This window comes from Thunnus maccoyii, chromosome 16 (assembly GCF_910596095.1).
Source record: "Thunnus maccoyii chromosome 16, fThuMac1.1, whole genome shotgun sequence".
Lineage (NCBI taxonomy): Eukaryota > Metazoa > Chordata > Actinopteri > Scombriformes > Scombridae > Thunnus > Thunnus maccoyii.
This window is the reverse complement of record NC_056548.1, coordinates 9,790,081-10,055,337: the sequence shown is the minus strand read 5'-3', so window position 1 is coordinate 10,055,337 and position 265,257 is coordinate 9,790,081. Positions and strand designations below refer to the sequence as shown.

Below are 265,257 nucleotides of genomic sequence, written 5' to 3'. Positions count from 1 at the left end.
TTTCTTAATACCAAGCATCCTTGTAGGTAATGCTACTATCGTCACATATTCTTGTTTTCTTTTGCTCATCTGGGTGACATAGATCAGTCCGTGGCCCATCATGGCAGATGATGATTTCACCACCGCGGACTCTGGGGCCTCTTCAACATTCCCCATGCAGTGCTCTGCACTGAGGAAGAACGGCTTTGTCATGCTGAAAGGACGTCCCTGTAAGATCGTTGAAATGACTACCTCTAAGACTGGCAAGCATGGGCATGCTAAGGTAAAAAACGTCCTCATGCATCCTTTGGAATGCAGAGCTTAAGGCATTTTTGTGATTTAGCCTGACATTTTCCAGTTTTACAAGTAACCAGCAATGCTTACTTGCCTGTGGTCAGATTTAATCAGTAACAGTGTTTTCCCAGGTTCACCTTACTGGACTTGACATCTTTACCCAGAAGAAGTATGAAGATATCTGCCCATCTACACATAACATGGATGTCCCACATGTCACAAGGAAAGACTACCAGGTGAGATGTCCCTGATGGATCTCTTGGTAAAACCTAGGGCAGCATTTGCATTGAATAGTGGGTGGTGTGTCAGTTGACAAGTTGGTCCTGGAAGCCAGTAATTGTTTTCCTGGGCAGTATTGGGTGTCTCTGCTTTTTTTTTTTTTTTTTTTAGAAACTTGAGGCCAAGTGCATCCATTCTTCCCCATAATGTGTGGGATTTTAAATATCTGAACCTAATGAAAAAGTGTGATGTGAGAAAAAGAAATGCTTTCTCCGTTGCTAAATGGGTGTGTCACACACGTTAAAACTGAGCTGTGTCTTTAGTAGTTAAGAAAAAATATACAGGTTTTGAACTGGTTGAACAGGTTTTGACTTGGCCAACAAGCAGTCTCTTCTTTCCTGATTACAGGCCTCCTTTGGGACAGTGATTCTCTAAAAACACAAGAAAATGAAGGTCGGCCTTCTGAAACTGACCTTTTGGGGTCAGTTTTGTTCAACTGAATGCCTGCTGTTTTGTTTTTTTTTTTTTCTTATCAACATTTGTCAGTTTTTTTGTGGGACCATTCCTCTTTATTAGGCCTTACATACATGACATATACTAATCCTATGCAAGACCTATGCATATAACATAAGTGCAGCTCAGACATTTTAATATGCTATAGGTAGCATTGATGCACATGTCAAATTGTATTGGGCTGGTGAATTCACCAGCATAGGTTAAATGGACAACTAAATGGCTAAGCCATATCCAGTAAAATCTTTGATCTATGGGCTATTTATCAATTCTGTTCTAGTATTGCAGCTAATCTCTTAGATAGTCCCGGCTTTCATTATGTGTATTGTTAATGAGTCATAAGGCATTTACCAACAGATACCTTAGTTTCTCCTTGAGATGCAGTTTTTGGTAGAATTGTTTTAGAAACATCAATTTAAACATGCGTGCAATCATGTTGGTCCTCATAGAAATTAGTTTGACTGGCAAAATCAGCATTTTTTTAAAACAATTATTGCGTTTCACCCCTCTCTATGACAGCTGGCTTTTCACCTCACCTTAGAATGTGGCAATTCAGAACAACTATTAACATTTTTGCCTTCTGAAGTGGTCTGACGTCACCTTGTAAAACTAGTTCTTTTCGAGCATTACCTGACTTTTAGACCCCTAGGCTACCAGGACACCTCAGTAACATAATTTTATCAGTTTTGTAGACCAAGCTGCAAAAATATGGAAGCTGTGATGTATCAGATGCACTGTATGGCAGCATAAATCTATCTGAAAGTTAGTGTCTTTTGCTTTAACCAGGACATGTTGTCTGACAGTATCAGAAGGCAAAAATGTTTATACCTGTTCTAACCAGTTGCACATCATAGCGTGGTGAAGCCCCAGTTCCAATGTCAGATAGGTGGGGGCGTTTCCAAAGCTGTCCAACAAGCACTTGTGATAAAGAACACTGACAGCTTCAGTTGACACTTTTCTTTTGTCTTTTCTCTTTCCATTCTTTTCTTCTGTCTCTTATGCCCAGTGTATTTTCTTCATCTGGAAAGCAGTTATTGCACCTTGTGATTATTAAACAAACATTCAGTCTTAACTTAAATTTTGACTCAAGTTAACCACTTAGTTTACTGCTTTTAATGGCATACTAAATGTGTGAAAAGGGTTATACAGACTTGATATAGTGTGATGGGTGCTCAGTGAGGGTTTACAAATTAAACTTTTGTACTGGTAGTAGCTGTCGAGTAGCTACACTCAATCATTAAACATTTCTCTGCATTCTTTGCCCAATTGCATATTTAGGTAATTGGTGTCTCAGAGGGTTTCTTGACCCTGATGGATGACGGTGGAGAAACCAGAGAAGACCTTAGAGTGCCACCGGGTGACTTGGGCAAAGAAATCGAGAAGAAGTTCGATGATGAAGAACAGTTTGTGGTGAGTTTCTGTAGGCTGAGGGTGAAGATCCCCTAACTGGTAGTGGCTGAACTGGAACAACTGTTTGTTCATTATTGTTTCATGTGTTGTTTTTATCTACTCATACAGTAAATACTCAGAAATTTGCAATGTTCAAATATTTATAAGCCCTATAACCGCTGTTGTCCGTGAGTGACTGAGTTGGAGTTTCCCCATTGGCCATTGCTCTTTCAAAATGAATTGGCGTGAGACGATGGAAGTGGAGGACAACAGTGTGACGCAGAGTGACTGTGTTTCCTGCTCCAAGCTCTGACGTTATCAGCTCCAGTGTTAAATGCAGTGAAATTGCCTAAACTCCCGTTTAAACATACACGTACCAATGTCTCTGCCGTCTCCTCCTAAACTGTCCAGTGTGATCGACTCCCTGGCTGGAAGCGTTGTCAGCAGCTGGCAGGAGAGATGCTCTGCAGTGCGTTTCGATTTTATAACTGAACTAATAAAAGGACACAAGCTTTTTATTTCTCTGATGTTTTCATATCACAAACAATGAAGAACAGCATTAAAACACGAGTCTTTCAGGTAAAACATGTGACTCATGTAACTGTTATATCAGTTTAGTGCACAGTTAAAGCACCCCAAATAACAATCTGACAAAACACTCAATGCAGAATGAAAAAGGAAACATCCACAGAGTGAAACAGATGAAAGAGCAAGGGGAGTTAACTGATAGTTAGAATTAAAACTAAAATAAGTTCTCTTTCAAATCAATCCCAAGAAATCAAGAAATGAGTGGAAAGTAGGAAAGTATTGTTCTTGCAACTGCGTTTATACCTTTTTTTTTTTTTTACTCAAACGTTGCTCAACCATGTCATGTGATATGCTACTTTATCAGCAAATATTACTGGGACGACTACATTTAATATCCAGGAATTCACATTATAGACACTACCACAAATTGGACACAATTTCACGCGTTGACCATACACGGTCCAGCCATACACTGGGTTTTGACCCAGTCTTGTTTAAGTATTATAAATTGTCAGTATTGAAAACATTATATTCTGTAAATCTGTTAATGTACATTTTCACTCCAGATAGCTTCTCTAGACAGTATCCCCTGCTTTCACTAGGCACTTGGAGTCTTTTTTTTGCTTTAAATGTTAGTATACATTCAAATGAAGACGTTGATGACGATGATTATGATGATGATGATATACAGCAGGAATAATCTTAGCAACTTAATTTAAAGTCTTAATTGGCTAGTTTAAATCAACAGGTTAGCTATTGGAATATTGGAGACAACTTTAGTACAGCTGGTCCCTGATCTTATTTTTCTCTTCCCTTCTCAGGCTACTGTGTTGAGAGCTTTGGATGAAGAGCAGGTAGTCGGCACCAAGGTCCTGACTTAAAAAGTCCAGGACAACGCTGGAGACCTCACACTCCTATCTTCCGTAATGGTTTTGAAGCTTCACCAAAGCTACTGGCCTTCACCCCACGTCTCCACCAGTTTCCCTGCTGGTCAACTGAAATCTGGAAACTGGACTGGGTCAGCTTCTGCAACTGTAGCTTGAGCTCAGGGCTGACTGGCATTCTCTTCAATCAATGAAGTTCTCTACACTTAGCTATCACTGCTTAACTTTGCAATGGGTACAGATATTCCAGCGATCCATAACATTCCTCTTACAGAATGGGTAATATGCTTTTTTTAAATTCCTTTTTAAATCATTCATATTTACCATTTTGTCTGAATGGAATGTGTAGCTTTTCAGTTGCCTTCAACTTCTCCCTTATTATGACTGAAGCTTCACTAGCTAACATTACACCTCAAGCCAGCTCTACTCTACTCTAATTCTCTAATTCAGAGAACCTCAAGACAGTAACTTCATTGATAGCCGAAATATGCCTTTCTGCCTTTGACAATTAACTCATTTTGCATTTGCATTAACATGCACACTTAAAATTGACATATACACATGCCTCAGCATCCATGAATTTGTGAGAATGATAAAACCCTCTGCGCGTCAACTGCAGATCTTGCTTTTCTAGCAGGGAACTCTCTTGTCTCTGCCGTTCTGAAGCAGAACAGGCCTAGACAGGGGTGGTTAGGTGGGTCCATTTTCTCTTCTATGCTATAAAACTTTTTCCCTTTTCACTTGAGGCCTTTTTATGAGCTGACAAATGTATAGAAAAGGATTTTGAGAGAACAAAATACTAAATAGCTTTATTATTATTATCTTAAAACAATGTTGCTCAAAAGCTCAATTTCAACAATTAAACAAACTTTATTCAAAACAAATTTTACATTATCACAATGCTAAAAATAACGGCGACTTTTTGGCACGCAATAGTAGAAACCATATTAAGTCCTGTATGATGCAGCCAAATGTAGGTGGTAGTAATGCTCTGGGTTGACAGTGGTGTCCAAGAAAAGGATAGATGAGTGTTACTGTTGGTCTATATTTTGGGTTGTTGGTGGGGGCGTGGAGGGCGAGTAATTGTTGAAGGTAAATTTAGGGGTGGCAGGTTTGATTGCAATTTAATAGGATTTTTTAGGGTTTTGTGCAGAGTTTGCACTGTACAAAGATTGTGGCTCATGCTGAATTTTTGATGTTAGTTTTGTTTACATTCACACAGAAATCTTACTGGGAGACATCACATAATGGCAGGAAATCAGAATGTGTTAAAATGCACTGCATTAAAGGACCAGTGTGTAAGATTAAGGAGGATTTGTTAGCAGAAATTGATTATGATACTCATAAGTATGTTTTAATTAGTGTATAATCACCTAAAAATAAGAATTGTGTTTTCTTTACCTTAGAATGAGCCCTTTATATCTTAAGAGCAAGCAGATCCTATTCCCAGAGCCAGCCATGCTGCACTGGCATGTTTCTGCAGTAGCCCAGAACGGACAAACCAAACACTGACATTAGAGAGGGCCAATGACGTTTTTCGTGAGTTTCGCGGCCACCATAGCTTCTTTGACCAGCTTGGAAGGGAGGGGTTGGGGCTACAGCCTCACCCCTAGATGCCACTAAATCCTACACACTGGTCCTTTAACATGGTTACTGTTCAACCTGCATTTACATGCAGCTGGTCAGTTTTCCCTCTACCTCCTACCGTAAATTTAAACTGAGTGGAATAGTTTAAGTGTATTAGCAATGTATATTAGCGCTGCAGCCTGAGTGTTTTTTTTTTTTTTTTTTTTTTTTTCTAATCTGAGCATTTGGACTGATGGTGCAGTGAGAGCCCAGCCGCTAGAGAAGAAGCCAGTCTTTCAAGAGTGCATGTGTTAAAAATGTACATGTATCCTGCTGTTCAGCTGTGGAAAATACTTATTTAGACTTTTATTTTAATGTAAGTTTCAGTCTGACTTTGGATTTTGGCCGCAAGGATGCACTACGAGTTATACGATCTTTCCGCCTTCTGCACAGCAATAACTTTCCTATTTGAAGTCTTGTTCGTGTGCCTGTGCTCTTGTTAGAAACCCAGTTAAGTGTATACATTGTCCAGAAATCAGATTTCTCCAGCTGAAATCCTTACCCGCAGTAAGGAAAGTGTTTACATGATGTTATGACATCAGGTTACTGCAAAAAGCTGACAATAATCCAGTTACTAAAGTGCATGTAAATGCACTGATTGTAATGTTGACATTGGAAGGTATTATGCTCAGCTGTCAAGTTGTCCTTTTGTACAACGGCAGCCAGTCTGTTACATAATAACTGTCTTCAGTCCACCTAAAGTATTCTTTACCTTTATCAAGACACTATAGTAGTACACTGTTGTAGTGTGGATCTTTTTTTTTTTAATCATTTCCCCCTTGTGTTTTCCCTGAATAATTACGTTAGGTTATGTTGGATACACCTCAACCTGAGTTTGTTATTCACAAAGAGAAATGGGCCGAAAGAGAATGTGGAAAACAACCTGTCCCGTGCAAATTTCCGCCAATGGCATTTGCGGTAGTAACAAGGCTCTAGAGATGTTCAACTTGTTTGCTCAGTGAGCCAACACACAGTGTAGCGTTGTGCTCTGTCATTATTTTGGTTGCAAACATGCCATTGTGCCTGCGAAAAGAAGAATTTGTTTCTAGTATACAGTCTCCTTAAATATTTGTCTAGATTTCCAAAAGTATCCTAATCCTTAGTTTTCATTTCTGAATATCAGAAAGAGTGCAATTCAGTACTGATGGTATGAAGTTTCTCTGCTAAATTGGGTTTCCCTCCATCTCCACAGCCCCAACAGAAGACAGCAGTCTTCCTTAAGCCATATTTGTACCCTGTTACATGTGTCTATAACTAAGGTCAGAAGCATGAGAATGGAGTCCTTTCTTACCCTCAGTTTCCTCCAATCATTAACTACTCTAGCCTCTCATATGTAGCATGAGCCACTACCACATGTCTCATCAATGATCCTCTTGTTTTTTTAGCTATCTAAAAGTTGTCCCTCATGTGGAGACCATTTGGAGGGGGGTGGGGGAATTCCTCTGATTCCCTCTTGAGAAAATGTTTACACTGTTGGGGAGATGGCCCTGTTAATGTTAGCTTCACACGCTGATCTAGGATCAGTCTGCTAGCAATACAGCTACAAAATGTCTGAGGTCTGTGTCATGAGGGCAGATTTTCTCAGGGCACTAAATGGAGTATTAGATGTGTTACTTTAACACTGTCAGCTGTTACAACAATAAATAAGACTATTAGCATTGTTTTTATTTTGATTCTTTTGTCTCAAAAACCTATTCTGATATTGGAAAATAATGTTTTTTTTTGTTTGTTTTTCCTCTCTTGCACCTCTCATCAGATATTTTGAATTTGAAATTGAATAATTTTCTATCTCTCTCTCTCCTTAACTGCAAGGAACAGTGTTTAATTTGAATGTTTAGACCACGGGTACAGTATATTATGTTAAAACAGGGAATGTATGAATTACACAGTCTTGTAATACTGTATGTTCCTGATGTTTGCTGGGGAAGGGACTCAAGTGCACTTCTCCAGCTTGGCACAGGTGTCTTTTTCACCCATTAATGTCTGATCATAACAGTTTCCAGGGGAAATCTGACATTGAGCTTCTTCTGGAGCATAAAGATGCATTTTAAAAGGACTTGGGCTCCTATTTACTCTGTTCTATCTAATGTATGGCTGCTACCTTCAAAAATCACGACTGTCTTTCTGTTTTTATTGTGTAGGCAAAATAAAGTTCTTTCAAATGTTACTGGCTACAAGAACAACCTCTTCTGTCTTCTTTTCTCCTTATGCCAGAAGAAAATACTGTCACTTGCACTGAGAAACTCCCACTGAAATAGAAAAATCACAAGCAGAAGTTTCATGATGTGTTGCAAATGGATGTGAATTAAGTGAAACAGAAGTGCATCTCATACAGATAACCTGCAAACGATATCAGTGACCTCTTGTGGCTATGTCATGGCACCGGTGCAGCATTAAGTCTCCCGTTTATTAATTTGCAGGATTCAGGAAATTAATACTGAGTGGGCAAAATGACACGAATATGAATGAATAACTCATTTGTGTTCAGAGGGATATATTGAGTAAACTCTACCTTGATAACCTGAACTATCATTTGGAAGATACCCACTTACCAACTTACTCAGCCAGCAAAAGTCTTATATTATCTTCAGACAAACCTTTGAATATATTTTTGCTCTAAAAGCGGACTGTATGTTTTGTCACCCATCAATTACACTGAAAGCGCATCTTTTAATACCAGTATGAGTAGGAGGAATGATAACAGCAAGCAAAATCTGTTTCAGTGTTCATATGGGAACCTGACTATTGTTTTAAGAGAGACTTGAAAAGTTGAGAACCTGTTTGTTTACCACCTGCACAGAAAAACAAGACCATTAAAGCACAAGAGCCTGATGGCAGTTACAGTAACTTCCTCATGTGTAGTCACCAAAATATTGGACTGTGAGCATGTTTGCTAAACAAATCAATGAGAGTCGCTTGGTGTTCAGCTTAAACTTTGCCACATGGTCAGAATACTGGAACCTTGTTGCTGACAGTCAAGTGACCATACCAGCAGATGGACACAAAAGAATGGACCTAGTATAAACCAATAACAGACAGACAGACAAAAATGATGCTTGAATAGTATTCACATAAATTGAATTTATCAGGTGAAATCTCTTATAAAGGCTCTGATAACTTTTTCACAGTGAATATTGTACTTAAGATAAAGTATACATGCACTTCCATTAGTGTAAAAAAAATCAGCTCGTCAGCTATTGTACTTGATGCTCTTCCATCCTATCCCCTCCTGTGTTTATCATCAGCCACGTCGCAGTGTGACACAGCTCCACAGTCCAGTCTAACAAGCTTCTCAGGAAATTCTAGATGTGTTCAAATCCATATGAGCCAGTGAGATCCAGTCAGATCACTATCATCAGTGTTGAGAGACTCTAGTTGAAAGTTTTGTAATTTTAAAGCATTTCAGGTATGCAATTGTGTACTTTTTTATTGTCATTTTAAGTCACGGTATTAAAGATTTCTGCACTTGCTGTACAGCATTCTTAAGTGTCAGAAATGCTGCACAGAACAATATGAAATCAGCCCACATAAAACATAAAATCATCCTGCCATTTATATGATCGATCAATCATGTTATATGCTTGCTCAGGGCTACAGTGTCTCTAGGCAGTGATCTTTTTGTGATTATAGAAACAAACCGATCATGTTAAAACAAGAAAACTTTTTTCAGATAAGTGCTAATTTTATTATATATAAATATTATAATAATTTTGTAAAATAATAAGAAAGTTTTTTGATATAACAAGAGACAACAAGAGAAAGTGATATGTTATTATGACAAGAAGTGTTTCTAGTAAAAACAGAATGATTTGCTATCTAGTAACAGCAAGAAAATATTAAAACAAGAAACATTTCACATTATAACGAGAAGCTGAGCCTTTTTTAAATTGGTGGCAGCAATACACTTTCTATTGATATCACTGAACAGTAGTATAGTGCCTGGCTCTGTCTGCTGTATTTCCACTGTAGTTAGTTTTTGCTCTGCCAGCTTTCTGATTATGCAGAGAGTTTGTGTTGACCATTATGCAAAAAATCAGGTGTATTTGCCATACTAGTAAACTAGTAAATAGTTGTGTCTCTTTATCGTACTGTATGGTGTCTTTTATGGTGTCTGTGTAGGTATCCTCACAACGAAACATTGACCATCGACAATTGACAACAATTCATGCACATTTGTCTATTTGATTGTGTTTTGTTCACTTGCTTTTTTTTTCTTGAGTTGCAGTGCGTTGAACTCTGTCAGCCATAAAATATGTAGCCATCATACCACCACTATCACTACTTTGGCAAATTCACAGACCTCACCGTGAACAGTTTTCATTGGAACTACTCTCCCTCAAAGAAATCTCACCATTCCTAACACAACTGCACAGTAGGTGGCAGTGAAGCATCACATTTGATAGCTGAGATTTCCTGAAGTCTGTTCTTAAACATCCGCTATTGCAAAGTTTCACACCACATTGCTCCTTCGTTTGTATTTGTGGTAGCTCATGTGCAAGTCAGAAAAATAGTGGCGATGGCAGTGAAAGTAGTTTAGAAAATTGTGCTCATGCTATGGCATCAATGAGCCTAATGAATCATGATTGACACAGTTCCTCTGTTTGGAAAAGATTGTCTCAATAATCAAAGTGCCCCTTTTTAAACAAGGCTACAACCACCTTGTCTCATCCCTCAGGATGGAAAAGTAAAACCACAAGAAGCACATAAAGTGCACATAAAATCTTTCTTATAAAAGATTGATTTAAAAGAAATATGTAGCATGTCTGATTTCAACCTGACAAATGATGCTCATATGCAAATATGTTTTGGAGTAAACCTGGCATCCACAGCACTCGCCAAGTTATACACACACTCTCTTGCTCTCCCATCCACCCCTGTGAATAAGGCCCACGGATTAACTTTGCAGTCCCTGCAGACTCCAAAACCCATTAAGACCTCTCCATGGCCATTGCAGAGAAACCCCCAGTGCTTCTTTCCTCTTGAGAGTGTTTTACCGGGATTGGCTGAACTCTTTCAAGGCTTGGTGCAGGAGACTGAAGCAGGGATTGTGGAGAGGATTGGTGGAGGTTTTATGAGCCATTCCATAGTGCTCCAAACTTGTTTATCCAGACGGGGAAGCAGCTGGATTCCTGGCTAATGTTTGGAGGAGAAGAAACGGTTTGGAATGATTAGAGATTTGATAGAGTTACAGACTAGAGGGCTTCTCTTGTAAGCCAGGGAAAACACTATTTCAAACACACACATAGGCCACATATGTCAACAATGGGGTAGGGCCAAGTGTATAGGGCCATTATGTAACTGCAGGACCTATGTCTCAAAACAGCATGAGATGGAGAGAGAGAAGAGATCAAAGCATTTGTGTGAACTGTGTGCTTTTATTGAAACTGTATGTGTTTAAGTGTGTGTGTGTGTGTGCGTGTGTCTGTGTTTGTGTGTGTGTGTGTTAAGAGGAACTACACTACCCTGCTGTTTCCTATCAATCCCACATGTAACTGCATTTATCACATTATTAATACTGGTACTTTATTAATATTAGGTCCATTGTGTTCACTATATTCTATTAGATATTTAGAAGTCCCTATGGGAATATTATAGAGGTAAGGTATGTATGAAAAAAAATGTTGATATAACATAAACAGCTGACATTTATTATAATGCCAAATCTCAATGTCAAAGCACAGACATGAATCCCTGTGAACAGTCACAGAAGACACAGCAGAGCTTTTGAAAATCACATGCCACACACCGCCACGCCTACATGTCTGAAAGAGACATGAAAAACAAACTCTTATCATTATCCTACAGAAATATAGGTTATTTAAATAGCCTACAATTGTGAGTTTCTAATTTAGGTGAGACAATAACCAGTCCAGAATGAAATTAGGTAAAAGAGAGTAAAAGGAAGGGGAAAAATGTTCCAAATAGTGAAATTTGGGGTTCTATATGTGTACAAATACTGTAACATGCTTCAAATACAGGTCTGTGTTCCTTATTTATTTCTTAGTGTGTGCATTTGCGTGTTATCATGTCTGCATGCTTCTGTTTGTATGCTGGGCCGTGCAACTGTATGTTTTTTTAAGGGTGTGTGTCTGTTTGAATATCCATGCGTGTACCCAACATGTATGAGTTTTATGTGCATGTGTGTGTCTGTTCAGGGGGTGCTTAGGTGTTTTTGAAGATCTGTGGAGTTATTGGATCCAGACTTTGAAGTTAAATATGGAGTGAAAGAGCACTTCATCTCAGCCTCTGACAGGATTTGGATGACTGTTGGAGGACAGAAGGAGGTGTTTTGTCCTCCTTTCATGTGCTTGATCCCACCGAGTGAGGAGCAGTAGGTAAAGATTCTGTATCTGTGTGGTGTTTGTGTGTGGAGACACATGTGAATGTGTATCCCTCAGGTTTTTTTGTGTTTTTTTGGCCGTATCAGTGGTGTGGCTCTATAGTGATGGCAATGTTAGTTGGTTGGTCCACCACTTTGGTCCAGACTGAAATATGTTTTGTATGGATTGCCATGAAATTTATGAAATAACACTCATGGTGCCCAGAGGATAAAGCCTACTGAGCCTACTGTGATCCCTTGATTTTTCCTCTAGCACCACCATGAGGTTGAAATTTGTGGTTTTTAGAGAAATATCTGCCCAGTTATTGGACAGATTCTTGTCAAATTTGGTACAGACATTCATGTCCCTCTTAATCTCTTCATCCCCCAGCCTCACAGATTTGTTAACGTGGCTATAGATTTTTAGTCTTGTATGAAATGATGTCGTAGCAACTATGGGCTACTGGAGACATCATCTCAATTTTCATTTTGGGACTTTATGACTACAGTGTCAACATTCTGGCTCAAGAAGCGGAGATCTTGTGCATGTCTGTCTCTGTTTGAATCTTTGTATGTGTGCATTTGTATGAGACTGTGATTAAGACCAGAAGGACAGGGGAGTGTTCTGTCTTTAGAAATAGTTATGCCAACAGATGTGTTCATTTGAGAATGATGCTCACAGCATGTACTTTCTATTTTAGCTGACAACCTTCTGTTCACTCACACTGCTTAGAAGACCCTCCTATCTTTGATAAGTAAACTTTCCCTGGAAGAATGTGTGATTAAGCTAGCTGGAATACAATCTAGACTAGACTGGTTTTTGGTATTTTAGAGTTTGACAGAAAAAAAAATCTGCTTCTGCTTGTCCTCTTGAACAATAAAAGAAAAAATATTATGTATATTGAACTCTAAAAGAACTGAACCCAGCTGGACAGCTGGTAGATATTGTAAAACTACACCTTTAGGGACACTGGGCTATTTTAGCAACAAATGTACATTATTATATTCTCACTATACTATTATGATAACTGTACAGCCTTAAGAAATGTGACAAACACTATTACAATTGTAACGAAAATCAACATGCATCCAATAATTTCATGACATTAACAAGGCTGAATGAGTTATGAAAAACAATGTTACTTACATTCATTACCCTCAATTGCAGTAATGTTTTCTGGCCACTTGGGGGCAGAGGAAACAAGTTGTGAATACAACACTGATATAGTGTAACTTTTTAAATTTGTTTGTTAGCAAACAGTTATTTACACATCCAGCAGTTCAGGGCCGGCCTCGACTATATTGGTGCCCTAGGTGAGATTTTACATTGGAGCCACAATAAATTTAGATGGTAGTCCCCCCAAAAGTGCAACAATAGTACCTCCAGTCCTAGAACACGAAAATAAAGTACCACAATGGTACCTTAAGCCCAGACAAGGTTCTCCCAGTCGTCCTGACAAAAGGTAAATGGGTAAAGGTGCCATTCAATGATTGTTTGGTGGCATTGCCTGAGGTAGCTGACGTCAAGAAGGGAGAACAAGTGTATATTTCCAAAAGCTGTATACAAATATGTCATTAAAGAAAAAAACCCAGAAAAATGTCCCACTCGCCTGGCACCCCCTTCTTCATTTGGCGCCCTAAGCGACTGCCTATGTGGCTTATGCCACTGGCCGCCCCTGCAAGCAACATTATCATTCATTTTGAGATATTTTCTGGCCTAATGACTGTAAGTCCAATATTTATTCTCTTTTAGCTCTGTTTTAGTTCTTCAACTACTTCCGAGAGAAATATCTGGTTCTTTAGCTGCTGAATGCTCCACTTTATTCACCAGCTAGTCTCTAACTGTTTCTATTTGCAGTTTGGTGCTGAGCAGGTAGTGTACAGCAGTGGGTTTTTAGAACATATTTTTATGTTTTATTGATTGTTTTTTTTTACTGTTTTATGGTCTTATTTTTTTTTTAAACAATTTTACTCTTGTGAAGCACTTAATGGCCTTATGGCTCTGTGAAAAGTGCTATACTAAATAAATTTTACTTACTTAGAGCAACAAAGTTGAACTGAAACTCACTCTAGAACTGCTATAAACGAGCGACGCCTCTCATATTACACATTGTCTCATTTGATACATTGTTATTATGAAAAAATAGATTATTGCTGCTTTAACTGCTTAATAAAGTGGAATAATAAGAATGAAATGTAAATTAAAATAAATATGTATGGGCTTATTGAGCTAAATGCAACAATGTTAAATACACAAGCGACAGTTTACAGTAATAAAGATAAAATGCAAATATACCAGAGTACATTGATACTTTATGGTTATGGATCATCTGTCTATCTGGATGAATGGAGGTTGAGCACTTCAGGCTGTAGCCTCTAACAGACCTCTGGTCAAATACAGTGTGTTGTTTCTGGCCAACCGCTCCCCTCTGGCACAGCTTTGAACTTCCTTGGGTGTGTGTGTGTGTGTGCGTGGGTGCGTGCATGCATGTGTGTGTGACTCACAATGTATGTGTGTATATTTGTAAGAGCAGTTAGTAGACCAGTAGTTGGAATGTTGAAAGGTTGTGTCCAACATCTGGAGGTTGACTCCAGCTGGAGGTGGGGAGATGACCTAAAAGAAGAGCTGATGGGAGGTGGGTTTGGGCCGGTCATTATTCGAACCAGATGAGTGTAACTTCTCATAGTTGTGAAAAATAAACACTGCATTCAGTTTACATAACTTTATTTTTACTCCCTTTTTTGTGTTATCAGAAAGCCATTACTCAGTATTCTGGGATCAGAAATGACTTAATCTTTCAATCATCTTCTGACTCAGAATTCTACAGTAACTTGCAGAGAGCCTCATGACTTTATAATCATCCTGTGCTGATTGAAATGACTCCAAAAGAGAGAGTACAAATCAATCAAAACACAATTTTGGTATCAAGATGAAATTGAGACCAACCTGATCTCTTACTGAAATATTGTATACCTTGGAAGTGGGAAAGACTCGCAGATATGAATTCATGACACTGTCATAACTAAGTACTGTAGATATCATATTTTTTCTCGCAAATTGTGGGATGACCTTAGCTACACTTGGCTATGCCTGCTTGTGCCTGATGACTTTGGCAAGCTGTTGCTTGTTTTAGTCCAGGAATGAAGACACAACTTGAACACAACTATAATGCCACACTGTTCTACTTCACTGAACAACCTTTTTCATAGCAGCTGGATAACATAGTCCAGAAGGATATATATGTCTTACAAAGTGTTACTTTTTGTTCAACTTATCTTGAGAGGCACAACCTAGGGCTTGTTCCTGTTCCATCTTTCAAAAAAATGTGTTATGTTTAGAAATGAGCTTAGCTCATCTGCTTAACTTATGTGAGTCATAGAACAGTTGACATTGACTGAATGGGCCCACCCAGCTCCAGTTTGTCAAAAATTGAAAATGTTTCCTTTAAAGACCCTGTTCTTATATTACCAACATCAGCTGGTTATATGGAAGATCCAAGATGGTACAAAACATACCCACCCCACGATTCCATTCCCTTGAGTTCAATTTTGTTTGAGTGAAATTTTTGTATTTAAGTCTCCTCACTCTGTTTTAATGCACTTTATAGTTGCTATTTATGTTGGTGTATATAGTACCATTAATCTTTCTTTGTTGATGCTTCATTTTGTGTATAGTATGGTCATAATAAATATAGTATCCTTGTTTTTTGCTATGCACATCTATACTTTGTTTTTCTGCTGCTGTGACAAATTTGATCTCATCCTATGTTATCTTAAGATTATCACCGTCAGCAACCATTGTCTGGATTCTTTATCTAAGTTTGTCTTATTACTCATGCTGATGTATTGAGGCAGATGAGGCTGAAAGGAGGTTATGGGAGTGGTGAAGGAATGCTGAGGCAATGCTATCATACTAATAAACAGGTGTCTGTCGGCTCTCCTCCCACTCTTTCCAGGACATAGCTAGACCCACAAGACTGCTGACCGCGGGACAAGTTATGTAAGAGGAAACCACTGGAAACAAATAATAGTTTGATTTGATATATTGTCCTGAGACCTTAGAGTCTCAGATTTGTTCCCCTCCCAAACAGCCAGTGTATGAAAATGTGCACGTGTTGGCGCTTGTTTACTGTATGTGGAATATGTTTGTTTGTGTTCGAGTCTATGCGTCTGAGGAAGATGGAAATCAAGAAGAGTAATGAATACAGAAAAATAATTAATACTGAAATTATATTGGCAGCTATGAGAAGGCAATAGCTCCTGCCCTGCAGAACTGATGTGGAGAAAGCTGTGTCATATTTGTTTGATCCAAAAATATAATTGTTTCAATGCCCTGAAAATAGCCTCAGTTCCAGCCTGTGTATGCATGTGTGTGAGTGTGATTTCTTGTATAAATATCAACTGTTCACAGTGCCATGAAAAAAATCTCAAGGACAAAGTGGGAGAGCCACTTTGCCAGTGTGTTGCGTTGTTTTTATGAAGTTCCTGTTTTCTGTGAGCTGTTTGTGAAACAACTCACTCATGTTTTGTCTCATGTCTGAGGAGAATGTCATGAGAAAACGTACTACTGATGTAGGAAGCGAGACAGTGACTAACGCTGCGTAGTCATCCACTTAAAATAATTATCTGCCTCAGCTTGTACTGCTGTTGAACTGAATTAAACTATGAGGAGCGATGATGAAGAGATTCAAAAGTAACTTCATGATACTTCATACACACAGACACACACAGACACATACTGATCTATTGCATAACGCACTGTTAGGTATTTTTGAACATTTGTCTGCTCAGACAGCTTTACTGCCTAGACTGAATATTGGTATGTACGGGTATCAGGTGGTTGGTTTTAGTGTGTGTGTGTGTGTGTCTATTTGCCTACTTGTATTACTGCAATTACAAGGACCAGTTTCAATTCTGGACGTAACATGAGGAGCTTTAGAGGACTTGTATTAGATTCATTTTAAATTGAAGTTTTAAGTTACAATTTGGTGAGTTTGTGTGTTTGTGTGCCTTGTGCATGGGTGAGTGAATGAGTGTGTAATGTGGTACATATGTTCTGTGGTTCTGTGTGTTTGTGGACTGAGGACTGGGAGCGGTTATGAAAACAGCGTTACCCAGAGTACAATTCTCCTGGATCACAGGTTACAGCCCCTGGGGGTTGTGGGATAGGCTAGGCCACTGTAGGGAGCGGATAAACCTGACAGTGACTCCCAGTGAGACAGTGTGTATGTGTATGTGTGTGTGTGTGTGCGTGCTTGCGTGCATGCTATTGACCTCAAAGAGCGGGAAGAGGAGACTGACGTTAGTGACATCATGGTAAAGCAGAACAAGCTGTTTTCAACCTGATGCTTTGACGTTCCTATTGTATGCATGTGTGATTGTGTATGTGTGTACGTGCGTGTCCACAACCAAGACCATATGTGAAAGGAATCACAAATGCACCTCAGAGGCAACACTGTAGTTTAAAGTGTTTTAACTGAAATTAGTTGCATTTTTTTTTTTTTTTTTAAATTTTCAACTATTTTGTTACTGTAACCTTAACCTTAACCCACCACATTCAGGTATTTGAGACCACATTCAAATGAAGTGTGAAAAAAATTGTATCCTAACAAGAGATTGGAGAAGAGAGGCTCATCTTTTCTGAATTTCAGTATGTGAGTCCCAGCATAGAAGCTGACCTAACAGGTTATTTATAGAATAGTGTGCATGTATGCACTCTTTCTGTACAGCAGGTGGTGCCACAATGTCTAGGAAGTGGTCAAAGATCACTTCTTAGTCACCATGTGCAGCACACCAACAAACATGCGCCCATCTGTTATTATTTGAATAAACAGTAGGCAGAACTTCATGGTACTCTCTTTGTTGCAGACACAGTAGTAGCGGTAGTATAATATAGTGGTATAGTTTTCATTTTGGTTATATTTAAAACTTTAAATATAAGAATTTTCTTGATGAATCACAAATCATCTTAGTTTCCTGATCTCTACTGCAATTACAAGGTCATATAAGTCATGTAATGGTCATATATAAGAAATGCTGAAGTTTTAATCACTCATGCATATTACAAAACAAAACCAGCCAATGTACATTTTTATAGCAATCTTTGGAATTTACCTGCCCCTCTTCTAACCTATTTTGCCCCTATTCTGCCTCCGCTTTCAGTTTTCTCTTTCATCACTGTACACGATGCTAATAATCTTTTCCTTCTTTATGTCGTTATCTTGCTAAATCCCTCATACTCTGCCTCATTGTCTTTTCTAATGCTCTCAGTTTCTTTCATGTCCTCTTTTTCCTTTCAAATCTTCCAGTAACACTACTGTACAACTCTTCACATCTGGGAAGCACCTGTCACGGTGAAAAGTTAGTTTTCCCATGAGATGCCAATCCCTGTGAAGTTAAAAACCCCACTACCCCTTTAATAAGTCTAAATATTTACCTGCGTGAGTAATAATGTACAGGTTCTGCAGTTATCCCTTAAGCTATGATTTCAGGTCAGTCTTACCTAAATTGGAAAATTGGGGTTGATAAAGTGTGCACACGTGATATACTATATAGAAGAAAAAAACATAGGGGAGAAAAGGAGAATAAATAGTGAACACATTAAGACAAAAACAATTTGAAGATTTGAAGAAAATGATCAAGAGTGTGGGGGTATAAGGCAAAGACTCAGCAACATGGAAAGCCAACAAGTCCTCGTAAATTAAGTGATAAAATACATAGTTTGTGACTGCTCTCATATATAAGCATTTTCTGCTCTGATGCCACTGTTGGCAGAGCAACCCCCTTTGTCAGTGCCTGCCAAAAACATTAAAAATCACTGTTGGAAAAATAAATCAGTTTTATTATTTGACACTGGTATAAGACAACCTTGCCTGTGTATTAATTGGTGGGAAGCCAGTGAGGGAGCATGCTTGTTGCTGCATTAATGACTTTAAGTGGCAAACTGGGGTGAGGCTGGCACCTGCTTTTTTCCTGGAGGCTGGCAGTGACAGGAAATGTGGTACAAAGTGTGAAATGAGCCACAGTGGGCAAGTACTAAAAGGGAGACACTGAAAATGTGGAAATTCAGAGTTTTCACTTGACAGAACTGAGATGAGAACTTCAGTCTGTTCGGTCAGCTTTTGGTTGGCTGAACCTGTAACCTAAGAAATGTTTATCTTCACCCGTTTATCATGGACAATGGTTGCTGTAGATTTCAACATAAACATCTGCATTACAATTCCCTGCAGGTTTTTGCACTGTCACCGGCCTCCTATCTGATGTGGTACATCCACTTATTGTTTGTGCAAGTACAGTGATGTGTATGCGTTTCAGTGCGTGTGTATGGGAGTTGGCTGATGTCCGTGTGATAGGCTGGATCATTCTTAGAGCTGTACTGAATCATTGTTTCCAAAGCCCGTTGCCGTGGCAGCGAGAGGACTAAGGGCTCTGACCAAAATACAACCACATAAATCTACACTTAAAAGGGAACTGCCCCATCCCTCATATTTGTGTAAGTGTGTGTGTGTGTGTGTGTGTGTGTGTGTGTTTGCACTCCACAAACAAAGCTAAATATATGATGTCTATCCTTTATGACTTTGAATTTGATTACTGATGCATTATTGATGAAGTGGAGGCAGTGTGAGCATTTATGGTCAGCATAATGAGTGTTGTTTGAGGAAATGTTGTCGAAGGAAATGTTTTTTTATTGATCAGTATGGAAAATCAATGCAAACAATATCCATGTCCTCTCCTGTCCTGTCCTCTTATTTTAAAGATCTTACTCATGTTTTGCCAGAGAACCTTATGAAAACAGAGAGAGAGACAGGAGGGAGGAGGTTGGTACAACTTGTTTCTATTAAACTAGGGACAGGGCATTGTTCTCTGAAAGGAAATATCCAACACAAGAAGCCTTATTGATGACCCAGACCTGCTTCTTTTTTTGCTCTTTGTGTATGTCTTTGTGTGTGAGCTTGCACGCAATCACCAGCATGCTAATGTACAAAATGTCATAGCTCTGTGTTCGCAATGGGAAAGGTGGAAGTCACACATTGATTGGAAAGCTGCTCTCTGCCCTCTCTATTGTTGAGCTGCCAATCTGTCTGCATCCAACAATAAACATCGGTCGAGTGTGTGTCTCTTTCTGAACTGTAGGTCACCAAGCAGCTTCTCCTTCTCTGTGTTCAATAATAAACATTAAGGAGGGTGTTATCATAATTTAAGACAAACACAGGTCACAGGTCACTCTCCTGATGAGGTTTATGTCACTTTGCCTTTTTCCCGCAGAGCTGGAAAACTACAGATGTGGGAACAGGGTTGGAACAAGTGGCAACTACCACGGCTTGAAGCCAATGAAAGTACCTTAAAGTGCAATCTCACCGATGGCCACTAGATGCTGGCTCCAAAAAAATCCCTGGCTCCAATTCAAAAAGTGTCAACTTCACTCTAGAAATACTAAGTCAATGATTCAACCCGTCATTATAGTCTCTAAAGTCTTCACCTTCATCTTTATCTACAGTTAGGTGGAATCACTGCATAAATTTGATGTAACACACACAAACACACAAATATATGTTTGTTGTTGTTGAGTCTGGTAATTGAAATTAAGAATTAAAAATAGCTGCTGAGGAAAAAGTAAGAAAGAGAAAGAATGTGCAACAGATGGAAAGTTCTCTTTTCATGTGTTGAGATGAGCTCGGGTATGACTTAAGCTGCAATTCTCAAGTGAAATACAGAACAATACTGCATGAAGAACAAGGGTTCTTATTTAATCCCCCTATAGCTGCACTTAATTTAGTTATCTTCCACTCTGACAGTGTACTGAGCTTTCACATCGGGCAAACAAAGCACCCAGTGAATTAAATGGTGAGAGTGAGCGTGAGAAAAGATTGTGTAGCAGACAGTAGAAGGGATTTAGCAAGACCAAGACAGTATGAGTATGAGGATAAAAAAGAGAACTGAGATGTGAGAGCGGGATTGAGAAAGATAGGAGAATGTCATGCAGCTTGACTTCTGGTGTGTGAGAGACCTAATTGAGTTAACAGACATCAAACATGTCACAGTTGGGAAGTAAAAGGGAAGTTTGAAAATACATTTCTACAAGCTATTGCTGACTTTTCATCTCTCTGCCCTTTGGGAACATACTGTGTGAGTGTTTTCATTGGAAAGTGGTTTGTATGTCAGAGAACCTTTTACTACCATTTCATGCTGTATTAATGCAATACTTTATGGTACAAAATGACTGCAAAAGATGCATGTTTGGAGGATGATAACAAACTGTGCTTTATTTGAAAAGGGATGCTCATTGTTTAGCGACGCTCCCATCTGCAGCATTCCAAAGCAACAAGTCATCAAAATTAAAAAAACAAATAGGTTGTTTGAACGATCCATAGGAGTGTTTTCTAATCCAGCACCTCTATCGGCAGTAATCAGCAGGACAACATCATTTGTCTGTGCTTTCCAAAGCATTACAAATCACTGTTAAAAAATAAAATGCTGTGGTTAAGGTGTGGTTAGATTTAGGCACAAAAACCACTTGGTTAAGGTTACGGAGAGATCATTGTTTGGGTTAAAGTGAGCACCTAAAACTTCCTTAAAGGTAGGCGAGCTTTGTTGTCATGGCAACAGTAAACACCATGACAATTGTTGTTACAGTTTTTACTGTCCTGTCTCATGGTTGGAAACGTGACCCTCCACTGAGTCCACTTTTTTCAAGTTAGGATCTAACTTGCCACCCAACCCACCACCTCCTTATATAGACCTTATCTGAACTGCGCCACTCCTCCGGGTCATAATCACTACAGCCGCTACATGGCGTCTGTTACTCAGTGTAACCGTAGACCATTTTTGGCAACTGACATTATGACCTATAGTGTTGTTACTCAGAGTCTGAGTAGTACTATGAGCCATATAACCCCATCTGGATCCTCCAAAGGAAAACATGTAAGGGATGTTTTATTTGTATGCAACGATTCTACACTCTCATTCAGGCATCTGCCAAAGACTTAAAAGACCTAAAATCCCATGTTCCTTAGTAGCAGTTGTTTTCAAAGAAGAGGAAGGGGATAAGGTGTCTTTACCATATTCATCACTCTCTGTAAAACATGCTTTTGTAGCTAGTGTTTGTTTTTTTCCCCGCAAATAAGCATATACATTAGGTTAAATGGGTCTTGTACCTTTTTACATGTGTCATTCTGAAAAATGTCTAGTGGGACACAGTTCATTCATTCAACACATTTCTTCAGTACATTTCTTCATTCAATACATTTCTTCAGTAGCCAAGGAAACAGCCGCCAGGGTGGACCACGTGTCAGTTTGTGAGAATTGAATCGTACTGAGTTTGAGCTTGGATGTTTGAAGTATATGCTGCGTGTGGTAATGCAAATGCAAAGCCAGCAGTGGAGAGTTCAAAGCTTTTACCTGATACTGGATGGTTTCAGTGGGTTGATTCACAATTTTAACATCTTGCATCAAACTGGTCACTGAAAAAAATGTTTTAAAGTTGATGAAGTTTGGATAAAGTACTCTTCATGAACATGGCGATAAGTTTAGCTAGAGATAGGATACAGCAGGATATTTATTATATGGTTGTAAAGAAAATTGCCTTTGTGATACTTGTGTAATACATCTTTAAATTGCTCTGAAAGACAGATGGAAAATAAAAAATAGCAATAATAATGTGCTGTTATTTTTACTGTTTGTATTCTGCTTAAGATAGACAACAATCACTAATAAGGGTGAGTCTGAAGGGGAAGGAAAGATAAAAGTCAGCTAATGTGGCAGACATTATTTATAGGTGTCATTTTTTGGATTCAAACACCGAGTCGGAGAATGAAGAGTGCTTTATGTGAGGGAAATGTATCAACTATTTTTCTCTGTTCTTGCCCCAATCCCATTCTTTCCAATGGTGCCAGCGACTTACAAAATAAGTGATTTTTTTCCCAATTTTGTTTTCCCAAATACTGGCATTGACATTGTCAGCAGGACAGGGTGTTCTGATGATTAGAAAGACCATCCTGTTACTGAAAAATCAAAAATCACACAGTGTTTGCTTTAACAGAGGCGTTCTTTTAAGATGGTTTGAGCAAACATTGAACCTCTCCTTTCACTTTCTGTTATTGTAAGCCATCATGCCATCCACATCTCGCAGGTTATGTGTATGTATAATCCGACCAAAACTTGTACGTGGAGAAAACACAAAAGATACTCTTCAGAAAAGGATTGACACGAAAGTACACAACAGAAAGAAATCTGGTTGTAAACCATCACCGATATGAAAAACAGTCCTCGTTTGAAGAACACAATGTTGCACTGAGTCAGGATTTGGAGCCGAGAGATCATTCCAGAGCGACCGTTGAAGGGATTTTATTTGTGGAGCGGTGTGTGTGTGCTTATCTCAACACGCTCACTATGAACATAACACTCAAATCCAAAACATGTTTTTCACTACTGTGTACCCTGCACACACGAAAGAGAAAGAGAGAGAGAGTGGGACAGAGAGCCCCTGCCCCCCCACACACACACACCCAAACCCACACACACACACAGTGGTCGCCGGTTAGATCATAGAATCCACCAGTGGTCTTGCTTATTTTGGCCCCCGTCTCTCTTTCTTTGTTATCCCTCTCTCCATCCCTCTACTTTGTTATCCATCTCTCTGTCCATCCTCACTCCTTACCCAACGTCTGGCTGTCTTTTATACACGATCAAAGGCCTCCCTGTGAGCACTCATTTTCATATACAACAACAGAAGTGTGTGCAGTCTTTCACGCACACACATACATAAGTATGCACAAGCGATGTCCCTAGAAGTGTTCTTCAGGGTGATTTGTTGTGTTATTTGCTCATTCACACAACAAACTAATCAAATGGACATACAGGTAGATGCACACAAACACAAACACACCATTTGGATGCTGAGTGTGTTCTGAGGTGTGGTGAATGGGTTTGGTTCAGATCTATATCTTGTTTTTAATCAGTAGACAGAGTGATGACTCCCGAGAGACTTTGAAGATTGTCCACCATCATATTGTTTCTTTCTTTTCTTTCTTTCTTTCCTTTCCTTTCTTACTTTCTTTCCTTTCTTTCTTTCTTTCTTTCTTTCTTTCTTTCTTTCTTTCTTTCTTTCTTTCTTTCTTTCTTTCTTTCTTTCTTTCTTTCTTCCTTTCCTTTCCTTTCCTTTCCTTTCCTTTCTTACTTTCTTTCTTTCTTTCTTTCTTTCTTTCTTTCTCTTTTTATTTTCACTTTTCTTTCCTTCCTTTCATTCCATTTGTTTCTTTCTTTTCTTTGGTTCTTTGTTTTCTTTTGTTCGTTCTTTCCTTTCTTTTCGCTTTTGTTCCTTTCTTTTTGTGTTTCTTTCTTTCTTTGTCTTTTTTATTCTTTCCTTTTCCTTGTTTTCTTTCTTTTCTTTCGTTCTTTCTTTCCTTTCTTTGTTTTCCTTCCTTTTTTCCTTTCACTCCTTTGTTTTGTTTCATTCTTTTCTTTCTTTCCTTTTGTTTCTTTCTTTCATTTCTGTCTAGTAGCAGCCCTGTGCTTAAACCAAGTTCTGGTTTGCTTTATGAAAACAAAACCTTTTGGCTAATCAAATCCTCACCATCTGTTCCACAGTCCTCCAAAACTTCCAAACTCTCCACCTTTTACAACCCCTGCTGTCCTCTATCAGTCACACTTTAACTATAATAGTACATTGATTTTAAAATGTGTATAATCCCCAAGCCCTTAGCAGCGGGACTCACTGCGCTGTGTATTGCATAATATCTTGCAGTAGTGTTAATGCTGATGGATTACCTTGCTGCACTGCAGGCTAATATGAGCAAATATGATCTTGGTTTAATGGCTGACATTACCAGTGCAACAGCACAGATTATGTTGACAAAAATGCCAGATCATGACTTATAAGAAAATAACAGCTAGCTTGAAAGCATAGAATTTGAGCAATTTTGTTCTCACACTTACATGTATCATGAAAAAAACTTGTAAATGTGCAGTTTTCGCTGCATACAATATGTGTTCTTATTTCTATGAGGAACATTTTTTGTATACTTGTCTTCTTTGCACACATATCTTGTCCTTTGCCGGTAAGGGATTCCCTATAATTAATATTTTGCCAATAACCTGTAACTAATAATATCCATTATGACCAATTACAATATTTTTTATTCCACTGTAATACTACCATAAGTCTAGTTTTGTCCAGCAAAAATTTTAAAATTTACTTCGGCGTCACCCACTGGTATATCAAGATTGGCATTGTAGGCCACAGCAATGCTCACTAATCCAACCCAGGGATACTGTGATGACTGGACCCAAAGCAATACAAAGACTGCACTATTTTTCCTGGGACTGAATCATTTTTCTCCAAACAAAAACTTAATTTGTTTATTTTTAAGATGTCATAAAAACTTGACACATACTGAAGTGGCGTTAAATATGAAAATTAGATTTCTGTGTCTTAATCTGAATGATTACTGGTGCCCTACAGTGATAAAATATGCAGTTCTAGCAGTTATTGACCAATACAGATATATACAGTACAGGACAGCACTGTATATAGTATATGTAGTATTAAAGCACAATTTAATTTTGTGCACTTCTATTATATGTTTGTATATTTCCATGTGTGTATGGATAACCAGCACCTCTCTACGGTCCAGTATTCATAATGAGGGGTTTTGGGGGCTGTATAGTTGTATTTTCTTCTTGGTAAGATGAATACTACACTTCCTTCCCTAGTTTAAATAAACCAACCACTTTCTAATCAGACAGGACCCTCACAGCTTTGAGGCAGGCAGGTATGTGCACACTCAGCACTAAGTCCGAGAACACACACACATACATGCATATTCTCACAGAAAATGTGTGTGTGCACCATTATTGCATACATTCAAATGTATGTATGTAATGTATTCAAATGTACCACAGGTTGCGATGAACCCAAACACACTTAAAAAACACAAACGGAAGTACAAAATGGTGTGATTACGTCAACCTGCAAAACACAAACTGTACACAAGACTACAGCTCCCTACTTCCACTAGCACAAACGCCATTAGTGTGTTTCATTCATGACATTTTCCCTTGAAGTTACTTTGAATTGTAACAGCATCACATACGCTGTGCCTGATTCCCGTATGAGGTCTTACAACAGAAGGAATAATTGAGCCAACAAATTTAACTTAATACAGTGAATTATACCATGATCCTGATAAGCAGTCATGAGGCCTTTGCTGCCGTTTAATAATGCTCCTTTGTCTGAGGAGTGTGTGTGTGTGTGAGGAATCTAGCACTCAGCAGTGGTGATAGCATCTGCACTTGGCAGGTTTTGTTTTATGCCTGTGTGTGTTTCAGTGTGTCATCGCCATGCCGGTATGTTTTAATGATTTTTTGGGGGGCATTATATATAGTGTATGTGTGTATTTTGAAAGAGAGTGTGCAAATATATTCTTTTTGAAGGCTCGTATGTATGGATGTTAATATGCATTTTTTTTCAGCGGTGTGTGCTCTTACACGTGTATTTCTGTGTTGGTTTATGTGCACATGAAGTGTGTGTGGTTATGTTGGCAGGGTGTGTGTTGTGCTAGTCTGGCCCCAGTGCTTTTACGATGTATATCAGGCAGCTATTTGGTCCAGCATGCAAAAGATCAGAAATAGAGCTGTTATTGTAGCAAAATGGTAACTGTGAGATACAGTTTCATGCATGCACAGACACACACACACACCAGTGTACTGTACATACACAAGTGTGTACAGTCACGGAGGGGCACTTGCACACACACACACACACACACACACACACACCCAGTTGCTTCTGTTTCCAGCTCTCTCTCTCTCTCTCTGTCTCGATGCATTCCTCGGTCTGTGTTGACCTTTCAACTGAGAGGTCAGATAACATCTCAGGGGATGTACTCTACGGGCTTAGTTTTCCTTGAATTGTTGACTTAGCAACAGTAATTGGTTTGAATTGAACTTCATGGAGGCATTTCATGCAAAGGTATTCACCGCAGATTTTTCTGACTTGGAGGCTTGGGGGATTTCATTCCCCAATATTTTGGCTTTATTCCTGGCCTCAGGCTATCTAAAGGTGGAATGCACATGTATACTGTATATGAACACATGCACATGCATATTACTGCAGCCGATAACATGAAAAAAAAAACATGCAACTGCAATTACTTTCCTAAAACTTGAGTGCTGTGTGAGTTATGACCTAAATCCTTGTTTGTTTTCAAAGATGGATGTCAATCATAAAATAACTTCTTTCTTTCATTCCTGAAAATGAAAAACAAAAACAATGAATTCTGTACTTTTTATCCAAAAACAGCAATATTTGTGTGCGCAGAGCCCAGATAGATACACATATGCATGGAGACATTCACACACTGAACTGCAAATCATGTCTCAATCAATGTAAGATGATCCTTGTCATCTGGTTTTGGTTTAGACAGAGCTCATTTCAAGACTGATTTGATCTAAGTTCACCCTGTGGTGTTTCTCCTCTTCCAAGGCCTATATGACTCACTCAGACACTGCTTCTCTAGCTGTACATTACACACACACACACACACACACACACACACACACACACACACAATAACACACTCAAATGCTTGCACCGGTAGTGGGAGAAAAGGAGACATTTCCTGCACACTGCTGTCACTTGACCCCATGTCCCAATATGTTAATCATTTCCTGCTGTATAATCCAATGAAACGGTTGAATTCACTGGCTTATTAGATTAGTCAGACTGGTGTCCATGTTGAAGAAACCACGGCACAACTGGATCTGGACTCAATTCAGTGGAAGAGTGCCTCTGTTACAAAGGTTTACCCTTCTTTTTTTTTCACTTTTGCAAAACATATGTGAATCCTTTCCTTAAACTTAAAACCTACTGATGTATAGAAGTGCTTTCAAATTCACAGCTTTGAGAGGAACAGTTACAAAATTAAATGTTGCACTTGTTTCAAGCAAGCAGTAACTGATTTTTTAGCCACTTTGGGGCAGTGGAAACACACTGTAAACACAACACTGACATATTATCACCTTTTAAGTTGATATGAGAAACTTGTTGGCAAACAGGTGCTTATTTACACATCCACCACATATGAAACAACATTCCTCTGAACCCAAGTTCCCCGATAGTCACTCTTCTTTTCAACTCTGTTTTTGGTCTACCAACATGAAGGAAATATCTGTCTCTTTTTGCTGCTAAATGCTCCACCATGTTCACTAGCTAGTCGCTGTCTTTGCGGTTCTGGCAATTTTAATGCTTTTTGGTGGAAAACTGCCATCTTCTGCTGACAAAAACATTGATTGAGTGAAGAAAGTGAGCCAAAATGGTGAAGTCGAGTGCCAGAGAACCAATAAAATTAACTAAAAGACGCTGTAAAGCTAAGAAGAGCTGAGGGTAACTGCAGAGTCAGGTGATAATTCTCTGTGGATTCATCGGTGCTCAGTGACCCTTTTAGTCATGCCACTTCTAAGAGATACAATTGAATAACGTGCTTCTTTTACAATATGCTGTCCAATATACAAATCTTGATAAAATAGCCTACTGCAAACAAGTAAACATATAATTTAGAATAAGGTCATACAGTAAATCATGGTAACAAAACATATTAGAAAAGCGTGGTAGATGAATTTGCATTTATGGAAATGCAGCAATGGTAGTGTTTAGCAGAACATAAGACAGGAAAAACTCTGGATATCTGTGATGACACGACTAAAATTAGGATAAGATAAGTGAGAAACATTAAAATATCAGTGCATATGCAGTACATTACAACAGGAGATGATATAGCCTAATGTGAAGATATGAGATAAACGTGTGCAATATGTGTACTAATATGATTGCATTTAATAAAAGTTAATACTTAACAAAACTCAATAAAAGCTGACCACACTTTATAGTGATATATGGCCACTGTGACTGGACAGTTTATAAACTCCAAAGCTGATTTTTTGAACCATTAGGCATCCATAATCTCATATAAAACCAACCCTTTACAAATGTTTGATTAAACGTTGTCCAACTTTAACATTTTTCTTCTCAGGATGAGCAAAGAATTGTACGACCTTTTTTAAATTGCTTCACATTTATACTTTGACCTCCACATTGCATTCCCTTGAACTCAGGGATGGCCCAAATGTCTTCTTCCTGTGTAGCAGGACTAAACACTAATTGCTGCTCAGTTAGGATGACTCCCCCAAGGCTAAAGAAGATAAAACGGATGACACAGCTGTGGTGAGGAGCAGCTGCTGCACTACCCCACAGGAAGCCAAAACTTGGACACCTTGCTCAGTATGAATAGACAGAACATAATAGTAATGTTGACTGAGACAGAGAATGTACACAGCTCCTATTTTCTCTGCAGTAAATTCTCCAGTTTTACTCCCTTTCCCTTTTCTCTTTGAGTCATAGTGATTTGCTCCCCTTAAACGCCTCTTCATCTCCAAGTAAACGACTCCACAACATCATTTATTCATGAACAGTTTGCAGCACTGGAATCCGATTGGCCAGTTGTCCCTTTTTTGGGCCAGGTGGTTAAATAGAACTCAGCTTTGTCAGGTCTCCGAGGGCCTTAGTGCGCACGTGTTTTATGTACATGTCTGTGCATTTTAAAGCACACAGACATAAAATTTATGTGCATGTCTAAAACTGAATAATTCAGAGATGTATAAAGTGAACATAAAACAGAAGATGACATGAAACCAGAGGAAGGAAATACAGAAAATTGGCAAAGTGATACTCAAGGGTGGGTGAAACAGAAATAAAGAAAATGGGTGTTCATTGTGTGCCTCTGTTCTTTGTAATGAGATCCTGACAGCTCTGTGTTTTGTCCTCCTGCACCTGGCTGGGGGGGGGGGGGGGGGGTGGATGTTGGCCTGAGAGGCAGATGTTGAGCCCCTCTCTTTGTGTCATTGTCTCTCTGTGCACTTGAGCCTTGTTAAACCTATGTAGCATTTCAAAACCTGTGCAATAAAATTGTAATTTACAGGGTTAAAATAAAGCACGAGTGTGTGGCCATACAGATGTTTAAGTGTATTGGCTAACGTCGCAGACCTCTTATTAGCTCCCCATTGTGTGTCTGAATGACCTAATACCAGCAGCACAAACAGAGGAAAGATACATACAGCATGTTGAATCAATACTGCACCGTTGTTAGTCTAAGGAGAACAGATATCTTAAAATCAAACCTTTTTATTGCCTTTTATTATCTATTTTATCGTATTTTCAAGGTAATAAAACCAAATCTTTACTGAAATTGATATATTGGACAAGCACATAGAAGTTTCCACTGTAGCAATTGGAGGTTAAGTTGCCCTGCTCATAGGCAACTAATCACTGAGGGTATCCATTTTCACATTTTACCAAGTACAGAGCTTTTTGTCCCCTTAATAAAGGGACCACAGTGCTGCATCTCCAGAAGATAATTAAAGCCAAAACTAGTGAGTGTGCACAAAACTAAATTTTAATGAATCTGCAAGATTTAAGAGCTGACAAGCTCAAATTCTAGTGTAGAATTAGTGTTACGTGTGAAATCCTGGTTTTGTGTGTCCCATCTGTTTTGTCAGACTCTGGGTGCTTGAGATCAAGATAAAAGATGCATTCTAACATGCCTCAGAAGGGAGCATCTGAAAGTGATTGTTAGGATTACACTGATTTCATGCTTATGTCTATCCTTAAATAACCGCAACCCTAACCCAACATGACATCACTGAGAGTGCGGTCTCCAACGAGATGACACATCACTTCTAGAACAAATCTGTTTGATTTTGCTCTGCTGCTCTTAGTTTCAGTTTGCATATGAAGGATATAACTCACTAAAACTACAAGCTACTGATACAGCCAGTCTTTCAGGTGTTAGGAGTCTTTTAAGTGACGGATAAATGATTCCTTTCTAATGGCTTTAATTGTTATTTCTTTAAAAAAAAGAAACATTTACAAAGACCAGGAGCACTTTCACACACATAGTAACAGGGTATAATAAATAGAGTGCGTAGGCAAGAAAGAAAAAGAGAAAAAGTTTGTACAGATTGATCTTCGTCATGTCAGTTAATCATTGAGCTGCCGCATCAGTTATGTTGAGATGATGGAAGTAAAGGGCAAAGAGAGAGCCTTGAAAAGACAAAGTGATAGTAAAGTAAGAAAGACAAGGAAAAATAGGGAAAGAAAAACTAAAGAGAAGAGGTGAGGGGGAGAGCTATTTCTAAAGGCATATGCTACCATTTTATTCACATTTCACTAAATAGGATAGTAAATCTCAGATGTGTGATGGAGTCTGTGTAATATACTGCATACTGCATGTGTGTGTGCCCTGTGCATGTTGACTATCTCAATCTTAATTGTTGTGGAATTACTCTATCTATTTATACTCAATAACAAATAGAATAGACTGGCTATTGACAGACGTGTATTTACATAATCAAGTATACACAGACACATATTATAAATGCACATATTTTGTCAAACAGACCCTTCTCATGCAAGGCCAAGACGAAGATTAGTATATTTTTCCATACTGGAAGTATAGCTTTAGTGACCCACATGAAATGTAATAAAAGTTTTTTATCCAGAAAATTTGTGTTTCTACCCACATGAGAGTAAACCAAAAATTGGCAAACATGCCTAATATATCTGTCAATGAGCCAAAGTAAAGAAATGAGCAGTGAAAAAAGTTGAAATTGTTTTCTCAGGAGTTGGCGGGCCAAGGCAACAGAATTCCAGTGAATATAGGACCACAATAAGAGAACATTTAACAGATGGCCAAATGGGATATTCATGTTACTGTGTGTCTGCTAAATGTGCAAGCGTTGTAAGAACTTGACCGAGTTCTTGCTCTAACTTTGTTAAAAGATTATTCTTTCCCCTCGTGATCAAAAATCGCTGATTCAGATTTAAGGATGTATTGTTTTAACCCATACCCCTGAGTCAAAATCCATATTCGAACTGAGCACTTGCAGATGCTGTTACCTCAACACAGTCTTTTTAAAAAAAAAATCTTCTTTAACTTGACCTCACAAGAAAAGAATTACAAGGAAGTGTACACACATGTAATGTAGGCACATAAACAAATCCAGCAGCGGTAGTGTATCCTGTAGTGTATTTCAATCCTGGTCCTGGGGGCAACCCCGCCCTGCATGTTTTAGACGTTTCCCTCTTCCAACACACCTGATTCGAATGATCAGCTCGTCATCAAGCTTTGTAGAAGCCTGATAACGACCCATTCATTTGAATCAGGTGTGTTGGAGCAGGGAAACATCTAAAACATGCAGGGCAGGGGTTGCCCCCAGGACCAGGATTGAAATACACTGCCCTACAGGATATGAGACACAGACACATAACCTGTGTGCGTGGATGCACACTGAAGCACACACAATCTGCAGCACTATTCCATACAGGATATGAAACAGGCTGATATAAAGTGACTAAGCAAATAAGCTGGTGCTGCCCTGCTGGTTGAGGCAAAGGATGAAAGCAGTGTGTATAATAAATATATCATGATTATTGCTTGTTGCACAGTGGAATTTTAAGGGCCTTATAGGCAAAAAAACCCAACTCCACCAAAAGTTAAAAGATGGACTTTCCTCTCTGGCCAGTTGCCAACATTGACGTTTGGTTCTGGATAGGTGGCATATGGTGAAAATATCTTTGAAAAAAAATTTAATAAGATTTCTTGCTGGAAATTGGGTTGTTTAGAGCACAATTTGCTGGCTATACAACCAAAACAGTGATCTAAAGAGACTAAAACAGCTAATAGGAGCTGCAGACTCTCTGTGGGTTTGTCACTACAAGAGATGTCTTTCGTATTGCATGTAGTAATTTGATTTTGATTTTTGATTATTGTTAAAAAATGTTGAAATATTTATTAGTAATCCTCCTGAAATCAATTCTTGGCAGTAGAAAAAGTGTGCAGCATTCTCTCATATGTGTGCAATATAGCACATGAGCATCTCAGACAAACATAAACAGAATTTATTATTTATGTTTGGGTGTAATGATGGAAGGATGACTATATATCTAACAGTTTATATTCAAGGCAGAAGGAATGAAAAAGTTCATTCAAAGTCGTCTCGCCATTCTTCTCTTTTGAGGTGTAAAGATGCCCACTTGGTTGCTGAAAAGAAATACAAACAATGTTTGTAAAGTGCAGGGTTTTAACCTAAATTAGATATGTAAATTGACCCCTGACAAACTCATTACCTCCTCTAATTGCTATTGCAGAGAATTGTGCGTGTATATGGGTGCGTGCATCTGTTTGTGTGTGCACATGAGGGAAGTAGAGGACATTGTGTTATCACCCAGGGTAAACACTGAATGAGTCACGGCTGGCCTTGGGTGGATTTCATTAACGGGTGACCAGCTTCTATCTTTATCTTAACAATCTGAAAATGCAATGAAGAGACAGACACAGCGCAAGAGGGATGAGCGGAAAGAGACTTAACGATGATGTCAAATATGACAACGTGGCAACTGGAAGTTGTGCAGACAGTAATGAAGACACAGTATGAGAAAAAAAGTAGAAGAAAGGGCGCGGTGGAGAGAGAGAGATATGCAGACAAAAAGGTGGGGAGCCACCAGCAGTGCTTTTTTTTCTGAATTTTCATAAAGCAGAACACAGACCCTCCCTTTATCTTCCATCTCCATGGTGATCTGTATGTGTGTGTGAGGTGGAGGAGAGAGAGAGCAAAACTGAGGGAAAACATTAAGGGAAAGAAATAAAGAGTGCATGACAGCAGAATGGTCAATTTTCCTCGAGGTGGGGGGGGGGGGGGGGGGGGGGGGTAAATTACAGTTTCCCCTCCCTGACAGAGTACTTAAACTTTAGCTTTTAACAATGACTGCGGTGGACCCACATAATCACACAACATACACACACACACACACTCACAGGGATACATACTGAAGCACAGATCTATCATCCTCTGCGGTTTTATTTAATTACAGCAAGTTCTACAGAAACACTAAAACACTTCTCTCTCCCTTCTCTATTAAAAATTATTTTCCTCTCATTTCTCCTATCCCTCTTTCTCCTCCTCTTTCTTTCTCGCATGGCTGCGTGAGCAAAATGTCAGTCTCATATCGATAATAAGTTGGCTTTAAATTAATTACACTGTCATGTAGAAGCTACAGTTGGGTCACAGTGGGATTAAATGCTCTGTCGTACATGGATAAAACATGCACTGTGAACATGGCACATGCATATGTATACAGACAGTGATACCCATGGTCATGCTTTCGTTAACTCTTACAAGCTGGATAGGTATTAATTCAATTATTGAATCTTAAAAATGTATCTTGACCTTGCATGGTGAGCAGCTTATGTTGGCTTATGCAATGAGCAAACCTTAAGTGACGCAGTGAAGCAGTGCAGTTAGCCATGTATTGGCATATTTTGCATTTATTTGAAACATACCATGCATTGACAAAGACAGTGGAGAAATAGATTATTCTTCAAGAGAAAAAAGTCCTCGTACCTAAACCATAAAGTAGATGTATTCCATAAATGTTTGGTCAGCCACCTTTATGGTTAAGATATGGTCAGGTTTAGTCGACTAAAACCTAACAGTAGTTTATAGAAAGATCACCTTAATGCTTTAGAGAAAGCTGTAACTCCTGATAGGAGACTAGATGTGTAACCCATTTCAGATTTCTGCACTTTTCGGCAATGCTTTGTGATTCATTTCAGCTGTCAGCATTTGCACGCATTTTCTGCAGAAAATGCATTTTCTGGTTCGTTTTACAGTCCTAATTCCTAATTATTAACAACAGAGATACTGTATATAATTACCCTCATCTCTTTACCTGCATTTGTGTTTATGAGCGTGTTAATCTTTAAAAAAGATAAACTCTATTTAATACGGGTTAATAATTAACAATTATGTGGGAAATTGAAAAAGATGTTATGTGAATATTATGTAATTTGTGAAGGGAACCTTCCATGGACAAACAAGTAGTTGACTTACTGTACACATTTAGTATATACACCTGCACGACTGTCAATACACACACACACACACGCACAGTTACCATGGTTACCCCCTCAGAGTGCTCTGTAGATGTCTGTGGTATCACAGATCATCTACATTTCAGAATGTTGAAGGCAATTAGAATGAGCCTGACCTCACACAACCTCACGGGCGCAAGATAATACACACACATACACACACACACACACACACACACACACACACACACACAGATGAAGATATCTCAGATCTATTCTCATACACTGCGCAGTCAGAGGAAGTGTGTGTGTGTGTGTGTGTGTGTGCGTGTGTGGTGTGCGAGAGGTGGAGAATGATGAGGAGCAAAAGGGAAGTGAGAGGAATGTGAAACAGGGAAACTGCAATGAGGAAAATCTGTTAATCCAGAGCAGATACTGCAGTAGATAATGTAAAAAAGAGAAAGAGAAAAAAAGAGAAGTAGTAATGATTCTTATTCAACCATATACATCCATACAATAACAGGAAACAAAGATGATGATAAGAAATTTCAAGATGCTAACTCTGTTGCCTCTAAATACTACATACTAATAAATACTACACCTCAGTCATTCCTCTGCCTTTCTAACATTTAAAGGAATGAACAGGCTTGGCAGTTTCCTCTTGGCTGAGTTATGGCCATATGGGGAGACATTTGTCAGACTAAAATGCACTGTTGCAGCCAGCTCTCTTGCTCCTTAGGAGGACGTATAGTATGCTGTTAATCACCTCTGAAACAAATGCACCCCATATAAACACACTGATACCACACAAAACGCATAGACACCAACCTATACACATTCACAGTTGCACACACACACACACACACATGCAGTATTAGGCTGGTTTGGGTCCAGCTGTACAGAGTTGTTTGCCTGTTCCTGCTGTGCTACAGAAGCTATTTATTGGGTTTGTGTGTGTTGGTGTGCAGCTGATGAGCCGAAGCACCAGTGGAGGCCGTCGCTAATGACCCCATCCATGGAACAAACACCTGTGGGAATGGCCGACCTCAAAAGAGCTGCAGAGCATCATGGGACAGGACACGGCGTGCCTCAAAGAGACTCAAGAAATCATGGCATTAACTCACAGCGCTGCCAATTAGCGACATCAGCCTCTCCGGGTTTTGCCTTTCACAGACCAAGACTGTGTCAAATTTTATTCGCAGAGGCTGTACAAGGTTTGTTTTAGCTTGATTAAATGTCAGTTCAGTTGTCAGTTGAGAAGAGGTGGCCAGACAGCACAGCACACTGAGAAACACAATGTTTAGAGAACCAAGAAATGTGGTGTAGTTTTCATAAGCAGAAGTAACTCCATTTGATATTCATCCTAATCTAAAGCTAAATTTTTATGTTCCCATGAGATGACAGATGACAGTTGTTTGTTAAAGGCTCTTTCAATGGCATCATACAGTAAATGTAGTTCTAGAAATTACATTGCACAGTATCAGTATCTGTAAACAAGCACAGGGACAATCCAGCAATATCTGAGGGATCAATGCAGTTTACTTGGAAAGTGTTACAGGAAATGATACATGGGACTGCTGCTTATATGCTAATTTAACAAATGACATCTGAAACACTTAGATTACTTTAATCTCGAATAATGTCTATCTAGCATCAGATCATTAAGATGAACTTTCTTCTGTTTTCCCTGGATGTCTTAGGCTACTGAAACAGCATTTAAATCAAGTCACATTATCTTTCAAGTCAAACAAAACAAGAATACCGAAAAGACTGTTTTGAACTCCTCTTGGCAGTCTTTTATGGGAAAAGCTACTTTATTCCACTATTGGATGAAAGATTGAATATATCTTTAGGCATTATATTTTAAACTGAGTCACACACTCACTTACAAGAAGGGCACATGGACATTAAGACAGGCGGGACTGGAGTGTCCTTGAAGCCACTTCACAACCCAAAATCTTGCTCAATCTGTCCCTCTTTGACTCACTCTGTGACTGTCTCCTCATCTTTAAATCCCCTCCTCTATTCTCTCTGATTTTCTTGTCGCTGTTGTCCTCCCTCTGCCTTATCTTTCTTGAAAACCCTCCCCTTCTCAGCTCTCCTCCCTCCATCTTTGTCTGCTACTCCTACCATCAGTGTGTCAGGGGGAGTAGCAGAAAGGGAGGAAAGCTACTTTTGGAGATTGTGTTGAATAATACATGCCTGTTACAGCGGAGCCGAGGAGGCTGACATAGATGGAGGAGAGACTATTGAACTGGATATAGAGTTTTGATAGCGTGTGAATACGACACATTTATTATAATGAGATATGAGCTGGCAGGTTAGATGCAGAGTGGAAATATGAGATTCAATAAATTTATTAGATTCACACATGGAAAAGGGAAATGTGTAGCAGCACTTTTTTTTTTGATGCTCATGCATTCTTAAATGTGCACCCAGACACATCCATCCACGTTTACAGGCAGTGCATTGTGTTTGTGGTTAAACCACACCTCCATATACATATATGGTAGAGGTATTGATCCTATCCAATCCAAGTGTGTGTGTGTGTCCATTCCCACAGGTTAAGATCTGACAGATATGAAGGGTAACTCCTGCCCCATAGGCTAGTGACCTCATCAAACAGTGTTGAATTATGGGTAGTGACACTCAGGTCTCACAGCTGTCTCACTGCTGAGGGCGCAGTGATAGTGAGTCATCTCTCCCTCACACACACACACGCACTGAAACTCCAACACTCACATGGTAGCTGGACTGCAGGGTAGCTGACATTTAGCAGTGGAGGAAAAAGCAGTGAGTGTTAGCTAGATAAAAGCTAACACTACAGAGCTGCAGCCATGATGGTATGAAGCACCTCAGTGTACAGCAGAGTGGAAGCGTAGCAATCGCAGATGTACATATGCTTACAAATGAATACATTTCACTTGACTAGTTAGCGGTGTGCCTTCACTTACTGCACCACATAAAAGTATGTTTTATGTGAATTTTCATCTAATTCCTTAATGTTTTTCTACCATAGACTGTATATAAATATGGGCATATTGAGGTGTTTATAAGTCTTCAAATCTTATTAACAGAGCAATAATTTCACAGCTCACTCATAAGAGGGCCTGAATTTAGCGATTAAGACCATACTGGCTCGCTGGAAAGAAAAAAAAAAGACTTTTCTAGAGAGAAGTTGACACTTTTTGAATGGGAGTCAGTTGGAGCATCTAGCGGTGGCATTGCACTTTAAGGTAGGCTACTTCTGCATTGTCTTCAGTCTCAAGCCATGGTAGTCGCTGATTGGTTCCTACTTTTATGTTTTATTCATGTAGATTACTTCATTTTCATCCGCGACAAAGATGGCTGCCATAACACACAGCTAGGATAAACATATGAAAGCATTAGAGCGGGCTTTGATAAAATGGCTTTGGATGGTCTACCAGAGATTGCGCTTTTAGTTCAAACATTTCCGGAAAATGCTGGATGTAAAGGCACAGTCTGTCAGAGTGAATAAGTAAACACATGTAGCAATGTTGCTTCCAGAAATGTTTGTCGCTCTGATGGATAAGCCTCTGATGGAGCAGCGTTTGGGCATATGTTTCAATACAAAACCCCTCACTGAAACAACACAGATGAAGCTCCTCTGGGTGTGTTGGATCACAAAGTATTCTCTGGTAATACTGATCACACACACAGTGGCAAATGCATACATACACAGTCTTTGTCTGTCTTTGTCTCTTTCTCACCCACCCACACATGCACACACACAAAGCACATGACATAAATAGGCTATCTATGGCAAATAACATGGCCTTCTGCTGAATATTTGATCAGAGACCAGCACAGGCTTAATAATTTAGCAACAGGCCTTTACGTGACGCTCACTGCCACTGCCTTTGGAAATGAATGGTTTGGACAGTAGTGATGCATTCTCCCCTCGTGATATTAAACACCAATGCGGTGCTCCAAGAAGCCCTCAAGTCATTGCATCTGTGGAAAATGCCACATGCTTATCTAATAGCTGTCTGAAACTGACATCACTCTGTTTGACAGACATGCCTGAAGTGACCTATACCATCCACTTTGCATAGGTGAGGATGATTCATTGCTGCAGCTCTGTGTGTCAGTTTTACAACCTATTGATCTCTTACATGACTGTAAAGCAATTACCAGGCAAATGGCAGGGTTAGGTGGGAGAATAACCTTTCGAGTGAAACATATGAAAGAGAAAACTGTGGTCCATACATAACACCTTAACCACTATGGTGACTGAGGGCAGACCAAATGGAATTACATGTATGTGGCGTTTGTGTTGAAATGGCATTTTAAATGAATGAGATTTTGAGGTTTGTACCACACTGACTTGCAATCCCCCCCCCCCCCCCCCAATATCATTTCTTTTTGATATTTTCATGTTCTGGCAGCAAAAGATTAACGACAGTAGTAAATTATCATCAAATTTAGATATGTTCATATATATATATATATTTATTCAGACCAATAAATAAAATATTCTTGTATTTGCTCAAATCAATTCTTGATGAAAGCTGTGGCGTGTTCTTGGACTGCATTACATAAAAACAAAATATATATCCCCAAACGACTCATGATTCATGGACTACAAAAGTCCAAGCAGGAAAATATAGGGCCGAAAAAAAAACGTGTATAAAATAATTATAGCCTATCTAATAAGATTTAGAATAAATAAAAAAAATTAAGTAGCCTAAGCTATATAGACCTATATCCAAAAAGATGTATACACAGTTACACAGCAGACAGACATAACTGTGATATTGCAGGCATGTTGAGGTGATAATTCCTGTGTCAGGGTTGGAGCAGTGTAAATCACGGCGTAGGTTAGAGCAAGAACGTCCGGTCAGTTTGGTCTTTCCTGGTCTGTCGAGGGTGATCAGGAAACAAACCGGATGAAAAATACATCGTGTCGGCGGTCACATGTCGTGCAGCGGGTTCCTGAATGATTTAAAGCTTTTTACATCACCAGCCTCTGCCTCCCTCCCTCCCTGCCTCCCTCCCTCCCGCGCTGTCTCCCGCTGATGCACCGAGCAGCCCGGAGATGCTGCTGCTGATGCTGGTGATCGACTGCAGCATCAGACATGGGCATCCTTTAATCCGGCCGCGCACACAGTGAGTGCTTTTTCTCCACTTTTCTCTTTCTCTAATCCTCGTTATCTCTCAACTAGATCACCCCCTCTACCCATCTCCCTCAGTTACTCCTCACTCACTCCTCCTCCTCCCCCTTTTGTTGTCTTCCTTTGTGCAGTTCTTTTTTTTTTTCATGAGCGATGGCGCATAACGCGTCGGAAATCGTGCGTCCTCTTAAAGATGGTGTTTGGTGACTCCGCGGAGTGAATGGAAATGTCGGGAAATTGTCCCTTCCTGTATGTACACTTCACCTTAACGGTGTGAGTCTGTGCGTGAGAAAGAGGGAAAGAGAGAGAGAGTTTAGGGCGGGTGTCGATTCTCCCACCGGACTGGGGCTGCAGCAGGAGGGTCGAGAGGAGAGTACAGGAAGAGACAGAGGGGCGGCTGGGACCCGACTGAAGCAGGGTGGGACGTTTAATGAAGTGTTTTTTGCAGGTGAGAGCATACGTGGTTATTGCTTGGACTGTGTTTAGGTGTGTCTAAGGGAGAAACTAATATGCCATGATGAGAATTATTGTCTTTATGCTCAGGACAGGAGAGAGAAAAGAGAGCTTATTCCATGCTAGCGTGAAGGTATAGAGTTTATTTGCAATTGTCAAACCTTATGCTACTCCAAATGAGCATATAGGCTACAATAAGCTTTTTGTTGTACAGGCTGAATCTGATCTGATGTGGTGATTTTTATCACAGCCTGCCCGCCTCTTTGCTATGGCACACATTCTGCTCTGTGAAGAGAAAAAAGTGATTTATAATCTATCTATCTATCTATGTATCTATTTATCTATCTATCTATCTATCTATCTATCTCATGCATGCACAAAAACAGCAAGGCAACATGCTGTGCTGCTGGATGCATGTGTATGTGTCTATGTGAGGACAAGAGCACTCAGACACTGAAAGCCTCAAGCTGTGGAACTGGGCTAATCCCTAATGACATGGTCAGATCTCTCTCTCTCTCTCCCTCTATCTGCCATAAGGTCTTTTTCCCCTCCTTAATTCTTTTTTTTTTTTTTTTTTCTCATCCCTCATACTTGGTTGTGATGACGTGCTGTCCGTGGTGCTGAAAACAGTCATCAGCAGATCACTCGCTAATACATTGGAGCTTGATGGCCCTGTCAGCGCTCAACAGGTGCCTATTACTTACCACGAGAGACAGCTGCGCAGAAATAAAGAAAGTCGATTTCAGTTTTAATTCGCTCACTTGTAGATGGAGGTTGTGTTTACGTGATACAGCTGTGGGTGGCTGTCGGAAAAATGGCATATTCACCACACAGCATGTGATCAGTGTGATGAAATTGTCAATACAAGATTATTGATAGCATAAAATGAATACAAGTGACACTTTTTTTAAAGCATAGTAGGCAATTCAGCTCCTTTTCTTGGCTGATCATATTGAAACACAACCAACCAGGAAAAACGTAGGGAAGTTTTCTGCATGACCCTTTAGAAACACTGTTATAGTATGGAGAAGACTTTCTAAGTTTTGAAAATACACAAGGGAAGCATTCACACAAGATTACATTTTAGCCTCCTCCAAATAAAAATACCAAATAGCTTATAAGCGAGATATAATAAACAGAATATAGAGTTGAGTCAGAATCAGTTGTAGCTAAAACAACAGATGCCAATATGTGAAGAGAAAGAAGAGGAACGTGATAATGAAGAGGAGGGTGAAAATAACAACAGTGAGAAGTAGAATCAGAGGATTACATAACTGGCAAATTTAGTAACTGCAGTTTGTCTGTCTGCATATCCCTCACACACACACACACACACACACATACACACACAAACACACACATACACACACACAAACACACACGTACACGCAGCCCTTCCAGGTCTCACATCAGAGGACGGAGTCACATGTAGGGCCACACCACTGGAGCAGCTTGAGGTGCACAGACTTGCTTGAGGGCACTTCACTAGTGACAGTGTGTACGACTTTCATGGCTGCCTCTTCACCAGAGCGTCAAAGTTACTTTTTTTTTTTCTTACATCAGCTGAATATTTTCACTGCGAGGAGGTGATATTTTCAGTGATAGGCCTTTTTTTCACTGACATTTCGACTTGTCATTGCAGGAAACGCACAGGTGTGGCTAATAACATTAATGATGACTCCCCAATATCAAGTGTCCCTGAAACTGGAGCAGCTAAATCAAATTCAACCATTATTAATGTTAATATTTACATCTGTGCTTTTCCTACTGTGACATGTCAAAGTGTCTTCCAAGTGTTCTGATAAAACTCCCGAATTAAAAGAAAATATATATAATTTTAAATATTATGGGTTTTTAAACAGTTCCTAACACATGTACCATCTAAAAAGCTTCCTTTGAAGTTTAATAAACAGGTGAAAGTAACAGAGCTTGCAAAGAAATAACACCTCACAAATTATGATGTACTGTGGCAGCCATTATTAGGTTCTGTTTCATCATGTGATGTGAATAGTCGTGATAAACTCATACAGACCAATGTTGATTGTTCATATATGATGTAGTCTCAAATTTCAGTCAGTACATTACACCCCACCCCCTGCTGTGTAGCTGCAGGGCATATGAAACACTACTGGCTTCTCATTCATCTTTATTAGGAATAATGGATGCCGAGTGTGTATGCGTAATAGATACAAGACAGATGCCCGAGAGAATGGGTATTTCTCTGAGAGATGATGATCTTTATGTGCGTGTATGGAAGATTTCTTTACGGTCAATAAATGTTTTACATACAGTATAGTGATGTCATTAGTATAGTCTTACTGTAAAATATAGGTGTGACTCATGCAGCAGAAACACACACACACACACACACACACACACACACACACACACACACACACACACACACACACACACAAAAGAAACCCTCTATATTAATGGCTGACTGGCCCCCACCACCCTTTCTCCATCAGATGTTGCTCAGCACTGACGTCAGTGAACCTGCCTGCGCATAAAGGCTAATATAATCAGAACCTCACACACAGACACACGTTGCATCCTTTTCTTTGTCTCTGTTTGCCCCCCCCACACACTCACACACACACACACACACACACTTCAGGTTTAATACAGGCTGTAAAGAGAGAGAAAAGAGAGGAAGAGAAAGAGACTGGAGGGCCAGTGTGTGGGAGGTGGGTAGCCTTGATCATTATCATTACAATGTAATCTGATCTCTGTTATAAATTTGTGGCTTCGGTAGCTTCCCTTCAGGTATATTTGTAGTTTTGCGTACATGGTCTGTACTGCCTTTCACATTATTCTCTTTTAACTTAAGCACTCTCTAAAGGAGATGCAGCAATTTTCATGTCATCATATTGATAGTAAGAGACTGACAAAGCTGAAAGCTGTCACATTTTAAGCTGATATGCCACAGAGAAACGATGTCTCTAAAGAGCAGGAGATTTTTATGAATGGCAGGATAATACCAATTAGTTTGTTCTATTGCCTTCTATGAAAAGTCTGCACTCACTGATGTATTAACTACTGTTAGAACCAACCACTGTCTGCTCTACTGAAGGTTTGCTGTAGTTTTTGAAAGTCACAGGCTCGCATTGTTTTAAAAAAAAATCATTTAAATAGCAGACAGAGACAGACTTCTGTTGCATTGACGAGCACAGCCAAGCATTTTTCAAATGCACAAAAGTAGCTCCAATCTGTAAGACTGATTGTGAAGAAATCATTGCATGTCTCTAAGGCTTTGTCACATAATAGTCCTCCATCTCTTCATTTCAGTGATGCCCTCAGTTTAGAGTGGCCCTCAAAATGACAGCTACAAGAGGTAGTGGAAAACTAACCCAGTATTAGCCTCTTCATCTCCTCCAGAAAAATGTAGCAGTGCACAATCATGGAAACAATAAGGTCCCATTGAATAGAATAATTATAAAGTAATATTACCACAAACCTACCAGACATGTACTTTTTACCATAACGTATTGCCTCAGTCAAGGCAGCAGTAAACACTGCATCTGCCAGCTGAAATGTGTGGCAACAAACCTCTAGAAAAACAGATATTTGTAACACATAAATGGTCATTAATACAACAAAAAAGATCAAACTATATTGTCATCATCCTTTTTTATCCTTTTTGATATTGTGGAATTGATTTTGAAAGTCGATCTTTAGCTTAAAGCTCATAGAACCTGCTGTTACTTTCACTGAAACAAAATGCTTTTGTCTAGAATTGCTCTGTGCTCCACTCCGGTGTTTTAAAAACCACCTATTTAAGAATTTTATTGGTTTCTTCAAAATTGTGACCATAAGCTTTAGAGAGACAGCTAGCAAAATAATGGCTTTCAATCCTGCAACTTTCGGACTCCCAGGACAGTAGTTGGTATGAGATTCACAAAACACGGCTGCCAGGATGACATTTTTATATCACTAATATAATAATAGTAAGACCTGTTACCACACACAAGATGCACATTTTGATCCCTATCATTACAAATATGCTATATATATAATGTTTTCTAGACTTTCTCAAGTAAGTGAATGAAACATGATCTAAACTCAAATAAAACTGTCTTAATACTGTCTTTATAACAAGATATGGCTTCATTTGCATATGCCAGTCAAAATGTTATTGAATCTCACAGTGCTATAATATATCTGCTTCCATAAACTGCGTTTACCACACATGAATTCAAGAGGAGACTTTCGGAAATGATTCACCAAATCCTATCACACTCCAGGAGAAAAGGAAAAGACCACAGTAAGCTTTTGGTTTTGTGACTTGTTGGACCAATAAACTTGTTGTTGGACACCAGAGTTCAGGGAGATTACCCATTTGGTTGCCATGGTGAAGCACTCCAAGGCCGAAATCCGAGAGGAGATGGAGAAAAAGCAAAACGGAAGCAAAGTCTGTCAGAGAGTGAAGGGGAGAAAACACACTTGAGAATGAAGAAAGGTTAAAAGGGTGGAGAAGTAATCGATGAAATATAAAGGATCATCAATTTACAGCTTGCTGTCAGAACATGCATCCATTTGTTGGCAAGCAATATAAACTAACAGACAACTAGACTGGGAATAAAGAGAAAGCTGTGAGGTTAGAGGGTGTGGTGGCAAAGAGATAGATACTGTAGTCCATGTGGGTCTGATGGTCTCTGACAAATGCATTTTCTTTGATCTGTCTATCATAAAAGATCATTGAAATATATGTTTTAGTGCAATGACACTATACAGAAAGCTTTCTCAGACGCTACAGGAGGACAATGCTGCCCACAGAAGGATTAGCAAATCGATCAATAGAGACAATACTGTGGGGAGAAAATGTTTTTTGGCAACCATTGGCAATATTTCCCTTTGCCATTATCTCTGAGTGTTACCAATATTTCATGGTGTTTAGTGTTCTTTGTCGAAGAATTAGTCAGCAGCATATGCCTGAAGTCTTGTGCTACCAGAATGAGTCCCAGGGCCACATTTAAGCCTTAAATGTCTTCAATTGAGGTTTACTGTCAGATATCAAGTTGGTCTACAACTGGTGTAAGTCTCCAAGTGTGTGCAATGACCCTGTTGTCTTTTAGCGCTTGAGGCTACACAGACAGAGATTTCATCGATATGGCTGGTTAGCTGGGGAGCCAGAGGGAGTGACACTGTTGTTTTTATTTATCTTGCAGTCTGGAGCCAGATCCAGTGCTCTTTAAGCTTGAGGCTCCCACTGTGCTGCATTAGAGCTAAGATAGATGGGGATGCGGCAGGCCAAATTGTGAATGAACCTGGCTGGCTGACAGGTCAGTCATGCAGAGCAATTTGTTTGTACCCTGGAAGCAGTGCCAACAGTTTCCACCTTGGAAACTTCTGACAGATTGGGATGACACAACTCAAATAGGCAGCATTACTTATTCTGTTTACTCATTTCTTATCCCTTTAATACAAATACTAGAGTACTGATCGACATGTTTAACCTTTACAGTCAAAACCATCAGATCCATCAGCCAAAATATGAGTCAGTGAGTAAATGAGCAAACCAGTCAGTCAGCCAACTAAGTGAAGTAGAGGGAGAATGCTGTCATTGTGGGTCTTTAGAGTTGTCTAGTACTGGTTTCAACAGTGTCTGAACCTGAGACATGACACTAAATAGATAAGAATAACAATAAACTGGATAATATACATTCAGTAAACCCAGGTCATCAACCTGTAATTTATCTGTAATTTATAGTTATACAAAGTAAGAATTTCCTCATTTCTTAGTTTAATGATATCACAGCCATTGCTTTACAGCTTCCTTCGTTTACTCTTTCCGGATGGCTGCATCTTTGTCATCATCATTCAACAAGGTGGAGTGAAATTTCTTGTATGCCTCCACCTATTTGAAGTTAACAGTGGATTAGGGTTCAAAGATAAAGCAGAGAATTAAATTAGCACATACAGTATATGCTAGGTCATGCACATAGATAGTTTGACATTAGTAAATCAAACAAAGAATCTATCTTCAACTTATTGAACCAGTTGGGCAGCTTGTTCAGTGATACTGAAGGGAACATCACAGTTCTTGTTTAAACTGAACAGTTTAGATGGACAGGGGTAGTTGAAGTGTGACTGATGAGCCAGGCAGCAAAATCAACCTGGCAGGCGGCAATTTCTCTTTTGTGTCAAATGAGAAATCAGATTCATTAGGCTTGTCAGAGAGGGATACTGTGGCCAGTCAGCCAAGGCATCGAGTCAGCCAGACAGTCTACAAAGTCAGCCAAGCAGAGGAAAATGAAAGTAGGACTCCACGTCTCCACTTTACAACCCACCAATTACTGCTGATATCTGTAAGACTCCTCAACTGTATCAGGTCTTTTAATGGGTGCTGTCTGTATCTAATTTGACTTTGGAAAAAAGAGACATTTGAATATTTGTAGTCATAAATTTGATGAGCCATCTTGTTTATTAAAAGTTACACATAGTCATTGTGCTGTCAGGTGTGGACTTAAAAGAACACAATATTAAAAATCTGCTTTGTTTTACATAAGACTACATTTAAATAAGGCCTAAAAAATGGAAGTAGCTGTGATTAATTGAGCAGGGATATACTATTAAGTCATACTGATTGAAAGGAATGCATAATTGTGTTGAAGATATTAGAGAGTAGACTGCGCTCTAAGCACCGCTCTGTAACTATCCATAGAGGCTGGCCTCATAAATCTTAACACTGAGAGGCACTGGAGTAGAGCCGTGCATACATACATGAATTATGCATATTCCTTTTTCTTCTTTGACACAAGCACACTCTTGCTCTTGTATTTCTATCTATGTATCTATGTATCTATCTATCTATCTATGTATCTATCTATCTATCTATCTATCTATCTATCTATCTATCTATCTATCTATCTATATATATATATATATATATACTTGGAAAAAATAATGGACATTTCATGGAAATCCATACACTGTTGCTGAGATATTTCACTTCAAAACCACAAATGTGAACCTCGCAGTGGTCAGTAGGATTCACCCTCTGGGAACCATGAATGCCTGTACAAAATTTTGTGCCAATCCATCCAATAGTTGTTGAGATATTTCAGTCTGGACCAACAGACAGACTACTAGATGCACAGAAAGATTGGGGCAGAATGAGTGAGAGAGAGACAGTGAGATTGATTGAAAGAGGGGAAAACAAAATACACAAAGTGAGAGAGTTTTCCCTGACTCAGGTATTCTGCTTAACGATGAGTTAGCTTCTTCCTGTTCTGTCTGTGGGCCATCAGAATGGGGCCAGGGCCGCTTGCCAGGTTTGGTTTTTGTAGGGGTCAGGGCCATGCAAGGCCGGCTCGTTGCCAGGTTGGTTTTGAGTGAATCAGAAGGGCTCTTAGCTTTATTAAACCAATGCAGCTCTTACTGTAAAGGCAATGAAAACTCAATCAGGTTATTCATCCGGTAATTTAGACGCAGGCAGGGGCGGACACGGAGACAGGCTTAGTCATGGATGATTAGACACGAGGATGGATGTTCTGACAGCTCGCTTATTTGGAGAGGAAACACACTGATGCTAAGATGCTAAAAGGTGGTGGTGATGATTATGATGACAAGGATTCAACTATTGATCTTTAAAAAGCAGCACTCTGGCAGAGCAGATAATGGGTATTTGTTTAGTCCTATATCAAAGAAAGCTCTTGCTTGAAATTCTATTAAACTGCTTGTCTGTGTGAAACAACGCTGCTGTAAACAAATCTTTCTCTTTGCCGCATGGATTATTTTTATGTCCATGCTGTTTTGTTCACATAAACGCTTATATTTCCAATGGCTCTTTCCTTTGTAAAGAAATGGCAAAAGCAATATGAGTAATTCTGTGGCTAGATGTTTAAATAAATATAAAATTTATTGGATACACCCACACTCCATTAAATAATTCAGTAGCTAACGTCGCCACAGGCACTTTAGTGTGTGCTCAGTATAAAGGCGCAGGAAAGCAGCACTGTTTCTGTCTCTGTCTTGTTCTCAGAGTCATTGGAGTGCATCATGCAGATGCCGTTAGAGAAGTGCCACCTGTCACTACATACATAGTGTATAATAAATGAATTATTGCCTGTGAAAGAAGCTTGATTGTCTGGTTTTATTTGGAGCGATCTGTCAATCACCTGATTGTACTGATCATTGTGCATCAATTTCGTGCAGTGGAAGTACATTTTTGTCAGCTGCAGCAGGAGCAAATATTTAGTTAAAATAGTTAGACAGTTTGGGAAATATGCCAATTTTCTTTTTGCTGAGTGTTAGATAAGATCTGTGTGTGCGTGTGTGGAGCCAGGAGGTGATTATTGTAGCTTAGCATAAAGACTGGAAGAAGACAGAAACAGCTTGCCTGGCTCTCTCACCTGTAATGTCTAACACTTCTTATCAAATAAAAACACAGCCTTGAAATGTACAACAGAATTGTAAGATCAGCCAGTTATGATTTTAGGGGATTTTGCCACTAGAAAAAGGCCACTTTGCATCATTTTTCTAGATGACACACACTTTTGAGTGACAAGACTATAGAATAGCTTTTCTTTTGCCAACATTGTTTCAATGAGCTGTCATTTTTATTAATACCTATTGGATACCTAGCGCTTCCTGTTTTAGCCAGTGCTACATATTAGCCCAGAATGAGTAGCATAGTCTGCATATCCTGTCAAACAAACTGCAGTGACAAAACCCTAAAAAATTGTTTTGCTGTAACTATTTTTTTTGGCAAACAGCTAAATCACAGCCAGTAACTGAACATTCCTTTTTGCACCAATGCGCCCATGGCCTAACTTTCCCATTAACTTTCATAGAAAAGTCTGCTAACAGCCTTTGGAGAAATCTTGCTAACAACAACAACAACAACAAATAGGAGATTGAGACTTGGCCATCAATGGGCCTTGACTTTGGAATAACCTCACAGTGTTTTATCCTCTTTTAAGCCACACATGCAATTACACTAGCTTGAATGATAAAATGATTGAATACTTAGTTTTCTGTTGAGATAATGGTTAATTATAGATCTTGTAGATTGTTTTAAATGTTTCAAATGTTCTATATAAATATTGTTATTATTATAGGGAAGATGATACCTGTAATATCATTACTAGTATTTTTCTTTCTTTTAACTTTTACTTGTAAATGACGCTTTGTCAACTGTGTCACATAAGCCTCTGTTTCTACAAAGGTTAAATGCTCTGCTTAGACTAATCTTTATCCTAGGTAGGACTTTTATTAAACTGAAGTCAGTTTTCCAGCACAGAGCAGATGGAACACCTGCTGCCACAGTGCTTTGTGCAGCTCTGTTTTGTTGATCTACGTCTGTTCAAATAGCATGCACTCAACTCTAGGCAGGTGGTGGCCACTGTCAATGAAACTAGCCAGAGAATATTAAAATGTAACAGATGTTTTTGAAAAACTAGTTGCCTAGATGATATGATTTGTGATATAGAATGATGAAAGGCTGCGTGTGAGAGAGTGTGTGTATGTACGTACGTGTGTGTGTGTGTGTGGGTGTGTAATCACAGCTCACATCTCAAACAGAACCTCTTGGTCCCAAAATGCCACTTGGTAAAGTTTTGTTGAGTGTGACTGGATTCGTGCATAGGTATCAGTGTCTCTAATTAAAGTTGTTAAGCTGTCTGCTAATTACACACACACACACACACTCACACACACACACAAACACACACACACACACACAAACACATTGTGAGAAAGCTGCACATAACCTTCTCTGCCATGACAAGCAGGAAGATCAAAGCTTGGTGCTCTAATGAAAAACAGATTAGCTATTTTTCAGTCTGCTCATCCTCCTCATCCATTTCTCCTAATCTGTTCATCTTCTCCTGTCCTCACACACACACACACACACACACACACACACACACACACACACACACACACACACACACACACACACACAAAGTGTTGATCAGTAATGCTGACTGTGTGTTTGTGTATTTCTGTCCTTGTGTTTTCAATTGTGCATGCTTGTGTGTATCCTTGTTTGTCACTAATGTGTTTTAACAATAGTGTGAAAAATTATTTATAGATATTCTATTTCTGGTTTAAGGTTGATATTATGGTTACTTATAGGCATGGTCCGAAGAGATGCATCATATTGGCATGCAGGATTTTTTGAATATCTCCTCATTGTACTGTAATCTAACAATCAAAGTAATAGTCAAACATGAAAGAACCTGTTATCATGATCATGAATGTCAAAATAAGATTCAAATCAAAAATCTGTTATTGATTGGTTAGTTGGTGTTGTAGGTCTTGAGTCATGTACTGGAGTCACGCCATGGAAACCCATCATAATCCACAATGTTGTATGGGGGCAGGTCACTGAAACAGGCATTGGATCGGGGTATTTTCTTTGTGCGATCGGAGGTGGCTGGAAGCTTTGTGCAGGATGAGTGGTGCAGTGTGTGTCAATTGCTTGTGCTGGATTTCACTGGACATCGCTAACGTTTACTCTCTGGGTGATGTCTCTGCGTATGATGTGAGCACTCACGTATGTAGTATTCCCAACGTACTTCATCTTGTAAAGCTTGCATATTTTGCAGGTCATGTCAAGTTCATTCTCCCTTGATCGGGAGATGGTGAATGCCTGAATGTTGCCTTCATTGAAGTCAAACTTTAGATGACTCTTGTGTGTATGGATGGTATTGTTCTGTCTTTCCCTTTCTGTCAGCATAGGAAGAAGAAACCCTAAAATTATGTATATACAGTATATACAGTAAAAATGATGGTAAGAATTAATTCAAAATTGTCTAAATTAATTAAAATTGTATTCTTAAATGAATATTTTTTTTCTCCCAGCACTACCTTTGAGTTTAATGAAGCTTAATATTCATACTGTGTGTGACTTTAGCCAATTTTATCAGCTGTGTTACATCCCTGCAGGTGAGTACACAACACATACTTGCACTTGCCATTAACTTGTACCACTGTTCACATATCACATATCACATCTGTCACAGCTATTCTCCTACAACTATATTTGGTAATTTGATCTTATTACAGCATAATCAGGACACCTGTGAGTCAGCCTTGTGTCAGAGTAAGGGCCCGTCCCTCACCCGACAGTTAACATCACACACAAATAAAATCACCTTTTGAGCATTTTCTAACACTGCACACGCTCGTACACCCACTAAGTGCAGTAACAATAGCAGCCCCGGCCTTCTCTGGTTAAACAGCTGGGTAATTGCAGTTATCATTTGAGTGGCTCATATTATAGAGGAAATGTGGGTGCGCTGTGTATGAATGTGTGTTTTTTCAGTAGAATGGTTAGTGTTAATTCAATGCTGTTCAGGGAGAGAGAAGGACTGTGCTTCAATTGATGACTATAATAGCTCTATTTTCAATAGCAACTTACTGTTCCTCATATGACGTCAGCAACACCACTGAAAGGCTGTAGAAAAGTATAATAAATCATCTGCAATATGGCAGAATACATAATTGTTTTAATTATTCTGCACAAAAAGATTGTAATTATTTTGGCTGACTGCTTAGATTTTTAAGATTTAGACAGCAGTTTTTTCTGTTCACCAATATGCTCAGCACGCATTTTTTTTAAAACACAGAGCTTGTACAATATGTTGATTTACTATAATTTCATGTTGATTGCATATTTCCTAAAGATGAGGAAACATTTCAGTGGCTTTTTGCATTGCTGCTGCAGTATAATTCTACACAGTTGTGGAACAAGAATACAACAATGTAAAAACACTCCAGTAAAAGTACAATACAACAATTGCAACAAATGTTCTCAAAGTATCAAAAAGTATTAATTTATGCAGAAAAATGCCCCCACCTGTTCAATTTTACACCAATTAATTATAAATTTGTTTTAGTAGTGGACAAATTACCAGATAATTATTTTTTTTAATTTCTGACTTTTTTCATGCAGATTGGTTGCAATTTTATTTTTGCACTGGACAAATTACTGGGTAATTATTGTGTAATTATTCTGGCCTGTAATTTAATTTTTAACCAATCTTAATATTTCCTTCTAAAATATAATGGAGTAAAGGTATAAAGCAGCATAAAATAATATGTATTCAAGTAAACTACATCTCAAATATGTACTCACAGTACTGTAAGTAGAGTGCCACGGTACAACTGATTTTACATGTATGCATCTGTAATTTGAGCAGGATATGTATTGTGACAATTAATCACATTATCAAGCTAACAAACAGTTTTGTAGATTTGTCTCATGAACTTTGTCGCAGAGCCAGTCAAAGGTTATTTTTGGGTCATTTCTCCTCATCTTGGAAAATGTTAAATACATGCAGGAAGTGGCAGTGCACACATCAGCACAATGAAATCATGAGAGCCCTGTTCGAATCTCTGTGTGTTCAAAGAAATTTTGCACAAACAGTCTGGTAGAGGTTTAATTATATAAGCATGTACATATGATTACACGTATTGCTCTCTCTCCAACTACAAACAAAAGAAAATGATTGAGCGTCCATTGCCTTCACTAATGAGCTTGGCTACTATAGCAACAGGGCTCCTTGGAGAGGACTGCTAATTAGCTGCTTCCTCATTCAGGTATGCTTCATTTGTGGACGAACATGTAATACATTCACCACTGGGCTCCTGTGTCTTGGCGTTTGTACTGAAAAATAAGCATTATGTCAAAAGAATAACAGAAGGCAATGTGCAGAGGAATGCTGCAAAAATAAATCATCCTATTGTTTTTCAGGTAACTTTCTCTCTCACCATGTGGGGAAAAACTCAGATGGAATTCCACTGAACCAGGACAAGAAAGAGAGGTAGCGGAAAACGGAGGGACAGGCGACAAGACAAAATCAAATCTTCTTTTGAATCTTCCATCATTTGGATAAGGAATAACCTTCCTCCAGAGTGCTCTACACCATTGTTTGCACAAGAAAACAGTGAAAGTGTAGTAGGAACTTGCCACTCTTCCTTGTGAGTTTTCTTCCTTTTGACTCTAACCCTTGACCTTAAGCTGTCAGTATGAGTGGTCTAGTAGGGAAGCTGGACCCTCGCAGGATACAGTGGCGCTCAACATGGAACACCTTTGCGTCCCGTGTCCTGAGGACCAAACCTGTGGAGTCCATGTTGGATTCGGCCATGACGGGCACCGGCGCACATGGCACCAGACTGGCCCGTGTGCTGTCTACGGTAGACCTGGTGTCGCTGGGTGTGGGCAGCTGTGTCGGGACAGGGATGTACGTGGTCTCTGGGCTGGTTGCTAAGGAGATGGCTGGTCCGGGGGTCATTGTGTCCTTCATTATCGCCGCTGTGGCCTCCATACTGTCAGGTGAGAAAGGAGCAAAGGCACATACACGCACTCATGCAGATACTATTTTTCTCCTCTTAAACACCCTCTTACTATCTCTCATTCTTTCACACACACACACACACACAAGGCTAAGTATAGCATACAATAGGCCATGGTATAATGCTTACTGTCATTCTTATCACTATTAAACTGATATGATTTATTATATGAAGAGCCTTTTAATACCATGCAATTATTACAAGGGCAAAGACATTATTGGGGCAAAGCTATAATATAGAAAGCACTCAGGGGATATGTAAGTACTACCTTAATGCTCCTATCAATACCTTCAACTCAGCCTTTTACTTGGATATTAATGCAGTGAAATCACAGATATGTGTGTTGCATGTGTGTGTCCATATTGGTTGTCCCGCAGGAGTGTGTTATGCAGAGTTTGGCGTGCGTGTGCCTAAGACCACAGGTTCGGCCTACACATACAGCTACGTGACTGTGGGCGAGTGCGTGGCATTCTTCATCGGCTGGAATTTGATTCTGGAGTATCTGATTGGCACGGCGGCGGGGGCGTCGGCTCTCAGCAGCATGGCCGACTCGCTGGCTAATCACAGCATCAGCAACTTTATGATTACACATATCGGAACACTCAACGGTTTGGGTGAGTGAGAGAAGGATGTGGGTGTGCTTGTGAGAGCAACAGTAGCTTAATTTAGTAATCTGTAGTAATCTGAAGAAAATGAGGATATAACTGCTACTTAGTTTGAAAGACTGTTATTAGTATTGCATGCAGGATTTAGATTAAAATTAAAATTAGAGTTAAATAAAATTTGAGATTTGCATGTATTGCTGGATGTCCCTGATACAGTGGGGGTGGTTTGGGGAACCCATGTTGTCAAATAGAAACTTAAAGTTACTGGGTTTTTTTGCTTTTCCTTCTTTTCATCTATCAGTAACACAATCTGTGTCTCAGCCTATTGTCAAGGATTGCTTTAAAACTGAACAGAAAATCAACAACCTTTCACTTAAGTGATCTTATTTCCCTCCCCATCCTCAGCCCAGTTCAACATCAAATTCAGGAAGTCTTTGCTGTAGTGACTTGAACCTGAGTTCTCCTAGGTTGAATGAGAGCTATGCTAATCAACCGACCCAAATAAGCACATTTAATAAACTGTTTCCTTGGCATCATGCATTATTATTGTAGTATGGTTATCTTGCATTGTCATCAGTGACATTCTCAACATATAACAGGGGCATAATATCATCTGTATCACAGAACATGTTCTGTCTGACATTCGCAAAATGGGCTATTATATTTGAATGACAGCACATCTGTCCAAAAAAACAAAACAAAACAAATTGAAAAGTAACACCATCTGGGAAATGGTCCAACCTACACCAGATTTTTTCCAAAAAGCATCTAAATGATGTTTCACTGCTTATCTTGGAAATCATGTCATTATAGAAAGAACTGATTTATGCAACACAGCTTTCCAGGTCACAAACACCAGCATGAGGGAAATGCCTGCTAATCGCGTGTAATACTATAGCTGACGTGTGTGCCAGCTGTGTCTATCTGGGTGACAACGCCCTATCAGGCCCTTCCTGTTGGCCACTGACAAAGCAGTGGTAGTGGTCACATGACAGGCAGCATGGCCAGCTGTCCCACACCATAATAGAAAGTAAATGTTTCCTTTTCCTGCTGAAAAAAAAAAAAAACGTTTCTCCACACTCCCTGGATAGAGTGGAATTTAGCTCAAAATATATCTCATTATGTATTTATTTTCTGTTTATGAGTGTGTGCCAACCTGTGTGTGTTTATAAACACTGGGTGTGTGCATTTCTGAGTTCGGTTAAATTGTAATAATTAATCTGTAAGCTGTTTACTGTGCTGAGGGACCAACAATAATTTGTTTTGTTGGTGTACCAAATATAAATGTGTTTCCAACAATTTTATTGCCAAGAGAGTTAAATTCTTTGAAAGCCCTTTTGGATTTTTCAAGAAAATATTGCTAAAGCTATTGCCATAAAAGATTCAAGAGCCCTAATCATCCATGAATCCTTAACAGATTGTTCGCTTTATGGTCTCTTCTAGCTCTTTAGCATACACTCTGCTGAGTGATAGCACAAGCATTGGTGAAGTATTTTTTTCTTACTTCAAATGCCCATAGTAGTGCTGAATAACCTAATCAGTTAATGAATTACTTGATTACTACAATTGTCAGTGAACAACTTCCTTTTGCATTGCAACTACAAAGATTTGATGGCTTTAGCTTCTGAAATGTGAAGATTTGCTGCTTTTCTCTATTATAGCACCTAGATACTTTGGGCTTTGGAAGAATGTGAAGGGTGTTTTACATAATTTTATAGACTAATCAATTAATCAATTACCCAAAACCCAAAAGTTAGTTTAGTACAAATGTAAAGATAATGAAAATAATCATTAGATATAGCCTTGATCAAAAATTCAATCAAACTTTATTTGTACAGCACCTTTCGTACAGGTTAGTGCAATTCAAAGTGCTTTACAGATGACTGACAAGCTGATAAGACAGAACAAATGTAAACAATAAAAAGTATTTGAGACTAATGCACACAAAAAAGATAAAAATGTATAAAAACTGTCAAATAGATTAAAATCAAATAAGAACTAGATAAAAAAGACAAAGGAAAATGACAAACAAAATAGATATAGCCTGAGCCCATATTTCTGCTGATGTATGCAAAGTTTTTTCACCCACCACCACTAAGGTGTTTGGAAGACTTTCGTCAATGGTCATCTTACCTCCATGTGTGTGTTAACCCTTTAGGTAAAGGGGAGCAGTCGTACCCAGACCTGCTGGCGCTGCTGATAGCACTGCTGGTGACAGTGATTGTGGCTTTGGGAGTGAAGAACTCTGTGGGCTTCAACAACGTGTTGAACGTCATCAACCTCATAGTGTGGGTGTTCATGATGATCGCCGGGCTGTTCTTCGTCAACGGAGAGAACTGGGACGAGGGGAGGTTCCTGCCCTATGGCTGGTCTGGGGTATGCACACACATGCACATGCAAACATACACACAAAGTTACAAACCCTTGTGGTTGTTTCTTTTATTTTCATCGTTTCTCTTGTTTTTGTTCTGTTCCAGGTGATGCAGGGTGCAGCTACCTGTTTCTACGCCTTTATTGGATTTGACATCATTGCTACAACAGGAGAAGAGGCCAAAAGTCCCAATACGTCCATCCCCTACGCCATCACTGCCTCACTCATCACCTGTCTCACTGCTTACGTCTCTGTGAGTTACCCTGGAGACCATAACACACACAAGACACATACGCACGTACACATATGTACAAACCTAGCTTAATTTGCTTCCACCAAATTCAATTATATATTTTTTATTAGCATTTTGAGAGGTTGCAAGTGGTTTGAGGACATTTAAGAATGCAAAACACATAATCTTATATTTCAAAGTATCACTGCTGCAGTGACTGAACACATTTTTTAAAGCTAATTTGAAGTTTTTGGCATGCACAGTGCAGCACTGAGGTGAGATAACGGCTACACTCACCGACTCCAATGAATTAATATGATCACATTGGCTCTGCGAGTTTTTGAACATTTTGAACAGGTTAATTTGTAATGCAATTTAATCACTAAGTAGAGGACAGTGATTTCCAACTGGCCACCATTTTAGACTTATTCTTAATTTCAATTTTAAGATGACAAAAAACTGCATTTGTTTTACTATTTATCGCTCTTCATCTTCACGCCCTCATATTGAGGCTTATCTTTCAGTTATTATCAACTTACTTGTGAATACACACTGAAATGTTACCCCAAAGTGTGAAAAGTGTCTGACAGAGAGATGGAAAGATCAAACATCAAGATGTCTCCCCCTGCACTCCAACTGTGTGGGTGTATATCTCATCTCTGATCTTTACGTATTCTGCTTGCACAGCCTACCAGACTTCTTACTTTGACACGTTCGTGCTGGATGGCTGTTGCTATGGGTACTGTGTAACAGCGGCCTATCAGGAATGAGAATTTTTAGGCATCGCCTGGGGCAAAGATTGCATCAACTTCAAAATTCAACTATGTCTTTTCGAATATCTTTCTCTGTGTCTCTCTGTCTTTTTTTTCACCCTCTCTCCATCTGACTCCACCTTTGATCTATCTCGCTCTGTCGGGATCATCTAGTTGCTGAAGTTCAAGATCTAGAATTACTTTAATTATGGTGACATTGGTTTTATATTGCGCTCAGTGAGAGACTGTCACTGTAGCTTTGTTCAAAATTGCCCCCCAATAGTATAGTTTCTCTCTCTGACTGTTTGGATTTCTTCATACCAGTACTCTTGAGTGGGCATCATAGCAGATTCACTAAATGTGGCGGTGTGAGGGTGAATCATTTAATAAAGGTTTTTAGGAAATTCAATCACACTGGGGAGTCACATGAATGTGCAAACTGAGAACAAGCTAACAGTGAGACAAAGTGGGCGTTGTTGTGAGATGCCCTCTCAAACAAAGATGTTTAACCAGGATTAGTTGTAGGATTCCCTCTAGATTACAGTAGTCCCCTTTTGTCCGGTTCACACGCAGTCAACCAGCCAGTGCCTGGATTGAACGAAGGGTTAAAGGGCACCAGGCGACTGTGGGAAAACTGATTTCTCTGTCTTTCTGTCCATGAGTGTTAGTCTTTTTATCATTCCCCTCTATTTCTGTAATCTGTTCATGCAAATCCGTCTCTTTTGCAGCACAGTATCTGTGACAGATGGCCCTGCATGATTTCACACATCAGTCGCAGATGATCAAAAACACACACGCACACACACACACACACACAGTGAGAGAGAAACATGACTAATGAACATTTTGGATGTGATGCAATGTGCAGTGTGCTGTATTTTAATTGAATATGTATAGAATATTAATATGCTTGTATCTTTTAGATTATTATGAGTTTTTATTTGTAGAAAAATTAGACAATTCCTGTGAATATCGGTAGGTATTTGTTTGCATTGGTGCCAGTGTCTTTTTAGATTCTACCACCGGGGAGCGCCAAAATCAGGACTTAAATTCTAAACATTGTGGCTTTAAATAAAGCAACAAAAAAATGTAACAGTTCTACTTTGAAAATGTAACTATTTCAGAGAACATGTTTGTATGCTATTCGTATCATGTCTATTTTATGCCAGGTTAACATTTTTCTCTTAAAAAATTACTATCTTAACACAAAACTCTTTGTTTTCAACCAACTCAAACACTGTGTTTAACCCTCTTCCATTCAGGTTTCTGTGATCCTGACCCTGATGGTACCATACAATGAGATTGATGCAGACGCCCCACTGATGGAGATGTTTGCCGTGCATGGTTGTATGTTTGCAAAGTATATCGTGGCGGTTGGCTCCATAGCTGGACTCACTGTCTCTCTCCTGGGGTCCCTGTTCCCCATGCCCAGGGTCATCTATGCCATGGCTGGGGACGGCCTACTGTTTAAGTCAGTCCACATTATTATTAATTGTTGTTCATTTTTCGTATCAATCTGGATGACATGTGTTACTGTGTCTTAATCTACAAATCTTTGTGCATGTGTAGGTTCCTGGCCAATGTGTCCTCCTACACAGAGACCCCTGCTGTTGCCTGTGTGGTGTCAGGCTTTTTAGCTGCCCTGTTGTCGCTCCTGGTCAGCCTCAGAGATCTCATAGAGATGATGTCCATAGGAACTCTGCTCGCCTATACCCTGGTGAGTGGTGGATAATGATGGTCGACACAAACGTATAGACCGGAATTCACTGATTATTTTTTGCAAATGGTTACACATTCAGATTTGATGGGAAAGGCTCTGTTAGAAGGTACTTTTAAAATTCTATGCAGCGACAGGGATTCTGCCAGGAAAACAAATCCCTACAGTACATGAATTATACAGAAATATGAGATAGCTGTAAACATAGATAAACAGTATGTCTTACTGTACAAAAGTCAACAATACCAGAATCTATGAACAGGAAGTTGTGGGGATGGAGGAAGCTGCAGCAGTAAGTGATGTTGGCATGAGGGTATTAGCTAAGTAATAGTCTGTCAGGGTGCATTACTGTAATATAATTGGATAATACTTGGCAGCTGATAGCCCAGCAGCTTATATATATCAATGACCCACTGATACTGATGAATGAACAAAAGGTCATAACTAATGCAGTGCTTCATATGCATAGTGACCTTATTAGAAAAAAAATAAGAAACTGTGTAAAAATCTGCTCCTGAGCAAAAATTTCAGTGATTACTAAATGAAAAGCACGTTTAAGAGCTATATGTAATACAACTACACTTTTCTTATATTCTATGACATAAGCCTTTCTGCTCTGAAGTAAATAAACTAATTCTTAACTAATTCTTCCGCTTTCTGTTGCAGGTGAGTCTGTGTGTACTCCTGTTACGTTACCAACCTGAGGGCGACATCCACGGCTTTGTAAACTTCCTCTCTGAGGAGCAGAACAACAAGAGGAAAGAAGGTGTTCTGGCTGAATGTGAGAAAGACGCCTGCTCGCCAACTAGTGAAGCCGATGAGTATGGAGGTCCGCCCACAAACACCTGTGGAGCCAAAAACCTGCCGTCGCTGGGTGACAACGAGATGCTGATTGGCAAACCGGATAAAAATGCCTACACTGCCAGTCACCCAAACTATGGCACAGTTGACATGACCACTGGCATTGAAGCAGAAGAGTCAGAGAGTGGGATGTCACGCCGGTTGAAGAAGCTTATTGGGCCACGCTACTACACCTTGAGGATTCGATTGGGTCTCCCGGGAAAGATGGACAGGCCGACTCCAGCCACAGGGAAAACTGTCACTGTGTGTGTGCTGCTCCTTTTCATCTCCATCTTTGCTTTCTGCTCTTTTATCATTTTTGGTGAGAACACATTAACAAATTCAGAAACAAAGAGTTTAAAGCATAGTGTAACTATAAATTTATTAATTAATTCTTTCTTTCTTTTTTCTCAATGCCTCTCCTTCCAGGAGCCAGCAGTATTGGGGAGGGTCGCTGGTGGGCTTTGCTGCTATTAATCTTTTTCATCATCTTCATTGCCTTGCTCGTCGTCATCATCCTGCAGCAGCCAGAGAACCCTAAGAGGCTGCCCTACATGGCGCCCTGTGTGCCCTTTGTACCTGCTTCAGCCATGCTGGTCAACATCTACCTCATGCTTAAACTGTCTGCCATCACCTGGATACGATTTTCAGTCTGGTGCCTCGTAGGTAAGCGACCTTCTTACTGAATGAGGGTTTGGTTTTGCATTTAGGGTTTCTGTTTTTTATTGTTTTATTTTTAAGACAGGATTCATATCTATCATCCTATCATCCATCATATTTTAGTCTCAACCAATGTCTTAATTGAGTTGACCTTAAATAATGAGGGGATACATTTCGTGACTCTAGAAATGACTCACTTCCTGCTGGCTCAGTGAGACAGTAAAAGCTACTGTGTTACTCACTTTGTTTTGTTTTGGGGTTTTTTTTTTATGGAAGAACAAGGGAATCTCATTTCAATTTATTTCCTGCCTCAGTTATATCTATCTGTGCATCTGTATTTGTCTGTGTGCGTGCTTTTATGCAAAGTACTGTGCGTGTATTTCATCTTGCCATTAAAATCTTTGTTGTTTTTGCTGCTTATGTTAATACAGAATTAATGCCGACTAGTGTCCAGCATAGCTTTTTCTGTTGGTACATAGACACTGGTAGACATCTGTGTGTTTATTTTTACTGTATGAGTAGGATTGCTGTGTTCTTCTGACTCAGTCAGAGTGGGATGAATTGTTTTTAAGATAATAGAAAGTTTATACTCTTTCTCTGTGCTTTTGACTTTGTTTATGATATGTGTCTGTGTGTTCCCGCAGGTGTGCTGATTTACTTCGGCTATGGCATGTGGAATAGTACGCTGGAGATCACAGCCAGGGAGAACGAGGTGCACGCCTCCACCTACCAGCGCTATGATCAAGGCGTAGACGAAGGCTTCTGTGGCTTCGATGACGATTTCTACCCGCCTACCAGTGACCCCTGGGGTGCGCCGGAGGGGGGATCAGGACTCACCCCGCCCCCAGAAGCAAAACCAGAAAGTGACGGGACGCCATCGAAAGGGGGAGGCAGGACCGTTGCTGATCACGGCCTCGCAGAGGAGGATCCGATGGATTTCTGAAGGGACTGACTCTGTGTTACCCTGAATGTACTGCCTTGTCTGCTGCCTGGGGGAAGGGAGGGGAACAGTAGTATGAGTGCATGAATGATTGTGTGTGTGTGTGTGTGCATGCCTGCATGTGTGTGGGTAGCTGTTTGTGTGTCTAACCCTTGGGCTAGATTGTTTCTTGGCAGTGGAACGGCTTTTCTTTCACCTTTCTCTGCCCTGCCTGGCTCCCCCACTCACACAGTGGACGTCAAGGTCATGAGTGTCTTGTCATAGTCACTTGTTATTCACTTACTGGAGTCCACATCCCACACGGAGAGAGGTCAGATAGGAGAGTGCAGACGTAGCAAGAGATAAAATATAATGCAGTTCACGGACTTGTGAACCATGCAACACTGTGTAGCAATCGTTTAGCTGTTTATACCTTAGAATTTACGGGATACAGAAGAGGAGAAGGTTATGAGTGAGGGAGGGATGAATCAGCGCCTCTCTTCCTGTTTCAACACAGACAGACAGGAAAGTAAAATGACAGCATGCCAAACCCAAGTTATTTCCTATGTCCAGGTCTGACTTTCTCTGTTCATTTTATTCCTAACAGACAGGATCACAGCTACACATGCTCGTAAGAAACACAAAAAACTTTCTTAAAACTCAACAAACGCTTTCCGTCTTTTTTAACATACTTGCCCTAACCCCAAACATCTAGCCCAAGGGAAACAAGAGTGGAATGGGAAAAGGGTGTTGATGTTTTCTGTCACAAATAGTACTTGGACTTTGCTTGCAATAGTGCCTTCATCTACTGTATGTGTGTTTGGATTACGTCTGTTTTCTACTTTAATTTTGCCTGTGTACACGTGAGGATGTATGTGCAATCAAACTCCACCTTTTACATTGATTCTCATGTCTGTGTGTGTAGATATAAATTGTGTTCTTCTGGTTGTTTTATTGCATATGTGTAGGTATTTGTTTTGTTTTCTGTTCCTCCCACTCTTTGCCCCAGCATGAAGCTCAAAAACATCCACCCGCAACAAAGCAGCTCACGGTGCAATATAACACAAGCTCGTCAGCTCATCAGTGTACCTAAAAGGAGGAGAGGGTAGAGGTTGTAACGGAGAAAGAGAGAGAGAGAGAGAGGTTGAATCCAAATTGACAACCTGCATGGTTTATCGTGATGAATGTCATATTTTCTGTTCAGTCTTTTCTGTGTGCTTGTCTCTTTATTGATGCAGTTCTTGCTGTTAACCAAGGTTGGGAGGGAATTCATTTTTCAGTTCACTCAATTCAAAATATATAGATTTTCTTCCCAGTTACTTTATTCTTTAAGAAGAATACAGAGTTATTCAGAGGGAATGTTGTTTGAAAACAAAGTGAACTGAAATCTACTTCCCTCTCTTCCATTTCTCTCCTTTTCCCCCTCCCTTCACTTGCTTTTTTCTCTTCTTCCACTTTCTGCATTTTTTCATCCTCTACTTCCATCACTTGTTTGCTCTTCCAGCCCAACTCTTCCTTTATCTATTTGCCACCTCACTTTCCTCTTGGTATCCATGGGGCCATGTCATCAGGGAGTTACCACTTTAAGTCACAAGTGATAGAGCCAGGATGGGTTTTCAGTCTGGATTTGAAACAGCAATCTGTTCATGGCCTGCACATCCATTAGCTCCTGTTTCACCTTAGGGTGTCTGCTATCACTCTTTTGATTTGTCACCGGAGCATTTACTCCTCTCCCTGTGGTTCTGTTCCATCTCAGGCCCAAACTAGTCTGAGTGAACCTCCCTAGTGGCCCTTACCTCTTCAGTTTCTAATGCATGTAGCAAGTGTTGAAGTCCCACTCTTTACATGCTACTTACAGCGTTACTGCACGCCTGAATAAGGTATTGTGATAACCAATCAAATCAAATCATGGTCCTGTATAGCTCAATGTGTAGGACATGTAAGCTAATGCTGCCAAGGTTAAGGGTTTGATTGCATACTAAGAATGTATGAACTCATGGCACTATAAGGGATTCTGGCATACACCAAATAGCATACTATTGTGTTATTATGTTGAGGGTGGGGGCACTTCTGCAATAGCTGCTGCCGTATGCCCTGATTGTCCTCCTTGTACCTTTTCCTTGTGCCCCCTGTTGCTGCATCAGTCCCTTCCAGGGAAGCCTTATTTGTCTAATGCACTAAATCTAAGGATGCCACGCTAAAACCCCCACCCTACCTCTGCTCCCGTCACACCTGGTCACACTCACAAAAAGAGTTTCCCTCATGTAGGAATAGGCCCTTTGGTGTCATCCAGTAAAATTATTGTGATACAAACCCACCCCCCCCCCAAAAAAAATGCCCGGTATCTCTAGGAATGATGCTGATATTGGACAATTCTGCTGCATGCCAGTGAGGGAAGGAAATTAAGGGTGTTGAGGTTGGAGTGGCAGACTTTCATGCAGAGACTGGAGTGCTCATCACATACCAACCAGGGCTGTAGCTAAAGATTAGGACAGATTTCTGGGAATTTGGTAGTTTATTAGACGGGGGTAGTTTAAGCTTACCCATGATGGGTCTTTTACAAGCGGATTCCAGTATTTTTATACTCATTATATCTAAATTTGACTATCTTTAGACCAAAATGCATAACAAAGGATTCAGTATTTCCTGACCAAAATTGTATCTTTGGTTGTGTGGAGATATATGTAGAGAGAGAGAGAAAGAAAAATAAGAAAAAAAGTGTAAAGAAAAAATCTGGATTTTGTTTTGGTGTCTGGTGAAAGGAATTTAAGGGGGGGGGGGGTGTTGTAGAAATAGATATTTTAAAAAATAATGGTTGATGGTATTCTGAGGTTGTGCAGATTAGTCTAATATCAATCTTCTGTCTGAAAGAGTTAGAAAAAACAGAGCACATCCTAAACCATTTGCACACTGTATCTCATACACATCTAACATATAATTCACTGTTGTACAATTCAGCCAAAACACATCACGCACCTAAATCACCTCCTGACTCAGCCAAACGAATCCAACCGCTTTGCGTTCATAGATCAACCAAAACACGAAGGCAAATTCAGGCGTTGCCATGCCTCAGACACTGGACTGTACAGTCAACTTACTATATTATCTGCTCTGAGTGTATGCATAAGAGTGCGTGAGTGCATGTACAGTATGTGTGTGTGTGATGTGTGTTTGTGGTCTACGCCTGCGCCTCAATGTGAACGTCTGGTGCATGTGTAGCATGCTCTCATGCACGAGGCCCAGACTGTAAATGTTGTACTTGCATGTGGTGACTGATCGCAACGAGACATAATAGAACACTAAACCAAACCAAACGCAGGCTTAGTTCTTATACCTGGGAACCTCTGAGCTCTGAGTGGATTTAACAGGTGTATTACAAGAAAACTCAGTTTCAACAACACAATTGTTCAGGAACCTTACCAGTGAATTGAACTAAGCGGTATTGTAGTCATTGCACACCGCTAGCATTTCTATTCAGATTCAAAGCTAAACCTTTCTTATATATTTCATTCAGCAATCTCCTCACCCAGGTATGGGAACCAGGACTCCGTTTGAAAAGGGAGTTGAACATGTAGCAACACAGGGTTATAGGAGGGGAGGTGACTCCTCTCGGTTCCTCCCTCAACCACTTATAGTATACCTACTTTCTGTATATCCCTCTTCTCAATCACAACCTCTGCAAGCCAAAGTCCACAATGTTTGTTTACTTTTCACGTACAGGAGACAGTAGTTTCTTCAAAGTGAACACTTAAGATACAACAGAGCTAACGTTTTTTTCTTGGGGGGTCTGCTAATAAGCTACCTGGTTTATCACAAAGAGACTGATTTTGTTTTTGTTTTTCACAGTAACTTTAGTGAACAGTGCAATGATCATTTTTAAAATCCGAGTATTTGATTGAAAGAATCGAAAGTATTGTTAGCCTAGACTCCAACGACTACAGCAGAAGCGTTAATCCAGCATGGACACAACGCAGTCAAAAAGTACAACACTGAAGGGAGTAGTGAACGAAAACAAAAGTATTTTTCTACAGCTGTTTCCCATCCACAGGCCCTCCTCGGGAAGGTGTGCACAAAAGAGCCGGGTGGAGTTATCGGCCTTCACTTTCTGTGTTTTTGTTTAATCACAAGGAGGCCTGGGAGAAACTGCTAAAAATATATTTTTAACAACCGTAGACACTCTAGAATGATAAAGTTCATTTATAAACCTTAATCCTTTCCTTTGAAGGATTTTGAAATGGTTGCTCTAGACGTCAATAGGACAGTAGAAGGTTTAGGAGTAAGAGTACTACAGAAAACATGCAGAAACTATTTTAATACAGTTCTATAAAGGGTAAACTACAAGCATAATGAAATATTGCCACTATTGCTTTAAAAGTCAGCTACTATTTGTTTATTTTGTCTCGGAGAAGGTGCGCCATGTTCTTCCTGTGCTCTGTGTTCGCTGTGGCCAAGTGTCCAGTCAGTGTGTGTCGGACTTGTTGAGATTTGCTTCTCTCGCAACCACTAGATATTCCTTTTCTCTTCTGTATATTTTGGCACAAAGCTGTATAATGTTGTTGTTTTTATGTTAATTTTTTAATGGTTTCTTCCATATGTGTAGTTATTTTGCTCCTGGGTGCACTGTTTTTGCTGAGTTGTTGATATTGCTTCCATGCAACAATGAAAGTTATTTATTGCAAATACCAAAAAGAGGCTTGCTCATTTATTGAAAGTTCACTTTCCTGACTGTCTACACATTATGTTCAATGACATTCACAAGTTAATTAATGTTCAGTCACGGAGTGGCATGCACATTATGCTGTGCTATTATTCATGGTTGTAAGTTGTGATGCACTATTTTGGGCAAGAAGAAACATGACCCAGATGTTTTCAGTGTTAAACCAGATAATGACGGGCTTAGTTTCCTCAAAGAAAAACTGTTTCAGGTAGATTTTGGGCTGATAAGCTAAAGCTGGTAACCAAAAATCTTTTCTTAAACTCCTTAAAGCCAGGTCAGACCAAACAGCAACATTTTTGAGTGAAATAAATGCATCTCTCTGGAATCAATAGCTCCGCTTGAAGGGACAAAGTGATTCTTTCATGTGGAGTTTAACTCGGTTGAATTTTGATGTGCCAATTCACACAGTTGACCCACAGCCATCTGTTTTAATTGTGCTGACCTTGGAGGGAGTGGAGAACAGGATAACCAGAAGTAACCATAAAGAATTAGTTGTCTTGCATCAACCCTGCTTGGTTGGTGACCAGGCTAGCTAGCTTGCAGGGCCTGCTAGCATGGGGAGGTATTGTTATTGACTAGTGCAGCATGTGTCCCATGGATGGATTATAGGAACTGGATACTGGACTCAAAGGTGGCACCTATTAACATTGCTTGTTTGGTGCATAAGCCAAAAAAGTTTTCAAGCTTCTGGGTTTGCTTCTGTGTTGCTGGCCCCACCCATGAGTTCCCGCTCTGCCCATAGACTTAACACTGGGATGATGTCACAAATTTTAAAATCGCTTTTCGAGGCTCTAGGAAAGTTTCACAAATATAAGACCTTCATGGATTAAAAATTCATAATACGAAGATTAATAATTGACCTTATTTTCAGTTACAATACTGCAAGTGGCCACTATGGCAGCAAGACTGATTTGCATTGCTGTAACTAGCTCTCTTAATACATCCATGATGTGTCCGGCCAGCTAACATGTTAGCTGTTAGCGTGCAAGGTCCAGGAATTTCCCAAAAGTCCTGCAAGTACTGCTGCCAAGCTTCTAGCACGACCTATTTTGCAAAAACCCTTTAAACAAAAAAAATCTGCTGATCCATGCATTTCTTTTGTTCATTTTGTGATTAACAGGTCAAAAGGTTGTAGATGATGAAATATCCTGTAGATGACACTGCATGATATCACTTTGAGATATATGCAGCACAGACACAGTACAACTGGAAATTTCAAACCTATTTCAATGAATGAATCAATCAAAATTCAATTGTTAATAGCAGTTTTATTGTCTCTCACTCAGAATCAGAGAGCACTTTTCATTCTTTGGAAACATCAACAATCAGACTGTGGAAAATCCATCATATAAAAGGTAGAAATACCTATTCTTACACAAGCAATGTAACTTCAAAAAGCCAGAACACAATTCGGACACGGGACATTATGTTTTGGCTCTCTCTGAACTGGAAAAACTCACAGTATGTACTGTAACATTACTGCTCACCACCCACACAGAAATACACAGCGGAAGGGGAACAGTTTATGCTTGTTCTGCTGGGTGTGTCATTAAATGATATTCTGGGAAATTAATCGGAAATTTCAGCCGAAGTAGAAATAGACAAGCCAGGTTGATGGACAGTGGATACACAAGAAAAGAAAATTAAATATTGAAATAAAATTATTGGTGGAAAGGATTGAATATCTTGAGTAATCAGTCGTGTTATAAGAATATCCAAGAACAGAAATTCCACGTTTCATCTTCTGTTCACACTTCCACATTTTCAACAACATAGTTTAGATGGCAATATTTTAGCATAGTATAGTATAACACTGCCTCTTTGAGCATTTGAGGACAGCTTGGTTGCCCACTGGCCTCCTGTGACTTGGATGGCCCGATGCCTGGAAAAGCATCACATTTCAGGGAACACGCAAATACATGATCACACACAGACAAACACCTGCACACACAAGCGTGCCAGGAAATACTCATATTGTAAAGTGACAGAATAATGAGAAGGAAAACAGTAGCTGAGCGGAGATCATTATCCATATAGGACAGATGATTGTGAATGTCTGCATGTGCATTTGAAGATAAGTTGTGGACAATGAGATAGCTCATATTGTTTTCCAAAGTATCATGTAATATCTATGATATGACTCAGTCACCTTGATATGGACAGTGGAGCACACAGCCACCCACACATTGAACATAATTATCTTTCTCTGTGGATACTGTGTATCTGTTTATGTGCATGGAGGGACAGGTTCTTCTGTGCTGAATGCTGATCTAACTCAAGGTCACTGAGTGACATTACGGATATGATACATTAGTAACAATTTATGTTTGCCTATATTATATATGCGCCCCAGACAGCTTGTTCTGGGGTAGTGATTACCGTACTGTACGTCACACACAGACACTTACACTTCATATATAATGTCGACTTTCTGTCTGTTGTGCGTTCGTGTCAAATTTCAATTCAAACCAGTATAGAGTTAAGTGTTGTGTGGGATGAGAACATCCTATCAACTAAATGTGACAGTCAGAAGTCATAACTCAAGACAAAGGGCAGTTTCAATCATTTTGTCTTTATTATAGAAAATCAAACAAAAGCACATCAGTGAAACAATAAATAATCATAGTTAACACTGCTTCCACAAGGATCTGAGCTGAAAATATCAATTTCCCTCTGGTTGGATAATACTGTATCAGATTGTTTGTGTTCAGAGCACTTTTGAGATATAGAGCATTCAAGTCATCACATTCCTTTAAGACAAGCTAATCTACATAACATTGATTTTTTTGTACACACTAGTAAAAACACTTCAAGCTACAGATCTGTTTAAGAGCTATTCTATGTGAAGATGTTAATTGGAAATGTATAATTCCACAGTTACAGGATAAACTGCTTTTTTTATCACTCACTTGTATTTCAAACTTAAGACAGAAGCAAATTAGTCTCAGAAAAATGCTATTGTACTTTGTAATTCATCAGTTTTGCCAAGTCAGTGCACATACTAAGACTTTAAAGGAGCGCACAAATACCACAAGATATAACTTTCTGCCACGAATGATAGAGTGCACCATTTGGTGTTAATACAGTCTAGAACACTGCTGGCTAGAGCTTTCCTGTGAAATTTATGTTCCCATCCTGCAGTGGCTAGGAAAAACAGTGCTATGTTTTATAATCATATCTATCACTCAAGAGGCAAATGCACTAGAGAGTTATACAATACAGTCGAAGAAAAATCAATGCACACAAACAATGTTAGTGAACCAATTTTCATTTCCAAACATTACACTTTCATACCCTGCTCTTATTAAAATAACAAATCATTATTTCATATGATTTTATAAAAACACATTTTTTAACAAAGGCACTCGTAAGCTCTATGAGCATTTGCATAGAAAAATATAAGTAATATAAAAGATCAATATCTCAGTCCACAAGTCCATGGTGATTAGGACGTCGAGCTGCTGTGCAGGCAGCTCAGGAGCTGTACTGTATGTAACAAAAGGGTGAGTCCATACCACGCCCAACATGAGGAGGCTGGAAGATGAGCTCTGCGATACAAAAACAATCCATTGGCTAAAAAGGAGCTCCAACAAAAACAGTCTTTGTGTGTTTGGATGTGTGAACTATTTGTTTTCTCATTCAAGAATTTGTGTATTTTCCTGCACATAAACCAACATGAATGATTGTGTGCATGTGTTTCATTCTCTTCCAGTAAAGGTTTCATGTAACTGTAATTATATGTGATCATTTGAGTGTGTGTGCTTGTGTGTATCTGTCTCTATATACATACTACAGTCCGCTAAACATCCGCTTGGGATTAAGAATCTCTCCCATATCAGACATGGGCACTTTTTGCGTGATTGGCAGAGGTGGTGGCTGACGGGTTGTCACCTCCCTGTTTGGAGTAGTAGAAGCGGTTGTTGTCGTGGTAGGAGCGGGACGAGGACTCTGAGGAGCAACAGGTGAGGATAGACCCACCCAGTAGGGAGAAGATGGTGCCCACCCAGCCCGTGTAGAGGGAGAAGCCGAACGACATCAGGCCATGCTGCTGGTGGGCCCCGATGGGAAACCACACTGTAGACACCATACCACACATTGCTGTGAGAAGACAAACAGAAATACAGTTAAATTGGGAATATAAAATGGTGCCACTGAAAGCAAAATATATACATACATCTTCAAGTTACATTGAAAAAAACAGACAGATTCAAAGTATAACTAAATTAGGGGTGCAAAGTGGTGCTGCTGGTTATGATAGACAAACATGTGCATCTTGTATCACCTCACAACTCTAAGTTAGAATGGCAAAGTACATAATAAAACTTGGGAATAAAATGGTACAGATAAAAGCAAACTCTACACACATTCAAGTAATATAAAAACAGGCAGACTCAAAGTGTAATTACAATGGGAATGCAAAATAGTGCTGCTGAACTTAATACATCACATACATCACAAAGGGCTAGCTTTAAATGTCAAATTATGTATTAAAACTGTAGATGCAAAATGGTACAAATGAAAGTAACCTACACATGTTGCAACACAGGTGTGGCTTTGAAGGGCAAATTACATAATAAAAACGGGGTGGCAAAATGGTGCAAAACACCTACCTATGTAAATGTAAATTTAACTAAACCAGGGATGCAACATTGTGCAGCTGCACAAATTCTGAATGAACACACACAGTCAGTTTACAGTACAGACACACACTGTAGACACTTCCTGTAAAGACCCAAAAGGCCTGAAATTATGTGAGTAAATACATTTAGTGCAGTAAAAAAGATTTAGCATTTCAATGAACCAGTGCTTTAATACATCTATCCTAGGTTAATACTTTGAGAATGTATTTTAAAGGAAACATTTCAGATATAATGCTGTTGCAGTTCTGTTATCGTTTTATATTCCACTAACATGCAGGACACGAGGGAAGGACAGACTGGATGAAAGAATGAGTAGAATAATATTAGTGAGCAGTGAGACTTAATATAAGCTTTGCCTTGAACTGCAGAAGAGCAGCTTAGCTTAACCTCCTCTAAGACCTATACAAATATTGAATTCCCTGTACAGCTGACAGGGACACATCTAGTATATGTTGGGTTCCTGCCAATATGCACCAGAAGTTAACATAGAACAACAGTGTGAAATCATTTTACCACCAATGAACTTTGATAATACAGCATTTGAATGAGTAAAAACTGAAGCCACAAATAATGTGTGGATAGAAAGCTTCCCGGCTGGTGCTTCGGAGGACACAGTGAACAAAAATAATTAAAACTGGACTCAAACTAATTGTTGTTTGGATGTTTATTATGCCAGTATGGAAGCAATGATAGGCAATATGGCAAGTGGATTTTTATTCAGCTGTCCAACAAGCACGCAAACACTCAAACAAATCCTCCCTGATTGAAAATATTCCCAATGAAAAAAATGGAAAATCTTTTAACAAAGTCAGGGCTTTAACTATTTTGTACGGAAGCAACGGTTATTGGATGATGTTTTGTGATTCAGGGATACGAAATAGTTTCTCTATGAAAAACATGCACAATGAAAAAATCAAATTATGGTCACAGGTATTGCAATTTCAATTGAGGGACACAGGCGTTGGAAACACTGCAGCACCACACAAAAATTTATGAGCACAGTAAATTGGGCATTTCAGGGAGTAAGTTTCCATGTGGTTCAGGACAAAGGCAGGGTGTGGATGAGAGTAGGTGGAGGAGAGGAATGTGATGGGATCTGGGGGAAGGGTTCAATGGAACAGAAACATAGAAGTGTGTGTGTGTGTGTGTGTGTGTGTGTGTGTGTGTGTGTGTATGTGTGTGTGAGAGTGCATATGTGTCCACCCTAGGGAGGAAGACAGTCGTGTTCGACATCCTCTGCTCTGAGCAGCTTGTGAGCATTTGAGGTGGGGCTAAAAGAGGTCAGAATCAGTGAGGTTGGTGTGTGCATGTGAGCGCAAAACACTTTGACTTGACCATGACATTCTGTCTTTTTCCACTAAATTGTTGGGGATTACATAAAGTTGAATCTCTTACCAACTATGAGTATGAGGACTCCTCCCAGGATGGTGCGTTTGTTCTTGGAGCTCTGGGGTTCGCTGCCCAGGCTGATGCAGGGCATGGACAAGAGGAGCATTCCCACTGCTGGGAGACCCAGGATCGAACCTGTGATCATCAGGGCACGAGTTGTCTGGATGTAGGCTAGAAACACATATGAAACACAAATGATTATACTATCAGTAATATCAAATCTTGAGGGTAATATAATATTATACATGTGAATAAATAACAACATAGAGCTAATAACTATCTTGATAAGTCAAAAGATGAATCATGATTGAGGAATAATGTCTTTAAATTTACATTGTAAAGGAAGAGATATGAAAAGAGAAAATGTGTGATAAAATTGGTATAATAGAAAAGAATCCATTAAGACAACAAAATGAATTAAAATGTAAATCTAAACATATAAAACTAAAGTCCTACTGTACAGGGATATACACAGAACAATGTTTACCTGGCAGCTCCAGAATCTGAGTTAGCGAGACGCAGTGGTAGAGTCCTGTGGAAATGACACAGTCCGCCCAGGGTCCCTTGGCTTCCAGCTCATCCATCTTTTTGCAGGTGTTCAAACCGTATTTACACATATTCACCCAGTCATTAGTGGCTGTCGCGATCACGATGCACAGCCAACCGAGGCAGCTGATGAGACAGCCGCACAACTGGAGACACGAGTTCGCCATGGCGCAAACTTTGCGTAAAGACTAGACTTGTCCCGGGTTTAGAGACCGTTATAAAGCTCAAAAGCAAAGCTGTGTAGAATTTTAAAAATGAATTAAATGTGGAAGGATAAAACACCAAATCTGACTTAAGGATTTATATTCCAGCATACAAATTAATCCAGTGTTAAAAGTTGATTTTTCCCTTCCAATTCAGTAATTCCATCAATTGGGCTCTGTTGCGCACTTCAAAAGATTGAAACCTTCACTTCTTCATAGATTTTATAGGGGGAAGTTCAGTGAGAGAAAAAAAAAATACCTAAAACTTTCAGCCAATCAGAGAGATGGCCTTAAAGCACACAGCCCCTATTTATTGTCTATTCAAAAAGTCGGCGTGCACAGCCCCCCCTTTTTGCATCAAACGAGAATATACCCCGTCTGGTTAGGTAGCTGGTTGGGCGAGCAGCTGAGAAAAATTATTTTAAATAATCTGCTGCCATCTACTGGCCACATTGCATTTTCGTACATTAAGCGCCATACATGTGCATCAACGCACTGCCTCCTTTAATTCTCTGAAATCGCCTTGCAAGCAATTCTGAATACACTGATGGAAGACATAAGCCTATTACTTGAGTAAAAGCATAAATGCCACAATGTAAATATACTGTACAACAAGTAAAAGTAGTCCATTCAAAATTGCATTATCAGCAAAATGCACATCACAGTGAGTATCAAAAGAACAGCATTTTAACGTAGTTAGTCAAAGTAGAGCTGCTGCAGATAACTTTAACTACTTTGTGAAGTTAATCTATAAAATCTTAATCTACATAATAATGATAAACTGTAGCCATCTGATAAAAAGAGTGGAGAAAAAAGTACACAGTGCCCCTGAAATTCAGTAGAGTATTAGTATAATGTAGCATAAATGAAAATTAAGTACAAGTACCTCATTTGAGTACAGTGGTATATTTACTTTCCACTACCATCTGAATGTATCTGCGAAAAAAACTTTTCTTTTACCAATTGGTATAAAATACAAAACAAGTGAGAAGAAATATCACTTCTACAGTAAATAAACTTACTACTACTACTCTCTTGCATGCACACATACATGTTAATGAACCTGCTATTGCAAATTGGCACTGCCCAGGAAATTCATTTATCAACCTTTTTCCACTTTGCTCAGCATTTATAGATGACCTTGTATACCTGCACACTGCTTTTGTTTGGTCATGTGTCACCATATGGCAGTGGCTCCCAGGGGGTCGCAGGATAAATATGATGATTAACAGGAGAGAAAAGCATTAAAAAAACCAATTTCTGCTACACAAATTTATGCTATTTTAAATTATATATTTTCCTTTTTCTTGTGACTTACTGGATAATTTGACCTTTTTAGGCCTTGAAAATGTATTGAAATAAAACAAGGGGAAAAACCACTTTTTGGTGAACTGAGCACAAACAGTATATATATATATAGGAACAAGTGGTTGCAACAAGTAGATATGGCTTTTTTTTAAGGCGTCACACACCATAGAAGTAGTGACGCACTGCTGCAGGCTATATTTTCACACAGCTCAAAGTCTTGGTGCAGTCATTAGGAAAGTTATGAATAAGAATATGTGTATACTAGCTGAGCACAGAGAGAATCCCATCATAAAAACAATTATCATACAATTTCCTGTTGTGCTTATATTGCTGGAATCTTAGTTTTGGAGCTTTTGCTCTGTTCTCCAAATCACCAACTGGGGGCGATATAGCACAACAATAGCCCAACAGTTGACATTCAGGTATTGTAGGACATAGTGTATCCTTCATTCTGTCCTTCCTGGATGGAGTTAAGTAAGTCCTCCATCACTCTCATCAGTCCAGTGAGGCGGCAGCAGCATATCAATCAGTCTAAGAGGGAGACAGAGACAGACTGAGACACGTCACACAGTTACAAGGTCACTGACTGTAACAGCATGTTTGGCCCACTTCCTTCTGTCATCTTCTGCCCATTGCTGTTGTGTCCAATTGCTCGTCTGATTATAGCAAATCAATTGTTTACACTGTGACCGACACAAATCAGTTTTTTTTCCCCCCTGTGATATAGATCAGGTATACGTTACGAATATCTTAACAGGTAAAAGCATGTAATCTGATATTTCCACGTCTGTTTTCTTTCCTTGTTTGAACATAAAAAATCCAGATGGGAAAGGCAATATTCATCTGAACGCACCTATCCATATTTTCAGGTCATTATAATGTGCTTGGAGTGCCTGCAATTTTTCACTTCAGTGGTGTCAGTATTACCTTATCAAAATCAAACATGGACTGCATTTTTTTCCAATCAGCTGCACTAAGTAGTAAAAGAAAAAGGAGAGAAACAAGAATACTAATGCTTCAAATGAGACAAAAAGCTGCTGAAAAACAAAAAAAGTTGCAGCCAGCAGTTTTGAGGGAATGGTATCTTGTTAATACAAGCCCAGTATGCATTGCTTCAAAGTGAATGCCTTGCACTGAAGATAATCAATTATGGCTTTTACTGTGGATCCTATGCAGGGGGTATTGAGTTATGGTCATTCAGTGTAGCTTTTTTATATTTTAACAGAGACTACAAGTTGTTCTGAATCAATATTTATACTCTTTTTCACTGTTTTTATTTTGTTTCTTTCTTTTTTTGAAGTTTTACACATAGACGTCATACACGTCAGTTGCTAAGATGAAGTGCTGGAGGCAGTTACTGGAGTTTAGGCAATTACAAAGCTTCAACACACAATCTGCAAGGCCCGGACACTCCTCTGGTCAGCCCTCCAGCCCTTACACCAACTCAAGCTGACACTCCAGCACGGCTGATTATTTTTTTTTCTGGTCATTGCGGATGGCAATCTGACGGTGCTTTTATTAAAGGTAAGTGTCTTGTGTCTCAAGATTATTCATGCATTTATGCAAGGTGTGTTGAGTGTCAGTAAAAAAGAATAAAAATACATCAGCAAAAAATTGAACATTTTGTACGTGTGTGTATCACATCTAGGGTAAAAGTGGTAAGATATGACCACATTATAGATCATTGGGGTAAGTGGTTTGAGTCAGTCAGCCATGTAAACAGACGGTGTTACACTTCATCTCTCCCACCATTACTCTGTATCTCCTTCATATATTGTATCTCTCTAGACAGAGAGAGAGAGAGAGAGAGAGAGAGAATGAATGAGTGTATGCGTGAGAGTGGGACAGCAAAACAAATAGAGAGAGAGAGTCACAGTAGAAGTAGAGTCAGTGTGAGCAGGGCATATCCCACTAGGATTCCCAGAGCAGTTTGTCTGATACAGGAGGAGTGAGGCGGCAAGGGAATGGGAATATTATGCTAATGGGGTGAGGTTTGCAGCAGCGATGCTGACATGGAGGGATGATGGGATTTTAGCCCTCCTGGGGAGGGAAGTGTGTGTGCGGGTGGATGGGCATCTGAACACAGGGGGAAGTTTAAAGTATAGTGAAGCAGAAGGGAGAGGAAGCATGCCAGAGTAACTCCTCTGCTACCCTTCATGCTGTCGGAGCCGTCAGTCAGGAAATTGAAAGAGATGAGGAGCAGGACTAGTGGTCCAGTTCAGAAGTGGGGGTGTCGTCGCAGAGAATGAGTTATGAGCAGGGAGGTGAAGAGGTGCAATGATAGAGTGATTGGAGGAAGAAGGGAACCTTTTTAGGGCCAGCCCACTGTGATGGAGTGGCAGTCACACTGGATGAGTCATCCTGGCCGAGGGGAATGATGGGTACTTTTCAAATAGTTGTTAAATCACATTCTGTGATTAACAGGAGGCAGACGGAGAGGAAAGGAGGATCAGTTTATACTGCTGTGCAGCAGTGATGTTACTCTTACTGATGAGGTTTCTCTCAAAATGCTACATAGTTTATCTGTTAAGAAAAAACATTACCATTTCACTCTGAAATACACATAACATCATCCTGTCTGCAAATGCAAGCAGGTATAATATCAGATTTCTTTCTTTAAATAGCTGGCATCTCATTTTGGGAGCAAAACTCCTCACATATACCTACAACTGCTATTTCTCAACATGCCCTCTGGATTAGTGTTTCTCATATTTTGAAACAAGAAAATCAATTCAACTTGCAGGGTCTCATTCTTTTTTCCCCACAAGGCTGTCTCGGTTAGGCTTTTGAGGATTTGGTGGTCATTCAACAACACGTAGTTGTCAAAGTATTACTGAATTCTCAAATTATGTTGAGGTTCTGTCGAATAAAAGTGAAGATTGCATTTTTGGCATGGTTTTTGCTGACATTCCTATATTTGAGAATGTAAGGCATTGTCACATATTAAAGTCTAAGTGAATACATCTCAGAAAAATCCTTTCCAACAAATGTACTTTAGCTGATAGTTCCTGTTCCCTCCACTCAGTAGTTGCTTCATAGTGGTGAAAAATATTTTATAGCTATAGCTCTATGCTTGGTGTTATCATGGATCTCTTGTTTGGATTTTGCATAGACATGATTAAGATGGATTACACTTACATCTCTTTCTCTCTTGCAATATGCATATCCATCACTCACATCACTTCTTGTCATAATAGTGATGTCGGAGCTGCCTACCACCTGTTTGGTTTTCTGGACAGTTCTGGATGTGAGCGTTTGCACATCTTAATTTCTACCAAGAGACTGATTTCTTTTTCAAATCTTATAAGAGGAAACTTCTGAAATTTTCTGTTTGTTTTTTTCAAACTGCTGCTTACTTTAAGACAGACAACAAAGGTAATGCCCAACAGTTAACTTTTCTTGAATGTCAGTGATTCATTGTTAGCAACTAGGTTGTCAAACTGATTGTCACAGTTTAGAACAAACCCCTCCAGTGAAGCCCACATCTAACGAGTGGCCAAAGTGCTGCCTTATGGTCCCACGCAGATCTTATTTGCTCCAGACTGCACTGTAGATGACAGAACAGACAGAGCGTGTTGCTGCAGCGGGAGCCGAGTTGCAACTTGATTTGTGTCTAATCCTCCAGTTTGTCTGCAGTGTAGCAGCCATCACTCACCACTAACTGTGTTAGCCATTAGTATCAATTAATCTCAACAAACGCTGTTAGCCATTACACTTAATACATCACCACAGGCTCTGCTAACTATATGCTGCACAGAATGTAACAGTGCTGCACAGACCCTTCACTCTGTGGGAGAAGATGAGAGATACTTGTGTCATTCCCCGTTTGGCTAAGCAGGACACAAAGAGAGTTACAAGTAGAAACAGTGGCAGGAGGAGAAGAGTGAAAAAGAAGGTGATGTATAACCCACTCTGGCCCTCTGGGACTAAGGAGCACCGCCTCTGTCAACACAATAAATATACTCTTGATATTTGTCATAATAGTTCATTAATGTTGGGAAGAGATTTACATAGGTAGTAGGGGTGAGTAGAGTGGATTAGCAAAGGGGCATTTTGTTTCCCAAAATACATGTTCTGAAACTCTCATCTATAAACATATTTCAAAACTCCCCGACAGTTGGCACCTTACCACATACACTTATTTCCATTAAGCCTTAACTCCCTCCTTTCCACCTTCCTCTCTCTCTCTCCAGCATTTTCAAACTGCTTAAATTAGCTTCCTCATCATTCTACTCTTTATAATCCTCCTCCCCTCCCCCTTTCTCCTCTGTTGTCACCAGGAATAGAATAATCTATTGCTCTTTACATGGTGGGCTGTGCATTATCTAATATAGGAGATGGGAATGTGTTGGGCAATGAAACAGAGAGAGAGAGAGAGACAGAGAGAGAGAGAGAGAGAGAGAGAGAGAGATATGGAAGATATAGAGAGAGGGAGACGTCATGACTCGTATATCATTTTGATGAGAGGCTCTGCAGTCCTGGACTGAGTTGAAGTTGGGCCATATGTGGACCAACACTGTAACAAATTTCCCTGTAAAATTACAGTAAACTGCTGGCAGCTGTATTCACCAGTATTTTACCGTTTTTTTTACAGTGCCACTACCGTAATTTACTTTAACAGTTAATTACTCTAAAAATTATTACAGTATTCTGCTGTAGAATGTGAGGTTTACAGTTTGATACTGTAGCTAGACCTGCAGTAATATACTATATTTTTACAGTGTTGCTATTGTAATCTATATATAATGGAAAAGTAACACACACTAAGGGTTGTAGAGAGGTGCTGATCACTGGAGGTAGACCTGAGAGTATAAAAAAAGTGTTGCACACTCTGGCTCAATATGCATTTCTCTTTTATTCAGATGGCGTTTCAGCCCTTAGGCCTTCTTCAAGACCAACAATCATAGTAGGACACAGGCACTGGTATGTTATATAGGCCACACCCTAGTAACACATCTGATGGTGATTAGATAATCATGTTCCACCATCAGGGTGAGAAAAAAACAATCAAAAAGCCTTCAGCGAATCAAAACTCTTAACACATAATGACAGGAACTACAGTCAATCAATTCTCTTCAAATACCCGTTTTTGTCACTTTATTTGAAGAGAATTGATTGGCTGTAGTTCCTGGAGCCAGAGTTTGTGACACTTTTTTCCTACTCTCAATTGTAATCGATACATTAACAGTCTCTTATTGCAAATGTTACAGTAAACAACTGAAAAGTTTTCTTCTTATTCATATAATAAAACAACTATAAAAATATAAATATATAAAATATATAAATATATAAATAACAATGCGTCTTCAGTCTTAATGGTCCAGTAATGAGGTCATCTCAGTTTTACATTTAAAAACGCATAACCCTTAACATCAAACACAAAAGAGGATACAAGTGACAGCTTTATGGAACTTATAGACTTATGGTCTATGTAAACCTGTTAATTATAATATCTTGAGCTGACACCAAAACTCAGTCATGAGTCTAAACAACAACTGCTTTGCAAACTACTGTTAAAAATATAAAAATATAAAAGCACAAATAAACAGTTTGCATCCAACAGATTATCCAACAGATTGGATAACACAAGTTGTGATGCCTTCACATGTCCTCTGTTTTAATTGGCAGAAGGTTGGCATCCAGGCTTCCAGGCTCACAGCTCACTGAGTCAGAATGAAACAAGAATGAAAACTGAGCACAGAGTGAGCGAAAGAGAAGAGATAAACATTATACACAAGAAGGATACCTAACTTACCATTTTGGACTGACATCAAGTTCTTCAGAAGAGTGGTGACAAGGATTCAGTGTGAGCTTGCCTGTCTTCTTAGGCATTACTTTCCTCTGTTCCCCTTTCATGGTTCATCACAATGAAATCCCTGAAAACAACATGTAACACTTGTATGAGTAAACAATATTACCTGGAAATCACCTATTACAGCATCTCCTACATTTTAGAACAGCTTGGAAACAAACTGAGTATCTTTGCAGCAAGCAAAGGGTTGCTTGGGTTGAGCTAAGATAACCAATATAATCACTCTATCTTTTGGGGCTCTGCAGCAACCATATCTTAACCAACTTGGCTACATATATGAATCAAATTAAATGTGCTTTAGATAGTAGGCTATTATTAATTATAGAATGCAAGTGGGATGAACAAGGTGTAGATTTAGATCAGGCTGGTCTAATGTTAGCATTCACTGATATGTAGTTCAAGAGAAAACAGTCATCCAAATATTATCTTTGAACTAGACTTGCAAGCAGCAGTGGAAACATTTAAATACCAGTAAAAACACTACCTGAAAATGCTCTCTTGCCTGCCAGATGCTTGCTAGGATTAGCAAAAAATAAACATAGTCTCCAATTAGGTAACCAGATGCACAAATGTAATTCTATTTCTGAGTAAGATGTTACTGACCTTTTAGTTTGATTCCACAAACAAGGATGAATGCTGACTATATGATGTTGATGGTTGGCGAAAATGAAAATACTGTATTTTACAGCAGCCCATTATATCTACAGTACTATGTAGATATGATGGGCTCATTTTAAGGTAACAAAAACACAGCGATTCTTATTTTAATGGGATTAAACACTAATTAAAAACCTACCTTTGAATTTTATATTCCATCTCTGCCAAGTCCATTCAGCTGGATGCCACTAAATTCTACACACTGCACCTATAACTCCACGGGAGTTTCTTTCAGTTGATTGTTTTCATTTTATGGCCCACAACTTTACTGTCTGGTTGACTCTCACTGCTCTCATTTTCAGTCGCAGCAGGCAGCTGTTTCCAGCAAATAAGCTCTGATAAACACTGTACACTATGACAGACGCAGTACAGCAACTGACTGGTGAACATAGTGGAACATTTGGCATCTAAAAAGCCAGGTATTTCCCTCAGTGTTGTAATTGGTGAAGACCATAAAAGGAGGGTAAATATCGGACATTAGTCAGATTGCCAGATACTTGACTGCAAATGCTTGCTAACATTGCTGTGTGTTTGCTGGGTGTGTAAATAGGCAGCTGTTTGCCAACAAGTAAACCTCATAAACGTTGTAAAATGATAATGTCAGTGTTGTGTTTACAGTTTATTCTGCAGCCCCATAGTAGCCCAAAAAATCAATTACTTTAATACTGATTAAAAGACAGACAAGAAGACTGACATACACACAAGTTGGCAGGAAGGCTTGCAGGGAGACAGTTATTTAATATGATTCCTTGGTCAGTCAGGCACTTAAAACAGCTGTGCCGGGTCCTTGGGAATCAACTGGCTTTTGCCACGTTTTAAGGAGGCAATCGACACTTCTTAGTATGAGTGCTGACACGTTGGCATGAGTGCTGGTCCGCTCCAAGATTGCCTCATAGGTGAATTTCATTATTTATTTTTCAGATTAGATTAACTATAATGGACGGGGGTCAATGACCCAAGAAGATCATTACTTATCCACTGACTCAGGCACCTTGCTATTCCTCAATTACCAGCTGACAGACAGGCGTGTAGAAACAGGGTCATGCCAAAGCCCTAGCATCCCCACATACTGTATATTAGGCTAAATCTCCTTCCTCTCACCCTGTACCCCTCTCTGGGACTCTCCAGGGAACGTGGAAGAGATTGAGTGCTCCATTGTTTCTGCTAATGCGGTTTAGCTGCCTGTCAAATAGGCAGTTGGGAACAGCTCCAGTCTTAACCACCGGCTTGTCTCTCCCTGTCACTGTGTATGCATGTTTGTGTGCATGCATGTGTGTGTCTATTTGTGTGTTATGCGTTTGAGTGTGGTAGCATGCACTCATACTGTACATGTATACAGTATATGAAACATATGCATTTCTTTGTGTGTGCATGCAGCTATTTATGTTAGGTTACTTGCAACTATGTATTTCATTACCCACCTTCTTATCAATGTTTTCTCATGGTGCCTTGCTATAAGTTCCTCTGCCTCTGTTATCCTGCTTCTATTCTTCAAAACTAGCATTTATTGGTTTTTATCTAACTTGTTCTCCCCCCATTCCATATGTATGCTTAACCATAGAAATGCATTTAAATGTATTTACGCCCTATCTGCCTTTGCTCCCTGACTGCCAACCCTGCTTTCCCCCTCTTAAATAAACCAATTTAATCATGGAGGCTTCTTTGCCCTTGTGCATTTGTGTGTGTGTGTGTGTGTGTGTGTTTCTGTGTGTGTGTTTGCTTATTTGTGCCTAGAAATGACAGTGTGTGTCTATGAGTGTGCACAAGCGATAGTGAGAGTGAGATCCCCACAGGAATGTGTGTATGTGTTTTGCAAGTGTGCACGTGCATTCCCCTGTCTGTGCTGGGTTCAGTGATGCCCAGTATATTCATCCAAAATCTGTGTGACCTTGCCAGTCAGCTAGTCAGTCAGCCATGGCGGGGCATCTAGTACACCTGCCCTCTCATGCTGTTTGTGTGTGCGTGCCTTTCTGTGTGTGTGTGTGTGTGTGTGTGCATATAATACAGTATGTGTGGATGTGTGGACATTTTTTCCTCCTCCTTCCTGTTTTATTTGTGTAGCTTCGACTGTAACAGGCAAACAAGACTCCATTTTGTCTCCCCACGATCAGATGATTAGCATCTGATTGGGCCTTTAATCCTAATGACTTTTTCCACCACACGCTTTAAGATCAAACTGGCTTTGTCACTCAGTTCCAGCCAATAAAACGTTCCCTTCAGGCCTGTCCTGAAGTGACTGCAGTGATTGCATAATGTCACATTTTGAATTTATTTGAATTCAGGAAATCATCACTTGAGACAGCAAGACAAGCTGTACCCAGGCAGCAAAAATTAAAAGGTAAGTGCTCTCGTCCCAAAGCAACTAGTATTAAAATGTCCTGAGGCATTTATCAGGTACTTACTCCCAATTTGCTTCATTGAAACTGTGCATCAGATGACAGTTTACGACTCTAATTGTTCTTGAAAACATCTCTATATGAATGTTTTAAACTAGCTATATAAATGTGGAGCAGAGTGTTACTTCAAAAAGACCCTGAGTGCTGAGCAAACCTTCCCTGGATAAATAGAGATTAGAAACACACGCACACACACACACACACACACACACACACACACACACACACACACACACACACACACACACAGAGTTGCCAGTCAGGTTTTATGTGAAATAGACCAGGCCCCAGGCAAATACCAAACAATATAGCAAGGAGTTGCCATACTGTAATTTCAGACCAGGCCTGGGTAATTTTTCTAAAGGAAATCCTGATCTTGCATCTCATTAATCATTTCTGTATGAACAGTAGCACCTGTGTCTGTTTTGTTCTCATTATGTTTAGTTCTGTAAACTTCCTGTCTCCTGTAGAGGGGCACTGAGCTCAATTCATTTCTCTAAAGAAGCAATCTGGCTCTGGGCCCTTCAGTGGAAAACCAGAACAGTGTCTCCATCATCCTTATATTAAAATGGCCCGCATCCTTCCCTCTGCCCCTCATCCACTCTGCCACGCCCGAGGGCCGTTTGTCACACAAACAGCATCTCATATGAGAGTGGGTTTGACACCGGTCCACAAGGAAAGACAGATGACACATTTCACTACACCTTTATACAATTGCAGAGGCATGTCTGTCAAACCGCTGGAGAGGAAAGGAATGAGTGAAAACCCAGTGGGTCAAGGCAGTAATGAAATAAGTATTACTTCTGATTCATCATTTTCTCTTTTACTCTCTACTTTACTCAGCTGCCACCTTCCTTCCTCTTTTCTCATTTTGTTGATGTAATGGCTTATGCAGACCAAGCACAACCACTTCACTGTTGGCTCAAAAGTTATTACATGTAGACGCTGAATGTGTTCTTGGATGAGGCATCAGAGTTTGTATTTAATAATAATCTTGTGCTGGAAAATGTACCATTAAAATTACACTTAATAAATTAGCTCACTGAACACTAGTGGCAGGGAATTTAAACTCATCACCACTGCTGTCTAAAGATGCCTTGTCAAATATTATAGATCTGCAATTTTGGAGCCTCAATTGCTTGCTCTTAGGCGGGTAGTTCCCTGAAGCCAATGCGGAAGTGCCTTAATCCTGCATTCTCTCTAATGGCCATCAGGAGGCGACTCCACCGGCTCCAAAAAGAAGTCTGATTGTATGGAAGTCTATGAGAAAATGACCCTACTTCTCACTTGATTTATTACCTCAGTAAACACTTTCCTAATGAGTTTATGGTCTCAATTGCTAGTTTCAAGTCTTCTTCAATACAGCATGCTGTTCATTTTGTAAATTATGGTCCCATTTAATTTAAATTTGACGATAAAGCAGGGTATGCTTTAGGTCATGGCCACGTTGCGATTGACAAGTCGCTACCACGGCGATAATGTTGGTTAGGTAATGTAAACATGGCGTAACCCCAGACTCACAGAGTATAGGCGTAGCCGTAGCAGTAGCTAAAAAAGTCTTGTTTGGTGTTTGGTTGTACTAAAAGACCCTCTAAGGAGTTGGATGTTCAGTTTTTCCACTAGGTACATTTTGTTTTAATGGTCTTAAGCCTGTTTTTCGAAAATTAGCATTACTATTAGCATTATCACAGTTAACCATAGACTGTAAATGCACCGTGCTAACCAAGCCACCAGCGAGTGTTAGGGTCAGCTCTACCCACCCTCTCGTCCAAATATGGTCGCTTCTCATCACTTCTGGCTCCAACGCTTCTGGTTCAAATTTGTAAAGTTGTATTGGTTACTCAAATTTTATGTGAATGCAAATATAATCTTTCTGTTTATTCTTTTCAATCTATTTTATGTGACTGAAAAGTAAGGGTGGCTAGCTTAATGGTGCATTTGTCTCACACAACAGGTTACTGTCATATAAAAACTGAAATAGTGCAAAATCAATAGCAAAAATGTAAAAAACTTTTTTGAATTTTGAAATTTGCATAGCTGTCCCTGGTGTGCATCTGACATATTTTTTTTGTTTTTGTTGAAATTATTTTATCGCTTTTTCTACTCCTTCCCTCCTACAGGCTAAGATAACTGTTGGAAGTGATTTAACATCAGAGGAGCTGGTGGAGAAGAAGAAAAAGAGCGGAGGGGGAGTTGTCTTAAGGGGAGTAATAGATGGATGGGCAGAGATCACGAGCAGACACGGAAGGGCTGCAGAGCTGACATGGAATCGTCTGAATAAGGGTTTCTCAAGGACTTCTGTAATTCACAGTTTGCTCTTGGCCCGAGGGATAGTGGAGAGATGAATGGAGGAAAGGTAGAGGGGAGCAAAGTAGGAATGTGAAGGAAAGGAAGGAAGGGGGGGAGGGGGGGTTCTCACTGGAGCTGAATAAATTGAGAGAGCAATCTGGTATTTTAGGGAGAGGAGATGGATCGGTATCTGATACGGTGCAACTACGATGACAAATGGGCCCTGTTGTTTTTCAGAACCACGGAAAGCAACTTGGGTGATACTTGGTGCTCCTCTGTTATAAAAGTGTGTGGAGAGGTGGCCAGTGTTGACAATTAATGAGACCAGGGGGACTGTCCAACACGGAAGATTAATGTTGGATATTCAAGCAAGCAGTGGATAAATCAAGCCTCAAGCTGTCAGCTTGAACCACATAAATTAATGAATGGCAGTGAAATACACTATTCGGTTAAAAACAGCTCAATTGTTACTTGGCACACCTGTTACAAAACCACTTGTATAGACCACAGTGACAACAAGTAACCTATCATCATACTAATTCAATAGTGTTCTCTGTTTTAGCCATGCTGCAGCAACTTTATTGATTGTAAAACAACAGAGCACTAATTGTCTCTTCAATTTGCAGTGTATTTAAGTCTTGAGAGGATCGCGTCCTTATCAGCACAGAGCCAGGCACCAGGAAATGGCGCTGGAGTCTCACACAAAAGCACACTCCAATGGCTACACATATAAATACGCACATGCAAACGTAGGCCATGCACATATGTTCGCATGTACACGCACATGCACGCACATATGCTTGCATGGACACACACACACACAAACACACATATGAATATACACAGCCCTACCTGCGAGTGGAGTGGCTGTTTCATCTGTCCAGTCATGTATGTGTGCGTTTGAATACCTCAAAGACTCGTGCCGTAGCCCGCCACTCCGCTCACTCTGCAGCCCTAAGCTGTGAGAGGCAGAAGAAAGGGGATTTGTGAGTTCACCACTGGCTGCTGAAATGACTGCGATGCTTTGGCGAGTTCTGCTCATGCGGGATTTAAGTGGCTAAGAAATTCGAGGACAGTTTTTACTCCTCTGATTCAATCCACTGACTGATCTGTCTTTGGCAAATTTAATACACGCATGTAAGATTTAAAACCTCAGGGGCGAAAGAGGCTCTTCACTACTTCCCTTTCAGCATGTTGTAATAAAAAGTGTCATTGTGAGAGAAAACACTCTCCATAGCCCTATGGGTGCAATTCACAATATATCTGTATATCATGAACCATGCATACACAGCCAATCCACAGACCTGGAACCACAAATTTCTAACACTGTGTGTTTAAGAGGTAACTCTACAATACGTTGTGAAATAGCAGAGTTCATCATTTATGGCTTGTTGAAATTCTACATTACAATTTTTTCCTAAATCTATCCAAAGTGTCAGTTTCAGTGGTTTCCGTTTGCTTATCCTTAAGCCAGGACCGGCTTAGACTGATAAGAGGAGCTAGCCGAGGGTCATCAGCTGCTTACCCTGTATAGGCCTGTGTGTGTGTGTGTGTGTGTGTGTCCATATATGGTATGGACGTGTACATCCTTGCATTTCAATATGATATGTGCATGTTTGGTCGCATGCATGTGCATGTATATGTGTTGATATTCAGTATGTGCCTGCATATATGGACATATATCAGCAGTGCTGATGTGGACTGTATATATGCAGAGGTATTCAGAGAGGTTGGGGATCTGCTTTATCTCAGCTTTTCGTTGCTGTAAAAGAAATCCATTCCTGACCATTTTCAGGGGCCAATCCTATATTCAGTACCTGCACCTGCACTGGTCATACAGGTAAATAATATTACACCTGCTTTGCTATGCTAAAATGCACTGGTGTGTGCATTCCTCAATATTATATTAGTTGTATTTTGTGCTGTGCTCGATGACACTTCTTAACTTTAATTGTATATATGTATATGTTTTTCCTGTTTCTGTTTTTACTTCAGTCCGCTCTCCGTCTCTATTTTTCATCTCCCTCCAAACAAGATGATAAAAACAGTAAGAAAAATGATAACAAGTTGTACTGGCCAGCTTGTGCACATTGTGATGATCAGGGCCAAAGTCAGCACTTCTATTTGGGCTCAAACCTTTTTTTTTTTGTCTGACACCAAATTTAATTTTGTTTTGTTTGGAAAGTTCTGAAGAAAGTTAACCCTGAAAGTTAGTTAGAAAAGGGCAGAGAAACAATCGGCCAACCAATAAAATGATGTAAGGACAGACTTGTTTGTTCCCAGTCAGACAAACAACTAGCTATTAGTGCCATTTTCGGTGATGGAGAATTAAAACTCGTAGCCAATCAAATGGCTCTCTCAGAGGGTCCAAGTTCTCATTATCCCCTTTGTTTATGGAACATCTACTTTCTTATGAAATATGCAGTTGTGAATATAATCATTTAGTGAAAGCATATTTTTCGTCTTATGAATTGATATTTTGAAGCCTCAGTCCCTTTCTGGTATTTAATAAAAGGAACTTGAAATGGAGAGAAATGAAAAAGGGCTAAGATGTTTACCAATCTGCATAGCCAGCCTGCGATGGGGGCCATAAGTACTGTAGATGTTTCTTTAAAGAGGTAAAGACACAAAACTGTACTCTACTCTACCCTGCTTACAGTACAGTGTGATCTGCATTCCTGATTTTTGTAAAACAACAACAACAAAAAAAGGCAATTTAACAATTTAACTTTACAATGAGTTTCAACATTGTTTCAACAACTTTATACATATGAGTATTTTAAAACACATTAGTAGTGCAAATAATGTGGATCAGTGATACCAGTGCATATTTTTTAAAAGAATTTCAAGGCCCAATAAGAGGCTAAATGACTTGAAATGAAAGTGATTTTGCATAACATTTTGCTCTACTCAATTATTTCTACCATGAGCTGTATTACATGAACATATTTAGAGGAGAAGAGAGGGCAGAGAAGAGGTCTTCATAATCTAATGGAGAGCAGCAGAGAAGAGCAGCAATGGCTGTAAGGAAATTATATGGCTTTTAGATGATTTGGAGTTCCCCTTTTATGGTATTTCGGGACAATCAGATTCTTGTGTAAAAGTAGTTTACAGGACACTTGTAAATCTTGTTCCTTATTTACTGTGCAAATCCACCTAAGGCTCAAAGTGTCATTATTCTGGGAGGATTATTATCTGAGGTGTAACGAGGTCTGAACTATCTTTCCTGTTTGCTGAACCGAAGCTAAATCTTTCTTTCCCTGCATATGGTAACACTGGACATAAATTACATCTAGCCCCTCAGTGAACAAAACACAGCAGCATTAAGCAACACACAACTTTATGGAGCAATGAGGATCATCAGATATGAAAGTTTAATATTGGAAATTTATGCCTGTGGTTAATAAACTCATCTCTCAAACTGGCTGTAACTATTTCTGAGCTGCAGAAATTAATTGGATTGCTGCAAAATAGTTAAAAGTACATGTCAGCCAGATATCTACTTTATATTCTTTACAGTTAGAGAAATTTCTGTCTTTGATGTCAGATTTTTCATGGCAGGATTATTGATTCTCTTTAATTCCAGCTGTGAATCGGTCCGGCAAGGAGGAAGAGTCATGAATGAAATACGAAGGACTTTAGGATGCATATAACTCAATCTCCTACTCAGTTTTAGCATGCAACTCTACACATTAATCTAAAGCCTATTTAGGTAACAAACTTTTTTCTTTTTTTTAAATGTCAAGCAGGATTCCTAAATTAGATTTACCGGGATGGAATCATGTTTTTCATTAGATGCAACTTTTATCTATTGGGATCAGTATTTTTTCCTGTCTGTGTGACTGAGTGAGTTCACACCAGCAGATCAATAAACGTCTCTGTTTACTATGTGAAACAAACACACCCAGAGCAGGCCATTATTCTGTCTCTCAGTGTGATAGTTAAAAAATACATCATAAACATCTTCCAACTGGCCTGATGCCTGGAAATTGATTATGGCTTTATTGATGCACACTGTAGCATGTCATAGCGATGGTAATGATATGACGCATATTAGGCCACTGACAACACAATCTTCCACCTGTTTTCAGAATGTTGACCTTGACTTGTGTGTATAGATAGCACAATGCTTTAGATCACAATTAAAATGAGTCAGGGTATTGATCTCAGAAATAAGCCTGATGTATTTGTGTCGGTCATGAATGGAAAGTGTTGACTATTTTTCCTCCTGCGAGATCAATATTCATTACTTGTCAGTTTAGAGCTTAATTATAAATGGTTATAATTAATGCTCTGCTAGTATGATGAATGGTTATTATTTTGTGGGGTGGCGCTGCGCACCAGCGGCGATAGCAGTTTACAATATCATTTCTCCTCCAAGCCCTTGGCGAGTTCATACCCTGTGACCCTGTGCTTCCCATGCATTTTCTGCTCTGCAGAGTGACTGATAATCAATGATCTAAATTGTCTTATACATAAGAAATGATGTGGCAGCACCTGAAGATGATGCATCACGAGTGCACAAATATCTTTTTTCAAAAAATTTCAGATTTTGTTCACTGGCATGACTATAACAGAGTTGCAAAGTGGGAGGAGTGAATTCTGGCAAACATGGTTATTAGGTAACTGGCAGTATTGGGTCACTTTTAAGGCTTGGATGCACATGAAACTCTCCCTTATGAGTCATCAGTAAAAAGATAGAAACTGTGTTGGAAAATATGTGGTTTTTATTTATTTATTTTTTTGGACAAAACAGATCATCCACTCACTGGAAATTTTCAGGCGCTTTTAGCCACATCTTGCAGCCTCAGATGATGAGGTTTAGCACAGTTGTTATGGAGATGGTTCAAGTGTTGTCACATGACCTAAGTGTGACATTTCAGTCACTTGATAACATGTGGTTCTGATGACCCTCCCTGCCTCTCTACGCTGCTTGGTTTGGTTTGCTTGGTTTCTTCTCTCCTCCCCTTGGGACGTAGCCAATAGAGTGGAGGTCATCGGTGAGAGGAGGTTCATCTCACCTGCTTGTTTGGAAAGCCTTTAAAGTCCAAAATTGCCTTTTTTTTTATCTACTTCAGCGAATATATATGCTCTGTAAATCACTTGTCATGTGTTCTCCTTTTTTTAAATCTTTGATTTCATAATGGTGCCCCCAAGTTTTACATTATTTTGATGAAATATCACTCCGTCATCCGCTTACAGCTAGAGTCCTTAATATGATACAGCAATTAAATTCCTGCATAAAGTGATAATTCTGTCATAGGCAGAGCTGTTAGATCTTATCTCACTTAAAAACATGAACACAGGTCTGGTCCTGCACCTTAGCTTATTGAACGAGCCACCAGAAAAACATTCACCAGGGAAAAGTGCATTGCTAACATCAGTTAGCAGGCTAGGGAGCTAATTAGCTGCTCAGCTGCAGCACATTAAACAGCATGTAAACATACCTGAAAATGTCACCTCCAACACATTAGAGCATTATGATATTTCCCCATTCTTAAATCAAATGACACAAAACTACTAACACTACATTTCATAAAATATGTTGACGTTATTTTTGACTGCAAAGAGGGATGATTAAATGTGATTTCAGTTGGACTTTAAAGCTGGCCAGCTCAGTCTGCTTCTCTCTCTCTCAGCTCCCACATGGTCTCCTGTGTTTGTTTTTTGTTGTTTTGTCATTTCTTTCATCACGCAATATTTTCATACTATTCTCCACTCACCCGTGCATTCACCCACATGACTGATTTTTCACACCTCATTGACTTGTTTCATAAATAATTTCACTTAATAGATTATTTCATTTTTTGACCTCCAATGATTTATGTGCTCCCCCTCCTTCTTTATTTGAACTGTGAGCCAGTAGATTACTTTTGGGTAAGATCATAACCACTGTCTCTGTCAGATGGTCTATGATGGTGATTCGGTTCTTTGATTTAAAAAGTACACGTCTACACATAAATACATAAGGAGAGAGGTCAACTAAGACTCCTAGGAGCATTTCAAGAAACATCAGAGCTTAAAATTCTGTTGCATTCACAGCAAGCTGAAGCTAAAGACTGTGCTTTGAAGAAATCTGATAATACATTCAGCAGTTTAAATCAGTTTACTTTAAGATTCTCAGTCCATGTTGGCTCATGAAAATCATAGTATTTAGAGCATGATATTATCCATGATTTAAAGCCATTCAAAGACATGATTTCTTATAAACTAAGCTGAAATTCTTAAAACTAATGGCAATAACATAAACATACAATACTCGTACTTCATATGAGACTCCCATGTTTCTATGTTGAGGACCGTTGAAGTTATAATCAAGAAGAATATTTACAGATTGTAAAAATGCTTTCAGAATAATAAAGTTTTGCCAAAGCAAATAGGCAAAGAAAATAGGCAATAAATGATATAGACATCACTACAAATATTAAAAGATTAGATATATTTGAGCAATTAAATAATAAAAATATAAAAATGAAAAAACCATGAAAGAAAGGAGATCAAATTTAAAAAAGGATGACAAAGACGGGACACTATTTCTTTAATATTCATCTAATATTCATTTTCAAATTTCTGTTTCTAATAGTTCAACAAGTGGGGAGGGAAAAAAAACATTTCCTTCAAAATCAATCTCAAGATGTCTGTCTAAGCCAAGTGAAGTATTTGGAAGGCAGGCTTAGGTAAACAAGAAGGTAAACAAGTTAATGGGGTGACATGGGACCAGCACCGTATGTTGTGTTTCCTTCTCATTCTACTGCTTTAACGTTTGACTTGAAATATTTTCCCTCGCTCAAGCAAAGGGATCTGTTTTGTTTTTCTTGCTTCTACTCATACAATGCTCTTGATGTGCGTTTTCCAACAGGGAGCTTCATTTAGGAATGTCCAGGGAATGTCTCTGTGACTTCTTTGGGTTGAACAGAAGCAGTGGTTTTTCAAATGAACACTGGCAGTTTGGTTCATTCTTCCACCTCAGTGAGTTATCAGTCACCATCAGCTGCCCCTCAAGCACTCTGGATGGGGGGTGGGTGGTGGAGAAGTCTTGCTGGATCTGTGTATGTGTCTATATGTGTGTGTGTGTGTGTGTGTGTGCGTGTGTGTGTGTGTGGTTATTGACACCAGCAGAAGGACAGAAATACCCCCAGGTTAAAAGGGGATGTAAGCATTCTCTGATTTATTTTCATTTCTAGACCCTACCTCACAGGAATATGGTACCAGCACTCATATTCATTTACAAAGACAGCCACACACACACACATATTGCTTGGTAAACACATGCACAGCCTCACTGAAATCCGAGGATTAAGAGCTTCTTTTTGGTCACAAATTAAATGTGTGTGCCTTTCTGTGTGTGTGTGTTATTAGTGTATGATGGGGTAGGGGTAGTTTGGCAGTGTGCTGAGCAGCAAGAAGGTTCAAGGCTTTGGGCTTTTTTTTTTTTCGCCATCTCCCTGCTTCAGCATGTGCGCCACCAATGACCTCAATTAGCTCAGCGTCTGATAGACACACACGGAGCATCCTCAGATCACACACACATATGCGTACACTTGCAAATACAGGGATATAGTGTAAAGAAAGAGAGGTGGATAGAGAGGGGGGACAGTAGTGATGATAGGATTAGTATAAGAAGACCATTTGAATGTGCAGCTCAAACATGTTTGTGTACTTCTATGTTTCATCTGTTTCATCATTAGAGATAAGCCCTGGCTTTCCTGACATGCCTGCTGCCTGTCGGCCAAAAAGAAAAGGAGTGTGACAGAGAGTGAGAAAGTAACAGAAGAAGAGAAAGACAGAGAATCACAGACCCTGTCAACAATGAAGGAGACAAGACAGTGAGTAGAAGTTGGGTATGGATCAAAGACAACCCATAAAGAAAGAAGAGACAGAAGAGAAAATCACAGAGCCAGAAGAAAAAAGGAAAAAGGGAAGGTTTCAGTTGAAAGACACTAAAAAAGTAGGAGAAATAGCATAGATTAGGAACTGAGGCGGAAAACTTTAAGTGAAGGAAGATTAATGAATGAAAGGAAAAGGAAGGCAGCAAATGAAAATGAATGGAGAGCATGAAGATGAAGGAAGTAGAATTAGCAAGAAGAAGAAGAGAGAGAAGCAGGTTGTGCACAGATGTAGATGGAGGAAACAGGGATCTGTCAAACTGCAGGCATACTGAGAAACAGTGCTCTGACCTTCACGGGACAAGCTGCTACCACTGACAAGAATTTATGCATGCTCTCACTTTGTATTATTGGTTTAGTACAGTGAGAGTGTATATGAGCGCACAACCATGCATGCATGCGTGGATGCTTTTGTATGTGTGGGACAAAGACTATGTGTTTGTATTGCATTGCCTGCGTGAGGGATTTGTGCTCTCGCTTTGTGTGTGGACATGTGCCAGTGTGAATAAGGTAATGATTGAGGGTTTTCCCTTCATCACGCGCATTCTCCGTCCTTCTCTTTCATTTTTGCTCTCTCTCTCTCTTTCTCTCTCTCTCTGCCCGTGACCCCATCGCTCTCTGCACTCCATGGGAACTCCATTAGACCTTCCACTATGTTATCTTATCCTGGAAAAATAGCCAAACTGCCTGCGGTTCAGAGCAATTATTGTACACCATATCTCAGGAGGTGTTACAAATTAAACATGGCTTGGGTCATGCACGTTTAGCTTTAGGCAACAGCATACAAGCAAATATTCATACTGAAACATCCTACTGTATTACATGTAATAATACAACATTTGATACCTATGCCTGAACACGCTTATCATAAATTTTTCAATTTGTTATACAAGTAAAACACTGACAGCACCTGAGGCAGAGAATATAAGAAAAGGTCATCACGTAAAGCTCATGGGGTTACAAAAGCCCAATAATGATTCATTATGAATAAGGGATACTGTTAAATACAAACAAGAGGTTAATGTAAAAGACAGTAGTGGCCTCTGGTTCCCAGACCACCTGGGAAAATGGCACAGAGGGTGAGTAATAGTCTCTTACATCAAAACTCCTAAGGCATTCAGTAGAAAAAGAGTGAATGATTAATTTTTCGTCCAAAACTTTTGTTCTTCATAGGGGAAGTGGCTGAATTAATTGTGATGTAGTAGCTGTCTTGCATCAGTTGAGCTGCACAGTGATCCTCTCAGTGGTCAAGTCTGTGATTTTAATCCTCTAGGTCTGGAAACGAATGAAATACACACAGTAGCACTGAAGAAACAGCACGTGTACTCACTACAGCTACAATATTTCCTGGTATAATTATGGCTGGTGGATTAAACACAAAATGATTTTTTTCTCCATAAACATGTGGTTCACTTATGGTAAAAGCTGATAAATGAACAAGATCACAGTGAGTGAAAGCGCACAAGTCTTCCGAGAGATTTGGGTGCTGAACATATACGACTGGTCATGCTATGTGAATCCTTATTTCTTTCTGTGCGTTGAATGCTGCAGTATTTTTTTATTTTATGTTCTGAATTCATTCTAGCTTATTCAGCACATTTGCTGAATGTTTTCAATGAGTTTCGAGGTTTTTGGACAGTTACTTTACAGCTCAACATTACATAACTAAATTAAATGCAGCCCATGGGGATGAATACAGATGAACGAGGGAAGACATATTTTAGATGCTTTCCGCACCACTGCTGAACTTACGGGGAATACTGTAACCAAAACAAATTGCTTCCTTGTAGTGATCCTGCAGTACTAATGTGGGATAGCTGCACGCAAGGCGGAATTTCTACAATAGCTACCACTGCAGGTTCATTTTCAGCGAATTGAATGAATATTTGCTGTGCAGCTCAAAATGTCAGGGAACTTAAATAAATGTATACCTAGGGAGTAAAAAAGTCAGTCTGCAGACTCTGCTTTTTTATTGTTTATTCCCCCTCTAGTATCTTTTTCTGATCTGAGAGTGCATATGGGTACATGTGTGTTTGAGGGTCTGGATATTTATCATGCCTCAGGATTTGTGTGTGTCTGTATGTGTGTGTGTGTGTGTGTGTGGGTGGGTGTGTTATTCTGATTGCAGGAAGCTGGCACTCACAATCTGGCTACGTGAGAAGCATCTGCATCTATGACGGCAGTTGTCCACCTGTTGTGCAAGCCAATGGTACAGAAGGCTTTCCAAGAGCTTGGAGAGAAGGGGGGAATTATCACAAACACAGACTGATAGCTTCTGATGACTGGCCATGAAGCCAGTTGGAGATTCATGGCCACACCCCAACATAAGATTAGAAAAACTACAGGAGAAAACTTTTTGCTTCTTTAACTTCTTCTCAAATACATGAAAACACACAAAAGTACCTGCTGGTTTCACTTTAATACAGTGATACCTGCAGACACTCAGCTGGGACCTACACACAGACTCCCATAGAAATACACACAACACACGGAGGCCAAAGGCTTTCCTCTCACATGTGATTAGTGTTGAGTCCTTAAAGTTAAACTGGCCTTTGGTTGCACACACACGAACACACACACTGCGCACACAGACACTCGAGGTTAGTTAAAGAGGTTTTCTGCCCTATGGTTGTCCTTGGGCAATATCATCACAGTGGGAATCAATAGAGCCATCACTCAGAGTGAGCAAAAAAAAGGAGTGAGACAGAGAGACATTGAGAAATATATAGGGGGAGAGGAGGGGGGTGTACAGAGAGATGGGGGAGAGGGAGAATAATAGATGTCAGGCAGGGGAAGGGAAAGAGGTGGATTGAAAAGCTGCATGGAACAAGGAAGAGAGAAGGGGAAAGAGAAAAAACAGAGAAAAGTGAGCAAAAGAGTGTATCAGTGGAGGGAGCAAATGGGGAAGAGTCTCACAGAGAGACAAAAGGAGGAGTGGAGTCAGGAGCTGGCAAGAGTGTCTGAAGCAAAGGAGTTCAAACGGAAGCCAGCGACATAGTGACAAGGATGGATGAGGGAAGCAAGCGAAAGGAGAACAGATGGAGAAAATGGGGGAGGGAAACAGGGAGTGAGAAAAAGGAGAAGAGTGAGTGAGCAAAGCATGTAAGCAAGTAAGTGAGAAAAGGAAGGAAGGTAAGGAGGAAGGATAGACGTAAGTGCAGTAAATGAATGTGCTATTCAGGAAAAAAAGGGGGAGGTTGGAAAGACTGAGTATGTGAGTAAGTGTAAAGGGAAGGGGGTGAAGCGTGAAGACAGGAGGGAAAGAAAAGAGAGAAGATAGAAGAAAAGTGTTTGAGAAAGCTAGTGATTAAGAGACAGACAGAGGGTGATGCTGCAATTAAGTTTTGTCATATTTATGGTATACTGTGCATGAATGACACTATAACGTCTGAGGATCAAATTGCGGTGTAATTGCTCTTGTCAACATGGCGGATCTGTGTGAGGATTTCAGGCTGAGCAGTGCGAAATTTCATACAATAAAGTAGAGGATAAAACACAGCTACGAATCTAATACACAGATGTTCAGTGATAGCTAGAGTTATTCAAAATACAATAGTTTGCACTATTGTCATGGAACAGGTAGCAGTGGTAAAATGATTTGTTATTAGCTCTAGGGGATTTAATTAGCCATGGCTATACTACCAGGCCACCACATATATTGAACGCCCTCAGTTCCTAACAACAAGAAAGGATACCCAAACTCCAGTGAGCTCGACTCAATTTCTGCAGCTGCTCTACTCATCCCCTTAAAAAAATAGACGCACAGAAACTACACTAAAATACTTGTGGGACGAGGGTTATCATTCATTGTCCATCATGGTCTCAATGAAAAGTTGCTCGCTATCAGCAGCGAGCAATTTTCATAAGTTCCTATGTATCTCTACTCTCTCTCTCTGGTGTCTGCCCTCTGACAGGCTCATATTAGGTAAGACCCAAGCCTGTTGAAAGAGAGAGTTGGGACACTCTTTGATCTCGCCGTCATGCCATTGTGTGGTTCATGTAGCTGTCAATAGTTCTGAACAAATCCACACTTGTGAACCTGTTTGAATGGTTTTCAGCAGGACAGACAGCAGCTGTGACTATTTTTAGGGTTTAGAGTTCACCCACCACAGTTTCAGAAATTTCTATGTGAAACTTGGTATTTTAGTATAAATATTTTTGCTTGCTTATCAATGCATTCAATAGTGTGTTGATCTTCCAAAAAGCACAACTGAATACAAGGGAGTTTGGGAAATGTAGCAAGTAGGTATTTATGACCAAATACAGTACCACCATCTCTCTAGCTATACCACACAATATCATGAGTTTTATACATGATTGTACGCATAGAAGTCAACTGTTTGCAGTGTAAAGCAGAACAGTTAGGTTGGTTTGTTAAAAGCACAACAAAGGGTGCGCACTGCAACAGGAAGAAAAGGAGATCTGGATGCCTGGCCGTGAGCACACAATAAACTTGACTGAATGATCACTGCACACAACCTCTCAAGACATAGACAAAAGAATCACAGAGTCAAATGCTTATCCATAAAATGATAGCAAAAACATCCAAACTCCACACCACAAGTAATCCTACACTTACTTGATTTTTTTTTGGTGAGGGCCAGTGTACTGCCAGCAGCAGACCATGTCATAGGCCCCAGAGGAGACCAGGAGTCTTGAGTCGAGTCAAGCCTGTCGCTGCTGGAGAGAACTGTCAGTGATAAAGAAAGATGAAACTGTCTTACAGTTAATACATTGAAGGACATAGATTAAGTACATGTTGAGAGCCAGTGTTTCCCAAACATTTTCATGAGGTTGAGATTACAGAAGTGAGAGTACACACCTACAGTTAGGTCCATATGTATTTGGACATTGGCAGGATTTCCGTTATTTTGGCTCTGTACTACAGAAAACTGAATCTGAACTTATATAGTGACTATGGACATAAAGTGCAGACTCTGCACTCTGAATTTGTGGGCATTTTCAGATGTATCAAGTGAACCATGTAGTAATTATAGCCATTTGACAGACTGCCAATTTCAGAGAACCAAAAGTTATTGGACAAGTACCTATAAACCTAAAAAAAAGGTCACATTCAGTACTTGGTTGCGGATGCTTTGAATTTGATGACCACCTAAATTTTGCTACAAGTAAGACATCATTAGATGCTAGCTTTCAACCCTGGTCAATATTTGTTTCCATGGTTGTCTAATGGTTTTTGTCATGTTTTGTTTGATCTAAAAGGATTGAATGTTTATGTACACTTCAGAAGTCAAGGCAAGTGAGCCAATTCCAATGGCATCCATAAATGCCATAGCGTCATCTATAACGCCTATGTTTCTCCACATTTAAGGTTGAGAGACCCTGCTATAATATTAAAATTGCAAAATTGGAAAATTTAAAATAATCTCTAGACCTTCTAGTAACTCAGTTTGGAATAAAATATTGATAGTCTGACACATGCCACCTTAAACAGCTTCATAGCCACTTGTCCAAATACTTTTGCTCCCATAAAATTGTGCATAGTTAACTTGACATGGCTGTACATACCCTCATGCTACAGCTAAAAGTCTGCACTTTAAACTCCTAATCATTTCATTTCATTTCAAACCCAATGTGCTGAAGGAAGGAGCCAAAATAACCAAAAATTGTGTCACTGTCCAAATATGTATGGACCTAACTGTATAAATTCCAAACCAACGTAACCTCTCCATCACTCCACCAGTCTTTCCATCACTCCACAAGTCTCTCCATTGCTCCACCAGCCTGGTCACCGCTCCACCAGCCACACTAACCAGCCTGTCATTGCTCCACCGGCATGCTTTCACATGTCAGCTGTTCAACAGAAGAATAAGTAATTAGCAACCTGCAGCTATACTTTCTTTTTACTGTGATCATCCACATTTATGCTGCTGATCTTGTCACCTGTCACTGTCTGAAAAACAATGTGTGTAATGACTGAATTGACTGAGGAACAATCTTGCTAGATACAAGCTACCATTCATTGTAATCAGATGTACTAATATGGTTGAAACTATGTGTTGCTACAGTTAACAATAAATCTAATACAACCAAATATAAACTTTGTATGCCAACATACACCAATAACTGCAATTAATTTGAGGTAAATGTAGACCAACTGATACCTGGTTATGTTAGCTAGCGAAGTGTTGCTTACATTAGCTAACTGCATTTAAAATCTAATGAGCTATTATCTGACAATAAACATTAACTAAAGCTGGCTACATAAAATACCATTATTGACAAAATTCATGAGAGTTCAACTAATGCATTAAAATGTCAAAAAATGTAGTCATTTCATCAAGTTGCCAGTGAGCATGATTGAGAAACACTGAAAATAAATGGGGTTCAATGCTTGAACTATACATGTTTGGAACTGTTGGTCGCCCAATGACACATGTTTCTTCCACATTTTCTGATTACAACAGAAGTCTATAGGAATGTTGCAACTCTCTCTTTCAACAGGTCTGGGAAGACCCACACTTTTGATCATTGGCAACCAATCAGAATGACAAATGACAACCTGTCACCTGTTTTTTTTTCTTTTCTATTTTTTTTTTTACTTTTTTTCTTTGGTGAAATATCTTCACAAGCCCATGCAGTCTTTTGATCTTACCAGCACATCCCTGTTAATAATGTGTTATATATCTTTGTGTTTTGTGCCTGTGCAAATAAATGAACAAAACTAAACTAAAACCATGACAACCTTCTGAATTTTTAAACCTGCTTTTCTAACCTAATATTCATTGGCGATGCAATTGTTGTGCCTTCAAAGCATCAAATTTTTATCGGCATATAAATAATTATGAAATATATTTCCACATCCTCATACTGTCTCATACATCTTTTTTTATAACTAAACAAAGTTTACAACAATCAGAAACTGAAAAAAAAATGTTTTATAAAAAAGATATAAAAAAGATTCTGTTTTGCATTGGAAATAGAAACTATTTACAGCAAAGATATATAGAAAAATATCATTCAGTTAAAGGAAATAATGATGCTGCATTCGTGTTTCTCGATGTGTTAACGATATTGCAGTTCGCTAGGGAATAACAATAATATATGAACTTCTTGCCTGTTTTATTTTATTTTATTTTTTTTTTCCCTACTGAACTATGTTTGGATAGACTGCAAACCATCTGAACTCCACCACCACACCTACACTAGCTGACGGACACTGACCAGTAAGTTTGAACTAGGAAAATGAAGCTTTATAAATCAAAACAGTCTTTTAAACATTTTCTCACTGAGCTCTTTTTGTAAGGCTATACGTCCCTAGCATGGATCAATGAATAATCAATTTGGGCTGGGAAACAAAACGAAAAGAAAAACAGCTTTACAAATCAATACATTGTTTCGCATTGGAAATCAAAACAAGTTACAGTACATTCATTATTTTTGCCTATTCTATTTTTTTTCTTTTTTTTAAAAACCCTTAAGAGTTTTTTCTTGAACTATAACCTTCCTTTAATAAATGACTGAAAGAAAGTGAAACTGAAAGAGCACATATCTTAATGTATGGTTACAAGTAGTACACATCTTTGTGCAATTACTCAAACTTCCCCAAGTTGTATTTGATGAAATCCAGCTGCTGTACATGAGCTGGGAGCAGTCTGGAGCGATGGGGAGACACAACATCCCCCGCTGTGCTAAATAGTCTCTCTGATGAGGCACTTCTTGACAGGTCAAATACTTCACAGCCACGTACGCCAGTGCAGGATGTGTGATCACCTCACTTGACTAGAAGGTTGTGACTGGATCTGAGGAAAGTGACTCTGTGTTGCACTCTGTTAGGTGGTTATTTACTACACTACTGGAGGACAGGTGAGTTGACACAGATGTCTCAGATTTCTTTGACATACTTTGCATAGCCCCCCCCAAAAGAGGCTTTTGCTGTGAGTGCCCTCTCCTTGCTCCATACCTGGGGAAAGACCTGCTGCTGTAGCTGCAGTCAGCTTAGTCAACTTGTGATCCCAGAAACAACATCAGCCTTCAGCCTATTAAAGTCTGACTCACTGAGAAGTAACTTGGGCATCAACTTTAATCTTGGATCCGAAAGGGTGGCCTTAAAGTAGGGGTCTCAAGGATGTTCAAGCCTGCAAGCCTCTGGCAGAGATTAAACTGCTTCATTTGCCATCAAGTTACCCAAGGAAGCTTTGAGAGCCTGCACACATGGCAGAACTGAGGACAGAGCTGTATCCTCACAGACATTGCGGGTTGCTTCCTCTAAAGGCTGCAATATCTTTACTGTGGCCTACACTATGCACCATTAGTGGTGCGAGAATGAGCCCCCTAAGTCAATCTGTGTCCCCATGGCAATGATTGCCCTTTTCTGCTCTAGCAGCTGCTGGAGCGAGTGGAATGTAGAATTCAACCCGGTGGAAACGTCATGCACCAGGGCAGTTTCATGGAGTTTCACAGTGGCTTTGTTTGAGCAATGCCCAAACGCTGTGATTCTTTGATGGTGAGGGCAAGGCTCACTCCTTGGCACTGTTTCAGAGCATTTGAAACCACAAATTGCAGGGATTGAGCCATGCAGCTGATGTGCACAAAGCCACCATCACGTTTGAGTCATTGTCTGTAACAAAAAACTACACAAAAAACTGGCCATTGACCTCATTTTGCCATGCTGCAATGAGGTTTTGGAGCTGACCTAGTATATTCACTGCAGTGTGATCCACATTGATCACGACTCTGTTGAGTGGGGCAGTGACAGATCTAGTGATCTCGCGTTCCACCCACTGCCCTGTGAGTGACATTCAGGCATTAGTGGAAAACTTGCTTGTCAAAATGTCTGTGGTACAGTGACCCACATTGCCCTCCATGCTTAACAAGGATTTCTTCACCTTTGCTTTAACATCACTTTACAGGTTTGGCACAACTGTATGTGAGAAATGAATGTGTGAGGGTACCCTGTAGCATGATGCAGTGACAGTTAGGAGCTTGTTTTCCACAATTGAGTAGGGCAAGAGGTCCTACTATCATTTCCCCACAGTTTCTGTAATTTGCTTCGCAGTTGGGTGATTGTTTGAGTACAGCCATTATTGGTGACAAAGAAGAGGCTGGTTGCAGCTGTGTATTAGTCCTTGCTGGGGGGGCCTGAGAAGCCGCGGTGATAACGGGATGTTTGTAATGCATATGATTGAGCATTACAGAAGTTGGTGTTTCACATCCCTGCTTCTTCTTATTGTGGCCTTGCACAATTTGCAGATGACATTAATTGTAACAATTGGGCTGATTGTAAAGTGCTCCCAGATAGCACTGGGAGCATTTTTATTTTTTTTTGCTGGGGGTGCTGCAGAGTCCATTGCTCGCTTCACAAATCACTTGTTGTCACTTGTTGTCACTTGAATTTGTTGCTGTCTGTAAATAACCATGGAATACTTGATAGGGTGTTAGTGGACACTAAGTTGAAATTCCATTAAATCTGATGCATACAGCATGTTACATCTTAAACAGATGAATATTGACTGAAATACAAGGTAAAATGTCAGGTTTGTCAATATTTTGACTGAGTTTTTTTTAAATGGAGGAGAATAACACATACAGCTAAAAACTACAGGTTCTAAGCTTCATTTTGATGTAGGTCCTTATAGGTTGTGGGGGTTTGAAAGAAATCCAGAATGGGCGTTTTTTTCTTGCTTTTCTGAATAATAACGAGCAACTCCAGGTAGAAGAAATATCTGTTTCCATTGCGTTATTTGTGCTTTCTCGAATAATGTATTCGGATTTGGGGCATAATATGTGTATGCTTGTCCTGCTGTTGCCAAGTGGCCCAAAAAGTCTATTAATGCCATTTTAAATATCTGAAAGCTAACAAGTAGCCAATCTACAACAGTAAATGGCTGTACTATGACTGACCAAAGCTCCATCTTTTTACATTTTTATGACCATAAAACATGAATGTGAACAAGTCAGAAGTCTAGACTTCTACAACCCAAGAGGGGAGAAAGGAGGAGGGTACAAAGCGGGTGTGCTTCTGTGAAGATGTAATTACATTGGACCAGTCCCGGCCAGGAAGGCAGCCTGTCTGTCATCAACTTCATTAATGGGTCCCATGTTAATGCAATGATAAATGATCTACATGGGAAAGAGGCTGATTAGATTGGAATAGATCATAGAAGACACCGATTAGCTCATATTAGCCTCATACAGGACCTCTCATTATTACCCAGCTGGCCTGTGCTCCTGCTCTGAGGTGAGCTCGGCTCCCAGCCCTCCTCCTCTCTCCCACTCTGCACATTGCAAAGTGCTGTGAACGCTTGGAGAAAGCATAGTGGCCTATATTAATGTAATCCCTTGCACCTAGCACTGCTAGCTCAGCACAGTACAGCCTCCCCTATGACAATGGGAGTAATGGGCACGGCTCTTACCTATTATAACTGCTCACTGTTAGCCAGGGGGACATTAACCTGTGGAACTCAACATGTACATCTTCCTCACCATGACAGTCTGCTGCAACCTGATTTTCTTTTCCACGGCACAGCGTGAAGAAACTGATGCAGGAATGTTTAATGTAGGCCGCATCTTTACTGCTGTTATAAGGAATTTTCTATCTTGGAGAAGGAGTATTGGCCACATTTATTTCTCCACCGCTGAGAAAATTGAGGTAAAAAAAAAACAGTTGCAATGTACAGCTAATCTTTTTACCCTGTAAATTAACAAAAAAAAAAAAAAGTAATTAACTCACACATCCTTTAGGCACTTGTGTTCACACATATCAGGTCGATCAAGGGCAATTTGCTCTATGTTTGTTTAGATCTTAAAGATACAAATTCTCTACTGAAGCAGTCAAAGCTTAACTTTTAGCTCAATCAGTCTACAAAGATTGTATGGAAATGGGCAAATATTGTGGATCAAAGGCTTGAATATGGTGATGAAATGAAGAGCATGATGATGAAATGAAGAAATTAAGCTTCTTGAGAAATATAAGGCAAGAACTCACGTCGGACAAACTTTTGAAGGACTAAACTTGGGCAATTTTAGACCAAGTGGACTCACACAAATTAATAAAGGCACAAAATAATAACTCTGCATTGTAGAAGTTTCATTTTCAGACTTGATCCTATATATTTTACAGATTTTGCATGAATATTAAGCAGTATATATCATATATCAATTAAAACTGGAACCCTACTGTAATTACCCTACATCTCATCTCATAACATCCTGGTAGTCTTGTAGCTCTTGTGCTTCTCTAAATTAAGATCACATTTCCCATAAACCTCATTACTTACTGAAGTAAAGCGCAGTTGCTACTTGTCAGTCCTCCTCCTCCCCAGGGTTGCTCTGTGTAAATTTTTGATACTGTTTTACTTAAGAGGATAAATATGTTGAAAGTGATTCTTAAGCTTTTCATTCATTTATCACATTAAACCCCACATGAAACAACCCTTGTCATGTGCTATAAAGCAATCTAAAAGATTTTCTGTCAGTCTGACCCAGTGACATGCTGAGCAGCATACAATTTTCTTCAAAATGGTCATTGTGATTATAATAATGGGTATAATTGTTAACAATTCACATGCTAATTTCTTGCCATATATATGTGACTCCTTTAAAGGTACTGATTCTTTTTGAGGAACAAGCTCTAAATGCAACAGTGATATATTATCAGCTTATATAAAATTGGAATGGCTTAGCAATGTTAGCAAGCACTAGTCTATTTACACAATCATCACACATGGAGCAACAATAGCATTCATTTGGAGTAGTGTTTCTTGGCACCTGACGAATGTAAGGTCAATATTCAGTTTCTCTTTCGCTCTGTTTTGGTCTCCACCAACTCCTGAAGTAAAACATGCTCTATTGTGTTCAGTACCTAGTTGCTAACTTTGTCTGTTGTTTGGTGCTGGACAGGTAGTGTACAGTCATTTTATCAGTGCTTTTTCCTTGACTGCCTGCTGAAGTGTGATGAGAAGGTGAGACTGAACCAAAACAGTAAAATTGTGCCCTGAAGAGACCAAGACAATGAGCTAAAAAGGCAAAAGCGCTCCGTAGAGCTGAGGGGAAGTGCAGAGTCAGGTGATAATTCTCTATATATAATGTGTTTGCCACTAAAGACACTCATTAGATTTATTGTTAAAAGGGATGTATCATGCACATTTCCAGGTCTACATTTATATGCAGGGGTTCTACCTTGCATGATTTTCAGTTAAAAGAAACTCCTTACTTATCTTATACTGGCCCTTTATGCATCCCCTCTGTTCAGCCTCTGTCTGAAATAGGCTGAACATCTGTACATGTTCAAACCCAAATCCAATCCAAAATATGTGAGTGAACAACATGAACGACCCATGGAACAACTTTAACAGCAAAGGCTACAGAACAGATGACAGTATGACCCTGTTGAACACAGACATCTGGCATTATAACAGTATAAAAAAAACCCACAGAAAATCTGAAAATGTATATGTCCCCTTTAATAATGAAAAAAACATTATTAGTGCAGTTTTAAAATCTCCCTCAACTGAAATTTCCTTTAATCATATTAATAATGAAATCATTATTGTCACAGCTGTATTTGTCTTGTAATTTTACATTTGCGTGTGAGTGAATAATTCAGTGGCTGTCATATAATCCCCACCAGCAATGTCATGATTAAATAAAACATTTAATTTTAACTGAGCCAGTCTTTTCACAATGCGGTGATGTGTGTGATTGTCAAAGAGCGGAGTCACCATGGGAATTTTCAGTAGCCAATAAAATTGAGTTTGTGACAAAGAGGGGATGAAATAAATGTCACCAGCCTTGATGTCAGTCTGGTGCCTAGACAATCTCTGTGTCATGTTACTGATGGCACAAAACTTGTCTTTGATTTGACAAGAGGCTTAGCTTTCTCCTCAGATTACTACAATTTCATACAATTCTTTAATCCATGGCTCATATACATTCTGCATTTCCATCTGTTTTTCCATCTGTATCTAAATGTTACAAAACAAACCTCAATACACTACTGAAGTGTTGGCCTACCACAACACTGCATCTGTCTCTTCTCTGTCTTTTGTGTATACCAGCAACAACAGGTGTTTGCGTATGCAGCAACATAAAAGAGACAGCAAATCTGCAGATGTCAGTTGATACATATGCACCTTTTCATCGTTACCTACTGTTTTATTAGAACAAGCTTGTAATGTGTCTGAGGCTTTATTCTGAGCACGCTGTAATCAAAGAACAAGAAGGCACATTACAAGGAAGATAGAGCTACAGGCAAGCTCAGACTTCCACCTTGGGAAAGTTTTAATGATTAAAGCTCACAGTATAACTCACAACCATCCTGCTGTTCATTATGCATTGTGTCCCACAATTGGACCTCATCATTTTCTATAATTGCCCCTATTGGCCAGACTCCTCTCTGGCCTATTTTGTCCCATTCTGCTGAGAAATTAAGGCATTCCTCTAGTGACCCTGACCTGTCCCAGGCCTTGTCGTTTGACTGACAGCCCATTAGCGGGCCATTGATTGGTTGAATCTTGGAATATGTGAGCCAACCTAATTACGGCTGAGTCCCTCCTCTCTGAATGTCAATTGAGACCCTTGGAGGAAACAAAAGTGCAGGCAAATTGGGGTTTTCTAATCCTTTGGATGGAGACTGTTGATTTTACCCAACAAGATCAGTTTAATTTACAGTACAGGCTGTACAGTGTGTTAATGGACACAAATTCTCTCTCACACACACACACACACACACACACACACACACACACACACACACACACACACGGAGAGAGAGAGAGAGTCTTGGATAATGTTATGTACAGTATAATATGCTCTTATTAATCAAATACTAATATGCAAATACTTATTCACTTGGGTATTAACTGTATATTCTCTGTATAATCCTCTGAATGGAGACTGTTGTTTTTATACAACAAGATGAGTTTAATTGAAAGTACAGGCTGTACAGTGTTTTTAAGGACACAAATTCACACACACACACACACACACACACACACACAGTCTTGGATAATGTTATGTACAGTATAATATGCTCATATTAATCAAATACTAATACGCAAATACTTACTCACTTGGGTATTGACTGCATATTCCCTCTCTTTCACACACACATATTCATTGAAAAATTGCCAGAGGTCCTGATTAACACTTCACCTCAGTCACCTGTACAAACCCTGGATGTCTCATAGGGAAGTGATTGAGCGGACATACATACACAAACACACATTTGTATGCACATGCTCAAAAAAACTCTCTTCTTTACTGATGTCTCTCACAGCTTTGCTGCTGATTTTCTTAACATCAATGAGTCTTATCATTTTATTCAATACGTGTCTGGTTCCACACACATTAGGGGGAATACACTGGACCTTTTATTTTATACATAGTTTAAATACTGAAACTTTGCTCTGAGGTGCTGTCTGTTACTGACCATAATTGTGTTTTGTTTAACGTGTCTTTTAACTTAGATTCCCAGTAAAAGTTTAAAGTATTCTCTGATCTTAAATCATCTCACAGCTGAAAAGTTTTCTGCAGCTTTTGACCAAAGTGCAGTGTTGTCTTCTCACACAGACATAGATTTTCTGGTTCAATCATTTAACACACATTGTCTCTCCGTTTTGGATATAGTGGCTCCTTGTAAAATGTGATTTGTCCCCTCCGTAAATTCATCCCCCTGGTTAAATGGCACCATTCGTTGTTTCTAGCTTAAATGTCGGAGGGCAGAGTGACTGTGGAAATCCACTAAGCTCCATTTTCACCGTCTTTACTACAGAGACTTTCCAACTGAGTTAAACAACATGTTTAAAGATGCGAGGGCCTCTTATTTTTCAAATCTTATCTCCTCCAGTAAATGCAACCCCAAAGTCCTGTTTGACACTATAAACAACATTGTCAGTCCTGCACCTCCGGATGTGCCTGTTTTGTTAAATAAAGATTGCAGTAATTTTCTCTCCTTCTTTGTAGATAAGATTAGAGATGTCAGGGCTAGCATTATTTCGTCTTCTACTCCCTTCTCAACTCAAGCAATTCTAGACTGCATTTCTCCCATTTCCCTGCAAGACCTCACTGATCTGGTAGTTAGTATGAAATCCTCCTCCATTCATGTTGATATTTTACCCACATCTGTGCTTAAAAATGCACTTGAGTCTATTGGTCCATGCCTGGTCTTTATTATAAACAGCTCCCTGCAATCTGGTTGTGTCCCAGTTTACTTCAAACATGCAGCTGTTCAGCCTCTCCTGAAAAAAACAAACCTTGATCCATACATTCCTAATAACTATATATTCAAGCTGCCTAAAATTTTAGAGAAAGTTGTCGCCAAACAGCTCACTGCTGACTTGACTGCGCATTCTACTGAAACTGCTTTTCTCACACTCTCCAATGACATAATGATGTCTTTGATGTGGATGAGTGCTCCGTTTTGGTGCTGCTGGATCTTAGCGCAGCTTTTGACACTGTGGATCACAGAATAATGATTGAAAGGCTTAGAAAGTGGGTGGGTGTCTCAGGGAGCGCCCTGGACTTGTTTTCCTCCTACTTCTCAAATAGGAGTTTTTCTGTGTCACTTGGTCCTTACATGTCTGAAACTGCTGCTCTTTCCTGTGGTGTGCCTCAAGGCTCCGTTTTGGGTCCCATTTTATTTGCTTCATATATGCTTCCCTTAGTTGTATTTATTGTATTTATTGGGACCATGTACAGTGTTAAATATAAATGTTAATATTTGATGTACCGCACCAGAGTTAGCTTAAAGCTAATTTTCATCTGCTGTCCCTTACAAATAAAACATATAATAGCACAATAACAAACAGTACAAAGCAAAAAACACACAGGACACATTATACAAAATACAAAGTTACACACAATAGCACATCACATCCACCCACAATGTCAACCAGAAATTAATAATGTAAGCTTGTCAAATTAAAAGCAAGATTATTTGCATTCATGAGAAGACCATGAGATGAAATTAAGATTCAGTTCAAGTTGATATCATCAGGTAGGGCATCCCACTGAGTTGTAGCTTCCACAGAGAAGGCTGATTGCCCAAATGCAGTGCAACGAAATGGTATGGTACAATCTTGTATAGAGGATATTCCGGAGGATCTAACAGAGCTTACTGAGTGAGTGTACACACAGTCACGGCCAAACCATTTAAAATTTTATGAACTAGGCACAAATTTGAGAGTAATCTAAAATTCTCAAAGCTCAGTAAATTGCATTTCTCCAGTACCCTACAGTGATGGAAATGCATTGGCTTTTTGTCAAGAGTTTTTAGAGTTTGTTTGTATAAGGACTTAAGAGGTTTTATGGCTGTTTCTCCAGCCTGCCCCCAACATGTAATTCAATAAGACTGATGAGAAAGAATCATAGCATGCATAAATATCTTGGCTGCGTCCAGAGACATAGTTTCTAATAAGTCTAAAAGTTGTACTTTATGGTTTTAACCGTCTAACATGTTTCTTAAAGTTCAAATTTGGATCCAATGTCACACCAAGATATTTAATATATATATATATATATATTAAAAATATAAAAAATTAGTCATGTTATTAGCAAATTTAGAGATATATCCTATCACTGTCACACCAACATTATTCAGCTACATGTCTCTTTTAAGCCTGATAACCCTGACAAACTGTGTTGCACAACTGTCTGCCACTAAGGACTGGATGTCTAACTTTTTACAGCTTAATACAGACAAGACAGGGGTTCTTATCATAGCCCCAGACAGTACAGCTCCCAAGGTTGCTCAGAGTATTGGGTCTCTTTCCTCAGCTGTTCGGTCTAATTTAAGAAATCTTGGTGTTATATTTGATCAGGCTATGCAATTCGATCAGCATGTTAAATCATTGACCCGTACATGCCTTTTCCAACTAAGAAATATTGCAAAACTCAGGTCTGTCATATTACAACCGGAGCTTGAGATGATTGTTCACGCTTTCATATCATCCCGGCTGGACTATTGTAATTCCCTTTTAATTTGTCTCAGCAAGTCATCTCTGAACCGTCTACAAATAGTCCAGAATGCTGCTGCAAGCCTGTTAACCAGGTCCAGCAGGATGACTCACATCACACCCATTTTAAGTTCTTTACATTGACTTATCATCAGGTTTAGGTTTAGGTTTAGGTTCTTGTTTTCACATATAGAGCCTTGCATGGACAAACACTTGAGTACATCTGTGACCTTCTCCATTCCTGTATCGCCAGTAGGTCACTTAGGTCTTCTGATCAGAGCCTACTCGCTGTCCCTCGCTCTCGACTGAAAACAAAAAGTGATCGTGCCTTTGAAGTAGTGGCTCCAACACAGTGGAACTCTCTTCCTGTAGACATACAGTCTGCGGTCTCTGTAGAAGCTTTTAAAAAGCAACTGAAGACTCATCTTTTCAAATTGGCCTTTATCTCACCTTAATATGTCTAGTGATTGCTCTTTTGTGTCTGTCTTTTGTCTGTCTGTTGCTGTGTTTTATTTATATGTTAACTTTAACTTGTGGCTTATGTTTTTATTGTTTGTAAGTTTTATGGTCTTTCATTCTTGTGAAGCACTTTATGAATTTTATTTCTGTGAAAGGTGCTATACTAAATAAACTTCTTATCATTGCAAAGACAGAGGCTCAGTTTAGATGTGTCAAAGTGTGCTTTACTGTGTTGACACATACATACATAACACACACACATACATACAAGACACTCAGTGGCTCACCGAGATGGGATCTGTGCGTGCCTGTCATTGTTCTTCTGAGAGCTGGTTTTGCCTACAGCATGTTGGAAGACTATTTGAGCTAATCAGTGCAGCTCTCCACCACAGATGGTCCTTGACTGAATCTACTACTATAATACCATTAGTCATCTCGGCTTCTTCTCTCCGTTCATGCAACAACAACAATGTATTCCTCCCAAAACTTACCTTGACAGTTTGGGTTTTAATGGGTTTGTGAATTCAGTCATGAAAATGGTACCACTCATGTGGTCACAGGAGTGCTCAAGATGATTTTTTTTTTTTTTTTTTTACCCCAGGCGAGATGCTAATGAGACGTGTTGTTGATGATGCTTTTGTTATGAAAAATTGATGCCAGTGTAGATGACAGTTTAAATTTAGAGTAAGGGTGATATTATGTGGCGATGAGAGAGGACAATCTATTAAACAAATATCAAACTACTGTATCTTTCTAGTCATGTCAATCATATTTATAGTATTAGGTGTATATTTCTGCAATGGATTTCTTTGTGTAACAGATGTTATAGAGCCAGGCAGGGCTACATTTGAGTGTTATTTGGTTTTGTATCTTTTCAAGAACACCAGCTTAACTTGATTTGCTGATACATACGCTAACATTAAGATTCAACATTTCCCAGCTTTACTTTGCTACATCTGAATATTTCATTCTTATATTCAATTATTAAAAGCTTTTTGCATGAAATAATTTAACCCTAATGTAATAGAAACAAATTTGATTAAAACTTTAATTACTAAGGCTTGTTAATGGAATTTAGCCATATATTTTCTTTTTCTTTTATACAAAATACAGTACAGATATTTATTGGTAATTTGATGCTTTTTGCACTTTAACATAGTTACAGTTAATCTGCATCACATTTTTAGTGACCCAGCAATTTAGAGGAGCAAGCTGACACATCAGAAAACTTTTTATATTCAAGATCCTAGGTGATACATACAGTACAGTATATTTTACTTACAACTCTGTCAGCTGTTATTCTGGATCATCTCCTACTGAGGGTAAAATAAAATTGCATGGGCAATAACAAGTAATAAAAACATGCATTAATCACACCATGGGGGAAAAGATCTGTTCCCAAAGTCACATTAATGGTCCCCACAAGGTTCCCCATTATATTTTACAGATTAAGACTTTTGGTTGAGGTTAGGGTAAATCTCACAGTAATTGATGTTAATCTATGCAATGGCTTCCTATGTGACAAAAAACAAATGTGTGTTTGTGGATCTGGGGAGTGGTGTGTTGAAACACGTGAGTTGACTCTGTGAAGCTGTATCTTCAGCTAAATGCAGTGTCAGTATGCTAACATGTTCACAATGACTATACTAACATGCTGATATTTAGCTAGGGATGTTTATCATGTTCACCATGTTAGCTTAGTGTCAGCATGCTAACATTTGCTAATTAGCACTCAACACAAAGTACGACTATGGCTGAAGGGAATGTCATTCATTTTGGTCAAATTTGACCTGATGACAGCGCTAGATGAAAGGTTAAGGGATGAATGAAGTTATGGCAGTCTGTCCGATAATTTTTGAGAATTTTTGAACCACAAATGTTGACCTCATGGTGGCATGATAGGAAAAGTTAGGGGATCACCTCGGTCATTATAGGATCCATCCACTGGAAACTATGGCCAAAATTCACATATTTTTCAACTGCCTTCTCGATAAAGAATAAGAAAATTAATTAAAATAATTAAAAACTATTTTATAACACATCTTATACCACCATGAATGTGAGTGAATGTCTGAGTGAGTGTCTTTCACATGTAAACATCTTGATACCAGCCTTCAAAAATCCATAACAGTGTAACTTGTTACCTTCAACTGAGTGCTACCTGAGCAGCGGCTACAAAACAAAAGAAGGAAATCCTGGCACAAACTGAACCACAAACACACACACAAGCACTAAACAATGCCTGCAGCTTGCCACACAGACATGTATGTCACCGTAGACAATACACATACACTCCCAGACACACGCATAGAGTATACCACACAAACCCACTTGAAAAACAGAGACGCAGACACACATACTCAAACACAAAGACACACACACACACACATACACGCAGGGTGCTGCTGTTGCTTCCAGATAAGTCTCTCTCTCTCCTTAGACCAGTGTCTTTGTACATCAGGGGGACCAGAGGGTGAAAAGAACCGAGAAGAATGAACTCATGTCGTTAATTTGTTTCAACTCTAAAGACACAGTACAAGCCAACACCAAATCTTCCCTAAACATTCCCCACTTCTCCACACTTCTGTACCTTCTCCTGCTCCCTACAACCCTTTCCAGCTTTGCTACACTTGATTGTCTTTCTTTCTACTTTCCTTTCTTCCCCTCTATCCTTCTCCTCCCATCTCTCTTTCTTGTTCCTTGTTAGTGAGCATTGTGCTAAAAGGTGATATTAGTGCCTTTAGCGCTGTGCCAGGAATACTAACTCAGAGCTCCCTGGCATTTCAGCAGCCTCTGTGCTACCTGGGTCTGTACTGCCAGATTATTTAGGATTACACTGACACACACGCACAGACACGTACAGACAGAGACGTACACATGCATAGACACAGACTATTCCCCTTCATAGAAGAGCTTTCACCCTTACTAAAATTGGCAGTTATTGTTGGCTCACCCCTCAGCTGAGCCACTATGTTCTCCAGCAGTCTTTTACCAGTGTAATTGCAGTTTCGTTTCAGGAATGAATCACTGATGTGGTTTAATAGTGTGGGTTGTATGTTTGGGGGCAAATAGCAAATTTGCTGTCTACCTCAAAGAGACACAAAATATGAAAGGGAGAATGAGGGAGTAGGAAGAAAAAGATCAGAGGAAAAAAGGGATGAAGCTGAAGGCAGAGAAGAGTAGCGGGGGGAATGGGTGGAGCTGGGTAGATAAACAAAAAAGGAAACGGATGAAGAGTAGATGCGTGCACATTTAAAATGCAAAGACAGAGGGCAGGTAGAAGGAGGCACGGAACAAACAGGGCAGGAGGTGATGAGTGAACAGGAGAGGGGATCTCACACAGTGAAAAGAAAGACACAGCCCCCGCTAGCAGAGATGAAGGGCTACTTTAATTGGGTTTCTGATGCCTGCTTAATCCTATTCTCCATATTAATCCCTTACAATGTACACAATCAAAACAAATACACCCTTGGGGGTGGGGGGCTGTTAATAGGAAACAGTAATACAGATAAAATGTGCTTGTGGGACACCTGTATACAACCTTTGGGGACAAACTAAGGACATGTCCCAGTCATCGCGCTCCCTGTGCAGTGATTGAGCACCAAAGGGGGTTTGTGATCACACTTGAGACTCCTAATAAGCATCCTCCTGGAATGTATTGTGCTGCTAAAATGTAATTGTACCATAGAGCAAGGCTTGATATCCATGCAACAGGAGCAACAAGTGGAGATAAGTCACCTTGCCCAAAAATAAAATTACATCTTCTTGTACCTTTTTTCAGTTCAGTTTTTTTTGCCTGCTGCTGAAAAATATCAATTCTCAGTGCTCCTAATGTATCAATTCATCATGCGGCCACTTATCAGCCTCTGAAGTTGTGTCTATACTTAACAATGCATATAATTAATTTCATACTTAATTCTTTTTACTCTAATTGTGGATTTGATTTGCTTTCACTATACTTGTAAGCCCTATTGTATGTCATCTATTTTGATGACCAGGCAGTGATTTTATTGATATTTTTAGAGCAATATGTAATGCGATAATATGTCTATTGTCCCTGATACTGTCATGTGGGTTACAATGTTTTGTAAGATCCAATCCACCACTAAAATTACCAGCAAGTCCTCCAAATTAAACAACCACATAGGTCGTTTGACCATGCACTCCAGAATGACCCATAGGAGCGTTTTCAGAACGACCGATAGGCATTAGCAGGACAACATAATTTGTCAAATCACTGTCAAAAATAATTATGTTTTATGATGTGACAACACTGTGGTTAAGCTCTGGTTAGGTGTAGGCACAAAAAACACGTGGTTAGGCTTAAGGAAAGATCATGATTTGGGTTAAAATGGTCGCTTGATATGTGGTGTGGGTTAAATTTACTGCCTACTTAAAGTTAGGCAACCTTCATCATCATGGCCACAGTAAACACCACAGCAATCATAGTTACGGTTTTTAAAAAACTGTCCAGACTCACGGTTGGAAACAAGAAGTGAACAGCAGGCTCCTACAGCAAAGTCCACTAATTCAACTTTTTGCAAGTTAGGATCACCCAACCGGCCACCTCCTCCGCATATGGAAATTTGTCACCTCATCTGAACTGCGCCACTTCTCCAAGTCATAATTACTACGGCCTCTAGATGTCATCTGTCACTCAAACGTAACTAAAGGTCGTTTTTGGCAACTGACATTACAAGCCATTGTGTCGTTTCTCTTGGGAGGAAAGGCTCAAAATTACAGTTATCATATAATCTACTTCACTTAAAGTAGTAGATTAAAATATTTTGAATGAATATGGGGGCAGCTGTGGCTCAGGAGGTAGAGCGGGTCATCCACTAATCGGAAAATCAGCAGTTCGATCCCTTGCTCCTCCAGTCTGCATGTCGAAGTGTCCTTGGGTGAAGTGAAGTGAACTGATACTGAAGCTACGCCATCAGTGTGTGAGTGTGAGTGTGAATGATTAGACTCCTCCTGATGAGCAGATTGGCACTTTGCATGGCAGCCTCTTCCATCAGCATATGAATGTGTGTGTGAATGGGTGAATGTTACCATGTAGTGTGAAGCGCTTTGGGTGGTTGGAAGACTAGAAAGGTGTTATATAAATGCAGTCCAGTTACCAGTTACTTACTGCAATTTACAGTATTCAACTTATATTACATCCTTTTTACACTGTCATCAATATACAGTCAAAAAAATGAGAACTGTGAAGCTAAACACTTTGTAAAATGTGACTTCAAAATAATATGTAATAATATAATGTCACACCAAAGATGATTATAAGGTAAGAAGAAAAACTGTTAGCATTTAATAATAGGTATTTCCTGGTCTTTGCAGATAAAATGTTTTTGAGGTAAATGGTATTTTTGTTATGGCAAGCCTGGTACAATCACACTTTCGCATTTTGTAAGATGCATTATGATAAACTTCACTTGACCCAGTAATCATTATATTCGACAACTTACAGACACAGAAAATATATTTGGAAACACTTAGTTTGTTCTCAGTCTTGCCCAGCTTTAACAGGTACCTAAGGGAGAGTTGTGAAGATCCATGCAAGTTTAATGTTGCTGGTTTCTGCTGTAGAACACAGCCCACAGTGTTGGTTTTCCATCCTTTCATCATATCGTGCAAGTGGAGCATGAGGAGATGGAGGAAAGGTAAGAAAAAACTTTTTGCCCAACTGTCTTAGATTTGTCAGTAAACCACGCCGGTGTCACACTGGGTCATCCAGCAGGCTGTGAAATGACTTGTTGATCCCAGGGAGTGTGTGCGTGTGAGCGAGAGAGAGAAGCACACAGAAGCGGTGATACCTCTATCGCCTGTTAAACCTTTTCATGTCAAACCACACACTGAAATGGCCCTGCAGCTTCACCCCATGCCAAAGCCACAGAGAGTGAGGAAGAAAGGAACGCAGAGGCAGAAAAAACAGAAGGAGACAGACATTTTAAGCATCACTGGAGTCCGACAAACAAGGAATTATCAGAAAAAGAGTGTTTGGGGATCCCAAGAACCGCACACCACTGGGCAGATTTCACTCGCTGGACAAAGAGATTTACTGAATTTTCTGCTCTAACGATAGGAAATTAGATCAGTGGAAAGAAAAGTGAGTGCAAAATGAATGAAGGGAGGACTGAGTGCTGTCCCTCGCATGAAGCCAAATTAGCATGCACAGTAGATCTCTTTTATGGCACTGGCGCTGTCCATGGTGCTGAAAAGATGTGGTTACACAACGGATAATGTTCTACTTGGACGGCAGTAAGGAAGTGGGAATAAATCTCTGAGGAAAATTGAGATTTCAGCAAGCCATTAGCTTTGTGTTGGCCAACCTGGCAGGGACATCAGTGGTCTGAGCTGCAAAGGTGGTTAAAAGCAGTCTATTACCTCACAAAAGAAATGACCAACATTATTAACAGGACTCAATTTCAGAAAAGCCTCCAATATATATTTTATTCTTAAAATCAATCTGTGTTAAACGTACAGCAGTTTAATGCTGCTTATTCTCTAAATGTGTTTTTAAAAAGATTTCTGCCAACAGCAGGGCAAAGAAGTAAGGGAAGATATAGTGATATAAGTGAGTTTAAATGGTCCACTAAAATGTAGAAATACAAAAGTAACATCTGCTCTAGAAGGAAAAAAATAATTGGATTGTCTTATCTTTAATTAAGATTCATAAAATAATTACAAGGAAACATATTCGATTGCTTGTAGTGTCCACTGAATGAAAACAGTAAGTGCAAATTCTCTTTGCGCCCCGGAGAAGCGGAAGGAAATGTTACCCGACGAATTTTCATTAAAATTCAACAAGATGCAGGCTCCGTGAGAGGTTAGATTATTGGCGGGCAGGCGCATGGACACACACACACACACACACACACACACACACACACACACACACACACACACACACACTTCACAGCTGGTCTGCCTAACCCTTCCTCCAGAAGAGACTGACAGAAGCGGGGCGACCGCTCTAAGCTGTGAGCGCTCATCTCTCCTCTCTTCTCCTCCACCGCGCGTCTTTTACTGTTGACATAAAAACTTTGAAGAGGTGAGAGGCGAATCGCCAAACCGCCAACAAATCACCGTCGACAGCGCGCATCAGTAAAGAAAAAAAAAAGGGGGGAAAGAAGAACCATCAAGTCCGAGAAAAGCGGTGGAGCCGGGAGAAAGAGGGAGCTATGCCATCTCCCGCCGAGCAGAGCCCAGTCCTCCTCTGTTGCGTGTCAGAGCTGCAGCATGGTGTCTCTCTCTGGACTCTGGACCTACTGCCTCACCCCCGGGAGACCTCATCTCCTTTTCCTCTATGCCAGACTGCTCCTGCTGCTTCTCTTATTAACCGTCTTCACTTCCCCCGAGCCCTGCTTACCGCACCCCCAGCCGTGCCACATCCTCGCCCGGATAGGTCACACCGTACGCCTCGGTGCGCTCTTGCCGACCCGCCAGCCGGCACGGATACAAAACGCTCTCAACCGCGCCCTGGCTAGCCTCCGGCACCAGAGCGGAGGGGCAGACTCCTCCACGACACCCTCTCAGGCACTCCCTCTGCTGCCCTACAACCTGAGCCTGGAGATGGTGGCTCGATCGCCCGCGGGAGGGGACCCGGAGTCGCTGTCCCGTAGCGCCTGCCAAGACCTGGTAGTCAGGGGGGTGTCAGCTATGCTCGCCTTCCCCCGCTCCAGGGAGGAGCTGATCCAGGTGGAGTTCCTCTCCTCTTTCCTGGAGATCCCTTTCATCTCCATCCTGGAGGACACAGAACCTCTTGTGACCAAGGTATGCATGGGTAGTGTGTGTTTGTGTGCACGAGTGCGCCTGTGTGCCTGGTACCCGTGCACCTGTAGCAGTCATCTTTAAAGGAACAGATAAGCATAAAACACTGAAGGTGATTTGTTGATATTTTATCGTTTTTATGCTGTCTGCACTGCTGTCTGCACCTTGCACTTCAAAAGGCAATGACCCATGGCCAAACGTATTTTAATTTGAAACGTTATCACAGAGTTGGCTCTCACGGAGGAAACTTTGACCGACCCAGCAGCCTGTGGCAAAGATTTTGGTGTTTGAGCTGGTGAAAATCTGTTCACAGAGAGCTTCTAAGGTTGGCTAAAGGCAAAGGAATAGTGTGAGTAAAAGTAAGTGTTATAGGGATAATAAAAGCAGTCATTCTCAAGACCAACTTTAAGCATGATTAGAATAATTGTACCAAGAACAGAAATTATTAAAAAAAAAAATACAATCTGAATAATTGTCATGGTAGACTAAAATAGCAATTAGTGTCCCCAGATCTTTAAGTTGTACCATTAAATGGTCTCTTCCGCAGAAAAGTCTGTCAGATTGATCTCAGCTGAGCTTTGCTGGTGAACCTGCAGGCCCTTCACATGCATGTTTAATATCTGGTAGCTCTGCCTTGGTATTGGACTGAACCCTCAAGCCCTCCAGCAGTAGAGGTTTGAAGTGAAATGCTTTTTTTTTTCTTTCTTCTTGTGTGTGTGTGTGTGTGTGTGTGTGTGTGTGTGTGTTAACAGAGAGTGGCTCTGTATTTGTGTGTGCCTGAACAGTTGTGTGCGCATGTATGATTAAAGACAACTGTGTTTTGGCATTTTTCAGAGTGAATCATTCAGACAGTTGATATACTGATGGATTGATGCTGTGGAGAGGTGTGGTGCCTGCAGGTCATGCTATTTGTGTATGCGTGTGTGTGTGTGTGTGTGTGTGTGTACATTATACATGTTTATATGTGTGTGTTATTCTGTATCTGCAGAAATTTGTAAGTTGGCAATAAACACGTGTATGTGAGTGCGTGTCATGTTAGTATTCCCAGCAGTAGACGAGCTGTTTGCCAGTCACTCAATCCAGTTCCAGTCATATCCGCCTCTATCCAACTGAGCAGCCAACTGCATCTCTGTGTCACACACACACACACATGCACACACACACACACACACGCATGCAGACGTGCACACACACACACTTGCACACACACATATGAGTACAGATGGGGGTATGTGCACATAAAGAGGACTTTCAACTTTCATACAGGTTCAGTAGAGACACACACACACTCCCCCCCATCACCCCCAACACACACACCCAGGCTGAACTAAGAGGCAGCATTAAGGGGACAGGGAGGAGGGAAAGAGAGAGGAGTGGGTAAAGATCTATAGTTTAAGTCTGAAATCTTTGTCCTGTCACATCTCTTTGTCAACAATGGATTGCTTATTAGATTTCAATAAAGCTTGCATGAATGAGAAGATGAGAAGTCACACCACTTGACAAATGTGTCAGCCATGCAAGGAGATAAGCAGAATGAGAGAGAGGAGACGAGGGGAGAAAGAGAAGAAGGGGTGGGTTTGGATGGAGGAGAGGGTTTTTAAAAAAAATAATTTTTTTAGCTGTGGGAGGCCTTTCAGTTCTACAGAACTGTGCCAAGCAGTCATCGGGCAAAAGAGAAATAACATCACTCTCTTTCTCCATGTCTCTCTGTCTCTGTCTTTTCAGTATTTTTAGAAAATAATTTCAAGCAGCATATTCATATAAATGGATGCCTGTTTTGGTATGCTTTTGTGTTAAAGCAACACAGCAGTGGTTCAGCCTTATATAAAATTCACAAAATCATTTTTCTCTGTGTCAGGCTAGTCTGTTTTAGGTTTATAAAAGTTGATGTGTCTGGCAGCAGTAGTATCTGTTTGTTTGTAAGCTGCAGAACAAGATAGCTGCAATGAGTAGTAATAGCTAAAAGACAGAAAAAAATGAGAAGGGCAGACACTCAAAATGAATTAACAGAAAATCCAATGGTTAAAGATGTCACAGTATTGAATGCAGTGTGTGACCAAGGAGCGGTTCTGGAATAATGAAATCTAGAAAAATTATAGCCATTAAGAACATTAAGAATATCACTCATGCTCTCTTTCTGCTCTTTTAACAGTTTATGTTGTTGCTTGGGTAAATTAAGTAATATTAATATTCTAGTCTATAAATTGATCCATAGAAAATTAATTGACAAAAAATGTCATTATCAATTTGTCTTGTAAGTCATTTATCGAGCAAAAGTGGTGAATGTTCTTTGTTTTCAACTTCTTGTCTTTAAGGATTTGTTAATTTTCTCTGTATAATCACTGTAAATTGAATATTTTACACAATAAACGATTGATCTATTTATCAGAAAAATACTTTAGCAGACATTCTCATAATCATCAGTTAATTGCAGCCTTAAAAGAGTATAAATTTTAGGTCATGGCCGGTGAAGTTCTCCTTCTCTAGCACTCCATGGTGCACCTCCATAGAAAGGGAGCAATGTGAGAAATAAAATGAAAGGAGGCTGGTAGGAGGTGGGACAGGTTCTTGAACACACACAGAGAGGGCAGTGACAAGTGGGTTGAGTCAACAGGGAGGCAAATTGTTAGTTGCAGGGAATTGTACACTGGTTTCTCTGCTGATAGCAAAATATGCAAACAGACGATAGAATTCTAATTAAAAATGCTATTTACATTTCAGCAACAAGGGGGAAGGAGTGCTCCTGAGAGGGGGGGGAAGGAGAGCTGGAGAAATTCAGAGACAAAACAAACTCCTCTGCCAAAAATTTGCTGAATCTGTCACAGATTGATCCAAAAAGAGGAAGGTGTTTTTTTTTCTTTGTTTTTGGAAGGAGTTTCTCCTCTCGTGTTTTTGAAACTGTGGAGATTTTTCTGCGGGGTATTGGGAATTGAGCCCATATTTTTCTGGTGAACAGATCCCTTCCCTGGACATCAGAGAGAGGTAGATAAACACACACACATACACACACACAGAGAGAGGGAAAGAGAGAGACACTCTTGCACATGCAGGCGGAGACACACTTTCTGACAGGGAAGTAAATTTTTATAAAATTTTAAAATATCACAAAAATAAAAGGTGACGTGTGTGTGTATGTGTGTGTGTGTGTGTGTGTTTTCATCACAGGCTGAAGTGAGTAAATATATTTCCTCAAGGTCAAAGAACATGTCCATGAGGTAAAAAAAAAGGAGTCTTTCAAGAATTAATTAGTGTTTGCCAGAGTATTATTCTTTTTTTACTGTCAGCTAACATTTTCCACTTTTCACATTTTATCTGAAGACAAAAAAGAAATGGCACAGCAATGATTCGAGCGTAATACAGCATGTGTGACATTTCTTGGAGGTGGTTATGTTAGATATTTTCCAGATTACCTTTCGGTACGTCTGAAGCTACTGCAGAAGGGTTGTCATCACTACGTACTATGACAAGTACATTTTTCCCATAAATTATCACATAAGTTATCTATTATGAAGATATTTCTTGTGGTGCAGGGGAAATTCCAGCACCAGTGAAGACATAGACAGAGACAGCCAGACAGAGGGACACAGAGACAGAGAGAGGCAGAGGTCGGCTGTCTCTGCTTAGTCAGACAGAGCTGTGGGACTTGGTGATGTGTCTCAGCAAGGAAGTGCTTATTCCTCCCAACCTACTTAAGCTAATTAGAACCACTGTGTGACCCCTAACTGTAAATCTCTCCCGTCCATCTATGGCAGGGAGGATGGGAGGAGAGGAGACGAGAAAGGAAGAAGGGATGAATGGGAAGGAGGGGGTAAAAAAAGGAAATGGGTTTCTAATTCCCATCAGGGCCATTACAGACATTTGGGTAGGTGATTTGTTCATCAGTAGGTTTTGCTGAATGAGGAAATTGAAGATATTTGATATTTAAGCTAAGAAATCCAAAAATAACCCTAATTAACCCAAAAAAAAGAGAATGAAATTGGCTTTAGAATTGGTATTCTAGTAGTATGCTAGGACGTGTTTGTAATATAGCATAGGCATAGCATAACATAATTTGGTTACGCAATTGCAAACACATTTAATTGAAAAGGAACATCTATGCAATCTCAGTTCATTTTAAATGCGCCCAGCCGTTTAAAAAGCACCAGTCTTACCCAACAATTCTAGATTTGCAGATAATATCACTGAAATTATTTTGTGGATCATGATTTTTTATTCCGGAAATGTATTAGCAGGGAGAGCGGTAGGAAATGGTTTTGCTGATTCTTATATGTGATTAGGTGAGAGGGGTGGTATGGTATGAATTCATTATTTGTCATTCTTCACAGTGGAAGCTGTGTTCCTGCAGCTCAGTCACTTCACTCTCAGCTTCACTTAATACTATTGAAATACACCCTGAAATCCTTCCATAAAGCACAATGTACACGACTATATTTCACAGTTTAATTTAGAATGCCATTCTTAATTTTTTTGTCCTTGTAGTTCACTTAGATCAATTATGTCCACATTAAATGTCCAATATTCTCTGCAATACGGACAGCACTTTATTCATATTTCACAGAGTCTATTTTTTACGTGCCCTATTTTTTAACTAGACCTCTTTCATATTTATGCAAATTATAGGCATATTTGTTTGAATCCTGTTGCTCAGACCCCCTGTACTTTTTGTGCTTTTGTTTGGTACTAATGTTGATAATTTGATCTGGAACAATCTGAAATGTACGGCTGATTTTGAAGCAGCAATTTAAGCCCCTCTGAATAACAGCAATCGTTGAAAGCCTGAACTGCAAATGTTGATGTCATCATTATTATCACCACTAAAATATAATCGCTACAATACACACTGCAAATATAGTCATGTAGTGTATTATTCATGAATTTCACCATCTTATGATTCAAAATAACCTTTATCATTCTGGTGGGGAACTACTTTCCCCTCTGCAATCTATCCATCCTGCATTCTTTCATTAAGTCACTTCTTTTTTTTTAATGACATACCTCATTCTGCTTAGTAAAATGAAGATTAGTACAGTAAAAAACCCAATTTGCGACTTTGAATGAAATTACATTTTAATCCAGAGACCCTGCTGAATAAGACGCATTGTGGCTCTGAGCTAGCCCTGTTCTCAGAGGACACACACATACTGCACACGCATTCACACATTCACACATACACACGTGCACACGTTCACGCATGCACGCACACAGAGAAGTACATGCAGACGCCCCACACGAATGTATACCTGCATATATGCGATTCACACATACCTACAGTGGAGTGTATGTTCTGCGCTCACTAAAGGTTATTAAGCCTAATGAGGCTTTACAAGGCCATGCTGCCTTTAGTGTTTCCTTTGAGATGATGAGGGGATTTGTGCCCCGACCACAGTGGAATAAACGAGTGGAAAGAGAGGGACAAAACTTGTGCCGAGCCAGAGCTGCAGGCGAACTGACAGTTTGAGACAAGCAGGCCACTTAATGCAAACAGCTCAAAGCTTTTTCTTTATTAGTGTTATGATGACAGTTCAGTGCGGTCTTGACTGAGCCAGATTAATTGAGCACAGCAGAAACAGCGGAGTATGTATTACCAAAAGGACTGTGGGCCTGTTTGAGCTGCTTGGTATGGCATTTGAGTTAGTGTTTTAATGGTTGGCTTGTGTTTGGCTTATGTTTTTGCCTCTGGTAAAATATGTCAAGTAACTCCACACCAGTGTTATATTTTTTCTATAGAGACAAAAAAATGAAGCAGGCCAGTGATGGATCGAAGCCGAAAGGAAAGGAAGGGCTGCGTGTATCAGGGGGAGAAGGAGACGTGGCTATCATTATAGAGATATAATTGAGGGATATATGTAGGGATCAAGGAAAAAAGAAGGAATTGGTTGATTAGAAATGCAGAAGGGAGGGATCAAGGAGGAAAGGTTGAAGGAGACGAGAGAAGGAGAGATCGAGGAAAAATTAGGAATCAGATGGTATTAAGGCAAGAAGGGGGAATCGAGGAAGAAAAGTAGGAATACGGGAAGAGGAAACGAGGGAAGAATGAAGGATCGAGGAAGATGAGGGTTCTTCCCCAGTGGTATGGGACGAGGGAGGGAGGAATCAACAGAGGGAAAGGAGTGATCAAGAAAGATGGGAGAAATCAGGAGGGGAACAAGGGATGGAGGGATTGGGGAAAAACAAAGGATGGGTAGGTAGTAAAGGACTTGGGAAGAAGGGATCAAGGAAAAAAAGGAAGAAATCATTGGTAAATGAGGTATGGAGAGATAAAGGACCAAAGAATCAAGTAGAAGAGAAGGTAGGATGAAAAAAAGGGAGGATGAAGGGGATGGGGGAAGACGCAGACTGGGGAAAAAGGGAGCAAGGACAAGACAGATGAACTGGTTGGGAAATAGAGGGAAGGAGGGATCAGGGCAGAAAGTGGAGAGTAAGGAGGTAGGAAACAGAAGAAATTGATGAATCTAGTCAAAAAGGAAATGAAGGATTAAGAAGGAAACCGTGGATTTGTGTGGTAGGGAACAAGAGAAGCAGGGGTCATGTAAAAAATTGAGAAACAGGTATTATGGACTGAGTACATGAAGGGAAAGGAGGAAGTGAAGTGAAGGAAGGATGAAGGGGATACATTTGGGTATGAGTAAAGATGCGATCGATTAAGAAAGGAGAAATCAGGTGGGGAACAAGGGAAGGAGGGATCACGGAGAAATGGGGGAATCAGGTGGTATGAAAAAAGGGAAGGAGAGGAGGAAAGGAAGTTATAACAAAGTAGGGAACGAGGCAACGACGGTTTAAGAGGGATCACTTTGTAAGGAAGGAGAGATCTGGGAAGAAACAGAGAAATACCGAAGGAGGGATCAAGGAAGAAAAGGGGGAATCAGGGCGTAGGGAACGAGGGAAGGAGGGATCAACAGGAGAAGGGAGAGATCGAAGGTTGGAGGAGGGTGGGAGGGGATGGAGGGACTGTGGGAATGCAGAGAAGGATGACAGGAGGCCTGGGCCTTGTGCTTTTTCTTCCATTGAAAGAGTTTGATGGAGGCAGTTTTATCTAAACTGTGCCGGTTCATTAGAGGATTAGTGAGTGATAACTTCAAGCTATCTGTGATTGAAAAACACCCTCATACCAACATGCACACACCGATATAGATAAGTGAATGCATAAACACGCACCCACACACACACACATTCTGTCTGATGCCTACACACACTGTGCACATGTAGATTAAAGTCATACAAACCTATTCAAAACACATCAAGATGAAAAAGCGGACATTGCAATACACATCTCTACTTTTTACTCTACTTTTAACATCCACCTCAAGTTACTTTCATCTTTCTCTTCCATAGATTGTGCAGCAGTTGTTTGAGAATGTGTGTTACGGTGTTACAGTAGGTGGCAACTGAGGCACAACACCAGAAAAATAGGCCAGGTGGGCTTTAGTGATAAGGGTAGGCTCGGTGACAACACACACATATGGTCTTATAGATGCTCCCATAGGTCACAGGTGAAAGACAAGCAGACGGAAGAGGCAGACAGGAGGCAAGACAGGTGAGAGAAGGTGAGAGAGACATGTGCTGATGTGAGATTAAACAGATGCTGACAGATGGCTGTGGGACACGGTTGAGCGAGTGCCAAAGCGACAGGTTAGCCAAACACCCAAGGGTGAAGACGAGAAAGTGGGGTAAACATCCAGAAAGGGGGAAGACAAAACTCTTCGAGTAACAGAGGATAAAGAGTGAGCAAAAGAAAGAGTTACAGAAAGATACAAGCTTAGACAGACAGAATGAGCTATTCAGACAGGTAGGGAGGTGGGGGGGGGGAGAAAAATAAGATAAAAAAGAGAGGAAAAAGACAGCAAAGTAAAGTGAGCAAGCTACTAAGAGATAAAAGAGGTGAAAATGAGACCAGGAGGTGACAGAGAAAATGTGACAGAGAGAAAAGCTGTCAGAGAGGAAGTTATTTGAGAGGCGGGTACGGCATAGACAGGGGATTGAAAGATGGTGGACCCCAAGGTAACTTCTGTGTTCCTTCTGGGATATTTATGTTGGGGAGTTGGCAAGAAAACAGGGATGATTTAGAGCCCATCTGGATGGGCTTCAACACCACCTGCCCACAGAGCTGTCTGTAAGGAGACACATATCGGCGCACCAGTGGCACCCGCGTACACACATAAACATGCATTGTTACATCGTTTACATCATTTACATCGTTTACTTCGGTGCACGATTTCTCCCAGTTGGCTCTGCTCCAGCTTGTTGGATTGAAAATTAAATAATCTCTGACGTTAAAATGCTGACTTTCAGGATAATGCAACACAACAATAATCCTTAACACACTGACAAGGCAACCAAGGATTTTTTGGGGCCAAAACAGTGGAGCTTTACTGGCTGAGTCACCTGCCCTCAATCCAAACGAGCATGTGCTTGACTTGCTAAAGAAGATGAAAGGACCATGAAAGATGGAGGCGGTGAAGGTGGCTGCAGTACAGCTCTAGCAGATGTGTCCTCTGATGTCTGTGGGTTTTAGATCCCTGCACAGGACTTGCAACCAAATATTAACTATGATGACTTGATTTAAGTTACTGAAAGGTATCCTTTGGAGTTTTGCTGTAAACAAAATAGTTACATTCTGTGTTTCTCATCAAAACACTTTATGCTTAAGGCCTAAAAACATCTTGAATTAATTTTCTTCCTCATTAACCATTTTCAAAGCTTTACATCCATGTTTGCTAACCAGCTAGCTGGTTCCTTTACCCCCTTCCTTTTGCTTGTGCATTGTTGCAAGTATTTGGGGGAATTAGCACCACAAACTTTAGACTAGTGGGACAGCATGAAAACATCAGCAAGAATATATATTCCTATGTATATTATGTATGTATACATGTGTCTATGTGCAGTGAAAGCAGGCGATACAAATCAAATTTGGAGCTACTCATCAATACATAGCTCAACTAGTGGTCAAAAAACTACATGGGTACCTTTAATTTGTCCAGTTTTTGTCTCCTAAAATTGCATATTATGTGTAAAAAGGACTACAATTCCTACACTATTTATCTGATGTGGATGTAACAAATTTTCCAAATAAAGCTGAAAATCAGCCTGTTAAACTCATAGTCAATATTTCGCTTTGAATTTAATGTGCTGAATCAGAGAGCCAACACCACAAAAATGTATAATTGTCCTAAGTGATTCTGAAAGGCATCAGTGTACTTCCAGTGAAGTGTTTGTTGGATCGTTTAACAGCATCTGAAAGCCCCTCTCGTACACAGCTCCAAAGATGGAATCGGGGCGCAGCATCTGTCAATTTTAACTTTAAGCACGCAACCCCTGTCACACAGCAATTAGCCAGGTGCGTGGAGGTGGAAAAGCTTGCAAGATTTCAACTGTAAATGAGGAATATCTTTGAGGAAATACTATCTGAAAGTATGCACCGTTATCACCATTTGAACAACTGATCACATCTTGCCACTTTCTATGACAGTAAGAATTTTGCCCCACCTTTGGGTGTGGCTGCTCAGAACACAGATTACACTTTTGCTTTCAGGCGATTTGGACGACTATTCATACAAAATAGTTTGTTTGAAGAATGCTGAAACCTTAATTCCTTACACACTTGCTCACACACATATACAGTATGCACAGATACAGTGCACTGCATAATGCAGAATCACACATTCCTCCTAATTTCCTGTAACTGTATACTACATTGACATTTTGCTGTAGACGCAATTATACACAGATACCAGTACGCAAAACAAAGTGAAATACACACTTAGACACACTCAGACATGACTGTCACAGCTCTACCCCACACATGCATGGATACGTACGCTCAGCCAGATTGTATCCGGGAGCATCCATCATACACGCAAGCAGTTTGTCATTTGTTAGGAAGTCTGGTTTCAGGCCTCTCTCTCTCTTTCATTCCCACTCTTTTTCTGTATTGACCTCTGTGTTCGAGCTGCCTCCATAAAGCAGAGCGGAGCGGAACGACAGATAAATCCTGAGTGATATCTCAGGCTGACTGCTGGTGCAGAGGAAACATCAAGACGATCTGATATTCATATGCACAACATCTAACACATAAACACTATTTATGGGCCGGAAGGAGACATGCAGACATGGTACAACTGATAGAGAGAGAGAGTGTCACTACGAGACATGGGGTAGCGGGGGGAAAAAAAAGATTTGAAAGAGAGGATTGAGGGCAATGGATGGGTGGATGAGGCAAAGAGACAGTAAATGAGGGCATATGGGTGGGGTGACACAAAAAGAAAAGAAGACACAGAAAAGTTAAGGGATAGAGAGAAGAGAAATGGGATGTGATCAATTTTCTTTCCTCTTTGCCCTTCACAACAGAGGACAGACTGTCCTCCAGATAGCGCTAAAGCAGCTTCCCTGTCGCACTTATCTCATGCCAAGTCACGCTACACAGCGGAGCAATATTTCACTCTAATTCAGGTCAGTAGCATGCATATATCTTGCATGTGTCCTCCATTCACACTACTTTTTTTAAAAGGAGAATTAAAGAACACCATATAATTACGTTTTTCTAATTCTACGACCAAGATCTGGAATGAAGAGACATTTATTCAGATAAAATGACCAACAACAAAAAACAAAAAAAACCCAACCTTTTGTTCTCATGGCTCTCCAACAAGTCTAGCCTGTGTGCTTACTGAACTACCTACTATAACTGAAGTTCTTAGTTGGGTTTCGGGGTTGTTGACACAAAATTGGATGATAAACATGAATGTTGTGTTTCTGCTGTTGTAAAGAGGCTGTTGCAGCAGGAAACAGTACAGAATAGAGCACAAATCAATACGTTCTGAACTACCTCAGGCAAGAAAAACAGAGCTTATTAGAAGGAAAAGGGAATGGACAGATTTTTTTAGGTAAAACGGCTGGCAATGTTTGTTTTTCTCTGTTTATGAGTGGACTATACCCTTATGTTATAACATAAGAGTATGTCTGGTTGAATTTTTGCTCGAGGTTGGCTGTTTATTTTATTTTTTTTCCAGTTATGACACAAGAGTGAACTGACATTGAGGCATTCAGGTGTAACGGTTTGGTAGAAAGACTCTTTTCAGGCAGGACACCTGGGCAGAATGGTTGGATGAAGATATCTTTTTCAGGCAGCTCACTGGTGAGGGCTGTGGTAGAGATTTGTCAGGTGAAAAATTGAAGGAGGGAAGATATATCTCAACTTTGGTTGAGATGCCACAGAGGAGTAGATTCAAATCTACACTTTAAAAATGGGATTTCTTTTTGCGATAGACCTATGCAATAATGTCACAGACATTAGAAGCATAGAAAGAAACTACTTCACTGTTAAGTCTCACCCATGTGGCTTTGGGGAGAAGCACTTTGTGTTGTCTTTCTTCACCCAGCTGTCTACATCAAGAAAAGGCATTCAACACACTGTCTAAAAATATTATCCCACCCTTTTTTGTTGCTGAGCTTTGTGAGAAAGTATAACACTAAAGATTTTCAGCCTTCAGCAAATAGCTCTTTGCCCTTGTAGGATGTCGTAAAAGGGAATAAGATTCACACCTCTGTCCATGTCCAAAAGAGCCACTAGGTCACAGTGTTTGAATATCATTAGCCATCGATAAATATAAATCAATTGCTTGGCTTGGAGTGGCCAAAATATTTAAATCATTATGAAACACACATAGGTTTGCCAAGATTATATAACACATTATAAATGCATTACTCTGGGACTGGCTAGTTTGAATAATCATCCCACAATTCTCCTCCAATGAAAAAAAAATAAAAATAGGATACATTTTCCACGAGAGATGAAGTGTGAAAATTGAAATTTCATGCTTTGAATTTTTGTTATATTTTTGCTCAAACTGAATAAACAGTTGAGTTTTACATGTAAGTCCACTGGGAGACTCACTCAGGATTTCATGTCTCCAGCCACTGGTGTAACATGGTTATCCAGCTATGGTGTGATATTTTGTTGTTGTTGTTGTTGTTGTTATTTTTTGGCAGTAGAAACAAAGCAAAGCTTATGACTCAGCAAAACAATTGTTATATTGGACATTCCAGTGGCAGTTGCCCCCAGACTTTATTTAACAGTGCTAATTTTCAAAATGGCACTATATTAAAGTTGCAGCATTCATTGGCAGCCTTGTCAGCTCTGGTTAAAAGATGCCTGATGGACCAGGCTGTGCCCAGTCTGTTCATTTCAGTTCTCTGTCCATTCTGTGTCAGTCTCAGTCAGACTGTCCTGATTTGAGCAGCGCTGGGCTACAGGTCGACTGCCAAGACTCTCCCACCAGTGACGATGCTCTGCCAATGTTACTATTTGTGTGCATGTGGGTCTATTATTGTCAGAATGCTTGATGTGAAAAACGTTTTGTGGGCTCTGTGTGTGTTTAGGAGTGTGTACATGTGGTGGTTAATTGTGTGTGCTTTGGTGCCAGCCCTGTCCGCTATTCATGTGCGAAGGCTGGGTTGCATCCGGTTCCAAGTTGGTATAATACTTTAATTCATAAGATATGAGTCTCACAAAATAATCTCACCGCAGTCACGAGCTTTCGATCGTATCTTCCTCCAAGTTGGAGTTGTCATGGAATTATAGATGTTCAAATTTCCTTTTCTCTGATTACTTAAAGACTTCTTGTCCATGTTGGTTTAAAAGTTTAGTTTCATTGTTAGTTTTTAAAGCTGCATCAATTGATTTCTTACCCATTTGAGGATATGGGAACGAGCTGAAAACTGAACTGAAATGAAAAACTGAAAAATGTGTCAACCAACACACCCCTATCTATACAGCCAGCAGACACTGAGCAATATTAGCATTCATCTGAAGTCATGTTTCTAGCTATGTGATGAATGGAAATCCAAGGTTTGTTTTAGTCTCCACCAGCTCCTGTGTAGCTCTGTAAACGTAAGATGCTCCATTATTTTCACCAGCTACAATAGTTGCAAAGTTTGTCTTTTTGCTGTTTGGTGTTAGACAGGTAGCATACAGTGGGTTTATCTGACCTTTCTTGCTAAAACAGCTGCCTGATGCTGCTAGAAACAAGGTTGATGAGGGTGGAATCTACCAAAACGATAATAACAATAAGCTAAAAATGCTAAAAAAAAATCTCATTAGAGTTGAAAGATTTGTCACTATGAGTGACATATTTCACATATTAATTTGATCCATTATTGATAAAAATAAATATATATTGAGTGAAACTTTAAGTTATCTCAAATTTGTTAGAATTGTTGAAAGCATTCACATGTAATTACGAAATTCAGCACTGGGTTCAGTTTTGATCAAATGCTGTTAACAAAAAGCACACTTAAACATGTTGGTGTATTATATACACTGTAGGTCATACAGTATAAGGAGTGCTGGTCAGTTGTAATTCCTTGCTGGCACTTAAAGGATGAGATATTGATCTCTGCACACACAACTTCTTTTCCTGCTTTACGTAAATCAGTTTGTGATTGACAGGCTCCGGACATGGAGTTGTCCATCCCATCGACTGTTGATTTCATCAGCATACTACCACTGGTACCTGCCTCTCTTCTGCAGGAGACCAGTGGGTTAATCATGCTTTCAAATCAGTATCAGCTGCTTTTCCAAGAGCATTTATTAACAGTGGATATTTTCCAAAACCTAATAATACTGCTGGTTTTCTCTCTATAGTATGCCTGAGATTGCACAAGCCTAAGTGATTAGTTTTGCAGCGGCACAAATCGCTTGGAGGTAGATTGTCAGTGGAGAGTGCAGGAGGTCCTAGGGAAGAAAGCATTCAGTCCCCCAGCTATTTAATTATGAGGGCAGCAGACCCCTGGGTGCATGGCTTCATTCTCCCACAACAGTGGCTCGCTAACAAAGTCCATTGAGTGCCTTTGATTGATCTGAAGCCATTTGAGGTGGCCATGAAAAGACAAAGGCAGTGACAGAAGGAGGGAAGGGGAGAGGAGGGGGAGAAGAGGGTAGGGCGGTCGGGAGGGGAGGAATGGGGGAAAGCAGGAGGGATGGAGGAAAGAAAGATGGAAGGAAAGGGACAAGGAGAGGAGGGATGTCAGCTGGGAGGGAGACACAGAGGCAGGGAGAATGAATGAGGGATGAAGGGGAGCAGGGCGTGGACGGATGACTGGAGGGATAGGCAGAGAGAGGGTGGGGTGGGGGTGGTGGTGGTGGTGGTGGTGTCTTTCTTGGCACAGCCCTTTCTTGCACAAACAACATCCACACACTGACCCAAGAGGTGCACTGGGCTGAGCACATATACACATAAACATTTACGCACACAAGCCAACACCGAAACACACACTTTGTTAAAATGTTGTTAGGGCTTCCACAGTATCAGGGGAGCCGAGATGTGGATGTATTTGCATAAGTGGGTATTATACTCTGAGCCAGTGGACAGTAGCGATGGCTAAAGTAGATAAGATAAAGCTTTCATTCTCTTTCTCTTCCCCTCCTGCCCTGTTACCACACACAGACTTTATTGCTTACTCTTTTTTTTTTTCCGCCTCTCTCTTTCACTCAGGACAGAAATCCCCCCGCCCACCCCTTCCTCACCCCCCCGACCAATCACACACGTTTGTTGTTCTGCCGCAAATGTTTTCGCTCCCTCAAACTTCTCCCCTTATCTGCTTCACTTAACTCCCAGTGTGAGAACTTTTTCAATTATCCCTGCCTCTACCTCTGAGTGTTCGGGATGAAGGCACTGTTTTGGCAGGATAAAAAGTCCGCAGAGGAAAGAGGGAGAGGGAAAAAGAGAAGGGGAAAAATTAGAGGGGGGAGGGAGGGACGAGAGGTTGAAGGGAGAGATTCCGCAGTGACTCCGTTCCAACAAGTCATCTTTCATTTTTATGACTTCAATCAAGTGTCCTTGAAGCCAAAATATACTCAGATCATGCACTCTTACCCTGGCTGGAAGGCTGTGATACGTTTAAGTATAATACCTGTGCTTGTCTCTCTATCCACCGTGTGCACAGATTTCAATGACTGACACTCTAATGCTGCCATTTATAAGCAGTGTCCTATCAGATTTCCTTCCCATTTTTTTTCTCAACTGTTGTCTCTCGCTGTGTCTCTCAGTTTCTCTTTCTCTCTTATCCCTTCCCACACCTTTCATCTACTACCTCCACCTCTCTCTCTCTATCTTTCTCTCTCTCTCTCTCTCTCTCTTTCTGACACACACACACACACTCAATCCCTCCCTTGGCAGGCGACCACTGCAGTTTGTCACGCACTGCAATATGGTACAGATTGGAATCACTTAAATAATATTTCTATTTCTCTCTGTTTCTGTCCCTCAGTTTCTCTTTCTTTCTGTCCCCCTCTCTCTCTTTCTCTCTTTCTGTGTGTGTGTGTGTGTGTATGTGTCAGAGTGTGTGTGTGTGAGGGTGTGAGGGTGAGACAGAGAGTGTAAACTTGCTGAGGATGTAACCTTGCCCAGAGAACTCTCGCTTCAGAAAGTCAACTGTCGCCTTTGTGTGTGTTCCAGGACAGTTACAGAGTTATAGGAGTGTGTAATTCCATCTGTCAGAGACTACCTCACTGGGATGCACTCTGTGTGTATGTATGTGTGTGTTTTGTGTGTGTATGTATGTGTATGTGTACTCATCCAAGAGAGCACCCAGCAGGACTGCCTCCTGTTCCCTCAGCCATTACGATCCCATGTCCCATTTCCATCCTTCTTTTTCTTATTAAGACTTTTCTTCTCCGTTTTCTGTTTCTCCATCTCTCGCCTGTTCCTCTCCATTTCCTTATGCCCTCTCCATTTCCTTATCACCCTTTCCCAACCCCCCCCTCCCCTCCCATTTACCATTCTCTCCCCCACCATCTATACTTCTTGGTCTATCCATCTCCCCCACTCTCCATTTTTGTTTTACCTTTCTCTCTCCCTCTTATCGCTTTCCTTCACTCCCTTTTCCTCCTGCTCATTTCCCACCTGCATAGGATTGCTGTTCAGAGCCATCGAGCCCAGAGCTTGTAATACCCTGACCAGAGTTATTTAGCCGCGCTATGACAGGTAGGGAAATGAAATCACCACTTGGCTGTGTGTGTGTTTTTCTTTTTGTTCCCCTTTACTGTTCCTCCTTCCCATTTATAAGACCCCGCTGCAGGGTTATTTTTAGTCGACTGCCACTTTCTCACTGGCTTGTAAAACCCGACCGCCAGACGTTCACTTAGGCAGAAATTCTCTATCATGATTGCGAGATTGATGAATGATATTGTTATATGCAGTTGTGTTTTGGCATGAATCAAAAACACCTCTCTGTCTTGCGCACTCTGTCATTTTTAAAACTACTTTTGGAGGAGGAAGCTGTAAATAGTTCTATGGTTGATGACTGACTGATGATAAGCTGACAAATTGATCAGTTGATTGATGGTCTGGGTCATTCGTTCTGTGTGCCTGTAGTTTTTGATGAGCACAAACTCAGCACAATACCCATTTATATATTCTTTAAAGATTGTGTTAGGGACGCAGAATCCATCATTTGTTGCGAAGGGTATGTTCAAAAAGCTACAAATTACAAAAAAGTGGGCAAACTGCCTAAAAGGGAACAATCTTGTTAAAAAGATGTTTAAGATTTTAAGAGTCTCCCAAATCATGTAAGCCACAAATTATGGAATTAACCAACCTAAAATCTTACAAACCCAGACCTCTGAGCTCTGAAGAAATTCAATTGGCCAGTAAAGATGAGCAAAGATGTAATGGGCTGTTGTTATACTTCAAACTTGTTTGAACACCAGCATACTGACGTTAAAGAGAGTATAACTACTAACATAAATACATCTTAAAATGTGTCTAAGATGGCTGCAGATCAGCTAGTAGAAGGGCTTTTGTGGGTGCTGCTGAAGGCCATTTGTCCGTTATGCTCTTGCTTCCGCTGTCGGTTCTCCGTTCTCTCATGTAGTGTCATGCGCAGCGTTTGTATGTGTGACAGGCAAGTTGGTCACCTCTCGAGCAGAAAATGGTGGATTATGCTCCGTTTAGTTCTCCCATTGCTGCATGTTTTGTGACCAAACAGAAAATAAATCGGAGGTGCTGATTCCAGAGTTCTCATATTTCATTCAAAATATTTCACACTCTTTGAAAGGATCCCATACCACTCCTAGTACCATAAAACTCCTAGGTAGATCCCTTTGGTCATGCTTCCATAAAGAAGTGGGTGTAGTAGCCTAGAGGTCGGAGAGGCGGGTTTGGATTGGACGGTTGCTGCTGAGAAAAATGTGGGGAGAGTACAATACAGGGCAATTTTTAAGCAAAGAGGTGGAGGATGGAAGAAGACTGGTGTGAAAGTGCCAAACTCTAAATGTAAAGTAGGGTGACCGGGACAAAGCTCAGTTTCTATTCCCTTACAATTGAAAACTCTTCTGCCTAAATGGAAGAAGCGCTGGTACTCTGTAAAACGCCCTTTTTTTTCTTTTTTTCCATCTGCATGTTTTTTTTCGAAGCTCAGCGGCCCAGCTGAGGTGACAGATCGGTCCCAAGGAAGGGACAGACTGCCTGATGTTCAAGTATGGAAGACATGTGAAGTTCTGATCCGTAAATGTCATTTTATCTCTTGGCTATCTTTCAAAAATTCATTCTCTCTCTATCTATTAAGGGTGTAGTTTTACACACACACACACACACACACACACACACACACACACACACACACACTCTCTGTCTCACTTTCTCTCCCTCATCCGTCAGATGCTTAATCTGATATTAAACGTACTCCCAAATGCTACACTACCCTTCAGAGCTCCCATTTACCTCCGAGACACACGCGCACCTGCCAATGACACTCCCTCCTCTTCCCTCTTTGTTACCCCTCTCTTGCTCTCAGTCTTTCTCAAACACGAGGACACACCTGCCAAAGACATTGATTTCTTACCCACCTTCTCTCTCTCTCTCTCTCTGTCTCTCTCTCACACACACACACACACACACACACAAATACACACACACACACACATACACACATTTCCCTTTGAGCAGCCTCCCTACAAATGTCAGTTGGGGTAGTGGGGGGTTGAAGGAAAAGGAAAGGTGGCGGTTGGGGGTGGATGGGGATTGAGTGAGAGATGCACACATCAGACACGAGGAAGATTTCACTTTTGTGTGAATTCACGTTCTCAGACTGGTATGCCAGGCGAGAGAAGAAAGCAGGGGGGAGGAGGGGCTGGAGCAGGAGGGAAAAGAAATGTGTTATATCCTGACTATGAAATATAATACATATTGAAAAGCACTGATTTTATATTGATGAATTATTACTAGAAAGGCTCACATTCTGTTCCCAGAACTGTTTAAGTGGTTCATTTGGACGTGGATGTGGTCCGGCCAATGGGATTGGGTGTCAATTTCATGGTTACTTTGTCTCGTACCCTAACCTAAGCTTCAAAGAAACGTCTTAGATAGAATGAGGAGCGTATAATCGCCAACATAATATGCGCTCACACATGCTCATGTATACTATACACAGTGTTGGCATAATCTCCCCTGCTTCGGCATGTGGATGCACACTCAGACGTGCGCACACTTTTATGTACATGCACCATATTAGACAGCAGTTGAGTGCTTGCAGAACACACATACATGCACAACATGGGGAGCAGAGGACATAGCATATGTTTTTAAGAAGAAGTATGCACATGTGGAGCACACTGACAAACTCAAACTTAGAGTAGATACACACATCCACGCATCCTGCTACTGTATGTGCTATTTATTATTTTGTTATTCTTATCTTGCTTGGGTAATATTAATTATTCATTGCTTCTAGCAGCCCACAAATATCATCCCAGGAGATTAATATAAAATTTATCTGTCCCACTTCCTCCCCAGCACCTACACTCGGGCCCATGGTTTACCTGACACTAAGCAAGAAGCCTATTTGCTATGCAGGGGAACCTCCGACAAGCCGGAGACCTAAAGTTGAGTTAATTAAACATTAACCATTAATCAAAATGAGATCGTTAATCTCGACACAATTATCTGTGATATTTTGTAAGGTATGTGTTCCTTCTAAGGCATACTGAGTGCTAGGGGACACACACTTGGCCATACACACACAAGCTGACGCACATATATATATAAATACACACAAACAAGACCATTTGCATGGCCCAATGTGTGTGTGTGCGTGTGTTAGTGTGTGTGTTTGTGTGTGTGTGTTGGCTGACAAGCCAGCTCTCATTGCTCTTTGATGCCCTTTACATGTTTCAGTCAACATCAATCAGGGCTCAGAATGCAGCTCTTCATATTAATTGAGAGTGAAAAATGCAGCTGTAGAGTGAGGGAGGACATTCACAGATCAGTGAATATTGCTTTTCATTCAGTTAGAACATAATGGGGTCAGATGTCACTGTAGACCACAGTAACTTCGCTGACCTATGCACACCACACCCACTTCCACACACAAATCATACACACTCACAGCTGCTCCCTCTAATTGAAAGATCACACATCACGGAGGTGTTTGCCAACTAAGGAAATTAAGTTTGGCTCCTAAAAGTCCCAGTACTTAAGAAGATCTGACGCATGCAATCTTCTTTATGAATCTAAATTGGAGGTGACTTTGTAGAGTGTTAAACTCTGAGCTGGCATTTACAGAAAGATTATTGCCTTCTCTTTTTCCTTTTCTTTCGCTGCTATTCAACTTTTGAGGAGCGGAGCTGCAGTTATCGCTGGGTTTTGTCAAGAGAGGGACGAGGTTTCTGGCTCTGAGGCGAGTCTGGGCCTTATCACTGGCTGACTTTGTTTCTGGATATGCCTTTTAGTATGCGCACCAGAACAGCAACACATTCTCCCACATAGAGTTTTGATACCCCTTTCATACGCTCATAAGAACATCAAAGACCTGTGTTTTGTCATACATGCAAAGAAATCCAGGCAACTTGTTTCACACACAGCTCACACTATTATGCACATGTACACACGCATATATTCAACATTCAGCACCAGAGAAGTTGCCATCTAATCCCTTTATTTTGATCTGAACTGACAATACTGTAGTTACCAAGCTCTAAGTGGGCCACCCTTGCGCCTATGTTGATGATAACACCAAGTTATTTTCCACAACTGCTCCAATTATACCCACTGGCTTCTGGCAGATAAGTGATTAGGACCTAGTGCGGAGATTTACCCCATTTATTTGATGCTGCAATTAATACTGAAACTGAGGTAACAGATCCAGATTAGCGAGTTAATTTTCCTGTAGCCTAAAGGGAAGAGGACAAATGCCCAGCGATGGTATAGTGATTACATTTATACATAAACAGGGGGGTCTTAAAGTCCTGCAGGCATAGAATAAAAAGGATATTGCTAGAAAATTCTCTTCAATGTTTCCCTACTCTGCATCCAACTCAGCTTTCCAAAACAATGTATCACTTAAGAGAAACTGTAAAGGCAACTGGACTCTCCCTTTATAAGATCCAATCAGAAAGATGATTATGGGCTAAAATATCTATCACAAATTCCCAGAGTGGCTCCAGGCCCCAGAATCACCATGTTGCAGTCACAAAGTTTGTGATCATTTGATGCAATTAATTGTAATTTGTTCTGTGAAATCAACAAAACTTACATTAATGTATTGCCTTTCGGCGGCTCCTGAAATATTTACCAATCTTGTGGGGGACTATATGTAAAACTCTGCCTTTAATCTGATATGTCATTTGATAATATCCTAACATTAGGCACATTTCTTAAAGATTTGTGCCAAATTCTGGGGCTCAAAGCAAAATACATTAAAGCTGGCTGGTGTAGTCTGTGCCAACTATTTCCCACATATTAAACAACAAAATATGTTGTTTGTGATTGCCCTCTGGAACGATACTGTAGAAGCATTTTCTGATCTGATGCCCTCATTGGCAGGAGGACATCATTTGTCAATGTCTTTCCAAACCAATACAAGTCACTGATACAAAAATAAAACTGTTACTGGATTTTACACAACTATGTCTTGGATTTGTTCAGGTTAGGCACAAAAACAACTTGGTATGGGCTCTGTGGAGATTGGGTTAACATAACTCGGTTCGGGTCGCATATAACTTATTTTGTTGACCCATCCAACCACCCCGACCTCTACCCTCTGCAGACTTTGTGGTTCAAGCATATTCCTCTTTTGCTCCCTACGGACAATCCGCTAGAGATCCTTGTTACTTGAACTTAAACATTTGCTGTAACCACTGATGCTGACTGATCATTTTTCTTGGTACGACCATGTCGCTTTCATGTGCTCCGTACCTGGTGACCAAAGGAAAATGGATGCATACATATGCAGTGCACAGAGAATAGAAGAAAGGATGGGATCAAAACAGGCCCACAGCTCATTTCCTCTGAGAGGCTCCCTAGTGGTTTAATTGGCCCTGATATGTGCATTGGTTACCAAAGTGCAAATAAACAAGGTTGAATGTAATAACAGGTAAAAATTGAAGAGGCAGAATTGAAATATTCTTTTGTGCTTTCATCTATGTTTGTATGTATATGTGTTTGATTCTGGTATAAGAATGAAACAATAGTGTGTTTTCATCTTGTAAATGATCCCATGCATGTGCCTTCTTAAGGTTGCTTAAAAGCTACATCTGAAATGAGAGGTTGCTGAAAACAATTAGACCTCTATATGCAGAATGAGTCATCAAAATAACTAATGGCACATTTACAAGGAGAAAAGGGCTCAGGGGCTATGTTAAGTGCAAAATTCTTGTAATATTACGTGCATTTTTTAAATCTGTATCATTCCCCTAGGGCATGTTAAGTATACCACTTTAGCCCTGAGAAATCCTTGTTTATTTAATGGGTTGCTTAAGTGAGCAGAGCGACATCTTATTATCCGGTGAAATGCCATCAGTTACATTCACAGTTTATGCATTTATATGGTACACAGATCTGGTGTACCTTTAAAAACTGGATGTGCAGGTAGGGATCACTACTTTGCTCTCAAAAGGAAGCCTGATATTGCACATCAAACTGGGGTTGCCTTAAGTTAAAATGTTGTACTTCGGTTATCTGATGGTATCTGTAACCACTAGGGCATATAACCAACTTTTTTATTACAGCAGTAGAAAGTATAATACATCACAAGCTTTACAATAGCATTATGCATCTACTGCAGGTAAACCTTATTCTACGGTGGTTTGACCCTGAGATCTACATAAGCTGTGAGTGAACTCTGGATGAATAATCAAGTAGCCTGTGAAAGTCTGACATTTTATTATTATCCAAGGAAGGGAGCAGAACATTTTCCTCCTGAGAGCTGTTTACTGCAGTTTCAAATCTGCATTTGACGACTGCAGAGCTGTTTATGTTTTGTAGTCTAGGCTCTGATAAAAAAAAATACAGCATGATGGATGCGTCATCATAATGTAGCATATAAATGTATGAATGACCACTGTACTGTCCTTGAACAAGGCCCTTAGTCCTGTTGAGCTACTCAGTGGTCAAGGTTAGGGGGAGATTTGTGTGTGCTGTATAATTCTCTGAATCTGGCAGATATGTGTGTAAATGTATGAAATGTCAACTGGTGCATTGCCATAAAAAAATAAAACACATAAAAATAACATGCATGCTCAGCAAATAATTCCAGGATAAATAAATGTTTAAGTATAGATATTACAATGGTAGCTACTGCAGAAAGCCATCTACATCTATCTTGAATTAGTGCAGCAACAGCCACTGCAAGTAAACCTGTCCTGAAAGTTAATCATTAGAACAACATTAGCCCAGTTTATTCACTGCTTATTGGCAGACTGAGCTAATGTCAGGCCCAGATGCACAAAATTTATGCGGTCATGTGCCTTATGTTTGCCCATGTGTCTGCACGGGGAAGCCAGTAGAGGAGAGCCTAGTCTTACAGGGAAATACTAGTTTGACTATTTTTGTTGTAGTTTTGATTATAATTGCCTTTGGTAATAGTAACATTATATTTCCCAAGGTAGTCTAAAGAGAAGTCCAACAGGGCAAGAGTCAGATTTATTTGTAGGAAGCAAAGGTAAATGTTAAAATTATTACTTTTACTATACTTTGTAAACATCCATCGGTTTACAGACCGATTTCCTCATCTAACTTTGACTTATCGTTGTTGCAGTTGCTGTGCAGTCATGCAGTTTTCTTGTTCAATGACTGATTTTTACTGACATTTCAAGGGCACTCACTTTCATTTTACCTCAAAATAGTGTTTCAGATAATCTAGGTTACCCTGTTGCTGTGTTTAAAACCTGTCTGATCGTCTTACTGCTCATTTTTTTGCCCCAGTTGGACTTCATTGAAGAAGTCTTGCCGTGTTCCCACATCTCCACAATTACTTTTATAGGTACAATGAACAAACTACGAAAAGACGAACACTATATACAAACCCAAGTTGTAATAAACAGAAGGTTCTTTCTATGGTATCCCAGTTTCAGTGTAGTCATACTGCTTGCATAATTCCTATCTGTGACCATGTCCTTGTCCCCAGTTTTCTAATACAGAGCTCATGTCTTTTTAAATTACCTTCTCTGAGAGCCATTTTCTTTTGCCTTTTACCAAAAGGGAAAGTTGATGCTGAGAACAAATCAGAAATCTCAAAACCATTCCCCTAAGAGTGGGTGGGGTACATGGGACAGCGGATTGGTTTGGTACAGCGACAGCACACCACAAGGACATTTTACTGCTGGATTTCATTTCCTGCACAATGGTAAACACAGCAATTTTCCAAGCAAAGGTATTCAGATGACTCATGTTTATAATGATACTCATATGAAATCTGCCTCACGTTGATGCCTGGAATCATTTTCATAGTAAGCATAGAATTTTTTTTTTTTTTTTTTCCAGATTGTTGATACTCCATTTTGGAATTGAACTCTTTAGTTGTACATATTCTGCCTATATCTGCTGTGGTTACTTCTCAGCATTGCATATTTGATCATGTGGCATCAAAAGTAGGCTGAGGCCAAACAACATGCTCATCTGTGTCCCAAATCTACTCACCCCAAATGGCATCTTAATCGACTGGAACTCACAGTCACATTAGAGAGGCACTTCTGGCGTGAACAGGGTGCCGTTTGTCACACATATTACCCCAGATTCAGATTAGAGACTAATAGTCTTTTTGTTCACTTATACTGTCTCCGTCTCTTGCTCCCAAATTTTTCCCTCTTCTCTAATTAGCCTCTTTATGCTCGCTCTTGCACTTGAAATCGTTCACTCCCTTCCATGTATATTCTTCTCCACAGTCTCTCTCCCCCTGCCTCTCCATCTCTTCGTCATCTCTCTCTTATAGAGATGGATGAAAGGGGATATCAGGGAGTCTGGGTGGAGAGCTCAGCTGATAGGCTGAATCAAGGCAGGTCATTTACTCACCGCAAGCCCATCCATCCTGGAACCCACACATAACCCCCCCCCCCCCGCCCCCCCCCACAGACACACACACATACACATCCTTGGCTCCACACACACTCTTATACAAACACACTGCCCCCCTAAATGACTTCCATCTCTCTAGGTGTATTATTTTACTTCTGGGAAGTGTGGTCTGAGTTTCAGTATTCAACACGACCGGAGCATAGGGACCCTTTTCATTAGGTAGTTGTTTGTTTTGCTGAGCGTGGGTGACCAAACACACACAAAATTGCACACACACCCTAAAACTAAGAAATATCAGACGCATTCAGACATGCACCCAGTGCTCAAAGCTCTAGGCACCTCATTACTGGCATGACGTGCTTTCACCAGTGGGGTGTTGTGAATAAATGTGTCCCCCCCTGACATTTTTGCTGTTTGTGGCTATGTTCCCCGGTGGCTGATTGTTAATGACATCACGCTACTTTGCATTCGTACTTGGGGAATTGTTGGTATCATTCCCCCGGTAACTAAATAATGTTGCCATCTCATTGGTCCAGCAGCCTGCTGGTGGAATTGCAACCCAGCAAGAGGCTATTTTCTACCCTGACAGCCTCTGTGCCAGCCTAGAACACCCAAAACAGCTTATTTTACCCCCAACATGATGGCATGATTACTGCAAATGCTTGACGCCACCTCCAGCAGGTTAGCAAGTGAGCGAGAGAGGAAGATAAAAATGGGCTACAGGAAGGGAGAGAGAGTTATGATCTACAAAATCGTGGTGATGGAAAACCACTGGAAGGTGTTCACGGAGGAGCGGGTGCACTTTATCCCTCCATCGCACAGTCTTCATTATTGACAGATGTGCGACGTAATCAGAATACAGCATGTATGTGCTACTGTAGGACGGATGGATGAGTCAGGAGAGAAAATGCGATTACAGTGGCAATCATAACTCAGATTAGCCTTCCTCTGTACCTCTCTCCACTGTTCAACACAGGAATCAATCACCATCACATTCACTACGCCGCCTCATATCACACACAGGGCCGCACCAAGAGGACAAATATTATTCTCTACGGCAGAGAAAACAACATTGTCTATACAGCAAGGACAACAATCGCTCTTTTTAATAAATAACGGCAGCTATTATGATCATAAATAGTGAGGGGGCCAGAGGCTGTTTGTAGGGGGGAGGATGATACATGAATCCATTCAGCATATTTCTGCTTTGGGCTTGTATCTCTGCAACTGAGGGGATCAAAGGAGCTCCTGACAAAAGAGGCGCCGATGCAGCGTGCTGAGATGACAGCCTTCACCAATGCTAGCAGTGCACTCAGCACTAACATTGGCTGACTAGAGACCTGACTAACCAGTCCAGAACAGCACATTCAGTCCCCCCGCTGTTTCCTTTATCTGATTATTATTGATGACATCAGGACATTCGCAGGCCCTTGGAGGCTCATTAAATCAGAAGTCAACTGATAATGAAAGTGAACACTCCGCACTGGATTACTTCATTTACTCAACATTACAAACTAGCAGGGAAGCATTTGCATACTTTGATATGCACTTGCATTTTAGTTATTCCCTCTGGAACGCCATTTGATTAAACTGTGTGACTTGGAATCATGTAGCAAAAAACTTCTTCATGGGTAATGTACAAAGCCCAAAGCACTGGTTTGAGTATGTAATCAGTCTGTCTGTGTTTGTGTGTCGTAATATGTTTGTGTGTGTGTGTGAAGGAGCGGCAGTCATTTGGTTCTCTCAGTTCTACAGTAGCTTGCGATGCTCTGAGGGGGAAAAATGCTAATGCGCTCTACGACTTGATCATTCAAATTAATTTGGAGCCATGCTGAGAACAATATTCCATCAAATGGCTTGTAAATCACAGGCATTCGCATTTATTCACTCACGGACAGACACAAATATTTCGTATACGCGTGACATATGCAAGTTTGTACTCACACAGCTACACAAACACGTCCACCTCGATATGGTTGGTTTGACACTGATGTACAAAATGAGCGAATCCCATTTTCTCTCAGGCTTTTCTTCCATTCGGAATGATCCCCATAAACTCAAAGCCTGGAGGAGAAGAGGAGACATGGCCCGTCAAGACTTATAGCTTTACCCACAATCACTCAGGACTACAATGGTGTTTTTACGATGCTACTGTATAACCACCCTCTCCCGAGCCGCCACGCCACCAAGAAAACTAACAAGGTCCTTATGTTTAATAGACTCAACACAGTTGTACCTCCGGCAGTTGCCAAATTATCAGAGCAACGAGCAGCCTAAGAGACAAGCAACCATTCACTGTAATCAAACCTAATTCAAAGTGTGCTTTACACTTTTCGCCTGCTGTTTCATCTCGCTCCCCCATGGGCCACAATCTCCTGCACACTTTTCCACTCGAAACTGTACGGGAGATGGTAGGCAGAATTGGATCGAGTCAAGGTATTTGCATATGTAATTTAGCGGTGACAATCAGAGAGACATGGCACCATCTCCATCAACTGTTAACTGTGAAACAAGATTTAGCCCCTCTTTCAATCTGTGGCCAGTCCTGTGGTGGAGCCTAATAGTGTGTATCTTACTGCTTATCACTCTGTTTCTCCGAGCCAACAGGCTGTTATGCTTAGATAACCATAGTCATTTGCTGTGTTAAGTGCCTGATTGCTTCACAGTTGTGTTTTGCGTGCATGTGTGAGTATGTGGCATATTTTCATGCATGTGTAAGTGCATGAATGCAGTTTGCCTTTGCCTGTGTGTGTGTGTGTGTGTGTGTGTGGTGTGGTGTGTTCATATGCGCGTGTGCATGTGCTGCATATATGTGTAACAGTCCCAGCTTCTTTCCCTCACCAAGCTTAGCTCCAGTCCCCAGCAGCATGGCTGAGTAAGATTAAAGTCACCCATATTACACTTAGCGCCAGGAGACGTAAGGAAATTAGGAGAAAATTAAACAATGCTATTTGCATACAATTACACAACAGCCTGGAAAACTGCTCGGTTAGCCACCGTCTGGTCAACTAAAGAGCGCTGCTCAGCTTTGCTTCATTAACTATGCAAACAAATCTGGCTAGCCTTATTCAATCACTGCTGTTTATTTGGACTGTGAGAACGAAATCAGAAAAAAATACAGACATTCAACAGTTTCTTTATTCATTATGTTTGAGCTAATGCATTTGTATGATACTAGTTGCCTCTTTTTTACTCCTCTGACAGGAAACCAGTTCTGCACAGCAGGTTAATTCAAATCGCTTAGGTTGGATTTAGATTAGTTCACGCGTGCATGCGAGCTCACATCTGCTGTGACATTTTAGTCTGACATTCAGGTTACGATACGCTCAGTTTTCATCTCAGGTGTTTGAAATATTAGACTTGCTCCCTACTGAGAAAATCTCTCTCTGTCTTCCTTGAGACACAAGCACACTACTATCTCTGGTTCTTTCCGCTACACACACCACATCATCACCTTTTACCTCCTTTCATAAATACGGATATTAAACCACCTATCAATTTCTCTTCCATTTTTCATCTCAAACATATATTCACATTCACACACCGATCTCTGTCACTCTCTGTCTCTCTTCCTATCTCTCCCTTTATCCTGCCACCATACAGCCAACACACCTGGTGACAACACCGGTGAAATATTAATGTGTTCAGTGAAGTGTTGCTGTTTGGCGTGCTGCCCTGACCATGAGCTTTGCTTCTGGACATAGGAGGAGGCTAAGCAGTCATTCAGTCGCTCAGGCAGGGGTCCACACTGCTGGATGTAACAGCCAGGACAACTCCAACCAACTCTCTCCACTGGCGCTTTGCTCGATGCAAATGATTCATGACTGCAAACTGTTAAATCAACAGTCAAACTGACTGTTAAGCCCATCTGGGGCCACAGTATGCTTTCTCAATAAGTCAAGCTGCAGCGAGTTAAAGGCATCCCTAGCCTGAAGCTGTGTAGGAAGGACGAGAGGAGATACCCGGTTTTTCAGAGCTTCAACTCACATCTTAGGCCTCTTAAGCCATCCACAACCACCCAAATCTTCCTACACACACACACAGGCACACATACTCAAACAAGTCCCACCCCCAACTTGCTTTTAATAAGCTCTGAAACTGCAGGTGCAGCTGTTTCCTTTGTGCCAGTTTTCTTTTTTTCATACAGGGAAATCTTTTCTTCTTTTTGGCATTGTGCATTCAGTTGCACACCTTCCAAGTGTTGATGCTTTTCTTATGGAGGCCTAAATAAGGAATGAGCGTAGTAACTGGGAGCTGCTCCCTCTTGTTCTGATTCAACACACTCATGTCAGTTTGCTTACTCCACATTGCCCATAGATCCCTCTGGGTTTATGCTCGAGTATTCACTCCACGGTGTGTTTGTACTGTATCTTTGTGTTTTTGCATGGGTGCCTGTATGTGTTTGTTTGTTTTTATTGCATTTGTGCTTGTCTGCTTGTATATATATTTGTGTGCGCAGGTTTCAGGGCATGTACTTGTGCACATGGAGTTTATTTGAAGACTTGGAAATGTTTGGGCCAGCGTACTAAACGGCACTCTGGATTTGTCTGGTAGAGGCAGAGGTTCAGTTCAAGGCTCCTAATTTGCAGATGTGTGAGAAGAGGTATGGATTTTATATTTTATACCATAATAATGCTGACATTCCTTTTACCTGTGCTTATCTTGCATCCTTAGTTCAGAGTCTTTTCTAACGTCAGTGCTTGCAGTTGGAGCTTTTACCCGGGAATAGAAAAAAGATAAGAGCATACGCACCGAACTACACACATACAGTACACACTGTTCTTACAAGTCGGAAATGTGTAGCTGCTTAGAGAAAACATCCATTACATTCCTAACTAAACCTGAATGAGACCTGATCATCCTGGGTCTGGTCTGACCTGAACATCAGAGCTGGAATTACAGCACCATGGCTGACAGGATCAAGTCTGTTTGTGTGTAGCTGGTCCCTGCACAGTGACAAATATTCTAAAACTGAATTGCCTCACAATGCTTTCAGAGGAAACTGCCAGTACTCTACTAACTTTCCAGCTCCAGACAGTAGAGCCACCTTTTATCTTGTCTAGACTGTGACATCACAAAGAAAAACTGCCTGCATTCCTCTAGAGATCAAAACTCTACTCAGGTTCCCTCAGGTTCAGTAAAAACAGACATTTTAAATTCAAATGTCTGATAACTGCAGCAACAAAGTTGGCCCCGACCCAAAGCAAAAAGCAAAGGATGTCAAAAACAAACACAAATTCATGGAGACAGCCTCAGTGGAAGATCTATCATAAGCATTCACACAAGTATGCCGACATGTACTGTATATACACATACATTACACACACACACATACATTAAATCTGCCATGTCACAGGGATAAACATTGATGCTGCCAGCTTGATTTTAAGACATACTGGATTAAGCTGGAGTGTTGACTGGCAGGGATTTTATTGTTCTTGTAACACTGCAATGCTCCAAGATGTTACATGTAGGGTTTTATAGTGGCTATAATCAGTATTTCCATATTAACAATGGATCACATGACTACTAGAATGTGAAAAGGGTTGCTCGAAGTGGCGAATTCATGGATAATTATCCTCCAGCTCTGCAGTTCCGCTCAACTCTACAGAGCGTTTTTGCGTCTTTCAGCTCATTGTTTTGGTTTTAGGTCCTGCAGCTGTACTGTTTTGATGTGTCCTCATCAACATAATTTCCGGCCGCTGCAGGCAGCTGTTCAGCGGTGATAAACTCACTGTATACTATTTGGCCAGCAACAAACTGCAGACAAAGATAGTGACAAGCTGGTGAGCATAGTGGAACATGTAGCATACTGAAAACAAAGCTAAAAGGGAATGGACTCCAAATGAATGCTAATGCTGTTCTGTATCTGCTGGATGTGTAGGTGACTGTTTGCTAACACCTTAGCCATATCAGCGTTATAAGGTGATAACATGTCAATGTTGTGTTTAGAGCTTGTTTCTGCTTGTTTCAGCCAGCCAATCCCTTGGTTGAAAACACACCCGCAGTTGACTTTTCCAAGTATTTCCATTAATAAGGCTATAGGTGTGTGTTTATTCGGAAACGTTAAGGTGATCTTTTTTTGGTGTTTTTTTCCTGTTATTATTAATGCACATTACTTTGAACAAAATGTTTTTAGACAGTACTGCACATCATGTTTTTACCTGTAAGCACAGTAGAGAATGCTCTCTTGGGTGTTATTGCTCTAATATATCATTGGAATTAATTGTGCTGAAACATTCAAATGCCGGAAAAAATGACTGCAGTTTTAATAGGTAATAACTCTCATGATGTGCTTTTTTAAAAAAAAGTTTCATTGGGTCCAATTTGGTGCTTCTCACGTTTGATTGCCCACTTTTTTTTTTTTTTTGCAAAACAGCAGAGTGCTTCCCCATCTTATGGGCTGGAACTCATGTCCTCAAAAAAAGGCTCATATCCGCTTATGTCTTCACAGTCACATCCCACATCCCACATCTTCCTCCCCCAATCATATGACTTTGTTTTCTCCACTAACAGTACTCCAAATACAGCTTGTACATTCCTTTGCTTATTCTCATGCCCCAGCTCTTGGAGTAATTCTACTGTTGTGCTGTTTTGTGAGTCACTCTGGATAAGAGCACTGGCTACACACATCACATGCAAATGAAATTGTAAAAGAATCTCTCTGAAACTCAAGCAAGTTAGCCATAATCATTAGTGCAAGTGAAATAATATAACAACGCTGGTGCAGAACAGCTGACACAGCTGTGGGATGTACCACAGATGATCATTATTACAATTAATTTGACAATGATATATTTAACAAGAATTCTTCTCTGGATTTCTAACACACTGTATTCACTAAGAGCATAATTTACTGCTTTTTTACATAATTCACACTCATCCACTGTGTGCCACAATGTTTCATTTTTGCCATTTTTTGTGGGTACTGCAGCAACATATCCATACATACAACTGGCCATATATTATTATTTAAGGGATAGATGGCATAGATGGCTCTTACCCAGAGCAACTTAGAATGAGGGCAGTTATAGATTTACATACTAATTCCTCCAGCTGCCTCGAGGTTCTGTTTTGATCTCCCATCGTCACATTTTGGGCTCTGAGTCCAACGCCAAAATATGCATGATGTTAGTTCCATTCCTGACAGTGGAATCCTGAATAATGGTAACACCTGTAGTAGGCACCTCCTTCCTATCTCTATTTCACTGTGCCACCTGCTGTCGTCTCGCCACCCCACCCACTCACCATCCCCACCTTTCCGGCCCCCTATTGAGTTCAAACGTAGAGGCCTATCTTCGCTTGTTCGCTCAAACACACCTAGCATCTCCCAGGAGGATAAGTACATACGCCGTATTAATTCATCCATGTCTCTGCGGACTTCAGTCAAATATCTTTTTCTTCCTCTCTAGAGGGACTCAAGGACTTTCAGCAGAGGGTTGCTCTGTTTACTTTGTACTCTCGGGTGGGATATTTCCATTTGAATGAATGTGTTTGAGTTGCAGTTGGCTATCTCATCTTCAGACACACGGGCATGAGTGTGTGCGTATTCCACAAGTTTGCATGCATACTTTATGTACCTGCATGAATGTACAGTATATGTGCAGATTTAACTAATTGTGTGTGTGTGTGTGTGTGTGTGTGTGTGTGTGTGTGTGTGTCAGAGTTTGCACATGCACCTAAGATGCTGAAAATATGTATGCATTTGTGCCAGAGGGTGTTTATGTGCTTAGTGTGTCGAGTCATGTTAAGCTCAACTTTGGGGCTCTCTATATAAAAGCAGTCTCCCCCTCAACCTTGCCTAGAGCACTGATAGGATGAAAAATGGATAGAAGCCCCAAAGGAAGGAGGGGAAAGGTCCATCTGTGAGCTGCATTCAAGGACAACAGTGTTATCCATTTTGGAACAGTATGAAACAAGCCAGTGTCTTCAGTGGGGTTTGGAAATGCAGGCTTCTGGATGAACTGTGGATGCTACTGTTGTCTTGCCAAGCCAACTGTGATGTTGCAGATTAGATGCGAATCATTGACTCCTTGTTTGAATCAGCGCGACTCTTCTCATTCAGGGAGAGAGATAATGAACAAATGTGACTGATTGTTTCTGATCAGCGTTGTGGTGAATTACTGCAGCAACAGGGATTGTTTTGCGCTACTCTGGTTCTCATAAAATCTGCGTTTAATGTGATTTTATGTTACTCAGCCCCGAGGTATTGGGGTTTGGCTATATCTATTAATCTCTGTTTTGATCTTGTTTTCTCTTTTCTCTCCTCCCTTTCTTCTTCTTTCTCCTTTTTTGTTCACTCCTCCATCATTGCACTTTTATGTTTTCCCCCTAATTTTCTCACTCATGTTTTTTTTTTGCTTTCTTCCTACTCTTTTTTTGTTTGTTTGTTTCAACTCTTCCACCTCCTTCCTGTCTTCTCTGATAGAACCGATTCCACCTGCAGATGTCGGCCCGTGTGCCCCCATCAACTCTGGGCAGCCTGCTGCTGGCGGTCCTGCAGGGGGGAGATGGTGACAGGAACAGAGGAAGCTGGGGGGAGGGTAGCTGGGGAGGTGCAGCTGTAATTTGCCCTGGGTGGGAAGAGGGTGGTGATGGGTTGCTCTCTCACCTGCAGACGCACAGTGGTTCTGCCTGGCATTTGTGGGATATCATCAACCTGACTCACATCTCAGGGGGGAGGGATAGAAGGTTAGAGGCCAGCGAGGAGAGGAGAGAGGATCAGAAGGAAGAAGAGGCTTTGAAGATCCTTTCCACCCGTTTTCTGCGCTCCCCATCTCCCCTCTCCTCTGTTCTCCTCCTGGGCTCTGACCCCGAGTGTCTCTCTTCCGTCCTGCGTGCCGCTCAACGCCTCGCTCCAACACTACCAGGGCTGCAGTGGATCATGGGATACCCATTGTCACCAGATTCGCTACACACTTTAGGAGGTCCCCTTGGCCTGTTAGCCTATGGCGAGGTCGGCCGCAAGCCAATCAGCTTCTACATCCGGGATGCCTTGCAGTTGATTGGCAGAGCGGTCACTGCGGCGACCATGGTGAGGCCGGACTTGGCACTGATCCAGAACATGGTTAATTGTTATGACAAACCAAACCGACGTGAGCTGCCCTCTTCAGGACAATATCTGGCCAGGTATATTCACACATACACATATACAGTACACACACACTAATTAAAAGGTCAGTTCTATGGAGTATTATATCATTCAAAAAGGTGTACTTGAAGACAGGGTTTTTTATCTGTAACCACAGTTTTGTAAACTTGTACATTTATGTTTGTATCTGTAAGTGTAGTTTTGGAAACTTGTACATTTATATTTGTAAGTGTACGTTCTGTGCTGCAAGCATATACAAACTTGAAGGCTGAACATTTCGGTGTCTGCCTGCAAACTCCGTTTTGCAAGTTTGTACATTCAGTTACAGGCCTGCAAGCTTTTATTCACGACCTGAGAGACACTTGCACAGGAGTGTCTTACTCTGTGACTCCATACTGTATGTCACTATGTGTCATGATTCAAAATACGGGGTGGCATACAAAGTGCTGAAGGAATTCCCATTGCTGTGTGAATTATGACAGTCAATTATGACAGAGAGACAGTAAATGCTATCTTTACCCCCCTCCTTTGTAATGTATAATGCAGGACGAACACAACATTGAGTGTGCAGGGGCTGCTGATGACTCAGCAGGTGTTGAAACAACATGAATGAAAAGTAAAATATGGGAATCAGTACTAATATTATCAAGCTAGGCTACCTAGCTTCCACTTTCCATGGATGCTAGCTTGAGATGTTTGTCTTTTTTGATTTTGGTTTGTTATGCCCTCAGCATTAAAAAATTACATTTAAAAAGTCCATTGTGTCCATAACGTCTAGATAATCCACTGTCATCACAGTACAGTTTTTTTCAAAGGGCCTATTTCTTTGGTAGAAATAATTTAATATGTTTTTGTATGACTCAGGTGAACTGAACCTTTAAGATTAATTAACACAGAACAATATTGATAGTGTGGCACTTAACTAAAGTTCAGGAACAGGGTCAGTTCCAGTGCAGTATCCCTGCAGCTGAAGAAAATTTCAGCAGAGCGGATGACTTTAACCTCCTCCAAAAATTAAATGTATTGCTTTAGGCTACAGGGGATTTGCAGTGATACAGTCATGGTTTGACTGGTCCTTAGATAGTCTCTACCCCTGCAGTCACTGGCCAACTGCTTTTTTTAATGATTCTTGGACACCTAAAACGTGTCCTACAAGTGTTCACATTTAAACCACCCACGATGTGTGGACGACACTGACAAAACTGTAATCAAATTCCTATGGTCACATCACTTAACGTCTGTAAGCTCGTTAGCTTTCTGAGTGACACTTTGGCATTTTTGTGAGGAGTTGCTGGCTCCACTTGTAGTACTGTACGCTCCGGTTGCTGCCCTTGTCTGTCCTCTGCACCATGGGGGTGGCGCCTTCTGAATAGCGCTGTCATACCCAGGGGTGGGGAAGAGGTCTTTATGGCATACAGATTTACAGACTGACACCAGAGAGTTTTGTCTGTTTCTCTTCGCTGTTGCTGCTGCTTCAATCAGATTTTAAAAGGGTCTCTGACAGCTTTCACGGGCTCTGTCAAGGTGCAGTCTGTGATAACACAAACACACACGCAGAATAAAAGCCTATTGAGATACATATTAAACCATAAATGTTTTCACTTAAAGCAGAGAAAAGCCTAAATCCATGGGCCTTATGTGCCTGATAGTAAATGATGCACTGAAAATCTGTGCAATAAACTCACTCCAAAGTTAAATATCTCTGCTCTGCCAGTTAACATGGATATTTTTCAAACAGTGCAATGGATAAAACAGCATGTATCCGACTTCTCTGGTCATGTGATACTGGTGAGGGAAGGATTTGTGGTTCGAGCTGGGCCCACACCGTGCCTGCCAGCTGAGAGTGATCATCAACATCACCCAAATAATCACAAACTGGATTCTCACAGTGTCCCCTCCTTCTGCAGTTTAGTTGAGCACAGGGATGCCTGAACAATTTGGTATGGAGGGCTAGAGGCTAAAACAAGTGAAGTGGTAACTGCGTTACAAAGCAATATTACTGGATATTTACTATGAGATTTCAAGGAAGTCCATTAGTTTTTTATGATTAATTGCTCATTTTATAGTCTACAAAGTAGAGAAAACACTAACTAATGTTTTTAATCTGACTAAAACTTCATGGGGACACCAGGGAAAGTCACAATCTCCCTGTGGAGTGCCAATTAGGAAATAGTCTTCACTATCAGAATAGACCATTTATAATAGTCAACCACAATATAGTGTCAGTGACCTTTGTTCCTGGCCTGTGAGAGACTGATAAAAGAGGTTGTTCTATCGCACTATTCAAACCAGTCCAGTTAGACTCCTCGCCCTTCAGTGTAGTCCCTGATTCTTATCCCTCCCCTGCAACAGCCAGACATGCGGTTGCTCCAAAGAGCCCAAACAAAGCTGAAGGAAGTGCGAGACTTCCACATGGAGAAGGCAATTAACAGCTCAATGCCCAAGGGACAGAGCGAGGATGGCAGGGAGGGTGTGAGGATGTCTGGAGATATAAGCGAGAGAGGAAGGTATGAGGGAAGACAAGAGAAAAACACGCACAATATTACTGTTTCAGATTCAAAGCAGTGGAAATATGAGAAACTAGCCACTTTTGATGTAGTTCTTCTGAATGTCCAGAATTAAAAAAGATCCCTGGGTGCTTATTCCCAAAAATACATTAGAGAGAAAGGAGAAAATAGTCAAACACAAACAGATAGATGAAAGACAGGAAGTAGGAAACAGCTAAAGGAAAATGTGAATAAAGTCAAAGAAAGGGAAGAAGTAACTTGAGTGGAAAAGTATGTGAGAGTGGAGAAAAAAAAGTGAGAAAAGGAGGGGAAATAGATAGACGGTTGTTGTTATCAGAGTGAAATCTGCCAGTCAGTGCCATCTCACACAGCTGCCACACTGATTCCATCTCCCCTGAAGAGATTAAAACCATTGAAACAAGCAAGTCTCATATCATTCCAGACACAGGGAGGGAGCAAACTTTCCTCCAAACTAAAAGAGATGGAGTGATAAGAGAATGAGACACATGCCTGGGACTCTGTTATAGAGTCATCATTTACCGGCCACTCTGCTGACATTTACTCTAAGCGTGTAAACCGGGGCCAGGTGTTAGTGAGAGGAAGCCATCCCTCTCTGACACCGCAGGCTGACTTATCAAGCCGCTTTGACATCCACAGTCATTCTTTAAATGCAGCCCCTGGCCTGATGCAACACAACAACCTACGGAACCCATAACTAAAAAGTGACGCCGCTTTAAAGTGTTTCCGCACTTTTCACGCCCCTTGCTCTTATCACTGTCTCATCTTACGCTCATATCTCTCATCCTTATCTCCGGGCATGAATGAAAGTGTCACAAACTGCGGAAAAGAGGGCTTCGCACTTCTCTGCACAGATAGGAGATGTAAAGTGAAGCCTATGTTTAATTTCTTTGTGGCCAGCCTCAGCTATATGAGTCTGGAGTGGGTTGGCTTGATGAATCTGCTGTCTATGGGATATGATGATTCAGCCGCACTATTACCATGAGTGATTTCAGCTCAAGGCAAGGCTAGCACTTCCGCTTTATGGTCACAGAGACAGAGGGAGCTGATAAGTTAACGTGGAATGGGATGGGAATGACTTTCAAATCAGAAGCATTTTTAATCAGGTTCTTGAGAATTATGGCACAGGGAATGGGTTTATAAATTGATATTGTGCTGTTGAAGTAAATCACATTGTGAAGAAAGAGGCCACTGAACAAAAGCACCAGTAGAATACAAAAAGGCTTACATGTATTCATACGTTTTCTTTCATTCTCCGTGTGGTGCAGACAGGCTTTAGTTCAGGCATGGCTTGCAGGTGAGGTTAATGACCCTCATGATCAATTTAGTCTTCTCATTTTGATACTTATGTCCTATATTTAATGGAGAGAGATCTCCGGAGGTGATTATATTCTATGCTCATCAATTCATACATATAATTTTGAAAAAAAAAAGAGGCAGAGAGGGGAAAAAAATAAGAAAAGAGAGAATAAAACAAAGAGGGGAAAGGAAATACTATTTTTCTGCTCTGAGAGAGGGCTACGGCCTCACCAACCTTTTCTATTAACAGTAAGGAAAACTTGCCATTTCTAGCCTTGACCCAGACATAATCAACAGTCCCTGCACGGTTCAACACCCGTACCGAATGCAGCGATCCCTGCATTCTTTAACATTTAAACAAGCACCCCTTCAATTTACAATGACCTCCTGACAATCTCCCACTAATCAAGACATGATCAAACAGCACTTGTATGGGTTCACATTGAGACATCACCTGACAATGTCCACATGATCAAATGCTAAGACAAGAGCTAACAATCCCAGTATAGTTCAAGAGGCCAGAGCAGATTTATGTGCGAACAGGGATTGCTCTTCCTAATGTATTCCACCGTAAAGACCAATGTGCGGCCATCAGGCGAGTGAGGCGAATAGCAATGAATGTCTGTATGGACTGGCAGATAGGAGGAGACCCATACTGCACTGCATTAACTTTTAATTATGACTCTCTGGGAGATGCAATTACTAGAGACTAGACTTGCTAAAGCTCCACAAACAGACCATGCCTGTGTGCACTGTCGTTTGTAACTTTTTCCTTTCTTTTTTTCCTCCCCTCGCTTTTCCTTTTTTTTCATCTGGCTAGTTTAGAGTTGTGTATTATACATGCTACATCTCTCAACTGCAATATCCCAGCATGGGTCTTGATTTTTTTTTCTCTGTACTGTTGCCTCTTGCTTATTGTCTGCTTGTCTCTCTCTGTCCCTCGAGGTTTCTCTCCAACACTTCCTTCAACGGAGCCACAGGCCTTATTCAGGTGGATGCTGGATTCTCCCGAGTCCTCTCGTCCCAGCTGTTTCATGTCTGGAGCCTAAAAAGGGGCGCTCTGGGCCAGCCAGCCTGGGTTACCGTAGGCCAGTGGTCCCGAGGCAGGCTGGAGTTAGAGGGCGGGATCCTGGGGCTGGTGGGAGGATTCGGGAGCAGCCAGGGGCAAGGTCTCGGAGCTGGAGTGAGGGGAGGGGATGGCCAGGGGGATTTTAATGTTGGAGGACGCTGGAGGCCGGGACTTTCTGTTGAGGGACACCGCCTGAGGGTGGTGACTCTGGTGGAGCACCCGTTTGTCTTCACACGCGAGGTGGATGAGGATGGATTGTGTCCAGCTGGTCAGCTCTGTCTGGACCCCAAAACCAACCGCTCCGACATAATCCAGGGCCTCTTCAACCAGCTGCACAACCCAAACTCAACAACTGCAGACTGGGAGGGCAGTGGTGAGTTTTGTTTTAGCATATGACCTCAGACTTTAAAGCACATAAATCATGTAGTGATGAAGTACTGATATGGTTTAGATTTACTGTAATCCATCTCAAAAAACATTTTAACTTGTTAGGGGACATGCTTAAGTTCTAATTTATATAAACTCTGAGCTTCTCTTATTTAAACTCTTAGATCTCTTAGCTTAGATCTCATTGCTATGTCACTGGCCACATCTCTACTGCTCATCCTCCAGACTGAATAGGATTTTAGGAGTAAAATCAATATGGTATCATGGCTGGTCAATCCAGTTTCAAAATATACAAGGTGCAATGTCAAGGGCTCAGCTCCACAGCTACATCTACGTCTCATGAATGAAGAGGATTAAAGGCATTTAATCAATAAGAGATCAGTACAACTGAGTCGGTTTGAAAGAAAACTATTGGGCAACTATGCATATAGTGTACACTATGTATATATACACTATTCTATGCAACTGTACACTTTTTTACTTAAGTCAGCAGATGGTGGGAGAGTAAATAGAAATTGACATTTGTATTCAAGATGACCCAGGAATTTAGGCAAGTAAAATAATTTTATTTAATAGTCAGTGGTTCAAGAGCTACAGATCTAATTGTATAATCCATTGTGGTAGTATCCACTATAATATAGTTACACTATACCTCGTCGCAAAATTCTATAAGCTGGTGCTTAGACAGAACTATAATTCACACATTGGTGCCAAGTTTCGTGAGTAATTGGCATAGACAAATGCATCTGTGGGCTGCTGGATTTTGATTGAATGAGTTTGCAAAAAATGTTTGCCAGAAAAATCAAAGTGGCAAAAAAGGCAGAATGTGTAAATTTTATATTATAGCATCTTCACCTTGCCAACTCTACTCTATTCCTACACATAGTTCAAGGGTTGTTACATCTAGCTCAGGATTTAATGTGATTAAATGTAGTCCTAGCCTGGGTGCCAGAGTCATTAAAAACAGAACGCACAAGTATCTTGTGAGGACCCATCAACATTTTCCAAGATCCATAGTCAACAGTTGTGGACAAATTCTCAAAAGTGAAACTCCTTAACTTCCAAAGCATGCATGTAAATATCCGAACGGATACATTTCACATGATCATCACTTCTTTCCTCTCAGACCTACCAGATGACCTGAGGAAGTGCTGCTATGGGTATTGCATCGATTTGCTGGAGAAACTGGCAGAGGATATGGGCTTCACCTTTGACCTCTATATCGTGGGAGACGGGAAGTACGGAGCAATGAGCGGGACAGGACGCTGGACGGGGCTGGTCGGGGACCTGCTCAGTGGAACTGCTGACATGGCTGTCACCTCTTTCTCCATCAACTCTGCCCGGAGCAGAGTCATCGATTTCACCTCGCCGTTCTATTCCACCAGCCTGGGCATTCTGGTACAACTGCTTGAAGTCATCATCAGTTTGTTAGAGTTGAGAGTTTGCATTTTAATGATTATAGAGGACAAAGGGCATGTCCTCAAAATATACCACATTGTGAGGCAACTGCAGCATTGCAATCTGCAGTGTTACTTTGATTTGTAAATCTCTCATTCTGTGACTGACAGTGTTTTGGTATATTCTGACGATATGGTCTGCAACTGCTTAATTTCGCCCTTATGTCCCTCTCACCCGGTCATCTGGTGAGGAGCGCGAGATCATTAGTTGGTGAATAATTAGTTTGCTGAGTTTTCAGTAGGCATGTTAATTATGAAAGTTCAAAATGAGAGGCAGTTTAAGAGTGTATAATGAGTCTGAGAGGCCTTTGCAGAAGACATCTTAGCTGAGTCCCCAAACATGCTGCAGTTCTTCTTTGATAAAAATCTCCCTCTGTGGCAAACAAATTGCAATGCATAATATGATCTGACAATATTGTTCCATTTGAAAATGTGAATCCCATCGTTTGAAAAAGTGATTTCCTTCCCTTACAAAATAATGAATAGCACAAAATGAAAACAATGTATGCAATTTTTAGATGCTTATTATGCCCAGGAGTGTTTATGAGAAGTTTACCAACAAGATGTTGCAGACTGGAGGAAGAATTATAATCACAATTTTCCACGTCATCAAATACCTGTAACCTGTGCAGAGGGAAATCAACTGTATCAAGTCAGTTTCTTACACAGTTGTTTGTTTTTGACCTACCAGGTTCGTAGCCGGGACACTGCAGCCCCAATTGGAGCCTTCATGTGGCCACTCCACTGGTCCATGTGGGTGGGGATTTTTGTCACACTGCATCTCACCGCACTCTTCCTCACCCTGTATGAGTGGAATAGCCCCTTTGGCATGACACCTCATGGCAGAAACAGGCTGCGTGTGTTCTCCTACTCCTCCGCCCTCAATCTCTGCTACGCCATACTGTTTGGACGCACTGTCGCCACCAAGGTAAAGTAGCTCTCCTATGTGTGATAAATAGGCATCATGCAAGGTAGGGCAGGGGAAAGAAATTGCAAGGAGAAAGGGAGAAGGGGATGTGCATTATGGGAAAAAGCACACAAACAGTGAGAGTAAGAAAAGAGGAAGTTGGAGGGGAAAGATGTATGGAGAAAGATGATGAAGATGGCTAGGGAGGGAGGAAGATGTATAGGGGAGAGGTTAAGAAGGTAGGCAGTGATGAAGTAGAGAGGCACAAGGAGGATAATGCACATCCAGGGAGGGAGAGGGGAAAGGGTAAGTGAACCGACAGAGATTGAAGGAGTTATGGCGAGGATGATGGGGCTGGATGAAGGTGAAAAAAGAGGGAGTGAGTAGAGGTTAACTCTCTAAAGTAGTCAGACACAAAGTTTCAAACAAGAAATCAGGGGGTAGGAAGGTGAGAGGGCAAATCAGGAAATGAGCTTCAAAAAAAGGTAATGGGAGGATGACAGAAAGATGGTGAGATAGGGTTGAAAGGGTAAGTGGGTAAGCAGAGATGAAAAAAGAAACAAAATGAGGGTGACATGGAGGTGGGCAGACAAAGAATGATGTAAAGGGCAGAGGGCAAGTGTTGGGCAAAGTTGGAGAGCCTAGTGACAAGGGTTAGTATGAGAAAGAAATGTATGAGACAAGTGATCGCTGAAGACAGTGGAAGCCAAATCTCACACTTAGGCAAATCTGTCTTTCAATAAATACATAGCGAGATGAAAAACAATCATTTCTTTCATTCAAACATAAAAAAATCTCTTTTTTAATGTAATTTGTTTGGTATAAATATGTTCAATATATTAAATGTACCTTTGCAGTAAAAGTATTCTTCAGAGATCCTGTCGGATTTGACTGATCGTGTCGCACCCACAGTAAAGCTGTCGCACAGACCCAGCCACAACGCAGATGAAAAACAACTCTGTCCTTTGCAATTTTTATTCTTTAAACAGCAACATACTGTGCCAAAAATCCATCATTATGATAATTTGTGTTTGCTCTTCAAATTTACATGAAGCACATACAGATAAATATCTGAAACGTAATTTACTTAAATTATTCCTGTCTCTCCTACCAGTGCCTGAATATGCACCCCATTATAATATTTCTTTAAATGCATAATTACACTTTGTCCCTAAAGGAAGCAGAGCAAATGACTTGGGTGGAACAGAGGCCAAGTGATTAGAGAGACCTTCCCATAATTGAAAGGTCACAGGTTTGATCCTTGCAACTGGCAATGTGTCAATTAACAGGTTATGTCCATTAGCAGCCTTGTGACCTGTTAAAATGTCCTTGAGCAACAACCTGAACCTCTGTGTGCTGCGTCACAGCCAAACAGTAATTTTTATTTAGGCTAACAGGAAGAGAGAGGGCAGATAAATTGATTACTAATGCAGAAATAATAACCTAATTGGAGTCACTGGTAGTGCTCCTTAAAAATCTTAACGAATGTGTCAAATGGAAAAATGCTCAAAAGGACAGAAAAAGTGTAAAAAATTGATTAAACAGTATGTTTATCTGCTCTGACGTAAGCTGCAATCATTAGCATGTCTGGCTACTAACTTATCCATGCATTACTTCCAAGGCTAAGGAACACTGCATTAACTTACTGCATTATTTGTGTGGTTACAGGGTACGTAAAAAAAAAATAATAATTGGCTAGTTTAGGATAACGTTAGCAGCTCTGTCCTGATTTATTTATTTTTTCCTGTTTGTTTGTTTTATACTCCAGCACCCCCAGCTAACGTTAACTGAGATAGCATTACATTTGCCAAACTCGTTTGTTAGTCCCCGGCCTCAAAGCCTTATCTTTTGTAACATTAAAAGACATACTGTGTGAAAATGTGAACAAGTATGTTAGATAAGCTGCCAAATAGGGTTGTGTTGTGTTGTGATTGTACTTTTTCTCCTTATCAAACTTGACTAATTAGCACTACACTGCAATACAAGAACAACGCTGTTTCTTTATTTGTTCTACATCGTTCACTAGCTGGCGAGGACACTGACTATACTTGAAGCATGCAGCTTTCAATCGTAGCATATCATGTATGTGGCCATAAAGTCCATATTTAAGACATCTTTTAAAGGATACTTGATTTTAAATGAGTCAGCTGGAAACAAGTCAGCCAAGGATAGCATTTTCAACCGAATGGAGCTAATATTAGCTTAATTAGAGCTACAACTAGGTTAATCTGCCAGCAACCATTGTCATTTTAGAGAGCAAAAAATCTGTAGTTAACTGTCTATAAATGAGAATTTGTTTACCTCTGTCTGAAAATCAAGGACCAATTTTCATAAATTACTAATAAGTTTGAGTGGTAATCTGCCAGTACCGCTCTCGCTTTGAACTGCATATCTGCCATACGAAAACAGAAAGCTACAAAAAAATAGTAGCCTGTAAGCACAATGTGAAATGAAAGATGTTGTGAATAAAACACAGGCTGCATGGGAGAAATAAAGGGCACTGTGATCATCATCCTCACCTCCCGTTGGTTCACATTTCTTCCCATAAAACAATATTACTGATGAATTTGTGCTTATAATGTGCATGCCGTCCTTTCTTTTTCCTCTTTCAATCCACCCAGTAATTACGCTTTTAGTTTGAACTTTGAACACTTTCGTAATAATGGGTTACAACCTTGTTTGTATAATTAATGTCTCATTATTCTCAAGCCTTTAAAACACTAGAAACCCATCTCTTTTCTTCTGTTAAGTGGATTTTAATTGGTGGAATAAATAAACGATCAGTGTTCAGGTGGATTTACTCCCCTAGGCAGGCAATTTCATGGAAAGATATTTCTGATGTGCCTCACAAACAGTCACACTTTGGTAGATTTCATTTTCTGGTCTGTTTTGATTACCTTGATTATCCTTACTTTGGGGTTAAATTGGGATTTTTAAGGAGGAGGAGGAGGTTGAGAGCCTCAAGGGGCCCTCTTCATTTATGTCAACACCTAAAAGCACCATTTTTCACACATTCTGTGTTTTTAATTGTTTAAATCCATGCCCTTATTTTTCATGTATATACTTTGTTATTTCAGTTAGTTTGTCTTAGTTTCATTTCTGTCTCGACTTCATGACATTCTTCAGTTTTGATCTTAGCTATTTTTAGATTCTCTCTTCATCATGACCTGCTATTTCTTCAGATCTTGTTGTGTTTCATTATTTTTATATGCTAATAATTAGAGAAAGGCAAAACACAGCCAAACCAAACAATCTCCCTTTGCATAAATCTCCACTGGGCAGACTCCTAAATGCTGGACAGGGCGTTTCCTGATGAACCTTTGGGCCATCTTCTGCTTACTGGTGCTATCCAGCTACACCGCCAACCTAGCAGCAGTCATGGTCGGGGAGAAGACCTTCGAGCAGGTCTCAGGAATTCATGATGACAAGGTTAGACTGCAAACAAGGACACAAACTTGCAATAGCACTCATGTCAGCACCCCACACACACATAGGGATGCACAGCTACATGTGCACACAAACTAATCTTACACAAGGACAGGCTAATGAGTAAAGAACGGAATTATTTGCGAAGGATTATCGCTTTCCATATCCCTAAACCCTGTTGGGAGTTCACGTCTACAGTGAATTTGATATGAGCCCCATTGTGATATCTATTGCCCTCTCTCTCTCTCTTTAACACCTCTACCACAATCTACACCCTCTCCTCCACCCATGACTTCCTGTATCGTGGGTGCACCATCCCAGCTGCACCATCCCTCCCTGGGCTTTCGTTTTGGGACTGTGAGGGAAAGCAGCGCTGAAGATTACATGAAAAAGAGCTTTCCGGAGATGCACGACTACATGAGACGCTTCAACCAGCCCACCACCCCTGATGGCGTACATATGTTAAAGTAAGACACACACACACACACACACACACACACACACACACACACACACAGTACAAATATAAAATGATCTCATTTACACTTGTCATTAAACTGTGATATGCATCTGATCAATCGTGGTTGTCTTGTATTCTGTGTGCACTTGTTTTTCATGCACAGTGCCATAACAATTCAGTCTGCTGACAACCAGCGCAAACAAACTAAAATGCAATTCCCATGTGCTGTTTTTCTGATATTCCACTGTTCAGTTTTGAATTTCAAAGTCTTTACTCAAAGATGAAAAGCACACACTTAATACGGCTCACGATGTCATTTAGAGACAAATCCTGGAGCTGATCCACAGCCAGTGAATAATGGAGTAACTCCTTGCGTATGTGCACATTTTCTGATTCACCAGTTGTACCATCATTAATTTATTGTCAGTGGACAAACTCCAAAATGTGTCACCTGATTACATCATCAGTTCAATTTTGGATGCTCAAATTTCTAGCTAAGAGGGACAGACTCTACTGACGATCCAAAATCAATGCAATAGCCCAGTGTAGCTCAATGCAAATTGTGTTTTAAGGCTGATCTTTTTCTACCTGCAGTGATGTTGTGTGTAACCCATCGGTAGATGTTTTCTTATTCTAGTGAACACACTGTTTGCTTTTGCATCTGTGAGAGATAGGATCAAATATTCATCACTTTGTGAGCTGCATACATTAGCCTGAGCTTTTCCTTATCCAGAGATAGTTACCTTCTAGCCTAAGGTCTAAGTAGGATGAAAGAAATGAATTACATACAAGTCCTGCCCATTTGAGTGAAAAAACTGTGTTTATTAAATTGAAGTGTTGAATGCTGGGATGAATGAAGGTCAGGGACAGATTGATGAAATGAGGACGGAGGACGAACAGATGAATCGGATGTCGAATGGGGACAGTGAGCAGATGAAAGCAAGGAGGCAAGGCAAGTTTATTTATGTAACACCTTTAAGAGATTTAAGAAGAGATTAAAAAAGTTAAAAACAGAAATAAACAGAAAGTAGTTTAGGATGTAAACACAAAGTTGAATGATACTGAGAGGTTAAAGTACGGTCAAAGGCAGTGGAAAACATAGAAAAGGGTTTTAAGCTGGTTTAAAGGTAGTCCATGTTAAATCTTTATCTTTTGGGGCATAGTTATGGAAAAGACAATAACTTCTATTCTAATAATAATATAAATAACTAGATTTAATGTGGACTTGTGATTGCACATAACACATGAATTTACAGACGCTACAAGAATGACTAAAATATTTTACACTGGCTTACTCCAGTGCACATACATACTGTACCACACACTGCAAACACACACAGCTGTAACCACATACACTTCTCAGACACAATGTGCACACCATAGAGGACCAGCAGAGATGCTGAGATAGTGCATGTGCTGACTTTGTGATACAAGGGAGAAGATACAAAGCGCTTGTTCAGAGAAAGAGGATGAGAACAGGGAAGATGAAAGCAGCGTTTGTTTGTGTGCGAGGCAAAGCAGAAGTGGAAGTCACAGCAGTGCAGAGAAGCAGAGTGAGGCAGTAAAATACTGTGTTGGCAGAACTACTGACCCCAATATTGCACTCAAATCTTAGAGGAAAAAAAAAATCACAAGCCTTCTCCTGGAGAGACAGAATGCCAAGGGCTACACAGGCAGCTAGCTGCACATGCACACAAATGTATAGACTCAGAAGAAATAATGCATTCTCAAGCACATGCATACACAGGCTTACAACTGACAGTCGTACCTACACACTTTAATGCCGATACACATGCCACTCAGGCCGAGTATCGGATAACTTCCGACCCTTTTCAGTCCCAAAAGAAGATTCTATCCTCTCTTCTCCCCTCTCCTCGTCTTTGACAGATCTAGACAGAGGAAAGACAGACTTTTCTGCTTTTTGCCAGCACAGCAAAGACTTTGTAAAGTCAACCTTTTGTTTAGCAGTAAATGTCCTGAATAACAAGAAGTTTCAGGTAATTTGATCAGATACAATCTATTTTTCCCCTTTAGACAATGTGTGTGTGCGTGTGCTTTTTCCAATACATGCATTTATGCTTGTTCACCTGTCTGCCATTCAAATTTGTGTGGATGTATATGTGTGCAAGCAAATATGAGTGTGTAATTGTGAGCTTGTGTGTAAATTTGGATGTCTGGATGTGTGTCAGGAAATGTGCATCTTTACGTCTTTGTCAGTGTGTTAGTGTGTAGGTGTATTATTCAAATCTGTGCTGTGCTTTGTATCCTGAAACTTATTTCCTGCCTGCTGCTGGTCAGCAGCAAAGGCTGCACACAGAGGAACGGTCTATAATTAGGGATCAATTAGGGTCATTTGGATCGATATTGCCAGAGTAGGAAAGTCTTCGGCAGTGTGTATAATGCCTTATCAGTCCGCCACAGATTCTGTTGGTTTAGGTAATGATGTATGTGTTTACACAGTGTATTAGAATGCAGTTAATCTCATGCTCTGTATAAATGACAAAGTGGAATGACAGCCCCAATTACAAGGTTCCTGAATGGTTCTGGGGAGTGTAAAAAAGTTTATAAATCTGATTTACAGGTCTACAAAAGTTTTAGGTTCTTCAATTAATATTCTTTCTCACTCGTGTGATGTGTGTGTGTGTGTGTGTGTGTGTGTGTGTGTGTGTGTGTGTGTGTGTGTTTGTGTGTGCGTTGGTGGTGAAGGACAGATCCTCCTGCACTAGATGCGTTCATCATGGACAAAGCCCTGTTGGACTTTGAGGTCTCTATCGACGCAGAGTGCAAACTGCTCACTGTGGGGAAGCCATTCGCCATTGAAGGTGCACACACACTCAAAGACACACTGGTTTTTATCACCTGTGAGGATATTGTACTGACTTACAAATTGTTCCCTGCAGGCATTTTTTAAAGCATCTAACTTGTTTTCTTTGGCTTTCTCTTGATTTTATGACATAATTTTTAGTGGTTTATGTCCTTGTTTTTATATACTGTCTAGTCTGTCTCTTTTTTATTTCCTTTTCCTTTTATTTCTTATTTCTCTCATCTGTGAAGCACATTGAAATGCTCACTTTAAAGGACTATGAATCAGATTTACTTTCTTGTTTACCTTACCTTTACCAAAACCCCAACCCTTTCTGTACTCTTAATATCCTAAGATAAAATGATCTTGTGGGGTCATTGAGTCTCTACAATGTAACTCTATGAAAAGATTTCTCCCCATAATGTAATTAGGTAACAAACACCCACACACAACAAAACATAGATTTGTTCTGGTGCTTGTGTTGTGGTGGGAGAGAGGCTACTCTGCCTTATGAGGGAATGCTGGCGCATTCTGGCTGCCGCTCCTCTTTGCTAAATAGACAATTGACTGTGAACTTCACTGCTCATGTGATTAACGTGGCCTTCCTGCATTTTGTTTGAGCTTTTAATGTTTTTCTGTTTTCTGCCTGTGTCATTGACTGTATATAAATATGGACGATGCGTTTCCACTTCCTACTGCTATGCAAAAGTGAAGCCAAAATATCTCCTTTCCGGGAGCTACCATCTTGCTTGTGTGACATCATTTGGAGCCAGAGTCTGCACATTAGGGTCAGGTGGTGGGATGGTGGCCCACAGGACACGCCTCCTCAGCCATCCCGCTGTCTGTAGGAGGTTTGAGAACAGCTGTCATAGCTGTCAATCATAACGCCACAGCACCTTTTTATATCGTCGAATAACTAATAAAAACAAACTTATCAGCACTTGAACAAGTATCAGCATGATAAGAACGACCTAAAATGACAGAAGCCATCTTGGACGTGTACTTTTTTTAGCTTGGCCCATGGCCCATGCGTTAACATGGAAGGGGTGGGACTTATGACCTATACTGCAGCCAGCCACCAGGGGACGATCGAGATATTTTAACTACGCTTTTGGGGAGCTGTCATGACTCCATATTTTTAAACAATCAATGGTCTGCGTGTTTTCATCGCTCCCTGAGTCGGAATACGTTCTATCGAACTGGTGGACTTTGGATTAACTAAAGTACTGCCTATCTTTTCTACTGGGATTTATGGATTTTGGATTATTCAACGTAAAGCGCTTCCTACCTTCTCTACTGAGACTTATGGATTTTTGGATTATTCAATGTAAAGTGATTACTACCTGCTCTTCTAGGATCCCTTTTCTCCAGCTGTCTCTTCCTCCAGCCTACCAGCTCAGGTGTGCCACAAAGCCCCGTCCAGCTCCCCTGAACTCTATATCAGCGCAGAAATCACCCAGAGCTGTGCTGTTGCTGATGGACAGCAGTGACTGACATTCTTCTTTGAGCTCTACTCATGTTTGCTGTAATGATCTCCACTGCGTGACTGTACCTATGGCTGTTACCAACACTGCCATTCTGCCCAAACGACACAACTGCTTTACACACAGCCACACAGCTATGGAGTTTACACAGCTTCCTAATTACACATGACAAGGGGTTTTTAACCCGCTGCCAAGAGTTTGAGATTTTAAGAAACGACCTTGTTACATCTATGCACCATGGTTTAAGTGTTGAATACACCAGACAAACTTGAGCGTCATCGTTGGAAAGTTGCGAAACTACCCTACACCAGGCGAGATGCAAAATGGAGTGGATCACAGTGTACTGTGGAGTTTGCAGAGATGTCCATCCTCAGCTCTGTCTCTTGCTGCCATGGAACTATATTAATATACAATCTCTCACTGATAAATCCCTTCTCATACATGACCGCATTTTGGACAAGGGGCTTGATTTCATGTGCCTAATTGAAACCTGGCATAAACCAGGTGGCCTCATTAAGCACAGCTTAATGAGGCCTGCCCTCCTTGCTATAGTTACATGGAAAAAGCCTGCAGCTCTGGCCATGGTGGTGGTTTAGCGATCATACACCAGGGTGAACTGAAACTGTCTCCACTGCCAATGCCTGATCTTTCTTCAGTTGAATGCCTCTAAAATGTAAACCTCCATATACTCTGTGATGGGGCTTGTCATCTACCACTCCCCCAAAATAAACTCATCATATCACCAACGCTGTCATTGTTGGTAATATGTATATATATATCGACAATCCCTCCTGTCATTTTGCAGTGGAGCTCTTGAGTCTGATTGAGTGTCTTGGCCTGAAGCAACATGTTGATATCCCTATTTACACCAGGGGGCACACACTTGACCTGTTCATCAGTGACTCCATCCCCCTCAATAACCTACAGGTCTATGATCTGGGTGTGTCCGACCACATGGTGGTCTCAATGGACACATTGGGCACAATGGCACATCACGTGCCCAGCTTCTGCATCAGTGGATGAACAAGTGGAGCTCTACAGTACATCTCTGAGAGGTGTCTTTGATCTTCATGACCCTGTCAAGACGCATGAGGTCAATTTTTCACTCTCTGCTCCCTGGTTCACTCATAACCTGCAGAAAATAAAAACAGCTGGACATGTCCTGGAATGACGCTTTAGATGCTCTGGGCTCACTGTCTGCTCAAATCATACATTTCCATTCTCAGCCCCCTTATCACCCAAACTGTCAAACTCTCTCCTCACACTGGTAGTGTTCTATCTACCCTCAAGGTCGCAGTCATCCGCCCCCTCCTAAGGAAACCCATCCTGGATCCAGAAGTTTTTGCCAGCTACAGACCTATCTCGAACCTTCCTTTTCTGTCCAAGGTGTTGGAGAAGGTGATTGCTTCTGAGCTTCAGGACCACCTTAAACACAACAACCTATATGAAAAATTTCAGTCAGGTTTGCGCTCAGCACACAGCACTGAAACAGCTCCACTCAGGATTGTGAATGACCTGCTGATGACAGCAGGTGGAGGGTCCCCTTCTCTCCTGATTCTCCTTGACCTGACTGCTGCATTTCACACTGTGGACCACACTATCCTCTTAGAGCGCCTCCACACCACCATTGGACAGTCAGACTCTGCAGTTAAGTGGTTTCAGTCCTACCTTTCCAGTGGGACTCAATATGTCTCACTGGAAGGATGCAGGTCTAGATCGCTCCCTGTCACCTGTGGTGTTCTGCACAGGATTGGTTCTCGGCCCCATCCTGTTTACCCTCTACATGCTCCCCCTTGGATGTGTCATCAGCAGACATGGGATATCTGTTGCTATGCTGATGATACCCAGCTGTACATCAAAACTGCCCCAAGCCCTTCTGCAGCCATGTCATGCCTCCCCACCTGTCTTGAGGAGATAAAGGCCTTGATGAGCACAAATTTCCTCCAGTTAAACAGTAGCAAAACAGAAGCTCTCCTTATTGGTACTGCACACCAGATTCAGTCATCCCCCATATCTCATCTCACCTTTGACGGCCGGGACATCCCCTTTTCTTCCTCAGTCACTAATCTGGGTGTTAGGTTTGACCCTGAGCTGATTTGATGACCATATCTATGCAAAACCTCTGTCTACTATCTCAAAAACATTTCTAAACTCTGCCCATCTCTAACCTTGTTAGATGCAGAGAATCTTGTCCATGTCTTTATCTCCTCAAGACTGGACTACATCATCCAGCATCCAGAGGCTCAAGTACATTCAGAGCAGCGCTGCCTGGATCCTGATGAGAGTGCAAAAACACAAACATATAACACTGATTCTGTTTTCATTGCACTGGCTCCCTATCTCCTTCAGGATTAACTGCCAAGTTCTAATACTCATACAAATCCATCAAGTGCCTCCCTACCTACAGGAACTGATCATACCAGAAACCCTCACCACACCCTCAGATCTGCTAGCAGCTTGCTCCTCTGGGCCCCCAGTACTAAGCTCCACACCATGGGGATAGAGCCTTCTGCTCTGCTGCACCACACTTGTGGAATAGCCTTCCTAACCATCTGAGGGCAGCACAGACCCTAGACATTTTTAAAAAGGGCCTGAAAAACCTTTCTATTCAGAAAGGCTTTTTACTATTTTCTTTATGTAGTGTGTTCTGTTATTAATACTGTGGGACTTTGAGTTTCACTATGAATGAAAAGTGAGGTACACACACAGTCAAATGCACTGTATAGCATTCATACACACACATGACATATACTGTATAAGACCACAGGCTGCCTCTTTCATGCAACCCAAACAAACACACACACACTTACTGTATAAAGCAGTGGAGGCTGGTCCATAGAGGCAGAGGAGGTTGATCCTCCTCTATTTTTTGAGAGGCAAAAGGGAGATCAAAATATAATAAAGAATATTTGATTGAAATAAATCATTACCAAATCTCAGTATTTATAAAGTATATTTTGTCTCTCTTCTATGGAAAAAATCCATTGCTGAAATTCTGTTTAAAATGCTTCAACAACGACACCTGCGGGGCAGGAGGAGAGAGAGCAGTGTGTGAAGTGGTGGGGGGGGGGGGGGCTGCTGACCTCCTCATGGCGGGATCTCTTACATTGGACTCAATGTATTTCATTTTTTTTCATGCTAATCTGTGATTGGCCATGACACATAAAATGATGCTCCAAGGGAGGCTGTCCTCCCTTACCAATCAACAACCAGAATGCAATATTGACATCGAGTTGGTCCAATGATAGTTTCCAGAATTCATCTTCAACTCTCACCACTGTAAGTCAGAGTAGCAGCAGTAGATAGCTCCTTGCATTAGCCAACGCAAGAGTTAGCTTGTTGTAGCAGCCTGAAGGACTCTTTATACATCTATGGAAGGACTGTTAAGGACTGTTGTTAAGCTAGCGGGAGAAATTATCTGGTCTGTGCAGTGCAGCAGCTGCAGGACACTGCCGTGGAGGCTAGAGAGGGAAGCAATCAGAGAAACAACCAGGAGAGTTAGCTTGTTTGTCATTGTTGCTAATGATATCAGACTGGTTAACCAACAGCCACAAAGTTCTGTTAACTAACAAACAAGATGACCAACAGCTACAAATGGACGTTATGACGTGAATACTTCATCTCCATGAAAGAAAGAAGAAGGTGTCAGATAACGTGAGTCAGATACAGCTTCTCTCTCTCTGTCTCTTTGGTCGCTAATTTCATCTCTCATGGTTAAATGTCTCTGTGTGGCTTTTTTGTGTTTTTTATCTCCTTAACAAAAATGCAGCACAGATCATATAATGTGTTGTGGGTAACGTTAGTTTGCTTGTTGAAGTTACAGTGAGCTGTCTGGACTCACTCATTCATTCATTTTTAATTGAGTGGTTGTTCAGTCACCTTTTGATGTTGTATGATTAGTGTGCAGGAGGTCTGGCTGCTTGCTTCTGACAGTTTCTTTAGTTCGTTTTAAGCTGAGCCGTATATTGAGTAATAAGCTTAAAGTAGCTGGAATAACAAGTGTTAACTAGTGGAGTAACTGATTGTAGTTGATCCATGATCCGTACTGATCACCCCCCACGGTTCGGCAGGCATATGAATTGCGGATTAATTGCAAAATTTAATGTCTCATTTAAGACAAAGTAAACAAACTGCTGTAAGTACAAGTCATGGACAGACAGCATGTTGCTAACAGGGATTTTGAAGAGCAACGATCAAACCAGCATCTAACGAGTCCGATGTGACATTTGAGTTATGTTTACCTGCTGTTTAATGTGCTGTAGCTGAGCAGCTAATTAGCATCTAGCTGTTAACTGACATTAGCGGTGAATGTTTGTTATCATCAAGTTTTGATGATGTGGACAGAGGCTGTTTCATTCACTGTTTAAAAGAGGAAGGTTTTATTTTGTATATCGTACATATAGATAAGGGTGTGTAAGTCATGTTTTTGATACATGCATTAATACTTTCTGATGTGAACCTACACTTTTAGATCTGTGAATGTTTTTAGTGTTCAATCTTTCTAGTATTCAGCACTGATCTGAACTTGTATCACATTATAAGCTTTGTGCTACTTTATATATTTCTGTATAGTAAGAAAACACATAGGAAACACGTGTAAATCATGTGATATGTTGTCTGTTTTTGATGAGAACATAAATTTGTTGTCACAATAGAACAGTACTATAAATTTGAATTTCACTTTGTTGGTAAAATGACACATTTGATCCACTCCATGGCTAAAATGAGCACTTCTTTGTTTAGAGACATTATGTATATGCTAAATGTCTTTGAAGAAGTAGCCTTTTCACCACTCAGGGGTTTTTGTTTTTGAAAGCAAATTGTTTTATTGGCATATAAAATTGCCCCCCACCCCTCAGATTTCATCAGGTGGGGGACAATGATATAGTTTGATGCGGTTTGTTGTGAGATTCCATGTTGGTTTTCCTCCTGTCCTCCAATTTTTTGAGTCACCGGCCGCCACTGGTATATAGTATATACACCTTGAAGCATGCACATCTACACACACGCACATGTATACAGAAATATACTGCAGAGTCACATGCTCACACACACATTCAGAGAGGAGATCAAATACTGTAGTTAGTTACATGACTGACAGAATAACACAGAGATCTACTGCATGAACTTAGAACACTGCAGGGTAAAAGTACTCAACCATCTATTATTAATAACAATGCCCAGTCAGAACATTTTGGACTAACTGCAACACAATCATGAAGATTGATATATAGACAAATCCACCACCAGTCAGAAAACAGTTAATTAGCCACACAGGGGGTTAATCATATTCAAGTTTTTGTATATTGCTACATGAATGTGTGTGTATGAGTGGCGACTAACGTCTTTGTGAAACCTGGTATGTGTTCTAGTGATATTCTTTAAGGAAATTATTTTCCTTTTAGACTTGAAAAGGTAGGACATTTTTCCAAAGAAAGGTAATTGTTTTTCCTTCTATCTAAAAATCACCATATGAACCACGGCATCGAGCCAAGAAGCTTGCAACAAACATTTTACACTGCTATCATGCTTTCATCTTTAACAAATAACGATAAGTTACAGGTACCAAATCATGTTTATTAATAAAGTAGTTAATTGTTTTACGTGATCATTTAAGACAGATCTATATTATTATGATTAGTTACAGCAGTAATTATAGTAGCAGTAGAAGTAGTAGTTGTAGTAGTATCCTTTGCAGTGTTATGTTTGTGCTACATATTTATAAAAGCCTGGTGCACACTTTCATCGAGGTAAATAAAGGTCCCAGCCATTATTACCAGTTTTACAGTATTCTAGTCACATGCCGTCTGCACATATACACCCTCTGAAGGTGACTTTGAAGTGAAATTTCCACCGGCAGAACACATTTATTTAATGTATCAAGCATTTAACCTCTAACCCAAACCCAGCTTAGTCATGGGAAGGTTTTTACAGGTATAGAATTAGAGTGTGCTCATGCATGGCCACAGACTTACATTTATGTGCATGCATATATACATCTGTGTGTGTGTCCTTTTCCTTGTGTATTTGTTTCAGCTCATCCTTTTCTTTTCTCCTCCTATCACTGAACACAGGCATAAAGATATACAGACAGTGAATAGATACTAACAATGGTGCCACATGGGACCAAACGCTAACTTTGATACCAATTCTCTGTCAGTCAAAAGACCCCCCTCCGACATTACCTACTCACTCTACAAATCTTGTTCACTGGAGATTATCTACTGCTTCCTTCACTGCATAAGACAAAAAGAGACAAGAGACATCGCTGTGGCATTACTTATGATTGTTAGGACGAGAAAGCAGGTCTTATTGGTATGTGGAACGGGTCAGTTCAACCACCATTTGATTCATTGTCAACATGAAAAAGGTAGATGAAGAATCCACGTTGCCTTGGGTAGCTATTTATTCCCACAGTCTCTGTGAGGTGGGATGGGATGGGAGTGAATAACTCAATCAGTCTGAACGCTAGTGGAAGAAAGAGCAGGAAATGGCTCAGACAGGAAATGTGAGGGCGGAAAAAACATAGGAAGAGGAGAGGAGATGGGGGGAAAAAAAGAGAAGGCATTATATGAGATTCGATGAAGTAAGTAAGAGCAAGAACAACAAAGGTAAAGACGGGAAGGGCCAGCGGGGGAGGTGAGGGGAGGTGGGAGTTGAGCACAAGAAAGAGATAGAGGGCTTTCATTTGCCCACTGCCAGTTTGCGCCTTTCTGCACAGCGAGTGATAAAAGAGCCAGCCAACAGAGTCCCCTAATCAAGACAAACCTTCACCCCAAGCAGATGGAGTGAGGGAGGGGGAGAAAGGACAGAGAGAGAGAGAGAGAAAGGATAGAGGGAAGAAAGAGAGGAAGTGCTATTTGGTCCATATGAGGATGCAGGCAGGATTTATAGTGGTTTGTGGTCAGGAGATATAGAAAGATGAAGGAATTGGGTCTCTGGAGTCGCTGCAGGCAAGGTGCTCTGAAATCTTCAGGCTACTTAAGTGGAGAGAGATGCGGGGGTGTCGCTGTGCATCTGTTTTCGCTGAGTGCTGTTGGGAGATGTTTACGACAGCCTAGACACACCCCATTAATAATATTGCCACTGAACATGCAGCCACTCAGTGCTTGTTTGTATGTGTGTGTGTACGTGTGTGTCCCTGTGTGCATAAGTGGTCTACACAAGCTCAGTCAAGCAGGACAGAACGCGTCTGAAGATCAGAATGAGTCTGGCAAGAGACTTTGTTGCCAGGGTGAGGCTGCTGTTGGTCGGGTAGCTCACGTCTGGATAGAGTGACGTACGGATGCCTCTGTCTGTTAATGTGTGTAGAGCGTGTATTGTATGTGTAGAAATGTGGGTATAAGAGTTTAATTCCAAAGTAAGGTTAAAAAAGCATATGCTTAATTCTTACAAAATGTACTGTTAAAAGTAAAACAAACTATAAGTTTCATTCATTTAGAATGCTTAAAGGCATACTGTGAAGGATTTGTGTGTTTCTGTTTGTAAACACAAACATTCAAAGTTGGCCCCTCTTCCCCGGCTCAGCGACACCAGAGCAAGCTGAGAGCAGAGCGAGAGATAGAGAGCAGCAGTGGTCGAGTGAGCTAGAGAGCGAATGAAGAGAGAGAGGCAGCGTTAGAGAACAAAGCAGTGAATCAGATAAATAAAATGTTATTTTCTGACTGTTTCACAGTGGTTACGTTCTAAAGCACAAATAAACATGCCCACACCTCAACACAATGCGTGTGTGTTTGTGTGTATGTATGTGTGTGTGTGTGTGTGTGTGTAGCTCAGCCACGTCCTCACTCAAACAGACACAGAGACCTGTTATCTTTATACATCCATGACAGAGACAGAGAGCAGGGGAGAGAGATGGAGACAGCGACGTAACCTGGTCGCTTCTCCACGAGTCCCGACCTCACACCCTGCACACTGTTATTGGCTGGGGACTATACACCCTAACCCAAAGGTTGATGCCCAACACAGCAAAATGTTAAGAAAATACAGGCAGAGGGCAGGGTCTCTGCAGATAAATACACTGCCACACACTTCTAGTAGGACATAAGTGATGATTGAGAGGGATTGTTTTTGTATGAGTCTATACATTGTTTTCTAGGAAAATCTTGCATAGAATACCTTTAATATAGATAAAATAGGGCAGGATATTAAAGTGAATTTAACAATGAATCTCTTACCAACCTAAATTTGCTCATAATTTTACAAAAAAAACCATATGTTTTCAATAAATGTCTATTGTATAAACTAACAAAAGCTACAACACATAGTAACATCTATCATCAATCAGCCAACAGCCCAGTGTCTTAAACTCATCAAACTTTAATTGAATAGGACAGACACAAGTGCGGAAGCACATTGCATTCACCAAAAAAAAAGCCTTATCTCATAATTGACTTCCTATCTTATAATTATGAGTAAAGATCACATAATTTCTAAAAAAAATATAGTATTATCTTCTTGTAATTATGAGTTCACTGATCTTATAATTACAGTACGAGGAAAAGGTTAAAATGGTAAGCAATCATTGCTATTTTAGAAAGCAAGGGCATGATGGAGCAACCTGATTTAATTCGCTTTCATTTCCTCCTTGGTCTCAGACAGTGGGAGATATAAATGTAATGGCATAACGTGGATGGTATTATTATTGGTGTGGTATTCTATGCCTTGAGTGAGTAATCAATTAGATGTCCTGTAATGCTGTTATATTGAGGTTGATATATTGACAGACTTGACAGTTTTCAAAAGTCTACAAATGTATAAAGGGGACATATTATGCTTTTTGTGATTTTGTGTTATTTATATACTGTTATGATGTCTGATATCTATGCTTAACACGGTCAAAGTTCCAAAACTTGAGGTTAATGTATGTAGGAATGCTCCCTGCAAGTCAAAAGTCCAGGCTTCAACCTACTCTGAACGCTTCATATGTGATGGTTTTTCTATCTTGTCAGCTCATTGCACATGCCCATAAACGGCCATCCGTTCCATAGCTTTTGTTGCTAAGGTTGTTGCTAAGCAGTGGTGAACTCAGAGGGACAGGGTCGAAAAAATATAAAGGGCACCTGATACATTCAATGGACCCCCATCAACGATTCATGAACAGAGAACAACAATTCATGTTGAGTAAAAAAAAAAAAAAAAAGGCTACATCCCCTATTGAGATGAACATTTCATAGGGTTACTCAAAAGGTTATCTTCCAGATTTCATAACAGTTTCATGACAGGATAAATTTTTAAAAATTTAACATGCTGAGGCACAGGTTTAAGTCCTACTGGGCATCCCATCTAATTGCTAATGGCTTATGCAAACTTTGTCTCTCTCATCTCCTCCCTTGCTGCCTCCTCCCTTTGTATTGTCTTCAATTTTCTGTCTCTTCTTGGCATTCTGCAATCACAAGGTAACCCAATGCTAATCTACCTCTCCACAAGTGCAAGTTATTCCAAGCTAAAGGGTTGTCATTTTGAATAAAGAGTACTCAGTGATTCCTTAAAGATTTTACTTCACCTCAAGGTTGATTTCCAGTTTGTACCAAATATTTAGTATAGAGATAGCTACTATCCATCTAGCAATTGTTTAGCATGTTATACAGCTCTGGATAGGCCTAAACAAAAAAACAACTTAGAAAATACAATCGACATACATAAGTAATGCATCCTTAATAACATTAACTTGTTTCAATTGCAAAAAATCCTTGCTATGTGGCCTGCCTTACAAACTGTTGTAGTATCAAGGTTACAGCTTAGACTGCACTGACCCAAACAATCTAAGGGGGGTGTGACTGAGCAAACTAGTGAGCAGTACTGTGCTAAAATCAACTGAATGAAATAATGTCAGCTACAATAACTATGTTCTTAAGGGTGCTTTATTTTTCTAATGGTCGGGCTGCATAAAGGATACATTCATTTCTATCATAATGACCAGTTTACTCCATCATAGGGGCATCTTATAGGGTATCTCATGTTCTTCATTGGAAGAGCACTTCACCATGTTTTTCTCCCATACAGTGTACGCTAGGCACTTTTTTCATTGAAATGGCACCCAATGCTGCCCTTCCGTATGTTAGGCTTAGGGGAACCTAAATGGCACCTCTTCCTTTCATTAGAAGGGCACTCATACAGAACCTCCACCTCATCCCATTACAGCAGCATAGGGCACTGCATTACATGTTCTTCATTTCATTCACTCCAGGTCCTCCAGTGTTGCTAAGGTTGTTGCTAAGGTTTTTCCATTCGCTGTTATCATTGTCCACTCATGTGTTTCAGAAGTTGACATTTTGAGAAAAAGTAGTGAAATCCTGGTTTGTTGCGTGGTTTGTTGACATGGCCTGTGGAGCCGGAGGAAGTCTCCCAAGTCTCCCTCAGAACAGAGTGGTCTCCTCAGAAGGGGAGCCTTAAAGGGACAGGAGCTAAAATGGCCTGTTTCAGAAAAAGTCTGGGTTGAGGAGCTACGTAAAGGGTCAGTATAAGATAAATAAGGAGTTTTTTTTAACTGTAAGTCATGCAAAGATATTCCAGTAGAGCCCCAGATTAAAAATATAGACCTCTAAATGTGCATCATGTCCCCATTAAATATCTCCCTAAGAGTCTGCAACCACACTAGTGGTGCATCTAGCTTTAAGCTAGCTAACATGAGCAGGCCAACATGTTGACATTAAGCAGATAAAATGTTTATCATGGTCACCATCCTAGTTTAGCATGAAATAAAAAATAAAATGTGCTAATTAGCACTAAACACAAACTACAGCTGAGACCTCTTGGCCACATTTGATTTTTTTGTTGTTGTTTTTTTTATTACGGTACATAAAGACCAAAAGATCTTTGGTTACAAAACAGTTACTGGGTGGGATGTGTTTCTTTTAAAAAAAAACAAAAAAAACAAAAAAAACGGTACCAACAATTTTACAAAGTGTTTACAAGTTCTTTGGAATAAAGCTTGATGTGCATGGGTGTGGCTAAGTGAGTAGGTGTGTGGGGGACTTGAATGACAGCTTTGGGGCTTGAAGCCTGTGAAAGAATATGTGAATGTCTAAGGGGAAGAATCAAAACAAATGACAAGTGGCTGCCCACTTGTATTTCCCTCTTTGACTGAGTGCTCTAAAGAAATGGGGATGGAGATCGGCTGATGACAGAAAAATGCTGTCTGTCTGGTGGATAAAAAAAAGAAAGACGAGGAAGACGTGCTGAGACAAAGCAATGGGCTTGGGAGAGAAGCTGCAAGATAAAGAGAAGAATGGAGTGAGGCAGAAATTGAACAAAAGTGAAGGGATGACAGAGATAAGGAGCGGACTAAATGAAGAAGAGAGTGGCGGCAATGGTGGGAGAGAAATGTCCTCGGACAGAGAGAGGGGAGGGATAAGAGGGAAGACTGAGGGGAGAGGGGAAGCAACAGAGGAGGAAAAGGAAGAGGAAGGGGAGGGTAAAGGAGGGCAAGAGCAAAGGGATGGAAACTTAGACAGTCTTTGTCATGTGGGAAGCAGAGTGTGACAGTTATGTGAACCTTCGCTATTCTCTGTTTCTGTCTGCAACCCCCATCAGGCTCACACACCTTGACAGCCCCAACATAGACAAACACACACACACAAACAGCTGCCAGGTCCAGAACAATCTCACACACACACACACACACACACACTGTTGGCATGTCTGTGTATTTGACTGCAGTACAGATGAAATGAAACAAACAACCCCAGGAGGTCATGTATAGCAATAAATTTCCAAGAAGGTCTTTTTATTTTAAGCCGAGGAACAGATTTCTTTCCATTTGTATCTGCGGAAATGTGGGCTGTAATGCTAAACAGATGCCGTTTCAAAGTCTGGGCAGGGTAGGGCAACATATCTCTCCAGCTTTCAAGTTGTGTAACGATACAAGAATGTGCTGCTTTTTGCATTAAAGCAATGGACAGTGGTGGGAAAAAGTATTTAAATCTGTTGCTTAATTAAAAATATTACTGTTATATCATGGTTTGAGGAACATGATAAAGAGTTCAAGGTGTTGCCTTGGCCTCCAAATTCCCCAGATCTCAATCTGATTAAGTATCTGTAGGATGTGCTGGAAATCCATGGAGGCCCCACCTCGCAACTTACAGGACTTAAAGGATCTGCCACTAATGTCTTGGTGCTAGATAGCAGAGGACACTTTCAGAGGTCTTGAGGAGTCCATGAGTGTAAAGTGAGTCTGGAGTAGATGATCTGCGTCACGGACTATGATGAGTGTTTTGCAGTTGACAATCTAGAAATGGGGTCAGGGCAGGTGAGAAGTAGAAGGTCCAATCATTGTTGATGTGGTGGGTGATTCTTGTGGAAGCGTGGTGACAAAACAGATATCGTAGCTGGAGAAGGATGGTGTTCCCCTCTTTTTTTTTATTATTTTTAAAGTATTTCTCATGAAACTGCCAGTAAAAATGGAATAAAACATATAATACAGGTTGATGGCTGAACCAGCATCATGGGTCATGTACTTCTTAATATCCTTCAGGGGAGCCTTTTTGAAAGCACAGACAGAAATGTAATAAAGTCTAACAAAATAAAAATAATAAAGGAAAAAGGAAAGGAAAAATAGAAACAAGTGACATTAATTGAGAATGAAGGAAGGGAGTATGGTGTACAAGTGAGAATACAGTAATAAAAAGCTTCTTTGTAGAAAGTTACATAACAAAAGATACATGGACTTTGGCATTTCTATGTCTAAATCTTGCAGTACAACCAAAGGTCCAGGAGGTTGTGTTGGACCTAGTGTTTGTATTCACATATAAGTGATTTACAATACAATAATAAATCACCTCGTGGTGAGCATAGCCATGTGACAGCAACTTTGGGGAATGTAACTGTCTGTACGAAGCACAGTCAGGTAATGTATGAGCATATTTGCATCCTATCCCTAATGAAGCGAGTCTAAAGATTAGAATCAGACTTGATCCTATTCCACCACTTAAGTCAGGATCAGTCCAAACTGACAGGACTTGGAAAATGGGCATGACAATTTGTCATTCTGTATCACTTCATAGTGGTCATAGATGTTGACATTGATCCTAGAAGTCTATCTCCATGTATTTCTCTCTCAATAACAATTCTAATACCTCAGTTCTGGGTATATTTTAGCTCTGATTCAATACTAGTTTTTCCCAGATTTAAAATCTGTAAACGCCACTCATAGAATAATTTCCATATAATGTAACATGAGGCCAGGGATTTCACTAAAACTGAGTTGGCAGCCTGCTGTAACAGAATAAATGTATCTAATAGAGGAATCACTTTATCTTTATAAGGACATTGACAAAGAAACTGTATCATGTCCAAGGGTCACATTTGGTCAATACCTGACCTACTTAAGGACCGCATAGGCCCTGGTACTGATCCGGTGTATCGGATCAGTGCATCCCTGCTCTAGCCCCTCCTACCCTTTCGCCTTGCACTTCATGCAGGTCATGCTAACATTTGTTGGGGTCGGACAGGGGGTAGGGCTGTTTCACATGCCATGGCAGGACCATAATCTTCTACTGACAGTGATTATCTGTAAAGATATAATTGTTGTCTAGTCCAATCCTGCCGTAAGATTTTCCCACAATGCTGTAGTGAGAAGCTTCTCAGACAGCAGCTGTAATTATGGAAAGTGATAAAAGAGGGAAAAGACAACTCGATATGAGAACTTGATCCTCTATGTATTCTGTATCACAAGGGACGCCCGCACCAGCTTTAGCAGTTCAGTGATTTGTTTACCAACACAAATACTAAACCAGAAAAATGTATTTGCACTGTATTTGCTCTGTACTTGGCAAAAAAGTGGTTGATCCTGATTCCAATTGAAGCCTGGTAAACCCGTAAATCTCCTTTTTTCCAGAGGGCATCTGCCCTTTGGCTAACTACAACTGGCTTGCTGTGATTTTCAACACAAAAACACGAAGTTAGACATTATCCTCCTCTTCAAGCTGTTGCTCTAAGCTCTGTTACCTATAGCATATGTGTTAACAAATGTGTATGTCTCCTCTTCCAGGCTACGGTATCGGCCTGCCCCAGGGCTCTCCTTTAACCCGTAACGTGTCGGAGTTTGTGAGTCGCTACAAGTCAGATGGCTTCATGGACATGCTACATGACAAATGGTATAAGGTTGTGCCTTGCGGGAAGCGAGTCTTTGCAGTCACTGAGGTAAGTCATTGGTGGAAGAGTTTGTTCATTTATTGTGTACGTGTATTGTGTGTAAAGCGAAGCCTTCTGCCGCTGTACTCCTATAAATGAGTCTCCCTTTGGGACACAGACAGGATTGCCTGCCAGCTAAGCACACATACACTGACAGACACATTTACGCACACACACACACACACACACACAATGACAAAGACATACAATCACATAAACTCAGTCCTATTTACCAGCCTTAACTGGAGTTTCCGGCACGTACTGTCTGAGTGTCGATACTTGTGCATCTTGTGCGTGCAACAGAAGAGCACTCTCAGCTCTTGCCCTACCTTTTTCTTTCAACTCTTTTTAAAGAACTGGAAATCAGAGCCCACTGTCTGTATCTATATCTCTTGGCCATCCCTTTTAAGTCCCACTTGAATAAAGTTGAATCATATTATAGCAACAAATGCAATTACACGGTCATAGGTTTCTCCAGTGAAATGAAAACCTTAACTTCACCCTGCATCAGGAAGTTATTACTATTCCTCCCATTTGAAGCATGGAAATTGGGCTACTCTCAAACAATGTGGGCGTTAGTGTGATCTTGCCCTCTGGATTGGGAGCAAAAGGAGGTCAGTGTTGTCACTGATGAATTTGTCGAGTCAGCACGGGGCTAATTGCCATCAGAGGCAGTGCAGAAATGAGCTGGGTGAAGGAAACATGATTAGAGCGTATTGGAAAGGCTGGGTACTGTCTCTTCCACTTCCTCCAGGCCCATCAAAGTCTCATAAGAGATAGACGTTGTGTCAGAGGGGTTGTGGCCGAACCAATGGGAACAAACTGCTCTTGAATTAACCATCGGCTCTTCTTACCATCTCCCTGCTAAGCGCTGTTTCTTTCTATTACTCTCAGTTTTGCTTTGCCCCGCAGCTCTTTAGGCTTACTCCCGCCCCTGCCTCTCTTCTCCACATCCTTTTCTTCCCAAACATGTCTTTTACGCTGTTCCCCTCTCCTCTCTTTATTTCTATTCTTATGGGCTTACACAGCCAAACTAGATAAACAACAGCTGAATATCAATTGCACACTCACAAAAAGTGGTCTAAATGGTAATTATGTAAATATAAATCATCAATCTCTTTATTTCCCCTTCTGTCAGCTAAGTCTTTACTAATCTGTGTCACTCCCACAACCTCTCTCTCTCTCTCTCTCTCTCTCTCTCTCTCTCTCTCTCTCTCTCTCTCTCTCTCTCTCTCTCTCTCTCTCTCTCTCTCTCTCTCTCTCTCTCTCTCTCTCTCTCTCTCTCTCTCTCTCTCTCTCTCTCTCTCTCTCTCTCTCTCTCTCTCTCTCTCTCTCTCTCTCTCTCTCTCTCTCTCTCTCTCTCTCTTCGCGTGTGTGTGTGTCGACACTGCCCCCTCAGACTCTACAGATGGGAATCCAGCATTTTTCAGGTCTGTTTGTGCTGCTGTGTATGGGGGTGGGTGGAGCCTTGCTGACCTTGGCAGGTGAACACACCTTCTATCACCTGGTCATCCCTCGCCTCCGGCGCACACATACACTGCAGTACTGGCTACACACCAGCCAGGTGAGTAAACACACACACACACACACAATGAGAGAGACAGTGCATAGTGCTGGATGTGTCTTGTATGCAGGTGCACTTCCCACACACTTGCAAAGTCTGTCACATGCACAAGCACACACAAAGATGCTTCACAAACACAGATTTCAATCCGCGCGTTCGCTACAAGTGTATGCGTACACGCACATGAGCACAATCACACTCTCACACAATCTGCTGAAAGTAAGAAGCCTTCACCCCCCTGTGTTCACTCTTTTCTTGAAGGTAACTTACGCCCTCTACTGTTAGAAACTCATCATGGCATAAATATCTCTGTCAAAACTGAGTAATATCATGTTTTATAGGGCACGTTCCAATTAAACAGTTTTGATTTTAAGCTCAGTGTATTGATAAATCAATTCAAATTTTAATTAGTTAAATATTTAATGCTCTAAATGTGCTCTATAAACAAGTTAACTTCGCTTACTAATTTAAAATATTGTCAAATACATTAAGTGCTCCCATCAGCAGTGATTTATAATCAGTTTATGACCACTCTTATGCAACAGTGTGTTTTTTTCTCTTTAATATATTATGAGACAGAGGATTTATAAACCTCTTACGCAGATCATTAAAATGTACCTCCTCATTCAAAGTCCTATCTTTTATCATTTATTCCTCTATGCAAAATTAATGAAAAAATAAGCTATTTTTAATCATGATCTTTTTCAAATCTGTATATTTCGTTACAAATGGATACAAATACAGTGAATAAGATCTGCAGAAGCATTTTCTTTATCTGCAATTTGTTTGAGAATTGCTGTGTTTATGACAACACACACAACACTAAAGAAACCACGAATTGGGGATTTAAAGGTCATGTTTTGTTTTTTTATGAAACTCGAGCCATTACCAAATGAGATGCCTGTGGCGATATTTTTGAGTGAATAATGGAACTGGCAGTGTGAATATCAAGGCTGCTCACATTTGTTTGCTACATCTTCTAAAAGGGCAGCCACTCCTGGGCCGCCTCTAGTATTCATCACATTACCAGCTCAGCTATCTGAGAGAATGACATCTGTGTTAGCTCTTATCCAGAGTGAAAGTCTCCTGTTTCCTTTTGAACATCCTTTGACGTACTGTATATACACATTAGGAAAAATTAAAGCATAGTCATTCCATTTGACTTAAGAGGTTGTTTTTTTTTTGTTTCAGTGTAACCAGAACACTTCAAAAAGGTATTAACTGATACCTCAACCTCTCAATCAGACTTTTAAGCAGAAAAGAATAGTTTCTTACTGGATTACAAGCATTTGATCAAATTATTCAAAGGAACATCACAGCAGGATTTGTGAGTAATAGCTGTCACAGATGTCCTGAGCATCTGGGTTTAATAATGGCTCTCAGAAATGTATCATCTCTCCTGATTTATTTCAGAGATGATGAAGTGATGTCAAAATGTGCATTACTAATTAGTAGTTCTCTTCTTCTCCAATTCCAGAAAATTCACAGAGCTCTCCACACCACATACGAGGACGTAGGGAAGGAGCTGACCGGCCTCGACCAAAAGTAATGAAGTCACAGATTGATTTGTGTATCAATGACTTGTCACAGCCAGAATAAGCCGGTTGAAATGCATCGATATATTGTTCAGAATCAGTACATGAAGACATATTTCAGTATTCATGTCTGGCAGCATTTTACTCCTGTGCCACCTACACACCTGGCAGTATTTCAGGAAATATTCTTTTAAATACAAGTTATTTTATCTTGACACAGCGCATCACGTTGTCTCAATAATTGCTTAAAGTAAAATGTCAAAATCTGCCTCATTCTGATTCAAGAGACTACATCTAATTTGCAAAACAAGTCAATTTGTATTAGAAATGGATTTTCAGATTGTATTATTTATGTGGACCTTGAACAGACCTCTGATCCTTCTAATCAAGACAAAGAAACTTTTCTTTATTAAAGTCAGTCTTACTTTAAACAAGTCCAACACAATTTTAAATCTGAAATATAAAATAATCCCACTTAAATATATCTGCTTTTACAGTTTGCAGTTTACAGAAAAATGTATCCATGTGTACCGCTGTACTATGTATCTCACTGGATATATGTCCTTTGTTGTGATCTTCCTCTCTTTCACCAGCCCCTCCTCTTGTATCTCAGAGAACTGCACCCTACACAGGAAACAGCATCAGCCTCCTCCTCCATCTCCTCCCACATCCCTCCCTGCTTCCTCTACAGCTGGAGACACTGTCAACTCCTCCTCACCATCCCATGAGCCCAAGGAGAAACGTGTGCACTTTGACCTGGAAACCCTCCACAGCTACCGCCTGCGCACACACACCGCCTCAGTGCGCGGCAGGCCCGGGATGGTCGGCCGTCCCGGGCTCGGCCTCGGAGGGTTGGGGTTGGGCGGCTTCGGGAGTTTTACCTCTCCTACGCAGATAAGTCTCCACGCCAACGGGGGCCCCGCCTCAACACTGGCTTCTACAGGCTTAGTGCTCTCACCTCTGGGGAGCAGGGCCGCTCAGACCAGCCTCTGGGAGGGGGAGCTCCAGGAGCTGCAGGGGAAGATCGAGACGTTCCGTACGCAGCTGAGAGAGGCTCTGGCCAGGAGAGCTGAGATCCAGAGCAGCCTGGAAAGAGAGAGGAGTGGAATTGTGCGAAGGGATACCAGTCTGGAAAGGGAAAGGGACAGACAGAGGATACAAACTATTAACACAGACAGAAGTAGCTCCACTCAGTCAAAACTCCCTGAGAGAGACAGGACCAGCCAACTGCAAACCCTGAATAATCAACAAACAGGGAGGGCTAACCAATCAGGCGGTCCTGGGACTCTAGAGCATGGAAGGAGCAGTCAATTAAACACAGTTAACAGTTTGGACAGAGGGAGAGCCCACCAATTACGCGCTGTTAATACTCTGACAGAAGAAAGGACTGTCCATTCACGCACCTCCACCAGTTTGGAGCGGAGTCGAGTCAACCAACCAGGTGCTGGAAACATAAGTGTCCAGTCACGGAACACTTCTAGCCTCGACAGACAAAAGGCTAATCTATCACGCACTCTGAACACTTTGGAGAGGACAAAAGCCAACCAATCAAGTGTAAGCAGCGGGACTTGATTGTCTTTCCGAGCCCCAGACGTGTAGGTTTGCAGAGGGAGTAGTACATTTGGTACTTGCATAGCCGCGGGAAGATGGCTTCAGTTAGAATGGTTTAAGTTTGAGGGGCTCTTGCTGAAAAATTACAGTATATGTTAACTCACACCATTACTTACTGCAACCTAATAATTTTCACACGAAATTGTTTCCACACTTGCTTAAAATTACTACTAAAAACCTTTAACTACAACATGAAAGCTGATAAAAATGTTTACATCATCCATGAAATCATAAATAAGCAATGTCATTTTGTGAAATGAAAAGCAAAAATGATTTCAGTATAACTTCACAAGATCACAAGATCAGCCGAATTGGAATGAGCCATGGGTAAATCTAGCCATGCTAAAATCACAGTGCTTATTGTGGAGACCAGTGGTTCACATGAGGAACCATGAACCACAGCTGTCTGACAAACAGAAGCCCGTCAGCTACATTAAAAGATGGCCTTTTTCATTGACTTAAAAAAAAAAAGCCTGCAAGCACATACAGACATCAGTGATAAGAGCACAGAAAAATCAAAGTTAGCCCAATGTGTAAAAAAACAGCAAACAAAACTATTTTAAAATGCACATGCAACACCCGAGTTAACAAAGTGCCAGAAGCAGGAGTTAAAGATGCAAAAAAATACAATATATCTGAAGTGATTCAAGTAATAATTTCCCAAAAATGTGAATGATATAGAAAAGAAGAAAACTGTGAAGAAAGAGTGTCTCAGTCCTCAACAATCTATTTAATTAATATCCCATGAAACTGAAAAAAAATGCCTTTTGTGTGTTGATACCTTGTATCCTTTTGTATATTGTATGCTGTCGTTATTTCCCCAATATAATCATAGCAAAATCCCGCTCTTCTCTCGGTGTCTTGCAAACTGAGCCATCCACAGACCCTTTGAGACCTTTTCAACTGTTATTTGATGGGTTCCACATACAAAAAAGGATGCTGAGGCAGAATTTGACAGGACTTTTATGAAAATTCATGTTAGTGGAAGAATGTTTGTTATACTGTCTGTAGTGGAATGGATCCAAGCCATGTGGACCCAAACACACACCTCCACCCCATGTTATGGCTGGTATAGTTAACTTAAAAGTTATCATGTCACTCAAACTGGTTTTTCCCCACACATTGTTACCTTGACTCACTGTCACCCTGAGCAAAGCATAGATCAACAATATATGATAAAATAATCATTTTAACTTGTTTATGTGGAGCCATGCATAAGTACTGGAAATATAGTCTCAAAGCCATTTCATGGGAGCTTTAATTATCAGATTAGCCCAAATTCCCAAAACACCTCTAAACATAAGGTGGTTTATTTCTTATAAACATTTGCACATCTGCACGGCCTGTGGCTCAAGCCACTAAACAAGTGCCATCAATTTGAAGGGATATAATATTCATGTTGAAATAACCGACAACATGAGTCTGGATACAGTGTTGAGACCACTGACTGCATCTTGCATGAGGGTAAAATTACAAGCCACTAGCACGCTGCAGATATGAGTGAGCTCTGATATGTGAGACCTCATGTTTTCGGTTTTCATAATTGTATTAACTAAAATAGATATATACTTTTACACTGCTTTCACTCAGACAAAGCATAATATTTTTGCATTCTACTAAAACAAAATAAAGTATGTTTCATGCTTCATATGTTAATATTTTTAAATATACAGTAATTTATTGTAATGAACAGAGGGGTCTCTCAGAGACTGACTGTACTGTTTAGTTATTAAGTCAACCACCAGAGGGAAGTGTATTCCTGCTTCCCGCGGCTATGGACACTGAAGAGTTTGTGGATTGCGGTTTTATTCTGGCAAAGTCACTGAAATATATAAATTTAAGCAATTGACTTATCAACAGTGACAGATGTAAGCTGCATCTTGCCCTGTTTGTGACCTTGGGAAATAAGGCCTTTATGAAATCACTCCAGCACTATACAATGCAATGTCACCGAATCCTATTGTGGTACTCAATCTTGTGTGAGTCTCTCAACACTTTAAAAAAGCATGTGTTGGCAATTTTGCTGTCCCACAGGCCTGAGATGCAGAGAAGTGATACCACTGAAACAGAACTTTAGGCTTTTATGATGGTACTGATGTACATTTAAACGTTTCAAACTTTACTGTGGTGTGAAGTGGTTGTGTTCACATGCCATGGTGTCTATGAGGAAAAAAAATATTTTAGGTCTTTATAGAGAAAGAGCTTGTGGTACTGGATATTTAAGCAAATACTTTTAAATTTACCCCTTATAAAAATTGTATCAGCATTTATTGAAATTTTATCATAATGATCATTCTCATGTTTTGAAATAAACATTTATATACTTATTCACTCGCACTTTTGATTGATTGATGATAGAAGGGATAATATACTGAATACTTGTCTTGTCTGAGTCACTTAGAGTATAGTCGTGATAGATTTCAGCCCCCTCAAACACGTTAAATCCATTAACCCACTAATTTCACTGCAAATGTGTATAGTCATTAAATCAAACGTTTTAATGCTTTTTAGGGTGTCATCAAAAATTGCCTCTTCTTAGAGGAGTCCAAAAACACCTTGCATCTCGGTCATATGCTCAAGAGCGTTAATATATCAACCTGTCAGCTCACCAACAGTGCCAAACAGAGCAGCAGCCTCAACTAAAAGTTTTATACTAGATAAGCTTTAATTGGAAAAGATTAACAGGTGTGGCGGGCAAGTCCAAATGCTTAGCAGAGACATAAAGGAACATGATACTTTATGCAACAAAAAAAGAGTTAATGATAATAATAATTAATTATAATAGTCATAATAATCAAAGAGCTAATAATCCAATTTTTTTCATAATTATTTTTCATATTTGCTACTGTGTTGTTGTATTTGTGTCGATATTATGTAGATTTTAGGAGAAACTTTTTGTTTTTTGGTTTGCTTCCCCACCCACACCTGTGACTTGTTAACGATTACTGCACATCCAGTACAGAAATGTTTTTAGCAGATCTGATGATCACACAGGGTTCAAACATCTGAATTTCTATCTCTTTTGAGCAATATACACTTAATGTGTACAACAACCTTTTTGACAAGAACGTTTATATTGAGTTTTGGGGGGATCCTCAGGAGATTCTTAATCTGTGTTTGTACTGATATTTCTCAATCTAACACTGTGGTAAACACAGTAAATCGGCTCCCTTGCTATTCCTGCTCACTAACTCTTATTTCCAGTTCAATAAACAATTTATTTGTAATATAGGTCCGGTCTCTCAAGAAACCACTTGACCAGACCAATTCAGTCTCCAGCAGCAAAAAAACTGAAGCACAGTTGGGTGCAATTTGCTGTTTACAAGCTCAATAACCTATATAGTGCAGCTTCAGAAAAATGAACATTCTCTGCTACACACAAACATTTTTGTACACACTGTATTGCACAGTAATGGAGGTGTATAACATTAACTCAAGTGAGAAAATCAAAACAGGCTCTAAGTCGACCTCAAAGACTTGGAGGTAGAAAAAGATTCTTAAAAATGGACAATTTAGGACTCTAGAGTCAAGTGCTACTGCAAAGTGAAAGGAATCCAGACTGCATAATCTTACATTGATATTTGTCTTGAATGAATAAATCCACACCTACTATAACACTCACTATAACAAAGTGTTATCATGGAGCACTTAAGCGATTGATTTATGTGGGATTTATGAATGATTATGGTGTTTATCTTGTCTGGAAATTGATAAAATGTTTGAACTCTTTAAGCCCCACTTCAATTACCTTATCACATTTTAACTTATTGAAGTCTATCTCACAAAGTGATATCTGAATCAGACACAGGCCAGGTCAAAGTGTAGGATTAAAGCACAAAGTGACAGACAGACAGGTGTTATTGTTTGATTTTGGTACAATCTGAGAGACCTTTAAGTGTTCATGAGGCCACTTAAAAGCCTACTCCACCCAAGAGCATAATGGTATTGTTTAACTTGTCATGTAATGACAGCTTTCAACCACACAGCGGCACTTGAAACCGTCCTTAAGCCCATGAATGTGGAGTGTAGAATGGAGACACCTGCAGAGAATTACTTCACATTATAGAGACTTTACTGAGCGTGATGGACACACACACTCATCTAATCATTGTGTGTGTGAGTGCGTGACTGTGTGTGTGTGTATCTGGCTCCTTTACATACGTACTGTATATATTTGTGAGAACAGTCAAACTTGACAATCACCCAATACCGCGGCGGCCTAGATAACATGGCTGAGCAAATTATTGTTACACATTTCATCTGCATTGATTTATAGTCTTGTATTTCATATTAACGGGGAATGTTTTATTAACCATATAATCATAGTATCATTAATCCTCTTTTAAAATATCATTTACTATCTATTGTACCACTGAAAACTGAGTACGTCTATGAAACCTGACACATGGTAAAGGGAGAATTGAAACTGATACCATGAAAGATTATTCTTCAGTACAAATGAGAGCTAACAGTGTGTGGGATGTTTGAAGAGGATGAGAGAGAGGCATGGGAGTAGCATGCTGATGATTTAGTGTCGGTGCATCGACCAGACTGTATAAAGTGAAGATAATCACACGGTGATAAAGCCAATTAATCACTCCTTCTCCGCACTCGCACATGGTTGGACTCTCCTTGATGTAATAAAGTAAACAATGGGCTCTTTGTCAGGTGTCTTCGGTGCTCTCTGGGTGCACTGGATGGGTTGTAAAAAAATCAATCAGAAACCAATCACAGTATTGTGTGGGCTTTCATAGATGGCTGGGTAAATGTGTCGACATGCGGAGTTCTACCTAACCGGGATGCTTTTGTGAAATAACATGTGATGTGTGTGTGTGTATTCCTGTGTACTTACCTTGCACTGCCTCAGCCTGGAGCTATATCTGCACATGCATGTAGTATGTGTGTCCCTGCATGTAGCCTTACCCCTCCATTAGCTATGCAAACATGCCATGTGCTGCATGTGTGAGTGTCTGCATGTGGGTGCACACATGCATAAATGTGTATTTCTGAATAGGGAGACGGTCGGCCTTTTGCTCAGATGAGTTAATTGGGTCACATGTGTGAACAGCAGTCAAGAAGAATTTTAATCAAACTTAAGAATCCCCAATGTACATCCACCCCCTGGCAATCAATTACCATCCAGCTGAGGTTAATGGTAAAGAGTGCTGATAGCGCATTTACTCTGAGTATTAAAGAAAATACAATTGTGATGATGTCTGCATCTCACAGGTCAAAAGGTGTGCTTATAATGATCAAAAATTCACCATGTTTGAGTGGAGTATCTAGTCTGTGGAAGAGAGAAAACAGTGTTGAACCACCTCCACCTCACATATCACTCTCCCACCCTCTCTGTATTGCTTTGTCTAGTAGGTAAATAGGAGCCAGGCATTGTGAGTGATGAGTTTATTAGCTCCTGCCAGCTGTGACCAACCCTTGGGTATTATTGGCGGGGTGGCGGTGTCGGTGTGTACGGGGCGGGGGCTCTGGGCAGGGCAGGGAATGAGGAGGGGAGCAGGAGGGGTGCAGGGGTGGGATTCTGAGACGAGGGAGTACCCCATGAGAACCAGAGAAACTCCCTGGCAACCGGAGACAGGATCAACACTAAATGGGGCGCCCCCATTCATCTAGCACTGAGCAGGGACACAGAGCCAAATGACTGAGATTGAGAGAAAAGAGAGGGAGGGTGGCGGTGTGGGTGCTCCTGTGTGCAAATATCTGAATGAGTGTAAAAGCATTGGAGACTGGTCAGCAGGGGACTTCCTGCTCTGCACCTCCTCATATTAGCCTGCAGGGATATTAACATACAGCACAGCCTGCAAGTCCCTGAATGTGTCTTAACACTTTTATACCAGTGATTGACACTGTAGAGAGAGGGGGAAACATATGAGCGCTAAATGGATGTTTAAGTTCAGTTTAACCCCCATTAAGAATTGATGACCGTGGGCGCAGGAGATGCAGTGTGGATCTCTTTCAGAAAACATCTTTTTACCACATGTACAAACGCACCTCAAACACAACACATACAATTACGGCCGAGACTTTGATGTTAATTGCCGCAGCGTCATCCACGGTGAGTCAGGGAGTCGCAGAGGTGTCTGTGAATCTGTGATTCTCACTGTGAATGTAGAGCTATTAAACGGTGCGTGCGCGCGTGTCCATGAGCCCCGCATCGGATCCTCCGGGGGGAATCCAAATGCACCACAGTGGTCAGACGCCTGCCACACCCTTCAAGAGTAAACAAAGGCAGGGACATCTGAGCATTCATCCCCCTGGAAAGATACAGGGTCAAGAACAATGAATCTGATGGTATTTATAGAAGCAAGGTGCGTGTTTTATAGAGAGCATCATAGAATATTTACAGTGAAATTGGCTCTTGCTTATAGATGAGAGGTTATCAGCAAAACTGCCCCCTCGCTTTTACGCACAGGGGTGCAGGCCGCGTTTACTCCACACACATACACACACACATACATTCCCAAATCTACCCCTTTGTCTTGGTCGCCTCACGGCGGTAGCCCCGAAACAGGAATTCAGCAGGGAAAGGAGGAGAGAAGTGTGTGTATGTGTGGACCAGACTGTCTCCTCCCCCCACCATAAGCGCACACACACACCACACTCTCTCCTCCCCCTGTATCCCCCCCTCCCTCCTCCTCCACACCCCCCCACGCCTTTGTGTGTGTATGTGCGCGTAGTGAAGCTGACTGCGTACCCGAAAACCGTGTGACGGATGCCTTGTATTGAAAATAAGCTTTTGGGGAATTTATTTATCCGTTATGCATTCTGGAAATAATAGGAAAACCTGCAGGTGCAAGTGAAGGGGAGGAACCGGGTGGACGCACGTGAACCTCTCACTCATCCAAAGCCAGGAAACAGAAAGGAGAGAGAGGGACGCGTTACGAGCAAGTGCCGCAAATTGGACTTTCCACCATCAGCAACCCTCCTCTCTCTCCTCTCTTCTCTCTCTCTCTCGCCATCCCTGCTCCTCCTCTGTAGGTTTTCCCCACTTACTCCCATCCAACCTCAGTTATTCTCCCAGTATCCTCCAGTGATCCCTGAATAGCCTTACGCCGGGGCGCTCTTCGCGTATCAGTGGGGTTTTTTTGGATTTCGGGGGTGACTTAGGAGAAGCTGGAGATGGATTAAAGGGACGGTGCACCGCAAAACTGGAGCAGCACGCACGACCACGCCGGGGGGGAAGGGGGCGCCGGGACTCGGTGAATTCGCGGAGCCCCCGGGACAGAGGTGAGTGCTCACTGTGTCCGGTAGTGTAGTGGCTCTCTCAGCCGCATGCAGTCCCCCCCTCCAGCAGCCTACCGCTCCTTCTAACACGAGCTGAGAGGCGAGCGAGGAGAAATCAGCACATGGTTTTCACGTTTCCATAATTGATGATCTCATACGCAATCTGCTGATTTCTGCTTGTGGGGGAGTAAGAGTTAGAGGTATCAATAGCCTATACAATATTGTTTATCTCTCCTTTGATGTAGTTGCAAAGAAAAATGTGGATATAACATCTAATGTGATTATCTTTAGCAAAAAGCAATTGAAAGCAAATTGCATATTCAAAAAACAATTTGCCATCATCACCAATTTTATACAAATTATTAAAATGTATATTAAGATGAACCAGTTTAAGATTGTGATTAAACTCTATAATAAGGAGTTAAGTTGGTTCAACCCTCCTCCACATCACAGTGGAACATATGGCCCTTTATGTCTCTCTGGCTGTTAAGGGCCCTGCAGTAGACATGCTTTGCAGTAGCCATCACTGTAACTTTCTTTATGGATGAATGAGTACACAGTGAATGGAAAATGGATAAACTGTATTATAACACTTTATGTTCTCCTCATTAATTCATTTTCAAGTTCATTTTTGTAAAAAAAAAGGAGTCATAAAAACATATTTTCACTTTGCATTCAGATTTTGATGTTTAGTCGATAGCCTTAATTATATACTATACTCCACTATACTATACTACCAGTGGAGTATAATATTAACTATACAGTCCAATGGGGCTGTAAATTTACATTTTTGCAGGAAATCAATGTCATATTTTTGTCTGATGTTCAGAAGTGACCTACGTATCATCAACCAAAACATTTTCTAATAGAATATAAGTGGGTGCTTTTGCATTCATTTGACCAAAATACAAAATTCCTAATGTGATGAAAAATAGGACTGTCACTTTTGCTTGAGCATGATCATTTTTTCTTACAAGTGAACAAACATTCATGAGTGCATTAAGAGCCCCATCACAGGGTCCATTTACAGACCGGTGATTTTCCTATCAAAAGACGTGATGAGCATGATAACTGTGTTTAATGAAAATGTTTTCTGCTCCTCTGAATTCAACTCATAACCCATTAAGTCCAAACACACAACTGCTATTGTACCATACTGTGCAATGCTATAAGTAAGAAATACTATAGTGCCAAAATGATTAGTCAATAAATCTATATATCTATCTAATCTTTTTATAGTAACTATTTTGATTTTCAGTTAATTGTTTCAGTAACTTTTCAAGCAAAAATGATGGCTGGTTTGCTGTTTGATTGCTGGCTCATTCAAATGTCAGGATGATGTTTTCTCTGTCACATAGGCTATAATAGTATGCTGAAAATGCTTGTGTTTTGGGCTGCTGGTTGGACAAAACAAGACATTTGAAGACATCACCTGTGAGGGCTCTGGCAAACAGTGATGGACATTGTCACTATTTTCTGATATCTTATAGACAAAATAATGAATTGGTGAACTGTGAGAATAATCATCAGATTAATAGGTAATGAACATACTCAGTAGTTGTCGCAGCCCTATAATAATAGCTATGAAAGTATGCTAGAATATACAGACGTGTGTCAATTAAAGAAAAAAACCTGAGTAAATGACTGCAGAAACTTTACAAAATTTTCAGATCCTTTTTAATATAGGGCACGAGGAGTCACTGAATGGTTTACTATAAGTACGAAACAATGTGATTCATATGCTTTGGTCCTCAACTCAGTTAAATAACTATGAGATTTTGGACTGACTTGTTAGTCAATGCTGTCCACCACCATCATCAGACCACCAAATGAGTGAATATCTTTTGGAAAAATGGTATCTGTTCCTCCAGTAGACTTCAAGAGACTTGTAGAATATATACCAAGGAGCATTGAAGCCATTCTGGATGTTGTTACTAATATACTGCAGTACACTATGGGATAAAATACCATATAGGTCTGCTAGTCTACTTTTATCTGTCTCAAACACCCCACCCCCATCCCTGTGTTGGTGGTCACACAGCCTTGTATCCTCCTCACCGTCTGACAGACTGTTTCTGTCTACCACTGGCTATACAACTAACCTCATTCACTCACACATACACATAAACATGCATGCACACACACCACAGATGAGATGTACACAAATTGCTTCGACTAGACTTCCACGATGCTTGCACTAGCACAAGCATACTGCAGCTCCAACTACACACATTTTGCAGTCACACACACATATGACGTGCCCCAGAGGACAAATGCTGTTGTGATAGATAAACGAGCGCCTTTCTTCAGTAAAGAGGCTCATTCTATGTGTGTGTGTGTGTGTGTGTGTGTGTGTGTGATGTGATTTGGGGTGAGGTTTAAGTGCTGACTAGAGTAGGTCACTGAGACCAAGCGGCTGTGAGAGTTAGACCCAGGACCCAGTATCTTCCTAAGCTGCTTTCAGCCACACTGGAATCCATCCATCCCTCCCAATATCCTCCCATGTCTCTGATCCTCACCCCCACGCCCCCCACCTTCCTCCCTCCCACCTCCAACCACTACCAGACATATACACATTTACACAGACACTTGAGCTACTCTTCTGCTTTTTTTTTTTATCATTCTTTTTCTTTATGTCTTTGATCTCCGCTTATCTTGTCCCCAGTCCTCTCCTCTCCAATACATTTCTAGCGGTCATGGAAATTAGACTGCAGAAGTCTTTGATTCTCTGTGACTTACACAGCCTCAGGGTCAGGCCCTCTTATCTTGGAGAAAAAAAGAGAAACAGAAACAGAGACAGAAAGGAGGATGAAGATAAAAAAAAAAGAGGAAGAGGTAGAGAGAGGTGTAAAGAAAGAGCAGCAGATGGAGAGAGAGAAGGGAAGACGGTGAGAGGTAGAAAAATCAGAGGCAAGGATTTTTAGAGAGATACAAGAAGTGAAGAAGAGAGCTGCCAGCGAAATACGCAAAGCAAAACAAAAACTGCACAAAGGATGATAAAATGACAGAAAAGAGAGGCAGAAGATGACAGATGCAGACAGTAGTTTTCAGCAAATATGGTGGTATTTTTGGATTAGAGCTTCAGATAAGTTGATTTTGTGCTGATATCAACCGTTTCTATGCCTAAAAAAGGGGAGAATGCAACAAGAAAATGGAATATACACCATCAAGGGAGGCCAAAGTTCTCCACTTAAACCCGTACTGAATACATCCTTTTAGCTGGGTCAGCAGCTCTTTGACAAAGGGTGAAGCAGGCTTCAGTACGTGTTTTAGAGACTGACAGCTCAGACGCTGAGCAAAATCAGACCCTCACTTTCATCATATCGGCTAGTATGCAATTTATATTCAAAAGTGAAGATTGACCAAACCGCAGAAAACAGAGATATATCAGACTAGCCCTTGATGGTGGTAGAATAATAGTAAAAGATAGAGAACTAGAGGTAAAATGGGAAGCGAGAGAGAGATGTAAAGAGGAAAGTGTGGATAAAATGAAGGCAGATGGAAGGTGATTGTGAAAGAGTGATAAGTAAAATGGGACAAAGAGAAGGACAGAATTTGGTAGAGGACAGATATGAGAAGATAGAAGAACAGGCAGAGATGGGGAGAAATAGGGAGCTGTAGCAAGAGCTGTGAATATTTAACTGTGTTTAGTTTTCCATTTGGGCCCTTGGCTCCTGCTTCTCTCTGAGGCCTTCTGATGGCCTACAGGTTACTGATGGAAGTAGATGCATGTATTTGTTTATGTCTGAAAGTTTGTGAGAAGGAGGGATTTATTTAGTGTATCACAAGCCCTTGGAAGTTGTAAAGCTTCCTTTTGAGTTAGAGTTTAGGTCATTTTCTGTTTGTGGAATTCCCCATGATCCAACCTTCACATGTGAGTAAAACTCAGTGTGAATATTAAATGTGCATGTGCAGCGTTATAGGTCTAATTACTGACTGTTTCTGTGTGTATGGGTGTGCAAAAACTAATGATGTGCCTCATTTCCAAGCAACACTAACACAAGGTAACATTTTTCAAATGAATGCACTAAAAGCATTTTAATGGTCCACAAAATTAAAAAAAAAAAAATCTCTGCACACCTGAATATGTGACAGGTACGTCGGAGGAGAGTGCAACTTGAAAACAATGAGAACTCACACACATTGTCTCGCTTACTGCTGGAATATTTATTAAATCTCAAGGTTTCAGTCTGTCCTGACTTTCATCAGGTATATGCGCAGCATCACAACACCTCCATATATACAGTACTATTCAAAAGTTTAGACACATTTCCTCATTCAAGTGAATGTAAAGATGTGTTGAAACTTGTGACTGGTACTGTATACACATAGGAGCTGTCTCAATCATCCAATCAGAGGGCCACAGAAATAAGTTTGACTCATGAGCACTTTGAACTAGCCCTAAGCATACGGTTCAGGTAGATATAATGTTTAATGTATGATAATATTGCAAGATTTTTGATAAATTTACACTTTTGTCCTTAAAAGGTATAATATGTAAGTATTCCACATTAAAATGTCTAAAAACAACTAGACCCGTGTTATATATTTTGTTGAGTCGTGTACTTACATTATCCCTAATGTTTCCAACAATTTTCAAACCCAGAGAAATCCGTCATTTAATCAAAGTGACGAACCGTTTCATTGGTCGCCTATCAATGGCGTCATACCTCCTGTACCAAAGAGTAAACACGCACAAGATGCATACCGCGGCGCTGTTGTCCGCTACAATGGCGTCTACCGAAGAGTAACTTACACACATACAAGATAGTACATTAGCGTTGTAGTTGCTCCACAGAAACTGTTATAAATTGACTTTTAATCAGTTTTAAGCCACATTTTTATGATAAATTTAGGTCGCTTTTAATTATATCTTTTAGCCGGAAGAAGGAATTCGTCATTGGACGTCTGGATCTTAAGTTATCAAATAAATAAACTGGGCAAACGTTAGCAGCAGCTCAGCTAACAGCCCCTCCTGGAAGTCCGGTGGTCACCAAACATCGTAGCAGAAATATTGATTTTTTTAAGTGAAACAGCTTTAATTAGTATTTTTAACTATTTTAATCTGCGTGTACGTTTGTTTTTGGAGAGGATGAGACCTCTGCGGATAATTCGGCTCCCGGGAGAAACCGACGGAACGTCTGGATCTTACGTTATAAGAGAAATAAACCGAACATGTGTTAGCAGCAGCTCGGCTAACAGCCCGTACCGGACGTCCGGTGGTCGCCGTACATCGTCGGAGAAACACTGATTTTTTGAGGTGAAACAGCTTTATCTTGTGTTTTTACCTGTAATCTCCGGGTCCGTTTGTTCTGGAGAGGAGGAGACCTCTGCGGGTAATCCGGCTCCCGGTAAAAACATCCCGAATGATTAACACTGGAGTAATCCTATCCCGGTGAAGCTGGTTATTTAACGACGAAGACAACAACTCCCATGATCCCTTGCTACTTTCCACCGTCATCACACTCCGTCTTTTGTTATTGTTTTGATTGAGAGACCCCTAGCGGCTGAAATGACATATTGTGCGTTTAATTTAACTTTACTTTTTGATTTTTTGATAGAATGGGTTTATTATGGTTTTTGCTCACATATGTTTGATAACACTGTAAGATTTATGATATATCAGTCGCCTATTTTTGCTCTTAATTCACGTACTTTCTACTCTTGACCTTTGGAGATTTTTGGGGTTATGTGGATGTTGCTATAATGTATTGTAAGATTTATTGGCATTGTTACCCTTGTGTCATTTTGTATTTTTCTTATCTTTCCGATGCTTTTTGCTGACTAAACTGGATGGTGACATTTATGCTCAGGGTTAGTTCAAGGTGCTCATCAGTCAAATAATTTCGGTAGTCTTCTGATTGGATGATTGAGACAGTTTCTATGTGTTTATACGTATATGGAAGTGTTGTGATGCTGCCCGTATACCTGATGAAGGTCAGACAGACTGAAACTTTGTGATTGAATGAATATTTCAGCAGTAAGGGAGACAGTGTGTAGGAGTTCTTCTCATTGTTTTCAGCTGTCAGCAGTATAAAACCTTTCAGCTTTTGAAAACTTTTTGAACCTATCATTCATCAAATAATACGGGCCTGGCAGAAGTTTGAACATATTTTTGATGCTTTCAGAAATATTTCTCATGGAAGTGCATGAAAGTGTTCTGAAACTCCTCTCTGACATCTCTTTATAATCTGTCATCCCAACAGGCTGTGACTGGGCCCACCCCAAGATGACGTCCCCTAAAAACAAAGCCAAGAAGAAACCACCCAAAGACAGCATGACACTACTGCCATGTTTTTATTTTGTTGAGGTATGTTAGTGCTTGTGTGTGTGGTGTGATTGTTGGTAGATTGGATGGATTGATGAATCACCAATACCTATTTAACATGACTCACTACATTTACTGAATCAATAACAGGTTGAATCACTCTCTCTGCTATAGAGTCTTACCAATATTGAGTTTTTGTACTGGTTGCATCTGGATGCATTTGACCTCTACTGAAAGCAGTGTTTGATGTTTTTCACAAGTAAATATAATGGCGTCATCACTTTCTCCTTTGTCCTTGTGAGTGTGTATTTGAAGGTGTGTATCTATGGTGAGAGCAGAGATAAAACACTGGATGAATTACCCCTTTCTACAAGCAAATATGAAATGCTAGTCACTCTTTGCTTTGTCCTTGTGTGTACGTGTGTGTTTGTGTGTTTTGTGTGTGTGCGCACGGCTGTCTAGCTCCCCATCGTCCTGTCCTCCTTGGTGTCCCTGTACTTCCTGGAGCTGACAGACGTGCTGTCTCCGGCGATGGTGGGCTTCCGTTGCCATGACCGTGACCTCTCCATGCCCTACGTGGAGACTGGTGATGAACTCATCCCTCTGTTGATGCTGCTGAGTTTGGCCTTCGCTGGTCCTGCAGCATCTGTAAGTCCATCACACACACACACGTGAGGATTGTTGCAGGGGATTGAGCCCCCTGCAAAATGAAGGGGAATTAAAAGGAATGTCATGTCTCTGCACACAGTTTGAAGGTGTGTTGAAGGGTGATATTAGGCTAGCTTAATTCAATTCATAGATGTCTTTTAGTTCAAGAGGCAAATTCTCTCAAAGGTGAGAAAATATGCTTTAAATTATATAGACATGTAAATAGACTTCCTATTTACATGCACACACTTTGACACATAGCCTACCCATATTGGAAAATTCAAAATTAGCAAAATTTTAAATCGTCAGCCCTTACTCAAGAATGTGTATCCTTCTTAAAAGTAGCTGCAACTGTAGGCTACTTGATCCCATAGATAACCACAAATTGTAAGCTGATTGTTTAGCATCCCTTAACTCCATGGACAGAGAAACAACAGGCATCAATTAGTTGGTTGTTTACAAGTCTAATATGACCATGCCATGACAATAAAGCATTTTAATTGTTTAAAAAGAGAGTTCCTTGGAGTTTTTTCTTGGTTTTTTTTTGCATCAATTGGTTTATCTGATTTTGGGAATCCTTTCAATTTCACTATTGAGAATTTGATTGATATTACAAGAAATTATTTCACATTAAACTGTTTCAATGGCTGGTTTTTTTTCATAGGTTAAGCTGTATATTTAAACTCAAGTAATTTCTGGCAAGAGCCCCACAACTAACTGAAAACACATACCTCAGTCATTATTGCCTTATAAAATTGTTTTGGAGTCATGTTCCTGGTCACTTAATACATGAAAGATCAATATCTGCTCTCCTTTTAGCTCTGTTTTAGTCTCCACCAGCTCCTGAGAAAAACGTTAAGATCTAACATTAGCTTACGTTACATGTTAACATTAGCCAACGTTACACTCTAACATTGCCGGTTGATGCTGGGCAGGTAGGGTACAATTAGTTTATCCAGTCCTTTTTAACTGAAAGCAGATATGCCACTGTTTGAAACAGGACTAATGAGAGCAGAATATTCAGGCTGGCTACCAACAAAACAATGAGCTGCCAACGAAACATTTGGAGCTGAGTGATAATCGTCTCCAGGGTTGTCACTACAAGTGACACCTCTCACATTACATGTAGTCATTTGATACATTGCTCATATAAAAATATTGATTAATAAACCTTTACAAGAATAAAATTTTCCAGCGTTGGAGTCACTAGGATAAAATCTCATCACAGAGGATCAGGGACCTAATGTGTTTCTGGAGGTTGGGGGTTTGTTTGGGAGTGGTACACACATACATTAGACAGGCACACTTGTATGTAGACAGATTCATAGATCACACAAATACTCAAACGTACATCTTCTCGAATACTCACAAAGCATATTCAATCTCCCCTCAGGAATGCAGAATCAATGGACACATTGATAAATACACACCTGACATTCCAATACACACCATCAAACACGGCACCGGCCCCCCCAATCAATACACACACACTCACATACAGACGCACATACTGCTAATCCATCAGCAGCATGGAAACAAGCAGATCTCTCCAACACTCATCTATCACTCTGATTGGAAGTGATCACTATTCGATAGCACCTTACCTCCATTCTCTCTCTGCCACTCTCTCTTCTACCATAGATCACAATCACAGAAATGTATATCTAACATTAAGTACTTTTCTATTTTTTTTTACCTTTTTTTCCTTCCTGTCCGTTTTCTCTTTTTGTCTCTTTCTATCTTTGTTCTTTTTTTTTTTTTTTCTCTCAGTGACTTCCAACACAGTGTAGGCTAAATTACAGAAAAGTACACATTTTTGTCCGTTTCTTTTGTTGTTTTTTACACACTCTCATGCTCACTGTTTAACTACATCTCTCCCTCTGTCTGCAGATCATGATGGGGGAGGGTCTGATGTATTGTATGCAATCCAAGCTGAAGACTTGTCCCAAGTCGGAGAGCAGCATCAATGCCGGAGGCTGCAGTTTCAACTCCTTCCTACGCAGAACTGTGCGCTTCGTCGGTACGTCCAACTACCAATCCTTTTTGGGGTGGGGAGTTTCAGGGGTTAAGGTCACACTCCTATCCATAGCATCTGATAGTGAGTTGGTAGGGTTCAGTGGTTTCTCGAGGAACATTTGACAGGACAGATGGCTGCTTATGGACGAAGCAATAGTTGTTGTGTAGCTGGCACCAGTGACCAGTAAGAGGGTTTAATTAACCGCATGACTTGTCAAACCGCATTATTTTTACATATATGATTATACTGCAAGTGACCAATAGGTCTCTAAAACAGCATTTCTATCACATGATCCAAAACAAACACCTTTTTTGTGTTATCCCTGTCAATATAATTAAATAGGCCTATGATCATAGATACAATGGAAGATTAATGTGTCCCTAAATATATTTTACATTTGGTCTTAGGTTACCAAGACAGTTATTACAGTAAAGAACTGCTGCTGTCAGTAGTGAGTAACATAATTCTGTTGTTTTCAGGGTGGAAGTCAGTTTGGGCTCAGACAAATTATTCCATTTACCGGCTGAGCCCCCAACTTTATTCCACTGTTTATAGTAGAGAAATAAGCTAATTACATGCATTAAATGAAGGGTGACTTAGAATGAAATAGGCATGATATCATGCTCCACGGGAAATATCTCAAGGCAGACTTTGAGCTTTGAAGTGAAAAGTGTAATTAATTCACCTTGCCAAATTTCACTGTCTGTGGAAAAGCTTCATAACGGAACAAACCGAAGGCTTGTGGTGTCACTTCACGTTTTTGGAGCAAAGTCAGCATTGTTTTCCAAACTGCAGGTGTTCATAAATGAACAGCTCAATCAGAGGATGCCACCAGGGACTTTTAGATCATTTACCAAGGTTGCCTCACCGTCTCACTGTCTCCGTCTCTTACGTCTCTCTCCCTCAGGTGTTCACGTGTTCGGTCTCCTGGCAACAGCCCTGGTGACAGATGTCATCCAGTTAGCTACTGGTTACCACGCCCCTTTCTTCCTCACCGTCTGCCAGCCCAATTATACAGTGCCGGGAGTGTCATGTGACAACAATGCCTACGTCACACAGGACATATGCATGGGGAAAGACCTATATGCCATTATGTCAGCTAGGTAAGACACTCACATACCTACAGAGCTTAAAAACACTGACCAGAACATCTCCATTCAAAATTCAAAATCTCCATCCCTGAATGTATGAAGAAGTACAGATACACAGTGCATTCTTTACAATTAATTATCAGTTTATTTCAACCAGATCTCAGCTGTCTTCATCTCAGCCTCTCGCTTGACTTGCTAGTACAGAACCATTTACAAACATACCTTATGTTTATGCCTGCAGTTGAAGATCTTACAAATATGTGCTCTATCAGAAATGCCACTGAACATGTGTTGATAGATCGATTTACAATAGTTACACAGTATACTGCTACAAATCCTGTAGGAGTATATGCATGCTAGTTCTGAAGACTATCAAAACTTGATTGCCTTGCCTCGCTTGTGAGTCGCTTTGGATAGAAGCGTCTGCCAAATGACAAAATGTAAATCTAAAAATGCAACACTAATTTGCATATGAATAGGATTATAGGGGATTAAAATAGCTAAGGAGCGAAATTGTTGCTGCAACAGTTGGATTTTTATAAGAATACATTATTTGCTTATTAATGATATGCTGCTTAGCCAAGTGCTTAGTGTTTATTTGTACAACAAGACTTACAATATCCTTACAAATTCTCATTGTGCCCAGCTGCAGCATCTCACACACAGGTGCCGTGGCTAAGTTTGGCTTTTGATGATGCTCTTTAGCAGCACAGTGTGTAATGAACAGACATACTGTAGGTCAGACAAACGAACAAGCTCCAGCATATGGGTATATCAAACAGGCATAATAAATGGACACAGGCAGGAAAGAGTACTGATAAATACAACGGATACAGGGATAAACATACTACAAATTCACATGTTTGTACTTATACGTATACTTGCAAGGTCCCCCATTTATATAACACATTCCCTAACACTAACAATCACGACCTATACCTAAACATAATCCTAACCTTAACCCTAAACCCAAGTCTTGATCCCTAAAGAGATGTACAACCTTTTCATAACTTTCCTCACTCTCAAAAACTCAGATGGGTCCTCACAAAAACAGACAATACACACAAACACACACTCACAGATTTGCCCTGAAAATGAGAGAAGGTAAACACCCTGATGTAGACACAAGGACAAGGACACCCACAAACACAAAATGAGTGCCTTAAAAAGGTTAATTAAATGAGAGATGTTATTTAGTTCTATAAACTCTTATTCAGTGGCTTTGACCTCAACTCACTCACTCTCCCCTAATGTTCCCACAAATGCCCCATAGTACTCTGATTGTTTATTAATGCTCACATCCAAGGACACACGCTCAGCTTGACAAACACACTCGGGCGGGCACATAGATTTTAATGTCAAATACAATCCCAACATCACAACTGTGACAGTTTTATTCAGGTTTATTTAAGAGGCAATAAACACACTCAGAATCACACACAGCTTTTTTTGTGAATCTCTTTCTCTCTCTTTTTTCTCTCTCTGCACCTCACTCTTTCACACCTAACTCTCTCTTCTCTCCCCTCAGGAAAACATTTCCATCCCAGCATGCAACGCTCTCTGGCTTCGCTGCTGTCTATATCTCCGTAAGCACTTCCTGTGTTTTACTTGCCTCCTGTCTTTGTGTCTGTGACTCAAGTATGATGTGTTCGCATCATATATGTTTGCATGGTGCATGTGCTTGTGTGGTTTATTGGGTATATCTCTCTTTTTAAGCTTATTCGGTGTATCTTTAAAATGGAAACCAGTGGAAAAAAAATGATTTGGTTATTGTGGTGGTGTTTTTGCAGTACATTCCCAATCCTTTATCCTCAACGTTGCTACTGGCAACATAAAACTAGTTCCTGTATATCAGATGATTTCTCACTAGAATGAAATCACTGTCCACATAAGTCACTACTGCATAATACTGTTCCAGATTGCCGATTATCCTCAGGCCAAAGAGCCATCTAAGTCTCACATTAAAAAAATAACAAGAACTGTCTTTTAAAGTCAGACTCAAGGGGTCATTGTAATATCCATCTATGTATTGAGTAGCCTCTTGCCATACTGGACTGCAGTAGTGAACTGTATGGCAATGTAGCACTGTCATTCTTCCATGAGATAACACCTTCCCACAGACACACCCGCACCCTCCTCCACCAGTGGCTATTGCAGGCTACTGGCCATATCACTGCTGCCTCACTGAGCCCAGTGTGTGCTCATTAAAGCTCACCAGACAGATTTCTGACGAGGGAAAAGACAGGAGAAGAGGAAAGCAGCTGTTTGTGTCGTGAGAGTTACAATATGTTTTCTAGTCTCTGCAAAGTTGTGCAGCAACACAAATACAATGCAACACAATTTTTTTCTTCGATGTTGGTCTTTACTTAAGAATTAAGTCATTTATTCCATCTATTTACACTTGAAAACTTTGGTGTAAAATTACAATAAAGTGAAATATTAGAATTTTGCTGAAACTCGGATCATAAGAAAGATCACATCACAAGACAGACACTTAATTCAGGAAGTGCTGAAAAATTTAAGTACATTGGAAATAACTGAAGAGTCATCCCGCTGACAGATTTTTCTCTCTTGCTTCAAGAAAAGTAGGATTTTTATGCGCAGTGCTAGATGGACAAGCTTGTTAAAATGGATATTTTTGCAAAGCCTGCTTTTCTGTCACTCAGCTGTCCTCCACTTTATGTAATCGAAACATCTTGTGCATGCTGAGAATGTGAATGCAAGTGTAAATAGATTCCCTCTCCCTTTGTCTGTCCCTCCTGCTCTCTCCCCCACTTCATTTTACTGTCAAAGAATAATCATCTTAGTGTCCCAGTTAACCTTGTATAACGCAAACAATTTTTTCTTAAAGGAAAAGTTAGACATTTTGCCAATTTGCTTTCTCGGCGAGAGTTAGGGGAGAAGATGGGTACCTTCTCACGTCTGTATGGTAAATGCGAGGCTATCCACCAGCTAGCTTAGCTTAGCTTAGCATAAACACTGGAAACAGTGGGAAACAACCATCCTGGCTCTGTCCAAAGATAACAAAATCAGCCTACCAGCACCTCTAAAGCTCACTGATTAACATGTTATATCTTGGTTTGACGCAGTGACTTCCTGGGCTTAGTCTGGCGCATAACCACAACATTTTCACACATTTGTTGTACAGATTGATACAGATTTTGTACAAGTAGAGATATAACAGGTCAGTTAGTGAGCTTTAGAGATTATTTTAGGTGGATTTTATTACCTTTGGACAGGGCCAGGCTAGCTGTTTCCCTCTGCTTCTAGTCTTTATGCTAAGCTAAGTTAAGCTGTCCTGGCTGTAGGTTTATATTTAAGGGACAGATATGAGAAATGTACTTATTTTCTCAACTAAAGCAAGAAAATGAATAAGCGTATTACCCAAAATTTCAACCTTTTCCTTTAATAGCCAAATTTAAGATGTATAGGATGACAATTTCAATATTTTTCCTTCACCACTCTAAACTGTAAATTTAGTGCTGTTGAGTTGAAATTTTTTGCTGCAGTGTTTCATTATGCTTTTTAATTACCTCTCCACCCTAGGCTCTGTATGTCTGGCTGTCCATCTTTTGCTAATGTAGTTTGGCTCTCTATCCACAGATGTATTTTAATGCCAGCATCAGCAGTACAACCAAGCTGCTGAAGCCATTGCTGGTGTTTGCTTTTTGCATGGCGGCGGGCCTCGCCGGGCTGACACAGATAACTCAGCACCGCAGTCATCCCATAGACGTCTACGTGGGATACCTCATAGGAGCTGGCGTCGGAGTCTACCTGGTTAGTTAAACAAAACGCACAAGAGTGTGTATAACAAGTGTAGCAAGAGATTTGATCCCCCGATCAAATTTGTCATGCTCTATATAATCTGAAATCCGTAGACTTAATTTATTTTGCTGGTTTCCAGATAATTACTCCTTTGATAATGTAACAAGCTGAAAGACATTTAAACAAGTGAAATTATCTTGAAATGGATTTCCTATTTCAGGCTTCAGTGTGTGAAATTAGTGCCAGCATATGTTTGTATGCATTAAGGAATTTGTTTTGTCCCCAGGGAGTAGTTAGCAGTCAGCATGCAGCGTGGTGGGAATGACAGAATACACATAAATAGATTTTTTTTTTTTTTTAAATAAAGTGCTATCGTTGTTTTTGCTGTGACTGAATTGTGCCATTGTGTTATTCTAACACTATCACAGCATGTGCTAATAAATGCCTCTTTTTTTTTTTCATCACCTCTCCTCTCCGTGTGGCTTCCATACTTTTCTCTCCCAGCAGTTTTTTGGCAGGCTATATATAGCCTTTTCTATTACGGAAAGGAAGGGAGAGAGAATGAATAATCCGATAAGAATTCTCTGGAACAATTTCACACTTCACTTTTAAGAAAACTTGTCGTTGCCATTTTCCACGCTTCCCTCCTCCTCTCACTTTCTTTCTGTCTTGTCTTTCACTTTTTCAGATGGAGAGCATTTCCTCCTGTCATTAAAGGATGAATTCAGAGTGGGGGGAGGGGGGATGTGATTCATGCTGACCTCAGATTTAACAGGGGGAAGAAGGAGGGATGCTTATTCATGCACTTGCTCCCCACTAATAGGAAATCTATTTTATCCCCTCCCAAAGATTAAAGAAAATACATTTACACGCTCTGGTCTTTATTTATACCATGCTGGGTACTTCTGTCTCCTCATTTATTTCTCCTCCCCACCTCCCTCCCTGTGTCTCTCTGTCCTCTATCAGGCGGTGTACGCAGTGGGAAACTTCAAAGCATCAGAAGAAGATGCTCCTTCTTTAACCAAACTTACCCAAGCCCAGCATAAGGACGGCTTGAGGGTGCTGAGCCAGCGGAGTCATGACTCCTTGTACAGGAAGACTCCCAGGGTGTCAGAGAGCAGGGAGGAGCTGGGGGCGGCGCTGGGATCCGGGGCCCGCAGTAAGGTGAGGAGGGAAAAGGCATCCCTGGCGTCCCTAAAACGAGCAAGTGCTGATGTGGAGCTTCTGGCAACCCGGGGTCCCATGGGCAAGGAAACCATGGTAACCTTCAGCAACACCTTGCCCCGAGTTGCAAACGGCAACAGCCCCATCTCTCCCTCAGAGGAGCCAGTTGTCACACAGCGCCACATGACCTTCCACGTGCCCTTTGATCCCCAGAGATCTCGGCAGCTAGTGTCAGAGTGGAAGCAGCGTTCGCTGGAGCTCCGCAGCCAGAGCTCACGAGACGAGGAGGAAGGCATGGACGGAACAGACGGGAGAGATGGAAAAGATGAGGGAGGAGCAGCAGGAGAAGGAGGAGACCAAGGGATGCCTTCCTCTCTCTATCCCACCGTGCAAGCCAACAAGGGCACCGCCACACCAACTGGAGCTAGGATGGTGGTGGCACCCCCACTGGTTCACATCCCTGAGGAGGCATCTCGGCCACCGCCTGTCTCTCCAAAGAGTGCCAAGACCAGAGCCAAGTGGCTGTCACTCACCGAGGGAGGAGGGCCAAAAGAGCCAGGAGCAGGGCCCATTGCAGTGTCGACTCCCCGTGTGCCCAACACGCAGCCCGCTCAGCCACCCAGCCAGCAAAGAGTCACTCAGGTGAGGTAAAAGTAAGAAAGTGAATGTCTGCAAATCATTATACCTACATTACTTGGAGCCATAAATTTTCATACTTTAATTTCAAGTGGCATGCTGCCATTCCTGAAAAATATAGTTTAGACGGAAGAAGAAATTAAACAGCTGCCAAACGGCGTGTGCTACTCACCTATGATTTATTTTGTTGGTAAAACCACAACAGAACAACACTGGAGGAGGCAATTTCACTGATTAGTTTCCAATATAAAATGTTCTCACAAGGGTTCAAACACTAATTATAGCTGAAGTTCAATCTTAATAAAATCTCTGTGTGGGATAATGTTTGCTGTAATAAAAGTATCTTAACTCCGGGCTTATATTGCCGCACAGCAATTTTGCGAAAACAATTTACTGATCTCTATAGTAGCTGTTTCTTGACATTGAAAGGTCGTTCTTGACGTTGAAAACTCGCTATATGAAAGCTACATCAGCACAATGTTCATTCAGTAGCTATTTTTGAGCTTTCGGTTGTATCTTCCCGAACAGATGGAGTTGCCCAGTTGTCATGGGTAGCGCTTTTGTGGATACATTCTGAGATTTTCTTCCATCCTGCAGGTCATAGCCATGTCGAAGCAGCAAGGTCATGGCATCATCTCGTCCACTAAGACATCAGAGGGTGGCTCCTCTTCTGGCGGTGGGTCCAATTGTTCTGAGTCACCCTATTACCGCATCCCTTCTGACCGAGACAGCTGCACTGGCAGCAACCCAGGGAGCATCGCCGGCAGTGGGAGCATTGTCACCATCGACGCTCATGCCCCTCACCACCCAGTGGTGCGCGTGTCAGCCAGTAATGGCAAGCCATGGGAGTGGAGGAACACCATCAGCGGTAACATGATGAGTGGCGACCCAGCGGGGGACAAACATCGTGGAGCGCTGCAGCGACAGGAAAATGTCTGTCACTACCGGGATTACCGAACACTCCCAGTGAAAACGGACTCTGTCTGCTCCTCCTCGGCCAGCGGCAGCGGCGATGGTGGACCGGAGCCTCCTCCCCCACCTCTACCCACCTCCTCCTCCCCTCTCCCTCCCCCACCTCAGCTGTCATCATCCCCTCTTCCGCCACCACCCCCTCACTCATCTTCTTCCCCATTGCCACCCCCTCCGCACCCAAGCTCCTCACCGATGCCTCCTTTTCCTCACCCTGCCTCCTCTCACATGCCTCCCCCTCCTCACCCGTCCTCTCAGACATCCCCACCACCCCTCCCACCGTCCTCTCAAATGCCCCCACCTCCTCACCCATCATCTTCCCAAATGCCCCTGCCTCCTCACCCATCCTCCTCCCAAATGCCCCCACCTCCTCACCCATCTTCCTGTCAAATGCCCCCACCTCCACAGCCATCATCTTCCCCCTTGCCTCCTCCACCACACCCCTCCACCATGCTGCCGCCTCCACACCCGTCCTGCTCCAGCATGCTCCCCCCTCCTCCCCACCCTGACTTACTGATGGACGGCCACAGCCAGATGCTGTCCCGCTCTTCCACCTTGCCTCGTCGGCCCTCCGTCTCCGCCCGCAGCCATGCTGAGCAGGAGAATTACTACAAGGCCATGCAGAACGAGAGGATGTTATAGTAAAAGGGGCAAGATGACGGACATCATTGTCATATCAATGATTGTACTTCAGAAGACTCAGCTGAAAGAGACAGTGACAGGAAGTAGGTTATGGCAGGTGAAGAGACTTATTACTTTTGAAAAATGACAAAAAGGTTTAGAGACTCTGAATCCAGAACAGCAGCTTCAGTCAAAATGCTGGAGATGAAGAGGCAGCAGGGGTGGAAGACTATGGGGATGTCTGGCAGCTCACACACATTCAGCAAGGGGATCTGCTTTTTCCCTGCTCATACATACTGCCCACAGCGCTGGCTCAACGGCCTTGACTGAGAAAAGAACAGACAAGGGAAGAAAGGGTAATCAAAGAACGTAGGGTGACGAATTCAGAACCCTATTTCACCTCTAGGTTCAGCACACACATCCTCTGTGTTTCTCTGAGACACATTAAAAGAAGGAAAGGAAGAAGCTGCAGCTGAAAGAGAGATATCACAATGAACGGTCTGGGATTTGCTCAATCTAGTTTCCCTTGAGAGGGGGAATAAGACGGAGAAAACAAAACAACTACAGGCAATACTAGCGATTCTTAAACTAGCGCAGCTGTTTGAGGTTGCCAACCATTACACAAAGAGAATTTGTTCCTGTAACCAGCTGAAAAACTCATGTTTCAAAGCACCCACAAGCTAGGAATAAAAGAAAAATGCAGTAATGTTAAGTTCAACCACAGGTTCAAGCATATTAGCAACAACTCACAAATGCATGAGAGCATTTCCCCTCTGAATAAACAAACCAAATGGGGACTTTTATGTTTGATGCCAAGCAAATCTGTCAGTATCCACCAGAGAGAGGCGGCTTAGGAAGCGTTGCTTCTTTTTGGGGTGTGAGAAGAAGTAGGAGGAGGGGGGTGGGTGGGTATAAGGAGGATCACGCACAGTTGGGCACCCCAATACAGACGTCACTGAATGGATTACTGTTGTAAACATGAGAGGCGGTGGAAAGGAAAGAGAATTGTTCCTTAAATGAAGAGGGTGGCTGGGCCGCACAGCACAACAAGCCAAGCAACCAGCCTGTCTTTGCTGTGTGCAAAACCTGCCACGGAGCCTGAAGCAGCACTAAAGAGATTAACGTTTGTTTATCAAACCATGCTAGCACACTCTTCCTTCCATAGCCCTTCTTATTTGGCCCTCTGGCAAATCACAATGGTGATGGGAATGTTAATGGAAAGCTGCCTAGGCAGTAGTGCAGCCCGCAATCACCCCCAACATGCACATTGGCTCAAGCAGGTGCTGGTCTGACACAGATAATTGCCTTGCGTTGCCACTACTCTCTGTTTATACGTGTTGGCATTTCAAAGATGTTGGTACCACTCTCTAATAATGCATTTTAACATTGTTGGGGTTTATAAGTTGCTTCTTTATTAATCATCATTTATATATGCTTTATAGATCAGTCATAACACATTCACAAGAGCAACGTTTGGTGGGTGTAAAAAAACGCTTTCATTGGTATACATTTATGTTTTATCTAGATATTTGATTTATCAGGACAAACCCTCTAGTTTAGCTGTACCTTAGTGATATATAAAATCTCCCCATACATTATCTGTGCCTGCTTATCCTTTGCAAGGTTGTGGGGGATTCACAGATCACATGTCTATCACAGGGTTATCCTATGCTTCATTAGAAAGTGGTACTAAGATTTTTGTTTATATTTTTACATTAAAAACTAAATAGCCAAATATGAATAAACTGACATAACAAAAATCATGAAAAAATTGTTTCATTCAGAGGTTATAAGAATGTGAGTACTAAAGCCAATGGTTGAAAGAACCATTTTGATAATCAAGTTATTTATCAAGCGAAAATGGCCAATATTTGTTAGTTGCAGCTTCTCAAACATAAAGGTTCAATGTTTTTCTCTGTTTTATATGATTGTCAATTGGATATCTTCGAGTTTGGGAGTGTTGGTTGGACAAAACAAGCAATCTGAAGACATCACCTCTGGCTCTGGAAAAATGTGATGGGCATTCCTCATAATTTTCAGATATTTTTAGACCAAATGATTCATCAATTGATTGGAAAAAAAATTAAATAATCAATCGTTTCAGCCCTTTCAACACTGAATCAACATCTACAAGTAAGGAGGAAGTGCGTAACCTGCTGGTGTTCTTCCTGCTGACCTCTGCCTCTTTGTGTATTTATACTTTATTGTATAAAGTTGTAATCTGGTACCTATCATTTCATACATCCAAGTTTTTTTTCTAACTATCAGACATATTCCAGCCATTGACAAGTGCTTTATTTTATATCATATTATAACCAAATGCAGACAAACAGATGGAAAAGCTGGTTTTCACTCATTCACCACAACATCTGAAGGATACATGAACCGATTTTGTAAAGTTGTGCTAGGAATGGGGTGGCATTAAATGGAACAAGTTGTATTTTGTAGTGGAGCTCCTCTAATGAGGAGCTGGTAGATAATGTTGCTTGTCAGTTTGTGCTGCATGTGTGTACGGGCGTGTTTTTTTAACTTCTGTGCTTCAAGTCTGCGTCAAAACCCTTGACAGACAGACATGCTGCATTTTTTTAGTGCTGGTGATTATCGTACTACTTTCCCCCCATTTTAACTGTAAAAAAACTTCATAATGCCTAATATTATTAATACTATTATTATTCTGCAGTCCTTTTTAATGGGCTAATGTTTTCTATCTGTAGTGATGTGTAACAATAATAACCTTATTGAATAAAAAACGACTTCTTAACTGAGGTGTCATCATGTGTTACTTGGAAGCAGCAGGTGTACTATATGGCATGGCTCGAAAATAGGGAAGGGGTCAATGCCGGAGCAGCTTTCACTGATACTATAATGAAAAGGATCCTCTCAATTGATTCTTGGGATTCTTGGCTTGGCTTTTGTGCTCAATCATACGCTCACACAATGACACACACACACACACTTATGAACACAAATACACACAGCCAGACGGATACAGCACATGTACATTTGCAGTGCAACATTTGCTCCTTTCCTGAGGGCTAGTGTCAGGTTTCCATAATGAATTCTACTAGAATGTTGGTCAATCTCAGATGACCTGCAGGGATACAGTATTGCGTGTGTGTGTGTGTGTGAGAGAGAGAGAGAGAGTGTGTGTAAAGGATTTGTGAAGACTACAGAAATAATTTTTGGGCGTGTGTGATGCACAGACTGTGTTTTCTAAATACAAATCTGTTCCTGAGTTTATGCATACTGAGGTGTGCATGTATGTGACATTATAGCACATAGCATACTACACCTGTGCTGAGGTGGATAATGGTTATGCAGATATGAATTGGTATTTGTGTGTATATAAGTGGTGTGTGGTCCAGATGTGGTGAGTTATACAGTATGTGTCAGTTTTTGGCATATGAGGTCAGTTGTGCGCATTTTTTCTATCTGTATGCATGTTTGAGTGGTTGTTTCTGCATGTATGCATATGTATGTGTCTATGTGAGTGTGTGTCCAGTGCTGCAGAGCATTGAGCTGTATGATGAGGCCGTAGAGGCAGTGGGGGTGCAGATGGTGTACTGAGGCCTGAGGACAGTCAGCCTGTCCATGACTCACACTCAGCAAGCCAGCAGCTCGCTCTCTTTCTCACTCTCTGTTTCTCCCTCTCTCTCTCTCTCCCCTCTCCCCTTGGTGGCCCAGAAAGCACAACACAACAAGTGTGTATGTGTGTGTAACAGCGGGAGGCAACAGAAAAATGCGGACTGAGCTATATGCATGTGTCTATTTTTGTGACTGTGTGCCTGTGTATATGCCTGTGTGTGTGTGGTCCAGGTATTCCTCATATTGTGGGGACGTTAATCTGTTTACACAGTCATGTTGTGGGGACTCACCTCCCTTATGGGGACAAAAAGCAGGTCCCCTTAATGTAAAATCAATAATTTTAGGGTGAAGGCTTGGTTTAAAGTTAAGATTAGTTTTGGGTTATGTTAAGGTTAGGGTAAGGGTTAGGGTTAGGCATCTGGTGGTCATAGTTAAAGTTAGGGTAAGTCTCCAAGAAATTAATGTAATTCAATTTAATGTCCTCTGAAGTAATGGAGACACGACTCTGTGTGTGTGTTAGAGAGAGACAGTGAGAGTGGCTGTCCAGGGGAAGCTGCTGACACCCTTTTCAGGTTTGATTTACCACCACAGAACTGCACAAAAGCTTTTTGTCAGTAGCTCTGCTTTTATCTTACTCACTTTGTCACTATCATTCTACCTACTGCCATCACACTCAGCTCCTCATGAACCTTTATACATGGAGGAAGAGGACTGGGAATTTATATCCTGATTTTCTCCAGGCTCTCAGTTACTTGAATGAGGGATAAATATTCAAAAGGGCATAGGCATCATTTTACTTTCTGTCCGATCAATATAGGGAGGAATTTTTTCTTAAAAATCAAATATTGATCCCTCTTTAGCATGAAAAGGGTATCATATCAAAAATATTGCTTTCTGGTTAGGATCTACAGAGACTGACTAAATGCATCCCAGCCCCTAAAGACTTCATTATTTATCAGGGTTTACCGCTGAAATGGTTGAAGAACCCCTGTTTAATAACCCTCTTGAAGAACTTCACCAATTATAAAAAGAGAGAGAAAGTGATGGTTTCATATTCCCATGGCGTAATGGTTGTTAAAATTTTCAGCTTGGGATCCACAGTAAATTAAATTTAGTCTCAGTGGCTTATTAAACCGTGTTAGAATTCCTGTCATTTGTCGACCCACCAGACACAGACTTTGTAGTGAGCTCTTTTGGATCCCAAACGCCAGTCAGCCGTCTACCGCCACAGATGGGGGCTACGACTGACATTTCTAGGAGGTTTGTTTCAATGAGTCACTGGCTATATTTTCAAAGCTTGTTTCTTCCTGGGGGTCTGGAACAGGAAAGTACTTTTTTTAAATCTACATTTCATAAGTTTTTATGAGACCAAACAAAAGACAGCCTTCAAATTATGGCAACTATCTGCCGAAGTAGCTTATAAAAAAACACAACATACACAATCAGGATTTGCCAACTTTTTAATGGCAGGAATAGTTAATTTCCCTCTAAAGGATATACACTTGGAGTTGAGGATATGTGCCAGCTTGTTCTCTCTTTAACCTACAGGCTTAAAAGGGTGATAAATGTCTTACCAGGCTACAACAACCCAGCTGGGAGCCTGACATTTTTATAGGGTTATCTTCGCCTCACAAAGTAACTGCTGCTTTTCAGGAGCTTGATTTTCAACTACACTGATTATTTAGATATTTTTGTCATGGACTATTTTTATATTTTCACCTGAACTGTGGGTCTGCATAGCAAGTTGTTAAAAAACAGTCATTCCAGGGTCCCTGTGAAGCTGACAGAATGCCGTGCTGACATGTTCACAATGACGATGCTGACATGCTGATGTAAACAGGTGTAATGTATACCCTGTTCACCATCTTTGTTCTGCGTGTTAGCATGCTAACATTTGCCAATTATTAACACTAAAAACAATGTATAGCTATAGCTGATGGGAATGAAACGTTGACATGATGATAGCTTAATGAAAAGTTAAGGGACCACCAAAGTGATTACAGTTCATTCTGAGAGGAACATTAATGTCTGTACCAAATATCATGGCAATTGATGCAGAGACATTTCACTCCAAACCAAAAATGTGAACCTCATTGCAAAAGTCAGGGGATTTCTAAGTCATTATACATCATCTAGAGAAGATGAATATCTGCAAAATTTTGTGTCTATCCAGATGGTGAGGTGGTGATATCTCCAGGATAAGTGAAAACTTTGACCTGCTGGTGGTGCTAGATGAAATCTCAGGGGTTCACCAAAGCCAGTAGGATTCATCCTCTGGGGACCATGAATGTCTGCAGAAAAATTCAATTTCCATCTGATAGTTGAGAGATCTCAGTCTTGACCAAAGTGGTGGTCTAAGTGCCTAGAGAAGAACTTATGAAACCCAATCATGGTAGTGTAAGGCAATTAAAATACAGTATACATGGCAACTGATCTGAAAATGACACTGTTTCTAAAAATTCCTGGAAAGTTGACTTTGCAAAGATGCAAGGCTTTCATGTGACAGTTTAAAGATTCACACTAAGCAGAGAATGTATGCAAGTTTTTCAGTCCTCCTCTCTCTGCTTGGCTGCCTTCTCATATTTTCCTTGGAGAACTGAGGAGATAAAGATGGGGATGGGAATGACTGTACCCCTTACCCCACATGCATGGGTGCAAGCAGAAACACATAAATACTCTTGTACATTCCCATGACCATACACAGCAACACACTCACTAAAACTCAGATCTAGAGATTTATGCATTATGACAAACATCCGTCTGTGCACATACACAAACACGAATACACACTCTCACCTACTTTTGCCCTCGTGCTATTTGTCTACATGTGGAGATGGAGGAGGGGGAACAGTGCAGTGTATTTGAGCATGAGTGGGCTGATGTGGTTGCGGCCTTACATGCATGAGTAAGACTGTACAGTACATGGCTTCAAAACCCTACAGGCCTAGCAATGGGTGGTAATACACTGACACAGTTATCAGACCAGACTAATTGGGTCTGGGACTTTGTGTGTACATGTGTGTAGGAGGACCTTTGTATAAACATGCTTTAAAAGTGTGTGTGACCCTTTCATATATACACAATACTCTGTCTGTTTTCCTTCACTGCCCTCTGACCTCTTTATGTCTCTTATGTGGATGTGGATGTGGATTATGTCCCTCCACGCATCTGTAAGGACCGCATATCATATGAACACCCATGTCCTTCTGCATGTTTCTTACCTCTACTCCCGTGCATCTTCTGAAATTCATAAATATCTCCTCTGCTGGCAAAAAATTGTCAGATGTGTCAGAGTTTTATGGAAGCTCCTGGCAGAGGATCACGTACTCTTACAACCGTCTGACCCAGTTTCAGTCCTCGCATCCCCACAGTTAAGATACTGAGGGATATTATGCACGTCAGCACACACACAAAAACATACACACAAACATTTAGCTAGCTCTGCGACTTTGCATATTACAACACCGTCGTCCATGTCACAATCAAATAGCATACTTTGCCCAAATCTGCAAATACACACATATACTTTAGCTTGCATAAATGTTTCACCAAATCTACAAATAATCCAGTATTAAATTAAAAAAAAGACAGCCCCATTGTTAATCCAGTCTAAATCAGTCGGTCTGGGAGCATCATTTTAATGAGTAAATTAGAGCACTGCAGCACCACACTCATCTGTACTCATGCCTGTGTTCCATCTTATTTCATATCAGCTACAAGCAGGGGACCAGAGACAAAGACTCTATCTGATTTGGTCTAAATGTAACTGACTATTTTGGCGTGTTTTCTAACCTGGTAGTCATACGCTGTCTTGTCATTGTGTCATACGTGTGATGATCAGAGGTTGAAGTAACATAAATGGATGAAGCATGCAAGGAGGGAAGGAAAGAAGGGACAAAAACCAACAACAGAATGAGAGAGGAAAGGAATAAATGAAAAGAATAAAAGAGGAATATAGAAAGGGATGAAGGGACAGGGAGGCAGGACAGAGAGAAGGTAGAAAGGATGAAAGATAGATAGAATACACAGAAGAAACAGATAGACAAATGAAGTGTGATGAAAGGAGGGATAAAAGTAATGAAGAGAGGAAACTTAAAGAGGGATAATAGAAGGAATCAGAGAAATGGGAGGCAAAAAAAGAGGCAAAGGAGGAAGGAAGGAACAGATAATCAAATGTATGGTATAAGTAGATAAAAGCATAGAGGTAAAGGAATTAAAGAGGTGTTGAAATAGGAATGAGGTGGTTGGTTTCACAATCCTGTATTGGGACAGACCATTGTTGTTAGTCCTCCTTTTTTCAAGCATTAATGCCAGTTGCCAGAGGACCTGGTTGTGCCTTCAGGTGTTGCATCCTTGGGTGAGGCTGGTCTTGCAGCCAATAAATATGTACTGTAGAGTTGCTGGTGTTTGGCAAAGGGGACATGATGGGTCTTCCCAAAGCCACTGGTTCAGGTTCTTGGAACTGGGAAGAACATTGTAGATGGCTCTGACAATTAAGCTAAGTCTGCCTCCTTTCATTTACCAAAGATCCTTCCAGGCAAGCTTCCGGCATTCAAGGTTTTCCCATCTTGTCCATTGGCCCTGTTTTGCCTGTGAGACTGCTTCTGCACATCATGTTGCCTCCTCCTGCCGCTGTATATCTTTTACCACCAGCCCTCTCATCTGGGCAGGTGTTGCTCTGTGCCATGTGGGTCTACTTGTGCCTAGCCCAAAGCCAGCTCTTCCATGCTGCACTTGGCCAATAATATCTCAACGCCTGAGAGCAGATTGCTCCTGCTGCGCCACCTCAGATGGGTTCCATTTTCTGCCTGCTGCCACTCTGGGCGCTGCTGCCTGTATTGTGGTGTCCTGAGTTTCTGTCAGGGTCATGGACAGCTTTGCCTTGGAGCATTTTTATTCTTCAATAAGGCTAGTGAAAGCAGCTCCAGAGCTCCGTTCCCATACAAGCTGATATTGCTGAGGCATTGTGGGAGTCCGAGCTATTTCTTGAAGTAAGTATGACTGTTCTTTCCAGCTTCTCGACTTTGGTGATGGGAACCTCATACATCATCAGAGGCCACATCAGACAGGGGAGCAATCCAAACTGCAGCCACCAAAGTTTCAACTTACCTGGAAGTATGGTCTTAATTATATTAGCAAGGCCTTTGATGGTTTCTTCCTTCAGTTGCTTACTCTGGTCTGAGTCCTTAAGGCTTGTATTGTACCACCACCCTAAGCTCTTGACTGGCATCTCTGATACCGTTGGTATGCATGTTCCATTGTAATCGGCAATCATTCCCTCAGTGAGGGTAGGAGGTAAACGCTTCACTGAGGTCATCAGCTGGGCACCTTCTTTCCTTGGTGTTTTGTTGATAGGTCCACACAGCAACAGAACTTCAAGAAGATCAGTCAAGTCCGGGTTTCTTATGTCAGTGATTCAGTCCTGTTTATGCAGACTGCAAATCCTGACCAGCAGCAACAGAACTTCAGGAGGCTCCGTCGAGTCCAATCTTTTGTCTAGGATTCAGCCCTGTTTATGCAGACTGTAAAACATCAACAGAACTTCAGGAGGATCAGTCAAGTCCAAGTTTCTTCTGTCAATGATTCAGTCCTGTTTATGTAAACTATAAATCAATTAAAGAGGGATCAAGGAGGGGATGAAAGGAAGGAACAAATAAATGAAGGAACATATAAGACAAGGAGGGATACAATACAGGTGAGAAACTTTAAAAAGGATGAATGAATGAAAAATTGAAACTGGGAGGCAAAAAAGAAGGGAATAATGACATGAGGAAAAGACACAAAGAAAGAAAGAAAAAAAGGAAAAAAAAAGAATGGGAGAGAGAAAAGGTCCTTGTCAAGTTTCAAGTGACGTTATGGGTGAAAGAGCAAAATAAAAGAGCTGTCACTCCACTGTGACTCCCAGTTGAGACTGTGAATGGATCACTGGCTTCACCACGATACTCGCTGACCTGCATAACAGCCACCGATTAACACATTGTCACATCTGATGCCAACTTGATCCAGCATCAGGGGTGGAGGGGTGGGGGGGGGGATTCACAGTGATGGTATGTATGAGAGACGGACAGAAAGACAGACTGATATTGAAAAAAATGAGCTCCATCGCCATGAGCCAAATATAAGAGCGTGTGTGTGTGTGTGTGAGTGGGTGGATGCAGTGACGGGACAGTGACAGTAGGTGTGTAACTAATGATGCTGCCTTATAATGAGGCCGACACATCCAGTTCACACTTGCACATTTCCATTGCATGACCCTAATTATTCCCCTGTGAATTTTACAACACAGACGTGGCAAAAGACTGATGTGCATTTTGTGTGCATATTCAAAGGGACGGCAAAGATTAAGAGAAGAGTATTAAAAAGGATTCAGACGGAGATTCAAACGCTCATCCTCTATTATTCATGTCTTTTTATAGTGGAGGTATTCTGCCGCCACGGAGAGAAGTACAAAGAGAAGTAGTGGGAAGAATGACAAATGGAAAGATGAGGAGAAGAGGCAAATTAGACAGAGACGCGGTAAACGGGGTTAGAGAGAAACATTATCTTTTGATGTACTCGCTCATTACAAACCAGAGCAACAACAACAAAAAAAAGTACAGACTCCAGCTCCCACACACACCCACCCACAGTCAGGCACAACTGCATAAAACTGAGGGGAATACAAAACAATCCACAGTGCCATTGGCACCACAGAGGCACAATTGTCATTTAAAAACAAACAGTGAGAGATAGACATGGAGGCAGGTAGACAGAGAAAGCAAAGAGAGAAAGACTAAGGAGAAGTGTAACATTTTGGCATTTTTCTGGCCCAGTATACTGAGGGTATTCCAGGGTGGAGGGAAATCTTTCTACTCCCTGTCCCCCAAGCCTCAATCTGCCTTTCAGCTCCCTCCCGCAATACTCCGGTCTCTCCCTCACTCTCTCGCTCTCTTATCCATTCACTTTCTCATCATCCCACCCCTGCTGTGGATTTATGCCTGCCTCCTCCAAATTTCTCTCAGTTATTTTCATTTTGGGTAATTTCTATTCCGGCGATGTTTATTCATGACATAGGTTCTGAGGGAGAGATAAGAAGCCAAGTGCTGAGCTGGCCCCAAGGGCTGTGAGGGCTCCAAGTCAGTTTGTACACATACAAACACACACACGACTCACACAAACACATAAAAAAAAAGTACCTACTGTGTATACCCACAGGAACATGCACGAGCACAGGTTTGCATACACTTTCATTCAGAGGCAAACACACAACCTGACTTGTTCACCCTGCCGAAAACACACACATATTTCGGTTTCTCATCACGTCGGCCTACAAACTGGGGTGTTTTGTCTGCCATTATTGTTATCAGATCGAGACTGAGCCGGCTGCCTCCCTTTGCCGTTTCTGTTTGTCAAAGAGGAAATCATTTTTTAAGAGATGTCAGTACCAAAACATGCCTGACCCTCATCTGTCAGCAGTGTTTATCATGATGTCATGACAGATACTCACACAGTCACACAAGGCAAGGGAGGCTGTGTTTCATTTTGAAAGTCCCCCCACCCTCCTATGTGGAGTTGTGCTTGTATGTTGCCTGCTTGGTGTGTGTGTGTGTGTAGAAATGCAGACAGATTTGAAGTTAAAATGGCTAGAGGGAGAGAGAGAGAGAGGGAGATTAGAGACGTGATGTGCAGAAAGCGAGCAAGACACACAGAGAAAATGAGGGGTTTGTCTCTCAGAGTGGGTTAAAATCCTGCTTATTCTCTCTCACCAGTTACCAAATCTTCTCAGCCACTTTCCTGTTCCTACACCTTTCTCTAAGCCCCCACCGCCCCTTGACAATACACACCAACCTGATCCCCCGCTGCGACTTTCTTCCTCACCTTTCAAACTCTGAACTTGTGTTGGCATGGGGGCTGCCTACTCCCTAAAATAACTAGCCACAGGTAGCTTCTGATTTTTTACCTTTTCAGTCTTCTTTGTTTGCAGATGCAAATAGACTGCAGGATGATTACCTGTTGAAAAATTTTTGAATTCATTGTGTTTTTTTACTGTTACCATTTTACCATTACCATTTTTAAAGCTTAGGATACACTATTGAGTTATAATAGCCCAGTAAGCATTGATTTGGTAGTTTGCAGGTCATAAAACATCTAAATTGGATTCAATCTGGTTGAAAAGTGAACTTCTTTTTAGATCCCATGGTTACTTTTTAACAATTGCTTCAGTGACTGTATTACAATGTGAAGCAGTACCTAACTATATGTTGAAATATTGTCACTGAAATGTTATTGAAACGTTTATTTTTTCTATCAAACAGACTACACTTTACAAAACGAGAAAAACCGGACATCTGTAGGTAAATATTAAGCAATCTTTAACTCTCGGTGATATGCACCTGATGCTTACAGTGTGCAAGATTGATATTAATAGAAATACATCAATCAATTAATGAACTGTTTTTTCAAATTACAGGGGCTACTTTACATGTTTGCATGAATGTGAATATGATGGGTAATGCAAGACTGTGGTTACACACTTCACCAAACAATGCATAAACATGTAGTCAATCATCTGCAATATTTGCAAAAGCAAAACTAATGATGCATCATTTATATAACAGAAAACCATATAATAAAATAAACTTTTAAAAAAAACCCATTTATGAGATTATGTTAGTTTTGTCCCTTTATGTTTATAATAAACCAATGACACATGGAAGATTATGTGTGTCTGTTCTCCTCACTTTCCTTGAATACGGGTCAATTCTAAAACAACATCCATGATATATGAATCCTGCTGGATGTTAAAAAAAAACATTTCTTGATCCAATAACCATTATTAGATAGTTATTGGATCATTTCAGGGAAACCTGGAATGACAAAGAACATGTCTGCCACACTATCACCACCTGCTGGATATTGGATGCAGGTGCAACATATTTTGATCTGAGGATGCAGATGTGAAATAATAATTTGGGTCAGAAAAAAAACTGTGATAATAGGCGACTCCAAAATAGTTTAAATGTTTTTTTTTCCATCACTGTGACTGGTTCAGTGTGTTTTGACTAAATAAAAAGGGCGTAGAAAATCACTGCTTTAGGCTGCAAAGCCATTCAGCCTTGTAGCCTGAGGTTATTTATGTAACAGAATGAAAAAAAAAAACATTTGTATGAGTCGTGACATTGAACCTTTGCGCCACTAGATGGAGAAGTGGCACAGCAGAACTGGAAGAAATGGTCGTTCCTCCTCTCTTTACAGAACTGGATTTCATCCCAATTTTAGGCTGCACGTACACTGCTCTCGTACAGGCTCGGAGCACACAGCCTGGTTCCTTGAACGTCATATGATTAGGCTGGAGAAGAGCCAGCAGGGCCCCCGTTTGGAGAGGAGGACCCATATCTCAGTCAACACGCGCAGCCAGCTAGGGCCCCCTTTATCTCCGCAAGGCAGGGAGGCGTATCCTTTTCCCCTCTCCCACTCCCCTTCACATACCACTCTGACTCTCTCTCTCTCTCCCCCTCTCTCTCTCTCTCTCTCTCTCTCTCTCTCTCTCTCTCTCTCTCTCTCTCTCTCTCTCTCTCTCTCTCACCCGTACACTAACTAGACTACAACCTGCTTCAGACGACGCCCCACAGCCCATGAGATCTCCACCGTGCGGACGCGCAGCAGAGCGAAGTCCGTCTAGCGTCGTTGCCGCTCGAGAGGAAACCATTGGGGTCTTATTATTGCCGGGCTGTGCGCGCAGGCTGCCCGCGGCATCACCTCAGCAATAACAAGAGGGGTGCCAAGCCAGGAGAAGAAGAACAGGAGGAGGAGGAGGAAGAGGAGGAGAGGAAAGGGTGTTAGAGTATCCCGAATTAACGCTCAGAAATAAACAAGAAGACACCCTGTTTGGAAGATCTCTGCGGCGGGAAAGCGAAAGGCAACTGAGTAAGTCGTGATTTTTACAGTGTGCGGTGGTTGCGCCCGTGTTTTCCTCTGGCTGACCTGCTTTTGGTGATTTGTCCAGAGCTGGCTGTGCAGCGGCGCAATATTTAAGCTTCCAGCCCGGCAGCATCCTTTCGCTCGGACAGGATGGGATGACAGAGCGGGACAGAAGGATGGAGACATGGAAAAAATAAAAATAAGAAAAATAGTGGCGGTATCTTTGTGTTGCTAGTGTAATTCCTTACTGTAAACACTGTGTGACGGTCGTTGCTTTAATATGAGGTTACAACTATAATCACAAGAGGCGCAGCATCCTTGTAGGGACATACATTAATAATAAATGACCAAAATCAAATCAAGCGCTGGTTTGGTGGTGAATAACAAGGTGAAAATTAGCCTCACTATTATGTCATGTCAACATCCTTTATGACATGCCTAGAGGCCCGATTAAGCCATGATACAGCCAGGCCGACAGGTGTAACAGGACGACATGTTTACGCGAATGCCTTTGATGATCCATCATGTAATATCGATCTGCTTTGAGAGGAGAGTGTTTCAGGATGAGAGTTAAGATGTCTTTTTTTTTTTTTTTTTTTTTTTAACCTCGATGGTGAATTTCCAGTGGCGCCACCAGTGCATGGCCGTCACTGCACTGGGTGAGAGATGCTGACTGGCTACAGGCTGTGGAGGAGAGAGTAACAGGGTATTCTGTGGTGTGTTGTGATGTGAGCAGTCTGCTCCAACATGGCGCGCATGAGCTGATAAACCTTGGCCATTACATACTCCTGACTGGAATTTACACTGTGCAGTGGACCAAGCAGTTGGGTTTATAGCAGAGAAAAGAGACTGTGCATCCCTAACAGACTGAGTTTAGCTCAAATTAATTTCAGCTCAGGTTGCCATTGGTGATATAGTCTGACTCCTCCATCCTCTCCGAATATCACGTAGGCATGTGTGTATGTGTATTCTGGATCTGTTTCTCTTCCTGTCTCTGAATAGAACAATATCAATTGGAACAACTCCATTAATTTTACTCTGTTTTTGTAATTATGTTTGATCACAGCAGGTATAGGCACGGACGGACAAAGGGTGTGGGGGACAGTGTGTTTTTGTTTGGTCTTGTGTCCATTGTTTCTCTTGTGGGTTTCTGCCCTGTGAACTGTCGTGACTGTTGAGGACAACATCTTTGTTGACAAGACCAGCGAGTGATGTGATGATAGCTCAGTCTGTAAACAAAACACACCCATTACATTTCAGAGGGAAGCCAGTGAGTCCTCGAAACACGGAAAGGACATCGAGTCTTTGTTTTATTCAGCTAAATGACACCTGTTTGATTCCTGGACATACGTGGGAAAATAAGTGCGGTACAGTGTGATTCACTTCCCATCCTTCTGAGGTGACTTTGTGCATCCTTGTGGCATTTCATCCCAGGTGTGAATGTACTCATGTGAGTGCAAAAAGATGATGCTGAAAAGGGGACATTGTGACTCGATGCCATTTCTTAAGGGCGTGTTTGTAAGGTCAAGACGAGTGCAAGAATGATGTGTTTTGGTGTAACAACTAGATGGCAAAGTGTTCACCACTGGCAACATTTTTGGACTCTCTGTTGCCACATTCTGCACGGTGTCAAAGTTACACTTAATCCTTTAGAAATGTAGCGGAAAAGTACAAGATATGACCATATTTATAATTTATAATATATATTGAAACATTTTATGACCCCAGCTTTTTCAGGGAACATATAGGACGATAAAAAATCACATTAATTTGATTCCCTGTGGATCACAACCTCTATATTGTTAGATTACTTTAGATTAGTTTCATTTTCTGGAAATTTGTCATAACATACATCATCCATAAAAATACATCCCAAAACAGCACTCAAACTGAAAATATCAAACGTACAAATCATCACAATATGGGCAGAAATTATACTTTGTTCCTTTTAAGTAGTCACCAAGGAAGACTGACATGTTCATGCTATGATAAAAGAAGTTAATTGACAAAAGACAGTTCCACATTTCCAGCTGCTGTTTGTTGTCTATTCTGTCATTTTATTGTACGAGTGAGACATGTTAAGTCCACCATAGGCCTCAGTCAGGCTGCATGTGAGCTGAGGGTCTATGTCCGGTTGGCTGCCCTGTGTTGTGTCAGCGACTTGCAGTAGAGCTGACAGCACTCGTCTTGTCCACCCATGTCATCATCTGGCATCATGGCTCTGGACAGCTACATTTCTGTGTGTGTTTTTGTATTGTTTTGTGTCTTTGTATGTTGGCGCATTTGCAGCGTTGTGTGTGTGTGTGTACATTTTTCATCTGTCTTTGCATGTATGAGAGAAACAAAAAGATGGATCATGTGTTTGTGTGTGTAAATTGTGTGTGTTGATGACTGTCTCCTGGCCTGGCAGGCTTGGGCACTGGGATGGATCAGCTTTCACCAATTTAGATAGGGGAAATGGGCTGGTAATTGGAAGGCCATTCTATCCTAATCTTGGACTGTCAGTGAAAAATGAGGTGAAATGTGAATGAGTAAGACTCTTTACTTTACAGTCAAAGTGCCCTTCAGTAAGGTCTGAAGCTCTGATTGCTCCAACAGAAATCCTCAGGGAGCAAGACTGGGAGAAAACTGGTCACATCGAGCAGTCCTCTGGAGAGTTAAGTGTGAAACTGTTACCAAAAAAGAGCACACTCACCCAGCAATTGTCCTGATAAACACAGTTTAAAAAAGCAAAGGACATCCAAGAGACACTGTATTGTTGTTGCTGATAAATGCAAAAAAAAGTTTATTTGTCACACCAACTTGCAGCCTACACATTATTGAAGAAAAGGCTGGCAGGTTAAAGGTAACTTCTACATTTGAAGTGACAGCAATAACAATTTTAGCTCTTCCACCCCTGTTGCATGATTGCAATTTTTTAGCATTCAATGGCAGAACTGGTCGGTAAAGCATCATTAGTAGAGAACAGCAGGCATCTCATGGGTTCATATTCTGCCCTGAGCAAGTAGCCCTAGAGTGATGGATCTTTCTAATTACCCTCACTGACCTTGCCATCATTAAGAAACCATTTATGCAGCAGTCATAAAATCAGATCAGTAAGCTAGTTGTGGAAAATGAATGACATGCATTTCAGAGACTCTTAAAGTCACTGTTTTGTGCTGAAAGATGGTATTGTATGGTGAAAGAGGAAGTGGAAGTGAAAGCTTGCTCAGCAAGCATACGGGCTGATAAGGAGTAACATCTGGGCAGATAGTAGATGTGAGATATTATTAGATAATGTAGTGCAATCCACCTTGCCCTTTCTGTCTCTGTGTTTTTTCTCTTTCTATTAATCTCTGCCTCCTCTTTTCCTCCTGGATAGTCACTTTTTCTTTCCTTTTTTTTCTGACTTTCTCTCATTACAAACCCCTTCCTTGCTGCTTTGTCATGACAGATAAGGCGTGAGAGGATTTGTTTTTTTCACCATATTCTCAGCAGATAGTCTGTCTTCTGATAAATTGTCATTTTTAGCCACTAAGTCGTTTTAATCCCAGAGGGAAATGTGCTCACCAGTACGTGTTTGTTCATTTGTATATGTGTGTGTGTGTGTGTGTGTGTGTGTGTGTGTGTGTGTGTGTGTGTGTGTGTGTGTGTGTGTGTGTGTTTTTATGCACCCCTCCCAAAACATGTGCACACCCACACTCATATGATGATCATCAGTGCTGTTGCAGAGATGATATCAAAAGCACTATTGATAAGCAGCAGAGAGGGATAGTTCACTGTTGATAACCTGAATTTGACACCACACACACACACACACACACACACACACACACACACACACACACACACACACACACACACACACACACGGACATTGACATCTGGTTTAAGGGGAAGGAGGAGAATGAATATATGATCTTGTCCTCTTATAAATGAAACCGTTTATCCCAGAAAAGATTGAACTGACAGATATTAGAAAAACATACTTACATAAACAATGCCTTAGCCTCTTGAGAGCTTTAAGTGGGGATTGGGATCTTGCCATAAGGGAAGGCACCTATTTGGCCTAATGGTTCCTGTGTTAAGATTGAGAGGCTGGTACAGTAATGCAAGTCCACAGACTTCATATGTCCGGATGTATAGAGTTTGCTGATTGACCAAAGAGGCAGAGAGCGCACACTAGGACACAGGAGACAGTATACTATAGAAATGGACTGTCTGTAAACATAAAAGCAATGCTGTTAGCAAGTAACGCTGATGCAAATGCTATGAAATTGTTTTGAGGTAACTGAGGTAAAATTCAAGGATTAGAAGCATTATCCTCTTGTTTACTAATTGTTGTTTAACTTGACTAATTTCTTGAAATGCCTTGATAATGAGAGACACAAACAGGCATTTGCGCAACATCTTTGTAATGTATTACAGGCTGACCATGAGTTAGGCAATTTGGGTATTCACCCAAGATTTTTTATTGCAATGCCTGATCAAATGTTGGAATTGTATTGCAATGTCTATACGTATGATCAATACATTCAAATGATGGCATGTGAGCAAACTCCTACAAAAAGCAGACATCCAGTTGCACCAATGCCGCTCTTTGGTGTCAAGAAGAAAGAGGTTTGCAGGACTAGAAGACTGTGAGCTCCCAGATGTGAATGTGTGTAAGTGTATGCAAGCAAGCAAAGCAAAACTATGAAAGCAAGTGAAACAAAAACATGTTGCAGGGAGATGAACCCCTTATCCAGAGCATGCACATCCAAACCCTTGTGCAAAGAGTAAAACTAGCAGTTGCAGGGTCGCTGTGTTGTTGCGAGCAACCACTAGTGCAAAGTATCTTAACATGAAGTTCCTGTAATGGCCACTAGAAGCTGTCTCCAAAATAACTTTTGACTGATTGCATGCTTTGTATAGTAGCTAGTACAGCCATTGCATGCATCCCCATACTCTGTAGTCTTTACTGTGGTTGTTGATCTTCATGTTGTGTTTTTTCAGGGCTTACTGTTTGTTCTCTACTTGTTTCTGAGTGCGACTGTAGCCTTGTTCAGCTAGCAGCTTTGTTACGTTGCTATACACATCCAAATCCTCAATCATGCCAGGTTGTCTGTCACTTTATCTCCTACTCTCTTCTGATGGCCAGAAGCTCCTGAACCTTTGCATTTTATCATTTCTCTATGTTGTCTTTGTGTTACTTAGCTCCTTCTCTTCTACAAAAAAACAAAACAAAATAAGAACAGATTGTTTACTAGGGGATTTGTAGTAAGTAGGGATTATTTGATATTTATGCACCCTGCATTACAACCAACCACGTTCTTGAATGGCAAAACACGTCAAAGAATCCATTCATGTCACAGCCAACTTCAGACTTGCATCCACCTGAATGGGTATCGGTGAGTCCTTATATTACTCTTAACTGTGGTGTTTGCTGTTCACCCTTTTGCCCAAATTTGGATTTTCTGATGGTAGCAGTGAACCAAAGTCCAGGCTTCAAAACATCCCATCAGAGACTTATCAGTGACATTAAAGACACTGTGTACATGTACAGTCTACAAGCTGAACCTGTGTTCTGACCTCCATGCAGCAGCAGTAGTCTAAACACAAGGATCAATAAAGTGTCACAATAGCTGTAGACTCAGCATGCAATCCCTGGTATAAAAAAATTAACTTGCAAAGACCACGACTCAACAGATTTGAAGTGTAAAGGTTTACTGTTGCAGAAGTAATGAAGGTCGAGTCTTGTCAAGTGAAGAAATGTGGGCATGAGGCGAGTCAATGAGGAGGAATCCTGAAAGAAGAGTAAACGGATGGAGACATTGTCTCAGCACAGAGTATTTGAGGGGTTGAACAAGTAACAGGTTTGTGGAAGTTCTTTGGCAGGTTACTAAAAGTTGCACTTTAAGAGTCGGTTTATGCTTGATCAGAACACAATCTCGATGGAAAGGTATCAGGGGAGGAGGTTTCCAAAGCTATTCGACCAGCAATTCTGATGGAGTATACAGGCCCCTTAAGGCATCAGTATGCTTCAAAAAAGTGGTTATCAGATGGTTAAACATTATCCTCTCCAACTTCAGAAGACATTCAGCTGCATCCGACAGTATTTGTACCTTTCCAAAACCAACTATTCAACAATCATGCCCACCTCATGCAGCGATTAGCCAGATGTGCAGAGATGAGAAAGTAAGACTGGATTTGAACTTATTTCGCAAGTTCTACTACTTCCATAACTTTTCATGCGTACAACCAAGTGCAACACTATGAATGTCCTCAAGGAAAGATTGTTCAAAAGTTTGCCCCCCAATTTTGAACAAATCGCATCATATCTCACCCTGTTCCTTCAGAACAGGTATAATAAACACTTTTGCCTTCAGATGTGGTTAAAGATGTCGAATGAAGTAATTCTCTTCAAGCATAACCTAACCTTTAGAGTGGCCACACTCAAAGTGTTAAAAAGCATAAAATAGGCTTTGGAACCAGAGATCAATAAATACAGAAAATATTGCTCTTACATTGCTAAAAAGGTAGCCACATCTCCAGCCATGCTACTGGAAAATTATTGGGAACTATTGGGAAACGGAGACCACATGCCTCTCCTTTGCTGTTCTAATGAAGGTCCTTGAGGAAGAAGCGTTTGGAGCCTTGCCCAGCAAATCACTTCAGAAAGTAGGCTGTTGGTTTGTCACTTACAGAAAGTTACAAAAATTGAGTAATGCAGATCCTCTCTGTCTTAATTTGGAAAGGAGCTTTGCTAAACAATACTTCTAAAAGAGTTTATGTTGGTCTTTGTTAACCTGGATTAAGTTATCTTGATTTAAAAAGAAATCATCTTTAACACACTATGTAATTGCAGTTTAGTAGCCTATTGTGTCATGCTGACACTGGGTCACGTCAGAGCTAACTCACGCTCCTTTCTGACCTGATTATCTCACCCCACGTGTCTCAGTCTGTGTGTGGCTTCTCATTTGTCCTCTTGACATGGATGTTACACAGTATTTCACGCTCTTCTGTACTGACAGAGTTGTTTTTTATGGGCGACCTCTTGGGGAAAGAAGTTTTACCCTTTGACCCCTTAAACACTAACGTGACCTCAGCAGACTTCCTCCAGCTTTTATTGGCACCGTACTATTTATGTTTGGCACAATTTGTGTTGTGCCTCAGATAGAAGGATGCAGAGTGCATGTGTAATGGTAGAGGAGTCGTGTGTGGTGTGTGTGCACGGCCTGGGAAAAGTGTGTTTGTGTGTGTGTGTGTGTGTGGCCGGGCAGAAAGGCAGGGAGGAGTATTGTTGTTCCTGTGCTCTTTTGGCCTAAAGGAAGGAAGACATGGAAGTGGGGAGTAGAGAAAAGGAGAAAGAAGTGCCACTCCAACACAGTGAGTGTGAAGGGGATTTGAGATTAGTTTCCTCTTCCAGAGTCTCAGTTTTCTAATGCAGGGCCTGGGTCATTAAGCTCAAGAGTTATTTTCACAATCATCATTCTCTCTGAAGTGGAGACATTTTTGTGCCAGATTGTGGGTTTTTTGTATGTCTGTGTTGTGTGTGTGTGTTTGTGTTGTTGCTGCGTGTGTCTCTACAGGCTTATACATTTGGGAATTGCTAGAAATTGCTATCTTGTTCACATCTTGGATCTTTCCAGAATTTAAGAGCAAACAATAGTAACTACTTAGTGATTTAATTGCATCTATTTACTTGTGTTTTTGTCAGCATTTGACAGTGTGTGTGCATGTTGGGGAGTTTCATTATGGCTACCAGTTAAAAGGTTTTTGCTGTTATGAATTATCACTTGAGTGAACACATTATCCCTCAACATGGCAAGAAGGACTCGAAATAGGTTATTAGAATGTGCATTGTATAACTGGGAAGTTTATTTTTTTCAACCGCACTTTAAAATGCAGCAGTGTAAAATTAGTGTGAGTGTCTTGCCTCACATGTTTGGCTTTATAACAAACCACTCTGGCTGTGAGAAATTGTCTCTCTGGTTTCTGATTGTTTAACAAGAGGTTCTAATTGGCCAACCAGCTAAGGAGAGCCCTTGAAGTTTTTCAGTGTTTAAATCAGTTGAATATTAAAATGTTTCTTGAGTGATTCTAATAACTTCCCTTGTAGAAGTCATTAATTTTGTTCCTTTTTGCATGTTTTGCTAACAGAAGAGAAGAGAGACTCCATATGGTTGTAATGTAAGACAAGCTCAGGCATTGTGCATTGACATGTTTACTATCTAATTATGCACAGATGCTACAAAAACAAGCTTTGAACAAATCAGTCTATCTGAATATGTGTGAGCGTGGGAGGTGAGATCAAAATCTGCCAGATTGTTGCGGTGTCCAATTCCAGGTTACCGTGGTGTTTGTTTAAGATAATCCTAGATTAGTGGTTATGAGACCTGGTTTAATCTGCCACTGCTGCCGACAGATAGACACATACTGTAAATGGATGTCCTTTGGCTATCCTGGAGTCACACATTGTGACTGGTCTCATGTAAAGATCAGTACAGAATGTACTTGCTGACCTTTTTACTCCCACTATGCAGCGTAAATAATGAATATGATGTTCCTTAATCGACTTTTCAGACCACATTAGTGCAATTAGCCGTAACAAACTTGCAAGAATCAGATGCTAAAATTAACCAAACCCAGAAATGTTGTAGGGAGTGCTGAATCTAATTTGGGTTCGGTGCAACACACCTTTGAAACAAGAGTTTTAAATCCAGGCTGGGCTTTAGGTCAGCATGATATCCCTGAAAAAAGATGCTCAGCAGGATTATTATTCATTAGGCTCTAGACAAAGGTAATCTGTTTTGGGGCATTTCGGTGAAGATACTGAGTGTGTAAAGTGACTACTGGTGCCAGATGACCATGAGCACAATGCTATTAGAAGAGGATGCTGGTGCTCTATGCAGGCAGTTAATGTGTTCCTGGAAATGCTATAGCAGCAGTGCACTCAGCGGGGAATAGGGATAGTCATTAGTCTGTTTCCCTGACTTCTTCTGCCATGCACCTGCCTTGATGTATTGACAAAATATCTGTAGTTTTAGTGTGTTGTTTGTCTGTGAGTCTGCCTGTTAAGACTACTTTGTCTCTTAGTCCTGTCTGACTGATATTGTTGATCTATTTATTTATCTGTCAATTTGCCTCCGCTGGAGTAACAGCCTGCCTCCTTCGATGTCCTCTTTTCTCTGTCATAAATGTAATTACTGTTCTGACTATGCCGCGAAGACGTCTGTCTACAGTATGTGTCTGCTTTCCTTTCTCCCTGTTTGTCCATAATTTATGAGAGAGGCAGCAGGACAAATGCTCCCAATGTTCCGACAAGGTGGACAGATATTTTTTTCCAGTACATCTTAAAAATTCATCAGAGCAGTAGCCTAGAGGTTAGAGAAGCACGGCTGTCATTAAAATTTAGGTTTGAATAGTTGGACAAGCTCGAAAAATCTGTGCACTTCACCCCCAGTTGGACCAGTGGACCTCTGCTGTTAACTTTGAATTGGCATCGAATGCTCGGTCAGATTATTAGACTTGTTGACTTGTTGACTGAATTCTTTGATCAGATGGTTTTCTTATTTAAGTCATATTTTTTGATAATGTTAGACTATTTTATTGAGGAAAAGCTCTGTACAGTTACTTTGTGTTAACAAGACATATCAGACATAAGAAATATACAGTTTAAACTTGCATATTAACACTATGTCTACAACGTACGTTGAGATTAAGATTTTGAAATTTAAAACTGACTTTAAACGTAACCTGATGATTTTATATGAGCCATATATTAATAAATATATATTCAATGTTAATATGACATAGAATTCTATGTTCAAAAACCACAAATTATTTTATTATGTGATTAAAAAATATTTTGACATTCCAGTCAGATGATGATCATGTGATGTAACTTTCTTGTTACTATTCTTGGAACTTTTGTGTTTAAGCTGTTTCCAAAAAAACAGAAAATTCACAATTTACAGTGTTTACTGGTTTATTCATGGGAAAAAATGTTTTCATAATCACGGTACCCAACAGAAGCAATTGACATAAGAAAAACATATGACTCGTTCCGTCCTTGCTCTCAGTCTCATAGCAATTCCTGCCTGTCAGAGCTAAGCTGTGGGTGTGTCTTGCCGCGTCTCTGCTGATGCTCACAGTGACCTTTCCCAGGTTAGGACGGTCAGTCATCTAATAAAGACAGAGTCCTGCTTCCAGGCCTCCTTCATACCACTGATGAACTGATCCAGATGACTTCCCAGATGCGCAGTCAGCTAACTGCCATGCTCCCACTATAACCTGAGGGCTGGGAAGGGAAGGAGATTTAGGGAGAAAATAGACCATAAAACACTGTCAATGCACAACATACAGTAACCAGAAACTGTACCTGAATTAAAGGTCCTGATGATGTAATGTACTTTTGAATTTAAAGCCTTACTTTGAAATGGAATGATATAATTAGTCAAGGTGTATTTTATTTTTGACAGTGTTGGCTTTCCATATCCATCGCCAGATGTCTTTTCATTCTTCCTGTTTGTGCTGGATCAGTGGGAAAAGCAAAAATTAGAAAGAATGCGTCTAGACAGTATGTGTGTACTTGGGAGTTGATCAGATGATTGTGGTTTTACTTTTTCTCCGAAGGGTCTTCATGTGATGGTGATGTGGTTTGTTTGGAGAGCAGAGAGCAGTGTTTGTATGCATTGTTGGACACATACAGTAAAGCTAGTAATGTGAACCCTGTTTCTTACAGATTATCCTTCCATAACATACCCTTGTGGATTTTGTGGGTCCTAGAGATACATTTATTGGATAGTAAACTAACAAGCATGGAAGAAAATGCATGCTTCTTTATGTTTTGAGAAGAGCCAGTGTTGTTGCACTCCATGCCTTCATGTAGGAAATAAAAAGAATAGCAATCAGACCATTCCTACACCAAGGGCAAGATAGAAGGGATGTGATGTAATGAAATACTGAGTTGTTGTTTTTTTTTCTCACAATCCAAGCTTTGTGAATGTTCATTTGGGAAATGATGCAAGCTAATTCTAACTGTGACAGTGAGTGTCCTGTTCACTCATCAGGAGAAGTGACACGATCAAACGGTTCTAACACATTTATCTGGCGCTGGAGACGGATGGGTGGGGAGGGGTGTAGAGATATTTTGTCATAGCTCTTTTGTAAGAGTTTGGTTTGGACCAGCGTAAGCAAGAAATGAGGATCCCATTTCTTGGGTCTGAAAAAGGTACACTGCCGCTAAGATGTTATGTGTTTCATACACCACCTCCAATCTGTTGAAAACACCCTTTTTTTTTTACACATCCACAAAATAGCATTAGGTGCTGAACCACAGGCAACCTGAGACTGTAGTCCAAGTCAGCGAGGTCTGTTTCTTTCCTGAGAGTTTCACGACTAAAACCATTCAACACCTACTTGCTTGTCACATTCAGTCCTATATTACATATCTTCGCTCTCTGTAACTGATGTTCGACTTGCTCCATGGGTCATGGACAATGTTTTTGCTAAAATTAAACTGTATGGTTAACTGTAAGATTATGATTTTTGAAGGAGAGACAATACATTGATAGCTTTGTCCCGTTCCCTCCCAGTTGAGCAGCAGTCGCAGTCCTTTCCCTCTGGTTTCAGCTCTGCTTCCGTCCATCCTCCATCCTGGAGCTCTTGTCTGGAACCTATTAGAGCAGGAATCTCCAGCAGCGCCCTGCTAGCACATTAGCATGCCTTCACTGGCTCTCCCTGACAGGAAAGACACACTGATTTAGTGCAAGCAGACAGATATTTAACCTCAGTCACTGGGAAGTCGTTGGAAAGCAAATGGCTGGTGAGCGAATGCTACGGTCAAGGAATGTTGTTTGTCGCTGTGTGTAATGTCTGATGGTGGTGGTCAGATGTGTTTGTAACTCTTATCTTTCTCTCTCAATCTTTCTCTCCATCAGGATGGCTGAGGTGTCACAAGAGGAGAGACTCCAGGCCATCGCTGTAAGTTATTTCTATACACGCGCACACACACACACACACACACACACAACACACTGTCTTCCTTCTCCTTCATACATGCATTTATGTACACAAACTAAATGCCTTACCCCAACTCTTACCCTAACCCTAACCTAAACCTAATTCTAACCTTAACCTTAAAACCAAGTCTTAACCCTCCAACAGCCCTTTGAAGTAGTGAGGACAGGCTAAAATGTCCTCACAATGCAGAAACGTCCTCACTACACTAGTTTCAATAGTCCTCAGAAAGATAGCAATACCAGTACACACATACACACACAGTGCACACTGATGGCTGTAGAAACAACAAATCATTCCTGCTTGTCAAAATCTGACCGCCCATCTTAATGACTCAACCTTTTAGATCCCATCTCCCTCACCCATTAGAGGATACTGAAAGCTAATGCATTAACTACAGCTCTGTCTTCCTCTGTCTGTCCTTCTGTCTCTCAGTGTTTCTCTTCCATTTGATCTCTCTCTATCTTTCTAGACACACAATATCTAGGTTTCTTATGTATTTTAAATATATATATATATATGTGTACAATTTTTGGCAGTGATTGAAACACATTTGAATTTGGTTATGAATGGTTTCACAACCCAATAACTCTGTTATTAAAAAATCTGTCAATATGGCCTGGGTAGGAGGTGCTTAACGTACAGTAGTTGAGTGATGGTTTGTTGTCATATTTATTATCAACCAGAGAATAGCAATACCAATATTAATAGTTTGGTGTCTCATCAACATTTCAAACAGCTTCCTGAAGTTCATTTGACATTTCGATAGAGTAATATGTGCCTGTAAATATACAGCACAAATTGTACTATACTTTATACTTTAAACTATACATTAATGTCTATCATTTGCTCTTACTCTCTCTTTCTCTCTCAAAGCAGTTACATTGATTTAGAAATAATGTACTTAATCTCCAAAAGCTGCCATTAAATCATCAGCACTACTAGTTAAGACTAGGTCTGGGTATTTTTCAAAATATTAAAAAATGATATTGATATAGAAAACCGAGTTTCAGTACTAATTAGAGACAAAATAATTAGTAGATTAATCAATTACTTGCTTGACAGAAAACAATTTTGATAATTGATTAATTGTTTTAGTAATTTTTTAAGCAAAAATGCCAAAAAATCACTGGTTACACAATTCTGAATGTGAATATTTGGCAGTTTTCTTAGTTGTTGTTCCGACAAACAATGCTTGGTAAAATGTGAGGGGTGATTTTCACTATTTTCTGGAGTTTTATAGACCAAATGATTAATTGATTATTTAAGAAAATGATTGACACATTAATCGCCTTAATAATGACATGGTATGGCGTTCATTCATGGTATATTAATTAATCATGATATTCATGTGTTGTAACAGGAGAAAAGGAAGAAGCAGACAGAGATTGAAAACAAGAGGAGGCAGCTGGATGATGACCGACGGCAACTCCAGCATCTCAAGGTACACACAACCACACGCACACACACTTCCACATGCACATTTTGCTCATGCCCTATTTATACTACTGTACCTGTGAAAATACTCGAGATGTTATTAGGCTATCTGGAAATAAAATCTAGAAAAAATGTGAAATACTGTCTGAAAACAGCTGTTTGTGACTCTTTTGCTGCTGTTTAGGAGACAGTGAGTTAGTTAGTTATACCAGTTAGTGTGGCTGTGATGCTCTTCTTTATTGCAGCTTTACATTGTGATTTAAGCAGGTGATATACAACCAATAAAATCAATTACTGGTGTGTTCTCACTGGCAGTATTACAGATTTTAAAGCAAAAAGTAGCCCCATATTTAGCTGTAATCGCCAGTGTGCACAGGACATGGTCAGAGCTTTTATGAATCTTTGCACTGTCTCGTTCCCCTCTGTCCACTGCACCTTGACTTGCAAAACACTTTTATGTGCTTAGTAGTGAGCTTGGGACACATGTTTTCAATTTACCAGTTACCTGTTATTTCCACCTTAGGTAAGCAGATGTTGACACTAACATGAATCAGTTCCAGGAAAAAAATCAGGTCCCTGAATGAACAAGGATCTAGCAAGTTATTTCCTTCATTGTGTACATATTCAGTCTCACTCACAACTCTGCAAATACTTATGTCCTGAAAGATAATCGTATTGTATGTACTGTATTGATCTTATTCATTATGTATGTACTTATAAACAAGCTGAGTCAGTAAAGAATGATAGAAAGCAGCTGGAAAGTAGATGTACTTAGCAGCTTTCATCGTAGGAAGGAAGATTGTACTGTAGTGCATTCACACAATGTGAAGGGTGTGATGGATTGCTATTATTATTATTATAACGTGATAGAGAGGGAAAAAAATCTGCCCATCCGGTTTATGTAAAAAAAATATACTATGCTGTCTCTACTATAAAAACAGTACCAGGGTTTTAATCACCCTAGCTTTCATTTTGTTGCAACTGTAGCTTGTGCGTACTTTGTTTTGGATCTTTTCTTTTTTTCATCATTACCCTCACCTTGACTCACAAATTCCACCATCTGGTGTCGACAGACAGAGACTGAACTGTCATATTTGGCTGTATTCGACACCGTTTGAGAACATGCCAATACCACTTTGTTTGAAAGGGGCTTGAGCGCTTACACTGATAAGATGGATGTATTTATGGATAAAATTCTTGCGAAGTGTAACCTGAACTACTTCTTCCACCTCTCCCTAACCCGTACAAGAACTTGAAACAAGATGCTAGAAATACTGCCAATCAGTCGTGTGGGTTTTTTTTTGGGAATCATGCTCTGCACGTGAGCATTGTTAAACACCCACCTACCTACACTGAACTCAGCGGTTCCTTTTAAATCTATCTGTCCCACGTAGTGATATACTCCCTTGCTGCTGCTGTCACGGAATGTTCAGAATGGACAGCAGATAACACCAGCAGCTACTCCACATGCTGTTTATACACACACACACACACACACACACACACACACACACACACGCGCTCCCTAGAACACACACGTTCAGATCTGCATGCGTGCGGACACACACTCATTATATCAGAGCCAAGGCTTTTGTCAGCGTATGTGTCAGCGCTATCAAAGCTATTTCAGCCCCGGACAATTCAGCAGGTCACAGATAAGAGCAAAGGTTGTGGTGTGTATGTGCCTGTGCAGATGTGTGTGTGCGTGGGTGTGTGTGTGTGTGTTCGCAGTAATAGTGCCTGTGACCTGTGCTATTGCCCTTGCATGCTCCCACTTTTTCTATTTTCAGAGCAAACCTTTGTATGTTTGTATCTGTACTGCGTGTGTACGTGTGTTCGTTTTTGTGCGTGTTGCTGTATATAAGAACACAGAAGCCTCAGACAATGCAGAGGGCTTTGGCAGAGGAAACAGATTTTTGTCCCACTCCCACCAACAGGAAACAGCTCTTACACCCATAGCACCCCGCTTTGGTCTCACATGCACGCATACACAGACACACACACACACACACACACATAGACAGAGAGAGTAAGTGTAGTCATGCAGTGCGGGAGCATTAGAAGGCCCTTTGTGCAAACCAAAGTAAGTGTTCCTTTTCCAGAGGCAGTTTTCATGTGGAAAGCCCAATAAATGTCTCCATTTACACACCACATTTTTATAAGGGTGTACCTGTCCCGCCAATAAATCACACCAATACATGATCATACACACACAAAGTCACACTCTCGCAGTGCTGACGAAAATGGTAAGAGGAGGTAATATAACGTTGTTAACACAGAAAATGTTAATAGGAGTTCTGTTTTTAATTAGCAAGCCGTGACAGATATGATTATGCAAGCTGCAGCCTAGCAGTTTCTTTAATTAAAACCTCTGAATGGCAACATCTTATGTTATCTAAATACGGAAAAACACCCAGATTATGCGAAGCACATGAAGAGTAATGTTCCAATGAATTTACCATTGCCATACTTTATCAAAGTTATCGAAGGAAAATGTTTCGCTTTATTGCTAAAACAAGATTGATATCACTATCATGTCTGTATGGTAAATATGAAGCCACAGCAGTTTAGCTTAGCATAAAGACTGTGGCAGGGGGAAACATCTGGCCTAACTCTCTCCAAAGATAACAAAATTTGACCACCAGGACCTTTAAAGCTCACTAATTAACATGTTACATCTCATTTGTTCTATACATACAAAAACCGGATTTGAGGGGGGGGGGGGGGGGGGGGGGGGGGGGTTGTGTAGCAAGACTAGTTCTTAGCCAAGCACAGTAACTTCCGGGGAAGACGAATTATGTTACCTTTGGAAAGCTAAGTAAAAGTTTTGGAATGTCAGATTGTAGAAGGAAAGATGCAAAATGAAGTTTGAAATAAAGGTCTTCTCCCTACAGCTGCTCAGTGCATTTGGATGTGTGTGTGTGTGTGTGTGTGTGTGTGTGTGTGTGTGTGTGTGTGTGTCTGTATCACAGTTCCGCCCTTTGTCTGCTACGTTAGCAGCTTTTACTCCAAAGAACAATGGAGAGAGACATAACTGCAGCTCCAGCTTTACGACTGTTCGTGCCAGACTGGTGTGTGTGCGCGTGTTTGCGTACGCATGAGTGAGTACATTAAATGATGTCAGGCTTTGGGGTAGTAGGGTGTGGCGAGAGAGCGAGCAAGATTGAGACAGTAGAGAGAGAGAGAGAGAGAGAGAGGGGGAAGTAGAGTTTTTAGATTCAGTGCCCAAGAGACCATGCAGGTCTGGGGTATGAAGAGTGTTGAATTACACTGTATGTATGTGTATGCACTGTAAAGCTCTGTGCAGCTGTCTGGAGCTGAACTACTCTTTGGGGGAAGTAAGAAAAACCATCACTTTAGCTGATAAAAAAAATAAACACTGATAGGAAATGACAGAGATACACCCTGAGAATTACAACCTGATTCATAATACCATGCACAAAACCGAAAAGTTCATGAACTTTATGATGGATAGAGATGCGTATGAGAGAGGAAGAGGTGGGGGTCGAGTCAGAGAAGGAAAAAAAAAAAAAAGGAGGGGAGTTTTGCTGCAGAAATCCATGTTGCATCACTGGAGAGGAATTCACATCAAGCACAGGTCCAGATTTTCAGTCCAACTCGTGAAAACAAGAGCTTTTTCTACCACATTTCCATATGGCCACTCAGGGTTGTCTTTCTCTGCATGGTCCAACAGCTGCGAATAAGAGGCACTGTTATATTTACTTAAAGCATGCCAAGTATTTGTTTTGATACTATCTTATCTAGAGAACAGGGGGGATTAGGGAAGGGGAGTCAAGATAAGGACACAGGGCTATTTGGAAATTGATTTGAGAAATAAATATTGATAGTAAAATGAGATACAGAAGTGGAATGTAAGAGAATAATAAAGTGAAAAATCCCACTTAGAGTAAGATATATGTACCATTTTGTTCCCATGTTTATTTCAATTAATATTTCAAATTATTTAATGATTTTGTCATAGAATCAATTAACGAGTGTAATATCAGACCAAAAGCAGCAAAAGCAAGACTAAATAATTCAGTGTTTGCATGAACATTAACGTTAAAATGTATCATGTAAAGTAATTATAATGAGTCTACCAGTTCAGCAGCAGTAAATCTAGTCTATGCTCTCAAAGACATTCAATTCGTTGTGGTTTAAGATTAGAACTATCTTGTTTTTATCTTTCAGTGACTTATCTAGGTTTCAATCCTATGCTCAATTGAGTATAATAGGAGAATTATTTCTTAGTGTGGATTTTTCTGGTGAATGCCAGAAGCCCTGATACTCTGGCTTGGTGCCATAGTCCACTTGGCAAACAAGTTGGCAGCAGTTGAAGTGTGTGACTGAATCAGTGAGTGGCAGCAGTCAGCAGAGAAGTGCTGGATGCAGTCACTGGTAGACTTTTGTTTTACATTAGCCAAAGGGTTTGTCATTCTGCCTCAGTGAAAGTGTCACTAATCTCTCCTGAAAGAAATTACACTGATGTCCAAGTGAGAAAGGGGTGATAATGTTCTGTGTTTTGAGAGACTGAAGTTCTGCTATTGAATTAATCAACTGATCCTGATGAAAGACGATCAAAGGTCCCCCACCTGCTTAAGCTCCTTTCATTACAGCACACACACATCTACCCAACTTATTGGGGTGTCAGAGGCAGTTAGAGTAAAATGTTTTCTGCTTTATTAGATTTTATTGAATATGGAAGTAAATAATCCGCTTTACCTAATCACTTCTCCCCTTTATTTATTCTCAACATACAACAACATGTTGATTATTTGTTTTGTCTCCTTGCAGTCGAAGGCACTGAGGGAGCGCTGGTTGTTAGATGGAGCTCCAGCAGAGGAGGAGACTCAGAAGCGTCTGCAGGAGGATGAAGTGAAGACCAAACTCCTGGAGCAAGTTATCCTCAGGTCAGCATCTAAAAACTCCTATTAGTCTGATTTTGATACTGACTGCTGAGAATACTTTAAGCTGCAGGAAGGATGAAAATATATCCTGTCATTCTTCAAGCCACACCAATATGATCGTGGAGCAGAACCTGTCTGTTACACTAGATAACATTAGCGACAGAGGTGTTGCGCAGCTATGTTTTGAACTGCAGCCACAGCCAACTAACAGCGCTGATGACGTGTTTGATGTCATGTGGCAGTTATGCGTCGCATTACAAGTGACATAATCCAATTTTAGTAGCCAGACCGAGACAAATTTTAAAGAAATACGATTCCAGACTGACAATAAAACAGTAACTGTGGGTTTTTTTTAAATCTGTAAAGACAGTATTTTGTATGTTTCAATATTGCACTGTCGCTACTAAAGACAGCTTGAGAAAATATTATTGGTCATCATTTTTGGTATAACTGGTCATATGCTATGACTCGAAATTTGCAGATAAACATACAACATATACACATTACCATTTTGCATGTGTGTGTGTTTCTGAGCCAGGCTGGAGCAAGAGATTGAAGAACTAGAGACAGGGGAGCCAGCCAATAAGGGTGTGGCCAAAGAAAATGGGGGTAAGTTCAGTACCCATGGCAACATATGATCACACAGGAAACCATAGCAACTTGGCCTGGACACCTGTGTCAGAAAGAGAAAGAGAGCTATTAACAGCCTCTTCATTTGCTCTATTAAATTGTTCCTCTCTGCCGGAGGTCATTAAGACAATATTTCCTTTCTTTCTTTGTCTGTCTGACTTACCCTGACCACCCTCTCTATCTTCTGCACTCTCCTAACCTCTCGATGATACTCTGCTGCTCCCTATAGGTGAGAATGGAGTAGTGCAGACCTCTGGTCAGACCCCCAAGAGAGAGGTGACAGGGATTGAAGCCAAGCTCTTGGGTCCCAGTCCTGACCAAGCTAGTGCAGACAACCCCGTCACCCTGGTGTTCATGGGCTACAAGACCGTCGAGGAGGAGCAGGAGACCCGCACGTCTCTTGGAATGGAAGGGGTGGACGGCAACGTTAAGGCTGAGTTTGTTGTGATCGAGGATGGGGAGGGGAAAGCGGGAGGAGAGGCAGCCACAGAAGAGCCGGCTCCACCCAACGGGAGCATGGCAGAGAAAGAAAAGGCCAATGGGGGCGGGGAGGAAGGAGAAAAAGAAAAGGAGAAGAAACAGACCTGCAAATGCTGCACGGTCATGTGAGCTGCGTGTGTGTGTGTGTGCTTGTTTGTGTGTGTGTGGGCATGTGTGTGTGTGGGTGAGAACACACATGCACCTGTGCAGGCATGTGTGCCATTGCATGTGTCTGTATTTGCAGATGTGTGTACCTTTGTGTCTGTGTGGGAGAATGTGTGTCTGTGTCAGGACTGGAGAAAACAAAAACCGAAGTACAATTACACAGCCAATATACCAACAATGAGAGCCAATACAAGCTCCAGCTACAACAAGAACCACAAAGACTCATAAGTACACTTTACTCTGTATACTTTCTCTGATATGTATTTGACTTTTGATTTCTATTGATATTTTTCTATTTTTCTGTCTTGACATTTATATTGTATTCAGTATGTATATCTTTATTATGGGACTGTGTACTGTAAGTTCATTGTTATTATTGTTGGAAAAAAAAAGAAAATGTATTAGCTCTCTGGATTGTACTGCAACCCACTGGGGGAAATCTGGAAACTTAAAATCATTGTACTTAAGTCAAAACAGCAAACTATGAAGGACACAGATACTTAAATATATATATTTCTCTGTGTAGGCCTATCAACTATTTATCGGTCAATTTCATATTGCAATATTGTCTAAGATATTATTTTAAATAGTATTTTAATATATTGATATGGAATTATGTTTTATACAATGTATTTATTGTTTTTGGTTCTCTATATCATCTCCAACCATTAACTGCATGTAAGCTTGTAAGCACTACCAGATTTGCGTTACAATCATAACAAGTGTCTGTGCTTTCTTAGACTCATATGTGCTCATATCTTTAGTCACGCAGGTCTTTCTATCAGTAAATATAATTGGCAGTGTTAAAGGTATGCATTATGTTTAAAAAGAAATCAACAGCACGGAGACAAAAAGCCAAATTAGAATACTGACCATATTGCCTGACCACTGACCACATTTGTTTCTCATAGTTATGGTATGCAACACATGTACATGAAGATCACAGCTTTTGCATTTTTTTAAATAAGGCAAATAATTTACTTTATGGTCGATAGAGTCATGACAAATCATTGCGCAATGATTAGAAATGCTTTTGTTCTCTCAACAGTAGAATCAATGTAAATCTTATGAGGTAGCACTGCATGAAGCCTTGCAACTTTTTTGACTGTCTTGTCACTGTTAGATCTTTATATAGGCTATCACGTTCACATGAATGTAAACCCAGGGGTTAAATTGGGATCCGTTCTACCATAATGAGGAGAGTCGGGCTTGCTCAGCTCACCATTAAAAAAAAAAAAAGAAAAGCTTTTTGTCTCTTTATGAACCAAATAAAATCTGTTGATACTGTAATTTCACTGTGTGTTGGTCGGCTGCTGGTTTCTGTCCTGCTCGCTCCCAGTTTAACCCCTGACTCTTTGTCTGTAGACCTGGGCCCAATAGTACTTGAATAGATGAACAGAATAAGAAAATTATTTGGGGGCATTTGAAAAGACTTTTCTCACAAATTATACTCTCCGAGGATCTGAAATCTTTTCAGCCTAAGCCTTTTTAGTGATTATTGCATTGGTAAAGTTAGGAATCATGTGAAACTAGTGTAACCAGGTTGCTAGCAAGACAAACCATGCATATATCCTATAGCAATTCAAAGCCTTGAAAGCCTATTGAACTACATTTTGGCCCTTGTCTCCTTATGTATTTGGCAAACAGGAGAGGCTGTAGATAGTCTGGGTCAGTGATTTTAAGCCACCAATGTTTCTGCTCTCTCCCAGGTTCATCCATGTCTCTCATTCACCTACACACCACTATCACCATCATCTCATTATCACACTGTTTCATCCACATTGTCAAAACCACAGCTCCACCTTCTATGCTCGGAGACACACAGTTTAAAAACCTCTGAAGTTTGGTGCTAATCCTGAGTCTCATCTAACTCTCCATCAACCAACTATTGTTTAACTCGTTCTCACTCAAATCGCTGGTGAAGGGGGGGGATTGTGAGAACCTACTGCCTCCTGCATACACATATTGTTGAATAAGAGAGTCTTTTGCAACCTTCAGTGCCAGATGCATTTTCTCTCAAGTCCTGCCTACATTTACCACCAGAGAAATGATCCCTTCTAACATTCCAAGGGAGGCCAACAAGAGGTGTGGACGGATGAAATATAGTCTATGCTTTCCATATGTACAGTACAGTTCCACTCTAATTGTACAACTTTGTTTCTTATATTGACTCTCATGTTTTTTTCTTTCCTATGGCCTCTTTGCAAGGCAGTATATTGTATTTGATGTGTGTATTTTTAAGAAAAAAAAAAAAAGATGACTACATCTGTGTATTGTTGGTGCCTTTGTCAGGTTCAGTTGGTTGGACTTGTCTGTCTGCCGCCATTTTAGAAGGTTTTTCTTGCTCTGCTCCTGGTCAAGACGACCCACTGGAAACACTGCCTTCTTCTCTGGAGGGTCACTTCACATATATGGTAGAATATAATCATTTTTCACACAAACTATAAATAAAGACAATAGGTAATATGCAGACTACTGTTGGTGTCTTGAAAAAACTCTGTATCCAGTAGTTCACTCTTTTAAAATTGATTGATTTAACTGTGACTGGACGAATACTTTTTTTATTCAACACATATAACAAAATCTTTTTTTTCCGTAACTCCTTTCAACATTTTGGTGATACAAAGTTTATGCAGGAGACCAACTGACAGTCTATGTATGTATAGTATATACACAAGTTCCTATGTGCATATCTATACATACAGTATGTATACATAGAAATACATGTACACTTGGTGAGATAAAGCTTTGCTTAATAGTGCATCTCGGGACAGCAGCAGAAAAAGCAACCTTGTGTTAGACCAATGCCTGTTCATCTATTCTGTGGTCGTCTAAATGTTTAATCTTGAATAAAACTACTGTTTGTTTACAGCAAGTCAAATAAGTGTGTATGTAATTAACCAAATGTACACATACTGTAAATACACATAATCCATGGTTAATTATGCATGCGGCTCTGGCATCTTAGCTGATAGGAGTTGCAGATGGGTACAGGACACCCTTCTGGGAGACGTACACACAATTATATGCAGATAAACCATGCATTTACAATAGGACTAACACAATTGGATTTAAAAAATGAGAAAAAATTATATATCTATCATTTATGGGAAATGAATAAAGTAGAAGACTGAGGTCAGCGGTGTGATTGAGGAGAGGATATTAAAGACAGGAAGGAAACATTAAACTGAGTAGAATATTGAGCATAAATGGGATTTCAGCCTCATTAGAACTGCAGATGTGAGATGGCTTCGGTATTTTATGAAGTGCATTACCTAAAACATACCACTAGAGAGCATACGTCTACTGTTTTGGAAGTTGACCCTGTTAAAATATTGTTAAATATGCTGTAAGGCTGTGTTTGTGTGTGTGCCTGAGAGAGGGTACGGAGGCAAAGAGTTAGAGGCATTTAAACAGAGTGTTCATCACAGGGAGGTCAGGTACGCACTATTTAACAGTGCAGCTATAATTATATGGCTCTATGCTGCAGCAGTGCCACCTCTCATAAATAGCAATTGAGCCCAGCGTCAACGTGGCATATTCAGTTTGCATATTCTGTAATTGGACAGATTCTACCATTTAATAAAAGGAGCATAACTGTTCCACATCACGGGACAGGGAATACATTGTGCTCTTTTTAGGTCAAACCCCTGACAATGCTTTTCCAGATGACACAAACGCATAAACACAAATGTCCTGGATTTGACCAGTGGAATATAAAAGTCATGGAATACAAAAAGTAGATGGAAGTTTTAATTCAAAATTAATTTGAAAGGTGAAAAAAAAATCCCATTTAGGGGATAAGGAGTCCCACCACAGAAATTGGTTGAAGTATGGCATGCATAAATCATCCAAATCAGTCCTTTGGGGGTAAAGCAAAATCTAATTGCTGCTACAGTAACAGCAGCAATTGCTGCTCTGTGATTAGTTTGTTAAATGTAAACCCCAGTGACCCTAGACACAAATTAGTATGGGCACATGAACATAATGTAATGAAACACAAACAAAATTTCCCTTTAAAATCCACCACATTCGCCCCAAAATAACTTTTTGCCCCCAAAGACCTGTGGGAAACAGTGACATCAACATGTAGGCATCGGTGGTGTTTGAGCACTAGCTGGTGTCCATGGCTCATATTTTCCAGGAAGAAATTACTGTACACACACTTCCTCATCCGTGACTATTTAAAACTTTGTACAGCTGTCGTCAGCAACTTTATCTGTGTTTATTTTCAAGAAAACTTATCATTCAGTTTTTTCATCTTGTTTTCCCTAAATAATTATACAAACTGTCAAACAAGTATGAAGTATGAATTAAAGAAATTTATGTTTCTTTCCAGTATAGTATTTCCCTCTTCTTCATCATATTAATTAGCAGTTGGCAAGCCAGCATATTGGTACATCAATACCACCCACTTGGCTGGATTGTAAGTCACTAGATAGGAAGCAAAATAAAAACTAGGAGAAAAATTTGGATCAAATAAATAAATAATCTATGCTAGATCGTCTTTCATGATGCCTTCCAAATCAGAATTTCTAAAATAATGTTATCATGTTTTGCTTCCTACAGCAATAATACTAGTTTACTTTTCAATATCACATGTTCAACTGATTCTTGGTTGATTTAAGTGTGCGATTGCTGACCTCATTAACTGACCCCTATATTGCCTTCTTCCACATGTTTCCTTGTGTCATTGTCGTTTCATTGTGCTCTTGATTTTTGCAATTTTCAACTGCGTATGTTGTGTACATGATCTTTTCCTAACTTGATCCTAGTTTTGCCATTTCCATTTCTGAGACTGATTTATCTATATTTGGCATCATAAATAAGCACATACTGTGGGACTGTACTGTACATTGAAAAGGCTTGTGTTTTCTGCCTTTGAATTCCCTGTCCACCCGCTAAGACTGGATTTGTCAGGCTCCCAATATTTGGACCACCAGTGTGGGATGAATAGCCTACAGGTTAACTCTCTTAATCCTTCAGTGATTTTCCTCTCATTTGCAGTGGCAAAACCAATGAAACTACGTAAATTTAGGCTACTCAAAGTGTACAGAAGTTTACAATTTTGAGGTAGCGTTGTCATGCTTGACTTGAGTATTTCCATTGTGCGCAACTTCAATCAGAGGCAAGTAATGTTATTGTACTAGGCTAGATTACTGTACTGTATTGTAGCCTATTAAATACTAATATCTAACACTCTCATGGGATTGTTTTCTGCATGAGTAGTCTACTTTTACTTGTGATAGCCTACTTCAGGCGTATTTTGCAAAGATTCTACTTTTAATTAAGTGAGTTTTTGCGTGTAGGACTTTTACTTGTAATGGAGTGTTTTTGTACTAGGGTATAAATACTTTTACTCAAGTAAACAAGCTCAGTACATCTTCCGCCAGTGCCCTTTTCACATGCTTAGTATTCATCTTTTGAGGTTTGTTTATGTTGCTGACAGATATATTTATAAGATCTTATGAGGGCCCGTATATTTAACTGTGATTCCATACTAATCCCATTTTAATGAAATGCTCGGCAGGCTTACCTCTTCTTCTATTTTATCAACGTGCTGATAAGTCTAAGTAGGCTTTTAATCACACAAAACTTCATCAAAACCCATCCTACTACTTGATATGATTTAGCTGTTACTGGAAATTTGCCGCGGCCTTCTTTTTTTCACAAAATGATAGCCGTCTTGCCCAATCGCGACCCAAGCAGAGGCTTGTCCCCGCCTGTTTTTGGCTCTTGGAAGCGCCTGGACTAATCAGCGCTCGCCTCCGTCTGTTCAGCCATTTTGTAAGAAAATCAAGCAAGTCTGCCGCCCTACCTTCGCTTCAGACCTGCAGTTTTTTTCTTGTGCAATGGACGGGTAAGTGAAAAAGAACCACACTTAAGACTTGTTTTTTAATGACAAAACGACCGCTGAGTAACTTCTTTACACATTTCGGTTGTTTATTAAAATATTTTGATTATGATGGCTGTTTCACTTAACCGTTAGACCGGAAAAGTTTACTTGAAACAGTTTTTTTCATCAAAACATGCAACAGTTAGCAGGAGCGTAAGCTAACTAACGTTAGCAGCTGCTAGCCATCGCTACAGCTAGCAAACGTTAGTTACGTTAACCGTTTGGACGAACATACTTTGTCGTTTTATGTAAACTGGACTAACAATTAGCAAACAAAACTTAATAAGAGTTGTGTTGTGGAAAAATTCGGTCCTTTTGAGTAACATACGGGGTATGCCCGACCGTTTGCTATCGCAGACGTTGGTTAACGTTAACATTGGCTAACGGTACCTTGGTAACTTCGTTTCACGGTAACTCGAGCGCTAGCTAAAGCAACGTGTCTCATTTCCGCATTCATTTGTCTGCGGAGTGCCAGGGCCATGTTGAAGATGTCTGGCCTGAACATTTCATGTTGATTGAATCAGAGACTTTTGCACCGGGATATCTAAACTGGGTAGGATATGTAATAGCGTATTGTTTTAATCAAGCTTGTCCTACTCTTGTGATCATCTAAATTCGACAGTTTAGATGACTTCCAATGTAACGTTAGCTAACGTTACGGTGAGTGCTGCTTTGAACTCGTCCGGCAAAACGCTTAGTGTAAATTTGGTAAATTAGTGGTTTGTGTAATTACTTGTGCCAAGTACCCACATTGAAGTTTGCTCCTGTGTTTTGCCAACCCACTACAGCCGCCTAGACGCTGACTTGTACCCTCTGGGATCCGGCTACGTCCCTGAAATTGAGTAAGTATTTTGAAAACTTTTGCACGGCTGACTAATTCTCCTGGGGTTCTTTCTGGATTTCAAGCTTCTTAGTGTACCTATCTCAGAATGAGGAAGTCAGTTTGGCTTTGTTGAACAGTGCTTTATCAAGTTTTTTGCATGGACAGTATGTCTCCACAGTGTGTAATGCACAACTGTTGTGTTGAATCGTTAAACAGGATCTCATGACAAATAATGGTTAATTTTCTTTGGTTGCCTGCCTAATTGAACTTCGTTTCTCTTTCACAGCAGTGTCCATGACATATCAGTTGGCACAAAGGTAGGCAATGTCTGAGTCATCTTGTCTTTACAGCTCTGCTTCTTCTCACTTTCCCTCATTTCACTGATGAGACTACAGAATGAATGCTAATTATTTTTTCTGTGTGTGGGGTTAGGGTTCTATAAAACTCTGGACAAGGTCTTTGTAAACCAAGTACATTATATAGTTGTAAATTTGTGAGTTGCATGGCTTTTGATACTCATTGAATAATTTGCCAGTGTCAGGTTCCAATATTTTTTGTATCTTCAGAGTGGCTCCTTTTTGGCATTTATAGCATTATTATATATGGACATTTGCACTGCAATTTGAATTTCCCTTTTTGTCATAAGAACTTTGAGTTCAGATAATGAGTTTTCTTGCTAATTACATTTATTTAACTGTGGCAGGGACTTCTAGATGTGTCCCACTGCAGCTAAATTAATTTGTACGAAACAGGTTTGACAAGGCTTTTACAGGTCAGAGTGCAAATAAAGAAGAACTTTGCCGGCAGTGGGGACGAGAGACACATAGTCTTGTCAGTTTACAAGAGCTTCCCCTATAATTACAGAACTGCTGTCCAAAGCCATTTCTCATGTGTAATGAATTTGCAGTTGCAGACAGGCTCTCCTTTTTAAAGATTTATGAAAAACAACTGAATGGTCAGCACATGAAGTTTGCAGCAACTCTCAACACTGTTAACATGGACTATTTGATAAATCGATTTGAATAGATTATCTGAGGTGGGGCCTTATGTTTTCCTGTCCTGTTCTGTTTGGTTGCGTGGCTGTTTGGAAATGAAACTTCCTGTTGTTTATTTGCTGTGTTCCTTAATAGCCTGTTGGCCTTATTGGAATGTTAAGAAAGCGCTGAATCCTGCCTCACCGCTTTATATTTATCCACTTTCGTTTCTATCACAAGACTACTCAACCAGCACGAGTAAAACATTTAACAATGTTAAATCTTTGCATCTTTTCTGCATGAATCGGCTCTTATTTCCAGTTAGGAGGGTGTTGTTAAATGCTTATGAAACCGAAATAGCAGCCCCCTCTCTACATTTTTGTGTGTGCAGACTTGTTGAAGAAGAAACACATTTGTTTTTGGTACACCGCTGGTTGTTAACTTGCGTACCCAATAAAAATGCCTGCTAAAGTAGTAATCCATGGTAACGGGGCCTGGGGCAGCAATGTGTAGGTGGAGTAATTGAACTCAACATAGGGCTGTAACCATCCTCCCGCACCAGTCCTTGTCCTCCCTGGCCAAAGGTCTTCACACTGTTTAAACAAGCACTCTGATACACACGCCCTTAACTGGGACACACCCCACCCCCTCTATTCATTTCAGTTCGGTCTGTTGTTTTTAACATGATTAACAATGCACCATGTAATGGCTGCTGATCGATACTCAAGATTTGACTCTGTGTCTTTGTTAAGTCTTTGTCTTTTTTTTAACCTTTCTTGTTTTCTGGGTCTGATGTGCTGTGGTAATGATGATGCCGAGTTATGGAGCTCTGCCTTGCTGGAATCTGTAATTATTCCGTCTGGGCAGAGTGTCTGGCATTCCGCGGTCACATTCCAATCTCCCCCCTCCAGCCCCCTGGTGAGGCACAGCTCCCTGCCCCCTCCACTGGCAAAGGCTGATCAGAGTGAACAAACATGTCTGTACCTGTGCTGTTCCTCTTTCTGCTTTTTCCTTTGAGTTTACCACCCACCAACCCCAAGCAGAGTCCAAACTATGGTTGCTTGGAAAAGCCAACTCAAGTACACATGAAACCTCACATATTTTGTTTACTTGCAATATTTTTTTCCCCCAAATGCTGCAAAATAGTTGGAGAGCATATGTTATTTTTCCTTTCTTTGATGCAATGCAAACCAGGTGTGATGTGGTGTAGGGAGCAGGGAAATTGCCTCCAGTCTATGTTCCATTTTTAAAATGAAGTTCAAGGAAGGCCACTGCCATTCTCAGTGAAAGGAACCTGCTCAACAGTTTCAGTATGTGGGCCAGCAATGTGTCATCATCCACTGAAGGTTACTATTATACTGTCAGCGTCCTGAACAAACAAAGGATGTGAACATGTCGATACCCATTTAGTGAGTTTGTGTTGGAAAAATGGGTTTGGCACAGTGTTGGAGTCGGCTAACAAACCCTTAACAAGCTCTGTTTTTGTTCCACACTTCCAGCAACTTAACTTTGCCTTTTGTGCTGCTCAGCACTCCAACCACATTCCCTCCAAAAGCCATTGGTGTACCGTTCAGTCAATTGTAGCACAATCCTCTATTTTGTATCTGACTTGATGCTTTTGCTCTACACTGTAGGCTGTCTTAGGTCTGTGACTATTATTAGAATGAGGAAGTAGGGGAGGAGAGAAAGAGAGTCCTGCTATGGAACAGTAACCATCAGTCCCCAGGAGGAAGTTTAGCAAAACTCTGGAAGCAGGCCTGATCTTGCTGCTCTTCCTGTTTGGAGTGGGTCTGCTGACTGATAATGTGACACCGCCCGCCCACGACCATTGAGTCAGGCTGGAGCCACTTCCTTCATTTCTCATGGCTTGCATCTGCCCTTGGCCCATTTATCAAGCAACAATATTGTTTTTTGTTTTTTTTTCACATTCTTCCCACTAACTAGAACGTGCCACTTCTTTTCATACATTGTAATCTGTGGTGTGAGACCGTGTTGTTTTTACTGTTAGCTGTGTGTTCCAGACACTAGCATGAGTTGACTTGCCACTCTTATATAGAGATTTTCTCAAGCTTTTTCTGATTGCATCCTGTCCTTTTAAGAAGCTATTCATCCTATCATTTCTAGTCCTTCTAGAGACTGACCTGCAGTCTGTTCTACGTCCTTAGCTATGGTGAAACCAGTACTTTGTAATATTAGCTTAGTGATTGCATGAAATATATGCATTCCATTCATGTAAAGATTTGAACATTGGCCAAAGGAGGAGGCCCCAGATCCTTAAGCCACAGTGAAAAGGCGTAGGAATGTCTCTTGTTACTTTAAGTACATGAATTGAGATAGCAGACCCTGGAAGTCAAAGGGACTACTGCTTATAGTGTTGTGCTCTCATAGCAACTGTACTATGTCCCACACTATCCCATTACAATGTTCAGAGGCACCACTAAATGTTCTCTCGCAGATCACTTTATTCCTGCCTTTTGTGAATAGGCTTCGCAGCTTGACTGGAAATCCCCCCACCTTGCGTATGTGAAGGCCAGGATTCAATAGGTAGAAAAGAATGCCAGCAAACCTGCATGACTAGTTGTTGTTAAAACGCTCCGGGGCTCTTCAACTCCCGGAGAGTCCTCGGGGCACCATATGTGTGTGTGCTGCCGTATAACAATGCCCCTAGTCTCATCCTGAACAGTACCTTCATTGTAGAGTGTTGTAGAGCTTAGGCTGCTGAGCCACTTCTTGTGACTGCTATACTTCATCTCACACAACCACCAATACACACACAGCCATGAGAACAGCCCTGAAACAGCACTTTATATCTACTAAAGAGAGAGAGGCCTGACAAGACTGGAAGACAGTAAACTAGTGTGGGCTAGGAGTATCCCCATCTTGTCTTCTGTTCCAGAGGGCTTCAGTGTGTTATCCTTCCTGTTAATAGTGCATGTGTGAGAACATGGTTTGTACTGACTGACAGCTGCTGTTAAATGCTGACTAGTATGCCTCAAGCTGAATAGTAGCTGTTCCTCCTTAAGTGTGAGTGGTGTAAAAACATAATTTGGCACATTGCCAGGAGTCAGAAACAACAGCCCATCATGACTGACTTTTTCACTAGGCAGTACTGTTGGAGAAGAGTATGATTATAATGATTGAATATCCCTGCTGACAAGCTTTGTAGCCATTGTAGCTATTCTTCCTGGTAAAGGAAGGTGGAGTTCCTTCTCAAGCGTGTTTGCTCGATCCTCTTTTGGCTATCAGATTACTTCCTGCTTTATCACACAATAGCTCAGTAATATGAGAGCTTTGCTCTCCACCTGCCATGCTGTACCCTCATTGGTGAATGCACTGAAGTGAGCCTTTGTTTTCTCTCTGTCTGCAGAGGGGATCCGACGAACTCTTTTCTTCCTGCATATCCAACGGGCCCTATATCATGAACTCAGGTAGGGGGGGTTGCCATGGAGGGGTGAATCCTTTTTATTGAAGTGCTTTTCGTGTCTGTGTTTGTGTTACCATGACGATCAATCCATTATTCAAGAAGAACCAGAGCCTTCTGTTCACTCCCTGGTTGTATCTGCTTCTGTTTTCTCTTGCAGCCAATGGCAACGACAGCAAAAAATTCAAAGGTGACGTTCGCAGTCCTGGTGTTCCGTCACGCGTGGTCCATGTACGCAAGCTGCCCAATGACATAAATGAGGCTGAGGTTATTGGCCTGGGGCTGCCCTTTGGAAAGGTCACTAATTTGCTGATGCTGAAAGGGAAAAACCAGGTAAGGTGTGATACATGCAGGTCTGCTCACCAAACCTGTAAAGCTTGCACTCCTGGGTGAAATTTCTCTTCAGGCCTGGGGCAAGGGATCAGCTTTTTAGCCTTCTATCCTGACCTGAAAATAATGACAATTACCTTTTTGTCACATTCTTGTGATTTAGTGGGTAGGGAGACTATTCTATGTGCTGAACTTTCCTGGAGGAAGAGATTGAATCCCCCTTTGAATGTCTTCATGTCTTTTTTATTGCCAGCAATTGTAAAATGCTGTTAATTAGAATGGTTTACAGAAGATGTGCAAAATTAAAAATGAATAAAAACACACACATTGCCTCAGAGTAGCACCTTATTACATGTGATGGGAGAAAGAAATGGAATGTTTCTCTGGTCCTCCCCCACAGGCATTCTTGGAACTGAACAGTGAGGAGTGTGCACAGACGATGGTGAGCTACTACTCCTCTGTCACTCCTGTCATCAGAAACCACCCCATTTACATGCAATACTCAACCCATAAAGAGCTCAAGACGGACAACTCCCCCAACCAGGTGGTAAGTGCCACTCTTGCATTTCATGTTGACTGTTTGCTCTGAGGCTTACTTTAATGTTGTAGTAAAGATGTTTGCTAAATGCTGAAAATGTGAATTTAATACATCCATGCTCCCTCCACACACTCGCTTAAAAGTTATTGTTGTGAGCTTCCACTTAAAGACTAAACAGTGCAAAGTAACCTAATGTGTCAAGGTTGTAGGCTAGACAGATTTATCAAGGTAATAATCCCCCCCAATTCAGTGCCAATGTTGTGTGGAATTTTGCAGGATTACGGAATACAGCATGCAAAAAAAATACAGCAGTTGCCTTTCTCAAAATTACGTCACACACATTCACTCATTACTTTGTTACTGCACACTTTGCTCCATATATACTAAGAAGTTTCTCTGTCCTCTTGTCTTTTCCCCTTAGCGTGCTCAGGCAGCTCTGCAGGCAGTCAATGCGCTGCATGGAGGTGGGATGGGAAGCATGGCGATTTCTGCAGATGCAGGTAGCATGGGAGGAGCCACAACCCAAAGCCCTGTACTCAGAGTCATTGTGGAAAATCTCTTCTATCCTGTCACCCTGGATGTGCTACACCAGGTACTGGGAGCTTTTTTAGTATTTTTGAGTAAAGCTACCTATTTGTTTCACAGATTACAGTTTCAACTGTGTATGTTATGTTTGCCAGCTCCTTTTAAATCTTTAAACAGACCACCTCTAGATTTTTTCTCCCTTAAGTGTGTTGTCATGATGACAAACTGAATCATGTCGTCTCTGCTCCCCAGATTTTCTCAAAGTTCGGCACCGTGCTGAAGATCATCACTTTCACCAAGAACAACCAGTTCCAGGCTCTGATACAGTATGCCGATGGCATGACAGCTCAGCATGCCAAACTGGTAAGACTTGTAGAACTAAGGCTGCGTATCATGATGTATCATTGGGTGCTCTGCCACTTTCACTTTTGGGTTGAGGTTGGCATAACAAATGAACAAACAAATTTAGAGCAAGCCAGTCTCCAATCTGGGAACAGTTGATCAAACGTGAAACTGTTGTTTAAGTTACCAGTGTAAGAGAAACCAGATGTTATCTTAAGCCTAATGCACCCACATCTGTCTCAGTCTCTGGATGGACAGAACATCTACAATGCCTGCTGTACCCTGAGAATCAGCTTCTCCAAGCTCACCAGCCTGAATGTCAAGTACAACAACGACAAGAGTAGGGACTACACTCGACCAGACCTCCCCACTGCAGATTCACAGCCTTCCATTGACCACCAGACCATGGCAGCTGCTGCATTTGGTAAGATCAGGGCTTGGTTTAAATAACTTTGTGTTTGGTACTGATCGCATCTATACATCCTTGGGTTTTTTTGTTTTTTTTACCCTGATCATTTTTGCAAGTACACATTTAATGAATTTTTTGTTTGTTTTCTTTAATCCTAGCTGCACCAGGCATAATTTCTGCCTCTCCCTATGGGGGAGCTCATGCTTTCCCCCCAACCTTTGCCATCCAACAGGCAGGTCAGTACCAAGTTTTTCTCCCTGCTGTTCCATTTATAATGACATATATTTCCATCCTTCAACCAGCACACATCATGTATTTCCCAGATTTTATATTCTCCTAACCTGACCTCTTCAGTAATGAAGAGACAAAGTGCAATAAGTTGAGAATAATTCATATTTTGTTCCTCTTAGGTCTGTCAGTGCCTGGTATTCCCAGTGCCCTGGCGTCCCTGGGTATGGGGCACGGTGGCATGGCGGCTGCAGCAGCGGCTGCCAGCCGGCTCGGCCTATCAGGGCTCACTGCCTCTGGGGGACACAATGTCTTGTTGGTCAGCAATCTGAACCCTGAGGTCAGTACCCTCACTAGGTTTTAATAACAGTTCTACATCCTGCCTCTGTCAGTGCAGTGCTGAGCAGCTTTAAAATATCACAGTGCCATTTGTTTACACTATGGTTCATGGACCTGGATCCATCTGTTGAAGAGGTCCAGTGTTTACCCCCCTCCATCTCCCACCACCTCCATGCGATCAGACTAGTTACCACTGTGTTAAAATAAAAGGTGGTCATCTAGTCAAAACCTCTTCTCTTTCAGGACCTCTCTGTGTTTGACCAAACCTGCTGCATTTCTGACCTGCCACTTTGCTCACTGTGAATTTTAAGTTTATTCAAAACACTAACTTCTTTTTTAAAAACTTACCATTTCATATCTTCATTTTTTGTCCATTAGTTGAAATCATTCTTGAGTTGTTGGAGAGACAATATTACTTTTTATTTGTATATTTAGAAAAATACATGTCCATTATTTAGGTCTTTTAAATAGTATGTAGAATGTGTAAGTAGTCTGTCACACTCATTACATTTACTGTAGTTGTGTAGTCATTACATTTAAGTATATTAATTTTAAGATCAGCTCTTGAGTTGGGACAGGATTAATGAAATTCGTATTCAGATGGCTGTTTATATATAATGTAATTTTAAGTAATCTAAACAAACATAGTATGTAATTTAAAAGTACATATTGTCTCTGCCTTTTTCTGTATTTCATTGTTAATCTTTTTTTTCTCTTCTTTTTCTCCTAGTGTTCCCATAGTGACAGTGCATTTTAATTTAGCCAGTTCTACTGTCTGAAGCACTACATTTCTTTGTGTATACTGACCTTGTTTTTTACTTCCTTTTTCTCTCTCTCCTTTCTCTGTCTCCCTCTCCTTCTTTTTTGTTTTAAAACCCCCTCACCTGTACTCTTGCCAACTGACTGCACGCCCCATGACCAATTGTTCCCTCTGTCCTCCTCTCCCCTTTTGTTACTACTACAACTACTCTTCCTCCCACCCATCCAACCAACCCCCTTCCACCCCATCCATTGTCCCCAATTCGGTCACCACCCACAAAATGAAAACACAACAAAAACACAACATTGGCACCTCTTTTGTCCCCCTGATTTGCCATCATCTGTCCTTCCACCATCTTCTTTCTTCCTTCGACCTCATCTTCGTCTTTCTCTTCTCCCTCCTCTCTCACGCTGTTTGAATCCTCTCCTTCTCCTCTTGTCCTCTCTTCATTCTCTTCGTCCCTCATGCCTCTCCTTCCTCCATGGTACTGTGGCCTTCCTGTGGACCTCGCTGCCTGTGGCCTGCGGACATGTCCCGACTCCACTCCACTGTCCTCCACTCCGCTCCGTCTCTTTTCCCCTGTCCCCTGTTCCCTCTCCCCTTTTGGCCCCCTGCCCCGCTGCTCCCCCTGCTGTCTCTAAAGAGCGTTACGCCACACTGCCTCTTTATTCTTTTCGGTACGTTATCATCCTTTCATCTCCTTTTTTATTACTACTGTTACCTGGCAAGGTGGGCATGTCTTGTCTCATGTTGTTGGCTTTGTTTTTTTAACCACTGATGGCTTGTCATCAGGCTACAGGGCTATGAAGGGTCGGGTTGTCTGTTTGTTTTGGGGTTTGTATGACCTGTTTTGGTTGTTGTGGGTTTGTGTGAGAAAAGTAAGGTGAGAACACCACACAAAGCAGCAGCATTTCATTTAATTTTGAACAGCTGTGGTTTACTGTCCATGGGCAAAAAAATATTTACAGTTTTTCATCTTCAAAGAGAACTGCCTCTCAATCGAAATATTGCCCTACTAAATAGAAATATGTGTGCAGCATTTTGTTTTGGGAATGAGGCAGGAAGCCGATCTAAATTTTAAAGCATTACCCTCAGGAAGAGGATAAACGTCAACACTTCATTTGGTTCCGCACGGTCCAATTTTATGACATGAAAATTCATCAATATTCATTTTTGTTGAGTTGATTTTTTTTTTTTTTTTGTAGTTGCCTTGAGTCACTCAGCAACAGTATATAGAAAGATGAAATGCTGCTACTTTTTAGTGATTGTGAGTTGACATATCCCTTGGATTATGTCACCATATTATTCTTTTGCAGTTTCTCTAATGTAGGTATGTGCATGTTTAGTTTATTCCTGCATGACTCTATTAGGTCCTCAAGTTGGTCAAGAAATCAGCTTTTTCCTTCACTAGAGCAATCAAACCGATTAAAACCACTCATTTTTTATTTCCTTGATTTTTTGCCTTCAAATCACTATCTCCCCCTCGTCAAGCATAACCATTTAGGCTGTCAACCTCTGTGTAATTGTTAACAAAGAGGACGTATGTAGGATTAGTTTTAGAGATTCCACGTTGAATTGAACAGAAAATGAGTAGAATAGCCTGATTACCTATTAAGTAGCCAGTGTTTATTTGGTAGCAGAATTAACATTAATGTCTCTGATGTGATGGTTTAAATTGTTTTTGTTGCTGTGATTGGCTGTGTGGCTCCTGTTCGGGCTGTGTTGCGCTTGTATTGTGACACCTTCCTCTTCCTCCCCAGGTGTGTATGGCGATGTGATGAGAGTGAAGATCCTGTTCAATAAAAAGGAGAATGCTCTGATCCAGATGTCTGATGGCACACAGGCTCAGCTAGGTAGTTACACACAGTGCAGCCAAACTCTTATTAGCTTTCTTTGATCTAGGTTTTTCTTTGATCTTCTTTCCTCTCATCATTTTACCATACATTGTTTTGAGCTTTCACTTAGTGGGTCTCAGCTAAGCAAACAGGACAGGTCTTCCTTTGATAAAAAGCGAGTTGTTTTTGTTTTTTTAACTTGTTTCATTCATTTTACCATACATAATTACTGTAAAAGCATTTGTCTAAATAATTTGAAATGGGTATATATGAAAATAGATTAAAAATCTAAAAAAAAAAAAAAAAAAAAGAATTATCATAATCTGCAGACAGCATAAAGTCAGTTTTGTTCCTGTAGCATTTGGAAACGGCCCTTGTTAAGCTTATAATACATAATAGAAATTAAACTTTTAACAATTTGAATTGACCTGTATGTCTAGTGACTTAAGTCTTAAATCAGCCGTGTGTGTGTGTTTTTAAAAATCAGTGTTGACTGTCTTTTATCAATTTTGTTTTCCCAGCTATGAGCCACCTGAATGGCCAGCGGCTTCATGGCAGGGCCATGCGTGTGACATTGTCAAAACACACCACAGTGCAGCTGCCCAGAGAAGGTCACGAGGACCAGGGCCTCACAAAGGACTACAGCAATTCACCACTGCACCGTTTCAAGAAGCCCGGCTCCAAAAATTACTCCAACATCTTCCCACCCTCTGCGACACTCCATCTCTCCAACATACCGTGAGTCTTTTTTTTCCCTATATTTGGTGCTTAGGAGTAAGTAGTTATGACAACATTTTCTAAACATAATACTCCAGTTTCATTCTTAGATTTTTAGATGCCCCTTGGGTTTTATTTTGCTATAATAAACAAAGTAAGTAAGTTAGCACAAAAATGCAAATAAGTAAAGAGAATGTAAACCCACAAATGTTTGTTTGTTCTGTATTTTGCCCTCTAAATTCAGGCCTTCTGTGGTGGAGGATGACCTCAGGAGGCTTTTTGCCAGCTCAGGAGCCACAGTCAAGGCCTTCAAATTCTTTCAGTAAGTCTGTCCAGACACTCAATTTTCTCGACTTTTTTTTTTTATATATCAGCCTTTGTTTAGTCAGAGTTAAGGAAGAATTACTATGAAAGTATTATTTATGGGTAAGTGTGTGAATAAGGTGTTAAGTAGAGCTCACAAAGAATTCAGTCTTCAAAGTAAAACACAGCAAATGGCAAACAACCCACATAAAAGTGGGCAGAATTTTGATGCTTTCAAAACACATTTCTCTCTTTTTATTTAACAGAAAAGACCGTAAGATGGCCCTGATCCAGATGGGCTCAGTCGAGGAGGCAATTGAGTCCCTCATCGAGTTCCACAACCACGATCTGGGAGAGAACCACCACCTCCGAGTGTCCTTCTCAAAGTCCACCATCTGAGTGCCTTTGCTCCCTCTAAGTCTATTGCCATCTGAAAGTGACTTTCCTCAAGGTTGCCTTCAGTGGAAATTACATATTTATGGCTGTGTTTCTTTGTAGAACGTTGCTCCCTTCAACCCCTCCCAAGTCATTCCCCATCATTAACAGGTTTGGGTATCAGATTTGATTGATTCTGCTCATTGATGCCAGATCTTATGGAGTCCTGGTTCCAATTCTTGTTATATTATAACAAAAGAAAACCCTTACAATTTAGGGTCTCATAAAGGACTATGTATTTTAAATAGAAATCTAGACAAACATGAATATTCCCTCTTACCATTCACAAATTCAGTAGTTGCTGTTATACACCTGTTTGTATTTGAATTAGACCCACTAGCATTAGCTGATTCGGGGTTACTGCGACTTCAACTAGGGACATCACATACCATGCAGCAGTTAGCTTGAAGGGCTTCAACCACTGCGTGAAATTCTTTTTAGCTCAATTATTACATATTTCTTTTTTTATAGTACTGTCTTGTGAGGCTTTGCTACACTTGTAAGCTCCTGTGTCCATCATACTGAAAATGTACACACGCTTTGACGCAAGCATAACTGGAGACGTAATTGAAAGAAAAGTAACTTCAAAACTTGGCCCCGGAAGGAGAATCGAAGCTTGTCTGATTCAAATCCATCGTTCTCAGAACAGTTCCTAGATACTCAAACCTGAGCATTAATTTGTTCCATCTTAAAGTTTTATGTGGGGTTGTGGGAAACGGGCAACATTCTGCAATGAAACATGTTATGTTGGAGGTAAAGTAGGGGCAGCTGATGAACTGTCACTTTAGACCAAATTGCTTAAAAAAAGACACCTCCACCACAGATGTATGTTTATGTGGATCAATCATATCCACACCAGACACACTTCAGCATTCCTTTTACCATGATAGTTGTGTGGGTTATATCTATGTGTGTGTGCCTTTTTTGAAATGCCACTTTGAACCTGTTTGGCCAGTCAGAAACGGTTTGAGACAAATCATTTTGTTTTAGCTCACAGACCACCAAACAATTTATTTCCCAGTATCCATTTTTATTTTATCTTCTTGTAAGTACCCACCTGTTTGCTTTGGGGGATCCATACCACTATCTGTAGTAATTCAATAAGGAAATACTTTTCTGTCAGTACCTTATCCTACAGTCTTGTGCCTTACTTTGCCCCAACCAGATTGCCTTAAGCATTTGCTCTGGCTTCATTTTGGAAAAGACGTGGCTCTCAGAATACCTTTTTTTTTTAAATGCCTTTCGGTATGTACCAGCATTGTTAACATGGGGGAAAGTGGCTCATTCAATCTCCTGTTTCTTTTAAAAACACAAAAGTTTATCTAAGGATTTGTATGCATATATCCCCATTATATGTATGTAGAAACTTTGAATGTAAGTCAGATAGATGCTTAATATTCTTGCTAGATGTAGCTCTGTTAGGTGTATTTTGCAGGAGTAGAGCTGTATCCAGCCTTCCTGTCTTACAGTCCCCATTCACCTCCATTTAGTCCTTTCTCAGTAGGGGCAATGGTGTATGGGGCCTCATTTAACCATATTATGTTCATCTATACGTGGACACCTATATATTCATTTATCCTTTCTTTTATTGTTAGCATTTACATGTGTATCACTTCTAAGCTTAACTGATACTATATGTAGTGGCTGGGTTTAATCAATATCACAGTGCCTTGACTCCTCAAATGTTTAATCTGAGGCTGAAACACTTTCTGGCCCGGTCATTTGACTTTGTTTACCTCTCGTTCAGGTGTTTTATCTTACCTGTCTGCTAAGATGCCTTTATCCCATTTTATTCAGGTAATCCTACCTGTGAGAGGGCAGCTTGGAGGCATTTGTCAATTGACAGTAACAACAGTCTTGGACTGTGTCTAAAACAACCCAGTATTTTTTTTTTTTCCTCCTTAAATTCAGGATAACAGGATTACAGGGTGGGATAGCCCTCACCCATTCCCTGTCTGTGTCCACTTATGCCACAGTCGGGTTCTTTAGTGCACTTTTCCTCAATGATAGGTCCAAGTTGGCACCATCACGCTGAAGTCTTAAACGTCGTCACATTCCTGAGTGCCTCAAGCACCAGTTTTCACAGCCTCGACCACTGTAGTCTTGGACCAGATACAGATGCGCTCTGTCTCTATTTTTGTAAAAGATTATTATGCATGGTTTAACGAAGCTTCATGTAGCTACAGACGGTTATTGCTGTTAAGGACCAAAGTATCTTCTACCCCTGCTGTTTTGTAGTGTTGTGATTTCTTAAAGGTTTTTTCACATTCCTGCTATTCCACAAAAACACAAGGCTTCAATTACCCTATTTTCCATTTCTCAGATGCCTTGGACAAAAGCAACATGAAGAAAAAATCTGTTTTGGGTAACAGCTTATACTGTATATTGTACCCCTTTTGTTTGATTGATGTTTCAAAGAGCCTACTTTGGTAGAGATGGCTTTAGAATGGATACTTAATTGATCCACAGTCCTAGCTGTGATGTTGACAGTGTAGAAGATTATATGCCTTTCAGTTTTTGTTCAAAGCTTTTATTTTTCTCTCCTTTTTTATATGGGGGCGGGTGGGGTTATTGTATGAAGCAGGGTTGATGGTTGTATATATTCATGTTTTTGTACCACAAAATCATTTGGATTATATCAACTTTACGTTCAAAACATGTATATTTTGATAAAACAATACAGACCTATTAAGCTCTCCTGAGCTATACAAACAAACTTTTGTAACACAAAGACATTAAACCTATCTGAACACAGAAGTGTCTCTGTATATGCCCCACTCCCCCCCTTGCCATTCTGTTCTTGTCTCTTGCATCTTCTGCTGCCTTCAATAAATCTTTAGTTTGTTCCTTCTTTCATCTGGCCTCATTTGGTTTCTGTCTCTTCCCTTCTGTCCTGTGGAGCTGCTGCTCTGTATCGGTTAACATCTCGTAACATTTTCCACATTTCCCATCCTGTTTACTACTGGTGGGTTTTTTTTAATCTTTTACTGTACTTCCAACTTTGTACTCATCCCATCTGAAACTTGACTGACTGCTCATCTGGGCTCAGCCTAATCCCGTTACAATCCCTTGATGAAACAGCTGTGAAGGTGGTGGCAGAGCGGAGAGATAATTTGCTATGCAACACTGGATACTTGCTATTCTCAATGATTCTGAATAATCCTCCTGTGCTTAGCTTTGACCTTTCAGC

The 265,257-nt window shown here is 40.6% G+C and overlaps 7 protein-coding genes and 1 long non-coding RNA gene across 13 annotated transcripts in view; 6 read left to right on the top strand and 2 right to left on the bottom strand.

Moving 5' to 3' along the window:
* Window positions 1-7,599, top strand: part of eif5a2 (eukaryotic translation initiation factor 5A2) — an 8,699-nt gene extending 1,100 nt beyond the window's left edge. For both annotated transcript variants that reach the window (XM_042388867.1, XM_042388869.1), the window contains exons 2-5: window positions 83-262; window positions 405-509; window positions 2,284-2,415; window positions 3,744-7,599. In XM_042388867.1, the coding sequence (XP_042244801.1) occupies window positions 101-262; window positions 405-509; window positions 2,284-2,415; window positions 3,744-3,803 (459 nt within the window). In that variant the 5' untranslated portion in view covers window positions 83-100 and the 3' untranslated portion in view covers window positions 3,804-7,599. The remainder of the gene's footprint in view (window positions 1-82; window positions 263-404; window positions 510-2,283; window positions 2,416-3,743) is intronic.
* Window positions 7,600-39,744: 32,145 nt separating this feature from the next.
* slc7a14a (solute carrier family 7 member 14a) lies at window positions 39,745-64,414 on the top strand. Of its 3 annotated transcripts, none has more exons than XM_042388464.1 (10): window positions 39,745-39,803; window positions 52,968-53,549; window positions 53,947-54,183; window positions 56,333-56,550; window positions 56,652-56,798; window positions 58,792-59,000; window positions 59,099-59,246; window positions 59,913-60,408; window positions 60,516-60,752; window positions 61,391-64,414. In XM_042388464.1, the coding sequence occupies exons 2-10, from the start codon at window positions 53,243-53,245 to the stop codon at window positions 61,687-61,689; spliced, it is 2,298 nt and encodes a 765-aa protein (XP_042244398.1). In that variant the 5' UTR covers window positions 39,745-39,803; window positions 52,968-53,242; the 3' UTR covers window positions 61,690-64,414. The 3 variants fall into 3 exon arrangements, with proteins under 3 accessions (XP_042244398.1, XP_042244397.1, XP_042244399.1); XM_042388463.1 differs by lacking the exon at window positions 39,745-39,803 and adding an exon at window positions 40,005-40,256; XM_042388465.1 differs by lacking the exon at window positions 39,745-39,803 and adding an exon at window positions 45,508-45,546.
* A 4,524-nt stretch (window positions 64,415-68,938) lies between these two features.
* On the bottom strand, window positions 68,939-73,363 carry cldn11a (claudin 11a). Its single transcript, XM_042388263.1, has 3 exons — window positions 72,899-73,363; window positions 72,418-72,582; window positions 68,939-70,480 (listed from the first exon to the last, which is right to left on the bottom strand). The coding sequence occupies exons 1-3, from the start codon at window positions 73,122-73,124 to the stop codon at window positions 70,218-70,220; spliced, it is 654 nt and encodes a 217-aa protein (XP_042244197.1). The 5' UTR covers window positions 73,125-73,363; the 3' UTR covers window positions 68,939-70,217.
* A 44,409-nt stretch (window positions 73,364-117,772) lies between these two features.
* Window positions 117,773-188,969, top strand: grin3ba (glutamate receptor, ionotropic, N-methyl-D-aspartate 3Ba). The gene is made up of 12 exons (XM_042388217.1): window positions 117,773-118,656; window positions 151,366-152,066; window positions 156,798-157,294; window positions 158,435-158,706; window positions 159,457-159,693; window positions 162,955-163,101; window positions 163,420-163,565; window positions 166,265-166,380; window positions 181,836-181,987; window positions 183,378-183,542; window positions 185,020-185,087; window positions 185,671-188,969. Exons 1-12 carry the CDS (start codon window positions 118,123-118,125, stop codon window positions 186,647-186,649), a joined length of 4,014 nt encoding a protein of 1,337 aa, XP_042244151.1. The 5' UTR covers window positions 117,773-118,122; the 3' UTR covers window positions 186,650-188,969.
* A 4,410-nt stretch (window positions 188,970-193,379) lies between these two features.
* plppr3a (phospholipid phosphatase related 3a) lies at window positions 193,380-213,854 on the top strand. Its single transcript, XM_042388218.1, has 9 exons — window positions 193,380-193,930; window positions 200,134-200,237; window positions 200,658-200,843; window positions 202,734-202,863; window positions 203,768-203,963; window positions 205,480-205,537; window positions 207,555-207,728; window positions 208,683-209,522; window positions 210,114-213,854. The coding sequence occupies exons 2-9, from the start codon at window positions 200,157-200,159 to the stop codon at window positions 211,125-211,127; spliced, it is 2,679 nt and encodes an 892-aa protein (XP_042244152.1). The 5' UTR covers window positions 193,380-193,930; window positions 200,134-200,156; the 3' UTR covers window positions 211,128-213,854.
* Window positions 213,855-224,207: 10,353 nt separating this feature from the next.
* On the top strand, window positions 224,208-247,084 carry palm1b (paralemmin 1b). The gene is made up of 6 exons (XM_042436817.1): window positions 224,208-224,597; window positions 236,495-236,537; window positions 237,937-238,017; window positions 242,805-242,920; window positions 243,456-243,526; window positions 243,777-247,084. The coding sequence occupies exons 2-6, from the start codon at window positions 236,496-236,498 to the stop codon at window positions 244,154-244,156; spliced, it is 690 nt and encodes a 229-aa protein (XP_042292751.1). The 5' UTR covers window positions 224,208-224,597; window position 236,495; the 3' UTR covers window positions 244,157-247,084.
* LOC121913956 lies at window positions 234,541-249,871 on the bottom strand. The gene is made up of 3 exons (XR_006100418.1): window positions 249,729-249,871; window positions 236,121-236,294; window positions 234,541-234,852 (listed from the first exon to the last, which is right to left on the bottom strand). It is a non-coding gene; the product is annotated as an uncharacterized LOC121913956 (long non-coding RNA).
* Window positions 249,872-249,972: 101 nt separating this feature from the next.
* Window positions 249,973-264,923, top strand: ptbp1a (polypyrimidine tract binding protein 1a). Of its 3 annotated transcripts, none has more exons than XM_042436815.1 (16): window positions 249,973-250,052; window positions 250,877-250,930; window positions 251,201-251,228; window positions 255,253-255,313; window positions 255,467-255,639; window positions 256,037-256,183; window positions 256,596-256,766; window positions 256,952-257,062; window positions 257,285-257,465; window positions 257,609-257,686; window positions 257,861-258,018; window positions 259,421-259,454; window positions 260,538-260,630; window positions 261,134-261,350; window positions 261,574-261,651; window positions 261,899-264,923. In XM_042436815.1, exons 1-16 carry the CDS (start codon window positions 250,045-250,047, stop codon window positions 262,029-262,031), a joined length of 1,725 nt encoding a protein of 574 aa, XP_042292749.1. In that variant the 5' UTR covers window positions 249,973-250,044; the 3' UTR covers window positions 262,032-264,923. The 3 variants fall into 3 exon arrangements, with proteins under 3 accessions (XP_042292749.1, XP_042292748.1, XP_042292750.1); XM_042436814.1 differs by having other exon boundaries at window positions 251,198-251,228; XM_042436816.1 differs by lacking the exon at window positions 249,973-250,052 and adding an exon at window positions 250,494-250,641 and having other exon boundaries at window positions 251,198-251,228.
* The last annotated feature ends 334 nt before the right edge of the window (window positions 264,924-265,257 follow it).

What these genes read in the sequence shown, in the direction of transcription:
- ptbp1a (XM_042436814.1), top strand. An exon ending in ACATATCAGTTGGCACAAAG is followed by an intron (nt 251,229 to 255,252) that starts GTAGGCAATGTC and finishes CTCTGTCTGCAG; the next exon opens with AGGGGATCCGACGAACTCTT. An exon ending in GCCCTATATCATGAACTCAG is followed by an intron (nt 255,314 to 255,466) that starts GTAGGGGGGGTT and finishes TTTCTCTTGCAG; the next exon opens with CCAATGGCAACGACAGCAAA.
- palm1b (XM_042436817.1), top strand. Translation starts at nt 236,496, where the DNA reads ATGGCTGAGGTGTCACAAGAGGAGAGACTCCAGGCCATCGCT. An exon ending in GGCAACTCCAGCATCTCAAG is followed by an intron (nt 238,018 to 242,804) that starts GTACACACAACC and finishes GTCTCCTTGCAG; the next exon opens with TCGAAGGCACTGAGGGAGCG. An exon ending in CTGGAGCAAGTTATCCTCAG is followed by an intron (nt 242,921 to 243,455) that starts GTCAGCATCTAA and finishes TTTCTGAGCCAG; the next exon opens with GCTGGAGCAAGAGATTGAAG.
- plppr3a (XM_042388218.1), top strand. Translation starts at nt 200,157, where the DNA reads ATGACGTCCCCTAAAAACAAAGCCAAGAAGAAACCACCCAAAGACAGC. An exon ending in CATGTTTTTATTTTGTTGAG is followed by an intron (nt 200,238 to 200,657) that starts GTATGTTAGTGC and finishes ACGGCTGTCTAG; the next exon opens with CTCCCCATCGTCCTGTCCTC. An exon ending in TCGCTGGTCCTGCAGCATCT is followed by an intron (nt 200,844 to 202,733) that starts GTAAGTCCATCA and finishes CTCTGTCTGCAG; the next exon opens with ATCATGATGGGGGAGGGTCT.
- grin3ba (XM_042388217.1), top strand. Translation starts at nt 118,123, where the DNA reads ATGGTGTCTCTCTCTGGACTCTGGACCTACTGCCTCACCCCCGGGAGA. An exon ending in CAGAACCTCTTGTGACCAAG is followed by an intron (nt 118,657 to 151,365) that starts GTATGCATGGGT and finishes CTTCTCTGATAG; the next exon opens with AACCGATTCCACCTGCAGAT. An exon ending in GACGCACTGTCGCCACCAAG is followed by an intron (nt 159,694 to 162,954) that starts GTAAAGTAGCTC and finishes TCCACTGGGCAG; the next exon opens with ACTCCTAAATGCTGGACAGG.
- cldn11a (XM_042388263.1), bottom strand. Translation starts at nt 73,124, where the DNA reads ATGGCGAACTCGTGTCTCCAGTTGTGCGGCTGTCTCATCAGCTGCCTC. An exon ending in TCAGATTCTGGAGCTGCCAG is followed by an intron (nt 72,583 to 72,898) that starts GTAAACATTGTT and finishes ATGTGTTTCTAG; the next exon opens with CCTACATCCAGACAACTCGT. An exon ending in AGTCCTCATACTCATAGTTG is followed by an intron (nt 70,481 to 72,417) that starts GTAAGAGATTCA and finishes GTCTTCTCACAG; the next exon opens with CAATGTGTGGTATGGTGTCT.
- slc7a14a (XM_042388464.1), top strand. Translation starts at nt 53,243, where the DNA reads ATGAGTGGTCTAGTAGGGAAGCTGGACCCTCGCAGGATACAGTGGCGC. An exon ending in TGCCCTATGGCTGGTCTGGG is followed by an intron (nt 56,551 to 56,651) that starts GTATGCACACAC and finishes GTTCTGTTCCAG; the next exon opens with GTGATGCAGGGTGCAGCTAC. An exon ending in GTCTCACTGCTTACGTCTCT is followed by an intron (nt 56,799 to 58,791) that starts GTGAGTTACCCT and finishes TCTTCCATTCAG; the next exon opens with GTTTCTGTGATCCTGACCCT.